Source organism: Mobula hypostoma, chromosome 2, assembly GCF_963921235.1.
Source record: "Mobula hypostoma chromosome 2, sMobHyp1.1, whole genome shotgun sequence".
In the NCBI taxonomy this organism is placed as follows: Eukaryota; Metazoa; Chordata; class Chondrichthyes; order Myliobatiformes; family Myliobatidae; genus Mobula; species Mobula hypostoma.
In genome coordinates, this window is record NC_086098.1 from 143,576,481 (window position 1) to 143,813,498 (window position 237,018).

The 237,018-nt window shown below is 41.5% G+C and overlaps 1 protein-coding gene across 1 annotated transcript; it reads left to right on the forward strand.

Moving 5' to 3' along the window:
* The first annotated feature begins 46,108 nt into the window (after positions 1 to 46,108).
* On the forward strand, positions 46,109 to 229,023 carry LOC134342547 (prolyl endopeptidase-like). Its single transcript, XM_063040827.1, has 15 exons — positions 46,109 to 46,219; positions 63,179 to 63,253; positions 67,809 to 67,942; positions 78,566 to 78,696; positions 95,199 to 95,408; positions 98,969 to 99,090; positions 103,715 to 103,820; positions 112,412 to 112,603; positions 127,400 to 127,597; positions 139,444 to 139,547; positions 154,341 to 154,477; positions 179,471 to 179,565; positions 212,227 to 212,358; positions 217,705 to 217,861; positions 227,374 to 229,023. The coding sequence occupies exons 1-15, from the start codon at positions 46,181 to 46,183 to the stop codon at positions 227,666 to 227,668; spliced, it is 2,127 nt and encodes a 708-aa protein (XP_062896897.1). The 5' UTR covers positions 46,109 to 46,180; the 3' UTR covers positions 227,669 to 229,023.
* Positions 229,024 to 237,018: the final 7,995 nt, after the last annotated feature.

Below are 237,018 nucleotides of genomic sequence, written 5' to 3' on the forward strand. Positions count from 1 at the left end.
CAGGGTGAATAGCATGATTCTTAGCAGTGTGGAGGAACAGAGTGATCTTGGAGTCCAAGTCCTTCAAAGTTGCCGCACATGTAGATAGGATTATAAGAAGGTGTATGGTGTGTTGGCCTTCATTAGTCAGGGGAATGAGTTCAAGAGCCATGAAGTAATGTTGCACCTCTATAAAACCCTGGTTAGACCACACTTGGAATATTATGCTCAGTTCCGGTTGCCACATTATAGGAAGGATGTAGAAGGATTTAGAGAGGGTGTAGAGGAGATTTACCAGGATGTTGCCTGGATTAGAGAGCATGTCTTAGGAGCACATCTTATGGGAGCTAGTGCTTTTCTCTTTGGAGTGAAGGAAGGTGAGAAGTGACTTGATAGAGGTGTACAAGATGAAGAATGGATGGCCAGAGACTTCTGCCCAGGGCAGAAATGGTTAATACCAAGGCTATAATTTTAAGGTAATTGGAGGTAAGTCTAGTGGGGATGTCAGAGGTAATTTCTTCACACAGGAAGTGGTGAGTACATGGAACACTCAGCCAGGGGTGGTGATAGAGGTAAATACATTAGGGGAATTCAAGAAACTCTTAGATAGGCTCATGAATGACAGAAGTATGGAGCGTTCTGTAAGGAAAGAAGGATTAAATTGATCTTAAGGTAAGCCAAAAGGTTGGCTCAACATTGTGGGCTATAGTGTTCCAATGCCTCTGCTCGACTGAAGTCTCATCACTCGTACCATTTTAGTCAATCTCCCCCGCACCAAATTTAGCTTCAAGACATCCTTCCTAATGTTTGAAAGACAGAAAATGTCACAATTTTCCAGGAAAAGTCTAAACTGTGGCTTCGAAAGAGTTGGCACATCTGATTTCAAGAAAAACCAAAAAAAAAGTAACATGTTTAATTGGGCCTAATTAGCATAGTGTTGCAAGCAAAAGCTTCAACCTTGGCTAAGTGGAAATTGAAATCTTTGTAGTTGCTGCTTGTTACTGAGCAGCAATCATGTGTAACAAGTGAAAAATATTTGATGAAACTGATATGAAGAACAATGACAATGAGAGCAGACAAAAATTATTAAGTTAGTTGGATAATACGATACTGGAAGTGTCACTGAAGTGTTATGTCTTTGACTCTCTTCCAGTTGGAGCAGGTACATATGCAAACAGCATAGATATTTTCTAAGGGCTGGTATACCGGATTCAGCTTTGGGGTGTTCTGTGTAACCTGGAATGTTCTTTATCAGAAACTTCTTTAAAGTAAAAATAATAAAAAGTGATCCCCAAAATAAAGTGCTCCACTTTATTGGACGATAACGGGAGTGGATGATAATCAGAAATAGAAACAGAAAATGCCAGAGAAACAAAGTAAGCATTTCAGATCAAGAGTCCTTTGTCAGACAAAAGCTCAGACAGTCTTCAGCACAAGAAGTTCACTCTGCTTCTCTTCCCACAGAAGTGGCCTGACTTACATGTTCTGTTTTTATTTTTTGATTTGCAGCATCTGCAGTTTCTTTTGTTTGATTTTCATTTGCTGCTGGATATCAGAATCAGTTTTAATATCACCAGCATATGTTGTGAAATTTGTTGTTATGTGTTAGCAGTACATTGCATTACATAATAATAAAAACTATAAATTACAACAGGTATATAATTGAAAATAAATTTAATCAGCAATGCAAAAAGAGAGGGAAATACTGAGGTGGTGCTCATGGGTTCACTGTTGGTGGGGGAGAAGAAGCTGTTCCCAAAAGCTGAGTGTGTGTCTTCAGGCTCCTGTACCTCCTCCTCGATGGTAGTAATGGGAAAAGGCCATGTCCTGGACGATGGGGTCCTTAATGATGGATGTCACCTTTTTAAGGCATCATCTCTTGAAGGTGCCCTTGATGCTGGGGAGGCAAGTGCTCATGATGGAACTGGCTGAGTTCACAACTTTCTGCAAACTTATCCGATCCTGTGCAGTGACCCCTCTATACCAGATGATAATGCAACCAGCTACAATGCTTTCCACGGTACATCTACAGAAATTTGCAAGTGTCTTTAGTAATATACCAATTCTCCTCAAACTCCAAATGAAATACAGTTGCTGTAAAGCCTTCTTTGTAATTGCATTAATGTGTTGGGCCCAGGATAGATTCTCAGAGACGTTGACATCCAGGAACTTGAAACTGCTCACCCTTTCCACTTTTGATCTCTTGACATGGACCAGTGTGTGTTCTCTCGACTTACACTTCTTGAAGTCCACAATCAGTTCCTTGGTCTTACTGATGTCGAGTGCAAGGTTATTGCTGCAATGTCACTCAACCACCTGATCTATCTTACACCTGTATGCCTCCCCTTCATCATCTGAAATTCTGCCAACAATAGTTGTGTTGTTGGCATATTTATTAATGGTGTTTGATCTGTGCCTAACCACCTGATCATGAGTGTAAAGAGAGTAGAGCAGTGGGCTGAGCCTGCATCCTCGAGGTGCGCCAGTGTAGATTGTCAGTGATGTCATTTCTGACCTGCACAGACTGTGGTCTCCCAGTGAGGAAGTCAAGGATGCAGTTGCAGAGGGAGGTAAAGAGGCACAGGTTTTGGAAATTGTTGATTTGAACTGAGTGTATGATTGTGTTAAACACTGAGATGTAGTCAATACCCAGCAGCCTGACGTAAGCATTACAGTTGTCCAGATAATCCAGGGCTGACTGGAGAGCCAAAGAGATGGCATCCACTGCAGATCTATTGTGGCCATAGCAAATTGCAGTGGATCGAGTTCCTTGCTTAGGCAGGAGTTGATTCTAGCCAAGACCAAACCCTCAAACACTTCATCACAATAGGTATGAGTGACACTCTGTGATAGTCATTGAGACAGCTCAACCTGCTCTTCTTGGGCTCTGGTATGATTGTCACTCTTTTGAAGCAGGTGGAAACCTCCAACTGCAGAAGTGAGAGACTGAAGATGTCCTAAGCCCACTACAGCCAGTTGGTTGTCACAGGTTTTCAGAGCCCTACCAAGTACACCATCAGGGCCTGATGCATCGCAAGCATTCACCCTCTCAAAAGATGTTCTGATGTCGGCATCCAGGACAGAGATCACAGGGTCACCAGATCTTTCCTGGATTCACATAGCTGTAGTTTTATTCTCCCTTTCAAAGCTTGTATAAAAGATGTTGAACTCATCGAGGAGTGAGGCATCACTGCCAGTCATGACATTAGGTTTCGCTTTGTAGGAAGTAATGGCCTGCAAACCCTGCTAGAGCTGATGTGCATCCGATTCTGTCTCTAACATCAATATGAATTGTTTTCTCACCCTTAAGATAGCCTTCCGTAGGTCACACCATACTCTTGCATAGTTCTGGGTCATCGGTATTGAATGCCATGGACCTAACCCTCAGTAGACTACAAATCTCCTGGTTCATCCATGGCTTTTGGTTTGGGTATGTTGTGAATCATTTACAGAGATGCATAAGAAACAAAAACTGGACAAGCCATGTTTAAAAACAGCTTGTTTCTACCATTTAAAACATGATGAGATACTTCTTAGCCAGCCTCTTAATGTTCTGTTCATTGTTTAAAAAAATGCCCATGCAGTTACAGTAAGACTATAAGCAGGAATGTGAATTTAACTTGATTTGAAAATGACACAGGCTATGATTGTCAGAGATATCCATAAACTTTCAAATTCTCTGCCAATTTTGACAAACAGTAATCTTGGAGGCTTGGCTTAGTAGTTATCATAGCTTTCTTCTGCTAATAGGCATTCCTCTTCATAGTGAAAAGAGCACGCCTTCTTTTGGGTGTTGCTAATCAGTTTGGAACCACCTTTGCTCAGGAAGTTGTCACTCAAGATTAGTTATCAATGCAACAGGTTCAGGAAATCCAGGCCAATAACATCAAATATCAACCCACACAACAACCAATTAATCTAAAATTATCAATATTGTTTATTTTATTTGAAGAAAGTAATCCAGATAATACGTTAGCAGTTCAGAGAAGATATAGCAAACTAATATCTAAATTGGGTGGATTATCCAATAAGTAAAGGCTAGACAAGTTATTGAAGTACAGAAGAGTAAGGGAGGACATAATTGATACTATTTTTATAAACAAAATAAAATTTATTCGTAATTTTTAAAAATGTTTACAAGAAAAAAACATGCAATGCCTTTTCATTTTTACATTCATAGACAATGTATATGTGGGATTCAATAACATTTCTCAAAACCAATAGCTCTGTTGCCATGCAAGTGACCTCCTGAGGTGTTCACTTCTATGTTGATTGAGGAGCTTCCTCATCCAACCCCACCCTCTCTGTCTAGTAGTGGTAGGGCTCTGTGGTCCTCCCCCCACTGAGCCCTTGGAGTGGCTGCACTGAGCTTCAATTCACCCATCAGCGTGTACTCCTGCCACCTGGAATGGACCAGTTGGTATCAGTCCTCTACAGATGTGCTCGCAGACAATCAATTTTTGGGTAGACCAAAGAGCGTCTTTTACCAGGATGATGATCATCCAGCAGCACTTGATGTCTGTTTCTCTGTGTGTCCCTGGGAACAGCCTGTAGATCAGAGAGTGCTGTATCACTCAGCTGCTTGGACTGAACTGTGGCACATGCCCTTGCATCTTTCTCCACGCTCTCTTCACGATCCAATATATTTAAGATCCTGGAGGGTTCTTCTAAGGGCGAATGCAAAGAAGATGTTTTCTCTTCTAGCATGATGTAATCCAGGTGTCACCTTAATAAGGGTTGGCCATTTAAGCAAAGGGACAGCGAATTCTGGGGATAGGTCGCTCCTTCTCAAAAGGCAGTAGAAACAGCGTTCTTGAATATTCTTCCAGCTGCAGGCTAGTTTGCAAAGACAGGAGGGCCAAAAGCTGTTTTTTGAAGCTAAGTGGATATCAGATTTAAATAAGTGAAGTAGGACTCCTGTGGATATAGAGTCAAAGTCTGTCCCGAGCCTTGTGGCCCATCAGGCCAGTGCTTATGCTGGTTTCTGTGGCGTGAAGCGACTGAGAGTACGAGACTCTCCCCCAGTTAGGATGCCAGTCTATTGCGAGGTTAACCCCCAGCATTTTGCCAGTACCCATTTTCAGCTGGGTGGACTGGAGTAGTGTGTGGTTAAGTGCCTTGCTCAAAGACACAACACGCTGCCTTGGCCGAGACTCGAACCCACGCCTTAACCACTTGGTCACGCTCCACACAGCCTCAGTAGGCTTACCTTCCACGAACATTTTCATCACCTCCTCAGTAAATTGCTTCGTCGAAATATAATATTCAACTATTTTTCTTTGCATTTCTACCTTAGTCATACCCTCCTTTACCGTCTTAAGTTCCAGTTCCTCAACAATTTGCTGCAACTCATCCTTTTTAGCTCTCTTCAAAACCACAGGGCCTGGCCCTGCCAGAAAATTCTGAACATCCATGTCTGCTGTTTTTCCACATGACCAAATCAAAAGGGATTTTCCCCAATCAATTCAAATAAACCTCCCAACCAATTTGGATATAGAACCATTAGCAAAATCAATTAATTAAACTAAAATTCAACCATGGTGACTTAATTTAGATATTTACGTAATTTATTTTTTGTTACATTGATTAGTTATATATATGTTTAATAAAATGTTTATTACTTGCAGTAGGAATTGAGAAATCTCCAGGTCAAGATTCTTGCAGCATTCCAAGGTTATTTCTATACTTTTCCTCTTCTCTGATGTCGTGTTTCTTACTCATTCTCAGAAGCCATCAACTCTCCTTTTATTCTTAAGACACTTTCCTCCACTAGAGAGTAACTTGTAACACCAATTTACTTACAAGCATGTCCTGGATGTGAGAAGAAACCAGAACAGTTGACGAATAAACTCCACACAGACAGCATTCACAGACAGAACTAGACCTGATCCCTGGACCTGGGATGTAGCTGCAGTAACTGATGTACCAATAAGCTTTTAATCACTCTGGTAGTGGCTATTAGGCAAGTCAAGTCAAGATTTTCATGGGCTTGCGATATTTATTTCTATGCTAAATAGTAAGTTCAGGGAAGTTCAATAGAACTCACATTGCTTCTATTCTTGATTTACTAACAAATCATTGTGTTTACTGCTTATGCTAAATACAGTCAATGTTCAGAGTAAATTTATTATCAAAGTATGTATAAGTCACCATGTACTACTTGAGATTTGTTTTCTTGTAGGCATTTACAGGAAAATAAAGAAACACAACAGAATTTATGGAAAACCATAAATAACAAAGACTGACAAACAGTCAATGTGCAAAATATTCTATTTACTTCTTCTGCTGTAAAAAGACAAATCATGCAAATAATAAAAAAAAGATAATAGTCATCACCATAGAGTCATTGAGCACTGTAGCACATAGAGTCCTTTGGCCCATCTAGTCCATGCTGAACTATTATTGTGCCTAGTCCATCGACCCACACACAGACCATAGCCCCCATACCCCTCCCATCCAGGTACTTACACCACCTGGCTCAAAAACTGTAAGGGTTCACCCTACTGAAGTCAATTCTCAGTTCAGCCTTAGAAACTGAGATCACAGGGTCGTTGGAGGCCCTGGGGGCTTGTGAAGGTGACTCCATGTTCTGTCAATCAAAGCAAGCAGAAAAGGCATGGAGCTCATCTGGGAGCAAAATCCTGTTCTCAATTGTGATGCTTGGTTTTGCTTTGTAGGAGGTGATGGCATTCAAGCCCTGCCACAGCCGTCGAGCATCCTTCTGTGATTCAAATTTGGTCTGGAATTGCCACCTTGCAAGTGAGATGGCTTTCCAGAGGTCAGACCTTGACCTCTTGTACTTTGCTAGATCACCAGTGTTAGACACCACCTCAGCAGATTGTGGATCGCTTTGTGCATCCAGGGATTTTAGTTGGAGAATACTGAATGATTTTGTCTACGATCTTGATACGATAATGATTTTGTCTTTATAAAGTCTGTAACAACCATGGCGTATTCATCCAGGTCTTCTGATGAGTCCCTGAACATGGCCTAGCCTACCAACTCAAAGGAATCACATAGCCTCTACTCTTCCTCCCATAACCATCTCTTTGAGGTCCTTACTGCTGGTGCCTTGCTCTTTAGCCTCTGCCTATAGGTAGAGGACAACCAGACAATCAGATTTCCTGAAATGAGGTTGAGAGATGGAATAGTAGCCATTTTCTTGATGGTAGTGTAGCAGTGGCCAAGTATGTTGTCTCCGCTGGTACTGCAGTTGATATGCTGATGGTAACTGGGCAGTGGTTTCTTCAAGGACCGAAGTCCTCGTCAAGGATGTGAAAGACGTCAAGGTAGAGTGCTTGCTTGACAGCACATTTGGTGGTATGTAAACTGCATCAGGATCATGAAGGAGAACTCTGTCAGTGAGTAAAACAATTGGGACTTAATTTCCAGGTCAGGAGAACACGTTTGCAACAAGACCCAAGCACCACGATGAAGCAGACCCCACTGGTTCTATCGGTACCTGATGTCGCTGTCTCATCCATCCAGTGGATTGAGGACCTCTCAGTGCTGTTTGGAATGTCAGGGGTAAGCCATGTCTCAGTGAAACAGAAAATGCAGCAATCCCTCAGTTCCCTCCAATACAACAATCTTGCCACTAGGACCTCCATTTTGCTCTCCAGTACATTAGTCCGTAACATGCTCAGTAGCGGAGTTCAAGTTCCCCATCGCTTCAGCCTCGCTTGAAGTCCAGTCCGTCTTCTGTGCTTTTTGTGGTGGCCATGGTGAACCAGTCAGTTCAAGCTGTATTCTCAAGAGTCACGTTCACCAAGTACTTCAGGAGATTATAAAATTGCTAGTGCATCCAGATGATTCAAAAGTGTGTTTCTTAAAAGAGAAATTATAGGCTGCAGATTGCAGTGATAACAGTTCAGAAGATATATATCTAGTAGTTTTGTGAGCTGCCCACAAAATGCCATATATCACCAGCGCCATCTTGATTCTATCTTCCTCCCTCACCTGGTTTAAACTATCACCTGCCAGTTTATGTTTGGGGGAGGGGGGAATGAAGTAGGAAGCTTCGAGGTGATGGGTGGAAAAGGTAAAGGGCTAGAGAAGGGGGAATCTGATAGGAAAGGACAATAGACCATGGGAGAAAGGGAAGGAGGAGAGGAATCAGAGAGAGGTAATAGTCAAGTGAGGAGAAGAAATGGGGTAAGAGGGGATTCATCATGGCTCGGTATGGCAACTACTCTGCCCAAGGGCATAACTGCAGAGAAGTGACCATTGACTCTTACCAATTTTTGTCGATGCACCACAGAAAGCATTCTATCTGAATGCGTAACAGCTTGGTATGGCAACTGCTCTGCATGCGACCGCAAGGAGCTGCAGAGTGTTTTGGACACTGCTCAGCACATTATAGAAACTCGCCTCCCCTCTGTGGACTCTGTCCATACTTCTTGCTGCCTCTGTAAAGCAGCCAGCATAATCCATGACCCCACCCACCCTGGACATTTTCTCTTCTCTCCTCTTCCATTGGGCAAAAGATACAATAGCCTAATAGCATGTGCCACCTGACTCAAGGATAGTTTCTATCCCAGTGTTATAAAACTATCAGACAGACTCTTAATCTCTCTATCTGCCTCATTATAGCCATGCACCTTACTGTCTGTCTGCACTGCACTTTCTCTACAACTGTAACAATTTATTCTGCATTTTGTTATGGTTTTCCCCAGTGCTAAGATGATATATTGATGTAATGAAATTAACAGTCGGGATAACAGCTCAAAATTCAAAATAAATTTATTATCAAAGTACATGTATGTCATCATACAATACCTTGACTTTCATTTTCTTGCAGGCATTCACAGTAGAACAAAAATACAATACAGTCAATGAAAAACTACACACAAAGACTGACAACCAATGTGCAAAAGAAGACAAGTTATGCAAATAATAATAGTAAATAAGTAGATGAATAATATGGCGAGTGCGACTTGTGACATAAAGGGAGAGAACTTAATTGAAATATGTCAGACTCTGAAGGGTCTTAGCAAGGTAGACATGCAGAGGTTGTTTCCTCTTGTAAGTGAACCTAGAACTGTTTTAAAACAAGAGGTTACCCAGTTCAGAAAGAGAGGAGTCAAAAAAAATCTTGAATCTTAAGAACTCTTCCTCAAAGTGCAACAGAAGCAGATTCTTTGCAACACACACAAGATGCTAAAGGAACTCAGCAGGCCAGGCAGCATCTACTATTAAAAAAAGTACAGTTGATGTTTCAGGCCAAAATTCTTCAGCAGGACAGAGTATTTTTATGGCAGAGATAGATGTTCCTTGGAGTCATAGAGAAGTGCAGCACAGAAACAGGTCCTTTGGCACACCTAGTCCGTGCCAAATCATTTAATCTGCCTACTCCCATCAGCCTGCACCGGGACCATAGCACCCCCTCCCCATAACCCTACTACCTATGTACCTATCCAAACTTCACTTAAACATCGAAATCCAGTTCACATGCTTCACTTGAGCTGGCAGCTCATTCCACACTCTCGCAACCTTCTGAGTGAAGATGTTTCCCCCTATGTTCCCCTTAAACTTCTCACATTTTACACTTAACCCATGATTTCTGGTTGTAGTCCCACCCAAACTCAGTGGAAAAAGCCTATCTGTATTTACCCTATCTGGTGGGGGAACATGTTGCATCCTTTTCAGGCGGTTTGTCCACCTTTGGTCCCCACCTGGCACTCAGCTCTCACCTGCGGCTCCCCATGGCTGTTTGCATGCGACAGCAGCCACACCCCGGGCAACGGCTTCGACAAGCCGGCTAAACCAGGTGAGGGTAGCCGACGGGTCTCAAACCCTCGGTGAGATAGGGAGTTGTCTATCCCAGCATGTGAAGACAGACTCCGGCAGGTTGAGCGAACGAGACCAATGGAAGGTCCAATGGTCAAGAAGGCGGTCTCTGCAAGTGTCGTGGAACGCACAGAGCACGACAAGACACAGAAGATGTCCTGGTCATCCACTGCGCCTAGTCCCATCCCCAGCCGTTTTGACTCGTCTTGCCACTGGATCCAGATGGGAATTGGGAAGAGAGAGTGAGGCTGATGCTGCGCAACTCTCTCTCACTTAAATCCAAATCAAGTGCTAGTCTCGACACCATTATCATCATCATAATGGTGCGAGGTCTTCATTGACGATGACGGATGAACAACCAAACCAACCCCTCATAATTTTGTACACCTCTATCAAATCTCCTCTCAATCTTCTACGTTCTAAGAAATAAAGTTCTAACCTATTCAATCTTTCCTTATAGCTCAGGTCCTCCAGACCAGCAACATCCATGTAAATTTTCTCTGTACTCTTTCAATCTTATTTACATCTTTCCTGTAGGTGAGTGACCAAAACTGCACTCAATGCTCCAAATTAGGCCTCACTAATGTCTTGTACAACTTCAACATAACATCCCATCTCCTGTACTCAAAGCCGGCTGGTGGTGTAGTGGCATCAGTGCCGGACTTCGGAGCGAGGCTCCCGAGTTCAAACCCAGCCGGCTCCCCTGCACGTTTTCGATCCACGCTGGGTTGAGCATCGAACTAGCAACTCGACCTCATAAAAAAGAAATTGCCTGCTACAGAAACATCAACAGCAAAAAAATCTGATGGCCTATGCTCCCTTGTGAGTTTAAAAGGCAATTTCCTTTTCCCTGTACTCAAAACATTGATTTATGAAGGCCAATGTACCAAAAGCTTTCTTTATGACACTATTAACTTGTGACGCCACTTCCCAGGTCCCTTCGGTCTAGCACACTCCTCAGTCCCCTACTGTTTACTGTGTAAGATAAAAAGGGGATAGCGAATAGGAACGTAGAGTTGGGGTTACAGTCAGATCCACACTGATATTATTGAATGAGGGGTGTAGGCTTGAGGGCAGGAAGCCGTACTCCTGCTCCTAATTCATGTTGTTGTCTGTTCTCTTTCTGTGTGATTTACATCTTGCCCCTACTCTGTATTTAATGGAAAAGATAGAAATTGAGCAGTACATTATGTTTCCCAAACTTTGAACCTAAGAGATGAGAGTTCCTCTTCTTGGACCTACACCTTGATCTAATAATAAACATTTTTAAAATAATTTAAATGTGAAAGATGAAAAATATTTTTGGATCTTGAGAAGGTAATTTGCTCACGGTGGTATAGAGAAATATTCTCATGAGTTATGTATTTAAATTTTTAAAAATAAGGTTTCATGGATAATTAGTTGATTTAAGCTCTCAAAATCTGGTCTGGCAGACATCTAGAGCCACTGGTATGATTTACCTGCACCAGTTGTGGAGAATGAAAATTTGATCTGCTCTGATAATGTTCTACTGCAATGTGAACCTGTTCACTGATCAGCTAATGTTTCCCATTGGGTTTAGGTGAGAGATGGATTGGACTTACGCTGTTAGAATCTGTTCCTCAGATTGCAGAGAGTCAAGTCATTTGCCATCCAAATTCACGTTTCATTTAATAGACCACCACCTACTACAATCTATTTTATTGGAAGGAAATCATTATTTGGAGTAATTTAAAATTTAATGGATGCATACAGGATGGACATATGTGAACTAAAACAGAAAGAGTGTCTTTTTAACTACTTAATTCCTTCATTCTGTATGATTTTAGTATAACCACAACACAATGAAAGGTGGAGGAGTAGCATTGCTTGTTAGGGAAAATATTACAGCAGTGCTCAGGCAGGACAGATTAGAGGGCTTGTCTACTGAGTCCTTATGGGTGGAGCTGAGAAACAGGAAAGGTATGGGCACATTAGTGGGATTGTATTACAGACCACCCAATAGTCAACGAGACTTGGAAGAGCAAATCTGCAGAGAGATAGCAGGCAACTGCAGGAAACATAAAGTTGTGGTGGTAGGGGATTTTAATTTTCCATACATTGATTGGGACTCCCATACTGTTAGGGGTCTAGATGGTTTAGAGTTTGTAAAATATGTTCAGGAAAGTTTTCTAAATCAATATATAGAGGGACCAACTAGAGGGGATGCAATATTGGATCTCCTGTTAGGAAACGAATTGGGGCAAGTGACAGAAGTCTGTGTAGGGGAGCACTTTGGTTCCAGTGATCATAACACCATTAGTTTCAATTTGATCATGGACAAGGATAGATCTGGTCCTAGGGTTGAGGTTCTGAACTGAAAGAAGGCCAAATTTGAAGAAATGAGAAAGGATCTAAAAAGCGTGGATTGGGACAGGTTGTTCTCTGGCAAAGATGTGATTGGTAGGTGGGAAGCCTTCAAAGGGGAAATTTTGAGAGTGCAGAGTTTGTATGTTCCTGTCAGGATTAAAGGCAAATTGAATAGGAATAAGGAACCTTGGTTCTCAAGGGATATTGCAACTCTGATAAAGAAGAAGAGGGAGTTGTATGAAATGTATAGGAAACAGGGGGTAAATCAAGTGCTTGAGGGGTATAAGAAGTGCAAGAAAATACTTAAGAAAGAAATCAGGAGGGCTAAAAGAAGACATGAGGTTTCCTTGGCAGTCAAAGTGAAGGATAATCCAAAGAGCTTTTACAAGTATATTAAGAGCAAAAGGATTGTAAGGGATAAAATTGGTCCTCTTGAAGATCAGAGTGGTCGGCTTTGTGCGGAACCAAAGGAAATGGGGGAGATCTTAAATAGGTTTTTTGCGTCTGTATTTACTAAGGAAGCTGGCATGAAATCTATGGAATTGAGGGAATCAAGTAGTGAGACCATGGAAACTGTACAGATTGAAAAGGAGGAGGTGCTTGCTGTCTTGAGGAAAATTAAAGTGGATAAATCCCCGGGACCTGACAGAGTGTTCCCTCGGACCTTGAAGGAGACTAGTGTTGAAATTGCGGGGGCCCTGGCAGAAATATTTAAAATGTCACTGTCTACGGGTGAAGTGCCAGAGGATTGGAGAGTGACTCATGTTGTTCCGTTGTTTAAAAAAGGGTCGAAAAGTAATCCGGGAAATTATAGGCCGGTGAGTTTAACATCAGTAGTAGGTAAGTTATTGGAGGGAGTACTAAGAGACAGAACCTACAAGCATTTGGATAGACAGGGGCTTATTAGGGAGAGTCAACATGGCTTTGTGTGTGGTAGGTCATGTTTGACCAATCTGTTGGAGTTTTTCAAGGAGGTTACCAGGAAAGTGGATGAAGGGAAGGCAGTGGACCTCAGTAAGGCCTTTGACAAGGTCCCGCATGGGAGGTTAGTTAGGAAAATTCAGTCGCTAGGTGTACATGGAGAGGTGGTAAATTGGATTAGACATTGGCTCGATGGAAGAAGCCAGAGAGTGGTGGTAGAGAATTGCTTCTCTGAGTGGAGGCCTGTGACTAGTGGTGTGCCACAGGGATCAGTGCTGGGTCCATTGTTATTTGTCATCTATATCAATGATCTGGATGATAATGTGGTAAATTGGATCAGCAAGTTTGCTGATGATACAAAGGTGTAGTAGACAGTGAGGAAGGTTTTCAGAGCCTGCAGAGGGACTTGGACCAGCTGGAAAAATGGCAGATGGAGTTTAATACTGACAAGTGTGAGGTATTGCACGTTGGAAGGACAAACCAACGTAGAACATACAGGGTTAATGGTAAGGCACTGAGGAGTGCAGTGGGATAGAGGGATCTGGGAATACAGATACAAAATTCCCTAAAAGTATCATCACAGGTAGATAGGGTCGTAAAGAGAGCTTTTGGTACATTGGCCTTTATTAATCGAAGTATTGAGTATAAGAGCTGGAATGTTATGATGAGGTTGTATAAGGCATTTGTGAGGCCAAATCTGGAGTATTGTGTTCAGTTTTGGTCACCAAATTACAGGAAGGATATAAATAAGGTTGAAAGAGTGCAGAGAATATTTACAAGGATGTTGTCGGGACTTGAGAAACTCAGTTACAGAGAAAGGTTGAATAGGTTAGGACTTTATTCCCTGGAGCGTAGAAGAATGAGGGGAGATTTGATAGAGGTATATAAAATTATGATGGGTATAGATAGAGTGAATGCAAGCAGGCTTTTTCCACTGAGGCAAGGGGAGAAAAAAACCAGAGGACATGGGTTAAGGGTGAGGGGGGAAAAGTTTAAAGGGAACATCAGCGGGGGCTTCTTCACGCAGAGAGTGGTGGGAGTATGGAATGAGCTGCCAGACGAGGTGGTAAATGCGGGTTCTTTTTTAACATTTAAGAATAAATTGGACAGATACATGGATGGGAGATGGATGGGAGGTGTATGGAGGGATATGGTCCGTGTGCAGGTCAGTGGGACTAGGCAGAAAATGGTTCGGCACAGCCAAGAAGGGCCAAAGGGCCTGTTTCTGTGCTGTAGTTTCTATGGTTTCTATGGTTACTTGGTAGTAGAAAATGTAATGTAGCAGGAAAGCATTGTAAACACATGTGTGTTTATGATGCTGTAAATCCTGCAAACTGGAGGCTGCTTATCTGGAGATTAATATGGTTTTATATCTAGTATTTCAGTGAGTCATATTCCAATTTATGGGCAGTGCAGCAGTTGATTTTAATTAGGAAATAATAAACATCAAAATGCCATGATGAAATGGCAGAGCAGAATTGACGGACTGAATGGCCTAATTCTATTCCTATATCATATGGTCTAAACCAGCTCATCACACCTTAAAAAGGCATCTACATAAAACATAGTCTCATTAGCAGCACAGCCAATCACAAAATAGAAAATGGATGAATGTCTTATGTTGATGAACGTAATAGTTATATAAGGTGACATTATCATCAATTCCAGATGCATTTTTAGGTTTATTGTGTTTGTTGAGAATTGGGGAACCCAGTAGTGTCAGCAAGGAAGAAGTATCTGTAAAGCCAAGAATCATGGATGGCAATCAAAACATAGTTTTTCACTCTACCTCAGTATATGTGACAATAATAAACCAATTTACCAATTGATCAATCCAACACAGCCCCCAACGCTTAACTGTGCAGTACTCAGGAAACAGTGTCAGCCTTTATGGGTATATTGCCACATGGCAATTGTACAGCAGCAACACACGCCTAACTTGCTATGGAGGAGATAGAACACTGCAGGAGAGAGGGAGACATTTCCCATAACTACTCAAGCCAGAAGTCATGCAAATTTGTCCCTAGCAAGAACATGTAGGTGGTTGCTAAAGCAGTCACCTCTAGCAGTGAGAGGCTTGCACATTGGAACAATGCCAAAAATAATTTGAATTATATCCTTCTAATAGGTATCTTCATGTTATTGGCCTTGTCCCTGCTCTGCCCGTGACCCTGAAGCTCAGGCTTGTCTTGCTGCTCTTCCTCCTTCACAGCTGCTGTTGGTTTGCAGTCTCGTGCAGTGTGCAACACATAGTCATGATGGCACCATTTCTACTGGGCATGCACACTCTTGGATGGTCTGAGATAATTAAATGCTATAAAATGGCACATGAAATGGAGATTTTAAAAAGCCATTCAGCCTAATCACCACTTATGCTCTAAGTGAGCCTCATTCTTTCTTTTCCCATTTATATCAGCCTCGATCCTCTTCTATTCCTCTTTGAATGCTCCACCAATCTCATCTTAAATGTATCTTTACTATTCACCTCAACCACTGCCTGTAGTAGCAAGTTCCACATTCTCACCAATCTAAAGGTAAAGAAGTTCTTTTCCTCTCAATCCCCTGTTGGATTTCCAGCAGGTTTTATTGTTTCACTTCAAGTGGAAACATTTTCTCTTCTTCCACTCTATCAAAACCTCTCATAATTTTAAAGATACCTATAGGCCACCTCTCAAAGGAAACACTGTTTTTTCACTATTTCCCATGATATGGCATCCTGGCATTTCTAGGATCACCTTGTAAATCTTATCTGCACCCTCCTCAGTGGCTCTACATATATTTTTGAACTGAATGAATGAATTGACTTTATTTCTTACATCCTTCACATACATGAGGAGTAAAAATCTTTATGTTACATTTGTGCAATGTGCAATCATAGTAATTTATAATAAATAGAACAGTCAATGTAATATAGAAATACACTCAAATCAGCATCAGTTAATCAGTCTGATGACCTGGTGTAAGAAGCTATCCTGGAACCTGGTGGTCCTGGCTTTTATGCTGCGATATTGTTTCCTGGATGGCAGCAGCTGGAATAGATTGTGGTTGGGGTGACTGGGATCCCCAGTGATCCTTCGGGCCCTTTTTTCACACCTGCCTTTGTAAATGTCCTGAACCATGGGAAGTTCACAACTACAGATGCGCTGGGCTGTCCGCACCACTCTCTGCAGAATCCTGCGATTAAGGAAGGTATGATATGGCAGCAATATATATGGCAACTACTGTATGTATACTGTATAATATAGCAAACATTCTATGTGTGGCATGACCAAAGTTCGATACAGAAGGAAATCAATATCAATTTGCACTACTTTCTTGATACCTGTATGGCTTTCATGTTTCATTGCTGCCTGCCTGGCTTGCTCTGAGCAGTCTTTGGCGCACACATGAGAGTGCTTTCCACTGAGCTACAACTATTTAAAACATTGGTTGCAAAAAGACAAATGAATATAATTTCTATGCATGAAGACTGAGACCTCCAATGCAAACTTGAACATAGGATTGCATATCATCCGCGCAGTGATGCATGGAAAAATGTGCAAGCCTGTGTTAGTCACAGTGAGCAACTAGATGCATAGGGAGTGACATAAACAAAGAACAATGGGAAGCTGTAAGGCCTATGCACTGCCTTTACAGGTCATTGTGGAACAGGTGGGACACACCCCTCCGTCACTGGTTTTTCAGTGTGGCCAAACATCACTAATGTTAACCAAATGTTTCTACTAATACAGTTTACTGCACCACATGAAATGAAAACTGAAAATGACAAATAAACTCTTCTTGGGCTTCCAGCCAGGTACAGGCTTAACCAACGTTTCAATGACAAATACCCCTGTACCGCTGTTGTCCATCCCTCCTGATTGGCCTGATTGGTTTGTCCTCAACCAATCAGGTTGCCACAGTCCCAGCCTGTATACAATCGAATTCCAGTTTTTACTTAGACCTTCTTGTTAAAATTCTTTTCCTCTAGTTTTATTTCAAAGGCTTCCTTCACCAGGTGATCCCAAAAGCCGCTGGCGAAGCACAGTAGTTTTGTTCCATCAAAGTCAATCCTATGGCTATTGCAAATACAATGTTCTACTACTGCCAATTTCTCTGGGTAACCCAAATGCATACACCTCCTGTCCTCCTTGATGTGGGTTTCCCCACCTGGCCATTATATGCTGCTCCGTATTCACAGGGAATTCTATAATTGCCAGCTGTCCTGAGTCCCATGCCATCTCTGACCCACATATGCTGTGATTTGAGCTTCCTAACAGGTTTGTGGATGGTACAAATCTGGTATTTCTTCAGGATCCTGACAATCCTTTCAGAAACCATGGAAATGTAGGGAAGACAGGTAGTAGAGACGGTTTCCTGGTTTTCTGTCAGGCCTTTTAATGGCCCAATTGATTTCTGTTGGCTTTTAGCCATTCTGCAGAAATATGGTGGATAATCAACTTATTTCCTCGTGGAGACTCCCTGGGTCTAAAATTGATTAACCCCGCAAAAACTAAGTAAGAACACTACGTTGGGAGGGGTGATGGCTTCTGTTTTTCTTGAGGTACAAGTCTGTGTGAGTAGGTTTCTGAGGCTATCACCCGGTTTCCATCAAATTAGAATGCCCAGGAATGGGAGGCAATCATTCTCCATTAGGAATAAAACTAGAGAAAAAGAATTTTAACAAAGATGAAGGTCTTGCTCGAAGTAAGAACTGGAATTCGATTGTAAACAGGGTGGGACAATGGAAACCTGATTGGTTGAGGACTAACCAATCAGGAGGGATGGATGATCGGGGTATATATACCACTGGACTAGACATGCCTAGACATCATCCCTGATGAAGGTGGCAGAGTTTGTCATCGAAACGTCTGTTAAAATCGATACCTGTACCTGGCTGGAAGCCTGAGAAGAATTTAGTCATCATATACACCGGGAAAGCACTAGATCCTTTTTCAAACTGAAAATGCTTTAAGTACTCATCAAGCCAAGCAAGATCATTAGGAAAATTCAAATAAAAGGACATGACCAAAAAGACTGACCTGAATTTTCTCTTCAGAGTTGCATTCTTAAGACATCTAATATCTACAGTACTTTGCTTTTAAGTTCTGTCATCTGCTAGTCCACGCCTTTTTGCTTCCTAATTATCTTTTCCTATTGACTTCTGCTGTGCTGAAATAGTTTGTAATACACACTGTGCACCAGAAAAGGATCATCTTCTATGAACCTTTGCCTATCTTATACAAATACTCAGAGATTTGACATTAATTCAGCAGGCTATTACCAGCTATGCCTGGTGTTTAATGTTCACATTCCACCCCTGCAATTCAGAAAGTTATTTTCTTATCAGATAAATGAAAGCTTCTTGTAAAGTGTAATGCTGAAAGCTATTTTCACCTCCTTTGACAGTGTTTTTTTAGTGGGGAAATCCATGTGCTAAATATAGCAATACGACACGTTTGTTTATGAATATATTCTGCACTGGAAAATATCTTTATTTCTGGCCATGGGTATTTTCCCCCAATAAGCCTAAGAGGAATAAGTATAGTAAATTTATTTTAAGTTGTCCTACACTAATTAATAATTCATTTAAAAACTAGTGTTTTTAATGACCAAGAGACAAAAACTAGTGTCTTGGCAATTTTTCTTCTTTTCGTACAATAATGCAAGAAAATTTAATCAAAGGGAAGAAAGTTTTACGTTTATGTGGTGTCTTTCGCCTGGAAGTTCCGAAGTATATTTAATTCAATCAAGTAACTTTGATAAGCCAAAGTCGTAAAGTACAGCATCAATATATATTTTATATCTTACTTTCCAAAAAGCTTCTTGTAAAGTATTCAGTGTATGATAAAAAACGCAAAGACAATTTTTATCACACACTGAATACTTTACATTTAGTTGAGTTACGACTAGGGCATGTTACAAAAGCAAAATTACAGCTTAAATAGATCATTACTGCCATCTTGTGGGATGAATTATTCAACTGTTTTACCATTTTTATCACTGTAAATGTGTGTGTATACACACACACACACACACACACACACACACACATACACACAGTATATATAGATATAGATATACATATATGTACATGTATATACAAACGTATACACACACACACACACACAGAATATAATCAGAAAAAGTTGGAAATATTTGGTAGGTCTTGCAAATCTATGAAGAGATGCAACACAGACACTTCAATGTCTTTTCAAAGTCTCAATGCTTTGGCGCTTAAAATAGGTCTTAATTTGAAGACATTTAAAAGCAGAAAATTCTGGGAATGTGCAATGGGTCAGGTTATCTGGAGACAAGAAAACAGTCATTATTACAGGTCAGTGATATTTTGTCAAAACTGGGAAAAGATAGGAATGGAACAAGTTTTAATAACAAAGAAAGAGTAAGAGAGTAAAGAGAACAAATGTGTATATCTGTGATAGCGTGAAGACCAGAGGAAATTAAATGATTGAATTGGTGGTTGTACTGGCTGAAGGAGGAGGTTTTTGCAATATTTGCAAGAGGTGTAAATATGATTTAATATTAAACAGATTAAATATGAATAGATTACAGAGCTAGATAGCATTGAAACAGGTCCTTTGGCTCAACTTATCCAAATGACCGAGGTGCCTACCTGAACTAGTCCAGTATTTGGCCTCTAAACGTTTCTTATACATGTAACTATCTCAGTCCCTTTTAAATGGTGTAATTGATCCCACCTCTACAATTTCCTCTGATAGTTCATCCATATAACCACCACACTCTGTTTGAAAAGCTTGTCCCTCAGTGCCTGTTTAAAATTTTTCTCGCTCACCTTGAATTTATGCCTTCTAGGTTTAGACTGGAACATGGATTAGCCATTCACTTTATTTATGCCCCTCATAATTTTATAAAGCCTCTATAAGGCTACTCTCTCAGCCTCAAACTCTCCAGGGAATAAAACCCTTAGCCTAACCTTATAACTCAAGCACTCCAGAATCAGTATCAGGTTTATTAACACTGGCATGTGTCATGAAATTTGTTAACTTAGCAGCAGCAGTTCAATGCAGTACATAATACAGAAGCAGAGAAAAAAAAATAAATCAATCAATCAATTGCTGTGTGTGTGTGTGTGTGTGTTTACACACATACACACACACACACACACACACACACACACACACACACACAGTATATAATAGATTAAAAATCATGCAAGAACAGAAATAACATATATCTAAAAAGTGAGGTAGTGTTCATGGGTTCAATGTCCATTTAGGAATCGGATGGCAGAGGAGAAGCTGTTCCTGAATTGCTGTGTGTGTGCCTTCAGGATTCTGTACCTCCTAGATGGTAACAGTGAGAAAAAGGCATGCCCTGGGTGTTGGGGGTCCTTAATAACAGACTCTGCCTTTCTGAGACACCGCTCCTTGAAGATGTCCTGAGTAGTTTGTAGACTAGTACCCAAGATGGAGCCGACTAAATTTACAACCCTCTGCAGCTGCTTTTGGTCCTGTGCCTTAGGCGCACCCAGCTCCCAACCCTCCACCAGACAGTGATGCAGCCTGTCAGAATGCTCTCCACAGTATATCTATATAAGTTTTTGAGTGTATTTGTTGACATACCAAATCTCTTCAAATTCCTAATAGAGTATAGCCGCTGTCTTGCCTTCCTTACAACTGCATCAATATGTTGGGACCAGGTTAGGTCCTGAGAGATCTTGACAGCCAGGAACTTGAAACTGCTCACTCTCACCACTTCAGAGGATCGGTATGTGTTCCTTCGTCTTACTCTTTCTGAAGTCCACAATCAGCTCTTTCGTCTTACTGACGTTGAGTGCAAGATTGCTGCTGCGACACCACTCCACTAGCCGGCATCTCTCACTCCTGTACGTCCTCTCATTACCATCTGAGATTCTACCAACAATGGTTGTATTATCAGCAAATTTGTAGATGGTATTTGAGCTAAGCCTAGCCACACAGTCATGGGTATAGAGAGAGTAGAGCAATGGGCTACGCACACACCCCTGGGGTGCACCAGTGTTGATCATTAGCAAGGAGGAGATATTATCACCAATCTGCATAGATTGTGGTCTTCTGGTTAGGAAGTCGAGGATCCAATTGGAGAGGGAGGTACAAAGGCCCAGTTTCTGTAACTTATCAATCAGGATTGTGGGATGGTGTTAAATGCTGAGCTATAGTCGATGAACAACATCCTGACATAGATGCTTTACTGTCCAGGTGGTCTAAGGCCGTATGAAGAGCCATTGAGATTGCGTCTGCTGTTGACTTATTGTGGCAATAGGCAAATTGCAGTGGATCCAGGTCCTTGCTGAGACAGGAGTTCAGTCTAGTCATGACCAACCTCTCAAAGCATCTCATCACCGTAGATGTGAGTGCTACTGGGCGATAGTCATTAAGGCAGCTCACATTATTCTTCTTAGGCACTGGTATAATTGTTGCCTTTTTGAAGCAAGTGGCATAGCAGCGAGGGATTGAAAATGTCCTTGAATACTTCCGCCAGTTGGTTGGCACAAGATTTCAGAGCCTTACCAGGTACTCCGTCGGGGCCTTCTGCATTGCAAGGGTTCACCCTCTTTAAAGACAGCTTAACATCGGCCTCTGAGATAGAGATCACAGGGTCACCGGGTGCAGCACGGATCTTCACTGCTGTAGTTATATTCTCCCTTTCAAAGCGGGCATAGAAGGCGTTGAGTTCATCTGGTAGTGAAACATCGCTGCCACTCATGATATTGGGTTTCATTTTGTAGGAAGTAATGTCTTGCAAATCCTGCCGTAGTTGTCGTACATCCAACGTCGCCTCCAACCTCATTCGAAATTGTCTCTTCGCCCTTGAAATAGCCCTCCGCAAGTCATACCTGGTTTTCTAGTACAGACCTAAGTTGCTAGACTTGAATGCCACAGATCTAGCCTTCAGCAGATAACGTACCTCCTGGTTCATCCACAGCTTTTGGTTGGGGAATACACAGCAAGTCTCTGTCAGCACACACTCGCCACATAGGTTTTAATGAAGTTGGGAACAACTGCAGCATACTCATCCAGATTCAAAGATGAATCACTGAATACGGTCCAGACCACCAATTCAAAACAATCCTATAAGCATTCCTGTGCTTCCCTTGTCCATACATAGCTTCTTAGTTCTCACTACTGGTGCTCCATTCTTCAGTCTTTGCCTACACTCAGGGAGTAGAAGTACAGCCAGCTGATCAGACTTCCCAGACTGAGGGTGTGGTATAGCATGGTAGACATTCTTGATGGTGGTGTAACAATGGTCCAGTGTGTTGTTTCCTCTAGAATTGCAAGTGATCTGTTGATGGTAATTGCTTAGTGATTTTTCAGACTGGCCTGGTTAAAATCCCCCAAAACGATGGTGAAGGCGTTAGGGTGAGCTGTTTCGTGCATGTTGATCCCATTGCTCAGATCAACTAAAACCTGATTGACATTGGCCTGAAGTGGAACGTATACCGCTACCAAAATGATCACGGATCAAAAAATGATCAACTCCAGTTCCAGTAACTAGAAATATAAGAAGAGATACAAAATACTGACATTCAAAAGTGTGAGATACAAGATAGAAATGGATTCTTATGTGAAATTGTTGAATTTGACATTACGTTCTGAAAGCTGAAACATGACAAGTTGTCAGCTAAGGTGCTGAGAAACTGTGTGTGAGACCAAAGGAAAAAAGGTCAGAGTAGGAGACGTGTGGAGAATTAAACTTGATGTTTAAGATCACGCTTGTTGAATGAAAGGAAGTGTTCTGCAAAGGTCATCCAACTTGAGTTTTATTTATTCAATACAGACTGCAGGAACCACACTCTCTCATCTGTACACTCAGTAATATCTTCAAAGAATTCAATCAAATTGGTAAGACAGGATCTCCCACCAACAAAGCCAAAGTGACTTTCACTGACAAGTCCCTGATTTTCCAAGTATAGATTGATCCTGTCCTCCAGGATTATTTTCCAATAACTTGCCTACCATTGACATAAGATTCAGTGGCCTGTAATTACCCTGTTATTCTTCGCCATCTTTATTGAATTGCTGTCCTCTTGTCTCCGGGCACATCACTTCTGGGCTCATGAAGTTTTCAAAATCCCCGTCAGGGCCCCAGCTACCCCCATCCTTGCCTCCCTTACATATAGTTGTTTGACAAAGTGACATGAGAAGGGAATGTCCATTACAGATGTGCAGGAGTGGTTCAGATTATATTATTTTTCCGATTTTCAAAGTCATATAGCAATACAGCACAAGAACAGGCCATTTGGCCCATTCAATCTATGCCAAGCTGTTGGTCTGCTTAGTCCCATTAACCTACACCTAGGCCATAGCCATAGCCCTCTCATCCATGTACTTATTCAAACTTCTCTTAGTGTTCTGCAGTGTCTTGCCTTCTTTAATACGCTCTAATAACTTTACATATAAAACATATTTATTTTCATTGTTTTTAATGTGTAAACAAAATGTGAGATATTAAAGGTCAATTAAACTGACACTTATTGATTAACTGAAAAGGTCTTAAATCCTGGCCTAATAAAGCAAAAGTTAATGTGTTAAAACAGCAATAACGTATCATTAAAGAACAGCATAAATAAACTAAAATGTCTCAAAGCTCCTTCCTGAGCAAGCAAAATTTGAAGCAACAAACACAACTCTTTCTCCATAATGTCAAGATTCAAGTTTATTTATTACATATATATCAAAACATAGAGTGAAATGCATCGCTTGCGTTAACAACCAAAACACCCGAGGGTGTGCTGGGGACAGCCCACGGTTGTCGCCACTCATTCCACCGCCAACATAGCATGCTTACAATGTTCAGCGGAACAACACAGAACACATCAAGCAACAACACAAAAACACCAAAACAAGCCCCGTCCGCCCTCACACCCACACACATAGTCTTCCAACCCCAGGAAAGGCCATTTTCTTCGGCTTCCGGTGGACTTGGTCATGGGCATTGGGCCTCAACTTTCCCAACAGGTTTGCAGAGATTTGCAGACTTAGAGTGCCAGCCAACTCCAAGATCAATCTAACTCTTTCCTCCCACATAGCTCTTAAATTTTCATTTACACCGGAGAATAACTGCTCTGATGGGCCAATTTTGTCATTACATTGCCTTGTACAGTCACTAGTACAATAAAAGACTGTGTATTTTATCCTAAAAGTGAAAATCCAAATTAAAAATGGTAAACTCTGAAAGTACTCAGCAGGTCAAGTAACATTTGTGGAGAGAAAAATAAAATCAGGATTTCAGGTTGGTGACCTTTTATCAGACCTTTCATCAAACCATGTTCTGATAGCAAATCACTGGTCTGAAATCTTAACCAGCTTCTCACAAATAACTAGAGGCAATGTTTATGAAGTCAATAAAGACTTTAAGCTTACAATTTGCAGAAAGAGTTTAGATTAAGGACTTAGAGAAGTGTTAACATTTCTCTGTCTTCATCGGCATTTCCTGGTCTAGAATTCATAGTGCTCATATGCATTTTCCCGACGAGTGTCAGTTTTCAGAGAATCATCAGAAGGATAGTTTAATAGCACTCTGATTGCCTACAGTTAGAGCATTCACCCCACAATTGCCCAATCTCAGGAGAAGGGTTAGATTGATCTTGGAGTTGGCCAAAGCCCTGGGTCTGTGACTCTCTGCGTGAACAGGGGAAGTTGAAGCTGAATCTCACTTACATTCAACACAAACCTTCTGACTCCCACAGCTATCTACACAATAACTCATTCCACCTTGTCTTTCCATCCCTTTCTCCCAGCTTCTCTGTCTCCACTTTATCTACTCTCAAACTGAGGCTTTCCATTCCAGGACAGCTGAAATCCTTCTTTTTCAGGAAACTCGGCTTCTTTTCTTCTGTAATGGACAGAGCCCTCTCTTGCTTTTCTTCTCTGTTTCTCAGACCTTTCTCACCTCACCTCTCCACAAACAGAAAGAAAAAGAGTTCCCCTCTCATCACTCTTTAGCCTACTAAATTTGCATTCAGCACATCACTCTGCATTCCACCATCTAAAGCCTGTAGTGTCTCCAAGCAAACTATGAAACAGAGTCTCATAACAATACTCTGGAGGAGTAAGCTTAAAATTCATAGAGTCAAACAGTACAAAAACACTGCTTCCGCATGCTGAGTAAACACTGACGATCAAGTACCCTTCGGCACTCATCTTATAATAATTCTGTACTTTTCCTCCCCACATTTTCACCAAGAACACAAGTTAGAAGAGAAAGCCACTTCACTACTTGAATTAGCCTTCCAATTCAAAATATATACTTGATTTCTCTCAGGCCTCGATTCCTGTTTCATACACCCTTTGAATTAGTTTATCAAAGAATATTTCCTGTGTTCTGGTCTCTGCTACCCTCCAGGATAGAGAATTCCAGAGATTCACCACTCTCTCCAAGAAGATATCCCTTAAGACCGTAAGTCACAGAAGCAGAATTAGGCCATTCGACCTATCAACTCAACTCCACCATTTATGGTTGATTTATCTTCCTTCTCAAAGCCATTCTCCACCTTCTCCCCGTAACCTTCACGCCCTTCCTAGTCAAGAACCTGTCAACCTCCACTTTAAGAATACCCAATAAATAGCTATCTGCAGCAATAAATTCCACAGATTCACCACCCTCTGGCTAAAGAAATACTTCATCTCTGTTTTGAAGGGACGTCTCTCTATTCTGAAGCTCTACTCTCTGGTCTTATACTCTCCCACTATTTGAGACATCCTCTCAACATCCACTCTATCTTTCAACTACACATCGCAATTTAAATGACAGCTCCCTTATAGCAATGTTTCTTCATTTCAGATTCTCCCTCTGGTGGAATCACCACAATATCTAAAATTTTCCATTAGAATCTTATATTTCAATATGATCACCTTCTACTCATCTAAACTCCAAAATGTGCAGGCCAACTCATCCGTATTCAAAGTTCAAAAAAGATCAAAGTAAAATTTATTATCAGAGTGTACACACAAGTCACTACCTACAATGCCCTCCATTCCTCCAGCTACTTACGCACAACTTCATACGTTTAAACAGGACTAATGTGTCAATCACTTAATTGCTGATTTTTTGACTGGTTTTGGAATTTTACGAACACTTATACAGTACTTCCAACAAATGGTGACAATCTTTAAAAAATTGGCAAGAGTAGGAGGACTTTATGCTGTTTTCAGGCCAGCCAGGCATTCTTAGTCCATTAACTTTGTTTAGGATATACACTTCCTAATTATCACTTTAAAGAATGCCATTGCTCCTACATTTTTGGTTTCCTTTCCTTATCCTGAGTTGTGAATGCAATTCTTTGTGCTTATATTCTTTCGTGGACAGAAAACTTAGATTCAATTTGCTTAACCTCTCACAATTTTAAATATTTCCATCAATATATTCAAAATACTTGAAATCCTCCACTTCAAACAAATCTCTACACAGATATGCTACTGGCTTAAAATAACTCTTATGTAGATTCCCCACAATAAGATTAACAAAATATTTGCTGCACCTACAACATATGTAATGACAGGTTTCCTTTCAACTCCAAGTACTGTTATTTCTTTTCATTTGTCATGAGCAAGGCATCCATAAGACCATATGGCGTAGGAACAGGTTTAGGCCTTTTAGCCCATTGAGTCTGCTCCACCATTCCAGGATTAGTATTACAGTGGAGTAAAGGGAATTACAGAGGCATGAGAGCGGAACCGGCCAAAGTTGATTGGAAGGGGACACTAGCAGGGATTATGGCAGAACAGCAATGACTGGAGTTTCAGGGGGAAAATTGAAAGGGACCATGCAGATACAAATGTGAAGACGTATTCTAAAGGAGGATGAGTCATCTATGGCTGACAAGGAAAGTCAAGGATAGTATAAATGCAAAAAAAAATCAAGAGGACATATAATACAGCAAAATCTAGTGGGAAGTTAGAGGATTGGGAAGCTTTGAAAAACAAACAGAAGGCAACAAAAAAAACATAAGGAGAGAAAAGATGAAATTTGCAGCCAATAATATCAAAGAGGATACCAAAGGTTTTTTCAGATATATAAAGAGTAAAAGAGAGGTGAAAGTAGATATTGAGCCGCTGGAAAATGACAGTGGAGAGATAGTAATGGGGGACAAAGAAATGGCAGACAAACCTAATAAGTATTTTGCATCAGTCTTCACTGTGGAAGACACTAGCAGCATGCCAGAAATTAGAGAACGCCAGGGGGCTGAAGTTAGTGTAATTGCTATTAGTAGGGAGAAGGTGCTTGGGAAACTGAAAGATCTGAAGGTAGATAAGTCACTTGGACCAGGTAGACTACACCTCAAGGTTCTGAACAAGGTAGCTAAATTGTGGAGGCATTAGGAATAATCTTTCAAGTATCACTAGATTCTGGAATGGTTCTGGAAGAATGGATAATTGCAAATACCACTTCACTCTTTAAGAAGAGAGGGAGGGAGAAGATAGGAAATTATAGGCTAGTTAGTCCAACTTCAGTGGTTGGGAAGATGTTGGAGTCCATTATTATCTGAATCAGGTTTATTATCACCAGCGTATGACATGAAATTAGTTAATTTAGCAGCAGCAGTTCAATGCAATACACAATCTAGCAAAGAAAAAAAAATTAAAAATAAACAAGTAAATCAATTACATGTATTGAATAGATTTTTTAAAAGGTGCAAAAACAGAAATACTGTATATTTTAAAAAAGTGAGGTAATGTCCAGAGATTCAATGTCCATTTAGGAATCGGATGACAGAGGGGAGGAAGCTGTTCCTGAATCGCTGAGTGTGTGCCTTCAGGCTTCTGTACCTCCTACCTGATGGTAACAGTGAAAAAAGGGCATGTCCTGGGTGCTCTTAGTCCTTAATAATGGACGCTGCCTTTCTGAGACACCACTCCCTGAAGATGTCCTGGGTACTTTGTAGGTTAGTACGCAAGATGGAGCTGACTAGATTTACAACCTTCTGCTGCTTCTTTCGGTCCTGTGCAGTAGCCCAGGACTGCTGTAAGGTTTCGGAATATTTGGAGATGCACGATAAAGTAGACCAAAATCAGCGTGGTTTCTTTAAGGGGAAATTTTGTCAGAGAAATCTGTTGGGATTCTATGAGGAAATAACAGACCAAGTAGAGTCAGTGGATGTTCTTTACTTGGATTTTCAGAAGGCCGATAACAAAGTGCCACACATGCGGCTGCTTAACAAGATAAGCGCTGAAGATATTACAGAAAAGCTACCAGCACAGATAGAAAATTGGCTGATTTGCAGAAGGTAAAGAGTCATAATTAAGGTGCCCTGTTGGATGCTGGTGACAAATGGCATTCTGCAAGGGTTGGTATTGGGACAACTTTTTTCGTTATACTTCAATGATTTGAATGATTGAATTGATGGCTTTGTGGCCAAGTTTGCAGATGGTACGAAGATAGGTGGATGGGCAGGTACTGTTGAGGAAGCAGGGAGTCTGCAGAAGGTCTTGGGCTGAATGGTCATGGACTTTGGTAGAAGGAATAAAGGCATTTTCTAAATAGGGAGAAAATTCAAAAAGCAAAGGTGCAAAGGGACTTCGGGGTCCTTGTGCAGGATTTCCTAAAGGTTAACTTGCAGGTTGAGTCGGTGGTAAGGAAGGCAAATGCAATGTTAGTATTCATTTTGAGAGGACAAGAACGTAAGAGCAAGGCTATGATGCTGAGGCTATATAAGGAATGGTTAGACTGCACTTGGAGTATTGTGAGCAGTTATGGGCCCCTTATATGAGAAAAGATATGCTGGCACATTGGAGAGGGTTCAGAATAGGATCATGAAAATAATTCCAGGAATGAAAAAGTTAACAATGAGGAGAGTTTGATGGCTCTTGGCCTATACTCGTTGGAGTTTAGAAGAATGAGGAGGAATCATTTTGAAACCTATTGAATATTAAAAGGCCTGAATAGAGTGGGTATGGAGACGATGTTTCCTATAGTGGGTGAGTCTAGGGTCAGGGGGCAGAGCCTCAGAATATGGGGACATCCTTTTAGAAAAAAGAAGAATCCATAACTGCATATTGTGATAGCCAGCTAGACTGGAGATAATTAGGTAATTCTCTTTTAATCTATCTTGGTTATCATATGACTGTAAATTACTGGGATTTTATACACATAATTTCGACATAACTATCCTCTATTCACTTTTTTTCAAGAAATTGCACTGCTTTTATTGGGAATTGTTGCTATTTCTTTCGCCAAATGGTGGTGAATCTGTGGAATTCATTGCCACGGATGGCTGTGTCATTGAGTATATTTAAAGTGGAGGTTGATAGGTTCTTGGTTGGTCAGGGCATCAAAGGTTATGGGGAGAAGGCAGGAGAATGGTGTTGAGAGGGATAATAAATCAGCAATGATGGAATGGCCAAGCAGACGTAACGGGCCAAGTGGTCCAAATCTGCTCCTATGTTCTTATGGTTCATTGTGGATGATTTATTATCCCTCTTAACTCCATTCTCCTGCCTCCTCCTCGTAACTTTTGATACCCATACTAATCAAGGACCTATCAACCTCCGCTTTAAATATTCCCAATGACTTGTCCTGCACAGCTGTCTATGGCAACGAATTTCAAAGATTCACCACTCACTGGCTAACAAAGTTCCACCTCATCTTTGTTCTAAAACGATACTCTTCCAGTTTGAGGTTGTATACGATGGTTCTGGACTCTCCCCCTATAGATAACGTCATCTCTGTGTTCACTGTATCTAGGCCTTTCAATATTCAATAGGTTTCAATGAGATCCTCCCTCAGTTTTATAAACTCCAGTGAGTACAGGCTCAGAACCATTAAACAGCCTCACACCTTTCACTCCCAGAATTATTCTTGTGACGCTAAGCAAAGCTAGCGCATCCTTTCTTAGCTAAGAGGCCCAAAACTGCTCACAATACTCCAAGTGTGGTTTGATCAATGCCTTATAAAGCCTCAGCATTACATTCTTGCTTTTATATCATAGTCCTCTCAAAACGAATACTCGTATTGCATTTGTCTTCCTTACCCCTGACTATACCTGCAAGTTTACCATGAGGGAATCATGCACTAGGACACCCAAGTACCTTTTGCAACTCCACTTCTGAGTCTTTCACTGCTTCCTCAACACCATCTGCCCCTCCACCTATCTTTATATTATTCACAAATGTGGCCATAAAGCCATTAATTCTGTCATCCAAACCATTGACACATAATGTGAAAAGAAGTGGTCCCAACACTAACTCCTGTGGAACACCACTAGTCACTGGCAGCCAATCCGAAAAGGATCCCTTTATTCCCACTCGTTGCCTCCTGCCAATCAGTTAATGCTCTATCCATGTTAGTTTCTTTCTTGTAATACCATGGACTCTTATCTTGTTTAGCAGGTTCATGTGCAGCACCTTGTCAAAGGCCTTCTGAAAATCTAAGTGAAAAACGTCTACTGACTCTCCTGTCCTGTCTATCCTGCCTGCTATTTCATCAAAGAATTCCAGTAGATTTGTCAGGCAAGATTTCCCTTGAGAAAACCACGTCTTCAGGTTTCACTGAACATTGATCTGATTGGTAAAATTAATCCCGTAAAATGGTGAAGAATTGTATGAATCCATAACTGCATATTGTGATAGCCAGTTAGACTGGAGATGATTAAGTAATTCCCTTTTAATCCATTTTGCTTATCATACCACTGTAAATTACTGGGATTTTATACACATAATTTCAACATAACTATCCTCCATTCAGTTTCATTCAAGAAACTGCACTGCTTTTATTGGGAATTGTTGCTATAATTTCAGTGTGCTGTACAACTGAAGTTTTGCCGTGAGACATACGATCTGCCCAAACTTCAAACCACCGGCTGGTACAAATACTCCGCTCAGTAATGGACTTCAAACCACCGGCTGGTACAAATACTCTGCTCAGTAATGGACATCAAACCACCGGCTGGTACAAATACTCCGCTCAGTAATGGACTTCAAACCACCGGCTGGTACAAATACTCCGCTCAGTAATGGACTTCAAACCACCGGCTGGTACAAATACTCTGCTCAGTAATGGACTTCAAACCACCGGCTGGTACAAATACTCCACTCGGTAATGGACTTCAAACCACCGGCTGGTACAAATACTCTGCTCAGTAATGGACTTCAAACCACCGGCTGGTACAAATACTCTGCTCGGTAATGGACTTCAAACCACCGGCTGGTACAAATACTCCGCTCGGTAATGGACTTCAAACCACCGGCTGGTACAAATACTCTGCTCAGTAATGGACTTCAAACCACCGGCTGGTACAAATACTCCGCTCGGTAATGGACTTCAAACCACCGGCTGGTACAAATAATCCGCTCAGTAATGGACTTCAGCTTTTTGAAATTGGTGAAGCTGTGGACTTTTAGCAAAATTTTAGTTAGCTTTGTTGTAAAAGAATTTGGATTGGCACAAGTAAAAGAAAGCATGTGAATGTTTGACATGGGACGTTCCTACTTTGTTGCTGTAACTTCACAGCAATTTACAAAGTTATTGTAGCTGAATTGTGAGAAAATTCCTCACAGTTATTGTGATTTTTTTGATATCCAGTAGTGTACCAGAGTTTTATACAGTTGCAACATATCCTGTCGACTTTTGAACTAAATGCCTTGATTAATAAAAGCTTTCCATAAGCTTTCTTAACCACCTTATCAACCCACGTAGCCACTTTCAAGGAACTAAGAACTTGGTTTCCAACACTGCTCAGCAACACTGTTGAGGATCTTGCCCTTAACAGTGTACTGTCTCATTGTATTTGCCCTACCAAGGTGCAACACCTCACATTTATCTGGGTTAAACCCCATGTGCTATTTCTCTGCCTCATATCTGCAACTGATATATATATTGTGCTGCATTCTTTGCCAGTTTTCTACACAATCCACAACCACACCAATCTTGGTATCATCCTCCAACTTCCTAGCCCACTCACCTATGTACATTTTCATCCAGGTCAATTATCTACATCGCAAACAGCAGAGGTCCCAGCACAAATCCCTGCAAAACACCACTAATTACAGACCTCCAGCTCGAATAAATCCCTTCAACCACTGCCCTCAGTCTTCTATGTGCAAGCCAGTTCTGAATCCAAACAGTCTTAAACAACTTCCAACACAACATCCAACTTCTCTATTCAATACTTTGACTTACGAAGGGCAATGTGCCAAAAGCTCTCTTTATGACCCTATCTACTGTACCTGTGATGCCACTCTTAAGGAATTATGGATCTGTGTTCCCAGATCACTTTGTTCTACTGCAAGCCTCAGTGCCCTAATGTTCACTGTGTGAGTCCAGCTCGGTTTGTCCTCCCAAAGTGCACCTCACAATTGTCTGCAATAAATTCCATCTGCCATTTTTCAGCTCAGTTCTCCAACTGGTCTAGATCCCCCTGCACGCTTTGATAGTCCACTCTGCCCCCAATCTTAGTGTCACCCGCAAATTTGCTGATTCAGTTTACCACATTATCATCAACATCGTTGATATAGATGACAAACAACAAGAGTCAGCACCGATCCCTGCGGCACACCACTAGTCACAGGCCTTCAATCCACACTCTAGTTTCCCCTACAAAGCCAATGTCAAATCTTATTTACTACTACATCCTGAATGCCAAGCAAATGAATCTTCTTGACCAACCCCCCATATGGGACCTTGGTAAAGGCCTTGCTAAAGTCCATGTAGACAACATCCACTGCCTTGCCTTCATCAACATCCCTGGAAACTTCCTCAAGAAACTCTGTAAGATTGGTTAGACATGACCTACAACCTACAAAGCCATGCTGACTATCGCCAATCAGTTCCTGTCTAACCAAATACTTATATATCACGTCCCTTAGAAAACCCTCCATAACTTACCCACTGCCAATGTCAGGCACACCAACCTATAATTTCCCAGCTTACTCCTAGAGCCTTTTTTAAACAACAGAACATTACCTATCCTCTGATCCTCTAATCCCTCACCCATAGCTAAGGACATTTTAGGTACCTCTGCCAGGGCTCCTGCAATTTCTGCTCTAGTCTCCCACAGGGTCCAAGGGAACACCTAATCAGGCCCTGAATGGTTATCCACCCTAATAAGCCTCAGGACAGCATGGACCTCTTCCTCTGTAATCTGTATACAGTCCATGCCCTCACTGCAGTTCTATGGAATCTGTTCTTCTCCCGAGTAAATACAGATGCAAAAAATGCATTTAAGACTCCCCCATCTCTTTCGGCTCCACACATAGATGACCATGCTGTTCTTTCAGAGGACCAGCTTTGTCCTTTTTGCTCTTAATATATCTGTAGGAGCCTTGGGTTTCTCCTTCACCTGCCTGCTAGAGCAACCTCATGTTTTCTTTGAGCCCTCCTGATTTCCCTCCTAAGTGTTCTCTTGTATTTCTTATACTCCTCAAGTACCTCATTTGCTCCTGCCTGCCTATACCTGCTATGCACACCTTTCAGTTCTTAACCAGGGCTTCAATATCTCTCAAAAACCAAAATTTCTTAAATGTTAACTTTTATTCTGACAGGAACATAAAAATTCTGTGCTCACAAAATTTCAGTTCTGAAGGCCTTCTATCTACCAGGCACACCTTTGCCAGAAAACAACCTGTCTCAATACACACTTGCCTCATCCTTTCTGATACCATCAAAATTGGACTTTCTCTAACTTAGAATCTCAGCCCAAGCACCAGACCTACCCTTCCCAATAAATTCTCTTACTATTGCTTCTTTCAGTTAGTCCTGACGAAGGGTCTCAGCCCGAAACGTCGACTGTACCTCTTCCTAGAGATGCTGCCTGGCCTGCTGCATTCACTAGCAATTTTCATGTATGTTGCTTCCCCATAAATGTTTTGAAACCAATGGAATTCATAATAAGCAATACACACAAAATGCCGGAAGAACTCAGCAGGCCAGGCAGCATCTATGGAAAGGAGTACAGTCGCCATTTCGGGCCACTTTTCCATAGATGCTGCCTGGCCTGCTGAGTTCTTCCAGCATTTTGGGTGTGTTGCTTGGATTTCCAGCATCTGCAGATTTTCTCTTGATTGTGATTGGAATTCAAGTTAATACCGTAGCCACTGTTCTAAAGTAACCCAAGTATGTACCTAACTTTAACAAAATGGACTCTTCTGACAAGAGTCAGTCTCTTGTGAAAGCCTGTTTGCAGTTATCCCACCATCGACCTCAACACAGGAAAAACAATGCTGCCACATCTAAGCCTCATCTAATTCACCAACTAATACCCCCAAAGCCTCAGGCACCAGGCTTGAGCTCTAAAGTTACACTAAGTATTTCTACTACAACAGCCAGGGGATGGCATGAACAATACCTGGCTCTACGTAACAAGTGATTTGAACATTTGGATTGTGCCTATCTCCAGAAAGTATTCATCAACCATGAAGTCTGTGAAGATTATTCAAATTCCCTGTAAAATGTCTTTGCTACATTTATCTCTAATTATCTGATCTATACAATGCTGTGCTTTACCACTATTGTTTGAAAGTTCTGGACAATTCCGCCGATGTTTTCTGCCCTTTGCTGTTTAACTATTCTGTATTTAAACTGATCAACACCCTTTCTCTCAATTCTGAATTTTCAAGGCTACTCTCAAATTCTTAAACTTTATCATGTTGACATCATGTTTCCATAATAACTGTTAGATCATTTCCATTTATTTTTATTTATATAATCAGTATGTTGGCCTTGTTATGAATGCTCACAGATTTAGATATCAATTCTTCAAATCTAACTTTTACCATTTTCAAGTCAAGTCATTTTTTATTGTTATTTCAACCATAACTGCTGGTACAGTACACAGTAAAAACGAGACAATGTTTTTCAGGACCATGGTGCTACATGGACAATACAAAAACTTCGCTGAACTATGTAAAAAAAAACAACTCAAAACTACACTAGACTACAGTCCTACCCAGGACTGCATAAAGTGTACAAAACAGTGCAGGCATTACAATAAATAATAAACAAGACAACATGCACAGTAGAGGGCAGTAGGTTGGTGTCAGTCCAGGCTCTGGGTATTGAGGAGTCTGATGACTAGGGGGAAGATTTGTCTTCTGACTTTTAACTACTAAGGTTACATGCTTTAATCATCACTCATTTTGTGACTCTGTACTATCTTCTTCAAATTTCTCTTCAAATGAATCCTTCCTCCTTCCCTTCCCCATTTAAAGTTTGATCTGCGCTCTTAATAATTCAAACTTATACCAGCTTGATTGAAATTATACCTGTCTCAGCAGAGTATCTTCCTCTTTCTTCCTCCAGTCCTGGAAAAGAGTCTCAGCTCAAAAACATCAACTGTTTATTCTTTTCCAAGGATGCAGACTGGCCTTCTGAGTTCCTCCATTATTTTGTGTGTATTACTTTTATTTCCAGCTTCTGCAGGTTTTCTCTTGTTTGGTCTTCCTCCTTCCCCAGGACTGGTACTAGTTCCCCATGAATTTAAGCCCTTTCTTTCATGCCAGATCTCACTGATCTCAATTTATTGTGATGCAACAGTAATCCAAAGATCCAAGGTTCAAAGGTTCATTTATCATCAAAGTATACAACTCTGAAATTCTTCAGATGGCCACAAAACAAAGAAAGGAAAGAATGGCAGCACGATCATCAATCCCCCAAATCCCTCCTCCCCACACAAAATCCCCCTCCACTGCACACAAAAAAAATGAGAAAGATTGGGCGAAAAACACAGAATATAAAACACTGTCAGACTGAAAAAAGTCTATATAGTCCAAGTCCATATCCAGGCACAGTGGAAGGCCTTTCCCTCTCCGGCAAGAAGCGCTCACAACAGCGATCAAAAGGCAGTCTCCCCTCTCCACTAGCAGAGCAATCCCACCAGTGATCAAAAGGCAGTCTCCCCTCTCCTGTAGCAGACTGATCCCCTTGCAATAAAAAGACAGTCTCCCCATTCTGCTAGCAAAGCAGTCCCCCAGCGATCAACAAGGCAGTCTCCCCTCTCCACTAGCAGAACAATCCCCCAGCAATAAAAAGGCAAGCAGGCACTCACCTGCCGCATTCACCTCGATGTTTCAATCTCCCTCGGTCATTTTAATCAGCGAACGATGGAAGCTTAGTTGGCAAAACGGAGTTGAACATGTACTCACGCCCCATTCTGCGGCCTTCTTGCCACGAGGTCCCCGCATGCTGCCTCTGTCTCCCGGAATTCTCTCTTATTCCTTTGTCATTCTGCTTTATAGCTTGGACCTTAGCTGTTTCTATACCTTCAGCAACTTCTTCTTCTTTGTCCCCCATACATAATTGACTGCAACATCAACAACAACATGTGGAACTTTCCATGCCCCAGCCATTAGGAAGTATTCTTAACCCTGGCACCTAGTAGTCAATACTGGTGTGAAGTGATGTAAATGCAAGCTTTTTCAGCAATGTCCGCGGATAAGCTTTGCAACCTTATGTTCTATCAGAACATGAGAAACAGGAGCAGGAGTAGGCCAATTGGCCCATTGAACCTATCCCACAACTCAGCAAGATCATGGCTGGTCCAGGTTTGGGTCTTCACACCACAACTTGCTCAGCCATACACATTGTTTCCATTTGAGTTCAAATAGTTTTCACTATATTCATTGGTTCCTCCTCCACCTCACTCTGAGAGAGATCATTCCAAAATACATGACGTTCTGAAAGGAGAAATTCTTCCACAGCTTTCTCTTAAATGGGTAACTCCTTATTCTGAAACTGCGTCTGCAAGTTCTAGATATGGTGTACAAGAAAGGGATCGCAAACTTTGTGTCATGGTGTCAGGACAACAACCTTGCCCTTAATGCCAGCGAGATAAAAGAGTTGGTTGTTGACCTAAAGAAACTGTGTAGTGGTGGGGGCGGGGGGGGGGAGTGGGAAATGGATAAGGTAGGGAGGGGAACACAACCCTATCCTCAGCAACAGAGCTACTGTAGAGATGATTGACAGCTTCAAGATCTTTGACATCCACATCACCACTATTATCACCTGGCCCCTTCCTGATGAAACAAGAATTAAGAAAGTGCATCAGCATCTTAGATGATTTGGAATATTCACAAGGATTCTCTCAAACTTCACCATTGAAATTATTCTGTCAACTTATCACATCCTGCTCTCCTCTGGACTGGTGAAACCTGCAGACAGTGGTAAGCACAGCCCGGTCCATCTCAGGCTAATCACTTCCATTCATCCAGTCCACCTACATAAAGTGTTGCTTCAGTAAAGCTAATAATATCATCTCTTTTCCCATTCCCTTTTCTCCCCGTCTTCTGCAAGAAGATAGAGAAGCCTAAAAGCCGGGATGTCAAGTATCACAATCAGTCTCTTCCTCACTGATGCCAGATTCTAAGCCAATCACCTCCTTCACACCCCCTTCCTAGTGGTGCTGCCATGTTCCTGTATTCCTGAATTTACTTTTCTTGGTTGTTTTCATCACTTTTTTCACGACTTCAGATCCCCACTACCACCTGAACATTCTCAATATTGCTTTCAGTTCAAGTACATCTTGAATTTAAATATTAAAAAAGGATGCTAAATGTGCATACTACAGGAACGATCCCAATAGCACAACTAAAGTGGCATCAGAGTTTCCCCTATCATTATCCTCCATATCCTTTATAATAAACACTTCACTCACCTTGATTTCCCCTATCATTATCCTCCATATCCTTTAGAATAAACACTTCACTCACCTTGATTGCACCTCTCGCACCCTCCCTTTACATCAGCGGCACAGCAACTCCTGAGAGTGCACATCACACACAACCTCTCATGGTCCCAGAACACATCTGATGCTATCAAGAAAGCTCACCAATGCCTCTAATTTCTGACGAGGCTGAAGAGAGCTGAACTTTGCACATCCATACTCACGTCATTCTACAGATGTGCAGTAGAGAGTGTTCTAACAAGCTGCGTCACTGTTTGGTAGGGAAACGGGACCACTGTAGACAGGAACACTCTACAACAGCTAGTCAAAACTGCTCAACGCATCATTGGCACCAGCTTACCCACCATCAAGGACATATATACAAAAAAGTGCCAGAAAAGGGCCAGTAACATCATGAAGGATCCCACCCATCCTGTTCATGGGCTGTTTGTCCCATTCCCATCAGGAAGGAGGCCATGTAGCATCACCAAGATCACCAGACTCAAAAATAGTTACTTTCCCCAAATAGTAAGACTGATCAACACCTCCACCCACTAAGTCCACCACTACTTTACTATTTCCCATCAGTTACCTTATCTACAGCCTAGCATTACTTTATGGACATACAACCGATCTATATACAGTATCTAAACTACTTTATGTATTTATATTTATTGTGTGTTTTATTATTATTGTGTTCTTTATCTTTTGTGTCTTTGTTGTGCTGCATCGGTTCTGGAGCAACAGTTATTTTGTTCTTCTTACCCTTGTGTACAGGGAATGACACTAAACCATCTTGAATCTTAAATTACGTGATGCTTCTGCATGAACTAGTCACCCGTCACCCAGATCCCTTTGTACTGCAGCATTTTGTGGTCTCACTCTACTTAAATAATAATTCATTTTCTTGATCCTCCTTTAAAATGGGATAGCCTCATATTTCCAAACATTCACTTAACCTGCAACTTCTTTCCCACTCAGTTAATTTATCTTCATATGTTTACAGGCTGTTTGTGTTCTCTTCATTGCTTGCTAATCCACCTATTCTTGCATCAGTAAAGTTGGCCACAATAAACTTCAAAGTTCAAAGTAAATTTATTATCAAAGTACATAATGTCACCATATACAACCCTGAGATTCATTTTCCTGCAGGCATACGCAGCAAATCTATAGAATAGTAACTACAACAGAATCAATGAAAGAACAACCAGAGTGCAGAAGACAACAAACTACAATTGCAAATATAAATAAGTAGCAATAAATAACAAGAACATGAAATAGCAAGATAAAGAGTCCTTAAAGTGAGATCATTGGTTGTGGGAACGTCTCAATGGATGGGCAAGGGAGTGTAGTTATCCCCTTTGTTCAGTAGCCTGATGGTTGAGGGGCAGTAACTGTTCTTGAATCTGGAGATGAACGTCCTGAGGCTCTTATATCGTCTACCTGATGGAAGCAGCGAGAAAAGAGCATGGCCTGGGTGGTGAGGATCTCCGATAATGGATGCTGCTTTCCTACAATGGCGTTTCATGTAGTTGTGCTCAATGGCTGGGAGGACTTTACCTGAGGCCGAACCCACCACCTTTCTTAAGATTTTCCATTCAAAGGCATTGCTGTTTCCATACCAGGCCATAATGCATCCAGTCAATTTGCTCTCCACTACACACCTATAAAAGCTTGTCAAAGTTTTAGATGTCATGGTGAATCTCCGCAGACTTCTAAGGAAGTAGAGGCACTTCCATTCTTTCTTTGTAAGGTGGGTCCAGGGCAGATACTCTGAAATAGTAACACCCAGGAATTTAATGCTGCTAACTTTCTCCACCTCTGATCCTCCAATGAGAACTGGCTCATGGACCTCTGGTTTCCCTCTCTTGAACTCTACAATCAGTTCCTTGGTCTTGTTGACTTTGAGTGAGAGGTTGTTGTATGACACCACCCAGTCAAATTTTCAACCTCCCCCCTTTAGGCTGATTCACCCACCACCTTTGATTTGGCCCACAAAAGTGGTGTCATCAACAAATTTGATTATGGTATTGGAACTGTGTTTAGCCACACAGTGATAGGTGTAAAGCAAGTAGAGCAGGCAGTTAGGCACACAGCCCTGTGCTTCACCTGTGCTGATAGAGATCATGGAGGAGATGTTGTTGCCAATCCAAACTGACTGGGGTCTACAAGTGAGGAAATCTAGGATCCAATTACACAAGGAGGTATTGAGGCCAAGGTCTTAGCGCGTATTGATTAGTTTTGAGGTAATGATCGCATTGAATGCTGAGCTGAAATCAATAAAGAACATCCTGATGTATGCATCTTTGCTGTCCAGTTGTTCCAGGGTTGAGTGAAGAGCCAATGAGATGGGATCTGCTGTGGACCTTTGCTCCAGTACACAAGTATGGTCAATTCTCATTGGTGCTCCAATGTGACGATTCTGTTGAAATCGTCAAATGCAGACCATTCTATTTGCCTCAGGAGTCCTCATCTGTGATCCTGACCGCAGCTTATATATCACCAGCAGCCGACTATAAACAAGCACTCGCAACACTGGAGATCTGAATGACACCATGGTTGTAACAGACTCTATTAAAGCAGCTGTAGATAAGTGTGTCTGCACTAAATCATTCAGAAATCTTCCCCAATCAGAAGCCCTGGATGAACCATGAGATCTGAAATTTGCTGAGGGCCAGTTCAAAGGTATTCTTGTCTGGAGAACAAGAAATCTACAAGAGATGCAGGTATGATCTCTGGAAAGCCATCTCATGGGCGAAGTGGAGATTCTGGACTGGACTTAAATCAACGAGGGATACTTGACAGCTGGGGTAGGGCTTGAATGCTATCACTTCCTACAAAGTTAAGTCAAGCGACTGGGAGACAACAGAGCTTTGCTTCCAGATGAGGTCAATGTCTTCTATGCTCACTTTGATTATCAGAACATTGAGGAACCAATGCGTACCTCCACATCTCCTGACGATCCTTTGACTTCAGTATCTGAAGCTGATGTGTGGACTGCCTTTAGGAGGGTGAATCCAAGGAACGCATCCAGACCGGATGAGAAACTTAGCCATGTACTAAAGATCTGTGCTGACCAACTGGCTGGTGTGTACACTGAAATCTTTAACCTCTCTCTTCAGCAGTATGGGGTACCCACTTGCTTCAAACTGTCTCCAATTATATCAGTGCCCAAGAAGAGCATGGTGACCTCTTAATGACTATCGCCCACTTGCACTTACATCCATAGTGATGAAACATATCAGCTCCTTCCTGAGAGACGCTTTGTATCTGCTCCAATACATATGGTATCAAAATCCAGGCTGTTGTAGGTAATTGAGGGCAGAGCACTCCCATTAAAAAATCTCTAATGCCCTCGCAGTGCATATGTACAAAGCTATGCAGTAAATTAAACACTTTCTCAAAAAAATCCCTTGAGTTGGAAGTTTCAGGTTTTTAAAAAAAACTTTATTTATCGAGATACAGTGCAGAGTAGCCCCTTCCGGCCCCATTGCCCAGCAACCTCCAATAACCCCGATTTAACCCCAACCTAAACATAGGATAATTTACAATGAACAATTGACTTATCACCAGTATGCCTTTGGACTGTGGGAGGAAACTGGAGCACCCGGAGGAAACCCACATGGTTACGGAGAGAACGTACAAACTCCTTACAGACAGTGGCAGGGACTCATGATGCAACAATATCTTAACAATTAACATAATACTTCCTTCTAAATATTGTATATCTACTAAATGTTTACCAATATTAAAAAAATTAGACTCACAGATAACGCTGTTTCGATGGCAAATAAGAAGATGGAGATAGATGTCTTTTCACCGTGCGCTTCAATCTCAAATCCAAATTAATCCACACAGCAAAATAATATTAAAAAACAGCTTATGTAGAGGAAGTGATGTTCATATAAAATGAACTGCATCTGCAGACACCAGAACACATTCCGAACCCTGATTTTTGTTAATTAGGCATGTCCTTGTTCAAGCAGTAATCTTTAAGGACCATGCTTGATCTGAAAATTAAAAAAGAAATTGCAGATGCTGGAATTCTGTAATAAAATATAATCAGAATATGTTGTAAACATTCACCAGACCAGGCAGTATCTATGGAAAGAAAAACTCAGTCAATGCTTTAAGTTGAAGACTTCTGACAGAGCCTTATACACGGCACCTTATCAAATGCTTTCGGGAAATTCAAATAAATTTCATTAACTTATTTCCCTTTATTAATCCTATATGTTACACCCTCAAAGAACACTATCATATTTATCAACATCAGTTTCCCTTTCATGACACCACGTTGATTCTGCTTGATAGTCTTATGATTACTTTCCTGATAACAATTCCGGCATCTTCCCAATGATGCATGTTTGAGTAACACCCTCTGGTCTCCTGTTTTCTATTTGTCTCCATTCCTGAATGTAAGTTTTGAGGTTTTCCATTCTTCTGAGATTTTTCTGAAGTCTAGGGAATGTTTTAGATTTCCACAACCTAACCTATTTTCACTGCAGACACGTCCTCTAGGGCCCTACGATAAAGGTCATTGCATCGGTCATTAGCCCCTGGTGTTTTCTCCACAGACATTATTTTTTCTTCCTCCATGTAACCTCTTAATTACCTGTTATTATTAAATATTGTTTGTGCTTTCTATCTCAAAGTCTGCTCCCAAGAAATTATTAGAATCACTGCTATTTCTCTATATCCCAGTAGGAATTCACCAGCCTGATTCTCCAAAGTATTAACATTTACTAAGCTCGATTTCTTCTCTTTTTACATACAGTGGATTCCAGTTGATAGGGACACATCGGAACCAGCACATTTTGGCCCAATTGAGTGGCTTCCCCATTTAGTTGAAGTTTCATGGAAATAATTAAGTAAAGGCATCCGATAGTCTTGTGAGACCATGGATCTGCGCCTGGAAAGTCTTCACTCTCCAGGGCGCAGGCCTGGGCAAGGTTGTATGGAAGACCAGCAGTTGCCCATGCTGCAAGTCTCCTCTCTCCACGACACCAATGTTGTCCAAGGGAAGGGCATTAGGACCCATACAGCTTGGCACCACTGTCATCGCAGAGCAATGTGTGATTAAGTGCATTGCTCAAGGACACAACATGTACCCTCGGCTGGGGCTTGAACTCACGACCTTCAGGTCGCTAGTGAATTGCCATAACCAACTGGCCACGTGCCCACATGGAAATAATTAAAAAGGTACGATAAAGACAAACTGAGTAAAAAATTACGTATTTAAATGAAATACAGGACAACTTACAACACTACCAATAGCACTATTGTACTATAAAACTGTGTATAATTGTATCAATGGAGGAATTCATCCAGCACATGAACTGAACAAAATCATTGCAGAGACCTGGTATAGATAATGGACTGCCTTCGTACAATGCTATTGATGATTGCATCCTCCAACTCTTCATTTTCATTGTAACATTCAAAATGATTATCAATACCTTCAAGTCCTTCATAGTTCCTAACTTTCTGAAGTAGTGAAATCGTTTAATTTTCACTCCCGTTCATTTCTGGTACAGTATCTCCAAACCTGAATGCTTGAAAACAGTGAGCAAAACAGTTCTGAATTGTCTCGCTGCTTATTTCTTGACACTATCAGTGACAAAAATCACTGTTCTATTTTTTAGCACAAACACACACAACTGATGCTATTCAAAAACTGATCTAAGCACAGTGTAGTGTCTACAGCCTCACAAATGTGCACAACTTACAATAGTTAGAACCTGTTCGACAGAAGTCTCTTGCCCCTATTGGGTGCCATAGTGTCCCAAATAAATGAAGGAAATCCTGGCAATTTCTTTGATTAGTTTTTGTTCTTAAGAGAAATCCCAAAATAAGTGGCTGCCCAAACTAGCCGATGGCCCAATTAACCGGAACCCACTGTATTTGTATAGTACCTCTGTTTGTTTTTATATTATTTACTAATTTGTCTCTTTTTTCCCCTTTTCATTTTTTTTTGTCATCATTTACTGGTTTCTAAAACCTTTCCCAATCCACAAGCCTACCACCAATCATAGAAGATAGAACAGTACAGCACAGAAACAGGCCCTTCAGCCCACAATGTTGTGCCAAACCAAATAAATTAGCAATCAAATGGCCAACTAAACAAATCCTTTCCGTCTACACAATGTCTATATCCTTCCATTACGCTCATAATGATGTGCCTATCTAACCTTACCTTGAAAATCCCGAACGTATCTGCCTCTACCACCATCCCAGGCAGCACATTCCAGGCACCCTCCACTCTGTATAAAAAAAAACCCAGCCCCTCACATGTCCTTCGAACCTACCCCCTCATATTAAATGCATGCCCTCTGGTATTAGACATTTCTACCCTGGGGGAAAAAAAGTCTCTCTACTCTTTCTGTGCCTCTCATAACCTTATAAACCTCGGTCAGATCTCCTGTCAGCCTCTGCCACTCCAGAGAAAACAACCCAAGTTTGTCCAACCTCATATTATAATAGCACATGCCCTCTAATCCAGGCAGTACCTGGTAAAATTCTTCTGCACCTTCTCCAAAGCCTCAACATCCTTTCTATAATGGGGCAATCAGAACTGTACATAATGCTCCAAATGCAGCCTAACCAAAATTTTATAATATATATTTTTAATCTTCACAATTACTCCCATTTGAAATCACCTTTACTTTCTTAGTTAGCAATATATGATGCATTGTTATAGGTCTTTCCTTTCTCACCAGAATATATTTTTACTGAGACTCATGAAATATCCTACTAAATGTCGAACACTGCTGATGTATTGGCTTACTGTTAGAACTTTTTCCCCCCAGTCCAGTTTAGCCCATCTGGCTCGAATGTAATTGATGAATTACATGAATACCCTGGTTACCAGAATCTGGTGGATTGCGAGGGTAGATGGTGGGTTGAGAAATCTGGCATGGACTACATGGTGAGCAGCAGAAACTGTGGTGCTGTTAGTTGGTGGGTGAGGTGAGGCGGAGGGGGTGGTGATAACACGTGTGGACCTGTTAATGGTGAGTGAGGGGACGCATTGACCCCGGGTGCGGTGAAACGCAAGCGTGAAGCAAAAACTTTTTTTCTTCTTCTGAAGTTTAATGGTGGTTGGGAGACCACCATGAGGTGCATTACCACCACCTATTGAGATGGAGTGTGGAGCAAAGAGACAGGAAGTACACCCACAATTCTACGTCCTCACCCCAAAAACTCAAGTAATATCAAAACATTTAATGTTTTTCAGAAAATCAAATAGCCACTTATATACTTTATGATGGCAGTGATATCCTAACATTCCATGTTAAACTGTGTCTGTCCCAAAGATCTCAATTTAACAATTATGTTTCCCTTGCACCTTATTGGAACTGCATTCAAACAATCCATGCAATGCTGTTTCTTAACCAGGGCAGTCCCTACAAATGCCTGAATCATGCACATTAATTCTGAACAACCTAGTTTGTCCAATATGTAAACGTGCAAGTATAACTTCTCCCCTCTTTTACACCCATCTCCCAATCGAGCTTCCACCATCCTTTGAATTTCTTTTCCTTATCCCAACTTTGCTGTCACAGAGATCCAGTTGATTTTTCAGTTTATGTCTTTCACTTTCCCCTTATGCAAAGGCACCACCACATTTACATCCTTAATTTTAAGTGATTGTTTGGCTAGAATGTCTGCCACCTTGTTTCCTTCAATCCCAACATGGGACCCATAAGAAGTGGAAACACAATCCTAGACCCTGCAGCTTCAATCTCAAGAAGAAAGTCTCGCCTACAATTGGAAATACCTGTTTTAATAGATGTCAAAACCAAGAATAAATCAGAACACAGAAGTACCCAATCAAGGCATAATCTTCGACTATCATCCCTAAACTAAAATGGTAGCAACCATCAGACATGAATACTGACAGTTTGTCTTAAAATCTTTCCTTCATAGTCACCTGAAATTTGGAACATGAACAGAAACACCTGACACCGGATCTTTTGAACCACCTGTACAGCTAAGTAAGAAGGCATATCTGCCTTGTGTATCAACCACAGGCAAAAGGAAAGCAAACCGACAGAGCGACAGAAAAGGGTACACTGGGTCAATATGGGATCTAGCGTTACAACGCGTAACAGGCCAATCGACCCATTTAGTTAGCGTCGAACCATTTAATTTGCCTGTTTCCATCGATCTGCACTGGGACCATAGCCCTCCAAACCCGACCATCCATGTACCGCTCCAAACTTCTTTTAAGCGTTGAAATCGAGCTCTTATGCACCACTCGCGGACATTAAATAACACAAGATTTTGTGCCTATTCATTTCCCATCCACCCTAAACCGAAGACTTCACTAATGAAGCTCTTCCGACACTCTACCCATATTGCTAATACTGGATGACCAATTTTATATCCCAATAAACCGAAGTGAAGACTGTCTCTGCCTGGACGCTTTCCCAGCTCCCGGCGCCGGGCCTGCGCGCAAGACGCGCCGGCGGAGGCGGGGCGGGACGGAGGAGCCGACAATGCGCAGTCGTTGACGCGTGTGCGGAGGGCGGCCGTCGGTAGTTGTACGCTCTTTGACAGGGAATCATGGCGCTTCACTACCCGGAGGCCAAGCGACTGGACAGTGTGAGTGGTTAGCGTGCACAATAGCGCCAAGGGCCCGGCTTTGCGTTCGGTCGGAGCCGTCCTGCAGGCAGCCCCGTTGCTGCTCCCGCTCCCGAACTGGCCGCTGCTTTGTTCGAGTAGTGGTTCAGATGGCGGGGAGGCTGTGTCTTTACATTCGTTCGCCCCAGTCCTTGTCCCTGTCTTCGCCAACACACCCTCCCCTCTCTTGCCCCATCCCGTGCCCCTCTCTCTCACCCTCCCCCTGGTGTCCCTCTCTCTCACTCTCCACCCCGCTGGTGCCCCTCTCTCTACCCCCCCCCGTGTCCCTTTCTCTCACCCTCCCCCTCTCTCTCACTCTCCACCCCCCCGTGCCCCTCTCTCTCACCCTCCCCCCTCTCTCTCACCCGCCCCCCTCTCTCTCACCCGCCCCCCTCTCTCTCACCCTCCCCCCTCTCTCTCACCCTCCCCCCTCTCTCACCCTCCCCCCCTCTCTCTCCCTCCCCCCCCTCTCTCCCTCCCCCCCTCTCTCCCTCCCCCCCTCTCTCCCTCCCCCCTCTCTCTCCCTCCCCCCTCTCTCTCCCTCCCCCCCTCTCTCTCCCTCCCCCCTCTCTCTCCCTCCCCCCTCTCTCTCCCTCCCCCTCTCTCTCCCTCCCCCCTCTCTCTCCCTCCCCCCCTCTCTCCCTCCCCCCTCTCTCTCCCTCCCCCCTCTCTCTCCCTCCCCCCCTCTCTCTCCCTCCCCCCCTCTCTCTCCCTCCCCCCCTCTCTCTCCCTCCCCCCCCTCTCTCTCCCTCCCCCCTCTCTCTCACCCTCCCCCCCCTCTCTCACCCTCCCCCCCCTCTCTCACCCTCTCCCCCCTCTCTCTCTCTCCCCCCGTGCCCCCTCTCTCTACCCCCCCGTGCCCCTCTCTCTACCCCCCCGTGTCCCTCTCTCTCACCCTCCCCCTCTGTCTCACTCTCCACCCCCCCGTGCCCCTCTCTCTACTCCCCGTGCCCCTCTCTCTCACTCTCCACCCCCCGTGCCCCTCTCTCTACACCCCCGTGCCCCTCTCTCTCACCCTCCCCCCTCTCTCACCCTCCCCCCGTGCCCCCTTCTCTCACCCTCCCCCGTGCCCCCTTCTCTCACCCTCCCCCGTGCCCCCTTCTCTCACCCTCCCCCGTGCCCCCTTCTCTCACCCTCCCCCGTGCCCCCTTCTCTCACCCTCCCCCGTGCCCCCTTCTCTCACCCTACCCCCGTCCCCCCTTCTCTCACCATCCCCCCGTCCCCCCTTCTCTCACCATCCCCCCGTGCCCCCTTCTCCCCCCCGGTGTCCCCTTCTCCCCCCCCCGGTGTCCCCTTCTCTCACCCTACCCCCCCCGGTGTTCCCTTCTCTCACCCTTCTCTCACCCTCCCCCCCCGTGTCCCCTTCTCTCACCCTTCTTCTCCCCTTCTCTCACCCTTCTTCCCCCCCCCGGTATCCCCTTCTCTCACCCTTCTCCCCCCCCCCGGTGTCCCCTTCTCTCACCCTCCCCCCCCCGGTGTCCCCTTCTCTCACCCTCCCCCCCCCGGTGTCCCCTTCTCTCACCCTCCCCCCCCCCGTGTCCCCTTCTCTCACGCTCCCCCCCCCCGGTGTCCCCTTCTCTCACGCTTCCCCCCTTCTCTCACGCTTCCCCCCTTCTCTCACGCTTCCCCCCTTCTCTCACGCTTCCCCCCTCTCTCACGCTTCCCCCCTCTCTCACGCTTCCCCCCTCTCTCACGCTTCCCCCCTCTCTCACGCTTACCCCCTTCTCTCACGCTTACCCCCTTCTCTCACGCTTACCCCCTTCTCTCACGCTTCCCCCCATGCCCCCTTCTCTCACTCTTCCCCCTTCTCTCACTCTTCCCCCTTCTCTCACTCTTCCCCCTTCTCTCACTCTTCCCCCTTCTCTCACCCTCCCCCCTTCTCTCACCCTCCTTCTCTCACCCTCCCCCCTTCTCTCACCCTCCCCCCTTCTCTCACCCTCCCCCCTTCTCTCACCCTCCCCCCTTCTCTCACCCCCCTTCTCTCACCCTCCTTCTCTCACCTTCTCTCACCCTCCTTCTCTCACCCTCCCCCCTTCTCTCACCCTCCCCCCCCGTGCCCCCTTCTCTCACCCTCCCCCCCGTGCCCCCTTCTCTCACCCTCCCCCCCGTGCCCCCTTCTCTCACCCTTCTCCCCCCTGTGTCCCCTTCTCTCACCCTTCTCCCCCCCCCGGTGTCCCCTTCTCTCACCCTCCTCCCCCCCCCCGTGTCCCCTTCTCTCACCCTCCCCCCCCCGGTGTCCCCTTCTCTCACCTTCCTCCCCCCCCGTGTCCCCTTCACTCACGCTTCCCCCCTTCTCTCACGCTTCCCCCCCCCCCGGTGTCCCCTTCTCTCACCCTTCCCCCCCTTCTCTCACCCTTCCCCCTTCTCTCACCCTTCCCCCCTTCTCTCACCCTTCCCCCCTTCTCTCACCCTTCCCCCCCTTCTCTCACGCTTCCCCCCCGTGCCCCCTCTCTCACCCTTCCCCCTTCTTTCACCCTTCCCCCTTCTCTCACCCTTCCCCCTTCTCTCACCCTTCCCCCTTCTCTCACCCTCCCCCCTTCTCTCACCCTCCCCCCGTGCCACCTTCTCTCACCCTCCTCCCCCCCCCCCGGTGTCCCCTTCTCTCACCCTCCTCCCCCCCCCGGTGTCCCCTTCTCTCACCCTCCTCCCCCCCCCCCGGTGTCCCCTTCTCTCACACTTCCCCCTTCTCTCACGCTTCCCCCCTTCTCTCACGCTTCCCCCTCGTGCCCCCTTCTCTCACCCTTCCCCCTTCTCTCACCCTCCCCCGTGCCTCCTTCTCTCACCCTCCCCCCGTGCCCCCTTCTCTCACCCTCCCCCCGTGCCCCCTTCTCTCACCCTCCCCCCGTGCCCCCTTCTCTCACCCTCCCCCCGTGCCCCCTTCTCTCACCCTCCCCCCGTGCCCCCTTCTCTCACCCTCCCCCCGTGCCCCCTTCTCTCACCCTTCCCCCCTTCTCTCACCCTTCCCCCCTTCTCTCACCCTTCCCCCCTTCTCTCACCCTTCCCCCTTCTCTCACCCTTCCCCCTTCTCTCACCCTTCCCCCCTTCTCTCACCCTTCCCCCCCGTGCACCCTTCCCCCCCGTGCCCCCTTCTCTCACCCTTCCCCCCGTGCCCCCTTCTCTCACCCTTCCCCCCCGTGCCCCCTTCTCTCACCCTTCCCCCGTGCCCCCTTCTCTCACCCTTCCCCCCGTGCCCCCTTCTCTCACCCTTCCCCCGTGCCCCCTTCTCTCACCCTTCCCCCCGTGCCCCCTTCTCTCACCCTTCCCCCCGTGCCCCCTTCTCTCACCCTTCCCCCCCGTGCCCCCTTCTCTCACTCTTCCCCCCTTCTCTCACCCTTCCCCCTTCTCTCACCCTTCCCCCTTCTCTCACCCTTCCCCCCTTCTCTCACCCTTCCCCCCTTCTCTCACCCTTCCCCCCTTCTCTCACCCTTCCCCCCTTCTCACCCTTCCCCCCTTCTCTCACCCTTCCCCCCCTTCTCTCACCCTTCCCCCCTTCTCTCACCCTTCCCCCCTTCTCTCACCCTTCCCCCCTTCTCTCACCCTTCCCCCCCTTCTCTCACCCTTCCCCCCTTCTCTCACCCTTCCCCCCTTCTCTCACCCTTCCCCCCTTCTCTCACCCTTCCCCCCTTCTCTCACCCTTCCCCCCTTCTCTCACCCTTCCCCCCTTCTCTCACCCTTCCCCCCTTCTCTCACCCTTCCCCCCTTCTCTCACCCTTCCCCCCCTTCTCTCACCCTTCCCCCCTTCTCTCACCCTTCCCCCCTTCTCTCACCCTTCCCCCCTTCTCTCACCCTTCCCCCCTTCTCTCACCCTTCCCCCCTTCTCTCACCCTTCCCCCCCTTCTCTCACCCTTCCCCCCCTTCTCTCACCCTTCCCCCCCTTCTCTCACCCTTCCCCCCTTCTCTCACCCTTCCCCCCTTCTCTCACCCTTCCCCCCTTCTCTCACCCTTCCCCCCCTTCTCTCACCCTTCCCCCCTTCTCTCACCCTTCCCCCCCTTCTCTCACCCTTCCCCCCTTCTCTCACCCTTCCCCCCCTTCTCTCACCCTTCCCCCCCTTCTCTCACCCTTCCCCCCTTCTCTCACCCTTCCCCCCTTCTCTCACCCTTCCCCCCTTCTCTCACCCTTCCCCCCCTTCTCTCACCCTTCCCCCCTTCTCTCACCCTTCCCCCCCTTCTCTCACCCTTCCCCCCTTCTCTCACCCTTCCCCCCTTCTCTCACCCTTCCCCCCTTCTCTCACCCTTCCCCCCTTCTCTCACCCTTCCCCCCCTTCTCTCACCCTTCCCCCCCTTCTCTCACCCTTCCCCCCTTCTCTCACCCTTCCCCCCTTCTCTCACCCTTCCCCCCTTCTCTCACCCTTCCCCCCTTCTCTCACCCTTCCCCCCCTTCTCTCACCCTTCCCCCCCTTCTCTCACCCTTCCCCCCCTTCTCTCACCCTTCCCCCCCTTCTCTCACCCTTCCCCCCTTCTCTCACCCTTCCCCCCTTCTCTCACCCTTCCCCCCTTCTCTCACCCTTCCCCCCCTTCTCTCACCCTTCCCCCCCTTCTCTCACCCTTCCCCCCCTTCTCTCACCCTTCCCCCCCTTCTCTCACCCTTCCCCCCCTTCTCTCACCCTTCCCCCCCTTCTCTCACCCTTCCCCCCCTTCTCTCACCCTTCCCCCCCTTCTCTCACCCTTCCCCCCCTTCTCTCACCCTTCCCCCCTTCTCTCACCCTTCCCCCCTTCTCTCACCCTTCCCCCCTTCTCTCACCCTTCCCCCCCTTCTCTCACCCTTCCCCCCCTTCTCTCACCCTTCCCCCCTTCTCTCACCCTTCCCCCCCTTCTCTCACCCTTCCCCCCCTTCTCTCACCCTTCCCCCCCTTCTCTCACCCTTCCCCCCCTTCTCTCACCCCCCCTTCTCTCACCCCCCCCTTCTCTCACCCTTCCCCCCCTCTCACCCTTCCCCCCCGTGCCCCCTTCTCTCACCCTCCCCACCCCCGGTGCCCCCTTCTCTCACCCTCCCCCCCCCCGGTGCCCCCTTCTCACACCCTGCCCCCGGTGCCCATCTCTCACGCCCTCCACCCCCTCCCCCGGTGCCCCTCTCTCCCATTCTAGAACTGGATCTAGTTCTGGATACTCCAGCCAGAGGAAACATCCTCTCCACATCCACTTTATCTAGTCCTTCCAACATTCGGTAGGTTTCATTGAGGTCCCCCCCAGCATTCTTCTAAATTCTAGTGAGCACAAGCCCAGAGCTGCCAAACCTTCCTCATATGTTAATCCCTTCGTCCCTGGAATTATCCTACATCCCCTCTACATGTCCCTTCTCTCCCACCCTCCCCCTACGTTCCCCTCTACATGTTGCCCCTACCCCCTCCCCCTCAAATCTCCTATTTTTCCTATCTATGGGCTTCCCTGCGGATGGCAGGAGTGTGATGCGTCGTTGGGTAAGAAGGCATGGAATGCATGCGTATCAGGGTTATGGAGCCTCTGTGAGATGGCGGGGGCGGTGGTGTTATATTGGGAATGTGATTGTGAGAATTCCTTAGTGTGTTTGGGAGGACCTTCAAAATGATTTGAGTCTGGGATCCATAACAATTCAACAAGGCAGGCAACATCTATCAAGGGGAATAAGCAGTTGATATTTCGGGCCAAGACCCAGATCTATCCACACTCAGGTTGGAGGAACAACATCTCATATTTCATCTGGGTAGCCTCCAACCTTCTAGGGCATGAACTTCGACTTCTCTAACTATTGGTTATTTCCCCTTCTCCTCACCCACCTATCACCTCCCCTGGTGCCCCTTCTCCTTCCCTTTCTTCCATGGTCCACTCTACTCTGCTATCAGATTCCTTCTTCGCTCCTTACCTTTTCCACCTCCCAGCTTCATCTCTCCTGCTCCCGCCCCCACCAGCCACATAGCTTCACCTATTACCTTCTTTGATGAAGGATCTCAGCCTGAAACGTCAACTGTTAATTCATTTCCATCAATGCTGTCTGACCTGCTGAGTTACTCCAGTATTTTGTGTGTGTTGCAGTAAATATTTTTTAGGTTAGTGCTAGTGATTGCATGTTTGCCATGTGTGAAGAGATTGAGTAGAAAGAAGAGATTTTATTGAAATTTATAAGATTCTTACACTGTTGGCAGAATGCATGCAAGGAAACTGTTTTCTTTGCTGATGAGTCTTATAATCAGCACAAAAATTTTCAAAATAAAGGAAAGACCATTTCAGACTGAGCTGAGAAATTTATGCACTCGTAGAGTGGTGAATCTTTGGAATTCTCTATCCTGGTTGGCTGTGATGGCTTAGTTCATTCGAAACAAACTGGGAAATTTCTGGACGTTTATAGTAATCAAGAAGAAACATTCCAACTCTTTGCCTTCTGCCAGTTAGTCAATTTTAGACCCTAAGACATAGGAGCAGAATTAGGCCATTTGGCCCAGTGCATTCACTCTGCCATTCAATCACACCTAATTTATTATCCCTTGTAATCCCACTCCCCTTGTAAACTTTGACGCCCTTACATATCAAGAACCCATCAATTTCTACTTTATATATACCAAATGATTTGGCCTCCACAGCAGTCTGTGGTAACAAATTCCATAGTTTCACCATGCTTTGGCTAAAGAAATTCCTCCTCATCTTTCTGTTCTGAAACTGTGTCCTCTGGTCCTAGATCCCACCATTATAGGAACCATCCTCTCCATATCCACTCTAACCAGGCCTTTCAATATTTGACGTTTCAATGAGATCCCCCCCCCCCATTCTAAACACCAGCCAGTACAGGCCAAGAGCCATCAAATGCTCCTCATTCTGGTCAACCTCCTCTAGACCCTCTCCAATAACAGGACATTTTTTTCTTACATAAGGGGCCCAAAACTGCTCTCGATACCCCTAGGTGTGGTCTGACCATTACATTATAAAGCCTCTGCATTACATTCTTGCTTTTAAATTCCAGTCCTCTCGAAATTAATGCCAACATTGCGTTTGTGCTCCTTGCCTCCAACCCAGTCTGTAAGCTAACCTTCAGGAAATCCCGCACAAGCCCTTTTGCACCTCTGATTTCTGAATTTGCTGCCTATTTAGAGGATGGTCTGTGCCTTAATTCCTTCTACCAAAGTATATGACCATACACTTCCCCAACCATATGCCATCTGCCACTTGGCCCATTCTCTTAACCTGTCCAAGTCCTTCAGCAGGCTCCCTGCTTCCTCAACACTGCCTGCCCCTCCACCTATGTTTGTATTGACAAAAAATTGGCCACAGTGCCATCGATTCCATCATTCAGACATTTGCATGAAAAAAAGTGGTCCCAACACCGATGCCTGTGGAACACCACTGCTCACCAGTGGTCAACTGGGAAAGACCCCGTTTATTCCCACTCTTTGCCTTTACCTGTCTGACAATCATCAGTCCATGTTAGTACCTTTCCTGTAATACCATGGACTCTTACCATCTGAAAAGACAAGTAAATAACATCCACTGACTCCTTTTTCAATCCTACCTGCTGTTTCTTCAAAGAATTTGGACAGGTATACCACATTAGAATCATAGAATCAAAGAAAACTACAGCACAGAAACAGGCCTTTAGTCCGTGCCAAACCATTTAATCTGCTGACTGTGTAAGACCTACCCTGGTTGGTGTTCCCAAAATGTAACACTTCACACTTGTCTGCATTAAATTCCATCTGCCATTCTTCAGCCTATTTTTCCAGCTGGTCCAGATCCTGCTATAAGCCTTGATGGTCTTCGCTGTCCACTACACCTCCAATCTTGGTATCATCTACAAATTTGCTGATGTGGTTAACCACATTATCAACTAGATCATTGATATAGATGACAAACAACAACGGACCCAGCACCGATCCCTGCGGCACTGCACCAGTCACAGGCCTCCTGTCAAAGGCAACTATCTACATCCACTCATGTACTCACTCACTGGCTTCTCCCTCAAAGCCAATGTGTAATCCAATTTACTACTTCATCTTGAATGCCAAGTGACTGAACCTTCTTGATGCCACCCATGTGGGACTTTGTCAAATGCTTTGCCTTCATCGGCTTTCCTAGTAACATACTCAAAAAAAAAATAAAGCACTCAGGTTTGGTTAGGCATGACCTACCACGCACAAAGCCATGCTGACTATCCCTAATCAATCCACATACTCAGTCCCTTAGAATACCTTTCAGTAACTTACCACTACTGATGTCAGGTTTACCAGCCTATCATTTTCTGGTTTATTCTTAGAACCCTTCCTAAACGGCAAAACAACATTAGCTATCCTCTGGGACCTCACCTGTCGTTAAGGATGATTTAAATATCTCTGATAGATCCTGTGCAATTTCTACATCTGTCTTTCACATCATCTGAGGGAGCACCTTGTCAGGCCCTGGGGATCTGTCCACCCTGATTTGTCTCAAGACAGCAAACACCTCGTTCGCTGTTATCTGTATAGTGCCCATGACCTCGTTGCTGCTTTGCCTCACTTGTGTAGACTGTGTCCATCTCCCGAGTAAATACAGATGCCAAAAATCCATTTAAGATCTCCATCTCTTTCGGTTCTATGCACAGATTGCCATCCTATTTTCCCTGAGGACCAATTTTATCTTTTGCAATCCTTTTGCTCTTGACATATGCGAAGAATTCTCTTTTGAATTCTCCTTGTCTGCTAGACTAACCTCATGCCTTCTTTCAGCCCTCCTGATTTCTTTTGCAAGTGTTCTCTTGCACTTCTTATACTTCAAGTACCTCATTTGTTCCCACCTGCTTATATCTGCTATGTACCTTTTTTCTTCTTAACTAGGGCTTCAGTGTCTCTTGAAAACCAAGGTTCTTCAAACCTGTTATTCTTGCTTTTTATTCTGACAGGCAAGTGTAAGATTTGTACTTCCAAAATTTCACTTTTGAAGGCCTTCCACTTACCAAGTACTCCTTTGCCAGAAAACAGCCTGTCCCAGTTCACACTTACCAGATCCTTTTGGAAACCTTCAAAATTGGCCTTTCTCCAATTTAGAATCTCAACCCGAGGACTAGACCTAGCCTTTTCCATTATTACCTCAAAATTCATGACATTATGATCACTAGATACAAAGTGTTTTCCGACACAAAATTCTGTCATCTGCTATACACTTTCCCATCTTTGCCTCCCTCCCTTCTTAAAGAGTGGAATGGCTTTTATTATTTTCTGCTCCTTTAGCGCCATTCCAGAATCTAGTGAATCTTGATACATCACTACCAATGCCTCCACAATCTCTTCAGCTACCTCTTTCAGACCCAGGGGTGTTGTCCTTCTGGTTCATTAGACCTTTCAGCTTCCCAAGAGCTTCTTTGTAATGGCAACTACATTATATCTGTCCCTCGACTGTCTCAAATTTCTGGCATGCTGCTTGCTGTCTTCGAAACTGACAACTAAGGCAAAATCCTTGCTCAGTTCATATGCCATGCCTTCATTCCCCATTACAGTCTTTGCAGCATCATTTTTCAGTGGTTGGGTGATCTCAGTTTTTTTACTATTTAAATATCCACAAAGCTTTTAGTATCGTCTTGCATTGTCAGCTAAAAATATTTCATTTTTTCTTTCCGGATTGCTTTTTAGTTGCCTTCTGTTGGTTTTTAAAGGCTTCCCAATCCTCTGGCTTCTCACTAATTTTTGCTATATTATATGCCCTTTCTTTTGCTTTAATGCTGTCATTGCCTTCCCTTGTCAGTTACGTTTGCCTCATCTATCCTTTAGAATGCTGCTGCTTCTTTGGGCTGACTGATCCTGTGTCTTCCAAACCACTCCCAGAAACTCCAGCTATTGCTACTTTTCTATCATTCCTGCTGGTGTTACCTTCCAATCAACCTTGCCCAACTGCTCTCTTGTGCCTCTGTAGTTCCCTTTACTCAGCTGTGACTCTGATAACATCTGATTTTGGCTTCTTCCTCTCAAACTACAGAGTAAATTCTATCATATTATAATCACTGCCTCCCTTTATCTGCAGATCTCTATTCAAATTTGGTTCATTACTCAACATGCAATCCTGAATAGCCGTTTCTCAAATGGGCTTGATCACAAGTTGCTTTAAAAAGGCATCTCTTAAACATTCTACAAATTGCTTCTCTTGAGATCCAGTACCAACTTTATTTTCTCAATCTACCTGCATATTGTGATCCCCATGACCATTGCAATATTGTTTTTTGTACATGCCTTTTTTATCTCCCATTTTAACTTATACCCCACATCCTGGCTAGTATTCAGAGACCTGTATATACTGTAACTCTCATTGGAGTTTTTTTTTTACCTTTGCAGTTTCCTAACTAATTACAAGGATTCTACATTTTCTGATCCCTTGTCACTACTTCCTAAAGGATATGACTTCAATTTTGCCAACACAGCAGCATCACACCTTCTGCCCATCTGTGTATCTTTTCGACAGAATATCCTTGAATGTTTAGCTCCCAGCTGGGATCTTCTTTTAACCTCAGCTCTGTGACGCCCACAGTCATACCTGCTATTGTCTAATGAAGGGTCTCGGCCCGAAACGTCGACTGTACTTCTTCCTATAGGTGCTGCCTGGCCTGCTGCATTCCACCAGCATTTTGTGTGTGTTGCTTGAATTTCCAGCATCTGCAGATTTCCTCGTGTTATTGTCTAATGCTGTTACAAGATAATCTTATTTTGTATACTCCATACATTTCATGGTAATGCCTTCAGTCCTGTATTCACTACCCTTCTTAATTGTTTGCGCATTGTATGAAGTTAAATTGTTATCCCTTTGTAAACTTGCTGTCATGTTCTTTATTCTGAAGACTTCATTAATGTCTCCTACACTCTTCTTCCATTTTACTTTATTCACACTTTTTCATCATGTCTGATTTGCCATAAGGCATGGGAGCAGAATTAGGCCATTCAACCCATCCAGTCTGCTCCACCATTCTGCCATGGCTGTTTTATTATCCCTCTCAATCCCATTCTCCTGCCTTCTCCCTGTAACATTTGATGCCCTGACTAACCATGAACCCACTATCCTCCACTTGAAATATATTTATGACTTGGCCTTCACTGTCGTCTGTGCCAGTGGATTCCACAGATTCACCACTCTCTGGCTAAAGAAATTCTCCTCATCACTGTAGAGAGATGCCCTTCTATTCTGAGGCTGTGCCCTCTGGTCCTAGACTTACCCACTAGATGAAACAGCCTATCCTCATCCACTCTACCTATGCCTTTAAATATTCAGTTGATTTCAATGAGATTCCCCCTTCATTCTTCTAAACTTCTGAGAGTTCAAGTCCAGAGCCATCAAACACTCCTCATATATTAACCCTTCCACATTCCCGGAACCATTCACATGAACCTCCTGAACCCTCTCTATTGTAAGTACATCTTTTCTTAGATAAGGGCCAAAACATGCTGATTTGTCACTATCTTTGGTTTTGTCTACAACAGTAGTGTCATCAACAAACTTAAATATGGCATTGGAGTTGTGGTTAGCCTCACAGTGAGAAGTATGAAATGAGAAGAGCAAGAGGCTAAGCATGCAGCCTTGTGGAATACCTGTGCTGATGATTGTAGAGAACATGTTGTCAATCTGTACAATCAAAAAAGCTACTTTGGTATTGGCTTTTATCTCAAAAAGGTTGTGATACAGGGGGGAAGACAACTGTATTTCAGCTGTTCCCCGTATTCAGATCTGGGCACAACATAATCTTTCAAATGACAGAGCTATTTGATAAGGTAAAAGCAGGGAAATGATTTCTAATTGGCTAATCCAGAACAAGAAGGCAAAATCTTAATTGGAGTTTGGCCATTCAGGAGTGAAACTGGAAGCACCTCCTGTTAAAGGACGAAGGAAGCTGGCATTTGAAATTTGGATGATAAATTTAGGTTTGCTGATAATGTCAAGAAATAGAAATCAAAGGTGGGTAAACAGAGCAAAGATAGAAATCAAGGATAATCTAACTCAGGTATGCAGCCTGCGGGCCATATCCGACCCGCGAGCAAATATTGGGATACTATGCTTATCCGGCCCGCGAGCAATTTTTCCTTATTCTGAGTGATTCACACGACCACACTGATGGACATGCATGGCATCTTGTTACACTGGCCCAGGTTCCGTTTTGTTCCAAACCAAACACTGGCAGATACGAATGATGGGAAGGCAGACTATCTTATTAACATATATTAGATACTTTCCATGCACGCGCAGGTTTTCAAATGGGATCGTTCAAATTTGTAAACAGAAACAGCGTCACTGTGTTTAAACAAGAAATCCACGTTAAATATCCAGATATTTACTGTACATGTCCTATGATACTTGTTGAATAACTCGTGTTTCGAAATAAAATCGAAGAAAAAAATTCCAATGGCAAAGAATGCAAAACGCAGGAAGGTAGACACTGAGTGCCGAAATTTCCAAGACACGTGGACACTAGATTACTTCATCGAGCAAGCTGGGAAACCAGTTTGTCTCATTTGCCTAGAAAATGTTGTTGTGAAGAAGGTGGCAAATATCAGGCGACGTTACGAGACCCGCCATAGTGGAAATTTTAACAAGTTTACTGGGCAAGCAAGGAAAGATGAAGCTGAGTGAATGAAGGCTAGTTTCGGAAAACGAACGTCACTTTTTGCCAAGAAAAGCAGTGAAAATGAAGGAAATGCCCATGCCAGCTACAAAGTCTCAAAACGTATTGCAGAAAAGATGAAGCCTTTTACAGATGGAGAGTTTGTCAAAGAATGTTTACTGGCAGTGGTGGATATTGTTTGTCCTGAAAAGAAATCTTTATTTGCATCTATCAGCCTGTCAGCAAGAAAGATCACATGGTGAGTTGAAGAAATGTCAGCAGATGTTAAAAGTTGTTTAAGGGATGCCTGCAACGAATTGCAATCTTTTTCAGTTGCGCTTGTTGAGAGCATAGATTTGAGAAACATTGCTCAACTTGCAGTGTTTGTGCGAGGAGTTGACCTCAACTTTTCAAATTTTTGAAGAGTTTATTCGATTAATTCCTATGAAGGACACGGTTACAGGAGCAGACATTTTTGAAGCTTTGTTGAAAATGATGTCAGAAATGAAACTTAATGTGTCAAAGCTAAGTGGCATCACAAATGATGGGACACCAGCAATGGTGGGACAGAAAAAAGGCATCATTGCATTGCTGCGAAGACAAATGGAAAACCTTGGAATCGCACAGAAACTGGTTAAAATTCATTGGATTATCCATCAAGAGGCATTATGTGCCAAGTCTTGGAAATTAAAGGATGTTATGGACATTGTTGTGAAGGCAGTGAACCTGATCCTATCTCGTGGATTGAATCATCACCAGTTTCAGTAGTTTTTGTTAGATATGGAGGCAGAATATGGGGACCTGGCTTATTTCTGCAGGGTTGATTTATCGACTGTTTGCATTAAAATTTTCTTTTTTCTTTTTTCTTTTTTTATTATACTTTTTTTCCTTTTTTATTATAGCTAATTTACCACCATTCAATGGATCATGTTCATACCTTTTATGTTTAAAGGTTCTTTGTGTCCTTTTAATAGATTCAAAAGATGCCTTGATTGAAATAAATTGCAACCAAACTGAGCTCTTTAATTAACACACATCAAAGTTGCTGGTGAACGCAGCAGGCCAAGCAGCATCTATAGGAAGAGGCGCAGTCGCCGTTTCAGGCCGAGACCCTTCGTCCTGACACGTCGACTGCACCTCTTCCTATAGGTGCTGCTTGGCCTGCTGCGTTCACCAGCAACTTTGATGTGTGTTGCTTGAATTTCCAGCATCTGCAGAATTCCTGTTGTTTGAGCTCTTTAATTAGTAATTGGCATCCTTGGTTAAGCACAGATGATTTTCTAGCACGCGTTATTCATTAATTTGAGGCAAAACATAACTAGATGTATTTAAATGGATAATTCCCATAGTTCAAGTTTTTTATGGCATTTATCTGGCCCACCGTCCGCTCATTAATACGCAATCCGGCCCATAGTGGTAAAAAGTTTGCCGACTCCTGATCTAATTGAACCATGGATGGCTTAAGACTAAGCTAGTCTCCTATAAATCACACCACAAGTGGTGGATCTTTAAAAAGTGAATGGAGAAATTAAAAAATGGCCATTTATCAACAGTCTAGACAAGACTGATGGTCTTGCATGGTTTTTCCCTTTAAAGTTAATGGGTGAAAAGTGTAATCAAATCGGGAAGAAGACGGAATAACATGAAGTGGAAGAGTCAGATGAGTAATTAAAAATATGAATAAAGGCAAATTTATAATCTGGAAATCTGAAATAAAATTTAAAAATAGTAGTTTTGGAATCAGGAGCGGCCAAGATCTGAAGCAACAGACAAATTGTTTCAAAGTGCAGTCATTCCATTGAGCATTAAACCACCATCTGCAAATCAGGAAAATAATGGTATCTGATTGCCTGGGTGAGTGCCATGCTAACAACACCCAAGAAGCTGAGCATCTTCCAAAGCAATTCCCTTCATTCCCTTTACCACTGATGGATCATTGCAGTAGAGTACACCATTTTGGTTGCTCAGACCTCTGCCTAAGTTCAACAAATACAACAAAGGCAACTTGGAGATGCTGTAATCTACAGGTTCTTCTCCAGGTTGTGTACCATTCTGTCTTGAAAATGTACTGATATTCCTTCACAGTTCTGTTCTGAATCCTGGAAACCACACCTCCCACCCCCCCACCCCCCATCAGCACTGGAGTAGCTTCTCCAGAGCAAGGCAACAGTACTCTCCATCACCTGAAAGGATAGTTTAAGGTCAGCCATAAATGTTAGGCATTACCCGCAGTGCCTGCATCCTGAAAAATGATGGCATGAAAACTCACTCAGCATTCTCATTCATGTATTTGTGGTTTAAGGAAAAGGACAAACTCCAGATGTCAGCTGTCATCATGCATAAACAGGTATCTAGTACTGTACCTGCATTATTTTGTGTCTTGCTGAATGATACCTAATTTTTTTTTTTGTTAATTGCAACGTCCATATGTGGCAATACCATGCGTAGCTCTGATACAAATTCTTGTAATTTGATAGTATGGGTACCGACATAGCATTATCTGGCACTGATTGCATGTAAGAAAGTATGGTCATTGAGTGTTGGCGTGTTAAGTTTTCAAGCAATCATTTAGCGTTTGTGGTGACCATTACCAAAATTTCACAGGCTTCCAGACACCAATGAAAATACGCCGTCTTCCCCCTTCCTTCCTTTCCAGTCTTGAAAAATGGTCTCGGCATGAAAGTTGACTGTTTATTCATTTCCATAGATCTGCTTGACCTGCTGAGCTCCTCCAGCATTTTGCGCATCGAGCACCTCTGCTTCATCTGCCAAAAGCTGAACTTGCTGGGGGCCAAACATTTTAATGCCAATTCCTGTTCCCATTCCCATTCCAACACGTCAGTCCATGGCCACCTCTTGTGCCAAGATGAGGGCACCCTCAGGGTGGAGAAGCAGCAGCTTATATTGTGTTTGGGTAGCCTCCAACCTGATGGCATGATTATCGATTTCTTTGTTTTGGTAAAAAAAAAATTCCCTCCCTCTCCCTTCTTCTATTCCCCACTCTGGCCTCCTACTGCTTCTTACCTGCCTATTGCCTCCCACTGGGTTCCCCCGCCCCCCTTCCTTTTTTCCTATGGTCCACACTCCTCTCCTATCAGATTTCTTGCTCCTCTCTTTACATTTTCTACCCACCTGGTCTCACCTATTACCTAGCTATATTCCTTTCCTTCCCCTCCCACAACATTTTTATTCTGATATCTTCCCCCTTCCTTTCCCATTCTGAAGAAGGGTCTCAGCCTGAAGCATTGACTGTTTTGTCATTTCCAAAAATGTTACCTGACCTGCTGAGCTCCAGTAACATTTTGTGTGTGTTGCAATGAAAATAGGTATCAAATTACTTGTATCAGATTCAAACTGTTTGTTGAGATCTAACTGTATCAGTTTTCATATCAGAACTTGAAGACAAAAGATTGTTCCTGATCCTGTTTATTCTTTCACTGAAACCCGTTTTTTTGCAACTTGAAATGTATTCTTACATGCTTTATACTGTCAATAATGTAAAGCAACTTTAATACATAGAATTCTTTTTTTATTTGCAAACTAATAAATGCTGACTGGTTAATTTATTATTCTTATTTAATCTCTACTGAATGCATTACATTTGTGGACCAGGATTTTAAATTGGGGAAGTGACATCTTCAGAGACAACTGGCCTAGCAAGAGGGTTAATGGTGGTGGACATGGAAAAGGGAGAAGAAAAGGGAGAGGGTTGAATGAATGGTGCTAACATTAAGATTTTTCATTAGCATGCACGGATTAGTGTGGAATCTACGAACTCGTGAAGTTGAAGGCTGCAGAGTTTATTTTATGCAGTCCATACTGAAAACAGCTGTTAGAATTGACATCAGACAAGTTATCTGGATGCTTCAATTGCAAAATCAGGATGCATTGGGGAGACCCGTTGTAAATTGGGGGACTGCTTTGAAGAGCACCTCTGCTCCATCCACCAAAAGTGGCCAGACATTTTAATTTCAATTCCCATTCCCCTTCCGACATGTTGGCCCATGGCCTCCTCATGTTCCAAGATGAGGCCACCCTCAGGGTGGAGGAGCAACACCTTATATTCTGTCTGGGTAGCCTCCAACCTGATGGCATGAATATCGATTTCTCCTTGTAGTAAAAAAGATTACCCTCCCCTTCTATTTTACCTCTTCTCGCCTGCCTATCACTTCCCCCAGGGTCCCCTCCTCCTTCCCTTTCTCCTGCGGTCTACTCTCCTCTCCTAGCAGATTCCTTCTTCTCCAGCTCTCGACCTTTCCAACCCACCTAGCTTCACCTATCAGTTAGTTCCTCCAGCATTTTATGTGTGTTGCTCAGAACGCATTTATTCAGAATTATCAGGTCAGCAAAATCACTTTTAAAACGTAATATTAATGTGCCATAATGAGGATTTATTTTTTTCATCATTTTTGCATTTCTGTTAGCAGATTGATGACTATCATGGATGCAAGATTCCTGACCCATATAAATGGCTTGAAGATCCTGATAGCGAAGAGACTAAGGTAAGTAAATGATTTATATGATAATATTTGGAACGAAAACCAAGTCTGTAATGTCACATTGAATCAGGTTCACAGGTCCGGCAAGTGAGACAGAAAACTCTGACTGCGAGTAAGTATATTAATCATTTATTTACAAATATTAAAAATTCAACCACACATTCATGTTCCCCAAGTTCCAGAAACTACAAAGTTGAATATTCATCAAACATACGCAGCATACTTTTGCAATGGTTATGTGTATCAAAGGAAGAGAGGGCAGACCTCTGCCGTGTGCTATTTTATGTCCGGGTTATTTGAATATGGACACTAGGCTAACCAATGGGAAATGCAGCTGCAGTTTCTAATCTAACCAATCATGACAAAGTGAGTTTCAACAACCCAAACAAGCCATGCCCCCCCCCCCCCACCCCTTGCAGGACACTGTAAAACTTAATAACCATTGTACTTAAACGTATTTTAAGTATAATTGTGCAGTATTAGATTTTGAAAATTTTCCTTGAGTGAAGAAGAAAACTAAATCCATTTTTGTTTTCAGATAGTTCCATTTTAATATCAGAGAATGTATATAGTATACAACCTGAAATTCTTACTCTTCACAGACATCAGTGAAAACAGAGGAGGACCCCAAAGAATGAACAACAGAAAAAACATTAGAACCCAAAGCCCCTTCTCCCATTCCAATGCACATACAGCAGCAAAGCATCAACATCCCCTCTCCCTTCCCTCACCCATTCAGCAGAGAGTGTCAACACCCAGCACCCACCAAACAAGCAATAGCAAAGCCCCCAGAGAGACTATGATCTCCAGTCAACAAAAACTATTGTTTATCTGACAGTTTGTCATGCCACGGGCTCTCTCTCACTAACAAGGGACAAAGGGATGTCACCCACTTCACAACAAAAGAGGAGACTAACTAACAGTCACTGTTTGTTACAAACAAACAGTCTACCACATCGCTTTTTGTTCGAAATTCTCCAACTTGAGTATTGGCAGCAAGCTCTTCCCATCATTTAGAGGGACAAGGAGCAATCACTCAAGTACAGAGACCTCCGTTCGCAGCATCCACCGCCACAAAATCCGGATGTTCCTTCTTCCGCAATGCCTCACTTGGCGGCACCAGCCTGGAGTCGTTTGTCCCCAGGGCTGCACCCCGGAGGCGCCATCTTCCAGGCCACTCCTGGATACGTCGAAAAACGGCTGGTCAGTGAGCTCTGGTAGCAGGAACTCATCCGCCATGAAAGACTGCAGTTTGAGTGCAGCCACAGGTCATGGACTTCGACAGAATCCTAGTTACCTTGAAACAGAAAAAAAAGACATTAAAGAAAGGAATGATGAGCTCGAAGCAGCAGCCATTTGGTGCCATCTTAGCTCCACTTCCTTTTGGATTCATATTGAAAATTACCGTTCAGAGTTCCTGGAGGGCAGATTTAACTGCAAGCTTCAAAAGCAAATTGAATAATACTTGGAGGTTTAACAAGACAGTATTCCAGGTTAAGATTAACGGAACAGGACAAATTGGATAATTTTACCAAAGAACAACCACAGACATGATCAGCTGTCTTGATTCTTTTATATTAAATCTTCTATGTCTGTATACTCTGGACTGCCTCCATTTTATTCTTTGGGTCATACATCAGCTCACAGATATCATATGTGGTATTCCTGAGGGCTTAACCACTTTTTATTCTAAATGTACTTCTAGGAGAGAGCATCTCTTGAATGGTGTGAAGTATTTCAGAATTTGATTTGTTACTACTGATGAGAAATTTGTTGGTTTGCAGCAGCAGTACAATGCAATGAGGTAAAAATTTATAAATGACAAGAATAAATAGTGCAAAAAAAAAAGGAATGAGGTAGGGTTCAGAAATATGATGATGGGGGTGAAGAATATGTTCTTAAATCATTGAGTGTGGGCCTTCAGGCTCTTATACCTTAACCCCAATAGCAATAAGGAAAAAAGGGCACGTGCTGAATGGTGAGAGTCTTTAATAATGGATGTTGTCTTTCTGAAGTACCGCACCTAGAAGATGTCTTCGGTGGGGAGGGTTGTCTCCATGTTGGAGATGGCTGTGTGTTTAACCTTTTGCAGTTCTTGTAATCCTTTGCCCTTGAGGCTCTGTCCCAGGCACTGCCGCAAACAGTCAAAATGCTATTCTCTTTGCATCTTTAGAAATTTGTAAGAGTCTTTGGTGACTTGCAAATCTCTTCAGATTCCAAACAAAGTGGAGCTGCTGCCATGCCGTCTTGATGAGTGCATTGATGTGTTGGGCTCAGGAAGGATCCTCTGAAATGTTCAGATACTTGCTCGCCCTTTGCACCCCATGACCACACAATGAGAACTAGTTCGCATTCATATGACTTTCCTTTCTGAAGTCCACAGTCAGTTCCTTGGTCCTGCTAATAGTGAGTACGAGGTTGTTGTTGCAGCACCACTCAAACAACTGACTTATCTCACTCTTGTAAGTCTCCTCATCGCCATCTGAGATTTTACCAACCACTGCAGTGTCATTTGTGAATTTTTATATAACATTTGAGCTGTGCTTAGCCATACATTCATGAATCAGTTTCAGGTTTAATATGACCAGCATATGTTGTGAAATTTGTTAAGTTAGCGGCAGCAGTACAATACAATATATGATAGCATAGTAAGAATAAAACATAAGTAAATCAATTACAGTAAGTATATATGTATATTAAATAGTTTATTTAAAAATAGTGCAAAAGCAGAAATAATAAAAGTGAGGTAGTGTTCATTGATTTGATGTCCATTCAGAAATCTGATGGCAGAGGGGAAGAAGCTATTCTTGAATCACTTAGTCTGTGCCGTCAGGCTTCTGTACCTCCTTCCTGACGGTAACAATGAGAAGAGGGCATGAGCTGGGTGATGAGGGTCCTTAGTAATGGATGCTGCCTTTCTGAGACTCTGCTCCTTGAAGATGTCTTGGATACTGTGGAGGCTAGTACCCAAGATGGAGCTGACTAATTTTACAACTTTCTGTGGCCTCTTTCGATCCTGGGCAGTAGCCCCCCCCCCCATATACCAGACAGTGATGCAGCCTGCCAAAATGCTCTCCACGATACATCTGTAGAAGTTTCCGAGTGTCTTAGGTGACAAACCAAATCTCCTCAAACACCTACTGAAATATAGCCACTGTCTTGCCTTTAGAGCTGCATCAATATGTTGGGACAAACATCACCAGCCTGTGTTACGAAATTTGTTAACTTTGCGGGAGCAGGACAATGCCAAATATAGAAAAAATACTGTATTACAGTCAGAGTGTGTATGTATACGTATGTATATGTGTATGTATGTTTATGTGTATGTATATGTTTAATTAAGATAAGTACTAAAAAAATTAAAAAGAAAAGGAGTAAGGTAGTGTTCATAGGTTTAATGTCCATTTAGAGATCAGATGGCAGAGGAGAAGATGATGTTCCTGAGTCAGAGTATTGAAATAGTAGAATAGTGGGCTAAGCACGCATCCTTGTGGTATGCCTGTGTGGATAGGCAGCAAAGAACATGTTAATGTCTATATGCACTGATTGATCTCCTTACAAGGATGACAAGTATCCAGTTGCAAAGGGAGGTACAGGGGCTTGGGTTTTGAAGCTTGGATATGAATACTGAGGGAAACACAAACAAGAGAAAATATGCAGATGCAGGACATCCAAGCAATACACACAAAATACTGGAGGAACTCAGCAGACCAGGCAGCATCTATGGAAAAAAGTACAGTCAACATTTCAGACTGAGACTCTTTGGCAGAACTATGTGTCGATTGCCAAGCTGTAATCAATAAACAGTATCCTACGCTATGTCTTGCAGTTGTCTAGGTGCTGCAAAGCAAAATGGACAACCAGTGAGATTGTGTCTACTATGGGCTTGTTGCAACAGTATGCAAGTTGCAGCGGGTTCAAATCATTGTTCAGACGGGAATTATATTGCAGTTTTGAGATGCAGTGCTCAAATATTTTGATTGAATTATACATCGGAGTATATTTGTTCTATGTATATTGGACTCTCTCCATTTTATTCTTTGGGTCATACGTCAACTATAACTTGCTCACAGTATCATATGTGATATTCCTGAGGGGTTAACCACTTGTTATTCCAAATGTACTTGTAGGAGAGAACATCTCTTGAATGGTGTGAGGTATTTCAGAATCTGATGTGTTCCAATTTTGAAAACTCAGCTTTGCTGCAGAGAGCATGTGATTTACATGTCTCATGACAGTTGAAGGTTAAACGTAGCTCCATTTGGACATTTTTCCTAAATATTGCCGAATATTGAACCAGTATTGTCATTATTGGATTTCTTTTGCAATAATATGATATTTTGTGTATAGAATTGATTTCTGCATAATTCTAAATTCTAACAACTAAGTTAAGAAATTTAATTGATCAATATTCTGATATTTATTTTGAGAAGTAATAGAGAAAGACTAGATATTATTGTTTGTGGTGTATTAAATTAAAATTTGATCAGTGTATTTTTCCCACTTATTTGACTAATGCAACTTATTTTCATCTTCTGTTTTGAACCTGTTGTGCTAGGCTTATGTGGAAGCTCAGAATAAATTGACATTGCCATTTTTGGAAAAGTGTCCAGTAAGAGAGAAGTTCAAAGCAAGAATGACAGAACTGTATGATTATCCAAAATATAGCTGCCATTTTCGAAAAGGAACAAGGTACAGTTTTAAAATGTTTGTGCTAGTAGTTTCTTTTGTGTGCTGGATTTTAATCCATGGTCAAGAGCAAATTGATGTGAATTTGGTAATGTTATTAATTAAATTAAATACAATATTTGGTTTTCAAGAATATAAAATGTGGAAATATCATAAACAAATTTCAGACCAATTAAATCTCATGAACCAAAAGAAGACTGCTGGGAGAAGCTAGCAGGTCAAGCAGCATCTGTGTGGGCAAAAGGTTATCAACATTTCCATTTGAAACGCTGCATGAGTCCTGCTGCAGCATTTCAACCTGAAACTTTAACAATTCCTTTCCTCCCACAGATGTTTTCACCCGCTGAGTTCCTGCAGCAGAATGTAGCTTTACTCGTCTTACAGGTGCCATTACCGAGGATTTGTCTATCTCTAGTTACCCCAAGAAGGTCTTGATTGCCTTGGAAATACTGCTTCCAAGACTGAAGTTACTTTTGGCTGTGTTAAATTTTTTTGTATTGCAGATTGGCTTGCGAAAAAATACTGCGCTCTTCTGGTCTAAATCAGGGCTATTTAAACTTTGATCTACAGCAGCTCCTGATTGGTCTGCTTAAGTGGAAAACTTCTGAGATTCAGTCAAGCTAATTTAATTCCACTGCATTGCATGTTAATTGTAGGGTTCATAAATTAATAGTCAGCTTTATAAAATAATACACTATTATATCATTCCTTGCTACTTAGGACAAAGTATATTTGTTTATTTATTTATTTTGATACAGCGCAGGATAGGCCCTTCTGGCCCTTCGAGCCATGCTGCCCAAAAATAGTCCCGATTTAATCTGAGACTAATCACTGGACAATTCACAATGACCAATTAACCAACCGGTACGTCTTTGGACTGTGGGAGGAAACCGGAGCACCCGGAGAAAACCCATGCAGTCATGGGGAGAACGTACAAACTGGTTACAGGCAGTGGTGGGAGTTGAACCCAGGTCGTCTGTACTGTAAAGCATTGTGCTAACCCTTACACTACCGTGATGCCCCTATATGGATAAAGTTTAAATGCAAGTGTGTGTTGAATGCAGTGATACCATTGAGGCATGATGTAAAATGAAGTGCCAACAAGAAAATGGCCAATTTAAATAAATATAGAAAAGTATTAAGTTGTCTTAGATGGAAGTTTCTTAAAACAAAATATTTTTGCTGGTGTGCAAAACATTCCATTTAATCTTGAAAATTTTAAAAAAAGATGTGCTGTATAATCAACCTGCTTTTAGAAATTTGAATGAGCATTGAGAAATTGTGGGAGATACTGACAATTTCGTTCCAAAGCTCTTTGAAAATGGCACTGGAGCCAGGGTACTGCTGGGTAGCACATTTTACTCCCTTGTTCAAAATGGAGTGAGGATAAGCTTAGTAACAACAGGCCAGTCAATTGTTATAGTGTTAGACTTCCCAGCAAAGTTGGAGCATGTGGTGTTTAAGGGATATGAAGTAGCAGACTTCAGAGAATCAAGGTGAATGGTTGTTTTTGACTGGAGGAAAATGACCTGGTAGCGACTCAGGGTTCATAGTGTTAAAGCCTTTAACCTTTTGTTCAGTACTAATTCCTAGAGTTGGAGATGCAAGGAAATGTTTAAATTTGCAGATGACACAAAATTTGGCTGTATTGTGAACTCTGAAGATTTAGCATAATATAAACAGATTAATTCAATGACAAAATGCGTGGTAGATAAATTTTAATCAAGTCAAGTCGCTTTTTATTGTCATTTCGACATAAACTGCTAGTACAGTACACAGTAAAACTGAAATAACTTTCCTCCAGGACCATAGTGCTACATGAAACAACACAAAACTACACTGGACTGCAGACCTACACAGGACATGTGGAGAAATACGTGATGGCGGATTTTGCTTAGAAGAATGAGGAGAGGCAACAAGAATGAAGGATGTTGTTTTAAAAGTGGTGTAGGAGCAGAGGGTTCTGGGAGTACAAGTGCAAAAAATTGAATGTGGCAGGACAAGCTGAGAATTGATTAATAAGATGTACAAAATTCTAGGCCCTATCAACAGAGTGATATTGTGAAAGCAGGGAAGTCATGCTGTGAATCCTTATAAAACACTGTTATGGCTTTAGCTGGATTATTGTGGGCACCACCGTAGCGTGGCAGTTAGGGCGACGCCATTACAGCTCGGCGCGTTCTGGAGTTCAAATCTGATGCCGTTCTGTAAGGAGTCTGTACATCCTCCCTGTGGAATGTGTCAGCTTACCTCAAGTGCTCCACTTTCCTCCCACAGTCCAATGATATACTGGGTAGGTTAATAAGTCACTGTAAATTGTCCTGTGATTAGGTTAGGGTTAATCAGGTTTATCAGGGTTTACACAGCGTGGCTCAAAGGACCAGCTGGGCCTACTCCATGTTGTGTCACTGAATAACATAAGATAAAACTGGATTAGCAAATTTGCAGATGTCATCAAGATTGGGGGTGTAGTGTCAACAAGGAAGACTATCAGAGCTTGCAATGCGACCTGGACCAGGTGGAAAATGGTAGATTGAATTTAATACAGACAAGTGTGAGGTGTTGCACTTTGGTGAGGCCAACCAGAGTAGGTCTTGCAGAGTGAACAGTAGGGCACTGAGGTGTGTGGTAGAACAAAGGGATTTGGGAATCCAGGTCCATAATTCATTGAAAGTGATGACATGGGTAGATAAGGTCGTAAAGAGAGCTTCTGGCATATTGGCTTTCATAAATCAAAGTACTGAGTACAGTAAATGGGTTGTTATGTTGAAATTGTATAAGACATTGGTGAAGCCTAATTTGGAGTATTGCGTGCAGTATTGGTCACCTACCTAAGGAAAGATGTAGATAATCTTGAAAGAGTACGGAGAAAATTTACAAGGATATTGCTGGGTCTAGAAGACCTAAGTAATAAGGAAAGATTGAATAGGTTAGGATTTTATTTCTTGCAACATAGAAGATTGAGGGGAGATTTGACTGAGGTATACAAATTATGTGAGGTATAGATAAGGTAAATGCCAGCACGTTTTTTCCAGTTAGGTTGGGTAATCATAGGTTAAGGGTGAAAGGTGAAATATTTAAGGGGAACAGGAGGGGAAACTTCACTCGAGGGTCATGAGAGTGTGGAATGAGCTGCCAGCCAAAGCGGTGCACGCTAGATGGAATTCTACCTTTAAGAGAAGTTTGGATAGGTACATTGTCACACTTTATTGATCCCGGGGAAATTGGTTTTCGGTGCAACTGTAATGAAAACCAATTTCCCCTGGGATCAATAAAGTATGACTATTGTTAGTAGGGATATGGAGGGCTAAGGTCCGGGTACAGGTCAATGGGACTAGGCAGATTAAATAGTTCAGCACTGACAAGATGGGCTAAAGAGCCTGTTTCTGTGCTGTACTTTTCTATGACTCTAAAATAGAATTCTGGTCACATTACAGGACTGATGTGGAAGCATTTGAGGAGATCCTGAAAAGATTTATTACAGTGTTTTTTCAGAAAGATAGATTAGAGAGACTGGAGCTATCTTTTCTAAAGAAGAGAACACAGAGGCAAGATTTTATATAAGTACAGTATCTAAATTGATAGGCCTACATAATAATTGGAGGATGCTCCCTTTATTTGTGAACTTGACATCACAGATTTAAAATAAATGGGAAGAGAATTACGAGTGACTTATGGAACAACTATTTTGCAGAGATTTTGGTTAGAATGTAGAATGTGTTGCCCGCAGATCTAGTGGAAGGAGGTGGATGGACTGAATTCTTTAGCTGTGCCCAGGAGGGATTCCTGACTCAAAATGTAGACAGGACCATTAGAGGAGAAGTCATGCTGGATCTGGTGCTATGCAATGAACCGGATCAGGCGTCAGAATTCCCGGTGGGTAAGCATTTCAGAGGCAGCGACCACAGCTCCCTGTCCTTTACCATAACTTTGGAGAGGGGTAGGGGCAGACAGTATGGAAAAGTATTTAATTGGGGGAAGAGGAATTATTATAGTATTAGCCAGGAACTTGGGAGCATAAATTGGGAACTATTGTGTTCTGAAAAATGCACAGCAGAATTGTAGAAGTTGCTTTGGGAGTACTTGCATAGGGTTCTGGATAGTTTTGTCCCATTGATGCAGAAAAAGGATGGCAGGGTGAAAGAACCATAGTTGACGAGATAAGAAACATCTAGTCAAGAGAAGGAAAGAAGTTTACTTAAGGTTTAGGAAGCAAGGATCAGATGGGGCTCCAGAGAGTTACAAAATAGCAGGAAGGAACTTGTGGTCTTAGTGATCTAGAAAGGGTATGAAAAGGCCTGGGTGAGTAGAATTAGGGAAAACCCTAAGGCATTCTCCAAATATTTGAGGATGTGACACACCACTTTGATTAAGGTATAGTAGTGGATGCGGTATAATATGGATTTTAGCAAGGTGTTTCATAAGGTTCTCCATGGTAGGCTCACTCAGAAAGTCAGGAGACATGGGATCCAGGGGAATTTGGTGTGTGGATACAGAATTGGTTTGCCTATAGAAGGCAGAGGATGGTTGTAGAGGGAGTCTGTTCCACATGGATCTGTTCTGGGGCCCTTGCTCTTAGTGATTTTTATAACTGACTTGGGTGAGGAAGAGTCAGGGTGGGTTAGTAAGTCTGGATGACAGAAAGCTTGATGGAATTGGGGATAGTGTAGAAGGTTGTAGGTTACAGCAGGACATTGATTGGATGCAGAGCTAGGCTGAGAACAACAGATGGAATTCATTCCAGAAAAGTGTGAAGTGATTCATTTTGGAAGTTCAAACTTGAAGGCAGAATACAAGGTTAACGGCAGGATTCTTAACAGTATGGAGGATCAGTGGTCCATGTCCGTAGATCCCTCAAAGTTTCCACGCAAGATAATGGGGTTGGTTAAGAAGGTATATGGTGTGTTGGCCATCGTTATTCAGGATTGAGTTAAGAGCTGCAAGGCAATGCTGTAAAACCTTGATTAGACTGCAATTGGAATATTGTGTTCAGTTCTGGTCGTCTCATTATAGGAAGGATATGGAAGGTTTAGAGAGGATACAGAGGAAATTTACCAGGATGCTGCCTGGATTAGAGAGCATTTCTTATGAGGATAAGTTGAGTGAGCTAGGGCTTTTTTCTTTGGAGTGAAGGAGGGTGAGAGGTGACTTGATAGAGGTGTACAAGATGATCAAAAACATAGGTCCAGAAGCTTTTTCCCAGGTTGGAAATGACTGATATGAGGGGGCATAATTTTAAGGTGATTTAAGAAAGTTTAGGAGCGATATCAGAAGTAAGTTTCTTTTTACACAGAATAGTTGGTGTGTAGAACATTAGGTGGATACATTACAGACATTTGAGAAACTCATGGGTAGGCAGATGGATGATAGAAACAGATTCTGCAGATGCTGGAAATCCAGAGCAACACACACAAAATGGTGGAAGAACTCAGCAGGTCAGGCGACATCTATGGAAATGAACAAATAGTCAACGTTTCAAGCTGAGGTCCTTCTTCAGGACTAGAAAGGAAGGGGCAATGCGCAGAGTAGAAAGGGGGGAGGGGAAAGAGGGCTATTTAGAATGATAGGTGAAGCCAGGTGGGTAGAAAGATAAAGGGCTGGAGAAGGAATAACATAGGAGAGGAGAGTGGACCATGAGAGAAAGGGAAGAAGGGGGACCATGGGGAGGTGATAAGCAGGTGAGAAGTGGTAAGAGGCCATAGTAGGGAATAGAAGAAGAGGAAAGGGGTGGGTAAAACATTTTTTTTTACTGGCAGGAGAAATCAATGTCGATGCCATCAGGCTGGAGGCCACCTATACGGAATATGAGGTGTTGCTTCTTCATCTTGAGAGTAGCTTCAGTGTGGCAAAAGAGCTTATAATTAGGTTAAAAGCTCGCACAGCATCGTGGTCCAAAGATTCTTGTGCTGTAATGTTCTATAATTAAAAAGACATTAAAGATCTAAATTGTAATATCTCTGGTTTTATTTTGTTTATTATAACTTTTTGTATCTGCCTGAACGTAGACTCTGATAGGTAGAACAAATATCACTGAAAGAGACGACCAGGGTGGCTAGAAGACCCATCAACTAATACTTGATCACTGCTCATGAACTGCTCTTGCTTCATTAGAAAACAGATACAAGGCTTCCAATGCAATCTGATCCACAGCAATGCAAAAAAAAAGAGTTGCGGTTGGGAGGGAACAGCTCAAGAGAAGCATGATCTGGTGCAATGTTGCATAGTTCAATCATAGACCCTTTCTCCTCCACAGAAATGTGCCTTGACAGTCTAGGGGAGTACTTTCGCACTTTCCCCAATAATACCCAACTTTAATGATTGCTTGTTCTCTTGACTTTTTGCTCCGTTGCCTTAGACTGGTCTAACGTACATGCTCCATTGCCTTAGACTGGTCTAACGTACAGTGTTTGTACATGTTTTGTTCACTTAAATGTTTAAATTATTCCTGTCAGCTCTTGATCCCTGTCACCTTGACGTGAATTCCATTCTGTGTGGGCACATCTCAACTTAGATTTTAAGATCTTTTCACCAGTGGGACAGTCACAAGCAAGATGACCAGCTGCAGATTATGGGGCCAGTCAATTAAAATAAGTGTTTAAAATTTCCTCTCGGAGCATAGTGAAATTCTAGAGTTCTCTGCCTATGAGGATAGTGGATCCAAACATTTGAAAGATCAAGAAATTAAAGGTTATGAGGAACTGATGCAGAAGAGGAATTGAGACCAACATATATCAGCCACTGAATGACAGGGCAGGCTTGAGGAACCCAGTGACACAATCCTATTGTATCCAGCATGAAGTTCACAATCTCCATGTTCTATTTGACAAGCTGTTCTTCTGCATGCATGTACATCACTAAGACTATCCACGTACATTTTCAGTACATTGACAGTCTCTGCAACTTTCTCTCTTCCTTTTAGACCGGGGTTCCCAACCTGAGTCCACAGATCCTTTGCTTAACTGTATTGGTCCATGGCACTAAAAGGTTGGGAACACCTGTTTTAGCCACACCTTCGACCGTATTTCTAATATGAAGGGCCATTGAACTGAAACACTAACCCCTTTTCTCTACACAGGTATTGCCTAATGTGCTGAATGTCCTCAGCATTTTTTGTTTTGTTTCAGGTTTCATGTATTGCAATTTCTTGTTCTTCTACTTTATACTAACAATGGGGTGTCACGGTAACATCGTGGTTACCACGACTCTGTTACAGCTAGGGGCATTCCAAAGTTTGGAGTTCAATTCCAGTTTCATCTGTAAGGAGTTTGTACAATCTCCCCATGACTGTGTGGGTTTCCTCTAGGTTTCATCCAACAGTTCAAAGGCGTACCTGCTAGTTGGCTAATTGGTCATTGTAAATTGATGGCCCAGTCCCAGGATAAAGCTCTCCTAACCACTGAGCACATCTACATGGTGTGCTGTTGCAGGAAAGCAGCATCCATCATCAAGGACTCCACCATCCAGGCTGTGCTGTCTTCTCACTGCCACCATTAGGAAGAAGGTACAGAAGCCTCGGCCCACACCACCAGGTTCTGGAACAGTTATTACCCCTCAGCCATCAGGATCTTGAAACAGAAGAGATAACTTCACTCGTCCCCATCACTAAACTGTTCCCATAACCTATGGACTCACTTTCAAGGACTCTTATTGCTTATTTATTTAATACTTTATTTTCTTTTGTATTTCCACAGTTGTCTTTTGCTCATTGGTTGTTGCTGTACTGTGTACTGGGTGCGATTTTTCATTAATTCTGCTGTGTTTCTTGGATTTACTATGTATGCTCACAAGAAAACAAATCTCAGTTGTACATGCTGATATGTGCACTTCGATAATAAATTTATTTTGAACTTTGAATGTTGTCCTGTGATTAGGCTAGTGTGGGTTGCTGGGCTCATTGGGCTGGAAAGGTCAGTTCCATGCTGTATCTCTAAATAAATAAATGTGGTAGATTCTGGTTAATCTGGCCAGCTACTTATTTGGGACAACTCTTAAAGAACAAAAAACAATCAAGAAAATACCCAAGATTTCCTTCATTTATTTGGGACATTGTGCCGCTTAATTGGGGCAAGAGACTGTTGTTGAACAATTTCTATCTAGCGTCTAATGCATGCACTTGTGTGGCTGTTGGACACTACCCCATGCATCAGTTGCGTGTATTTTGTGTTCCAAAATAAAACAGTGAAGTTTGTTACTGATAGTTGGTGAGAAATAAGCAGCAAGACAACTCAAAATGGTTTTGCTCAAGCATTCAATTTTCAAGCATTCAGGCTTGGAATGTGAGGCACAGCCAGGAGAGCACATGAAGTTATTTCACTACTTCAACAAGTTAAGAATTACGAAGAATCTGAAGGTGTTGACAATCATTTGAATGTTCAAATGAAAATTTGGAGGCTGTAATCATTGATAGCATTGTATGAAGGCAGTCCAATATCTACACAAGGTGTCCTTGCTGATTTTGTTCATTTACGGTCAATCAAAAGAAAGCAGCAGCATAACTATTAGGAACTGATACAGAGTTTTATAGTACTATAGTAGTATTGATAGCGTTCTAATTTGTTCTGTATTTTCATTTAAATACAGAATTTATTACTCAGTTAATTATCTTTTTTTTATATACCTTTATAACTATTTTCATGAAACTTCAGCTAAATTGAGGCAGCTCTTAATTGGGCCAAAATGTGCTGTTCCCAATTAACTGGAAACAACTGTACCTTGTTTTTGTTTTGGGTTATTGTACTTTTTTTGCCTCTGAACAGTTTGGGACTTCTTTTCCTGCAGTAAATATATTATTTCAATGCAAATTGTTGATGTGCCTAGTGGTGATCATTATAAAGGCCCATGTTTTCTTGTGATTCTTGTTTTTCCCTTGTTGAGTGGCTTCCCGACCTGTGTCGCTCATAATTTTGTATATCAGCCACCTCTGTCCAAGAAAAAACAAACGATTCTGTCTTTACTGAAATTTTATTCTAGACTCCATCCATGTAAATCTTCCTACACTCTCTCCAATGAAATCATGTCTTCCTTACAATGCAGTGACCAGAACTGCACACAGTACTCCAGTTATGGCCTAACCAATGTTTTTTGTCATCTTCATTCATGAAGGGAAAATATTTTGTTTGTATTTCAGCACTTTATTGCATCTTCAATTACTAAATCACTTGACATGTCTTGAATATGCTCTTATTGATAAATTAGTCATATGTATCAAGGTACAGTGCAGAACTTGCCTTGTAGACTGTTCGTACAGATCAATTTATAACAGTGCATGTGAGGTAGTATGAAGTCAAACAGGATGCAGAATAAAGTGACACAATTACAGACAACATGCAACGTAGAAAGATAACCAGGTGCAAGATCATGACGAGGTAGATTTCAAGATCACTGGGAGCCATTCAGTAGTCTTAGCACAGCAGGATCGAAGCTGTGGAGCCTGGTGTACGTACTTTCAGGCTTTAGTTCTGCCCACCAGGAGCTGAGAGAATAGTGAATATCTGGGATGTGTGGTGTCTTTGCTCATGCTGATTGCTGTACTGAGGCAACAAGAAGTATACAGATAGTCCATGGAGGGGAGGCTGGTTTTGCTGATGTACTGAGCTGATCGCACAGCTCTCTGTAGTGTTTTGCTGTCATGGGCAGAGCAGTTGCCAGAGCAAGCCCTGATGCATCTGGAAAGGATGGTTTTTGTGATGCATCGATTAAAAATCTGTGAGGATTGATGGGTCATGCCAAATTTGTTTAGCCTTCTGAGGGGTAGAGGCATTTATAAGCTTTCTTGCCCATGTTGTCAATGTGGTTGGACCAGGATAGGGTATTGGTGATGTTCATGCCTAAGAACTTGAAACACTTAACCCTCTCAACCTCAGCACCACTGATGTATACAGGTGCATGTGCACCACCATCCCTCCTCCTCTTTAAGTCAATGACCAGTTTTCTGTTTTGCTGACTTTGAGGGCAAGGTTATTGTCATGATACCATGCCATTTGACTCTCTACTCCTTCCTATACTCCAACATTTTTTGAGGTGCGGCCCACTAAGTGGTATCATATGCAAACTTGCAGATGGAGTTGAAGCAAAATTTGACCACATAATCATGAGTGTAAAAGGAGTGGAGTAGGGGGCTGAGGATACAACCTTGTGGTACACCAGTGTAGAGGTTAACCATGTTGGAGGTGGTGTTACCTATCCTTACTGATTAGTCACCAAGTCAAAGATCCAGGTCTAGAGAACTGCTTCCTTCAGTTAGTCCTGACGAAGGGTCTCGGCCTGAAACGTCGACTGCACCTCTTCCTACAGATGCTGCTTGGCCTGCTGCGTTCACCAGCAACTTTGATGTGTGTTGCTAGAGATTAGTTTGCTTGGAATTATAGTATCGAAGGCGACGCTGTAGTCAACAAACAATAGCCTTGATTCACTTGTTATTTCAGTAATAAGGCACACTTGTTCGGTGTCCCAATACTTTAACAAGAACTAATCAAGTTTGCTTATTTGTTCTAGTACCTTATTACCGTTAATGTCTGTTTGAAATAATTGGTGAAATATGCAGAGGCGACTTTGTGACATCAGTGATAACTGAATTACGGTTTTACATCAGCTGGATTTGTCTTCTCCATAAATTTTCTTTTGCAGGTATTTTCATTTCTTCAACACTGGCTTACAGAATCAAAGTGTAATGTATGTGCAGAATTCACTGGATGATGACCCTCAGGTTTTCCTTGATCCCAACAAATTCTCAGATGATGGAACTGTGGCTTTGAGAGGTTAGCATTAAAATATTTCTGAAATGTATATTAAGGTTCTTATTTTAAAAATTCAATGTGAATATTTATTGTTTTATTTAAATTAACATTTACAGTTGTTCTCACAAACTGATTATTGTATATAGAAACTTTTCGGTCTTTTTCTGTTTTTAATTAAAAAATGGGGAAACACGTTTGTTTTCTCTACTGGTCCTTTGAAAGCCTTCACTAAGAGTCTGCTGAGTTGGAGTGCAATTTTATCCTTGCAAATAATAAACACCTGTCACCACATCCTAAATTATGGAATTCATACATGGAAATCCTTGGCCCAAGACTGAATGAAATGTCATTGAAGCTTCTATTTCAGAAGTCCATTTATTGGGAGTACAGTGAAGCCTCCCATGAAGGGTGGAATGAGTGCACCACCTCCCAATCCCCCATCCTGTTGTCTCTCTTGTGACAGAAACTGCAGTTTCCATATTGACCTTATTGCCAGTTTGGGACCCATGGAACAAGAGTGGACACAAATCATGATTGGCACTGAAGAACTGCCGAACAAGAAAAGGGGAAAATGCATAAAGTTGTTTGTGTAATCATATGGCTGAAGCGAATAGATTCTTAAAGTTTCTTTGATAACTGGAGCAAAGAGATCGCCAAGGGATATGGATTCACTTAATTAGGGCTTCCACTTGCTGATTTTGTAATCTCTTAGTTTGACACTATGCCAGTGCTATTTTTCTATCTGGTTTACTTCCTGTCATTATTTTGGTCTTATTGAGCATATTTCTCCGTTGTTCCTTTTCTTCAGCCCTTAAGTGGGTCTAATGCTTCTTTCTGATTCTTGTTCCTGCTTTTAATTTGTTGTACTGCACACTCTCTGCTCTACCTGTACCTAGTTTCCAGCTTTGCACAGGTTAGCTGTTCCCAGTTTAATCTTAAACAGTAAGTATTGGAAGTACTTTGCAGATTACACGTTATTGAGACAGAGAATGGTTCTCTGAAATTGTTGTTTTCAAAGTTATCCTAAAGACTGTAACTTGCCTAGTCAAACAATGAGATGTTCCTTGAGTTTACATTGGACTTCTTTGGAATAATCTTAAGAGGCTAAAAAGACAGTGGAAATGAAATTCTATTTATTTCTCTGTTCCACCCCAACTCTGACCTCTGTCTTTTGGCCTCTGGAGAAGTTCACATCTGATTAGGCACATGGGAATCCATAGGACTTTACCTTAAATTGTAGAAATCAGTATTCAATTTTTTAATTTCATCAGACCTAGCCAGCATCTGAAGTACTTTGCATCATACTGTCACCATTACTTTTATCGCCCTTGTTTTCATTCATCTCTCTATCTCTAGTTAACGAGTCATAGAGCACTACAGCATAGAAACAGGCCCATTGGCCCATCTAGTTTGTGCTGAACCATTAATCTGCCTGGTCCCATGCACCTGCACCTGATCCATAGCTCTCCATACCCCTCTCATCCATGCACTTATCCAAATTTCTCTTAAAAGTTGAAATCAACTCCACATCCACTGCTTCTGCTGGCAGCTCGTTCCACATTCTCACCACCTTCTGAATGAAGAGGTCCCCTTCATGTTGCCCTTAAACATTTCACCTTTCACGCTTAATCTATGACCTCTAGTTGTAGTCTCACCCAATCTCAATGGGAAATGGCTTGCTTGTATTTACCCTATCTATACCCCTCATAATTTTGTATACCTCTATTAAATCTCCCCTCAATCTTCTATGTTCCAGGGAATAAAGTCTTAACCTATTCAATCTTTCACTATAACTCAGGTCCTCAAGTTCAGCAACGTCCTTGTAAATTTTCTCTGCATTCTTTCAATCTTATTTACATCTTTTCTGTAGGTGCAGTAGGTGACCAAAACTGCACGCAATACTCCAAATTAGGCTTCACCAACATCTTATGCAATTTGAGTGCTGGAGTTGGGATGTTACATTTAATTATTGATTTATGAAAGCCAATGTACCAAAAGCTTTCTTTATGACCCTACCTACCTGTGATGCCACTTTCAAAGAATTATGGATCTGTATTCCCAGATCCCTTTTTTTTCTACAATACTCCTCAGTGCAAGTCCTACCCTGGTTGGTCCTCCCAAAATACAACACCTCACGCTTGTCTGTAATAAATTCCATCTGTAATTTTTCAGCCCATTTTTCCAGCTTGTCCTGATCCCAGAGCTTTGAAACACTCTGGTTCCGCGGCTGCATAAGGTTAGGGAAGACAATCTCTTGCCCCGCCAAACGTGTGAGATTGAAGTGCAAGCCCTCCCCCCCAAAAAAAACCCTTGTTTTTGTGGATGCATGAATCATTATCCTGTTACAAATAAGCACCACGAAATAACTGACAGTATACTGCATATAACTCAAAGATTTAGCTGTATAATTCTTGATTTGACTAAAGGGTTAGTCAAGAAAAAGCTAAAAAAGAAAAGAGCCCATTTTAATGAAACAGTCTTATGTGCACAAGTTGGAGCTCACAATCTTCCCTTCGCTGATCCTTCTTCGATCTACCTGGGCTTTGCCGAATCACGGCCCCACTCCAGGTCAAATCCTACGACCTCCTCTCTCCGACGTCTTCTCTCTTCTCCCCTAACAAAAGCCCCAAGCCCAACCGTAGTGCCCCCCACCAGAGAAACCTCCCCTTAATCCGGCCATCCTAATTAGATGGCACACAATTCTCCTATCTCTTATCTTCAAAAGTAACCCAAACAAGCAGCTTGAACAGAACAGCATAACAGAGAAAAAATATGAACCAGAGCATTACGCTTTGATAATAATCTTCCTCGCTGAACACTACATCCCCAATCCTTCAAAGACTCGCAGAGATCCAAAGATTCAAAGTACATTTATGGCAAAAAAAAGAGCGAAAAACACAGGACATGAAACATCAACCTACAAGTTAATCAAGAACCCAGGCATATTCAGTTCAATCTAGTGCTGTGTTTGTTAACTTCAGGCTGCAGAGCCAGTCTGCTCCGATCAAAACTGCGCAAAATAGCAACAAAAAATGGAGCAACCACGACCAGAAAAAAAACATCATTACGTGAACTGCAGAATCCTGGTGTCATCTGCAAATTTGCTGATCTAGACAGATCAGTTCTGTGATTTGGACTCTATTGGTCTCCATGCTGTTACGTCTTCTTTGCATTTTAAGATATCTTTATTTTAACCATTGTGTACAAAGGCTGTAGTAAATCTAGCCAAGAAGTTAAGAAAAGCTTATGAAAGGTTCAGAGAGCTAGGTAATGTTAGAGATTTAGAAGATTATAAGGCTAACAGGAAGGAGTTTAAGAAGGAAATTAGGAGAGCCAGAAGGGGCCATGAGAAGGCCTTGGCGGGCAGGATTAAGGAAAACCCCAAGGCATTCTACAAGTATGTGAAGAGCAAGAGGATAAGACGTGAAAGAATAGGACCTATCAAGTGTGACAGTGGGAAAGTGTGTATGGAACCAGAGGAAATAGCAGAGGTACTTAATGAATACAGTATTCACTATGAAAAAGGATCTTGGTGATTGTAGTGATGACTTACAATGGACTGAAAAGCTTGAGCATGTAGATATTAAGAAAGAGGATTTGCTGGAGCTTTTGGAAAGCATCAAGCTGGATAAGTCGCCGGGACCGGATGAGATGTACCCCAGGCTACTGTGGGAGGCGAGGGAGGAGATTGCTGAGCCTCTGGCAATGATCTTTGCATCATCAATGGGGACGGAAGAGGTTCCGGAGGATTAGAGCATTGCGGATGTTGTTCCCTTATACAAGACAGGGAGTAGAGGTAGCCCAGGAAATTATAGACCAGTGAGTCTTACTTCAGTGGTTGGTAAGTTGATGGAGAAGATCCTGAGAGGCAGGATTTATGAACATTTGGAGATGTATAATATGATTAGGAATAGTCAGCATGATTTTGTCAAGGGCAGGTCATCCCTTACAAGCCTGATTGAATTTTTTGAGGATGTGACTAAACACATTGATGAAGGCAGAGCAGTAGATGTAGTATATATGGATTTCAGCAAGGCATTTGACAAGGTACCTTATGCAAGGCTTATTGAGAAAGTAAGGAGGCATGGGATCCAAGGGAACATTGCTTTGTGGATCCAGAACTGGCTTGTCCACAGAAGGCAAAGAGTGGTTGTAGACAGGTCATATTCTGCATGGGGGTCGGTGACCAGTGGTGTGCCTCAGGGATCTGTTCTGGGACCCCCTTCTCTTCGTAATTTTATAAATGACCTGGATGAGGAAGTGGAGGGACGGGTTAGTAAGTTTGCTGATGACACAAAGGTTGAGGGTGTTGTGGATAGTGTGGAGGGCTGTCAGAGGTTGCAGCGGGACATTGATAGGATGTAAATCTGGGCTGAGAAGTGGCAGATGGAGTTCAACCCAGATAAGTGTGAGGTGGTTCATTTTGGTAGGTCAAATATGATGGCAGAATGTAGTATTAATGGTAAGACTCTTGGCAGTGTGGAGGATCAGAGGGATCTTGGGGTCCGAGTCAATAGGACACTCAAAGCAGCTGCGCAGGTTGACTCTGTGGATAAGAAGGCGTATTGGCCTTCATCAATTGTGGAATTGAATTTAGGAGCCGAGAGGTAATGTTGCAGCTATATAGGACCCTGGTCAGACCCCACTTGGAGTACTGTGCTCAGTTCTGGTCGCTTCACTACAGGAAGGATGTGGAAACCATAGAAAGGGTGCAGAGGAGGTTGAGTGAACTCGGCCTTTTCTCCTTGGAGCGACAGAGGATGAGAGGTGACCTGATACAGGTGTATAAGATGATGAGAGGCATTGATCGTGTGGATCGTCAGAGGCTTTTTCCCAGAGCTAAAGTGGCCACAAGAGGGCACAGTTTTAAGGTGCTGGGGAGTAGGTACAGAGGAGATGTCAGGGGTAAGTTTTTTTTTCTCAGAGAGTGGTGAGTGCGTGGAATGGGCTGCCAGCGACGGTGGTGGAGGCGGATACGATAGGGTCTTTTATGAGACTTTTGGATAGGTACGTGGAGCTTAGAAAAATAGAGGGCTGTGGGTAACCTTAGTAATTTCTAAGGTAAGGACATGTTTGGCACAACTTTGTGGGCCGAAGGGCCTGTATTGTGCTGTAGGTTTTCTATTTTCTAAATTTTTTAGTTCTGATAAAGGTCATTGACTGAACTACTACCTAACCCGAAGGGTGCTTCAAACATTTCATATTTTAAGTATTCCTGGTATTTTGTGTACCCTATTTTCAGCATCCTTTTTACTTCCTATATGTCTTTTCTCCAGCAAGATCAGTTACTGTTATAACTCTTTATCACTACCACATTATTCAGTTTTAACTCTCCACACTACCATCACTTTGTCCACACCCTTCCTCCTTCTCTGAAACGTTTTCTCAGATCTGAAAAGTCATCAACACGAAAAGCTAATTCTGATCTGTCTCCTCATTTCTAGCACGTCTGTTTTTGTCTCAGGTTTTCAACAAATGTAGCGATGCTCTGAAAGCTGGAGGAGCTGCCTGACCCTCCGAGTTCCTCTAGCGTCTGCAGTTTCCTGTGTCTCCAATCTCTGCAGCTTGTTGCTTTTGGATGTAATCTTTTTGCAGTGATTCCCCATGAAATGTACAAGAATATCCTCCACAAGATTATGAGATAAGTAGAGATAAACTCAGAATGAATATTTTGCATAACAGGATCAAGGATATCACAAACTAAAATTTCTGCGAAATGATGGAAATAAATCAAATTTGTACTGTTAGAAAATCAGACCATCTCAGACAACAAACGAGTTCAGTTTTTAGGAATGTTTATTGGTTGTAAAATACACAAAGATCCCTCGATATAGCAATGATGCCTCCACGGTATAGTAATGAAAGGTATCAAAGCACTTTTGAGGGAAAAATGAATTATTAAAAGTGGAGGTTAGGGGGAGCTAGTTCTACAAGTGTCTGAATACATGTCAGACTTCTGAATTTAATAATGTTAAATTAATTAAATGTGGATGAACCAGGAGGTGCGTCGTCTGCTGAAGGCTAGATCTGTGGCATTCAAGTCTGGCAACCCATGCCTGTAAAAGAAAACCAGGTATGATTTGCGGAGGGCTATTTCAAGGGCGAAGAGACAATTTCGAACGAGGCTGGAGGCAATATCAGATGCATGGCAACTTTGGCAGGATCTGCAAGACATTACTTCCTACAAAGCGATGCTTCGCTACCAGATGAACTCAACGCCTTCTATGCACGCTTTGAAAGGGAGAACACAAGTACAGCTGTGAAGATCCCTGCTGCATCTGATGACCCTGTGATCATCAGAGGTCAATGTTAAAATGTCTTTAAAGAGAGTGAACCCTCACAAGGCAGAAGGTCCCAATGGAGTACCTGGTAAGGCTCTGAAAACCTGTGCCAACCAACTAGTGGGAGTATTCAGGGACATTTTCAACCTCTCTCTGCTATGGGCAGAAGTTCCCACTTGTTTGAAAAAGGCAACAATTATACCATTGTCTAAGAAGAATAACTTGGGCTTCCTTAATGACTGTTGCCAGGTAGCACTCACGTCGACAGTGATGAAATGCTTTGAGAGGTTGGTTATGACTAGACTGAACTCCTGCCTCAGGAAGCACCTGGACCCATTGCAATTTGCCTATCACCGCAATAGATCAACAGCAGACACAATCTCAATGGCTCTCCACACGGCTTTAGACCACCTAGACAATACAAACACCTACGTCAAGATGCTGTTTATCGACTATAGCTCTGCATTTAATACCAACATTCCCACAATCCTGATTGAGAAGTTGCAGAACCTGGGCCTCTGTACCTCCCTCTGAAATTGGATCCTCGACTTCCTAACCGGAAGACCACAGTCTGTGCAGATTGGTGATAACATATCCTCCTTGCTGACGATCAACACTGGCGCACCTCAGATGTGTACTTAGCCCACTGCTCTAATCTTTTTATACACGTGACTGTGGCTAGGTAATACCATTTATAAATTTGCTGACAATACAACCAATGTTGGTAGAATCTCAGATGGAGACGAGAGGGTGTACAGGAGTGAGATATGCCAGCTAGTGGAGGGCAATAACCTGGCACTCAACGTCAGTAAGACAAAAGAGCTGATTGTGGAATTCAGGAAGGGTAAGACGAAGGAGCACATACCAATCCTCAGGGATCAGAAGTGGAGAGAGTGAGCAACTTCCAAGTTTCTCGGTGTCAGGATCTCTGAGGATCTAACCTGGTCCCAACATGAAGAAGGCAAGACAGTGGCTATACTTATATTAGGAGTTTGAAGAGATTTGGTATGTCAACAAATACACTCAAGGACTTCTATAGTTGTACCATGGAGAACATTCTGACAGGTTGCATCACTGTCTGGTATGGAGTGGCTACTGCACAGGACCAAAAGAAGCTGCAGAAGGTTGTAAATCTAGTCAGCTCCATCTTGGGCACTAGCCTACAAAGTACCCAGGACATCTTTAGGGAGCGGTGTCTCAGAAAAGCAGCGTCCATTATTAAGGCCGTCCAGCACCCAGGGCATGCCCTTTTCTTGCTGTTACCATCAGGTAGGACATACAGAAGCCTGAAGACTCAGCAATTCGGGAACAGCTTCTTCCCCTCTGCCATCCGATTCCTAAATGGACATTGAAGCTTTGACACTACCTCAGTTTTTTTTTAATATACAGTATTTCTGTTTTTTGCACATTTTAAAAAATCTTCAATACACGTAATTGATTTACTTGTTTATTATTATGTTTTACTTTATTATTATTATTTTCTCTCTCTCTGCTAGATTATGTATTGCATTGAACTGCTGCTGCTAAGTTAACAAATTTCATGTCATGTGCCGGTGATAATAAACCTGATTCTGATGTTTTTGTTGTCCATACATGTACATGGGTGTCTGTAGGTTGTGTTCCAGTGGCAGCCTGTATGTTGAGAAGTTGGACACCATACCACACGTTTTCACATTTGTTTATTTTACTTGCTAGAAATTATTAGTGACATTGTAATACAAAACAAAATCTTCAATTCATGAATTATAACTAATTCTTGACTGTACAGAATTTGACTGGTTTAGTAGAACTACCAGTCTGTAAGTTCCACAAACTGCTAGTTACAGTATATAGAGCTGTATGATTCAGATGAAGGTCACGGGAAGATGATTTGGGGCTTTCTTGTTATATGGAAAGCTTATTTCCCATTACTTAGTTGATTGATCAAACAAAGTCCAATGTGACTTCATCTCATTTGCAAACCATCATGAACAAAGCTAAGCACTACTGATTTTTTTTTCTTACTGATTGACGCATCCTGCCCCTACCACCACACTCTTCCCTTTTGATGAAAGGGTTGTTAATGATGAGGTTTTATGTGGTTTGCCAATGAATATTGCCTACTTCAGTGATATCTCATTTGTGTACATTAACTTGTATGCTACTGTTTTACACATTGTATAATTATTGCTCAACATTATTTACTTTTATTTAGCAGTACAGCATGGAGTAGGCCCTTCTGTCCCTTCAAGCCATGCTAACCCAGAAACACACGACCCCGATTAACCCTAACCTAAGCATGGGACAATTTACAATTACCAATAAACCTATCTGGAATGTGGGAGGAAACCGGATGTTGTTTATTTAGATTTTCAGAAGGCCTTTGACAAGTTAAGCAGTTTCGTGTGCAGCACCAAGATGAGAGCCCATGGTATTACAGAAGAGATACCAGCATGGATAGAAGATTGGCTAACTGGCAGGAGGCAAAGAGTAGGAATATGGCGGACCTTTTCTGGTTGGCTGCCAGTGACTAGTGGTGTTTCACAGGGGTCAGTGATGGGACCGCTACTTTTCACGTTTTGTGTCAATGATTTGGCTGACAGAATTAATGCCTTTGTGGCCAAGTTTGCAAATAATACGAAGATAGGTGGAGGAGCAGGTAGTGTTGAGGAAGCAGGAAGTCTGCAGAAGGATTTGGACAGATTGGGACGATAGGCAAAGAAGTGGCACGTGGAGTATAGTGTAGGGAAATGTATGACCTTAAGACGTAGGAGTAGAACTAGGCCATTTAGTCCATTGAGTCTGCTCCGCCATTCCATCATGGCTGATCCCAGTTGCTACACAACCCCGTACACCTGCCTTCTCTGATCATGTACTGTAGTAGAGGAATAAACGTGCAGACTATTTTTTAAATTGGGAGAAAATTCAAAAATCAGAGGTGCAACACTACTTGGGATTCCTTGTACAGGATTTCCTAAAGGTTAATTTGCAGATAGATTTGGTGATAAGGAAGGCAAATGCAATGTTAGCATTCAGTTGGAGAGGACTAGAAGATAAGAGAAAGGATGTAACACTGAGACTTTATAAGGCATTGGTCAGACCACACCTGGAATATGTGAGCAGTTCTGAGTTCCTTGTCTATGAAAAGATGTGCTGGTATTGGAGTGGGTGCCGAGGATGTTCATGGGGATGGTTCTGGGAAAGAAAGGGTTAACCTATGAGCATTTGATGGCCCTGGGCCTGTACCTGCTGGAGTTTAGAAGAGTTAGGGGTACCTCATTGAAACCTACTGAACATTGAAAGACCTAGATGGAGCTAATGTGGGGAGGATGTTTCCTATAGTGGGTGAGTCTAGGATTAGAGGGCACAGCCTTGGATTAGATGGATATCTATTTAGAACAGATATGAGCAGGAATTACTTCGGCCAGAGGATGGCGAATCTATGGAACCCCTTGTCAGAGATGACTGTGAAGGCCAAGTCTTTGGGTATATTTAAAGCGAAGGTTGACGAGTTCTTGATTAGTCAGGGTGTCAAAGGTCATGGGAAGAAGGAAGGAAAATGGGGTTGAGAGGAGTAATAAATTAGCCATGATGGAATGGGTAGGGCAGTCCAATGGGCCGAATAGCCTAATTCTGCACCCATGTCGTACGGTCTTCTCTGGCAAAAACCAGCATTTGCTAGTTCTATTAGTAAATACTGCTAATTCTGTAATGAAGTGAATAATTAACAAAGCAGTTATTAAAGCATCTAGAACATTGGTTCCCAAAGGTGGGCGATGGGAGTTTGTCCCTTTCTCTTCACCATTTATACCTCGGACTTCAACTACTACACAGAGTCTTGTCATCTTCAGAAGTTTTCGGATGACTCTGCCATAGTTGGATGCATCAGCAAGGGAGATGAGGCCGAGTACAGGGCTACCGTAGGAAACTTTGTCACATGGTGTGAGCAGAATTATCTGCAGCTTAATGTGAAAAAGACTAAGGAGCTGGTGGTAGACCTGAGGAGAGCTAAGGTACCGGTGACCCCTGTTTCCATCCAGGGGGTCAGTGTGGACATGGTGGAGGATTACAAATGCCTGGGGGTACGAATTGACAATAAACTGGACTGGTCAAAGAACACTGAGGCTGTCTACAAGAAGGGTCAGAGCCGTCTCTATTTCCTGAGGAGACTGAGGTCCTTTAACATCTGCCGGACGATGCTGAGGATGTTCTACGAGTCTGTGGTGGCCAGTGCTATCACGTTTGCTGTTGTGTGCTGGGGCAGCAGGTTGAGGGTAGCAGACACCAACAGAATCGACAAACTTATTTGTAAGGCCAGTGATGTTGTGGGGATGGAACTGGACTCTCTCACGGTGGTGTCTGAAAAGAGGATGCTGTCCAAGTTGCATGCCATCTTGGTCAATGTCTCCCATCCACTACATAATGTACTGGGTGGACACAGGAGTACATTCAGCCAGAGACTCATTCCACCGAGATGCAGCATAGAGAATCATAGGAAGTCATTCCTGCCTGTGGCTATCAAACTTTACAACTCCTCCCTTGGAGGGTCAGACACCCTGAGCCAATAGGCTAGTCCTGGACTTACTTCATAATTTACATATTACTATTTAATTATTTATGGTTCTATTACTATTTATTATTTATGGTGCAACTGTAACGAAAACCAATTTCCCTCGGGATCAATAAAGTATGACTATGAGTTAGGGTTTGCCGTTCAATGGGATAAAGTTCAGAAACTGCCCTTCTGAATGGTCTTGACCACATTTGAAGGCTCCTTGAATGCTTGAAGAGAATACACTCTGATAAAGCAAACAAGAACTTGACCTATTTTGAATCACCTCATGAAAGCTTTCAGAAATGTGGAGCACTTCAAAACATGTTTACCAGCATTTCACAACAAAGCATTGAAAGGTTTGCATGCTTCATACATCATTTCATTTCTAATTGTTAAATCTGGAAAGCCCCATACAATTGGAGAAGAACGAATTCTGCCAGCAGTAAGGGAGGTTCTGAATACAGTTTTGCACAAGTCACCAGACCAAATAATTAAAGCGATTCCACTGAACAACAACTGTTCCAAGACGAAAACATGTTATGCCATCTACCTTGCTCAGCAGAACAAGTATACTTTGGACAACAGGGTGTGCTCTGCAGTAGGATGAGTGAACTTTGCCAGACAACAAACCTTTGCTTCGTGGTTATGGTTCTTTAATAAAATATAAAAGCATAGTTCAAGAGTTGTTATTTGCAAGGGGACTAAAAACAGATAGGAAGGTGGAGTCACTATTTCAGGTTGTTGAACAATTTTTCAGAGAAGGACATTCTGCTTGCCAACATTCTTGCTTGTGCAATAGATGGGCACCATCAATGACAAGACCTCACTGTGGAATTGTTACTTTCTTGAAAAAAGCTGTAACTAGCATATTTATCATTCACTGTGTAATTTGCAGACAATATCTTGTCACAAAGAACCTAAGTGATCAGCTGGACAAATCATTAAATACTGTTGTCACAGTGGTAAATAAAATCAAGTCCTATGCTCTCAGTTCTTGACTATTTCGAGAGCTTTGTATTGAGAGTGATGAACAGTTAGAGTGCTTGCTGTTGTTGCATACAGAGGTCAAATGGCTCTCAAAGGAAACTACCTGAGACACTTTCATGCACTTTATGAAACTGATAAAACTCTTTGAAGGATCAAATGCTTCATTCAGTAATCAACTCAAGAATATTAGGCTTGACATTGCTTATTTGTCAGAATTATTCACAGTTTAATTAAAACTTCAATTGCAAGGAAATGATGTGAATCTTATAAAAGTCAAATCAGTCAAGTGAACTATTTAAATGCAACATTGGCCATCACGACATTTTCCATTTTCTGAGCCTCTGAGTTGGAATAGGAAGGAAAAATACCAGATGATGATCTTCAAGTATACTGTGCCCACCTGGGTGAGCTGCGTAAGGAAAGACATGTCAGTGAGATTTCAGGATCTTCTCTTGATCCAAGTTCCAGATTGGGTAGTAAACCCATTCCTGAACACATGATGAGGAACTAACAGGAAAGATGGAGGAAGAACTGTTTTTGCTACAAAATTACTTCGAGCTGAAGCCAAAGTTCAAAAAATGATATCAAGACTTTCGGTTGCAGAAAGAAATCTCTGAATGCTATTGTGCACTGTGGAAAAAGGTCAAGATTTTCTTTATTGCTTTTTCACCATCATATTTAGCGGAGCTTGGTTTCAGTGTGGTTACCCAACTTCTTTCAACATAATGAAACAGACTGCAAGCTACTGAACATGGGAATCTGAGACTCCTGAGTGACATTCAGCCTGATATTGAGAAGCTGATATCACTGCAGCAAGCCCATCCGTCTCACTGAAAGGTGAAAAAGCAATGAAGTAGTGAACAGTTGTAAGGTTGGCTCTAAACTTGTTAATTTGCACTTTAAAATTGAAAATTGTTTTTAATTAAATAAAATTATCTTTAATTAAATAAAGAAATAATTTTATTTGTCGCTTTAAATACAATAGATTTGAGTATTTTTTGGAATTATTCTTCACGGCTCTGTATTTGCAGTTCCTGTTTCCTTTCATTCTGCATTGTGTATCAAAATACGTTGTAGGTTTTATGTAACAGCTGGAAAGGGAGAGGGAATGCTGGGATGTGGTCTGGGAACCAAGGGGCGGTAAGCGGAGAAAAGCTTGGGAACCACTGATCTAGAATATTGGAAAGTAACTACAATATTAACTTGCTATTGAACAGGTATCCCAACTTGGGCGCCACTCTATAGATATTGGTTCCTCAATTTGAGCGACCTCAAATACACACCCTTCTAAACTTGTAGGAATAGAAACCAAATTTCATCTGATTGATTTTGAACTCCCTGTGGTAAAAAGCAAATGGAATACTGATGGTAAAATGGTTTTTGACTCTTTGTATAGAGACACCTATGCACTGTTCTTCCACAGTTGTTATAACCTCTTCCTGTTTACAGGACTTGTAGTTCTTCCATATTTGATACCATCTGCAAGTTTCTAATTATATTCCTCCATCAGAGTTATTAATATGCATGGTGAGAAATTTACGCCAAATGTGATGATGAGAGTTCATAAGTGCAGCAAGTCAACTGTATATAGTCTTGAAAATTAACCTCACTGGTGCAAAAATGCACTCTGCCTTCAATTCTGCTGCTCTTCATTTCCTTAAGTGATTGTCAAATCAGAACCAATTAATACAACATTTGACAGGTGTTTTTTTTTATATAAGTATCTGAGCAGAGTTGCTTCAGTTCTTTAATTCAGCCATTGAAAAATGAAAATATTCATGTTAGTGATTTATTTATCTCCTCCACGATCTCCGTCAGCACAGGTGCACACAGGGCTGTGAGCTTAGCCCCCCCACTCTACTCGCTTTATACCTATGATTATGTGGCTATGTACCACTCCAATGCCATATTCAAGTTTGCTGATGACACCACTATCATTGGCCAAATCAGTAAGTTAGTCCTCTAATTTTGTCTGCTGAAGATACAATTAAAGGGGCACTCATTGCATTAATTTTGAGGCAGGAGATTAGTTTATTAATACATGCTTAATTATTTAAAAATAATTGCACCATGTCTAAAAACTTGAGATTAAGGTCTAATTTGATCTTTGTATATATTATTCAGACCATGTTGTTTTGTGTCTTTTAGGAACATCTAACTGAAATGTTCAATTATGTAGTGAGAAATGTAGTTACACAACAGGGAAGGAAATGCTGATGTTTTCAACTTGGTTGAAATAGGGATTATGCAGTATCCCCAGGAATAGTGATGTTGCACAATGAATTTGAAGGAAGAATGGCAGAGCAAACAGGGATTAGGTGAAGCAAGACAAGAGTAAAAGATAGTGTCTCAGTTTGGTTAGTAAAGTGCCTAATCCCTGCCAAATGTATCAGTGTGGATAATTGTGAAGAATGTAAAAGCTCGTGGACTCAGTTGATGAAAAGTGGGTGATAAATGTAATATAGTGGTTCTTTTATGTAAGAATGTGAAAGTACACTTGCTGTATGTTAGTAGAGGAGCAGATGAACCTTGTATACATATATTTAAAAAAAGCAGGTGAGGGGAAAAAGCTGATGGTCCGAGTAAACCAAATGGCAAACAGAAAGTCAGAAGTATCCGCTGTTTTTTTAATATGGTGATTTGGATGATTGGAAATTTTTCAAGATTTTGAGTGCACAGGATTTAGTTTTTGTAAGTTGATTTGTTAGACTAATGTAACATTTGTTTAAAATTTGTTATGTGTTCTTTCCTGATTCACCTCAGGGTATTTACATATATATTTGCAAACTAAAGGAAGCTCTGCACAATAAACACTTTAAGGTCACAATGAACACTTTTTTAGAACTAGCACAAATGCAATGCAGAAAGAGAAACTAACGATGACAAATGAGTAGAGCAGAAAAGAAAATGCTTATCATTCACACTTAATAAGCTGATCTCTACAATGTCCACAGATCCGACAACCTGTCACACAGCCTTTTCTCTCTGCATCTATTTCTCACTTTCTATCTCCAACTCATAGCACTAGCGCCTGTTGTAACCAAGCCTAAGATGGAGCTCTCCCTCCACCCCTTCCTCTTTTTATGCCCTTTATGATTCCTTCAAACATAATTATCACTCCAATACTTTTCAAATCCCTTGGTGGGATCTCCTTATCCCTTCCAAACTTCAGCCCAGACACCTAATATAGGAAAACAGAGACAACAGGTCTGTAAGGAGGAAAACGGTCTTCATTATCTCATCTCGGGGATGTGCACTGATCCTCATCTCCAGACAATCACCACATTCCAAGCTGACACCATCTTGACTTTGAGTTTCCATCTTTCTTTGGCATGTATCAATGAGGAATCACAATTAACTCTTTCCCTGCACCTTTGCCTGACATTTTCATTTGATTAATTTTGGAATAATCAAAATATTTTTAATTAGAATTTATTGAAAAACTCTCAAGCCATGAATTTTGGAAAGAACCATTTCTCTTTGCAGAGTTGTTCAGCTGCTAAGTTATATTCATGAAATTGCTAAAGTTGCAAAAAAAAAGTTTGTTCTTGAGAATTGTTGCTGATTTCATCCAGGGGGTCAGTGTGGACATGGAGGATTACAAATACCTGGGGATACGAATTGACAATAAACTGGACTGGTCAAAGAACGCTGAGGCTGTCTACAAGAAGGGTCAGAGCCGTCTCTATTTCCTGAGGAGACTGAGGTCCTTTAACATCTGCCGGACGATGCTGAGGATGTTCTACGAGTCTGTGGTGGCCAGTGCTATCATGTTTGCTGTTGTGTGCTGGGGCAGCAGGCTGAGGGTAGCAGACACCAACAGAATCAACAAACTCATTCATAAGGCCAGTGATGTTGTGGGGATGGAACTGGACTCTCTGACAGTGGTGTCTGAAAAGAGGATGCTGTCCAAGTTGCATGCCATTTTGGACAATGTCTCCCATCCACTACATAATGTACTGGGTGGGCACAGGAGTACATTTAGCCAGAGACTCATTCCACTGAGATGCAACACAGAGCGTCATAGGAAGTTATTCTTGCCTGTGGCCATCAAACTTTACAACTCCTCTCTTGGAGGGCCAGACACCCTGAGCCAATAGGCTGGTCCTGGACTCATTTCCTGGCATAATTTACATATTACTATTTAACTATTTATGGTTTTATTACTACTTATTATTTATGGTGCAACTGTAATGAAAACCAATTTCCCCCCGGGATCAATAAAGTATGACCATGACTATGATATGATCTTTATAGACATTTTTCGACTTGATTTTAGTTGTCTTGTTCGGTGCCTGTGAATAGAATTACTTTGAGCACATTGGAGTTGCTGTGCATCCTTTCAACTCCCTTGGCATGTGTCTGGGGAGTTGGAGGTGTGGAGAGCAGGAAATAATGAGCAAAAATCAACTAATGTTCTGTTTTGTGCAATGTCAAGTAACTCTGCCGTCTGTGTGCAAGACTTAACTGCAGACTGAGGTGTATTGTGTCCAACGCTATGAAGCAAGCAGCAAACTGTAGTTGTTGTAATGTCTGTTTGACAGATGTCAAAGAGTTTACAAGTGCTTGTATATTTGAAACTAAACAGGGGCAGGGAAAAGTGCCTAATAATACATTGACTTGATTGATCTTTTCTGAGGATTTCTTGTGCACAATTTTTGAACATCTGTCTTTATTAAATACATATTTGTTTCAATTATTCCATTTACTTCTGATTACAGGTTATGCATTCACTGAAGATGGTGAATACTTTGCATATGGACTAAGTACAAGTGGATCAGATTGGGTAATGATTAAATTCTTAAAAGTTGATGGTGCTACAGAACTTTCAGATATTTTGGAACGAGTGAAATTCAGCTGCATGGCCTGGACCCATGATGCGAAGGGAATATTTTATAACTGTTACTTGAAGCAAGATGGAAAAAGCGATGGTAAGACGAGTTCTTTTGAAACCAATATTGAAAACTAGCAACACACACGGTGCTGGAGGAAGTCAGCTGGGGAAAGAGAAGTAGAGTCAGCGTTTCGAAGGTCTCGGCCTGAAACGTCGACTACTTTTTTTCACAGATGCTGCCTGGCCTGCTTAGTTCCTCCAGCATTTTACATGAAGCGTATGAAAATCTCCAGCACATTACAGGCTCTTCAGCCCACAATATTGTGCCGACCATGTAACCTATTCTAGAAACCGCCTAGAATTTCCCTACCGCATAGCCCTCTATTTTTCTAAGCTCCATGTACCTATCTAACAGCCTCTTAAAAGACCCTATTGTACTGTATGTATATCTTCTACAGGTACACACAGAGGAGAGAACAGAAGAGATTCTGCAGATGCTGAAAATTCTTGAGCGACACTCATAAAATGCTGGAGGAACTTCTCCAGCATTTTGATTGCATTACAAATTGTTTTCTTATCAGAATCACTTTATTGCCAGTATGTGAAACAGTATGTCTGTTATGGTATGGTTCGGTGCCAAACACACAACCTGACCATAACAGACAACACAAAAACAACCAACAATTTATAAGACAATAGTGCAAACAGCCATGAGCAATCCACAATTAGAACAGTCACATGTACAAATATCAATAATCAAACTTTAATAAATGTGAGCATATAAACAATTAATTAATTATCAACAGAACAAGGAGAGCAGAAAGCCTATTTAATGGATGTTGTGAAGGGGTAGTTAGGGATTACACCTGAGTGAGTTTTGTTGAGAAGCTGGATAGCTAAAGGAAAGGTGCTTCGGAGATTACGTGTAATCCTGGTGGTGATGGACTTGTAGTGTCTCCCTGATGGCAATTTGGTGAATAAATAACTGCTAGGGTGGGTGGAATTGGCAGTAATATATTTCTTTAGCTCTTTACTTCACTCTGGCCATGAACAGGCTTTCTAATGTTGGTACCTGACATCCAACGATCTCCACTGAGCAAACCACTCACTGCAGACTTGGAGAGGGAGGAGGTGGTGAGGAGCCAAATGGTGACGGAGGTGGTCACAACATGCTCAATGATGGCTAAGTAAAAGTTTATCAGGATACACTCTGAGAAGTTAAATTTCCCATGCTGTCGTAGGAAATATAATCTCTGCTGGGCTTTCCTAGTGATGAGTGTAATGTGCTTGTCCCACTTAAATGTATTGGTACTGGCTGTCCCCAGGAATTTGAATGACTCAACCACAGACACTGCCTGACCATTCATTTCAGGGGTGAGGTGGGGGAGGGCAGGTGGGGAAGTGTCAGCAGAAGTCAATCCTCATTTCCACTGTATTGATTGCATTAAGTTCCAAGTTGTTATGAGCACACCATGCTGCTCTTTGGTAGCAGGTCACATAGGAGCCCAGCCTGACATACTGCTTCCTTCCTGTCAGGAAGTTTGTAATCTACTGACAGATACCGTAGGGTACAACTAGCTGGTTAGCTTCCTGTGGAGCAACTCCAGAAAAATAGTGTTGAAAGTGGAGCTAAAATCCACAAAGCAGATCCTCACATAGGTGTTGGGGGAAGTCCAATTGTTGAAGAACATAATGAAGACACAAGTTAACTCCATCCTCAACCAAGCAATTTGCTCTAAAGGCAAACTGTAGCAGGTTCTGAAGAGGATCAGTAATGGACTTAAGGTAGACCAACATCAGACGTTCAAAGGTTTTCATAACTACTGAAGTCATAGCGATTGGCTTATAATCAAGTCCTGTGATCTTGTCTTTCTCGGGAACTGGAATGATTGTAGCAACCTTAAAGCAGTCCGGAATCCTGCATAATTGCAAGGAGGTGTGAAGTATCTCAGTGATGGCAAGTACTAGCTGATCTGCACAGTGCCTTAGAGTACCAGGTGAGACACCATCACGGACTGCAGCTTTCCTAATGTTCTGTTTTCCAAATAGTTTGCAAAAGTCTTCTTGCCTCACAGAAAATATAGGATAGGCTGGAGGGAGGGGAAAGAGGGAAGCTGAAGGAAGTGAATGGGGTGAGGGGGATGGTGACATTGGAGTGGTTGTGAAAGGGAGGGAGGAGGTAGGGGCTCAGCACGTTAGGATCAAAGGAAATGAGAACAGATAGATGGTTGATAGTCTTTTTCAAACCAGCAATAAAACTGATTGATCTGATTGGCCAAGGTAGGGGAGGGAGAGACTTGGAAGCACTTCTATTTGAAGTTGGTAAGACTTTTGCAGGAAACTCCAGAATACCTGGCTATCATTGAAGTGTCTCTCCAGCCGATCCTTATAAGGGACTTTTGCACTTTCAGGGCTTTATTTAACTGCCATTTCCAGACATGATCCTTTGCAGATCCGAGAGTCCTCAACTCCTTGGTGAACCACTTGCACTTTGTCCACAGAATCAAAATTGTGTGAGAAAGGAAATTGTTAATATTTGCTCATATTTAGCTCAAAACGGGGCCATTTGCCCCATTGTTTGACCCAGTATTTCTTATCTGATTCTCCTGCCATCTACCTAAGGCAGTCACAAAGAAAACCTGCGGAGACTAGAGGTCAGCATTGAACGTGGGTTGCATGTGTTTTGCCCATATCTTAATTTCCTAAACCAGTGGAAATAATTTCTATATTTCCTCATGATCCTCTTAACAATTCAAAACTGATCAAATCACAGCTCCCCCACTCCAATATTCTACACATAAGCAGACCAACCTAAAACTAGTTTTCATAATCTAGTACCGACATAACACAGAAAAGGACCACTTCAGCCCAATACATCCACACCTCTTATCAAACACCCATTTACATTAATCCTACTTTATTCTCCCATATTTTCATCAACGTATTCCCCACTCCCGAGATTCACCACTCACATGCATTCTAGGATCAATTTACTGTGGCCATTTAACCTAACAATCATAATGGTTTGGGGGTTTGTGAAGAAATGGGACCACCTCCAGGAAACCCATGTAATTTTAAGATAAGGGCCATTTGGTTAAACTGTGGAAACAGGGTTGGTAACTCCCAGTAAAGAAAACTGATTTTCATCATTGTTTTCTTGTCCCTTTTGGAAATGCAAGTCTGTCATTTCAATTTTTTGACAGTCATTTGGTAGACACGCCTCATCTTGTAACATGGCAGAAGTTAATCAACATTGTCATTGATACATCCAACTCAAGCATATTCTGGGAATAGACAATTCAGCTATTAAACTAACTCCATCCAATATACAAATCTACAAGCTATCTCTAAGTGTTGAACAAATCCTTCCTGCAAAGATAAACAAGATTAATTCCAATAGATTAATGTGCTAGTTTTTTAATACTAATGTTTTTATGTAATTGTTTGGTCTTTTGCACTATTCTTCTCAGTCTTTTTAAAATATGGTGGGTTTTTTTTACTTTTCTATTATGAGTAAACAGATTGTTTTGCATGAACTTGCTAAGTTAACGAATTTCACGTCACATGCCGGTGATAATGAACCTGATTCTGATTTGAGACTTTTTGATTTTAAATTATGAAAATGACACAACCTCATTTTTTGTCATTCCTTATCAGGTACTGAAACTTCTGTGAACCTCCACCAGAAATTGTACTACCACAAGCTGGGATTTCTACAGTCTGAAGATATATTATGTGCTGAATTTCCAGACAATCCAAAATGGATGGGTGGAGCTGAGGTACAGCGCAGTACATACTTTTTGGCCCACAATGTTGTGCCAACCATTTAAAGTACTCCAAGATCAATCTAATGCTTCCATAATAAATAGCCCTCCGTTTTTATTTCATCCATGTGTCGATCTAAGAGGCTCTTAAATGATGCTGATGTATCTGCCGCTACCACCACCTCTGGCAGCATGTTCCATGCACCTACCACTCTGTGCTTTTTAAAAAAAAATAAAACTACCTCTGACATCTCCTGTATATTTTCCTCCAATCAACATAAAATTATGCCCTTTTGTATTAGCCTGGGGAATAAGATGCTGGCTGTCCACTGTATGTATGCCTCTTATCATCTCGTACACCTCTTAAGTCATCTCTCATTCTCCTTTGCTCCAAAGCAAAATGCCCTAGCTCGCTCAACTTATTCTCATAAGACATGTTCTCTAATCCAGGCAGCATTTTGTTAAATTTCCTCTGCTACACCATCTCTAAAGCTTCCACATGCTTTCTTTAATGAGAGGACCAGAACTGTACACGATACTTCGTGTGGTCTAACCAGAGCTTTATAGCGCTGCACATTACCTCGCGACTCTTGAACACAAAATCCCCAGTTAATGAAAGCCAATGTACCATACACCTCCTTAACCACCCTATCAACATATGTGACCACGTTGAGGGATCTATGGACATACAACAACCTTCTACGCTATCCACATCACCAGTTACTCATCTTCAAGCTTACTAACCCACCCTTCAACTTCTTCATCCAAGTCATTTATAAAAGTCACAAAGAGCAGGGTTTCCAGAACTATGGAACTCTGCTGGTCACCAACCTCTAGGAAGAGTACGCTCTTTCTACAATCACCCCCTGCCTTCTATGGCAAACCTGTTCTGAATCCACACAGACAAGTTTCTGTGGATCCAATGCCTTCTGACTTTCTGAATGAGCCCACCATGGGGAACCTTGTTGAACACCTCAGTAAAATCCATATACACCACATCCATTGCTCTACCTTCATCAACATGTTTTGTCACTGCCTTTGAAGAACTCAGTCAAGTTCATAAAGTACAACCTGCCCCTCACAAACACATGCTCACTATCCCTAATCAGACCATGTTTCTCCAAAAGCTCATAAATGTGTTTCTCTTTAATCCTCTCCAATAGCTTGCTGACCACTGAGGTAACACTCACTGGTCTATAATTCCCATGATCTTTCCTATTACCTTTGTTGGAGAAAGGAATACTTGCCACCCTCCAATCTTCAGGTACTACTCCTGTGATCAGTGAGGATGCAAAGATCATTGTCGAAGGCGCAGCAATTTCTTCCTTTGCTTTCTCTAGTAGCCTAGAGTATATCCTGTTCTGCCTCGAGGACTTGTCTATCTTAATGATGTTCTAAAACAGCCCTTTTCAACCTTTATGCCCTGGAGGAATGCTTGAAATAATTTTCAGGTCTCGGGGGAACCCCTGCGTTTAATTAATTAATAGATAGATAGATAGATAGAAAGATAGAATTTACAGCAAACAGAGCTGCTCGGTCATTGCCCACCACTGCGAGTGCTAGCATCGCGTGAAGTTCAGAAAACAATGTTTGTTTTTTCAGTCATGTTCTCTCGCGGAACCCCAGTTGAGAAACCCTGTTCTAAAGTTTCAACGCATCCTCTTTTCTCATGTTGATATGTACCAGCATATTAAACTGTTCTACGCTGTAAAAGTACATCTCACTGGTGAAGACCAAAGCAAAGTATTCATTATGGAACTCCCTGACCACCTCTGACTCCAGGCATGTTTCCTCTTTTTATTTCTGATCAATTGTACCCTTACTCCAGTCATCCTCCTGTTCTTCACATACATGTAGAACACCGTGGAATTTTCCTTAATCCTATTTGTCAAGGCTGCCTTATGCTTTCATAAATCCCTTAATAAGCTCCTTCCTGGCTAGCTTATAACTCTAGAGCCATGTCTGATCCTTGCTTCTTAAACCTTAAGTAAGCTTCTTTCTTCCTCTTGACTAGATGTACCACATCTCTTGTTAACCATGGTTTCTTCACCCTACAATCCTTTCCCTACCTCAATAGGAACGCCATGCAAATGGTCCCTAAACAACCTCCACATTTCCATTGTACATTTCCATGAGTACAGATGTTTCCCAATTTACACTCACAAGTTCCTGCCTAACAGCATAATAATTTACTCTCCCCCAATTAAATAATTTTTTCATACTTTCTACTGCTATCCCTGAAAATGGCTATGGTAAAGGTCAGAGTGTTGTGGTTGCTGTCTCTGAAATGCTGATCCCCAGAGAGATCTATCACCTGACCAGGTTCATTGCCTAGTAGCGGATCTAGTATGGTCTCTACTGTATTTGGCCTGTCCACATAGTGTCAGAAATCTTTGGTGAACACACCCAGTAATTTCTACCCTATCTAAACCTTTCAAGCTAAGGAGATGTTAATCAATGTTAAGGAAGTTGAAGTTACCTATGAAGCAATTGATTTATTTTTGCACATTTTCAAAATTTGCCCCTCAAACTGCTCCTCGGTGTGTCTGTTGTGATTGTGGGGGCTGGGGGTGTCTATAGAATACTCCTAAAAGAATGATTATTCATTCCTGTTTCTAACTTCCACCCATACTGGTTCGCTGGACAATCCTTCCACAGCATCCTCCTTTCTGCAGCTGTGATACTACCCCTGATTAGCAGTGCCACTACCCCCACATCTTTACCTCCCTCCGTCTCCTAAACCCCGGAATACCCAACAGCCAAGTCCCTGTAATGGCCGCAATGTACTACTTCCATAGTGTTCCATGATCTAAGTTCATCACTCTTGTTCCTGATACTGCTCACATTAAAATGGACGCATTTCCACCCATTCAGCTGTCTTCATTTATGCCTATCCTTCCTCACAGTCTTTAGACGTGTTGCATCTACCATTACCCCAACTGCTCCATCCTCTGACCTATCACTCTGGTTCCCATCCCCCTGTTATCCTAATTTAAACCTTCCCCAACACCTGTAGCAAACCTGCCCCCTGGAGTCCCGGTGCACCCGTCTCTTTTTGTACATGTCATTATCTTCCACATAAGAGATCCCAATGATCCACAAATCTGAAACACTATCCCTGCACCAATTCTTCAGCCACGCAAACATCTACCAAATCGTCCTATTCTTACCCTCACTGATGAGTGGCACAAGCAGCACTCCAGAGATTACTCCCTTAAGGTCATGTTTTTTAGTTTCCTACCTAGCTCCCTATATTCACTCTTCAGGCTGTTATTCCTTCTCTATGTCATTAGTACCAATGTGTACCATGACATCTAAAATATTGTCAAACAACACACACAAAATGCTGGGGGAGCTCAGCAGGCTAGGCAGCATCTGTGGAAAAGAGTATTGTTAAACAAAGTCCCCCCCCCCCCCGGATTTTACTTTGATTTGCTATATTTTGTTTATTGCTGTGACTTTTATCAGTTTGTCCTTTCAGTAACCAGCATAAAGAGCATTTCTGTGTGCTTATTTCTCTTGAATTACTTGATGCTGCTTGAAACTTTTTGACAGTCTAGTTAGGGGCAGCCCTTAATAAAGCCTGATTTTTTGAACAAATTGAAACACAATTGTGGATGGTAAAATGACCTTAATAGACCTTGATATGATTGTGTATATAGATAGATATGATTAGTTAAGGAATGCCACATTTTAAAAGTGGAAGTTTTGTGTTTGCAGCATTTGTATATAATGTAGGTATTATCAAACTGGGTTATCCCTCATAGTGGTATTTTACCTCTTTATATCTTAATTGTATTTCTGCGTATTGCTCAATATTTCAACAAGTTGGGCATTGTGCTTCCAAGAAGGGACAGTTAGAATGTTATCCTTCTGTGTATGAGTGATGTTACTGCTTATTACAGCACACAAAAAAGGTTATTCAGCTCATTATTCTGCTGGAGCTGGTATAGACACATAGTCCTATCCCTCTTTTACTTCCCCCTATAACCTTGAAATGTATTCTGTCACATAACCAATAATTCTTCTTGAATCATTTACCTCTTACCTAGACCTGAGGAATTAACCTGCTGGAGAGCAACTGAGTCACAGTGAAGATGTTTAGATAGCACCCAAATCGACACATTTTTTCCTCTTTGGGAAAAATGTTCTGACCTTTTGGTACATCTTGATTAAAGTACTGTTTGTGTTCTTTTTCTAAAGTATCAACGAACAGCAATCAAAATTGATGATCCATAATCAGGCAATTAAATGGAAGGAGGAATAGTTGAATTTTGAATGAGATGCATTGGATAGTGATTTGGAATTGGTGTAGGTAAAAATATTAAACAGCAGGGCAATGAAGATAATTACAAAGAAGATTTGTTGTTGCTTTGTATCATGTAGGCTACTTTTGGACTTTGGGTGAATCGACCATCTGTCCCACATTATTAAAAGTAATGCTTGGTTCCGCTTGGATAGATAATCTTAATTTTTTAATTATTTACATACCTCATTTGAGCCCGTCTCTAATTTGGCAGATAATTTGTTATTTTAACTTGTTAACTGGCATAATGGTTTTAGAAAAATCTTTTAGAACTATTTCATTTAACTAACTAAATGCAACCACTGCATTGTTTATTTTTTGTCTCTAATGCAGGTATCAGATGATGGGCAGTATGTTCTCTTGTCTATTCGAGAAGGTTGTGACCCAGTCAATCGACTTTGGTACTGTGATCTAAAAAAGTTGCCTGATGGAATTAAAGGTAAATACTTAAGGTATTTTGGTCTTTGCCGATTCTAGGCTCCTCATCAGTAATTATGTAGTTCTCTTCTCAAATGTAATGATTCTTTTCCAACTTTTTTCATTTGATGTATTGCTTTCTTCATAAATGCAGCTAATTTAAGTTGTCAAAATAGATCATCTCTTTACAGAAAGCAAAAATAGACTAGATTTGCTAGAAATCTAAACTATGAACAGAAACGGAAACTCTCAGAAGATCAGACGGCTCCTCTGGAGAGAGAAACTGAATTAATATTCAGGTGACGATCCTTCATTAGGAAGGTTACAAATGAACATTATCACTTGAAACATTAACTCTTCCTGTCTTCAGAGCTGTTGCCTGTAGCACTGAGTATTTTTAACACTGTTGTCTCTTCGTTAAAATCTAGCCTTGGAAGTAGTGAATCTCCCAGTGTTACTTCCAAGATCACAATTGGCAAGGTATAGGTGCTAGTAGTACCTTGGTAACTTGCCAAAATAACCAAACTTTTTTTTTTCCATTCGTGAGATGTAAGCATTACTGGTAAAGCCAAGATACTAGCCAGGTTGAGATATTTGTGAATCCTGTGTCCGTGAACTCAGATCATTAAAAGATATATGAGGCATTATATATGTCCCTGTATTTTCCCTGCTGTTAGTTAACATAATATGGTATATAGAGGAAAGGTGAAGTGAATCACCAAAATCACCCATCCAAATCTTGAGGGCATAGGTTTAAAGTGAGTGGAGAAAGTTCTAAAAGGGACCTGACAGGAAACTTTTTTTCACAAAAATAGTAGTAAATAAGTGGAACGAGCTATGAAGGAAGCAGTAGGAGTCTATACAATTATGATATTTGAAAAGCATTTAAATAGCATTCAAATCAGTGTGTTCTTGACATTTAGGTGAGTTTGTTTTCACACTTAGAAATATGATTCATTTGTTTTAACAAGAAATAGGTGTGACATATCAGACTTTAATTTAGTATATGCTCCACTGATATATAGTACTCTGTACATCTGTAAGCTTCATTTTGTGGTCTTCCTCATAACCATTCTTAAATACAGATGACTCCCACATTATATGATGGGGGATGGGGGGATTATTATATTCTGATAAAATGGACCACATTATCTATGCATTCATCAAGGAATGCAGGTCAAAGAAAAATGATTTATTAACTTTTTAACCAGATGTATTCTGTGAGAATGAATTTTGTATTTTATCTCAAAATTTTGAATAATAATTTGTAAATTTCGTAAGTGAAAATTTTCATTCCCCAAAAGGCCATAAGATGGGATTGCCTGTACTTTTCATATCCCTGTCTCTTCTAAACTATGCAAATTAAAAGTGCTGCTCTCTCATTCACTTTTGTACACCTGATTCAGTAACACTAGTGCATTAACAAGCAATAGCTTGAAGACTGGCCCATTGTCAAGTAATCCCAAGTATTTATTTTGCCAAAGGGCTGATTGTAGATTTAAGAAAGGAACCAGTCCTCACCCAGGGGTCAGCAGTGGAAAAGGTGAGCAATTTCAAGTTCCTGGGTGTCGACATCTCTTAGGATCTATCCTGGGCCCAATATATCGATGCAGTTACAAAGAAGGCATGACAGCAGCTATATTTCATCAGGAGTTTGAGGAGATTCAGTAGGTCGCCAAAAGACACTTGCAAATTCCTCCAGATGTACTATGGAGAGCATTGTAACTGGCTGCATCACCGTCTGGTAATGGGGGGTGTGGGGGGGTGCCACTACATAGGATTGAAATAAGCTGCAGAAAATTGTAAACTCACTCAGCTCCATGATAGGCTAGTTTTCACAGCATCTAGGACATCCTCAAGGAGCAATGCCTCAAAAAGGCAGCATCATCCAGGACATTCCCTCTTCTCATTTCTATCATCAGGGAGGAGACGCAGGGGCCTGAAGGCACACACTCAGTGATTCAGGAACAGCTTCTTCCCCTCTGCCATCCAATTTCTGAATGGACATTGAACCATGAACACTTCCTCATTACTGTTTTTGCACTACTTATTTAATTTAACTATTATATACATTTGCTGTAGATTACAGTTTCTATTACGTACTGCTGCCGCATAACAACATATTTCATGTTGTATGCCAGTGATTTTAAATTCTGATTCTTTGTTTGCTGAAATCTGTTTGGATCCTGAAATCTCTTTTCTTTCTTTCTCAATCTTTTTTATTAAGTTTAGAATTGATAAAAATAACAATGATAATGATACGAAGAGATCGGGATTACATTAATAATGGTTAACGTATACAGACACAGACTCCGAGTAACATATGTAATTTAAGCCTCCCAATCTCTTAATAACTGAACATGAAAACGATTCGAATAATTTTATACAAAGAAAAAGTCCCCCTACACTAAAAAAAAACAAAACAAAGGCTGGACAGCCATGTTTCATCGGTTAAAATCATTATTTGTTATTAACTCCGCTCCTCGATACACAAACAAAAAGTTATTGAAAAGGATTCAGAAAAGGTCAGCTTACATCATATAAAATGTTGAATAAATGGCCTCTAAGTTTTTTCAAATTTAACCCAAGGATCAATAGCACCACTCCTAATTTTTCCCAAGTTTAAACACGTTATACTTTAGGAAAACCATTGAAATGTAGTAGGGGGATTAGAATCTTTCCATTTAAATAAAATGGTTCTTCTGGCTATTAATGTAACAAATGCAATCAAACGGCAAGCTGAAGGGGATAAATGACTAGAGTCTATCACTGGTAATCCAAAAATTGCAGTAATAGGATGAGATTATAAATCAATGCACAAAACTACTGAAATAATATCAGAAATGTCTTTCCAATATTTTTCCAAAAGAAGGCAAGACCAGAACATATGTGTCAAGGAAGCTACCTCAGAATTACATCATATATATGGTAGGATAAAAATTTGTTCATATATATGGCAGAATAAAAATCCTAGGTTAAGTAAGAAATATTTACAGTAGTGGTCACCAACCTTTTTAAGCCCAAGATCCCCTACCTCGACCTCAGTGAAACGCAAGATCTACCTACTAAATCGTTTAGAGAAAAAACAGCTCAGATTGTAGTTCCAATTTGAGGCCTTTTATTTGGGCGAATTGTATTTGAATTACACAAAATACTTTTGTCAAACTTTCAAATTAATTCAAACAAGAAAACACTGAAACTAGCATATCAAACAGGCCATAGCTGTCTTTCTTTAAGAATATACAGTACTTCACACCTTTAATTCTAAGTTTCATTATTTAATTTTATTTCAACAGGAAAAATAAATGAATAAAAATTGACTGTTGCATTCAGTGTGATGACTGGGGCTGAATACTTTCTGCTAGTTCCCTGAAATTTGGCTCATAACTACAGACAACCAGTCTGAGACAGTCTGTGAGGTGTAGGGTTGCCAACTGTCCCGTATTTTCCCCGCTAAGGTAGTGCGTACCTATGAAACCTTGCGTGCCGAAATGCTTTACGCCGAAGAAGCAATTACCATTAATTTATATGGAAAAATTTTTGAGCGTTCCCAGACCCAAAAAAAAACCTACCAAATCATACCAAATAAGACATAAAACCTAAAATAACACTAACATATAGTAAAAGCAGGAATGATATGATAAATACACGGCCTATATAAAGTAGAAATAATGAAAATTAAGCCAAAACTGATTCGTGGGGTAAAAAAAATCGGCACATCACGAATGCACACACAGGTGCCCGTGCAAGGCTTCATGGTCATGGTAGTCTTTCTCGAGGTAAACACAAATGTCCCGGGATTTGACTGCTACTTTTGTCCGTTATTTGGGAGTGAGAAAGCTGGCAACCCTAGTGAGGTGTCTGTCAGTAAGTCAGCTCCTGTACTTAGATTTAATAATTTTCATCTGTGAAAATGCAATTTCACATAGATAAGTTAACCTGAAGTAGGCACTGATTTTTAGTGCTATAAAGCCAACGCACACACCGCACATTGCTGGGGCCCCATCAGTAGTAATTGTCACCAGTTCATGAATGGGGATGTCATTTCACGGACATATTTTTTAAACTCATTGTAAATATCCTCACCTCTCGTTCTCTCCTGTAATTGCAAAAGAGTGAGGAAGTCCTCCTTTATTGTAAAATCCTGGAAAGCCATTCTGACAAATACAACAGGCTGAGCTGTTTGCATTACATCCAGGGATTCATCGAACTGTAGTGAAAAATATTCACAGTGTGACAAGTCGATCCACGTCCTCTGACAGTGATTCTACCCTCCTTGTCACTGTTGCAGCGCCAAGCGGTATATTATGTATTGCGGTTGTGATGCTGTTTTTGTTTTTAAAGTCATTAAAAGCAGTCTCTGCAGTAATGACCATTGTTTCCTTGAATAAATCGCCATCTGTAAAAGGCTTCTTGTGTTTAGCCAAAAGGTGACTTACACGAAATGGTGCTTCAATAGCAGGCTTATTTTGAGCAGCATGATTGGTGAAAAACGATTGCTGGGCCTTCAACCCCGATTTCAGCTCAACTTTCCAGGCATGAATTGCGCTCTTTGGGGGGTAGGCGTCTTTAAATTCCTGGTGGTTGGTGTTGTGGTGCCGCTCCAGATTCCCTCTTTTAGTCAGTGCTTGTGTTTGGTGGCACAACATACAAACACACTTGTCTTTCACCAAGGTAAATAGAAATTCCTCTTCCCATTCTGGATGGAATTTGTATGTTTTCGCCTTCTTTCGTGGAGCCTCCGCTATGCTATCAGGGTATCACGAGTGACTGCGGATTGCGTCACCTCTGATCTGAGCCGACATTCACCTAATTAATTAGCTTGCTTATTTCGGCTTTTTTTCTTAAAGATGTGCTGTGTGCATCCCAACTACCGGTGCACCCCTGCATGCTTCGCGGCCCGGAGGTTGGGGACACTGTCGTATATTGATGTTTGCAACAGTCTGTACCCTTACCTAATCCGATTGGTCACTTTGATGCAGCACAGGCTACGCTGAAAACGTGGTGCGTGGCGGGGGAACTGCACACATGCACACTGGGCAGAAAGAACGGAACTAAACCCCCGCAACCCGGAAACAATCTCTCTTTACAAACAGGTTTTTAGCGAAAATATTGCTATATTACCGTTATCCTAATTAGTATTACTTTTATAATGCTCACATTACAACAGTATTTATTTTTGATTTTTCTTCGGGATCTACTGGGAAAGTCTCTTAAAGATCGACCAGTCCATCACAAACAACAGGTTGACGACCCCTAATTTACAGAAATCAAAAAAAGATGGCGCTTTGGCATTGCTGAACTTTAGATTCTATTATTGGGCAATTAATATTCGATATCTAACGTTCTGGACACAAGATTTGGATGAAATTCAATGTCCACGATGGGTGAACCTCGAGTGCGAGTCTGTACAGGGGTTCTCATTGGCTTATATTTTAGGGGCTTCGCTTCCCTTTGCACTTAATAAACTGAATAAACAAACAATTAATCCAATAACTAAACATACAATATGAATATGGTTTCAATTTCGTAAATTTTTTGGATTGAATAAATTTATCCTATCAAGTCCTATTATATCCAATTTTTTCTTCCAACCATCCAGAATTGATCAACTTTTCTTTTATGGAAAACGAAGGGAATAACATGTTTTCGTGATTAATTCATGGATAATTGTCTCATGTCTTTTGAACAGTTGTCTAATAAATATAATTTGCCTAGATCACATTTTTTGAGATATTTGCAGATTAGAAACTTTTTGAATATTATTTTGCCTACTTCTCCAATACCACATCAAACTGAAATTGCAGAAAAAATTTTAGGTTGAAGTCTCTTTTAATCCTCAAATCTTTGCACATCTTTTCCATTATTTTTGTCACTTCTACAACTTCAGCATAACATCCCAATTTCTGTATCCATTATATGGATTTTTGCATCAAAAGCTGTCTCTACACCCCTATCTGGGCTAGGCTTAATTCGTGAGTTGCTAGACGGCACAGCTCAAAGGACCGGAAGAGCCTGTATCTCTAAATAAAAATTTTTAAATAGTGGACCCAGGTCCAACCACTGTGGCACAGCACCAGTCACAGTATTTCCCAGTGGCCAACTATTTTAATTCCAATCCCGATTCCCAATGCAACTTTCCCAGTGTATGGCCTCCTCTACTGCCACACTGAGGCCACTGTCATGTTCCAGTTGAAATTCATTGTCACTCAACTGTACACATGTGTACAGCTAAAAGAAACAACATTCCTCTGGGACCAAGGTGCAAGACATAGCACATATGGAATATCACAAACAGCACATAAAATAACATTAACACCATAATATAAACTGATAAAACTGTAGATGTACAAGGTGACGTAATACGTATATGACATATATGCTCCCGCACCAGCAGGCACAGGAAGAGCTTCTTCCCTGAGGCTGTGACCCTGCTGAACCTCACATCACAGCGCTAAGCAGTATTGCACCCATATTGTACTGTCTCAGTACTTTTATATTTGTATGCTGTAGCACTTTTTATTCGCAGTCATTTTGTAAATAATACTACTCTTCTGGTTAGATGCTAATTGCATTTCATTGGCTTTGTGTACTTGGCACAATGACAAAATTGAATCTAATCTAATATAATTAAATATACAGGAGTATAATGGTATTGGTGCATCATAAATAATCATAAAGTTGAATCTAATCTAATATAATTAAATGTACAGTAGTATAATGGTATTGGTGCATCATAATCATAAAGTTGAATCTAGTGTAATATAATTAAATATACAGTAGTATAATGGTATTGGCGCATCATAAATAATGCGTACTGAGTGGTGGTGGGGTGTGCAGTAGTCTCACAGCCTGAGGGAAGAAGCTGTCGCCCAGTCCAACGGTCATTGTTCTTGTACTGGTGTACCTTCTGCCTGATGGTAGGTGGTCAAAGAGAGTGCGGGATGAATGGGTGGGGTCCTTGAACAGGCTGAGGGCTCTGCAAACGCACCATTTCTGGTGTCTGTCCTGGATGTAGGGGGTGGGGGGAGAGACCCCAGTGATTCTCTCAGCGGTACTCACAATCCATTGCAGGGTCTCACGGTCAGATTCCTTGCAATTCCCATACCAGATGATGATGTATCTGGTCAGGGCATTCTCAATGGTGCTCTGGTAGAATGTGGATGGGGAGCCTCAGTCTCCTTAGGAAGTGGAGCCACTGCTGTGCTTTCTTGACTAAAGAGATGGGGTTGAAGGGCCAGGTGAGACTTGGTGCTGCTGACTCTCTCTATGGAAGAACCGTTGTTGTGCTGTAGAGTGTGGTCAGCCTGTACCTTCATGAAGTCCACAATCATTTTTTTAGTCTTTTCCACACTGAGACTCGTTATGTTCGGACCACTTCACAAGCCGCTCTACTTCCACTCTGTATGTCAATGCATCATTGTTGCTGATGAGACCAACCACTGTTGAGTCATCTGTGATCTTAATGATGTGGTTAGAACTGGATTCAGCAGTACTGTTGTGTGTCAGCAGTGTAAATGGAGCTAGAGATATTGCTGTCAGCAAGGACTGTCTGAAGTCTCTCCAACAAGAAGCCCCAGATCTAGTTACAGAGGGAGGTGTTGAGCCCCAAGAAGGATAGTTTACCCACCAGCTTCAAAGGAATGATCATATCGAATGTTGAACTGAGATTGATGAACAATGATGCAGGAGACATCGTTCTCTGGGTGGGACAGGACTGAGTAGAGGGCAAAGTTTATTGCATCATTGGCGAACCAATTTGGGTGATATGCAAAATGGTAATGGTCCAATGGAGTGGGAAATTGGGAAACAGGATTTGATGCAGTTGTAGGAGCAACACCTCAAATTCCATTTGGGTAGCAACGCTTGATGGCATGGACATCAATGAATTTATCTGCCAGTAATTTCACCCCCCACCCCTTCTCTCTTCTTCCATTCCCCAATCTGGCTCCCCTCTTTTTTTCTCTTCTCCTCACCTGCCTATCACCTCTCTCTGGTGCACCCCCTCCTTCCCTTTCTCCCGTGGTCCACTCTCCTCCTATCAGATTCCTCCTTCAGCCCTCAATTTTCCACCTCTTATTTCATCTCCTTTCCCCACCCACCTACCTTCTCTCTCACCTGGCTTCACCTATCACCTTCTAGCCTGTATCCCTTTCCCTTCCCCCTACCGTCTCATTGTGGTTTCTTCCCTTTTCCTTTCCAATCCCTAAGAAGGATCTCAACCCTAAACATCAACTCTTTATTCCTTTCCATACCTGCTGCCTGACCCTCTGAGTTCCTCCAGAATTTTGTGTGTTACTCTAAATTTGCAGCATCTGCAGAACCTCTTATTTAACATTTTGGACCAGCCTCCCATACAGACCTTTGTACATTCTCTGGCAGAATAATAGGAAAGTGTCTCTTATCTCCCACAACTTGTCTTCAACCTGACATATTAACTCTGTTTCTCCTTCCACTCTTGCCGCCAAACTCATTGAGAGTTTTCTGCTTTTTTTAGTCTTTGTTTTATATTTGTAGCATCTGCAGTTTTTGATTTTCCTTTTTGTCTCCTATCTATCTGAAAGCACTGAATATGCACAACTTCAGAGAATTAATAGAGTTTTGTTCTAATAGGAATTCTGCCATGGGTGAAGCTTGTGGATAACTTCGATGCAGAATATGAATACATCACAAATGAAGGAACAATATTCACGTTCAAAACAAATCTCAATGCTCCGTGTTATTGCTTAATCAATATTGACTTCAGTGATCCTGATCCTTCGAAATGGAAAACCTTGGTTCCAGAGCATGAGAAAGATGTACTTGGTAAGTGTAATTTTTTTTGTTTTGCCTTTACATACACATTTTCGTGGATGGGGTTTTTAAGAATGTGCAACAAAAAATGCATGTAATATCTAGAAGGCATCAGTGCACATTGGTAAACTTTGTCATGTTCTGCTTTCACTGCTTTTGATGGTGTTTTTGAAACCGCTTGACAGCAGCACGTTTGTCATATTTCCTCTCTTTCTGTGAATTTACTTTTCATCTTTTTTTAAAACCAAGGACCATCTTCGGTGTACAGAAAGCAGGTGTCAATAAATTATGGAACAGTTAGCCTGAACACTTTTTATGGTCACATAATCAACTAGGTCATCCTTAAAAAATTGGTTAACAATTAGAAATTTCTATATGAGAGAGAGAAGCATCCACAAACAGCTTACCTTCATGCTTTCACTTGGTAGACACTGCAAAGAAATTGAAAGAATTTATTAGAATTGCAAAGAGGGCATGCTTGATTAAGAGGTTTTTTTTATCGGTCCTACTTTTAAGAAGACTTGGGGCAAGGAATTTCAGAGTGAGACACTGATGTTAGAGCAGTGGGAAATTTGGAATTACATCTGTAGCTGGAACACAAGGCAAATGTTAAAAATGAGTTATGATCTAAATAGCAACTCAAGCTTGACGGGCTAATAATTGATTACTATTCATATACACATCACGAACAGTTTTTTTCTGAGGAGTGAATTGAGGTCATGAAGAAATTTAAAGATGATCTGTCAGGTAACAATAACTCGTGGACTTTGCTATTCAAGGTTTGATTCCTTTTAAATGTGCAGTGTGATGGAATGCTGATTGACCCTGGAACGATTGGAAGTCTTTAGTCATTTTAACACATTGTTGCTCCTATAGTTGGTGATAAATTATGGACTGATTTTAAAAACTCTAACTAGAATCATGAAGAACTTATGATTTAGAAGATGGCTCTTGAGCCTAGCATATTGAATATAATCAAATTCAAAGCAGGCCTAATAAAAACATAGAAAGCCTACAGCACAATAAAGGCCCTTCGCTCCTCAATGCTGTGCCAAACATGCCGAACATAATCTTGCCTTCTAGCATAATACTTGCAGTACTGCAGATCAGAGCTCTTCAAGTGCACATACAGGTATTGTTTAAATGTGTTGATAGTCTCTGCCTTTACCTCTTTCCCAAGAAAATGAATTCCAGCCGTTAACCAACTAGGTGGGTTTCCAACTCCCTCCAATATATAAAGAATCAGATTTATATCACCGACATGTCATGAAATTTGTTGTTATGCAGCAGCAGGACATTGCAATACATAATAAAAACTCTAAATTACAGTATATTTTTATTTTTCTCACCCCTTATGGGTGGTGTGTAAGTTTATTTTTTCCCTCAATTTCAGGTCTTCTGCTAGAGGCCTGAGAGCTTGAGTTGTTTGGTGCAGTATCCTTGCTGTTTGTGGTAGTGTGCTCTCGACCTAAATCTCAGATGTTGTTCCTGGGATTTGTTGGAGCCGCTCTCCCAGTCCAGGTGTCACAGCTCCAAGTGCTCCTATCAACACCAGGATTACTCTGGCTTTAACCTTCCACATCGTTTGTTTCTGCTCTTTAGAGCCCCGATATTTCTCCAGTTTCTCATAGTCTTTCTTCTGATCTTACTGTCATTTGGGATTGCCACATCTATTACTATTGCTTTCTCCTATTCCTTGTACAGTATTGCTATGTCTGGTTGGTTGGCCAGTACCTGCTTTTCAGTCTGTATTTAGAAGTCTTGCAGGATCTTAGCTCTCATTCTCCATTACCTTCTCAAGTGTTTCCCATTTGGACGTGGGTGTATTCAATCCATACTCAGCACTGATATTCTTGTACACAACTGCTGCAACTTGGTTGTGCTGTTCGGTATATGCTGACCCTGCCTGCATCTTGCATCCTGCTACTATGTGCAGAATGGTTTCAGTGTATTCCTTGCACAGTCTACATCTTGGATCTTGTATGGTGTGCTAGACCCCTGTTTCTATTGCCCATATGTTCAGCGCCCGTGGGACATCCCATGCAGTGACTTGTCCTGTCATGTCCTCTGGTTCCGTTTCAAAACATAGTGGGGGGAGAAAAAGTAACGAAGTAATGTTCATGAGTTCAATGTCCGTTCCTGAGTGTGTTATCTCTTTAGATGCTGAGAAAGCTTTTGATAGAGTAGAATGGCCTTATTTATTTAAGGTGCTTGAAATGTTTAATTTTACCTCGAAATTTATATCCTGGATTAAACTGTTATATCATTCTCCTGTGGCCTCGGTCCGTACTAACTCTTTAAGTTCACCTTTTTTCCCTCTTTTTCGAGGTACTCGACAAGGTTGTCCTCTTAGTCCTTTATTATTTGATATTGCATTAGAACCTCTTGCAATTGCCATTCGAGAATCTCCAAATATTACTGGGATAACTCGGGGCTTAAAGTCCCATAAAATATCACTCTATGCTGATGACTTACTTTTATATATTTCTAATTCCCAAAAATCCATCCCGGCTGTTTTAGAGCTATTAGCACAATTTCGTCTTTTTTCAGGTTATAAATTAAATCTTAGTAAGAGTGAACTTTTCCCGATTAATAAACAACTTCCCTTATATCATAACTTTCCATTTAAGTTGATTAATAATTATTTTTCATATCTTGGGATTAAAATTACTTGTAAACACAAAGATTTATTTAAGATTAACTTTCTACCCTTAATTGACCATATTATTCAACTTTCATCTAAATGGTTTCCTTTATATTTAACTTTGATTGGTCGTATTAATGCAGTTAAGATGATTTTTTTGCCAAAATTTTTATATATATTTCAGGCATTACCAATCTTTGTTCCAAAATCTTTTTTTGACAAAGTCGACTCTAAAATTTCTTCATTTATTTGGCAAAATAAAAACCCGAGACTGGGTAAAATACATTTACAGAAAGCTAAGAGAGATGGAGGCTTAGCATTACCTAACTTTAGATTTTATTATTGGGCAATTAATATTCGACATATGAAATTCTGGTTACTTGACCAGGATATACTATCCATTCCTAAATGGGTAGCATTGGAATTACAATCTGTTCAGGGTTATACACTTGGCTCTATTTTAGGTTCCTCTCTTCCTTTTGATTTGAAACGCCTTAAACAGGTGTCTAACCCGATAGTTAAATATACCTTACGTATTTGGTTTCAATTCAGAAAATTTTTTGATCTTAATCAATTTGGGTTAGCGATTCCTATTTTAGGTAACATATTTTTTCCTCCCTCTTTTACGGATCATGCTTTTCAAATTTGGAAGACTACGGGTATTTCACGGTTTTTGGATTTATTTTTAGATGGTTCCCTTATGTCTTTTGAACAATTATCTAATAAATATAACTTATCAAGAATACATTTTTTTAGATATCTACAAGTTAGAAATTTCCTAAGTACTATACTTTCTTCCTTTCCAATGCTTCCTCCTGCATACATTTTAGATACTATAGTTAACCTTAATCCATGTCAGAAAGGTGCATCGGCTATGATTTATAATATTATTATGAAACTTAGGAAAGCTCCATTTGATAAGATTAGGGTAGATTGGGAACAGGAATTGGGGTTTATCATTTCCGTGGATGACTGGGGGCAGATTTTACAATTAGTCAATACTTCCTCTATCTGTGCTAAACATTCCCTAATTCAATTTAAAGTTGTTCATAGAGCACATATGTCCAAAGATAAATTAGCGCGCTTTTATTCTCATATTAATCCTTTTTGTGATAGATGTCCGGGGCAGATAGCCTCTTTAACTCATATATTTTGGTCTTGCCCTACTCTGGAAACTTTTTGGAGAGACATTTTTAATATTATCTCCAAGGTATTGAATATAGATATCTCTCCTCACCCTATTACTGCTATCTTTGGACTACCTAAAATTTCCAGTAATCTTTCCCCTTCAGCCCGTAGAATGATTGCATTTCTTACTTTAATGGCGAAAAGATGTATCTTACAACATTGGAAAGAGCTGAATGCTCCATTTACCTTTTTTTGGTTTTCTCACACGATATTATGCTTGAATTTGGAAAAAATTAGAAGCAATTTTTATGACTCATTTAAATTTGAACAGACCTGGAGATCTTTTATTCAATATTTTCATTTAATGTAATATATACCCTTGTTTTTTTTACTGTTTTTAATGGAGGTCGGGATTGAGGACGTGATTTTAAGTTTTTTAACTCTGTTTGGTTTCAAGTTAGCCCATTGTTTTGCTTTGCTTTTAGTTAGTTGCATGGTGGGGTTTTTTTGGGGTTTTTTTTTCCTTTTCTCTATTGATATATATATAAAAATTAGTATACTATTATGTTACCTTGGTACGTTATGTTTAAATTACATTGTTTGTAGTATTTTTTTTGTATTAATATCTTCTGTAATTTTATTATATTCTAACAGTGTATTAGTGCCTATATGGCTTACCTTTTTGTATACTTATTCAATAAAAAGAAAGAGTTCAATGTCCATTCAGAAATCTGATGGCAGAGGGGAAGAAGCTGTTCCTGAATCATTGAGTGTGTGCCTTCAGGCTGTCCTTGCCTGCATCTTGCACCCTGCTGGATGGTTTCAGTGGATTCCTTGTACGTTCTGAATCTTGGATCTTGTTTGGTGTGATAGATCCCTGCTCAAGCCCTCAAGTCTCTGTACTCTTTCAATCTTACTGATATCTATCCTGTAGGTAGGTGACCAGAACTACACAGAATACTCCAAATTAGGTGTCACCAACAACTTGTACAACTTCAGAATAATATCTCAACTCCTGTACTCAGTACTTTTGATTTATGAAGGCCAATGTGCCAAAAGCTCTTCCTGACCCTATATATCTGTGATGCCACTTTCAAGGAATTATGGATCTGTACTCCCAGTTCCCTCTGTTCTGCCACATTCCTCAGTGCTCAGCCCTACCATTCACTCTAATTTCTACCCTGGTGTGTCCTCTCAAAGTGCAACATCTCACACTTCTCTGTATTAAATTACATCTGCTATTTTTCATCCCATTTTTTTCCAAGTGGTCCAGGTCCTGCTGCAGGCTTTGATAGCCTTCTTCGCAGTCCACTTTGCCCCCAGTCTTCTTGTCATGTGCAGATCTGCAGACCCAATTTACCACATTATCACCCACATTGTTGATATAAGTGGCAAACAACAACAGACCCAGCACCAATCCCTCTGACACACCACTCGTCACAGGCCTCCAGTCAGAGAGGCAACCATCTACTACCACTTTCTGGCTTCTTCCACAAAGGCAATGTCAAATGCAGTTTACTACCTCCTCCTGAATGCCAGCCAACTGAAGCTTCTTGAATAAATTCCCATGCAGGACCTGATCAACCTACTAACTGGTTTGTCTTTGGACTGTGGAAAGAAACTGGAAGACCTGAAGAAAACCCATGCATTCCACATGAAGAAGATAGACTCCTTACAGGGGGCGGTGGGACTGAACTCCAAACTCCAAAGCCCCGAGCTGTAATACAGTCATACTAACCATATACTACCATGGCGCCTCAGAACATCTTCCAATAACTTACCCGCTACTGACATCAGGCTCGCCAGCATATAATTTCCTGCTGATACTTAAAGGTTTACTTAAACAACGGAACAACATTAGTTGTCCTAAAATCCGCCAGCACCTCACCCGTAGCTAAAGACATTTTAAACACATCTGCTAGGATCTTCTCACAAGGACTGAAGGGACACCTTGTCAGACCCTAGGGATTTATCCAACCTAATTTGCCTCAATGCAGCAAGCACCACCTCTTCTAATCCACATGTGGTCTATGAACCCACTGCTGTTTTGCCTTAGTTCTATAGGCTCTGTGTCCACATCCTGAGTAAATACAGGTGCAAAAAAAATCCATTAAAAATCTCTCCCATATATCTTGGCACAATTTCGTTGATCTCTATGTTTGGGCCCAGTCTATTCTGTCGAGGTTACCTCAGAGACCATTTCCCGCTAACTACAAATTCTTTGGAAGGACATACACACCAAACTATATGATTGCCCTGTTTTTTTTTTGTTCCTTCATTCCTAAAGACACATTCTCTCTATTGTGATGTTTTTAATTAGTATTACTTCAAGATCATAAGACAAAGGAGCAGAATTGGGCCATTCCGCCCATCGAGTCTGCTCCGTCATTTCATCATGGCTGATCCATTTCCCTCTCAACCCCATTCTTTTGCCTTCACCCTACAACCTTTCACGCCCTGACTAATCAAGAGCTGATCAACCTCCCCCTTAAGTGCACGTAGTGACCTGGCTTCTATAGCTGCCTGTGGCAATGAATTCAGATTCACCACCCTCTGGCTAAAGAAATTCTTCCTCATCTCTGTTCTAAATGGGCATCCCTCTATTTTGAGACTGTGCCCTCTGGTCCTCAACTCTCCCACCTAAGGAAAGATTCTTTCCACATCCACTCTATGTAGTCCTTTCAACATTTGATAGGTTTCAATATGATCCCCCCTCATTCTTCTAAGTTCCGGCGAGTACAGACCCAAAGTTTTCAATCGTTTGACATAGAACATAGCATAGTACAGCACAGTACAGGCCCTTCGGCCCACAATGTTGTGCTGACCCTTAAACCCTGCCTGCCATATAACCCCCCACCTCAAATTCCCCCATATACCTATCTAGTTTGTTAACCCTTTAATCCAGAAATTATTCTCGTGAACCTCTTCTGAACCCTCTCCAGTGTCAGCACTTCCTTTCTTAAATAAGGGGCCCAAAACTGTTCATAATACTCTGTGAGGCCTCACCAGTGCCATATACAGCCTCAGAATTATATCCTTGCTTTTAAATTCTAGTCCTCTTAAAATGAATGTTAACATTCACCTTCCTCACCACCGATTCAACCTACGAATTAACCTTTAGGGAAACCTGCACGAGGATTCCTAAATCCCTTTGCACCTTGGATTTTTGAATGCTTTCCTCATGCTTTTATTCTTTCTACCAAAGTGCATGACCACACACTTCCCGACACTGTGTTCCATCTGTCACTATTTTGCCCATTCTCTTAATCTATCTAAGTCTTGCTGCAGCCTCTTTGCTCCTTAAAACTACCTGCCCCTCCACCTACCTTTGTATTGTCTGCAAACTTGCCCACAAAGCCATCAATTTCATCAAATAAATCAACGTGGTCCCAGCACAGACCCCTATGGAACACAGCTAGAAAAGGCTCCCTTTATTTCCACTCTTTGCCACCTGCCAAACAGCATTTGCTTTATCCATGCTAGTAGCTTTTTTATAATACCATGGACTCTTATCTTGCTAAGCAGTTTCATGTGTGGCAGCTTTTCCAAGGCCTTCTGAAAATCCAAGTACACAACATCTACCAATTCTCCTTTGTCTATCCTGCTTGCTATTTCTTCAAAGAATTCCAACAGATTTATCAAGCAAGATTTCCCTTAAGGCAGGGGTTACCACTGTTTGTTATGCCATGGACTCCTACCATTAACCGAGGGGTCCTTGCACCCCAGGCTGGGGACCCCTGCCTTAAGGAAGCCATAATGACTTTGGCCTACCTTATCATCTGCCTCCAAGTACATCCTTAACAATTGACTGCAACATCTTTCTAATCACTGAGGTCAGGCTAACTGGCTTATTATTTCCTATCTTCTGTGTCCTTTCCTTTTTGAAGAGTGGTGTGACGCTTGCATTTTTCCAGTCCTCCAGAACCATGCTAGAATCTATTAAGTCTTGAAAGGTTACTGCTAATACTGCCACAATCTCTTCAGCCACCTCTTTCAGAACTCTGGGATGATTACTATTCTCATTTTTTTATTCCACTTCCTCGATTTCATTCAAATCGCCAGTAACTAGGAATGGTAAGTTCTTAGTTTAGCCCCTCTTTTAGGCACACTTCTGTAAAGATGTTTAATATTTCCATGTGTCTGTATGTCTTCTCAGCTTATCAATCCCACTCACTAAACTTTTGAATTTCATTTATAACCATTAACCATGGCTGAGAAAGGCGAAAACAGTGGTGTACTTAGTATACAGTGCCAGACCCTTAGCAAACCAAGGTCATGACTGAATCTATGTAGATTTTGCAAGTTCTCTTTGTGACAGCCTGGGTTTCTTTCAGGTGTTCCATTTCTTCCCTCATTCCAAAGGCACGCAGGTTGGTTGGTTAATTAGCCACTGTAAATTATCCTTATTCTGTAGGGCACTGAAAGAATCTGATGGGATTTTTGATTAGGGGGTTAGTGTAAATGGGTGGGTTGATAAGGTGACATGAGCTTAGAGGGGCTGAAGAACCTATTTTCATGCTGTATCTCTGACTCTTGATTCCTTTTTGTCTCTTTTGTAATGTTTGTTCTCTTTACCTTTCATATTCTTGCTAATTTTCCATATTATTATTTTTTCTCCCTCTCATTGTATCACTGTTAATGGCTAAAGCTTCAGTAACTGTAACTTTTCAGTATTTGATTTGTCATTCAGCCTGGAAAGGTTATTCTCTGTAAATGAGCACACCAATGCCAGCGTGATTGCATGAGATGTTCTGAATGTCATTCTTGATTTGGTTTGTAGCATTCTTGTCTTTGAGTCAGATGACCCAAGTGCCATTCTATCAGCTTGACACATCCAGACTGGCATTTTCATGCTGTACCAAAGAACGTAGCATTGCTATTGTTGTCTATCAGGTAAAATGTTAAACCGAGGCTCCATTTGCCCTCTGGTGAATATAAAAGAACTCCCAGAACTATTTGAAAAATAGAAACAGTTCTCCCTAGACTGTCATTATCTGAGAAAACGAGTTTTCTGGCCATAAGCACACTCCTAGTGTACAGTCTCCATGCACATGTGAGCTGCTGCATTTATATTAAAACAATCAGAAATCTTCAGAAGTATTTGAGTGGTTTAAGACCTATGTTTATAGAAGTTACTATATAAATTGTTTTCTTTCCTGAACTGCACCAATACAATTGTTTGCCTTACTGATTCAGTGACCTTTTAGTCAGGCAAGTCTGCCATTCGATGTTTAGAGAGTAGGTGAGATGCAGATGCTTGCATTATACATTGGGGTGCTCTCTGATGAGGTAACCGTAACCTTTGGCCCAGAGCAGAAGTTGTCAGCTGGTGCCCAACCTTTATGGTGTTTCAGCCCTTAACCACTACACTCTCCAGTTGGTGGGTCAGCAGTGGTGGCCAAGTCACTGCCCATCTGCTCCTGACTTCCAGCTCAACTCCTCTCACCTGCTCCATATCCAGCAGGAGGCTCCTTTTGCTTCCTCCCCCATCCTGCGAGCTGCTTGGTTCTTGCTCTTTTCATCAAGGCCCAGCTCAGACTCAACCTCCATGCTGACCTCTACAGCTGATCTCTAAGGGGACTAGCCACATCTGCCATCCTTTGTCCCTGCACTCCAGGGCTAAGGACTGGTACTTCAGGGTCTTTCTCTCAAGCCTTCTCGCATCCTTCCTCCCATGCTACTGTGAGCTCCACCAGGATGATTTCCCTGTCTTTGGTAAACCACAGTACAATGTCTGGTCGAAGTGTGGTTTGCACCATTCCAGGAACTGCAACTTCCTCCCACATCAACCCTCATTTTCCATGATTTGGCTGTTTGCAGCAGATTGGATTTAGGCCTCTTTGATAGGACTGGCGTGGCCCTCTCCTTGTTGAAAGTGATTGCCCTGTTTGCCCCTCTGCCAGCTGGTCCCTTTTTACACCTGTCCCGCTCCACTGTTTCATCAAGGGACAGCCGGACCTTGTTGTGTCGGCACCTATACCATCCTTGTGAAAAAGCTGTTTCGCATCCTCACTGTACGTGCACCAGTGAACCCTATTAACCACAATGCTTGCAGTTGCGGTCCTCTTTCAGCCCCCATGTGTGCAGCTGCGATGGTGTCATACACGGACCGATCGAGGAAAGAAGTGTGGAAGGGCGCCAGCCTCCACAGCTCTGCCCAAGTGATCTTATGCTTGGGAAGATCCCATTTTGTCCAGGTGCCCTGTGCCCCCAACTCCACTGCCATCGATACCCGCCTTTCATCCTCGTGGTTCCGCACCTCTGCCTGGGCCATGTCACACCTATCCCTTGCACTTGTACTCCCCCTTTATTGGAAGTGTGCAGAACCAAGGCCTTGCCATCCCGGGCGTGGGTTGCTGATGATGTCTCTCAATTGCAGGGAGTTCACTGCCTGGTCTATGGCCAAGTTGGTGGCCCACTTTCGGCCCAAAAGGTTTTTGAATCTCTGACCCAGGATACTTGAAACTTTGCATGTCAAGTATAAGGTATAATAAGCCTGTAAGTTATGTTTTCTTCAATATTTGTTGATAACCAGAGCTATAGAGTTTTACAACACACAAACAGGCCCTTCAGCTCATCACATCCCTGCTGACCTTTCTATCCATCTGCATTAATCCTATTTGCATGCATTTTATGCCTTGCCTATTGAAGTATTCGTCTAAATATCTCTTGAATGTAGTGATTGAATCTGACTCCTCCAACGCTTGCTACTTTTAGGGAACCATTAGCTTTTCATTGAGGAGCATTACAACATGGATGCAGGTCATTCGGCCTATGAGTCCCTGACAACCATAGTGCCCACCCATCATCCCAATTTCCTGTATTTGGCCCATGTCCCTTTAAGCCCTGCACCTGCGTATGTTTATCTAGTGGTTCCCAAAAAACTATTTTGTACCTGCTTTGAACACTTCTAGCAATTTGTACCATATACTCACCACCCTCTGTGTGGAAAAAGTTGACCTTCAAGTTCCTTTTAAATTTCTATCCTCTCACCTTAAATCAATGCCCCAAGTTTTGGGCTCCCCTACCAGGGAGAAAAAGACTGCTGCCATCCATCTTATCTTTCCCCTCTAACCTTAGTCTTGTACACTATGGTTGCCCTCAATCTCCTACACATTAAAGAATGATGACCTAGCCTGGCCAGTTCCTTCCCCTACTTCAGGCACTCTAATCATGGCAATATCCTCTTAAAACGTTTCAGCATTCTTTCCAGTTTAACCGTACAACCGCAACACAATGTCCCAATTGCTATACTTAATGCCCTGACTGATGATGACCGGCATGCTGAACACCTTTTTCACTCCCCTGTTTATGTGAAACACCCCTTTTAGTGAACTATACACTTGTACTTCTAAGTCCTTCTGTTCCATTACACGCTAGTGCCCTACCATTTGTAATACAAGTTTGACTCGATGCTTGGCTGTACTGAAACCCATTTGGCTCTCCTTGGCCCACTTCCTTAACTGATCAAGATCCCCCTGTAATCTATCATATCAACACTCTTATCCAATAACAGTTATCAAGGGTCCCAACGTACGCCCTTGAGTCACACCACTTGTCACTAGCCTCTATTCTGACAAACGGCCTGCAACCTAAATGCTGTGCCTTCCTACCTCCAAGCCAATTTTGAATCCAACTTAACTAGTTCTCCCTGGATTCCATGAAACCTAACCTTCCAAACCAGCCCAACATGTGGAACCTAGTTGAAGGCCTTGCTAAAGCTTAAAGAGAAAATATCCAGTGCCCTATTCTTATGTTCCTTTTTAGTTACGTCTTCGAAAAATTTTAAAATGTTCATCAAGTGTAACTTCCCACACACAAAACCACACTGACTCCTAACCTGACTCTGTCCATCCAAATGCTTATCTATCCTGTCCTTCAAAATTTCCTCCAGTTACTTCCCCAATACTGATGGCAGGCTTACTGGCCTCAGTCATTAGGAACTTCATCAGTAGCAGATGATGGTACTCAGAAGGATTGTAGCCCCAATAGTAAGACCAAAGACTTGATTATGGACTTTAGGAAGGGGAAATCGAGGGAACACACACCAGTCTTCATCGAGGGGTTAGCAGTGGAAAAGGTGACTAGTTTCAAGTTCCTAGGTGTCAGCATCTCTGAAGATCTATCCTAGGCCCACTATATTGATGCAATTACAAAGAAGGCATGACAGCGGCTATATTTCATTAGGAATTTGAGGAGACTGGGTATGTTACCAGAGACTCTAGCAAATTTCTATAGATGTACTGTGGAGAGCATTCTAACCAGTTGCACCATCTGGTATAGAGGGACCACTGCAAAGGATCACAAAAACTTGTAGAGTGTTGCAATCTCAGCCAGCTTCATCATGAGCACTAACCACCCCAGCATTAAGAACATCTTCAAAAAGGCAATGCCTCAAAAAAGGTGGTATCAGTTACCCCCATCACCCAGGATGTGCTGTCTTCTTATTACTACCATCAGACGGAGGCACAGCAGCCTGAAGACAAACACTCAGTGTTTTAGGAACAGCTTCTTCCCCTCTGCCATCAGATTCCTAAGCAGGCAATTTACCAGCCCATGAAATATTTTTACTCTTTTGTACAAAATTTTTTCTTCTTTATATATATATTTGTTATTGTAATTTATAGTAATTTTATGTATTGCATTCTAACGCTGCAGCAAAACAAATTTCATGACATATGTCAGAGATAGTAAATTTAATTCTGATAGGAAAGTTGTGGAGACTGGAAAGGATCCAGAACAACATTAGTACGATGCTGGCTGAATTGGAGCGTATAAGCTATAAAGACAGGTGGACAAAAATGGGTTTCTCTCCTTAGTGCGTTGAAGGCTGAGTGGAGACCTGAAATAATTTTAAAAATCTCTTATAGCCATAGACAGTCAGAATCTGTTCCCCAGGGTAGAAATGTCCAACACTAGAGGACATGCTTTTAAGGTAGGATTGGAGAAGCTTAAAGGTGACGTGAAGGGTAAGTTTTCTCTACATAAGGTGTGGAAAGTTGTTTGGAATGAGTTACCAGAGGTAATAGTGGAATCAGGCAATTTGATAGAGTTTATAGGACTTAGATAGATTTATTAATATGAGAGGACTCGAATGATAAACAGAGGGCATTTAGTATAAATCAGCATCAAGCAATAAGATGGCGGTGTGCTTGGTTGCAGCAGCCACTCTGGGTCCATCAGAGATCTATTTCTTCTTTACATCTTTTTTACAATAGCAAGTCACTGCTAGATACAAAAAACATCAAGTACTGCAGGTCTATCCCATCAGTCAGTTTCTGAATAGTGATGGAGCTGGACTTGCTGCATCCCATTGTGTTGTATTCTGGACCTGTTGCATACCATTGTATAGAGACGGTGCAAGTGACTGTCTTGGAGATTTTTATTGTGTTCACAAGACCCTGTTGGACATTGGCAACATAGAATACTGCAAGTCTGGTTCACTGGAAAGGCTGACGGTAGGGGAGCTACGTTGCCTCAGTTGTGGTGAGGACTGGGCCTTCACCATGGGGTTGCCTGTTGCAGATCCCCGGGGAGAAGATGCCGTAGTCAGTGTAGGCAAGAACAGTGGCTGCTGTGGGCATGCTGGAATCTATGCTGGTTTGAGGGCTGGCCCCACATGACGATGCTGCCTCAGTGTTCGGTCGTAGCCGCCCTTCAGTGGAAGAGCAAGCTGGACCAGGACACCTTACCATCAGTCTACAGTCACATCACTCTGGGACTTGGGCTATATTTTTTTCTTTGTGCTGTGTGTTGTTGATAATGTGCTTTGCACCTTGGCCCCAGAGGAATGCTGTTTCATTTCGCTATATTCACGTATGGTTGAATGATAACTAAGCTTGAAGATCGATACAACATGGTGGGCCATTTGACCTGTCCAGGGATGTGCTGGTCTCTGTTCTGTGATGAAGCAACTATCTCCCCAAGGGCCTCTCATAAAGTCTGAGGATGCACTAGGTCAGGCCTAGGGATTTATCTACCTTAGTGCGCTGTAAGGCTGCAAATACATTCTCCCGAGTAATATGAGTGTTCAGGATGTATATTTTATACATTTCTCTGACATTAAATTGGACCTTTCCCTTATTGCTGAGTTACTCGGATAGTTTGATCATCTTCCAAGAGAAGCTCGTACTGTGAGACAGCTTGGTTTGACCTGATGCTCATTATCACCATTATGGACCGTGTCTTATGACATGAGCAATCATGGACTTTGACCATGATTGCTTGTGGCAAACTTTTCTTTTTTTTTTATTGAAGTTCATCAACAAACAAGCATATCCATAAGATGTATTTCAGATACTCTACATATATATCATATAGTCATATTTGTCACAAATCTCCACATAATATTTATCTGAGGTATACATTTATAGAAAGGAGAGGAAAGAAAGAACAAACAAAAGAAGAAAACTATGTACAAAGTAAGGAGTGATCTTTTTTTTACAACGTATTCATTGACTTGTGAGAATAAAGTCAGGCCTATGACTTTTCTAGTGGTTCTATAGTGGTTTGCTATTGCCGCCTTCTGACAGTGTCTTTGCAAGACGGGTGACCTCAGCCATTATCAATACTGTTCATAGATTGTCTGTATGACGTCAGTGGTCACATAACCAGGAGTTGTGATATGCACCAGCTACTCGTATGACCATGCACCACCTGCTCCCATGGCTTCACGTGACCCTGATCAGATGGTGGGTGGCTAAGCAGGTGCTACACTTTGCCCAGGGGTGACCTGCAGGTTGGTGAAGCAAAGGAGCACCTGACATCTCCTTTGGCAGAGATGTGTCTCCACCCTGCCACCTACATGATACTGAAGCCTTGATTTTGCAAAATGAGTGTGGCTTTCAGCTGGGCATTAGACACAAGCTTAATTGTTAGGATTTTAGAGTTTTAGCATAAAATTCTAAAGCTAGGGATATATCCATAAACATCGATCATCCGAAGCATAAATCATATTTTAGATTGCCCCATATGATCAATATTTATACTGTAATGTTTTATTTTCTAATGTATTTGCTGTTTATCTATATTTTCAGAATGGGCCGGATGTGTCAAGACAAACTTTCTGGTTTTATGCTACCTTCATGATGTGAAGCATGTTCTGCAGCTCCATGATTTGGCTACAGGCACTCATTTGAAGACATTTCCTTTGGCTGTGGGCAGTATTGTAGGGTACAGTGGACAGAAGAAGGACTCTGAAATCTTCTATCAATTTACGAGTTTTTTGACTCCAAGTTAGTAAAGAAGAAAATTCATGCATGTGGTCAAGTAAAATTTTGCTGTTGTGATGAAAGGGGTATTTTATATATAATAGCCCTGTGCATTAGCTGATTTTGAAATTCTTTAGGCGGCAGATTCAAGATGCAACAAATCAAATCCAGCAAGTTTCCTTATTAACAGTGTCACTTCATGAAGCTTCGAAAAATTGTTATTGTATCTTAGATTATATTTGCTCCCCGTAAGAGTTGTTGAACTGTACTTTTCCTGAAAATAAGTTCTGCCCTGCATTAGAAATTTTCCAATTGAGTGATAAATGAGAAATTCATCCTTGGTAGACTGCAGTAAAGGTATGAAAGAATAATAGCTACAGGTTATATTTCCCTTCACACATCAGTTGTATCAAATCCATTTTCTATTTTAAGTATTTCTTTTTTACCTAATACTGAAAAGTGTCTAATATCGAGTAGCCACCAATCATGAGAGAAGAGTATGTGAAAAGAAATGTGGTGGGGGCTCCGGTTTTCTCCCACGTTCCAAAGACGTCCGGATCAGTAGGTGAATTGGTCACATGGGTGTAATTGGGTGGCCAGGCTTGTTAGGCCAGAAGGGTCTGTTTGCATGCTGTATCTCTGAATGAATGAATAAGTGAATTAGGTAGGTAGTGGGCACCAGAGATCTGCAGTTTACAGGGAAGCCTCTGATGATCTGGTAATTCCTGTAAATTGCTGGAAACATGCATAGAAAGCAAATTTTAGGTCCAATGGTGCTGTTACCAGCATGGCCTTCTCATTAAACCAAAATTTGTTGTGATAGTGATCATCGTAGTAAAGAAAATACTCGATCATGGAGATAGAGATATTGATGGATTTAAATTGAGGCTACCACCTTGTTTGCCTCCACCAAATCAAATTTTCATTTCCCAATATTTCAGATTATCTACGAACAAACAGGTTCATTTATTCAAAGGTCTACACAAGGTGACTAAGAGTAAAGTGTCTACATTACACAAGAAAGGTTGTCTTTAATAACCAAGTTCAAAAAAAATTATTAGATTTTAACTTTGTGAAGCTTAGCAGTTCACTGCACTAAGCAGAATTTCAGCTATGTCTGGCACATGCACTATTTTGAAATAACATCTTGCAAAATTACATTTCAGATTAAAATTTGATATATAAATGTAAGTGCCCAATCCAACAGTTGTTTACATATTGTGGTATGACAGACAGAGAAGAGGCATTCTCCTATCATTCACCCACATGTTTTTGGGATGTGAAAGGAAACTGAAATGCCAGAGGGAAATAACTCCTGTAGTCAGAGAGAGAACATACAAAGTAAACACTGACAGCGCCAAAGGTCAGGATCAAACTCAAGCTGGAAAGTAGCACCAGACCTGCAGCTCTACTGAACAACCCTTAAGAATTTTACAATTTAATATAGTTTAGTAATAGAACAATTGAACCATTTAGGAAAACACAAAATATTGGAGGAACTCAGTAAGTCAGGCAGCATCTATCGAGGGGAATAAAAATCAATGTTTTGGGCTGAGACTCTCCATCACGACTGGAACGGAAGGGGAAGAGCGCAGATTAAGGTGTTGGGGGGAGGAAAGGAGTACAAGCTGACAAGTGATGGGTGAGTCTAGGTGAGGGGGAAGATGGGTGGGGAGGGTGTTGTGATACTGTTAGAAGCTGGAAGGTGACAGAAGAGGTAAAGGGCTGAAGAAAGAGGTATCCAATAGAGGGTAGTGGAGTAAAGGGAAAGAAGTGGGAAATGGGTAACTGGAGGGAGGTGATGGGTATGAACAGTACGCAAGGCAAATTTTTTCACTATACCTCAGTATGTGTGACAATAATCATCTAATTAACACCAATCAATAGTCTGTAGCCAGCAGGATTCATTCCATGTGAAAATGTTCTTTGGCTGAAGCAAAGACTGATACCAGATGTATGCAAGAATGCAGTATGTGGCTAGCAAGCTGTTCATGTATAGTTATAACACTAGGTTCTACCCAATCAATCTAGTTAATGACTGAGCCATCTATCAGTTTACACTCAGTCATCAGAAAATGAGGGAAGGTGTCATTGACATTATTAATGGGTATTTGCCGACACATTGCTCGCTGCTGCTCAATTTGGGCTTTGCCATGCCACGTGGCTTCAGAGCTCATTGCAGCCTTTGTAAGTACAGACAAGGTGAATGCCGGAGATGAGTGATTGCCCTTGATATCAAAGTGCCATTGGATCAAAGGACATGAATACTAAAACCAATGAGCGTCCAGTGGAAATTTCTTCACTAGTTGATATAATACCTTACAATAGGGAAGATCTGAGTGTTGGAAGCTGTCACTTCTGCTCCAGAACAGGCCTACAGAAGTTTCTCAGTAAAGTGTATTCTAATCGCCAATTTTCAGCTCCTTTGTCAATGGTCTTTCTGTCGTGCTGTCAGAAGTAATGGTAAACACACGCCTCCATAATATTTAATTCCAATTACACATCCTGCCTGAATACAGCAAGACCTTGACAACAGTCAAACTTGTGAAGATAAGTGAAATGGAATTTCCTTGTCACATGAGTCCTGTGAGACAATTTGGCAATATGACCTTATTATTCAACAGAATTTCCATCACTGTATCTTCCACCTATCCACCATTAATCAAAAGTTTTACTAGACCAGCCGTGTACGTGTACACTCAGTGGCCACTTTATTAGGTGCACCTTTCTCGTACTGGGTAGGATCATGCTGCTGTAGCCTCCACTTCAAGTTTCTCAACATGTGCGTTCAGCAATGCTCTTCTGCACACCACCTTTGTAACATGGTTATTTAAGTTATTGTTGCCTTCCTATCAGCTTGAACCAGTCTGACCATTCTCCTCTGACCTCTCTCATTAAAAAGGCATTTTCACCCACAGAACTGGATGTTTTGTGGGGGTTTTTGCACCATTCTCTGTAAACTAGAGACTTGTGCATGAAAATCCAAAGAGATCAGTAGTTTCTGAGATACTCAAATCACCCCATTATTTCACAAAGTCACATAGATCACATTTTTTCCCCATTCTGATATTTGATCTAAACAATAACTGTGAACCCCTTGACCACATCATCATACTTTTATATATTGAGTTGCTGCCACATGAATGAGTGATTAGATACAGTGGATTCTGGTTAATCGGGCAGCCACTTACTTGGAACAACTCTTAAAGAACAGTTTCTAATCGACATCAGTTGTGTGTGTTTATAGTCAAAAAGCAGTGATTTTTGACACATAGTTGGTGAGAAATAGGCATTAAGACAAATCAGAACTGTTTTGGTCACTGGTTTCAAGTACTCAGGTTTGGAGATGTGAGTGAAAATGAAGTGATTTTATTACTTCAAGTTAGGAACTACAAACAAATTGAAGATATTGACAATCATTTTAAATATTACAACGAAAATGAAGATTTGGTGGATGCAGTTGTTGAAAGCTTTGTATGAAGGCAGTCCATTATCTGCATTGGGTGTGTCTGCTGATTTTGTTCATTTACAGTCAATCAAAAGAACCTGGCACTGTACACTGAATGAATTCCACCATAGATAACGAAGAGGAACCAATACACAATTTTATAGTACTGTAGTAGTATTGGTAATGTTCTGTATTTCATTTAAATACATAATTTGTTACTCAGTTTGTTAACTATTTTCATGAAACTTCGACTAATTAGGACAGTCACTTAATTGGACTGAAATGTCCTGGTCCCAAAGTATCCCAATTAACTGGAATCCACTATATTTGCATGTACAAGTAGGCATACCTAATAAAGTGGCCATTGAGTGTATATAGTATGGCTGCAAGTGCAAGTCAGACCGTGAGAGGAGCAGCTCCATCATTTGATCATGGCTCATTCATTTCTCTCTCAACCCCATTCTCCTGCCTTCTCCCTGTAACCTCTTATGCCCTGACTTGTCATGAACCTCATCAACCTCTGCTTAAATATACCTAATGAACTGGCCTCCATGGCCACCTGTGGCAATGAACTCCACAGATTCATTACCCTCTGGCTAAAGAAATTCCTCCTCATCTCTGTTCTAAATGGACATCCCTCCTGTTCTGAGGCTGTGCCCTCTGGTCCTAGACTCCCCCACTATAGGAAACATCATCTCCACATCCACTTTATCTAGGCCTTTCAACATTTGATAGGCTTTAATGAGATCCCCTCTCACACTTCCAAATTCCAGCAAGTACAGGCCCAGAGCCATCAAGCACTCCTCAAATGATGTCTTTAATTCCCAGAATCATATTTGTGAACCTTTAAACCCTCTCCAATGTCAGCACATCCTTTCTTAGATAACTGCTCACAATACTCCAAGTGAGGCCTCACCAATACCTTATAAAGCCTCAGCATTACATCCTTGTTTTAATATGCTAGTCCTCTCAAAATGAATGCTATTATTGCATTTTTGCTTTCTTCACCGATTCAACCTGCAAATTAACCTTTAGGGAATCCTGCACAAGGATTCCCAAATCCTTTTGCACTTAAGGTTTTTGAAATTTTTCCCATTTAGAAAATGGTCTGTTCTTATTCTTTCTACCAAAGTGCATGACCATACACTTCCTGACAGTGTATTCCATCTGCCGCTTCTCCTAATCTGTCTAGGTCCTTCTGCAGCCTCTCTGCTTCCTCAACACTACCTGCCTATCCACCTATCTTTGTAAATTCTGCAAATTTGGCCACAAAACCATCAATTCCGCAATCCAAATTATTGAAATACAACTTAAAAAGAAGCAGTCCCAATGCTGACTCCTGCAGAACACCACTAGTCACCGTCAGCCAATCAGAAAAGGCTCCCCTTATTCCAGCTCTTTGCCTCTTGCCTATCAGTCAATGTGCTACCCATGCTGGTATCTTTCCTTTAGTACCTTGGCCTCTTGCGCTAAGCAGCTTCAGGTGTGATACCTTGTCAAAGGCCTTCTGAAAATCCAAATACACAACATCCATTGTTCCCCTTTCTCTATCCTGCCTGTTATTTCCTCAGAGTTTCAACAGATTTGTCAGGCAAGATTTTCCATGAAGGAAACCATGCTGGCGTTGGCCTATCTTATCATGTGCCTCCAAGTATCCCGAAACCTCATCCTTAACAATCGACTCCAACATCTTCCCAACCACTAGGGTCAGACTAACTGGCCTATAATTTTCTTTCTTCTGCCTCCCTCTCTTCTTGAAGAGTGGAGTGACATTTGCAATGTTCCATTCCTCCAGAACCATGCCAGAATGTATTGATTCTTGAAAGATTATTACTAATGCCTCCACAATCTCTTCAACTACCTCTTTCAGAACCCTGTGGTGCAGTCCATCTGGTCCACGTGACTTATCTATCTTCAGAGCTTTCAGCTTTCCAAATACCTCTTAACTGCACTCTGCACTCACTTCTGCCCCCTGACACTCTCGAACTTCTGGCATATTGCTTGTGTTTTCCACAGGGAAGACTAATGCAAAATACTTACTCAGTTCGTCTGCCCTATTACTACCTTGCCAGCATCATTTTTCCAGCGGCCTGATATCTATTTTCGCCTCTCTTTTGCACTCTATCTGAAAAAAATTGTATCTTCTGATATTATTGGCTAATTTAGCTTAATATTTTACCTTTTTGCTGCTTATGGCTTTTTTTGTTACCTTCTGTTTTTTAAAAGCTTCCCAATCCCCAGTAATGTTTGCTTTATTATGTACCTTCTCTTTTGCTTTTATAGTGGCTGCATCATCCTGCACTTTCTGGAATTGCTTCCAGAAACTCCAGCCATTCCTGCTGGTGTCCCTTTCCAGTCAGCTTTGGCCAACTCCTTTCTCATGCCTATGTAATTCCTTTTAGTCAACTGTAATATTAATGCGTTTGACTTCAGCTTCTTCCCCCTCTCAAAATGTAGGCTGAATTCTATCATATTCTGATCACTAGCCCCTAAGGCTTCCTTTACCTTAAGCTCACTGAACAAATCTAGTTCATTACACAACACCCAATCCAGGGTAGCTGATTCCAACAGTGAGCTCAATCACAAGCTGTTCTCAAAAGCTTCTCATAGGCATTCTACAAATTCTCTTTCTTGGGATCCAAAATCAGCATCAGCCTGATTTTCCCAATATACCTGTATATTGAAATCCCCCATGACCATTGTAATATTGCCCTTTTACCATGCATTTTCTATCTCTAGTTTTAATTTGTAGCCCACACCCTGGCTTCTGTTTGAAGGCCTCTATACAACTCCCATCGGGGTCCTTTTACCCTTGCAGTTCCTTAACTCTACGCACAATATTTTCCGATCCTATCTCACCTCTTTCTAAGGAATTGTTTTTTTTTTACCAACAGAGTCACAGCACCCCATCTGCTTATCTGCCAGTCCTTTTGATATAATGTGTATCGTTGAATGTTAAGCTCCTAACTATAATCTTCTTTTAACCACCACTCAGTGCTACCCACAGTGTCATCCCTGCCAATCTCTAACTGCGCTACAAGATCATCTACCTGATCCTGTATACTGCGTGTATTCAAATATAACACCTTCAGTCCTATATTCATCACCCTTTTTGATTTTGTCAGAGTCTGGGTATTCTGCAATAAGTAACTCCTCACAGACTTTGCAGCAACTAGAGGGCACATGTCTAGAATTTGATGGAATAGTTGAATTTACTTTAGTACTTGCATCCTTCATATACAAACCCCATTTCCAGAAAAGTTGGGATATTTTCCAAAATGCAATAAATAAACAAAAATCTGTGATATGTTAATTCACGTGAACCTTTATTTAACTAACAAAAGTACAAATAAAAGATTTTCAATAGTTTTACTGACCAACTTAATTGTATTTTGTAAATATCCACGAATTTAGAATTTGATGGCTACAACAAACTCAACAAAAGTTGGGACAGAGTTAAAATAAGATTGAAAAGTGCACAGAATATTCATGTAACACCGGTTTGGAAGACTCCACATTAAGCAGGCTAATTGGTAGCAGGTAAGGTATCATGACTGGGTATAAAAGTAGCGTCCATCAAAGGCTCAGTCTTTGCAAGCAAGGATGGGTCGTGGCTCACCCCTTTGTGCCAAAATTCGTGAGAGAATTGTTAGTTCAAAAGGAACATTTCTCAACGCAAGATCGGGAGTACTTTGGAAAACGGTTGTCACTCAAGACAGTCCGTCGCCGCATCCTGAAATACAATTTGAAACTGTATTACGCAAGGAGGAAATAATACATCAACTCTATGCAGAAACGCTGGCGAGTTCGCTGGGCCCGAGCTTATCTCAGATGGACCGAAAGACTGTGGAACCGTGTGCTGTGGTCAGATGAGTCCACATTTCAGCTAGTTTTCGGAAAAAACAGGCGTTGAATTCTCCGTGCCAAAGATGAAAACGACCATCCAGATTGTTATCAGCGAAAGGTGCGAAAGCCAGCATCATTGATGGTATGGGGGTGCATCAGTGCCCACAGCATGAGTGAGTTGCATGTATGTGAAGGTACCATTGACTCTGAGGCGTGTATTTGGATTTTAGAGAGACATATGTTGCCATCAAGGCGACGTCTCTTCCCGGGACGTCCATGCTTATTTCAGCAGGACAGTGCCAGACCACATTCTGCACGGGCTACAACAGCGTGGCTTTGTAGACACAGAGTGCGTGTGCTTGACTGGCCTGCTGCCAGTCCAGATCTATCTCCTGTTGAAAATGTATGGCGCATCATGAAGAGGAGAATTGGATAACGGAGGCCACGGACTGTTGAGCAGCTGAAGTCTTATATCAAGCAAGAATGGACAAAATTTCCAATTGCAAATCTAGTACAATTAGTATCCTCAGTTCCAAAATGATTAAAAAGTGTTATTAAAAGGAAAGGTGATGTAACACAATGGTAAACATGCCTCTGTCCCAACTTTTGTTGAGTGTGTTGCAGCCATCAAATTCAAAATTTGTATATGTTTACAAAATACAATTAAGTTGGTCAGTAAAACTATTGAAAATCTTTTCTTAGTACTTTTGTCAGTTAAATAAAGGTTCACGTGAATTAACATATTACAGATTTTTGTTTTTATTGCATTTTGGAAAATATCCCAACTTTTCTGGAAATGGGGTTTGTACATGAGTTTGTAGTTGGGGTGACTTGAGTCCCCAATGATCCTTTGTGCCCTTTCTACACACCAGTCTTTGTAAATGTCCTGAATAGTGGGAAGGTCACATCTACAGATCTGCTAAACTGTCCGCACCACTCTCTGCAGAGTCCTGCATTTGAGGGAAGTACAGTTCCCATACCAGGCAGTGATGCAGTCAGTCAGGATGCTCTCAATTATGCCTTTGTAGAAAGTTCTTAGGATTTGGGGGCCTGCACCAAACTTGTTCAACCGTCTGAGGTGAAAGAGGCACTGTTGTGCCTTTTTCACAGCCGCTATGTACAGACCATGTGAGATCCTTGGTGATGTTTATGCCAAGGAACTTAATGTTGTTCACCCTCTCAACCCCAGATCCATTGATGTCAATAGGGGCTAGATCTGTTTCCGTTCCTACTGTAGTCCACAACCAGCTCCTTTGTTTTTGCGACATTGAGGGAGAGGTTGTTTTCTTGACACCACTGTGTCAGGGTGATGACTGCTTCTCTGTAGGCTGCCTCATTATTATTTGAGATAAGGCCAATCAGCTTAGTGTCGTCAGCAAATTAGCAGATTGGAGCTGTGGGTGGTGACACAGTATTGGTAAGAACAGAGAGTAAAGGAGGGGGCTTAGTACATGCCCTGAGGAGCACTTGTGTTGAGGGTCAGAGGTGAGGGAGCCCACTCTTACCACCTGCCAGGAAGTCCAGGATCCAGCTACACAAGGCAGGGTGAAGGCTGAGGTCTCTGAGCTTTGTGTTGAGCCTGGAGGGAATTATGGTGTTGAATGCTGAACTGTAGTCCAAGAATGGCATTCTCACATAGGCATCCCTCTTCTTCAGATTTGTAAGGGGCGTGTGTAGAGCTGTGGCTATTGTGTCGTCTGTCGATTGGTTATGTCTTTAGGTAAATTGTAGGGGGTCCAATGTAGGTGGTAGCATGCTGCAGATGTAGTCCTTGACCAGCCATACAATATATTTGCTTATTATTGAGTTGAGTGCAACAGGATACCAGTTGTTCAGACATGTTACCTTGGTCTTTTTAGGTACAGGAACAATGGTGGATCTTTTGAAGCAGGAGGGCACTCTACGCTGGGAGAGGGAGAGATTAAAAATGTCTGTAAATACATCTGCCAGTTGTGCCATACACATCCTGAATACTCGACCTGGGACGCCATCCAGTCCTGCAGCCTTGCGACTGTTTAACCAAGTGCAGCTCCAGTAGCACTCCAAAAAAACCAGGAGAGACTGGTCAGATTTGAGTTCAGCATCTGTCAGCCTAAACCAGCGGTCCCCAACCAAGGGGTCCACAGATCCCTCGGTTAATGGTAGGAGTCCATGGCATAAAAAAGGTTGGGAACCCCTGGTCTTTAACGTTCATTCCTTCTACCACCACACAGCGGTAGCTACAATGTGTATTATTTTTACAGTGCATTGTAATTTCTCAATAGCTCTGTTTTAGCATCACTGCTCATCCCTTGATCACTACAACCTTGATGAATATGTGTAATAAGTACACTGGAACTGAATCTAACTTAGAAATAACTTCCCGTCCTTTGATCCTTGTTGAGTTGAAGTCCTAAAACTCTGTGTAATAGCATTGTGCAAGTACTTGTAGCAGAAGGACTGGTATAGTTAAAGGCAGTGGCTTGGCTTAACTTGGCCTCTGCAAATGAGAAAATCAGTAAACTGCACTGGCATTGCCAGCAAAGCTCTCACCATAAAGAATACAATGTAAAATAACAGTTGGACTTTTTAATTAGCAAGTAGACTTTTGCTAAGACAAACATTGAACAAATGCATTTTGGAAAAATTATTATTTTACAATGAGCATTTTTATTACATTTTACTAAAATGGTTATTGCAGTTGTTGTATTTATCCCTCTCTTCAAGACACGTTACTGCTTCCTGCACAGTGTGGTTCTCTGCTTAATTCTTACATTTTCTTCGGTGATGATAGATGTTACTACTCTGAAAAAGAGTAAATGAATAGTTTAAATACTGTAATAGAACGTATGACATGTAAATTACAGCAGTAAACTGTGACATTTGGTTTTAATTGCTATATCGATCCGTTGCACTACAAAGTGGTCGTTTACTGATTGCAGTATCACAGCTGTCTGGTATAAAATGCGAATTGTGTGCTTGGACGTCAGCTATTTTAGAACATATATTAATTAATGTTAATGAAGGGAACAAGTTTGCTGATGATACAAAGCTAACGAGGAAATCAGGCTGCAAGGAAGGTGCGCAGGTTCCACAATATGATGTAGAGAGGGAAAGCAAGATGGCAGCTGGATTATTATGGCTGCCAGATGTAAGGATGCCTGCTTTAGTAAAAAGAACTGAAAAACAGAATACTTTTGAAATAGAGATTAAATATTCAAGTTTACTTGCAACAGAGATTTACTGTAGTGATTTCTAGGAGGAGAGGACTGTTCATGAGGAAAGGTCCAGTAGAATGAACCAACCTGTTTTCTCTGAAATTCGTAAGAACAATAGTGGATCTTATTGAAGCATTAGATTCTGAATGAGCCTGACAAAATGGGTGAAGTGGATGGTCCAAAACTTTGTATAACTTCAGTATAAGTGATAAAGCATTTGGAATTGAGGTCTGGAGTTTCATTATTCAGAGGGTTGTGAATCTTTGAAAATCTATTCACAAAAGGCTGAGTGGAGAAAAGTGCATCTGGGAATCGTGCAGGAAAGGAACTAAGGCAGATCAGCTTTGATATTGTTGAATGATGGAGCAGGCTCCAAATCACTTTCTCAGCTTTAATGTATATCATTTCAGCGTTTTTTTTTTGGTGATTTACACACATAACAGTGCATTCCAAAAGTGTTGATTGACCACTGTAAATTGCTGCTGATGTGTAGGTGAGTAGTAAAAGCTGGGGAGGCGCGAGTTGATAGAAATATAGGGAAAATAAAATTGTTCCTCCGCAGTCTGTCCCAATTGCCTGTGCATTTGCCTTTGTACTGTGAATCTGTGACTGCATCCACTTCCTCTGGCAGTTCCTTCCATGTATCTAGCTCTCATTTTGTGGAAATATACTTCTCAGATCCCCTTTAGATTGTTCCCTTCTTTCCTTAAACCTGAGCCCTTCAGGTTTAGATTTGCCTAGCCTGGGATAACAACTGTGGCCATCCACTTTATCCATGCCCCTCCTATTTTATAAATAAGTTTACACCACAGCCTCATTCAATCAAGGAAAAAAGCCCCAACCTATCTATTCTACCTTATATCACAAACCCTCCAATCCCAACAGCATCTTTATGGTTTAATACTTGATGGTCAGTGTGGGCAGGTTTCCTTTCTGTAAATCCCTATAACTTTATCCTCAATCTAGAAATGTGCCTTTTGTAGAGAATTCTCTTCTGAGCATTGCTAATATTCCAATTTATACGTTTTGATTTCATGCCTTATTGACCTCTAAGCTTTGCAAATATAAAGCATAAAATTAGAGGAACAAAGATTTCCATGTCTTTCTGTCTTCTGGTTTTGTGGATGTCTGTGAAGAGCAAGAATTTCAGGTTGTGTATTGTATATATTCTGTGATATTAAATGGAACTATTGAATTATCAAAATAGTTATCAGTTCTAATTACAGAGTGGCCTGCATTAATTCTTAATTCGTGTAGGAAAGTTTTCAGCATTGATGCAAATTGCTGGTAGACTGCTTCTGTAAGATTCTAAAGTACAAAAAAAAATCTTATTTTAAATCCTTTGTCATCTGAAACTGATATTGGAAAATCTGTTCCAGGTATCATTTATCACTGTGATCTCACTAAAGATAACTTGGAACCAAGAATTTTCAGAGAAGTGACAGTGAAGGGATTTAATCCGTCTGATTACCAGACTGTTCAGGTAAGTAGTATTTTCATATTTTTCAGTACTTATTTTAACATGTTTCTCTTAATGTCATCATGGATGCACACCGACCCTGTGTGTAGGAGTTTCTGTCCGTGTCCCCACTCAGTTGATGAGTATACTCAGAAAAAAAGATCAATGAATATTTACGCAGTCAGAGAATCCAAGAAAGATTGCTTAGTTGTGGGAAATTAATGTTGAGGTAAGAGAAGCCAAATTGTTGCCTCATTTCTTATGTTCATCCATTAAAAGCCATCACTTGCTGTACTTATTTGTTCAATTAGTTTGTGTATTGGCTCTAAACCAATAATTGATTTATTCCTCCTAAATTCTGTACTTCTATAATTTTTCTTCCAAAGTCCACGATTTTGCATTTTCTCTCGCATTCCATCTGCTTTGTCCTTGTCTATTTATTTAACTTATCAATAATGCTGAAGCCTCTCTTCAATCTCCTTTTGATCCATGCTAGCAGTTTATTAAACTATTAATACATTTGGATATAAACACAGTAGCCTCTTAGTGGATTGTGGCCGCAGCATCAATCCCTGCAATACTAAGTCTCCCAACCTGTATTTTTTTTTTTGTTGATTAACCAGTCCTCAATCATACCAATATAAACTCCCATTGCTGTGTAAAGTAGCTTTACTTAATACGCTATAACCCATCTGATGGTCTTAAGGTACACCATATTCATTAGTTTTCTCTTAAATCCTTCCCGAATTAAAACATCATAAATATAATTTCCCACGTATGTCAATGCTACCGAGTTGTATCATTTTACATCTGCCACAATTCTACTGGATGAGAGCCTTTGCATCCATTAAAGTAAACTAATTTTCACTGTGAGTGAAATAGATGCAGGTCCAGTTGATATTTAGCATTATTCATATCATGACTGTGTAGGTGGAAGAAGCTGACTTGTTTAGATTTGGTTGAAGTTAAGTAGCAGCACAGTAATCAGCAGGATTGTCTGAATCTTTGCCTGGAAGTCTTTCTGACAGCTGATTATGCTGCTAAGCCATGATTCCTCCTGTCGTTGCCTGACTCCTCTCTCTCTGTAACATGCATATTGACACTCCTTTGCTTTTCACATTGGAAGATTTCAATAAACAGTAGTTTACCTTTCTGCAAAAAGTAGCATAAAAGAAAGTATGTGAATGAATGTGTGTAAAGACAAAGGTGTAGTCTATTATGTACACCAAGATCATGCAGATGCTGGAAATCCAGAGGAAAACACACAAAATGATGGAGGAATTCAGCAGGTCAAACAGCATCTATGGAAATGAATAAACAGTTGACGTTTTGGGGTGAGACCCTTCATCAGGACTGGAAAGGAAGGGGAAAGATGCCAAAATAGTGTGGTGGGGGGGGAGGAGGAGGACAAACTAGAAGATGATAGGTGAAGCCAGATGGGTGGTATGGGGAGATGAAATATGAAGTTGGGAAGTGATAGCTGGAAAAAGCAAAGGGTTGGAGAAGAAGGAACCTGATGGGAGAGGAGAGTGAATCATGGGAGAAAGGAAAAGAGGAGGGGTCCCAGGAGGAAGTGATAGCCAGGTGAAGAGGAGAGGTAAGACCTCAGAGTGGGAAATGAAGAAATGGGAGGGGAAAATTACCAGAAGTTGGAAAAATTGATGTTCATGCCATCAGATTGGAGGCTGCGTGGACAGTTTATTATGTGCAGTGTGTGAGGAAAAGACTAAGAATTAAGAATAAAAAGAGACCTCTTCAGAGACATTGCATCTGTACTCTCAGTGCACAAGTTTATATCTGTTGCTCGAAATTCAGAGATAACATGCTGACTGCACTCAAGAACATGCTCTCTTGAGAAGGCCAGACATCCACTGAAGAGCAAATGATTAAAGGCTTTCATGAAGTATCATTCACTTGCTGCTATGTTGTAGATGAGCTTAGGTACTAAATCCTTACCCAGAAAAATAGGAGTGGCATGTTTCAACGGGCCCAACTCTGACACAAACACTTTGACCTCCTCCATTTATAAAATCAGCTCGTTTTCATTGATACTTCCTAACCAGTACTGAGCATAATACAAAAAAAGCCATGATAAACTGCACTAGCAGTAACTGGAGTCCTCCATTCTGTGACTAAGTCTTCAGATGTCAAAGCTCCTGGAAGTCACTTGTCAGAATCATTTCAAGATGCTTATATCAGTGTCACCAGTCTTCCATCCACCTTTCTCACAAGGAGGAAGAACCTTGTGAGAATGCTACATTTGTTAATAAGTTATTACATTCAGAGGCTTGGACCTTGACCACATGTGTTCAAGTTTAATTATGGTAATTTAGGATTATAAACTGGAGCAAGTAAAGTAGTCATTTGCAAAAGTGGTTTTGAATTTAATGGGTTAGAAAAGGATTGGGTTGGGGGGGACAGAGATGCGTCTCGACCAAAGGAGGTGTGAGGTGCTCCTTTCCTCCAGCAGCCTGCAGGTGACCCTTGGGCAAGGTTAGCACCATCTGCTTAGCACCCCCTGCCCCCCTCCCAACCATCCGATCAGGGTCACGTGAAGCCATGGGAGCATGTGGTGGTGCATGTCGTATGAGCGGCTGGTGCATATAAGGTGTGATCACAATTCTGTCTCCTTTACCATAGCATTGGAGAGCGATAGGAACAGACAAGTTAGGAAAGTGTTTAATTGGAGTAAGGGGAAATATGAAGCTATCAGGCAGGAACTTGGAAGCATAAATTGGGAACAGATGTTCTCAGAAATGTGGCAAATGTTCAGGGGATATTTGCGTGGCGTTTTGCGTAGGTACGTTCCAATGAGATGGAAGGATGGTAGGGTACAGGGACCGTTGTGTACAGAGGCTGTTGTAATTCTAGTCAAGAAGAAAAGAAGAGCTTACAAAAGGTTCAAAAAAGCTTGGTAATGATAGAGATCTAGAAGATTATAAGGTTAGCAGGAAGCAGTTTAAGAATGAAATTAGAGCCAAAGGGGGCCATGAGAAGGCCTTGGCAGGCAGGATTAAGGAAAACCCCAAGGCATTCTACAAGTATGTGAAGAGCAAGAAGATAAGACATGAGAGAATAGGACCAATCAAGTGTGACAATGGAACCGGACGAGATAGCAGAGCTACTTAATAAATACTTTGCTTCAGTATTCACTACGGAAAAGGATCTTGGTGATTGTAGGGATCACTTACAGTGGACTGAAAAGCTTGAGCATATAGTCATTAAGAAAGAGGATGTGCTGGAGCTTTTGGAAAGCATCAAGTTGGATAAGTCACTGGGACCAGACGAGATGTTCCCCAGGCTACTGTGGGAGGTGAGGGAAGAGATTGCTGAGCCTCTGGCCATCAGCTTTGCATCATCAATGGGGACAGGAGAGGTTCCGGAGGATTGGAGGTTTGCGGATGTTGTTCCCTTATTCAAGAAAGGAAGTAGAGATAGCCCAGGAAATTATAGACCAGTGAGTCTTACTTCAGTGGTTGGTAAGTTGATGGAGAAGATCCTGAGAGGCAGGATTTATGAACATTTGGAGAGGCATAATATGATTAGGAATAATCAGCATGGCTTTGTCAAAGGCAGGTCATGCCTTACAAGCCTAATTGAATTTTTTGAGGACATGACTAAACACATTGATGAAGGTAGCGCAGTAGATGTAGTATTATATAGATTTCAACGAGGCATTTGATAAGGTACGCCATGCTAGGCTTATCGAGAAAGTCAGGAGGCATGGGATCCAAGGGGACATTGCTTTGTGGATCCAGAATTGGATTGCCCACAGAAGGCAAAGAGTGGTTATCGATGGATCATACTCTGCATGGAGGCCGGTGACCAGTGGTGTGCCTCAGGGATCTGTTCTGGGAACCCTTCTTTTCATGATTTTTATAAATGACCTAGATGAGGAAGTGGAGGGGTGGGTTAGTAAATTTGCTGATGACACAAAGGTTGGATGTGTTGTAGATAGTGTGGAGGGCTGTCAGAGGTTACAACGGGACATTGATAGGATGCAAAACTGGGCTGAGGAGTGATAGATGGAGTTCAACCCAGGTAAGTGTGAGGTGGTTCATTTTGGTAGGTCAAATATGATGGCAGAATATAGTATTAATAGTAAGACTCTTGGCGGTGTGCAGGATCAGAGGGATCTTGTGGTCCGAGTCCATAGGACACTCAAAGCTGCTGCACAGGTTGACTCTGTGGTTAAGAAGGCATATGGTGCATTGGCCTTCATCAACCGTGAGATTGAGTTTAAGAGCCGAGAGGTAATGTTACAGCTATATAGGACCCTGGTTAGATCCCACTTGGAGTACTGTGCTCAGTTCCGGTCACCTCACTACAGGAAGGATGTGGAAACTATAGAAAGGGTGCAGAGGAGATTTACAAGGATGTTGCCTGGATTGGGGAGCATGCCTTATGAGAATATGTTGAGTGAACTCGGCTTTTTCTTCTTGGAGCGACAGAGGATGAGAGGTGACCTGATAGAGCTGCTTAAGATGATGAGAGGCATTGATCGTGTGGATAGTCAAAGGCTTTTTCCCAGGACTGAAATAGCTAACATGAGAGGGCACAGTTTTAAGGTGCTTGGAAGTAGGTACAGAGGAAATATCAAGGGTAAGCTTTTTAAGCAGAGAGTGGTGAGTGCGTGGAATGGGCTGCCGGTGACGGTGGTGGAGGCAGATATGATAGGGTCTTTTAAAAGACTCCTGGATAGGTACATGGAGCTTAGAAAAATAGAAGGTTATGGGTAACCCTAGGTAATTTCTAAAGTAAGTACATGTTCGGTTGAGCATTGTGGGCCGAAGGGCCTGTATTGTGCTGTAGGTTTTCTATGTTTCTATATCTCAAGTCCTGGTTATCCAACTGCTGACACCAGGCAAACAATCTCTGAAGAGTATTGATAATGGCTGAGGTCACCCGTCTTGTAAAGACATGGCCCAGAAGAGGGCAATGGCAAACCACTTCTGTAGAAAAAATTACTAAGGTAAATCACGGTCATTGACCATAATCGCCCACATCATATGACACAGTAGATAATGATGATAGTGTTAATGAGGAAATGTATGCTATATGTGTCTCTAAATCCACAGCTCTGTGGCTGACTCCTTACTGACCAAAAAGTGACTAGTAAGCCAAACAATTAAGATGACATTTAGCAAATGGGCAAGAAATGCTGCCGTTGATGGCAGAGTCCATATACTATGAACAATAAAATAAGCTTGTAATAATTCCATTCAGAATTAAATTTTAATACCCAGCTATTTTATTTTTAGAACAGCATCAAAATAATTGAAATTGAGATGGGCTAAATATTTTCAATTGTTTTATTGAAAATTTGCAAGATTAGTAAGATTTATGGATAAGGCATTAAGACAATTAGGGAGTGCTGCTCTACCAATTGTTTCCTGGTCTGTCCAGCTAATAACATTCTCTTTGTCTTACAACACTGAAATGGCCTTCAGCCCAACTCACCCTGACCAACGAAGGTGTCTTTGATCTATTCGCACTCTACTTTGTTAGCCCCATGTCCCCCTCAATGTTTCTTATCCATATTTCTGTCTAAATGTCTTCAACCATAACCACTTCTGCAGCTTTTTACATATTAAATGAATCAGAATCAGGTTTATTATCGCTGTCATATATTGAGAAATATGTTTTGTGGCAGTACAAAAAATTACTTCTGGTTACAATAAAAATAAATAAATAAACCAAAAAAAAAGAGGGGGCAGTGAGGTAATGTTTGTGAGTTCATGGACTGTTCAGAAACCTGACTGCAGAGGGAAATAACCTGTTCCTAAAACATTGAGTGTGAGTCTTCAGGCTGCTGTACCTCCTCCCCAATGGTAAGAATGAGAATAGGGCATGGATAGTGAGGAACCTTAATGATGGATGCTGCATTCTCGAGGCACTGCTTTTCGGAGATATGTTCGATGGTGAGGTGGCTTGTGGTCATGATGAGTGGAACTGCCTGAATCCACTCTGCAGCCTCTTTCAATGGTGCTCCAACCACCACCTGCATGAAAAACATAAAACTATAAGATAGAGGAGCAGAATTGGACCACTTGGCCCATCGAGTTTGTTCCACCATTTCATCATGGCTGCTCCAATTTTCCTGTCAGCCCCAATCTCCTGCCTTCTCCTCGTATTCCTTCATGCCCTGACCCATCGAGAATCTGTCCACCTCTTCCTTAAATGTACATAAAGACTTGGCCTGCACAGTTGACTGTGGCTGAGAATTCCACAGATTCACCACCCTCTGGCTAAAGAAATTGCTCCTCATCTCTGTTCTAAAATGATGCCCTTCTATTCTGAGGCTGTGTCCTCTGGTCTTAAACTCTCCCACCACAGGAAACATCATCTCCACATTCAGTACTCCAAGTGAGACCTCACCAGTGCTATATACAGTTTCAACATTACATCCTTCATTTTATATTCTAGTCCTCTTGAAGTGAACAATAACATTGCATTTGCCTTCATCACCACAGACTCAATCTGCAAATTAACCTTTAGGGAATCCTGCACAAGGACTCCCAAATTGTTTTGCACCTCAGATCTTTCTATTTTCTCTCCATTTAGAAAATAGTCAACCCTTTCATTTCTTCTACCAAAGTGCATGACCACACATTTCCTGACATTGTATTCCACCTGTCATTTCTTTGCCCATTCTCCTAACCTGTCCAAGTCCTTCTGTAGCCTTTCTACTTCCTCAAAACTACCTGCCCCTCCACCTATCTTCATATTGTTTACAAACTTGGCAACAAAACCATCAATTCCATTATCAAAATCATTGACATATTGCATCTGATTGCATCTCACTGGCTACGTCAGCTTCTGTGTGGATACTGTAATACCATCCAGGACGGTTCACTGCTTCCCTAATAACAAACCATGGGTCACCAGTGGTCTAAAGGCTCTTCTCAACCACAAAAAGAGAGCCTTTAGATCAGGAGACAGGGAGGAATTGGAACATGCAGAGGGAGCTCAAGGAGAAGATCAAGGTGGCTAAAGAGGAAGACAGGCGAGAGTTGGAGAACAAGCTTGGGCAGAGTAGCACACGGGAGGTGTGGAGAGGCATGGAGAACATCACTGGCTTTAACCAGCCTAGTTGTAGCGGCTCGGAATGCAGCCGTGAATGGGCTAATGAGGTAAATCAATTCTTGGATATGTTGGACAATTGCCCTCCTGTTCACACGCCCCTCAGCACACCAGCCTTGGTGCTGAGGCACCCAATGTTCCCACAGCACTAATGCCTCCCCTCCTTCCTCCTCTCACCTTCAGTTCATATGGATGAACCACCACTGTCTACATCCCCTCTTTGCCCTGCAGCTATCATCCCCACCTCCACATACCAACTGCTATCCTCCCGATCTTCACCTCCCCCAGTCTCCATCTTCCACCAACTCCCCGGTGATTATGGACTCACCTTCACTACTGAGCAGCTAAGAAGGGCCTTGGGACGGCAAAGCATTGGGACTGGATGGTGTGAACCCCAAGGTCCTGAAAAAGTGTTCTGAGCAGCTGTGTGGAGTTCTCCAGCGCATTGTCAATCTGAGTCTCAGCCTGGAAAGGGTCCCAACTATGAGGAAAACATCATGTGTGGTCAAGAAGGGCCATCTGAAAGTCTTGAACAACAACCGTCCAGTGGCCCTGACCTCACACATCATGAAGACCTTAGAGTGGCTGGTCCTGGCTCACCCCCAGGGCCTAGTCAGATCAGCCCTTGGTCCCCTGCAGTTTGCCTACCAGGAGCACATTGGAGTCTATGATGTTGCCATCTACCTGCTGAACAGAGCCTACTCCCATTTGGATAATCAGGGCAGCACTGTGAGGATCTTGTTTTTTGATTTCTCCAGTGCCTTCAATAGCAAACAGCCTTCATTCCTGGGGGAAAAGCTTCGTTCAATACAGGTTGTCATTTCCATTGTGTCCTGGATAACGGACTACCTGACTGGCAGACCACAGCTTGTGTGGCTTCAGAACTGTGACAGACACGACTATAAGCAGAACTGGGGCCCCACAAGGGACTGTATTGGCTCCCTTCCTGTTTACCCTGTATACGGCGGACTTTGGACACAACAATAAATCAGGTCATCTGCAGAAATTCTCTGATGACTTAGCAATAGTTGAGTGTATAAAGGGAGGATGTGAGGATGAATACAGGGCCTCAGTGGAAGACTTTGTCAAATGGTGCAAGCTGAATCATCTGCAGCTCAACATCAGTAAGACAAAGGAGGTGGTGATGGACTTTAGGAAGACTAAGCCCACACTGTTTCCTGTTACTATTGACGGTGAGGATGTAGATGTGCTGAGGACCTACAAATACCTGGGGTGCACCTGGATTACAAGCTCTAGTGGAGCACCAACACAGAGGCTGTCTACAAGAAGGGCCAGAGTTGCCTCTACTTCTTCAGGAGACAGGTCCTTTGGAGTGTGCCAGACTCTCCTTCACAAGTTCTACCAATCTGTTGTCACCAGTACAATTTTTTATGCGATGGTGTGCTGGGGTGATGGTATCAACACAAGTGATGCCAACAGGCTCAATAAACTGATTAGAAAGGCTGGCTCTGTAACATGAGTCAAACTGGACACACTGGAGGTCGTGGTAGGACAAATAACCAATCCTGGCAATTCTGGACAATGTTTCTCACCTTCTGCATGCCACCTTGACTGAACAGAGAAACACTTTTAGTAATAGACTAAAACAACTGCTGCTCCAAAGAGCACTAAATGAGATCATTCTTGCCCTCAGCCATTGGGCTATATAGTGGGTCAGCCTGTAGCCGGGGAAGTGATAACCTCCCTCCTGTTAGATTGTTGGTGGTCACTTATTTTTTTTTATGTTTGCTTCTCTTCTAATATTTGTATATCTGTGCACTTGTGCTGCTACTTTAACACTGTAATTTCCTTTGGGATCAATAAAATATCTATCTATATAACATAAAAAGAATCAGTCTCACACAGATGCCTGTGGAACACCACTAGTCACTGACAGCCAGCCAGAAAAGGCTCCCTTTATTCCCACTCTTTGCTTCTTGCCAATCAGCCACTGCTTTATCCATGCTAGAATCTTTTCTGTAATATCATGGAGCTCGTAGCTTGTTAAGCAGCCTCATGTGTGGCACCTTATCAAAGGCCTCCTGAAAATCCAAGTACACAGCATCAACTGATTCTCCTTTGTTATCGTGCTTTTTATTTCTTCAAAGAATTAAAACAGGTTTGTCAGGCAAGATTTTCCCTTGAGGAAGCCATGCTGACTGTGACCTATTTTATCATGTGCCTCCACGTTCCCTGAGACCTCATCCTTAATAAGCAGCTTCAATATCATCTCAAAATTCGTGATGAATTTAGTCATATTATGATCACTTGCCCCGAAGGGTTCTTTTACCTTCAGCTCTCTAATCTATTCTGTTTCATTGCACAACACCCAGTCTAGAATAGCTGATCACCTAGTGGGCTCTACCACGAGCTGCTCTAAAAAAACCATCATGTTGGCACTCTAGAAATCCCCCTCGTGGAATCCAGCACCAACCTGATTTTCCCAATCTACTTGCGTATTGAAGTCCCCTGTAACTATGGTATTTTCTATCTCCCATTGTAATTTGTAGATCACATCCGTACTACTGTTTCTGGATCTATATACAATTCCCATCAGTGTCCTTTTTACCCTTGCAGTTCCTTAGCTCTATCCACAATGATTCAACACCTTCTGACCCTAGGTCACCTCATTCTAATGGTTTAATTTCATTTTTCACCAACAGAGCAATGCCACCTATGCCTTCCTACCTGTCCTTTCAATACAATGTGTATCCTTGGACATAAGCTCCCAGCTGTAATCTTCTCTCAGCCATGATGCAGTGATGCCTACATCATATCTGCCAATTTGCAACTGTGCTGCAAGTTCATCTACCTTATTCCATATACTGCATGCATTCAGTCGTGCGTTCACCCTTTTCAATCTTGTCCGCCTTTTACATTACAACTCATCCTGTTAACTGCAATTTTCTCCTATCAACAGCCTCTACTCACTACACATTGTCTCTGTAAACCAGCTACCTCATCTTCAGCACTATTATCTGCCTTTCCTATGATACTTTTTGCATTGAAATATAGGCAGTTTAGGACACTAGTCACACCATGCTCAACTTTTTGATTCCTAACTTTGTCAGAGGTTTCACTAACATCTGCCTCCATGAACTCTCCACTAACTGTTCTGACACTCTGATTCCTATCTCCCTGCGACTCTAGTTTATACCCCAGTGTGCAGCATCAACAAACCTTCCTGCTGGGTTATTAGACCCACTTGGGTTCTTTTTAAGTCTATGACTTCTAGTTTTAGATTCCCGTGTACTGGGTAAAGTACTTATAGCTTCTCACCTTCATCCATTTCTTTTTTTAGCATGCCTTTTTTTAAATCTGTTTTAGCCTTTGCATAATTGTCCAAATAAACTACAAGCAAACTTCAAAACAATGAAGATACATTAATCTTCAAAATACAGATGGTAGCCTCTATAATGATGCAGTTAGTTACCAATATTAATGTGTCTTGAATTGTATGTCAGCAGAACTAGCTAAGGATGGAGAGCTTTCTTTCCCTTTGTGAAAATAGTTGGACTTTTACAATTATCTGCAACTTTTTAATTACCTATTACTTAAATGGATATTTTATCTATTTTAACATAAATTTCCCAGGTATCATTGTGTGATTGAATTTGTGCTTATTGTTCATCCATTTCTCTTGGATTGTTAGTCTGATTACTAAACCTGTGCTAAAGTAGCTTAGTTTATTACTGACCGTACTTGCCCCTGTTAAAATCTTGTCAGGATATAAATACCATATGTGAAAGTACTTGAAATGGAAATAGGCCGGATGGCTTTGATATTAATATTAATTCGTTCAATTGACTTCCAGAAAGTGTATGTACATTTGCAAAGAAAAAATTGTGAACCCTTTGCAATTACCTGGTTTCCTGCATTAATTACTCATAAAATGTGGTTTATTTCAATACAAGGAGTATTGCTGGAAAAGCGGTTGAGCTTAGAGCATGGATTATGACATTGGTGCCATTGGTGAGACTTAGTTGTAGGGGGATGTGCAGGACGGGCAGCTTCCACTAGCTGCAGGACTTTTGCCAAGTCTTGTTATTTTAGATGTGATAGAGCAGGAGGGATTAAGGGGGAAAGTGTGGCATTGCTTAGCAGGGAAAATGTCGTGGCAGTACTCAGACTTGAGAGCATATCTACTGAGGCTATATAAAAAATAGAACAGTATAGCACAGGAGTAGGCCCTTCAGCCCTCAGTGTCGTGCCATACTGAATAAATTAATAGTCAAATAACTAACTAAACTAATCCCTTATGTCTACACCATATCCATACCCTTCCATTGTGGAGGTCTTTTAAACACCTTCCACATGTTGTGGACGTGCCCAAAAACAGTTGATCCCAATTAACTCTCCCTAGTTCCTGCCTAATGGTCTCGTAATTAGATTTGCTTCTATTTAATACTCTCCTGCAAGGTCCATACTTATCCTTATCTGTAGCTATCTTAAACCTTGAGTTGTGATTGCTGTTTCATAACGGCTCATCCACTGAAAGATCGATCGCCTGGCCAGTCTCTGTAAAGGCCACAATATCATGTTTCCATGTTCTGATCCATGTTCAAAGTTTTTAAAGAAAAGAAAATCTGCAGACGCTGGAAACCCAAGCAATACCCACAAAATGCTGGAGGAACTCAGCAGGCCAGGTAGCATCTATGGAAAGAGTATTGTAAATGATTCAGGCCGAAACTCTTTGGCAGGACTCAAAGTTCATCACCTTTACCCATAATGTTCCTTGTATTAAAATACACATACTTAAAAGTATCTGTCCAATCGTATTTAGTTTTTTGCTCCTGCCTGTTTTGACTGGTCCTGACATTTACCTTCCTGTCCATCCCTCCACTTTCTGACCTGGTGCTCTGATCCCCATCTCCCACCCCCGCCAAACTGAATTAAACCCTTCCGAATAGCACTTGTAAACCTCCTGGCCGGGTTATTGGTTCCCCTCCAGTTTAGCTGCAACCTGTCCCTCTTGTACAGATCATCTCTGTTGCAGAATTTGTTCCAATGATCCAAAAATCTGAAACCCTGCCCCTGCACCAGTTCCTCAGCCACTCATTCATCTGTACTGTCATCCTATTCCTGCCCTGTCTAGCACATGGCACTGGCAGTAATCCAGAGGTTACTACCTTGGAGGTCTTGCTCGTCAGCCTCTTCCCTAACTCCCTATACCTCTTCCCCATTTCTACCTATGTCATTGGTGCCAATGTGCACCGTAATCTCTTGCTGCTCACTCTCTCCCTTGAGAATTTTCTGCAGCCGCTCTAAGACATCTTGGACCCTGGCACCTGGGAGGCAACTCTTCATCCCAGCATCTCTTTTCTGGCCATAAAATTTCCACTCCAACCCCCTATCAAGTCTCCTATCACTATCACTCTGACTTTACCCTTCACTGCTGAGTCTCAGAGTTGGCCACAGTGCCATTAGTCTGGCTGCTGCTATGTTTTGGTAGGTCATCCACCACCCCCCCCCCCCTCCAGTATCCAAAGGAGTAAACTTGTTGCTGAGGGGAATGGCCACAGGGGAACCCTGCACTGACTGCTTACTCCCCTTACTTCTCCTAGTGGTCACCAGCCTACTATCTGAACCCTACATTCTGGACGTGACCACCTCAGTAAAAGTTTCATCTGAGGTTTTCAGCATCCCGGATGGTCTGAGTAAATCCAGCTCCTGCTCCAATTCCTTGACCTTGTCAATCAGGAGCTGAAGTTGAGTGGACTTCCTGCAGATATAATCATCAGTGCAACTGCTAGGTACCCCAAAGTCCCACATGTTACCGAAGGAGCATTCAACCACTGTAACCATCCTGCCTACACTGAACTAAGTTCAAAGTAAATTTATTATTAAGGTACATGTATATCACCATATACAACCCTGAGATTCATTTTCTTGTGGGCACAGTCAATAAATTCATAATAGAATATCATCCATAACAGAATCAGTGAAAGCCCACACTAACTTGGGCATTTGTCCAGTGTGCAAAAGATGACAAACTGTGCAAATACAAAAAGAAAAAAAAAATAGTAAAGTAAGCAATAAATATCAAGAATGAGGTGAATAGTCCTTGAAAGTGAGTTGTGTTTAGTGGGAACAGTTTTGTGATGGAATGAGTGAAGTTGAATGAAGTTATCCCCTTTGGTTCAAGCACCTGAGAGTTGAGTGGTAATAACTGTTCCTCAACATGGTGCTGCAGGTCCTAAGGCTCCTGTACCACCTTCCTGATGGCAGCAGTAAGAAGAGAGCATGTCCTGGATGGTGGGAGGCCTTGATGATGGATACTGTTTTCCTGCTATAGCAGTCCTTGTACATGTGCTCAATGGTGGGGAGGACTTTACCCGTGATGGACTCGGCAATATATGCTTTTCCGTACAAGGGCATTAGTGTTTCCATACCAGACTGTGATGCAACCAGTCAATGTACTCTCCACCACACGTCTATAGAAGTTTCTCAAAGTTTTGGGTAACATGCTGAATCTTTCCAAAAGTCAAAGAAGGTAGAGGTGCTACCATGCTTTCTGCATAATTGTACTTGCGTGTTGGACTCAGGACAGATCCTCTGAAATTATATCAATCATTTCAGTTGTTTTCATCTTTTTTTTTCTTTTTGTGGGGATGCCAACCACAAAAGTGATAAAGGGTCTTCAAACTGAAATACTAACTCCACTTCTCTTCCCACACTTGAGGCCTGCCCTGCTGAATATTTCCAATATTTTCTGTTTTTATTTTAGATTTCCAGATGTACTGTTTTTATGACTTTTACTAGCTTAACAAGATTTTTTCACCTCTTTCCCCGTTCCGATGAAGGTCTTTGATCTGGAACAATAATTTTGTTTGCTTTCAATAGATGTGGTCTGACCTGAATAATTTTATCACTTATTGTTGATACACACTGTCAGTTTGGGCTAGTGGATACATTTAAAATTCTACCTGGAATAATAATTGCGGTATCCAGAACAGTGACCCACACACGAATCCACTGATACAGTGTGTATTTCTTGATCGGCTTTGTTTGGTTATATTCAGAAAGGTGCCAGAAAAAGGTCAGTAACATCATGGAGGATCCCACCCATTATGCTCATTAACCATTTGTCTCACTCTAATAAGGGAGGAGGCTACACAGCATTCACACCAGGACCACCAGGCTTAAAAACAGTTACTTTCTCCAAGCAGTAAAACTGATCAACACCTCCACCCACTAACTCCACCACTACTTTATTATTTCTCGTCAGTCATCTTACGTACAGCCTAGCATCGATTTATGGACATGCAGTCAATCTATATATATGCAGTATGCTACTTTATGTATTTATATTTATTGTATGTTTTTGGTATGTTCTTTATCTTTTGTGGGGTTTTTGTGCTGCATTAGATCCAGAGTAACAATTATTTCATTTTCCTTACACTTGTGTACAGAAAAGTACATTAGATAATCTTGAATACTTAGACATTTGAAGAGACCTGTTCTTGAGGTTGAATCTTGTTGTGCAGACCTTCAATGAATGCTGTAAGATTTAATAGGTTCAGTCATTTGAGATGATAAAAAAAATGAATGTTAATGTAACTTTTATGTGGTCTTTCAATTATTATAATAACAGCAAGTATGATCTACAAAGAAAGAAAATAGTACCTCCAATAATTCAGAGACATTATAAAAGTGTGCTGTCTACTTTTGAGATTGAGCATTTTAATTATAATCAAAATTCAAAACTTACAATGCCATTTTGTTTCTATGCAGATCTTCTATCCAAGCAAAGATGGGACTCTAATACCCATGTTTATTGTCCACAAAAAACAGATAAAACTTGATAAATCTCACCCTGCTTTTCTTTATGGATACGGAGGCTTCAATATATCACTTACACCAAGTTATAGGTATGTAATGAATCTTTTTCTGGGTACAAGCGGGTCTCCTGTGCTTTAATCATTGAGTCAAGGAAACTGGCTCAGTATGGGTTTGAGGGCTGTGCAGGAAGCTGCTCCTTTTAGTCTGATGGTACTATAATTGAGATGCATGAAATTTTGCACTACTATCAAGAGAAAATTCGTGGAAATCAGTAGGTGAAGAGGAGTAGGCTTTCAGGTAAATCTCTCAATGAAGCCATTAAATGATAATACACTTACAGTTTATTACTTTATTGTGAATTGTATTTGATTTTTCTTTTTCTGTGTTATGAAATCATTTTAGTAAATTTGAATTAGAGGTAAAAATTAACGTACCAAGTTTTATTTTTGTATGTACTTTGACCAAATACATGTTAGTCTGGTTGTTGACTTATTCTTTGTTTTTACAGGATATTTGGTAATTTTGCATTAACTTTGTTTTTCTAATTTTTATCTATTAGTTCATTTCAAATCTGAAGATTCATTTTGAATCAGCCATCTCGGATACAAAGATGCATCTTGTCTGTTGTCAATTACAAAACCTTAAAAATTCTTCATCAGGGGTTTTGACCCAAACTGCCACTGTTTATTCTCCAAAAATGCTGCCTGACTTGAGTTCCTCCAGCATTTTGTGCGTTGTTCGGATTTTCCAATGTCCGCAGAATCACTCACGTTTATAAATCTGGCAGTTTGGGGATAATATCAAAAAGTCATTCTTCACACAAAATCGTGCTAAAAAGTGGAACACTTCCCAAAAAAATTCTGAGGCGTAGCTAAATGAAAATTTCAAAACTGAGCTAATAAGATTTATGGAATAAGAGCAGATAAATTTGAAGAGCATGTCAGACGTTTTCTAATTGATACAACTGAGGGACTGAATAGCCTATTCTTGCTTCTTTATGCCATAGACTTAATGATATAATTATTGACTATGAAATGCCTAATGTAAATATTGTAAAATTGTTAAATTTTAGAGCAGTGCAATCCCCTTTAATACTCAGAGTGCCCTCTTTTGCTACGATAAGGCCACTCTTGAGGTGGAAGAGCGACTCGTCGTATTCCGTCTGGGTAGCCTCCAATCTGATGGCAAAACATTTTCTCCTTCCGGTAAAAAGATAATTCCTTCCTCCTTCCCTCTTCTCTTGTTTGGCACAGCTTTGTGGGCCGAAGGGCCTGTATTGTGCTGTAGGTTTTCTATGTTTCTTCTATTCCCAACCTGCTTATCACCTGCCTATGATTCCCCGTCTTCTTCCCTTTCTCCCATGGTCCACTCTCCTCTCCTATGATATTCCTTCTTCTCCAGCCCTTTACTTTTTCCACTCACCTGGCTTCACTATCTTCTAGTTAGTCCTCCTTCCCCTCCCCCTCAGATGTTTATTTTGTCACCTTCCCCCTTCCTTGCCAGTCCTGAAGAAGGGTCTCGGCCTGAGTTGACTGTTTATTAATTTCCATTGATCCTGCCTGATCTGAGTTCCTCCAGCTTTTTGTGTGTGTTGCCCTTTAAAACCTATTTATTTGTAATATTATTCCCCTCATGTTTTAAAAATGTTTTCAGTTTTTCATTTTCTTCCAGGTTACTCCCTCTGAGCCTCTTTCTTTTATGTTTATTTTTTGTATTTTGATCCCATTAAATCCATTCTTTTTATCTTGTTGTCCCAAGTTCCATTTTCTCACTGCTGCATAAGGTTGTAAAGAGTGCAGAGGACTATTTACCTTCAATTTCCAATATAGCTAGTATTGAAAGTGCACTGCTAAATAAACATGTATTTTGGGGTGCCTGTTGCTTCAGTCATTTAAAAAGCTTTTATGTAAATATCCATGTCTAAGTGACTGTCACACACTATAGGTACTGTGCACTATTTCTGAAAATGATTACTTCTGAAGTAATGCACAGAAGATGCTTGCATCGATCCAGGATGGTCTGGCTCATCGCCAAACTATAATACCATTCTAATGTCAACACATTTTTATTGTGTTTCAGCATGCAAGTTGAAAGCAATTGCCTATATTACCGTGATATTTAATTTTAATTGCAGTAGAACTTAAACTTATCTATTATATATTAACAAACATTTATTATTAGTAGTCTTTGATCAATTTGAAAATTGCTTGAATATTGAACTTATTTGCAGTTCATTAAGTAATCATTATTGCCTGTTTAATACCAGATGTGCTCTAGTTTTCATTTCTTAATTTCTGATTTATCAGTTTTCCTCTGTTAGCTTGTTCATTCATTATGTGCCATGTCGCATGATGTGGGCTTTCATGGTCTTTCCGCGATCGTGATTGTTCTTAGCAAATTTTTCCACAGAAGTTGTTTGTCATTGCCTTCTCTCTGTGCAGTGTCTTTACAAGATGAGTGACCCCAGCTATTATCAATACTCTTCAGAGATTGTCTGCCTGGCGTCAGTGGCCACATAACCAGGACTTGTGATATGTACCAGCTACTCATACGACCAAACCAGCGCCTGCTCCCATGGCTTCATGTGACCCTGATTTGGGGAGCGGTGGTCAGGGGCTAAGCTGGTGTTACACCTTGCCCAAGGATGACCTGCACAATGGCAGAGGGAAGGAGTACCTTGCACCTCCTTTGGTAGATGTATCTCTACCCCACCACCCTCTGTTAGCAGACGCATATATTCAAGCTGCTTGGTATCATTTTGTAAACCCTGGTATACACCTTTAAATAACTTGTTGAACAGTTCTTTTGGAGATCTTGGATCTAACCACTGGCTAGAAGTTATCAACTTGCACAATTGCAATTGTTTTTAATTTTGCTACTACATTTGTGTTTCAGAATATCAGCAATTCAGATTTAATCCTCAAAGCTCTTAATGAATTAACACATTATTCATACTTTTTATGTGAGGAAGTAGTGTTGGTACACCAAGCAAGATCCTATACTTGTAATAGTCTCCATTGCAAATGTAATTAGTTGATTTTAGAAATAGTCCAAGGGGTCTTACAGATGTTTTATTTCTAATCGGTATATCCAAAAATCCCTTTCTTGGTTCCATAGTTGAAAGAGGAAAGCATTATGGGTAGACAAGTGACAAAAATGTCAAAATTTACATCTTGTCCCAAAGGAACTGAACTTGATTGCTACAATGTGCTGTATGTTAAATCAGCATAGCAAAAAAGGAAGAGAGGTTATATTTTTCCCTTGAGTTTTTTGATTGGCTGACTTGCATACAGTTTAATTTGTTATGAAAGACAATGTCCCTGCTAACTTGTTTTTAGAAGAAAAGTATTCTATGGAGAATAGCATCTTTTTATAACTCAGCATATGATGAAGCAAACTATCGCAGAAACAAACATATAATGCTAAATAAAGTAACGATAAATTGGTGAAATCTGCTTTTGTTCCAGTATTTAAGGTTTATAACCAGTCATGTTTAAATGTAATCAGAATCTATCAAGAAAGTATAGGTTGACCTTGAATAATAATCCGATCTGAAATTTTTCTACAAAACTTCCTTTTTCAGATCAGGTGTAAAATATATTTTTGAAGCGCTGTATATTATTCTGAATGTGAATGTAATCATTTATTTTGTACTTAACCCCATATTTCATTTTGTATTCTCAATATAATTAACTGGATTAATTATTTTACAAATTTAATTATAGCAGTTACTTGGAAACAAACCAAAACCACACAAAGTCTGAGTACAGGGGGTTGAAAATGTATGATGCTCTTCCAAAATAACAAACTTCCAAATCAAAAAAGTACATTCGATCCTTTATTACGAAACCAGCGACGATGAACAATCTTATGGCGATTTAAACTTATGAAACTAAAATTAGTGAAATTAACATTCCAGTTAGTGTAACAAAGTGTTTCAGCTAAATTAGTGTAATTAAACGTAACTAGCGGTCAAGATAAATATATCACCCCCCAGCCCACTCCCTGGTTCTAACTAGACTAAACTTGCCTAAAGACGAAGCATGAATACGTATCTTTTCTCATTTGCTTCTATCACATGACAAATTACCCATAATAACCATTCAACACAGAATTCAATACCGACAGACAGAAAATAGATACATGGCTCCTACATCTCAGCCCCTATTTATTACACTATGATAATTACAACTGCATACTACTAAAATAGGGGACACAAAATCTTCAGGGATAAACATCTTAATATTTATATAAATGTCCCCTCTCTTCTTTCTTCTTCCACTCAAGACATGTAACAGTCATCTTGGCCAGAGGTTACCAGGATTTAGCCCAGTACAGAGTGATTTTTACCAACACCCTGTCAAGTCAAAGTCATGAGTCTTCTAAACCTGTAGCTTTTCAACACTCTGCCTCCTGTAGAAGACAGGTCTTGGTTATAGGCCTATCCAGACAGCTGATCTTGGTCTTGATGCCCACCTGTCGCACAAATCCTCTTCTGTCTGGAAAGACTTGAGTCACTTTTCACATAATCAGTGAGTTTCGAGGTGCTGTGTTGTCAACTATAAGCACAGCCTCTCCTGGGAGGAAATTGTGTTTTATACCTGACCATTCTTGATATTTCTGTAGCTGCAGTAAATACTCCTTGACCCAAAGTTTCCAAAACAAGTTTGACGTAGTATATTAGACCTACTTCCATCTTCAATGATCATACATGTCTTCATTTTGGAACTCTTCTGGGTGTAAGGATGGTGAGAACTAACAGATGGTCAAGTGTTGGTGCTTCCAACTCATTGCTTTAGTATTTGGATGACCATTGATAATAATCTCTGCTTCACAAAGGACTGTGTGAAAACCTTTGTCAAGATTCTGTACCTTCATGGTGGCATTGAGGACCCTTTGCACACACCTGATCAATTTCTCCCATGTTCCTCCAGAATGTGAACCTCCCAGGGAGTTAAAAATCCACTTAATTCCTTTCTGAAGAAGGACATCACTGATCCATGAATGATTCCACTTCTCAGTGGCTACTTGCAACTCATGCCTAGCTCCAACAAAGTTTGTCACATTATCAGAGTGCAGTTTAGGAACTTGTCTTAGTTTTGCTATAAAGTGTCAAAGTGCATTAGATTATGAGAACACTCAGCCCTTGTTTATTGTCATTTAGAAATGCATGCATACATTAAGAAATGATACAATGTTCCTCCATTAACAAAGGAATTTGTGTCCAAAGAAGATGCCACTTCAAAGTGAACAGCTCATATAGCTAGACAGGTAAATATGACCCCTTCACTGTACTCCTGCTCATCACCACAATAGGTCTAAAGTAGTCCACTCCTATGCATCTCTTTCATTGGCAAAACCCAGTTTCCATTTCAATCTTTATAAACTCTTCCACCAGGAGGCAACCTCAGTCAATGTGATCTTTAGCCTTCTCAATCTCTCTCTCTCCAAAGAATACTCTTGTTCTTCATCCAAGTCCAACTGAGCAAGAGCGATATTCACTTCTTTCCTCTTCTGACTAAGAAACAAGAGCAGGTTCTTAAATCTAAAAATCCAGGCCACTGTCTTCCTCAAACAGGTCCAAGATGACAAGTGATGGATTGTACATGTTACCCTGTCCACCTCCTGCTCAATCTGCATGGCATTCATTGTAACACTCCTCTTGCCTTCTGGATCATCTAGCAGAAGTTCTCCAGAATAATCAGGATTTATAGGCCATTCCCTTTCAGGCTGAAGAAGATACTGAGACCCTGACAGCCATGTCTCATTCTCCAGGAATGCTTTCACCTTCAACCCTCTGGGTGCCACATTTGTCAGTTTGCTTGAAATTTTTGCATACCTCCATTGAGATGCTTATAAGACCTTAAGAATTTCACGAACTCTTTTTGCAACAAAGGTTCGGAACCTGGAAGTTCTGTTCTTGCTATATTTCAGCACAGGAGTGCTATCAGTCCAAAACACTGAGTCATAAAGCTACATGTGCAACTCCTTACTCCACAATGTGTCCAAAAGCATTGTTATCATAGCAGTGATGAACTCCCTATGGGGGATGGAAACCTACTTCAATGGAGCTAACCTAGATTTTCTCATGATAAAAGCACTGTGCACCTGAGAGTGTGTTGTGCAACAATAAGCAGGTCACTGCTCCATAGCCGATTTGGCTTGTGTCTGTAAAGTGGTATAACTGTGCAACAATAACTTCCCCAAAATCCAGGGATTTCAAACATCTAACAACCTTGAAGTTTTCCAACTGGCAGACTTTTTCCAGCCAGCTTGCCCACTCATGAGCAACTGATGTTGGTGTAGTGTTATCCCAGCCAAGCCTTTTTTTGCATAGATCTTGTAGGATCATCTTAACGGATAGCGACATTGGACTCAAGATTCCTTAAAGGTCATGGAAGGGGGATCTCCCTTCTGGTAAGTGGTCTGTCTTGGACCATGATCTTAAAACTTGAAAGTATCAGACTGACTAGACCAGTACTGTCTCCACCAACGGAATATCTTAATCTAAATCCTTCATGTACTTGGCTCTTTGCTCTTCTGGTAACACAGCTTGCACACTGTGCCTGGTGCTTATCCATTTTGTGAGTCAACAACTGCCTTTAGCACAAATGGATACAAGATCATGATAGACACTGCTTCTTTCTCAGAGGACTCTGACACAAGGCAGTCAGCAACATAGAAGCAATGCAAATCTTTATCGACTGTCTCGCAGGTGAACTGTTCTTCATTGTCTTCTGTGTGTTTCCTAAGAGCGAAATTGGCACAGCTTGGTCATTAAGTTGCTCCAAGTTCTAAAGTCCACCATTCCTTTACTGAGGTCACCTTGAGGCCACCAGAGAAACCTCAACAGCATCTTCCGCTGGTACTTTAACATGATGAAACATTGATTCAGTATCTGCCATGATCACCACTGGTTCTTTTCTGAATCTGGTTATAGCCTCAATCAGTGAACTAGTAATGATCTGGTCTCTGTAAATGCTGAGCATTAAGTGCTATTCCCTTAAAAGTCACTGTACAGTCAAACGTAACATGAAGTTCCCTTTTCTGGGGTGATAAACACCATGGTGTGAAATATACCAGACTTTCCCATCTCTATGTTCCAAGTCCTCTGCTGGCCCTCTTTCGGCACATCCTTTGGAGATGACATCTTTCATGAAAACTGTGTAGTCAGTGTGAAGTGACAAATCCTTCTTAAACCTCTTCCTCAGACTTAGAGCACATTCTGTTATTTGGCATGTTCACCTCCTTCTTTCTCAAAGGTAAACCAATCTGGTAGTAGCCATCCACCAGCTTTGCAGAATTTGTAACCAGCTCGATGACTTCTGGTCTTCTCTTGACACACCAGGTTGTTCATCCTGACTGCATTGAGGGAAGCTGCTTTGGGCTGCCGCTGCCAAAGTTCATCCAAGTTTAAACTGAGATCCTGTTAACTATCAGCTCTGGCTATGCACCATTTCTCCCAACGCCGTAGTCTCCTTTCAGTGGTCTATTCACAGTCCAACCTATCATTGTTCTAATTGCATACGGTCCGTCATTAATACTGTGAATTATTTGCAACGGCTCCAATGCTTTAGGCACCTTTATCCCAATCGGCAGCTCAATTTCTGAATCAATCTGTGGCAAATAGATGTTTCAGGTGAGACCATCCCTGGAGATCCCTCTGACATGGAATGTTCCCTCTGTGGACAGGCGTACCTTCCTGTGTATAGGTGTTTGGTAGTTCACAACCATCTAAGCCAGCAGCCTCTTCAATCCTGAAACAGAGTAGCTACTAACAATCTTCTCTTGGCCCATGGTACGTAAGAGATTGCATGTCCTTTTTCCTGTGAGTTTGAGCATGTTCATAAGGCCCACTGTGCAGAACACTGCTGTACTTCCTTGATCCAGGAAACCATAAGTAACCACTGTCTTGTTACCCTTCTTAGACTTCACTTGTACTGGAATTATGGGAAGTTTACGGTCATGATCACCAGCCCCTGTAAGGCGATAGATCCCACTCACTCATGTCTGATTCTTTTACGGCTTGTTTTGATTCTGCACCCTTTTCATTAGAGTGAAAATGAAGTACGCAGGGATGCTTGCCACTGCATACCTTGCATGAAAGACACTTCCTGTAATGCTTGCTAACGTGTCCTGTACACAAACAACAAAGCAGGCACCATTTTCGTTTAGGAAGGCAATTTTCTCACTATGAGCCCCTTTTTCCAGCTGAGTGCACGAGTCCAGTGTATGTTCATCCTCGCAGAACAGACAAACACTTTTGACTGACAGGACCATTTCCCTTGGGTCCAGGTTCATTTTTAGCTTTACTTTTCACAGTGGCCATAGTAGTGGCAAAGTTGTTTCCTTTAGCCTTAGAATGAAATTGTGACTTAGTTTTGTTCAATCCTTCGGTTATTGCTGGTGATGTAGCATCCTGTATATTCCCAAGTACTGGGTGTGTAGCAATCTTTACTTGCCTTTCACTAAAGTCAGCTATGTTTCCAAAGGTAGTCTTAAGGTTGTGCTTCTCTTGCAGTTCACACACCACTGTTCTCCATTTAATCCTAAACATATAGGGCAATTTGTTTATGACAATCAACATATTAGCAGACATGTCCAGTTCATGTATGTACTGCCATTGCAATAGTCACTAATGAAGACTGTAGTCTTGAAGAGCTTTCACATCTTCAGTTTTGAAAGAAGCTTTTGCATGCAGGCAAATGCAATTTTCTGTTCATTACAAAATGTTCCTGTAGTGTAGCCTTAGCCTTTAGGATATCCTTCCTTGGGATCATCATGCTGGCAACTTCTGACTCTATGGTGATCCCTAGTCTACTGTTAAGTCGCCATAGCTGTCAGTCTTGCCTTCAACGCTATTTTCAAAAGCCCTCATGAATGCACGGTACTAAAAATAAATCTCTGTCAAAGATTTGAATCTCTCTTTTAGGCAAAGATGAAATGCATTGCTGTTATAGCAATAAGGTTGTTATTTCATTTTGCTTCCTCATGATATCAATGATACTATTTTGATATCTATTGCCTGAATCAAGTGTTTCCATGCTGTAAGTGAATGTCCCCATGAGCACTTCACGCTGTGGGAAATGACACAGGTTGAGCATGCCTCATTAGTGCAGGCTTAGAGTAAACACCCTGAATTACCCCTTGGGGGTCTAGCTCTTGTTTCACAGACATTTGTGGAACAAATGAATCAAGGTCGACATTGAATGTTTTTGTTTTCTTCTGTGCCCTATCAATATGAGAACTGACACCATAGGACTGTCCCACTGGAGCACTTTTAGCACTCGCCTCACTTAAAGCCCTCAGCACACTTCGGCTACCTATGCAGCAATTTCTGCCTGCAACTTAAGCTGTTCCGTCCTTTTCCATAACTGTTCCTCTTGCTCTTCCAGAGCATGCTTGTCCTTCAGTAATTGTTGCCATGTGATTAATGCAGCTAAATCAGCCTCTATTTTAATGCATGCAGAAGAGGTATTAGATACAGAAGATGCTCTGCCTGCAGCAGGACTTTAAGTGTTGACATTTGACAGACTATCACTCAGGTTTACGTCATCCTGTGGGACCTCTGCTATATACATATTCAAAACAGCTTTGGAATTTGAGAAACATTGTCTGATGGAAAATGAAACTCGTATTCACTTGTTTCAGCAACATGACCTTCAATGGTACATGTTTGGGTCAACTGTTGTATAATAACCCTTATGAATGCATTACTAAGACATCCAGTGTTTGTAAAGCACCTGGTTCTGTTCGTCTTGTCCGACCTTGGGAAGTAATGACAACATCATGTGATGTTGCTTAGCAACAGCTTCACAGAGACTAGTCAGATCCTCAAGATGAGGCATTTTCCTTATTTCCCATAAGATCCTTAATTGATGGTATTAAACTTTTAATTTTGTTCATATTTGTTTTTTATTTATTTTGAAGACTTTTGATTCTACCTGCTAAAGCTTATTGAAGTAAGTTTAACTTCTCTTCTGCCAGCCCCAATGTAAGGTTCACTGGCGTCAGTTTCATGCTTCAATTCACTCATTACTTTCTCCTTATTGCGCCACTTGCAATTAACTCTTTGACTCTTTGTTTGTCCGTAGCACCAGCAATATTCCGTTTCAATAAATGTAGTCAACAATAAACTGTCCGCGCATTCAAAGCATAGAACTTAAACCAGACCGAACAAAACACCCTTCAAATTCAAACATCGGCAACCAGAATATTTCATCACTTCAATAAAACAAAGCAAACACCACACAATCAAGCAATGTTCCCCAATGGACAAGCAGCACTGACCATTCAAAACTGTTCAAACCACAAACACACAGCATGAATCCACAAAAGGACATTACTTGCTGCAAGCCCTCTGGCTTCTCAGTTCCAATTTTGCCAACAGGCCGTAGACTATGCCGTAGACTGGTGTTTATTTGGTATAACTTTTTTTTTGATGACAAAATGTGATTACTTGAAACCAAACTAAAACTGCTCAGAGACTGAGTACGGGGGTTGACACTGCATGATGCGCTTCCAAAATTATGAATTTCCAAACCAAAAACAAAGTATGTTCAATCCTTTATTACAAAACCAGCAAAGACAAACAATCTTATAGCGATTAAAACTAACGAAACTAAATCAGCTATATAGTGAAATTAGCATTCCAGTTAGTGTACTAAGCCAGCGGTCCCCAACCACCGGGCTGCAAAGCATGTGCTACCGGGCCGTGAGGAAACGATATGAGTCAGCTGCACCTTTTCCTCATTCCCTGTCACGCACTGTTGAACTTGAACATTGGGTTGCCAACTGTCCCAGATTTGCTGGGACATCCCGTATATTAGGCTAAATTGGTTTGTCCCGTATTTCACCCGCTAAGGTAGAGCGTTCCTATGAAACCTTTCGTGCCGAAATGGTGTGAAACAAAGAAGCAATTACCATTAATTTATATGGGAAAAATTTTTGAGCATTCCCAGACCCAAAAAATAACCTACCAAATCATACCAAATAACACATAAAACCGAAAATAAATAACGCTAACATATAGTAAAAGCAGGAATGATATGATAAATACACAGCCTGTATAAAGTAGAAATAATATATGTACAGTATAGTCGGGAAAATGAAGGGAAAACCGACTTGTGGGGGGGAAAATTTGGTACGTACGCGTATGCGCACATCACGCATGCGCACACAGGTGCCCGCGCAAGGCTTCATGGTCATGGTAGTATTTCCTGGGGTAAAGTGTCCCAGGATTTGACTGCTGCTTTTGTCCCTGATTTGGGAGTGAGAAAGTTGGCAACCCTAACTGTAAAAGACATGAGTTTAACCCTACTTGAACACCCCACCCCCCCCCAGTCGGCCGGTCCACAAGAATATTGTCAATAATAAACCGGTCCGCGGTGCAAAAAAGGTTGGGGACCCCTGTTCTAAGCGGTCATACTAAATTTGCAATTAGCATAATCAATCGTAACTAGCAGTCCAACAAAAAATATCACCCCCGGCATGCTCCCCGGCTCTAACTAAACTAACCACAATTATGAATATGTAACCATCACAAACAATAGAAAATCTGCAGATGCTGGAAATCCAAGCAACACACACAAAATGCTGGAGGAACTCAGCAGGCCAGGCAGTATCTATGGAAAAGAGTAAACAGTTGGCGTCTTGGGCCAAGACCCTTCATTAGGACTCAATATGCAATTATACTCATTTGCTTCTACTATGCCCAACCCTTAGGATGTATTACCCATAATAAATGCACAACACAAAATACAATACAGACAGAAAATATATACATGGCTCTTACATTAATAAAGAATATAAAATATACTTTCACTTAAAGACTTGACTGCAGTGGAAGTGAATTTGGAGTGTAGAACTGCAGATAAAGTATTCATAGAGAAAAGGAGATTAACATTTTGTATTTATTCTACATCATGAAAATGAAACTAGAAACATTGATGTAGACAAGTTAAAAATAATAATAGAAAATTCATTTAAAGTATCAGCAGAATTGGAGTGAATAAGTTCTAAGTGTTCCACAGGGATCTGTCTGGGACCCCTCCTCTTTGTGATCTTTATAAGTGACCTGGATGAAGAAGTAGAAGGGTGGACTAGTAAGTTTGCTGATGACACAAAGGTTGGGGGTACTGTGGATAGTCCAGAGGGTTGTCAGAGGTTACGGTGGGACCTTGATAGAATGCAGAACTGGGCTGAGAAGTGGCAGGTAGGGTTCAACTCTTGATAAGTGTGAAGTGGTTATTTTGGTAAGTAAAAATTGAAGACAATATAGTTTAATGGTAAGACTCGTGGCAGTGTGGAGGATCAGAGAGATCTTGGGAGTCCGTGTCCATAGGACACTCAAAGCTGCTGCACATACTGAAGGTGTATGGTATGTTGGCCTTCATCAACCATGGGATTGAGTTCAAGAGCTGTAAGGTAATGTTACAGCTATACAAGCCCCTGGTTGGACCCCAGTTGGAGTACTGTGCTCAGTTCTGGTCACCTCACTACAAGAAGGATGTGGATGCTATGGAGAGGGTACAGAGGAGATTTACAAGGATGTTGCCTGGATTGGAGAGGACGCCTTATGAGAATAGATTGAGTGAACTTGGCCTTTTCTCCTTGGAGCGACGAAGGATGAGAGGTGACCTGAAAGAGGTGTATAAGGTGATGAGAGGCATTGATCATGTGGATAGCCAGAGGCTTTTTCCCAGGGCTGAAATGTGTAACATGAGGAGACATAGTTTTAAGATGCATGGAAGTAGATACAAGGGGGATGTCAGGGGTAAGTTTTTCACACAGAGTGTGGTGGGGGTGCCCGGAATGCACTGCCAGTGACAGTGGTGGAAGCGGATACAATAGGGTCTTTTAAGAGATTCTTAGATAGGTGTGGAGCTTAGAAAAATAAACAGCTATGCGGTAGGGTAATTCTAGGCAGTTTCTGGAGTAGGTTACCTGGTCAGCACAACACTGTGGACCGAAGGGCCTGTAATGTGCTGTAGATTTCTATGTTCAGTGTACTAAGTGCTGTATACACACTGAACTGAGTGAAAGCCACAACCCTGATTGTAGTTTTCCCAGTACTATTTTAGTTATGCTCAAAGTTACCTGTGTAACAATCTTGCTATCATTTGTTGATAAAATTTAAGCCTATATCCAAATTTTGTAGCCAAATTTCATGAACATAATAATTGACTATAGTAAAATAGCATTTTAAGACAAGTCTTGTGCCTCTTTCTGTTCAAGTTATTTATAACCTCTGATTGGCATAGTTTTTGTTCATGCTAAATAATGAATGTATTCGACTTTTAAATAGTTGTATTTAATCATATAAATCAGGAGTGTCAAACTACCGGCCAGCAGGATGATTTGGGGGAAAAAAAAGTATATTCGCGACCATTTATTATGTATCTGTACGGCAGCCGCTCTCTCTCCCACCGCCTGCTGTGCCAGCAGCTTGTTGTGTGTGCTTAGAAAACAATAGGCGGCAGTTAACCACCCACTGTGTATAAGCGCCTACCACCCCTGCACTGAAGACCACTAGAGCCCCACTTTTGTCGTCAGACACAGTATAAACACACAGAGTACTCAGGTAGGTAACACCTGTAGCAAGGCTGAGACTGTTTGCTGCTGTGGTTCAAAATGCTTTCCAAGAAAAGAAAAGTTGACATCGAAGGTTGGATATTCAACAATAATTGGAAAGATTGTTTTTCCTTCTGTGAGGTCAACTGCAGACCTGTGTGTCTGATATGCTCGCAACAAATGGCTGTGGCAAAAGAGTACATATCAAACGACACTGAGACGTCACACGGAGAAAAATATGACAAGTACGCAGGACAACTCCGAACGCTAAAGGTAAACGAGCTTGAAGCATCTCTGAAAAAACAGCCATCCGTTTTCACCAAAAGTCGAGAGACTCATGATGGAGCTGTCAAGGCCGGCTATATTATTGCCAACAAAATAGCTGCTGCGTCGAAGCCATACTCAGAGGGGGAATTCATCAAAGCATGCATGAGGCAGCTGAGCTGGTGTGCCCTGAGAAGAGACAGGCTCTTGGTAATATAAACTTGTCAAGAAATACTGTGGCAGAGAGAATCGGGGACCTTGCAGGAGATTTGAACAGTCAACTAAAAGATAAAGTGAAGTCATTTATTGTCTTTTCTATTGCAATTGATGAGAGCACCGACATGACTGATGTAGCTCAATTGGGAATATTTATTCGTGGTGCTGAAGCATCTTTGACCATCACCGAGCAGTTTGTGGAGATGATGCCCGTGACAAACACCACAACGGCGAACGACATTTTTTCCAGTCTCGTCGAGGCCTTGGACAGACTGGGGGTTGACTGGAGTCACACTGTCAGCGTGGCAACAGATGGCGCACCGTCCATGGTGGGGAAAAGGCAGGTGTTGTTACGAAAGTCAGACAGAAAGTTCAGACAGGGAATCCACAGCAGGAATTCTGGAACTTTCATTGTATTATACACCAAGAGGCGTTATGTAGCAGGAGCCTGAGAATGGACAATGTCATGGATGTAGTAATCAAAACGGTTAATTTTATTAGAGCCAAGGGACTCAACCATCGGCAATTTGACACTCTTTTGTCCGAAAGTAATATTGGACACGGCCTACCCTACCACACTGAAGTCCGCTGGTTAAGTAGAGGGGTTGTACTCAAACGTTTTTTTCCAATTACGTGCGGAAATTGGACTATTCATGAACGAGAAAGGGAAGCCAGTGGCAGAGTTGGATGACCCAGACTGGCTTCATGATCTTGTATTTTTGGTGGCTATAACAGAGCACTTAAATGTGCTTAATGTTAATATGCAAGGCCGCAGCAAACTTGTTATGGAATACTGCGACAGCATTCGTGCCTCCCTGTGGGAGATGCAACTATCCCGGAGCAACCCTGCTCATTTCCCCTCTTTGCAGTTTGTGCGTGTCGCTCATGGGAATAATGACAACATGGACAGGTACAGGAACAAAATATCACAGCTGAAAAGTGCGTTTCAGAATCATTTCCAAGTCTTCACTCAGCTTGAGAAGGAATTCTGACTATTTTACTTGCCATTTGCTGTCAACGCAGCATCAGATGTGCCGGAGGAACTCCAAATGGAACTAATTGAAATTCAGTGTAACTTGGCTTCGAAGTATAAATTTGAGACTGTGGGTCTGGACTCATTCTGTCAATACCTGGGACCGATGTACCCCAAGATGACAGACTTTGCCTCAAAGATCTTTTGCATGTTCGGAACAACGTATCTCTGTGAGCAGGCGTTCTCCATAATAAACATTAACGAATCCAAACTGCACTCGCCGCTGACACACAGACATCTAAATGACATTATGAAAATCACAACTGCCCAGAAACTGGTCCCTGATGTTGACAGGCTGGTTAAAGCCAAGAGATGTCAGGTGTCTGGAAGCAGCAAGTGAAAAATGAGTGACACTGTTTGATGCACTGCAACATGTAAGCAAAATGCACTATGAAATATTGAGTGTCATAATATTGTGATTCATTCATTTTCTGACTATTCTATTATTGTAAATGTGATCACTTCAATAAAAGTTAGAGGCTAACTGTGTTCATTGTTCGAGTTTGTTTGCTGGAAGCAGGCTAATAAAAATTAGGTGCCGTTGTGTAGCCTACATTTACAATTTGTTTCGTTAGGTCTACATTTGTGTCTGCTAATGTTCAATTTCATATGGTTTATTAATGGAAAGGATGTGGCTCCCAAAACAATCTTGGGCAAAGTAGCATTGTTTTTTCTCTCTCTCATCACAACATTCTTGTAGCCTACGACTGTAAGTTAATACCAATCATAAAAATAATGCTTGCTAGGCAATCTTCTTCATAAGAAACGAAATTCGTAAAGTGAAACACTTTGTAGTTGTCACAGAGACTGAGACACATGAGAGCAGGTTGAAAAAACGAAGGCAACGAAAGCTGTGGGAGCACGTTTGCGTGCACAACTGATCCGGCCGGCATGAATTCGCGTTTTGCCCAATCTGGCCCGTGACCTAAAATGAGTTTGACACCCCTGATGTAAATGGATGGAAAACAAGCATTTCAAAACAATGAATTAGGTCACTAGCATAATTTGTATTCCCAATTCTACAGAGAAAGTACAGAGCTTAATGGAGATAAATAAAATGAAAGAATCCATGGCAGAGCAGCTTGTTCCTGTAGAGTACTCCTGATCAGTGTTTCTGGTGACCAAATGTCCAGGAAATACCGCATTACAGAGCTGGTAGACCTGAAGATGGATTCACTGTGGAACATCCTTGGTGATAAGGGAGAAGGTTAAAGTACTGGTTTGTCTCCTGTGGTTGCATGGGAAAGTACCATATGATTGGGGTGTGTTAGGTGAGGGGCAAATGTGCAGAACAAGGAGTCATAAAGGAAGCAATCACTTGTATTCCTGAAAGGGGAGAGTGTAGGGGATTGTGTTTGATGGAATTGTGTTAGTGTTTGGCAGAAATTGCAAAAAAAAAATGTATTGAGCTTCCAGATTTTGTTTGTCAAGGAACCAGGTAAGATGATCACAAGAGCAAGTAATATGTTGGCATTCATCGAGGATTGACTAACAGGCCAGAAGGGAGCAAGGGGATTATTTTCAGGATGGCAATCTTTATCCTCTGAGTACCTCAGTCATTCACAGGATATATTAAATGAGTGGGTAAGAAGTTAATAAATGTGTGAAACTATTCATCTTGGAATGTAGAACAAAGGAATAGTTAATTTCAAATGAAGAAAAATGGCAGAAATCTACAGCAAAAAATGGGATTTGGGTGTCGTGAGTGAAGTACTGAAAGCAAGCATACAAGCAGCAAGTAATGGGGGTGACTAATGGGATATTGAGCTTTATTTCAAGAGGGTTGGAGTGCAAGGGTAATGAAGTCTTCCTGCAATTTGAAAGCACTAGTGAGCTCATGTTCAGCCTGGGAACCACTTGTGTCTCACTATTTAAAGAAAGATATTTCACTTAGTGTAGTTCAGTGAACAGGAATTCCTGAAAAGCTCAACCATTCAAGCAGAACCCTTAGAAAGAGAAATTATCAGTGTTTCACGTCTGTGACCCTTCATTTCATAGAGAAAGGTAAAACAGGTTGGAATTCTCATATAAGATTCTTAGCAAGCTCGACAAGGTAAATCTTGAGCAGGTGTTTCTTCCTGTGAGAGAGTCCAGAACTAGAGTAATTAGGAGATGTCTATTTAAAACTGAGGCAAGAAAGAATTTCTGCAGATTGTCTTTAAAACTCCTTGCCACAGAGAGCTGCAGAGGCCGGCTTTTTCAGTATATTTAATAATGAGATAAATTTATCATATTAGATTAGATTTTGTGTCACATATACAGCAAGCATACGGTGAAATGAGTATTGTCAGATTACATCAGTGAGGACGATTCTGAGGGCAGTCCACATGTGTCGCCATGCCTCTAGCACCAACATAATATGGCCACAACTCACTAACCCTAACCGTATGCCTTTGGAATGTGGGCAGAAACCTGTGTGGTCACAGGGAGAATGTACAAACTCCTTACAAACAGCGGCTGGAATCAAACCTCAATTAGTGATCGCTGGTGCTGTACTGTGATTGAGCTAACTGCTACACTACCATGTAAAGGAACCTACAGTAACAGGAAAAGAGCAGGAAAGTGATCTTGAATGCCAGGTCAGTCAGGATCCTATTTGAAGGGCAGGTTCACAGAACCTATTTTTGCTTCCTCATCTTAGGGTCTTAAACATTTTTCCTTACTCCTACTAAATTTGCTGTGACTCTCATGACCTGCCCTGTACTTTCCTTACATCTTTGTATTTTAAAACTGCAATAGATATTTTATTGAGGCATCGATGACCACCTCAATGCAAAGATCTTATTTTCTTAAAACTTGATCTCAAGCGTGCAATAACCACTAGTGCCGAAATGTGCTTGACTCTTAAATGCCCTCTAACATGGTTTAACTACTGCTCAATTGCAGATCCTTCTGAGGGCATCAAAAATTTTGGGATGGGAACTGAGTTGTCTGACTATACTACATCAGTCCCCTTGTGTGCTGACCTAGGAACAGTTTCTGCAGCTCATGCCCCATCAAAAGCGCTATGTTTGCACTTGCATCTTCCACATAGCGGTTCTCACTGTGATGTGAAGAGGTTGGAGCACCACATTTCTTCGGAATCAAGTGACCTTGCCTGGTGGCTCAGGTCTAGGTGTGTCTGCACCCATGCCACCCCCCTGCCACCTGTCCCAACCCCTCCAACGGCACTCACTCTCACCATTCCCACCATCCTTAACTCTCACCAAATTTCCACACTCATTCTCTTGTTTTTTGTTGGCAAATACAGTACAATGCGAAAGTGTTAGGTACCCTAGGATGTATGTATGTGTATATACATGTCTAAGACTTTCGTACAGTACTGTACTAGACACCAACCCCAACAATATCAAGGAATTAAACTCTGTCCAGTACGTTGATAATATCATTATTTAGTAGATGATCAATAAAACATCTGAATGCTTTTACCGTACCAGATGTAGTAATGAATATTCTTTCAGTATGTCCATAATATTGACGTATTATAATGAAAAGAATAGAGTTTGGATAATGAAATTGCTCATTTTTGTCCGCATTATCCCAAAGAACTTTCGGACTACTTTTCCATTATATTTGCTGCTGATTTCAAAACTGTCTGAACTGATAAACAGAGTACAAGGTCATAAGCTGAAGAAATAACCAGTCGCGGTTATACCCTGCATTATGGAGGAGGGTTGTGTTCCTAGAAAATCAATAACGATAAGCCATATTATCTACATATGTATTAAGGAATAAGGTTGGGTAAATTATTTTTTGTCTATATTTAACTTTTTCATAAGAGTGAATTTTTAGTCAATATTCCAGATTTTTGGACCATATGGACTGCAGTAATACCTACGTGAGGCTTCTGGTTGATTACAGCTCAGCGTTCAATGCCATCATACCCTCAGTATTAATCAGCAAGCTTCAAAACCTGAACCTCTATACCTCCCCTTGCAACTGGTCCTTAACTTATTGGGAGACTACAGCCTGTGTGGATCAGAAATAATATCTTGCTGACAATCAGCGCTGGCCCACCTCAGGGATGTGTGTCTAGCTCACTGCTCTGTTCTCTCTGCACCCTAATTGCACAGCTCAAATGGCATCTGTAAATTTGCTGATCAAACAACTATTGTTGGCAGAATTTCAAATGATAACAAGGAGACGAACAAGAGTGAGATTCAGCCTGTTGAGTGGTGTCGCAACAACAACTTTGTACTCAACATCAATAAGACCATGTAATTGATTGTGGACTTCAGGAAGGGGAAGTTGAGGTAACACACAGCAGTCCTTATCGAGGGATCAGCAGTGGAAAGGGTGAGTTGTTTCAAGTTCCTGAGTGTCAACATCTCTGAAGATCTATCCTGGGCCCAGCATATTGTTCCATTTACAAGGAAGGCACGACAGCTGCTATATTTAATTGAGGAAATTCGGTATGTCACCAAAGACTCGAGCAAATTTCTACAGATGTACCGTGGAGAGCTTTCTAACTGGTTACATCATCATCTGATATGAAGGAGCTACTGCACAGGATTGCAAAAAGCTGTAGAAAGTTGCAAGCACAGCCAGCGCCATCATGGGCACTGGCCTCCCCAACATCGAGGACACCTTCAAAAGGCGCTGTCTCAAAATTCATCAATAGGCAGCATTCATCAGTAAGGACCCCTGTCATCCAGACATGTCCTCTTCTTCTTGCTACCGTCAAGGAGGAGGTACAAAAGTGTGGAGACATACTCAGCGTTAGGAACAGCTTCTTCCCTCTGCCGTCAGATTCGAATAATTTTTGTTTTCGATAAGGGTGAATTTCTTTTATTCAGACTGCCATAACGTGGAAAGTCATTTGTAATCTAGTATGTTTGATTAGGTTATGAAAGAAAATAGACTCTTTAAAAAAAAATGCAGTGCCTTGAAAAAGTATTCAGGCCCTGCAACTATTTTCACATTTTACTGTTCCATTTTCTAAATTTAAAATATAATTAAGGAAGATTTTTGAGCTAATGTACAAAACATTGTGCATCATGTCAAATCAAAAGAAAAATTCCAAAACCTGTCAATAGTTTACCAAAAGTTAAAAACCAAAATTGTGAGGCAGAAAAAGTACTCATCCCTTTTGAAGTTACTACACTAACTTCCCTCGGGTGCCATACCTTACCAGCTCACCAAATTTGTTGATGTAGAAAATTAGAGGATCACCTGAATAAATACCACCTCTCTCCATAAGCTCCAATAGGACAGTAGATTTTCAACAGTCCAAACCAAAATGACGAAAGAGCACTCAAGGCAAGTCAGAGAAATAATAGAGAAGCACAAATCTGAGGAAAGGTACAAGACCATCTCAAAGGCACTGTATATATACCTCTGAGGTCAGTGCAGTCCATCGTGAAAAAAATATGAAACCACAGCCTCACTGCCTAGGTCAAGCTGCCCCTCTAAACTTAGTCACCAGAGAAGAATGGCACTTGTCAGAGTGGCTATTGTGATGCCATTGGTCACTCTGAGTGAGCTGCAGAAGTCAGTGGCTGTAACTGGAGATGAAGTTCCTAGCCCCACGTTCCCTAAGGCCTTGCACAAAAAGAGAACTCATGGAAGACTGGCAAGGAAGAAGCCCTGGCTTTAAAAAAAAAAATGCATATCCTTGCCCATAAAGACTTTGCAAAGCGTCATTTAGAAGATATTATGAAGACATGGAAGAAGGTTTTATGGTCAGATGAGACTAAAGTGGAACGTTTTGGCCTCAATAGTAAGCAGTACGTGTGGCTACGCATCAGCCAGATAACACCATCCTTACTGTAAAGTATAGTGGAGGTAGCATCATGCTATCTGGATGCTTTTCAGCAGCAGGGGTTGATGGGAAGATGAATGGTGCTGAATACAGAGAGAGCCTGGATAAAAAAAGACCTAGCCTCTGCCAGAAAGCTTAAACTGGTGAGGAAGTTCATCTTTCAGCAGGACAATGACACAAAGCACGCAGTGAGAGCAACCATGGAGTGGCTTCAAATCAAGAAAATTGTCCTTGAGTGGCCCAGTCAGAGTCCTGGCCTTAATCCAATGGAACACCTCTGGCAAGACCTCAGGATTTCTGTCCACCGCCACTCCTAAACTAATCTGGTACTGCTTGAGCATTTTTGTAGGAAGGAATGGGCAAATCCTGCTCTACATTGTGTGAAGCTAATAGAGACTTAACCAAAAAGATCTCTGGCTTTAATATCTGTGCGAGGTGGTTCAACTAAGTACTGAGCTAAGGGGGCGAATACTTTTGAACTGCTGACATTACCATTTTTTTTTTAGTTTTTCTTGCTTTACAATTTTCCTGGTGTTTTGGCCTCCACTGTGAAAAAAGGAGCATGTGATTCACAAATAAAAATTCTCAGTTAAATTGATCGCAGTCCGTGGTTATAATATTCATTTATGTGAACAAAGGGTTGGGGACTGAATGTTTTTACTTTACCCTGTACCCTGGCATTGTTGGTATTCACATGGATAAATTTAATCCCCAAAACAGCATCTCCAAAATTACAGCACTCCTTCTGTATTCTGCTTTGTTAAGAGTTATATCTTCATGTTGAGTGAGGCTCAAACCAAATGCCCTTTAGTTAAGAGCCCTAAGATAGTTCTACACTATAAAGAGAATAATTGTGACATTTTAAAGATTATTCAATTTTTCTTTTCATTCATTTTCATTGTTCACTAAAAGGAAGTATTGTTTCTAGATACTGGACAGCTTGGATTTCATATTAATACAGGCATATTTTCAGATAATTGAATGAGAATAATTTTTATTGGAATATTTTTGTAGATTACCTTCATACACTTCATAGACTTAGTTAAGAAACACATTAATCATGAAAGATGTGAATTGTTTGAAGATTTTCTGACCTTTTGAACAAAGTATTAGAAGTTTTCTGTGACATTTCTCCAGCTGTCAATTATATCTCTGAGGAATATCACCAGAAGACTCCACAGTACTCTTTTGTACAGATCTTTCACAGACCTTACCAGTTGAAAATCTGGGTGCCAATAAATTGCCATTCCATTTTGAACAGAATTTATTTGCTGTGAGTTAAATACCTGTTGCAATTTATTTAATGGAATAATGAAAATATATTTTGCTCAGAGAAAGATGCAATTTAATATTTGCTTAATATTTTGTTTAAAGGTCGACATTGTTATGAATTTTTTTTATACTTGAAAAAGCAATTTCGGTGGGTTATTGCATTAGCTGACGCAGCCCAGAGTTTTGTACATTCAAAACACCATGTGGTATGAATTATACATACAAAAAGTTGGTGCAGATCAGGTTAGGCAGCATCTGTTTGGGGAGGGGGGGGCAATGAATAGTCAGTGTTTTGACCATGACCCTTCATCAGGACTGAAACATTTTGTGTGTATTAAGTGTAAATTTTCCAATCCATTTTCATAAATCAATCCTATTTGGCTATTGAAGCTATTGAAAGATATTTCTCGTCACTCTCCACTGGAAATGTTGACTGATCTTGTTTCCCTCCCATTGTTTGTGTATCTGGCCTCGAAATGAAATCAGTCAACAGCAAGAAACAAGTGTGGGACCTTCAGGTCTAATTTTGGTGTGTTGTTCTATCTCGGTCTGCATGATCGACAAGAGTGTCTGCTTGTACAATTCATTTGTGCCCCTCTCTTTGGCACAGCTGGCAATTTCATAGGAGATGAGAATTGGAAGTGGATTGGACCAAACGGTTAACACTATTCCTTTAACGCGTAAATTCTTGTTTTAGCCTTGAGTGCACTTAGTGACTCAGAATACACATTTCTTAGGTAGAGGATTCCAAAGTTCAAATCTCACCCTCCTCCCCCCAACCCACCCCTCCCAAATTTCTTTTTATCCCAGTTGTCAATATTTTATTCTGAGACATTTTATGATACAGGGAGACATTTTATTAACTCTTCAATTAATTAAAATGAACTTTATCTGAAAAAGTGAAGACATTAAATTATAAATAATGATCTTCAACTTTAAGATAAAGTGAAATAACTCCAATCCACAGTTGCTTTACCTCTTTCCCCCACAGGATCAGAGACTATAAATAAGAAAGTGGGGTTGCTATTGAAGATCTAATAAGTTAGGGATGTATACATTGGAGATGCTGGCAGTGTTGGTTGCGTTGCGATGGGTGGAGAAAGCCGGACAAGTCAAAGTGTTGATATGCTCAGATTCATCCTCAGTTCTAGCAAGTTTAAGGTCTTTTCACTCAAGCAGTCGACAAGATGTACTTTATGAAGTCCTTCAGTCAGTCACAAGAATTGCAAATCAGGGAGGTCAGGTAAAATTTCTATGGGTTCCAGCACATGTAGGGGTGAAGGGGAATGAGAGGTTGGATGAGTTGGCAAAGAGGGCGTTAAAGAAAGAAAATATAGAAATGCACATTAGTATCAGTAAAGCAGAGGTTAAGTGCGTAATCTAGGAATAAATCAACCAAATGTGGCAAGAAAGATGGGACAGGGAGGGGAAAGGGAGGCATTTATATCAAATACAAAAAAAGTGTTGCAGGTACTAGGGTAGGTAGTGGATACAGAAGAGAGGAAACTGTGTGGCCTAGGTTAAGGCTGGGGCACTCTGCATTAAACAAAACATTGAAAATGATAGGGAAACACCAGACAGTAGAACATGTAGTTCTGAGTTGCAGGAAGTACGGGATACAGAGAGAGATGATGAGAATTAATCTAAGGGAATTGGGGGTGCAGGAATTCACATTAAAATGGTTGCTAGGCATGGGTGAAAGAGGACAGGTCAGGGTATTTTTAGCTTTCTTAAGGGATACAGGGGTTTTTTATAGGATGTGACGGATAAGCAGGAATAGGGTACTAGGATGGCCAAAGATGGGAGGATAAAGTGAAGGTTAGGGTATGTGTGGGTGTATGATTGGGTGAAGGGATTTAAAATGTAAGTCTGTTGCACATTCTGGAGCAGAAGGTGGCAGTAATGCACCATTAAGCTGGGTGCCAACCGCCGTAAAACAAGAAGAAGAAGTTGCTATTTCTATGTCCATCTCTGGCACAAAGCTGGAGGTCTATGCTGAACTACGTCAGACCCTCTTCATATTAGTAATTTACCTCTTAACTCAATGGCTGAATCCGGCAATAGATTAGACAGTCCAGCAGCGTGTCTGCTAGCTACTCTCTAGCTCCTCTTGGGCTGCCATTTCTCACAGAAATACATGATGTGCAATTCATCAAATAAAGAGTTAACATTTCCATTAGGAAACATTGGCTCTGGGTGTGCATAATTCATCCCAACAATTTCCTTTCTGGGGAGCAAACTTTTTTTATATTTAGATTTTCCATAAAGCCTAGATGAAGGTCATTCAGCCCATCAACTCTGTACTGGCTCTCAGAGCAATGCCATTAATTCCTTTCTCTGCCTATTGCAGGTACCCATTTTCTCTCAAATGCCCAATAACTCCTGACGCTTGATTCTCTCTTACCATCCACCTACACTAGAAGTAATTCAATTAATCTATCAACTAACATGTCCTTGGAGCATGCGAGGTAGCCTACGTCACAGTATACAAACTCAGCACACATGGCAGAGTGTATCCTTTCCCCTGTTCATAAATTTAGTGCATTGTTGTTGAGAACTATGAAATATTTTTCAATGCCACTTCTTGCTTCTGTGTAAATGCTTTTATTTAAGTTTAACCCTGTAGCTTCATACCAGGTTACTCTAAATTCAATCATGTTATGTTTGTTTTCCCCTTTTTACTGCAATAGGATTAGAGATTTCATAGTATTTAAAGTAACCAGTTATTGGCCCCTCATTGCGGTTGTGACAAGTTATGTCAAATACATTCCACAGACTTGGCTCAACATTTTTTTTAAACTTGATTAAGCCGATCTATGAGAGGATTAAAGTGGTCCACAATTAAGGCTATAGCTACATTCTCTTTTGCAAATTTATTTTTTAATCACTTGAAGCATCTTGAAAAGAAACTAAATGATGTAACAAATAATTGGAGAAATTAAGACATTGTTTTAATTTTTGCAGTGTTTCAAGGCTTATTTTTGTGAGGCATCTTGGTGGTGTTTTAGCTATTGCTAATATCAGAGGAGGGGGAGAGTATGGAGAATCCTGGCATAAAGGTAAGGCAGTTAATATTAATTTGTACATTATCTATTGCATGATGATATTTCTAATACATTTGTGTTGCTTATTTATTCTCTAGTATCACTGTAAAACCAATCTCAATTTTAAATCATGTAATCAGCAGATGGAATACATATCAAAAACAGTGGATAACAATTTTACAGTGCCTTCTGCAGATAGAAACCTGTATGCCTCGGTTATTCTCCCAGTGGAAGTCCTTTTACTTGCAGTACCTGTTCCTTAATAATCTGTCTAAGCAATTAGTTATCTAATTGTCAATCTAAATGTAAAGCTTCTGGAACTTATTATTTGTTTTATTTGTGGTAATATTACTTTATGTGTTGTGTGCGAGTTGTATGTACTGTGTCGTGCACCTTGGAACATTGTCTCGATTGGCAGTATGCATTTATATGGTTGAATGACAATAGATTTGGAACTTGATAATTTGTAAGGTTTAATTTTAGCCACATCAAAAACCTTGCTAAGCATCCAGGCAGGCAATTAAATCACATTTTTTAATTGATATACTTACAGTAACTATCTTCTCTAAGAAATTAATGTCTGAATTGTAAAGTTATTACTTCCAAGCCTGTGATGATTGTTCCCCATGATACCTGCTCTCTTTTTAGATTTTTATTTTTAGAGTCTTGTTCAGCCCTCAAGCATTTTGTCCCAATGTTAACCTCTAATTTCTGGACTTGTTCTATATTTTCTTTCTCTGAATGTTAGAATTATTTTGCTACTGCTTATAGAACTCTTAAAAATCTCAAATAATTGTGACCTCTACATTGCTTTGCTTGTTTAGTACATTGACTTCTTTGCTTATGGAATTTTTACTTGAAAAGGAAATCAGTCAACATACTAAACAAACAATTTGGCATTTTTATATTAATTTTGCCACCTGTCCTTGTTTAGTATTCTGATAAAAAATTTTTAGATGACTTTTTTAAATATATCATTTACATTGGTAATGGACTCTGAACTCAAGGGTAGCTGAGTTACAATGTGCCATGGTAGAAGGGAGTCTAGCATTGACTCAAATACATTGAAGCAAATCATATTTAACAACTATCCAACTACATGTTAGAAATGCAGTAGGTAATACAGATTTTATTTCCATTAATTTGCCAGAAATTTTAATACAATATATTGGGGTTTAAAGAAAATGTATTTCTTGGCTAAGGTATACTGATAGCATCAGCTAAGTAAATCCATGATAAACATATAGATTTTATGTTTTCAATAATGTTCATAAATATTCTAAATTCTATTTCTATAATTGGAGAAGGCAGAGGGAAAAGTTGGAACAGTAAAGTTTATTAAGAACATTACCATATCTGCTAAATATTTATCACAAAATGCCTTTAATGTTGGATTCATTTCATTAATGTTGCAAGTACATCTGAGTAATGTTCAAATACTAGCAGAAGTACAGTAACATCTGTATTGCCCACTTCACTCCATGCTTGCTGTAATCCCTTCATTGCTACCCATCTATTCTCTTGACTCTCCTAATAATTGCTATTCAAGCTCAAAACTTCCCACTCATATCAAACATTGTCCCATCTGCTTAGAGCCATGCTTAAAGTCAAAGATGAGTTTATTGTCATGTATGCACAAGTTCAGGGAAAAACTTAGCAGCACACAGATAGAAACAGCTTCCACAAGGAAAACATAATTTAAACATAAATTATACCCAATTTAGACAAGAAAAAGAAGTAAAAACACTAATACACTTATAATTGCACCAAGGCAGGTCATCTGATATGTTAATGCCAGAAATTTAAAGCTGCTGGTTAGCTGATATGTTATCTCTCAGGTCCTTGATATCAAGCATGTCCTTAACCCCTTGTGCCTCATAAGCTGCCTCCTTGTCTCTAACCTCTTCTGCTTGCGGCTTTGCATATACCTCTCCTCACAACTAGCTTTCACTAGTCTGATGTAACTTGCAGACTACCTCACTGAAAACCTTCTGTATCAGATTATTCTTACTCTTTATTTTTGCAGACTTGCATAGTTCCTCAACTTGATTTATTTTTGTAACACTCCACTTCTATAATTTCGTTCCCACCACTAGCCACCTCATTTCCTCCCTATACCTTTCTGCCCTCATGGCCACTCTCGCTTGTATTTCCTGATCTGCTAGTCACTCCCCGCCCATACCATCCTGACCTCTAACTTTTCCTTGCCACTATAGGAGGTGCAAAGATTGTACATCACCTCCCTCACCATTATCCAGGGAGCTAAAGAGCTATTTTGGGTGAGGTAAAGATTCACGTGCACCTCCGACCTTCTTTTAATGCATAGAGTTCCCACAATGTGGCCTCCTCTACCCCGGCAAAATCAAGCCCAGACTAAGCAATTGGTTTTTAGAGCTCCTGCACTCTGACTGCAGTGGTCATCTCAAACTCCATTTCAGCTCATTCACACACTAATGCATCGGTTCTCAGCCTTCTCCATTGCCAGGATGAGGCCCAGCACAAACTAGAGGAATAACAAATTCTATTTGGGTAGTCTACAACCCAGTGATATAAGTATTGTATTTTCCAATACCAAATATCCTTACCTCCTTTGTTCCCCTACTTCTGTCCAATCTATTTCTGGACCTACTATTTTTGTCTCCTTTCCCAGAATTTCCTTGCCTCGTTCCCCCATCGCCTATTTTCATCTCCTTCCTTCTTGGTTCCAGCCACCTACCACCCACACATTTTACCCACTGAAAGTAAGAAAGTTGTTTCCATTGGTAGGTGAGACTAGAACTAGGGGACATTGCCTCAAGATTCAGGGAGAAGATTTAGGACAGAGATGAGGAGAAACTGTTTTTCCCAGAGAGTGGTGAATCTGTGGAATTCTCTGCCCAGGGAAGCAGTTGAGGCTTCTTCACTAAATATATTTAAGAAACAGTTAGATAGGTTTTTACATAGTAGGGGAATTAAGGGTTATGGGGAAAAGGCAGGTAGTTGGAGCTGAGTTTAAGGACAGATCAGCCATGATCTTATTGAATGGTGGGGCAGGCTCGATGGGCCAGATGGCCTACTCCTGCTCCTATTTCTTATGTTCTTATGTTGTTATGCCTTTCACCGCTCCCCGAATGATTCCCATTATTAGCTTCCTTACTTAGTACATTCCACCACTGGTGGCCTTTGTGGCCTTGCTTATTACCCTCCAGATGCAGTCTGCAGATTCACCCTCCTCCTCTTCCCTTCAACTGGTTCTATCTGCCTTTTGTCTCCTTGTCTGCTTCCACCTATCACCCACCTGCACCTCTCAACTCCACACCACCTCCAAATGGCTCCACCTGCCCATCATCATTCACCCCTCAATCCACCACTTACCTACTAGCCCCTGCCTCACCCCACTCCCTCCATCTTTACATTGGTCATCTTCCCGTTCCACTCTCAATCCTGATACGGTGTTTCAATCCAAAATGTTGACGGTTCCCCCCCACTGATGCCGCTCCACCTGCTGAGTTCCTTCAGCAGGTTCTACACTCTCTCTTAGTTTCATTTCTTTCTGATTCAAAGAAGTGCAAGAAACTTATTAATGGATTGATTTTCCACATCTCTAAGAATAGAAGCAGTGTTCACTTGCACACTGATAACCAGATTTATCCTTTCTTTCCCTCTTTGAATTCATTACTGTCTTTATGGTGTTAACTTAAGAATGACAGGTTGCTCGCAGCACTGCAATATGTGTGCATCATTCATTATGTGCTGTGTTGTATGACGTGGCTGATCATGGTCTCGTGGCCGTGATTGTTCTTGTTAATTTTTTGTACTGAAAGGGTTTGCTATTGCTTTCTGGGCAGTGTCTTTGCCAGATAGGTGACTCCAGCCATTATTAACACTCTTCAGAGGTTGTCTCCCTGGTGTCAGTAGTCACGTAACCAGGACTTGTGATATGCATCAGATCTTATCTACCTAATATGACAGATGTTCTCTTTCTTTTTAAACCATTTCAAAAAGGGTTGATAGCTATAATCTATAAACGGTTATTGAACTCACGAATGATACCTAATGATAAAATTAAACGCGCTTGGGAATCGGAACTTCAAGAGTCATTTTCAGTTAATCAGTGGAGTAAAATTTTTCATTTAGTTAACAACTCATCTATTTGTGCCCGTCATTCCTTGATACAGTTCAAGGTAGTGCATCGGGCCCATATGTCAAAGGATAAACTAGCGCGTATTTTCTCCAATATTAATCCTATTTGTGACAGATGTAATACTGAGGTGGCCACTTTAACTCATATATATTGGTCTTGTATAAAGCTAGATAACTTTTGGAGAGATGTTTTTAAAACACTAACAAGAGTTTTGGATCTGGATCTACAACCTAATTTGCTTACGGCAATTTTTGGGATTATCCCATCGGAAGCAGGAAATATTCCTGTTTCCGCTCAACGTATGATTTTTCGACCTTACTGGCTAGGAGAGCCATTTTATTGAAGTGGAAGGATTCTAATCCACCTACGGTCTTTTATTGGCTCTGCTCCATTATGTCCTGTTTAAGTTTAGAGAAAATAAGAAGTCGGACATTTGATCCATCCTTTAAATTTGAGCAAATATGGCGACCTTTTATCCAATATTTTCATTTAATTTGATTTATTACTCTTTCAGTCTTTTTTTTTCGAAGTTTTAGATTTGATCAGAAGGTCTTTCTTTCTTTTTTGGTTGTATCCTCAAAATGGACTGCCCAGTCCCTTTTTATTTTGTTTTTTTTTAATATAGTGTAGTGGTTTTTTTTCTTTACATTCAAAACCCAATGTTTTTTCCTTTCTTTTCATAAACTGGTAAGAGGAGAATTGTTATTTTAATTTTTTATACTAGTTTAACAATATCTATGATTTTGACAATGTCTATCTTAATCTTGGTTTATATTGTTACTGATATATATATTTGAACTAATTCTCCTCTTGATTGTGTTTATGCTTTTTTTAAATCAATAAAAAGATTAATAAAGAAAGATATGCACCAGATGCTCATGTGACCTGCTTCCATGGCTTCATGTGACTCTGAGAAGGGGCTAAGCAGGTGCAGCACCTTGCATGAGGGTGACCTGCAGCCTAGCAGAGGGAAGAAGTGCCTTACTCCTCCTTTGGTAAAGACATATCTTCACTCTGCCATCCAAGCATGTGCATGCACAGTCTTTGTTTCTGTTTCCCTCTGAAAATGCCAAAAACACAAGTTGCTACAAGAAATTCTTAAATGGTCGAAATGCAAGTTTTAACAGCCTGCATAAAGAAACCGCAGTGGTAAACATACTATGTATCCTACGAGTAGGTATTGTATATTAGAAGGAAAATCATATGGGAACTACAAATTTAAAATGCTGTAGGGTAAACTACATGTTTCCTTTTGAGTGCCAGGTGAAAACTGAGACAAACACTAAGCATTTCCAGACCACGATGAATCAGAGACAGTATCACTGTAGATATCTTACTGGAATATATCAGGGCTAGGTTGTGCCATTTGACCGTTTTACATTCTGAATGAATCTACTATTTAAATCATGAAGACAATGTAATTAAAATGTTAGTATTTCTATTTAAATAGAAGTTCAGTCTAGCACCGCATTTTTCCAATGATCTCAGTTAAGCGTGCTTTGATCACATCTTGACAGTTAATAAACAATTTTCAAAGCAGCAGGTTTCAAGACTACTCACCACTCTTGAAGAACTTTTACCCCCTTCCCTATTCCTAACAAACTTACAAAAGATGTTTATTATTAAAGACGAGGCATAATTGAACTATAGTAGCAAGAAAAAATTTGTGAACCCTTTGCAATTACCTAGTTTTCTGCATTAATTACTCATAAAATATGGTCTGATCTTCATCTGAGTCACAATAGTAGACAAACACAATCTGCCTGAACTAATAACAAACAAGCAATTGTACTACTTCACATAAATACAGAGTGCACCATTTAAACAATCAATCTAGGTTCAAAAAAGTATGTAAACCTGTGGGGCAATGCCTTCTATGAAAGTTATTTGGAGTCATGTGTTCCAATCAATGAGAGTTGTAGAGGTACCCTGCCCTATATATTAAAAAAAAGGACACAAAGCCAGGTTACTGACAGAGCCTGCTCTTCTCAAGAAAGATCTTTTACGTGCACCATGCATCAATCAAAACAACTTTCAGAGGACCTTGGAAGAAGAATTGTAGAGATGTGTGAAGCTGGAAAAAGACCACAGAAGCATTTCTAAAGACCTGAGTGTTCATCAGTCCATAGAAAGGGAAATTGTCTACGAATGGAGGAAATTCAGTCCTGTTGCTACTCTTCCCAGGAGTGGATGTCCTGCAAAGATCACACCTACGCTGAAGGTGGTGAAAAAGAACCTAAGGATAACAGCAAAAGACCTGCAGAAATCTCTAGAACTTGCTAAAGTCTCTGATCATGTGTCCACTATAAGAAAGACACTGAGTAAGAATGGTGTTCATGGAAGAAAACCACGGAAAACTAATAACCTCTCTCCAAAAAAAAGCATTGCTGCACATCTCAAGTTTGCAAAAGACCACTTGGATGTTCCACGACACTTCTGGGACAATGTTCTGTGGACAGATGAGACAAAATTTGAACTTATGGCATGTATTGGCCTGCTAGGTAAATTAGTTTATTTATACAAACGTTTGTAAATGGAAGTGCTTAATACAGAAAAATGTTTGAGAGTGTTTTGTTCAGAGTCAGAGTAGAGATTGAAAGATGGAAATAGCCAGAATAATGAGTGATTATGCAGAAAGTTTCAGGTTAATAACTCATCAGGGGTGATTGATAAGTTCGTGGCCTAAGGTAGAAGGAGATGAGTTATTAACTTCAAACTTTCTGCATAATCACTCAAAGAGTTGAACTGTACGTGCATGTAACGAGAGCTGTATAACTCATCTCCTTCTAACTTAGGCCACAAACTTATCAATCACCCATCTGCGGACACTTTCTGGAGGTCCAAGATCCGTATGCTCCACGACCGCTGGACTAAGTGTGTAAATGTAGGAGGGGACCATGTTGAAAAATAAATATGCTAGGTTTTTTAAAATTGACTCCTTCTACCTTAGGCCATAAACTTATCAATCACCCCTCATATTTCAAAACTCCATACATGGAAAGCTTTCAAACTAGTTTTCATAGTGGGAAACTCCTATAATCTTGCAACATTTTATTGACACAATAGTCTGTGGGGTTTCTGTTTCTCCTTATTACTTTTCCATCCATCTGTAAAGGAAAATCGACCTTTTGATATCCTGATGCTATAATTACCCTGCGCTTTATTCTGTTTATCAGCACCATGACATCATTACTTATTTCTAAATGTACCAAGGATTAATTGCAATCTGACTGCTTGCCTTATTAAATATTCCATGTATTGACCTGCTCGGTAAATTAGTTTTATTTATTTGTAAATAGGAGTGCTTAATACAGAAAAATGTTTGAGAATGTTTTGTTCAGAGTCAGGGTAGAGGTTGAAAGATGGAAATAGCCAGAATAATGTCTTCTCCAAGGCTATCCCCCCACCCCCCCACACACACACATACCACCTCTCACTTGATCTGATCTCTTCTCTCTCCGTAATCTCATGTGACTCTTTTATTGAGACAATGTTTATCGCCTGTTTTGATGTCCATCTGAGTACCTTATTCTGCCCCCTAATTTTCAAGGCTAAGGAGCGTAACACTTGACTTTATTTTCAATCTCTACCTTGTTTTTTTATACATCTCACTGCCTTGAACAACTTGCAAGTGTTTTAACATTTGCTCCTTGTTTTTACCTTGTAGTTTCCTTAAAAGAGCCAGCTTCCAAAGTAATATTTGTTATTTCTAGCAGTAACTTCAGCTGACCACAAGTAAAACTCAATTCCACAATGTACTGTTAAATTTATGTTTGTATGCCCATCCATTATCATTTTCAGTTCCCATTCCAGGCCAGGATGTTGCGCCATACAGTCCCTTTGGGTCTAGTAAGAGTTTGGCTGCTTTGTGAGGTGGCATCCCTGGGATTTAGTTAGATACATTAGAAGGAATCTATATAAGGAGAAAGTAACTCAAATCAGATAAAAGTCTAGTAGAACGATGCCAAGTAGCAAGGCAGGAGACTAGAGAATGGATAAGTGCAGAAGCCTATTAAAGCATGTAGAAGCATTAGGTCACATGATTATAGCTATAAAAGTATCAGATGTTTAAAGTGTCTAAAACAGCACAGAATTGTCTCTGAAGAGTGAGCCAAGCCTACATGAGACAGGAATACAAGGAGACTACACAGCCCCTCAAGCCTGCCCTGCCATTTATTAAGATGACTGATCTGATCGTTGGTCTCAGCAGTACTTATACATACCCCATAAACCCTGATTCCAGTGTAATCCAAAATCCCCCTAAATGGATAACCCATTATCCTAAGACTGTGCCCTTTAGTTTTTGGTTCCTCTCAAAGGAGGTGTAAGGTGCTCTTTCCCTCCACTAATCTGCAAGTCAGCCTTGAGCAAGGTGTAGCACCCAGTTAGCCCCTGAATCAGGGTCATGTGAAGCCATAGGAGCAGGTTGGATGGTCGTATGAGCAGCTGGTGCAAATCATAAGTCCTGGTTTTGTGACCACTGACGCCAGGCAGATAACCTCTGAAGAGTATTGATAATGGCTGGGGTCATCCATCTTGTAAAGACACTGCCCAGAAGAAGGCAGTGGTAAACCACGTCGTCATTGTTGATGAATATTAAATTGGAGCAAGGTACATTATGACACCATTAAGCAAGAAATAATGAGAGTTAATTGGGAACAGCTGTATTTGGGCAAGTCCAGATCCGACATGTGGAGGGTGTTTTAATGACCAACTGTGCAGGGTACAGTACAGGACAGGGGTGTTCCAGTCAGTCAGCAGGACAACAATGGGCAGGTGAGAGAAGCTTGGATGTCGAGGGAGGTAGTGAATTTAGACAAGAAGTAAAAGAAAAGTATATAAATTGTAGCAAGCTGGAATCAAACAGAGCCTTTGAGGATTATAAAGAAGCCAGAAAAGAACTCAAAAAGGCAATTAGTGAAGCCAGGAAATGCCGTGAAAGCCTTGGGGAAGCAGGATTAAAGAAAATCCCAAGGCATCATGTACATACATCAGGGGCCAGAGTATAACTAGGAAGAAGATAGGTTCACTCAGGGATAAAGGTGGGAACAGGGATGTGGGTGAAGCCCTTAATGTATATTTTGCACAAGTACCACGAAGGAGAAGGATTTGGAGGGTAGGGAGATCAGTGCATTGAGTGTTATTTTATTTATTTTTAAATCTTTTTATTAATTATTATTGAAAATCAACAAAAAAAACATTAAAGTAGACAAATCAACATATCAATATGTACAATGAGTTAAATGATCAAATAACTGATTAACCAAGCTAAACAGTATACCAGTAATAAGAAGAAAAAACAAAATGTTAAATCTTTTTTTTTGGAAAAAAGAAAGAAAAAAGAACCCTTACTAACTAAAACAAAAAAAAAACCCTACTAACCGAAAAAATAAAACGAGAAAAAAAAACATTGGGAGCACAACCCCAGAGCTATACACCATACAAGCTTCCATAAAAGGAAAAACATCAATCCACCAACCAAATCCAATTACACAAGAATCAGAAGGGAACCATCTTAGTTAACTGAAATAAAATGATAGTAGCGGGCAAAAGAACCCCACCTTTTCTCAAAGTCAAATCGAGGATCAGAAGTTCGACTTCTAATTTTCTCCAAACTAAGACATAACATCACCTGAGAGAACCATTGTATCAAAGTGGGAGCAGAGGCATCTTTCCATTTCAATAAAATAGCCCTTCTGGCCAATAGTGTGACAAATGCAATTACACGTTAGTCCGATACAGAAATACAGTGAATATATTGAGGAATTATACCGAACAAAACTGACAATTTATTAGGTTGTAAATTAATTTTTAAAGCTTTAGAAATTATAGAGAAAATAGATTTCCATAACTGTTTCCATACAGAACACGACCGAAACATATGTGTCAATATAGCCATCTCAGTTTTACATCTATAATACTGACTATCAACATTAGGAAATATTTTAGACAGTCTCTCCTTTATCAAATAGTAACAATGTACAATTTTAAATTGTATTAGAGAGTGACTGGCACAAAATGAAGAAGAGTTAACTTCAAAGTTCGCAACCAATCCTTTGTTATCAAGGTCATGTTAAGTTCTCTTTCTCAATCTTGCTTAATCTTAATTAAAGGATAATTATACTGTTGTAATAGTAAATTATCAATTTTCCCAATAAAACCTTTCACTGAAGGATTCGTTTTTTAAATAATGTCTAACAGGTCAGAATCTTGTATATATGGAAAATTACTTAAATATTCTTGGAAGAAATGTCTGACCTGAAGATATTGCAAGAAATGTGAGTGCGAGAAAGAATATTTAGTTACTAATTTCTCAAAAGACATCAGTCGACCTTCTTGAGACAGCTCCATGAAGGAATAAACTCCTTTATTCCTCCAAAGAAAAAAGGTAGGATCACTAAGTGAAGGTTTAAATAAATGGTTTCGATAAATTAAACTAAGAACGTTAAATTTTTTAAGATTAAAAAAATTACGAAACTGGTACCAAATTCATAATGGCTGCTTAATCATAGGATATAAATTTAGAATAGAAATTTTGGCTAGTTGTACAGGTAAAGAGGCTCCTAATAATGAATTTAAGTAAAATTGTTTCACAGCTTTCAATTCCAAATCAACCCAAGGTGGTCATTCATTTTTATTGGTCCAATATAACCAAGAACACACACAACCACCCAATAATACATTTTTAAATTAGGCAGAGCAAGATCTCCATCCTTTTTTGAATTTTGTAAATGATATTTTCCAATTCTTGGTCTTTTATTATTCCAAACAAAAGATGAAATAATAGAATCAACCTGATCAAAAAACTTAAAACACGCTGGAGGAACTCAGCAGGTCAAGCAGCATCCGTGGAAACGATCAGTCAAAGTTTCGGGCTGGAACCCTTCGACAGGACTGAAGAGAGAAGGGGCAGAGGCCCTATAAAGAAGGTGGGGGGAAGGTGGGAAGGAGAAGGCTGGTAGGTTCCAGGTGAAAAACCAGTAAGGGGAAAGATAAAGGGGTGGGGGAGGGGAAGCAGGGAGGTGATAGGCAGGAAAGGTGAAGAAGGAATAGGGGAAAATACAATGGGTAGTAGAAGGAGGCAGAACGATGAGGGAAGTGATAGGCAGCTGGGGGAGGGGGGCAGAGTGAAATAGGGATAGGGGAAGGGAGGGTGAGGGAATGACCGGAAGTTGGAGAATTCTATGTTCATACCAAGGGGCTGGAGACTACCTAGACGGTATGTGAGGTGTTGCTCCTCCAACCTGAGTTTAGCCTTATCATGGCAGTAGAGGAGCCATGTATGGACATATCCGAATGGGAATGGGAAGCAGAGTTGAAGTGGGTGGCAACCAGGACAGCACAACAACAGACAGGATCTCCCGGATTTATGAGTATTTATGGCCTAATTAGGGAGAGTCAGCATGGCTTTGTGCAACTCAAGTTGTGTCTTACTAACTGGATTGAAATTTTTGGTGAGATGGTGTGGATGACTCATGAAGCTGTGAATATTATCTGGATGGGTTTTAGTAAGGCACTTGACAAGGTCCCTCATGGGAGGCTCATCCAGAAGATTAAAGTTTTCTCTTTATTCTTACAATCTTATTCATCTTCCCTGTAGTTAGGTGACCAGAGCTGCACACAGACTCCAAATTCGGCTTCACCAACAGCTTATACAACTTCAACATGACATCCCAACTCTTGCACTCAGCATTTTGATTTATGAAAGCCAGTGTGCCAGAAACTCTCGTTAAAACCCTATCCACCTGTAATGCCACTTTCAAGAGAATTGTGGATTTTTTTTTCCAGTTCCCTCTGTTCTTCTGCACACCTCAGTGCCTTACCATTTACAGTGTATACTCAGTGGCCACTTTATTAGGTGCTTCCTGTACCTAAAAAAAAGTGGTAACTGAGTGTATGTTCTATAGTTCAATAGTTTCATTTAATATCAGAAAATGTATACTATGTACAACCTGATATTCTTACTCACCACAGGAAAAAAACCCCAAAGAATGAATGACAGAAAAAAAATGTAAGAAACCCAAAGCCCCCTGACACCCTCCCACGCACAAGCAGCATCAATCCTCACCCCTCCCCCCATCCAAATTATTCTAGCATAAAACATCAGCAATCCCACCACCCACCATGACAGCAAAAGCAAAGCCCCCAAAGAGGGATCATGGTCTACAGTCCATCAAAAACTAACTGTTCACTTCAACATTTTGACATCCCACAGGCTGTCTCTCATGAACAAGAAAGAGGTAGAGCAACAGGAGAGACAATAGTCACTATTTTGATGTTACAGTCAGTCTGAAGTGTTGCTTTTTATATTTTGAGTTCCCTGGCTTGAGAATCAGCAAATCGTTTACTGAGTGCAGAGCCCTCTGTCAGCCACTCTCACTGTCTTCGATGTTCCGGCTCCCACACCGCTTCAGTACACATCACCGGCGAGAATTCGTGTCGCAGGGCTGTGCAGGCACCAAAGTCGCCCGACTTCAAGCCAAACCTAGACATAATGAAACACGGCTGATTACTGTGGTCTCTGCTGCTGTAGCCCATCCACTGCAAGGTTTGACAAGTTGTGTGTTCAGAGATGCCCTCCCACACACCACTGCTATAATGCGTTGTAATTTGAGTTACCATCTTCCTGTCAGCTTGAACTAGTCTGGCCATTCTCCTCTGACCTTTCTCATTAACAAGGCATTTTCACCCCAGAACTGATACTCACTGGATGTCTTTGTTTATCGCACCTTACTCTGTAAACGCCAGAGAATGTTGTGGGTGAAAATCCTAGGTGGTCAGCAGTTTCTGGGATGCACAAACCACCCTGTCTGTCACCAACATTCACTCCATGGTCAAAGCCACATCATTTACATTTCTTCTCCACTCTGATGTTTGGTCTGAGCAGCATCTGAACCCTTTGATCATGTCTATGCTTTTATGCATTGAGTTGCTGTCATATGATTGGCTGATTAATAATTTGCTTTAATAAGCAGGGATACAGGTGTACCCAACAAAGGGGCCACTGAATGTAAGTCTTATTCTTGTTTGTTCTCCCAGACTGCAACAGCTCACACTTGTCTGCATTAAATTCCACTTGCCATTTTTCAGCCAGTCCAGATCACATTGCAAGCTTTGATAACCTTCCTTGCTGTCTACTACCAACCATAGTGTCATCTGCAGATTTGCTGATCCATTTTACTGCAAAATCATCCAGATTGTTGATATACTGTAGGTGACAAACAATAACTGACCCCACACCGATAGCAGCAGCACACCTTTAGTTACAGGTCTCCTGTCAGAGAAGAAACTAATCTGCTACAACTTTCTGGCTTCTATGAAGCTAATGTCAAATCTAATTTACTACCACACCCTGAATGCTAAGCAATTGAACCTTGACTGACCTGCTGTGCAAAACCTTCTCAAAGGCCTTGCTGAAATCCATATAGACAACATCCATTGCCTCTCCTTCGTCAACTTTCCCAATAATCTGTTTGAAAACTCTTAAGATTGGTTCAACGTGACCTGCCATGCACAAAGCTATGTGCCTATCTCTAATCAGGCCCTGTCTATCCAAATACTTATTTATCCCGTCCTTTAGAATACCTTACAATAACTTACCTACTGCTGTTTGCAAAATCACAGGCATATAACTTCCTAGCGTATTCTTGAGCCTTTCTTAAACATTATCTCATCAAGGAAGTGCAGTAGTCAATTTGTATGCAGCAAAATGCCACTAAACATCATACTAATGATCTGATAACATGTTTTAACGTTATTACTCCAAAAATAAATATTGGCTAAACCCTTCCTACATTTTTGAAATCTTTTATGTCCACCTAGAAGTCATTTAGTTTAACAGCTCGTTCAACTAGAATGCTGGCAGGGCAAGACATTTTGTAGGATGTTTCAGAGAACAAATAAGCATGAATAATGATAACTTCTGGGTTATCTTATAAAGTTACTTAGTTGAGGTTTATTGTCATATGCATTAGTGCATGTATGTACAGGTACTTATTTGCAAATATATCACAGGTACATAGCACCATAAAAGCAGCATTCACTAGAAAAACGAATTAAACATAAATTACAGATAACTCTTTTACGAAAAACACAATTAGAACAAAACTTTCAGTAAGATGGCAACGTGCTCAGGCGCAATGGTTTCTAAGGGCCTAACCGAAGGTGTTACTGTCTTTTGTAAATGTATTGCAAGACCCTACTGGACATTAAGAAGTTAAAGTACTGCGGGTCTACCCCATCAGCAAGTTGCTCGTTGATAGAGAAACTGAAGGAGCTGGAAGGTGCTGATCATGCTGCTGCCTGTGTCATAGAGGCGTCAGAGGAATTGGTGCGCAAAGACAGTGTGGAGTCTTAACAGCGAGTGATCATTGTATTTGCTTTTGTTGTGATCACAAGACCCTTTTGGGCATTGTTAATGTGGAGTGCTACAAATTCAGTTCGCTGATTTATTGGCTGATGGTGGAGCTGCATGGTCTCAGTTAACAGTGAGCACAAGGCCTCAAGCCGCAGTGTAGCCTGTTTAGTGCTGCCCAGGAGAAAAGTGTTGGAGTCCGTGTGGTGTTCTGGGGCTGGTGTGGTGTGTCCAATTTGTAGTCAATATTCGATCAGCAAAAGGCAAGCCATATTATGTTCAGGATGGTGACAGTATTGCCAAAGTATCTTCCCCAAGGATCATCATCTACTTATGGTGGAGGGGCTTGTGAATTCCCAAGAGCAATGCTGCCTGGAGCTTAGCTCCTGGTAGGGTCACTCATGACAGTAAGGTCAAGGGGGAAGTTCCAGACAAAGAGCGAACCAAACAAGACCTCAGTGGTGGAGCTGGTGGAAGATGATGACCCATCACAACGGCAGTGAAAGCAGAGGAAGGCTGCACCAGTGATGGGTCCCCTGCCATCTTGTGTTCTGTGCCACTGGACCCTGACCCTGATCTGTCAATTACCATTTGGTGGCTGCCCATGCATCAGCCTCCTCACTTCAGACACTGGCATTTTCCATTAACAGAGTCCGCCCTAACATTCTGGGTCAGCCTCTACAGCTACCTGAACACCCACTAACAGACAGCCCTTTGGGTGAACATCGTACTCGACTCCAGTTATCACACCACTAAAATGCAGTGGTGATTCACATTTTGCAGTTTGGTTCAAGAACTGAATAAAGTAGCTGTTCTTGAAATTGGTGATGTGGGACTTCAAGCTTCTGTACCTCCTGCCCAGTGGTATCCGTGGAGATCGTTGATGATAGAAATTGGTTTTTGAGGCATTATCTTCTGTAGGTACTACCAGTGGTGGGAGGGATGTGCCCATAATATATTGGACACAGTCCAATACTTTCTGTAGCTTCTTGGATTCCTGTGCATCCATATTGCTGTTTCATACCATGATGCAACCAGTCAGGATACTTTCAACCATACATCTTTCGAAGTTTGTTAGTATATTGATGCATTTATAATTGCATCTATGTGCTGGGCCCAGGACAGGTGATCTGACATGTTAATACTGTGCAATTTAAAGCTGCTGACCTTCTCCACAATCTTTTCTCCAATGTTGACTGGCACCTGTTCTCCCTTCTTCCCTTTCCTGAACTCAATAATTATCTCTTTACCTTTGCTGATATTGAGTAAGAGATTGTAGCTATTGCACCATTCAACATGGTATCCATCCCAAAGCGCTCCAGTAAGCTGACTTATTGCCATCTGTGATTCCTCCAACAATAGTAGTGTTGTCAGCAAATTTGAAGATGGCATTGGACCTGTGCTTAGCCACACAATTGTGGGTATAGAGAATAGAACGGGGGGCCAAAGTGCAACCTGAGGTGGACTTTTGTTAATGATCAGTGAGTAGGAGGTTATGAACTACATATGTTTACCATCAGGTTATTGCTGCCCGACTAATGTGCTAATTGCAGCTACCTATATTGTAATTAAACTTAGATCTTGACAAATTGTATTAAATAAAGAAAACATTAATTACAGCTGCCACAGCTAGTACTTTGAGATTTGGTCTCATTTGCTGAAGACACACAAATATTGTACAATTTGTTTTTAAAATAATCCTCAAAAGCTCAGTTGGTAGTAGGACAATTTCTTACATTTTTCACTGATCTATGTTATCAAACTTCTCCTTGGGTTCAAATCTGACATGAACTATTTTACTGTGGTTCTAATTTATCGTGAATGATGAAGAACTAAGGGCTGATTTTTAAAGGGAAGTTCAAAATTGATTTCTTTTAATGAATTATATTGAAAGTAATTGCTTGAGAAGTCTTATGTGAGCCAGCAGTTCACACGCAGTGACAACAAGCCTCATTCTAACATTCTTCGTGTATATATTAAATAAATGGAAAAGAACAGAAATGGTAGCAAAACTTCATTTGATCCACGATCTTGAACCACTGTGAATTGAGGTGCCTGTGAATTGTTTAATGTTTTAAATTATTTAAATATTGTTTTGTGTTTTTTTTTTATTTTTGCATGTTTCTGAATATGAGATGTAGGAATACTGAAAAACCCTGACAGCCAATATAGGTGGGAATAAAGTCCTGTCAAAGATTTCTTTTGGCTGGATGTTCTTGTCCAGCTGTATCATCATCATCATTACGTGCCATGTCATATGACGTGGGCGATCATGCTCTTCCCTCGGGGCTTACCAATCCATGGCCATCGAGGCTAGTAAATTTGGCCTGCAAGATTCGGCTTTAGGGAATTTGGAGAATGATGTAGTGCTGTCGGAGAGCCCATGTCTGTAAAGTCCAAATCACACCAGATTCTTAAATACTCAGCTCTTTGTCTGAGAAGGAACTATGTTCTTAAACATTTTCCAACACACATTAAAGAACAATAATAAGGCACCACCCTCGTACCCCATCTGTTATTTATTTATATACACACATTCTTTCTCTCTCTCCTTTTTCTCCCTCTGTCCCTCTCACTATATCCCTTGCCCATCCTCTGGGTTTTTCCCCCCTCCCTCTTTTCCTTCTCCCTGGGCCTCCTGTCCCATAATCCTCTCATATCCCTTTTGCCAATCACCTGTCCAGCTCTTGGCTCCATCCCTTCCCCTCCTGTCTTCTCCTATCATTTTGGATCTTCCCCCTCCCCCTCCCACTTTCAAATCTCTTACTAGCTCTTCCTTCCGTTAGTCCTGATGAAGGGTCTCAGCCCGAAACGTCGACTGTACCTCTTCCTAGAGATGCTGCCTGGCCTGCTGCATTCACCAGCAAATTTGATGTGTGTTGCTTGAATTTCCAGCATCTGCAGAATTCCTCGTGTTTACAATAATAGGGAGTTGTATTGTGGGAATTAGAAGTGGTAAACAGCAGTGATCCTTCAAATCATTATTGGAGCAATTGGTTTAACTTAGTGTCGGTATATAAATGATCTGGATGTACTCTTCACATATATATACTGTACTCAGCAAAAGACAGACAGAAACACACACACACACACACACACACACACACACCCAAGACTTGCACTGTACTGCTGACGCAAATAAAAACATTTCATCACTCATGACAAATTTCATGAGGAATGATAATCCTGATTCTGGTATGGGTCTCTATTTGGGACTGAGTAGGAAAGCAGCATGGAGAGGGTAATCATGGTTTGGAAAGGGGGAAGGGAGAGGGATGCACCAGAGAGACATTCTGTAATGATCAATAAACCAATTGTTTGGAATCAAATTACCTTGCCTGGTGTCTCAGGGATGGGTGTGCCTGCACATGCACCACCCCTCCCCCAGCATTCCTTCTCTGCCATCTGTCCCACAACCCTCCCACAGTGTTCTACCCTTGCTATTCCCAACATCCTTTATTCCCACCATATTTACAAATTCGCTCTCCACTCCACGTTGACATATAAAGTACTGTGCAAAACTTGCACACAAACTGAAAGAGTGGTTACAGTGAAGAATTTATTTGGTGAGTTTAGACTGTGTTCATAGGTTAGATGTTCAATTAAAATTTAATGGGGAGAAATGTGAAATGATGCACTTTGAAAAGGAGCAATAAAGAAATACCTCATAGAAAAGAGGAAGAACTGGAATTTATAAGTAGACAAATGTAAGGTTGTATAGAAAAATGGTACATTAAATCAAAATGCAGATTTAAAAGGTAGTTGAAATGATAAAGTGCAAGTCTAAAAGAGGTCTACTTGACAAGAGAACTCACCAAAACATATCTACTCAATGCAAAGCAGCAACCAAATACGGCAGAAGAACTCTGGTTAAGCTACTTATAGATTACTTTATCCAGTTTTTGTTACACATGTACATGTCCTGCTGGGAGTGTGGAAAAGACTTAATTACTAGATTCCCTCCAAATAAGATGCAAGTTCTAAATAGATACAGGAAAAATTCAAACTAATGTTCCCTCTTCCTCTTTCCAAGTGGTTCTGTGGGACCTGCATCCTACTCTCTTGCCTCAATCCCACTGCACTGTTGAACATGTAATTTTCACTCCTGCCCCAATGTTGATTAATACTAAAGATTCAACTATCTTCAGACCCTTCTGCCCTTCAAGTTTGCACTCTACCAAAAGTAGTCTCGCCCTGTTGCAAACTACCAATGCATTTCCAATCTCCTTTTCTTCTCATATCTATGTTTTGTAACCTGCCATATTATTGCTTGGCTTTCCTGGAACTCCTTTTTTTTGTTTTATTCACTCAGGTGTCCAGTGCTACCATGGAACTTGGATGGTCCTCACCTCAATCAATAAAAACCATGAAATTATGGCAGTAACTCTTTATCATGTCAGCAGTCTTTGCCGTGGTTGACCACAGCACCTCCTCCAAAACCTCTCTCCATTGTTATCAAGTGGAGTGACTAGCACCTTTTCATTTCCATTTTTGTAAGTCAGGTCTTTAACCAGAGAATCATGAGCTGTGTATCTCCTTCCACGTGAGTTTAATAACCTGCAATGTCTATCAGAGACTATTTGTAGTCATGTCAACATTTTTCTCACCGAGAGATGTAAAGGGGGAAATAGCAAATGGTCAGGACCATGACCCTGTGAGAAAGAAAGTCAAGGATAACATGTACAAAGAACTCTGGATGTCAAGGCATATCAAGAGTTGCATAAAGGAAAACAGTATATAGCAGATTAGAGAATTAAGACAGGGAATGCACGTCAAGAGTACAAAACGTGTAGGGAGATACATACAAAGGAAATTAGAAAGGCCAAGAGAGGTTAAAGTCACTGGCAGACAGGATTAAGATAAATCTAAAAATAATTAATAAGTATACTAAAGACAGAACATTAACTGGGGAAAAAGTAGAGTCAACCAGGGCAGTCTATGTGGGAGACAGAAAGTAGATGAGATACTAAATGAAAGCTGTTCAATTAGCATTCACAAGCAGATCTTAAAATTATGCATCTCTTAAGAATGTCAATTGGAGTGCAAATCGAGGTACTTGATGCCTCTGCAGGTTTAAAGTAGGGAATAAATCCCCAGCCTGGGGAAATTTTATCCCAGACTGTTATGGGAGGCAAGGGAAGAGATTGCTGGGGTTCTGGCTGAGATTTTTGCGGCTTCACAGGGCACTTAAAGTTCCAGCTGACTGAAGAACAGTAAATGTAGTTTTCCCTTTTTCAAGAAGGACATCATGGAAAAGCATCACTATTAAAATAGATGATATTGGAAAATAATCTAAGAAACAGGATTTATAATTATTTCAACACTGTTTTGTTAAGGGCAGATCTTGTCTGACTCGTCTGATTTTTTGAGGAAATAACATAGAAACATAGAAAACCTACAGCACAATAGAGACCCTTTGGCCCACAAAGCTGTGCCAAATATGTTCTTACCTTAGAACTACCTAGGCTTACCCATAGCCCCCTATTTTTCTAAACTCCGTGCAGCCATCCAGGAGTCTCTTAAAAGACCCTATCATTTCCGCATACATCTCCACCACCACCGCCAGCAGCCCATTCCACATACTCACCACTCTCTGCGTAAAAAAACTTACTCCTGACATCTCCTCTGTACCTACTTCCAAGCACCCTAAAACTATGCCCTCTCGTGCGAGCTATTTCAGCGCTGGGAAAAAGCCTCTGATTAGCCACAAGATCAATGCCTCTCATTATCTTGTAGACCTCTATCAGGTCACCTCTCATCCTCCGTCACTCCGAATTCACTCAACCTATTCTCATAAGACATGCTCCCCAATCCAGGCAACATCCTTGTAAATCTCCTCTGCACTCTTTCTATGGTTTCCAGATCCTTCCTGTAGTGAGGCAACCAGAATTGAGCACAGTACTCCAAGTGGGGTCTGACCAGGGTCCGATGTAGCTGCAACATTACCTCTCGGCTCTTAAACTCAATCTCACGATTGATGAAGGCCAATGCACTGTATGCCTTCTTAACCACAGAGTCAACCTGCGTAGCAGTTTTGAATATCCTATGGACTCAGACCCCAAGATCCCTCTGATCCTCCGCACTGCCAAGAGTCTTGCGATTAATGCTATATTCTGCCATCCTATTTGACCTACCAAACTGAACCACCTCACACTTATCTGGGTTGAACTGCCTCTGCCACTTCTCAGCCCAGTTTTGCATCCTATCAATGTCCTGCTGTAACCTCTGACAGCCCTCCACACTATCCACAACACCCCCAACCTTTGTGTCATCAGCAAATTTACTAACCCATCCCTCCACTTCCTCATCCAGGTCATTTATGAAAATCACGAAGAGTAGGGGGCCCAGAACAGATCCCTGAGGCACACCACTGATCACTGGCCTCCATGCAGAATATGACCCATCTACAACCACTCTTTGCCTTCTGTGGGCAAGCCAGTTCTGGATCTACAAAGCAACGTCCCCTTGGATCCCATGCCTCCTTACTTCCTCAATAAACCTTGCATGGGGTACCTTACCAAATGCCTTGCTAAAATCTATGCTGACTATTCCTAATCATATTATGCCTCTCCAAATGTTTATAAATCCTGCCCCTCAGGATTGTCTGCATCAACTTACCAACCACTGAAGTAAAACTCACTGGTCTGTAATTTCCTGGGCTATCCCTACTCCCTTTCTTGAATACGAGAACAACATCCGCAACCCTCCAATCCTCCGGAACCTCTCCCGTCCTCATTGATGATGCAAAGATCATCACCAGAGGCTCAGCAATCTCCTCACTCGCTCCCCACAGTAGCCTGGGGTACATCCCATCTGGTCCCGGTGACTTATCCAGTTTGATGCTTTTCAAAAGCTCCAGCATATCATCTTCCTTAATATCCACGTGCTCAGGCTTTTCAGTCCACTGCAAGTCATCCCTACAATAGCCAAGATCCTTTTCCGTAGTGAATACTGAAGCAAAGTATTCACTAAGTACCTCTGCCATCTCCAGTTCCATACACACTTTTCCACTGTCACACTCGATTGGTCCTATTCTCTCACGTCTTATCCTCTTGCTCTTCACATACTTGTAGAATGCCTTCGGGTTTTCCTTAATCCTGTCCACCAAGGCCTTGTCATGGCCCCTGCCGGCTCTCCTAATTTCATTCTTAAACTCCTTCCTGCTAGCCTCGTAATCTTCTAGATCTCTAACATTGCCTAGTTTTTTGAACCTTTCGTAAGCTCTTCTTTTCTTCTTGACTATATTTACAACAGCCTTTGTACACCACGGTTCCTGTACACTACCATCCTTTCCCTGTCTCGTTGGAACATACCTACGCAGAATCCCATGCAATTATCCCCTGAACATTTGCCACATTTCTTCGGTACGTTTCCTTGAGAACATCTGTTTCCAGTTTATGCTTCCAAGTTCCTGACTGGTGGTCTCATAGATCCCCTTACTCCAGTTAAACATTTCCCTAACTTGTCTGTTCCTATCCCTCTCTAATGCTATGGTAAAGGAGATAGAATTGTGATCACTATCTCCAAAATGCTCTCCCACTGAGAGACCTGACACCTGACCAGGTTCATTTCCCAATACAAGATCAAATACAGCCTCTCCTCTTGGGGGCTTATCTACATATTGTGTCAAGAAACCTTCCTGAACACACCTAACAAACTCCACCCCATCTAAACCCCTCACTCAAGAGAGATGCCAATCAATATTTGGCAAATTCAAATCTCCCATCACAGCACTCCTTTACAGAATCTGTCTCCCTATCTGCTCCTCGATGTCCCTGTTACTATTGGGTGGCCTTTAAAAAACACCCAGTAGAGTTATTGACCCCTTCCTATTCCTAACTTTCACCCACAGAGACTCTGTAGACAAACCCTCCATGACTTCCTCCTTTTCGGTAGCCATGACACTCTCTGATCAACAGTGCCATGCCCCCACCTCTTTTGCCTCCCTCCCTGTCCTTTCTGAAACATCTAAAGTCTAGCACTTGAAGTAGCCATTCCTGCCCCCGCACCATCCAAGTCTCTGTCATGGCCACAACATCATAGCTCCAAGTGCTGATCCACGCTCTAAGCTCATCCGCTTTATTCATAATACAGGTGTCTCCTGCTTTTCGAACGTTCGCTTTACGAAACCTCACTGTTACAAAAAAAAATCAGCGTGCGATAAAAGGCAGCGCACGCCCCGAGCAGCCGCTCTCCCCCGGTTTCAGAACAGCATTGCTTAAACACGTGCCCATGAGCAGCCGTTTGCAAGATGAGTTCTAAGGTGTCCGAAAAGCCTGAAAGAGCTCATAAGGGTGTTACACTTTACATAAAACTAGACATAATTAAGCGTTTCGATCGTGGTGAACGAAGTAAGGATGAAGTGAGTTTGGTTTGTGGAAGCTGACGAAGATGATGTTGAAGAGGTTTTGGCATCCCATGACCAAGAACTGATAGATGAAGAGCTGATGCAATTGGAAGAAGAAAGGATAACAATCGAAACTGAATGCAGTAGCAAAAGTGAAGCAACTGCATGAGATTTTCGCTGCAATGATAAAGTACGACTTTAATTTTGAAAGGGTACATCGGTTTAGGGGATGTTTGCAGGATGGTTTGAGTGCTTACAAAGAACTGTATGATAGAAAAATGCGCGAGGCGCAGCAGTCAAGCAAACCTTCTACATCAGCCACAGCAGACAACGAACCTTGACTTTCGACATTGAGGCAGGCAGTCATAGGAGAAGATGAGCTGCCTGCCCTAATGGAAACAGACAACGATAAGATGACACCCCAGTGTCCCACCATCCCAACCCCCAGGCCCCAGGCAGATACCGATTCACGGAGAATGCAGCGGTAGCCGGGAGGCACACAGCACATCTTTAAGAAAAAGGCCGAAATAAACATGCTGATTAATTAGGTGCCACCCAGCACATAATTAATTAGCATGTTTATTTCAGCTTTTTTCTTAAAGATGTGCTGTGTGCCTCCTGGCTACCGCTGCACCACTGTGTTCTTCGCGGGTCGGTCGGTGGCCCGGATGGTGGGGGCCACTGCACCACTCCATCCCACCCCAACCTGTGACGATTCAGTCTAACACACCACCATCACTGTGCTCTGCGCTGTCCCAATTCCGGTAAGTGATACTACACTGTACATACATTATTTCTACTTTATATAGGCTGTGTATTTTTACGTGTTATTTGGTATGGTTTGGCTGCTTCATAGCTTAAAGGTTGCTGGAGAGAGTGTTTTTGCCAACAGCGCTTGCGTGAGATTTTCTACTAACAGCGCTTGCGTGAGATTTTCGCTACAGAGATCGATGCAGGCAATCATTGTAGAGAAGTATTTCTACTTTATGTAGGCTGTGTATTTATCATATAATTCCTGCTTTTACTATATGTTACTGTTATTTTAAGTTTTATGTGTTATTTGGCATGATTTGGTAAGTTATTTTTGGGTCTGCGAACGCTCACAAAATTTTCCCATATAAATAAATGGTAATTGTTTCTTCGTTTTACGACATTCCGGTTTACGAACCGTTACATAGGAACGCTCTACTTTCGGATGGCGGGGGAAACCTGTACTCCTTGCATTAAAATAGACACATCTTAAACCGTGAGTGCATCCCTTCTCTATCACCTACCTATCTTCCCTTTCACACTATCTCCAAGCTTTCTCTATTAGTGAGCCAACCTCTCTTTCCTCCGTCACTTCAGTTTGGTTCCCACCCCTTAGCAATTCTAGTTTAAACTCTCCCAATAGCCTTTGCAAACCTCCCCACCAGGATATTGATCCCCCTCAGATTCAAGTGCAACCCGTCCTTTTTGTACAGGTCACACGTGCCCTAGAAGTGGTCCCAATGATCCCTGCCCCTGCTCCAATCCCTCAGCCACACATTTATCCTCCACCTCATTCTATTCCTATACTTAATGTTATTTGGCACAGGCAGTAATCCCGAGATTACTACCTTTGAGGTCCTGCTTCTCAACTTCCTTCCTCCTAACTCCCTGTAACCTGCTTTTAGGACCTCCTCCCTTTTCCTACCTATGTCGTTGGTACCAATATGTACCATGACCTCTGGCTGTTCTTCTTCCCAGTTCAAGATACCGTGAACACGATCAGAAACATCCCGGACCCTGGCATCTGGGAGGCAAACTACCATCCGCGTTTATTTCCTGTGTCCACAGAATTGCCTGTCTGACCCCCTAACTGTCGAGTCCCCTATCCCTGCTGCCATCCTCTTCCTTTCCCTACCCTTCTGAGCCACAGGGCCAGACTCTGTGCCAGAGGCATGACCACTGTTGTTTCCCCCAGGTAGGCTGTCTCCCCCAACAGTACTCAAACAGGAGTACTTATTGTTAAGGGGGACTCTCTAGCACCTGCTTCTTGCCCTTCCTTCTCCTGACTGTTACCCACTTATCTGTTTCCCCAGGCCCCAGAGTGACTACCTGCCTACGGCTCCTCTCTATCACCTCCTCACTCTTCCTGACCAGACGAAGGTCATCGAGCTGCATTTCCAGTTCCCTAGCCCGGTCCCTAAGGAGCTGCAGCTCGACACACTTGGTGCAGATGTGGCCGTCCGGGAGGCTGGGAGTCTCCAGGACCTCCCATATCTGACACCGAGCACAGAAAACCGGCCTCACACGCATTGTTTCTGTCAGTATTCTAAACAGATAACCTACCTCGCCTTGACCTGTTATCACTGAAGCCCAATTGAGCCAAAGCCTTCCTACTCTGTCTCCCTCTACTCCGACACCTGCTCCTCAGACGCCCGGTCTGTAAAGCTGTCTTCTTTTTAAACACTTACCGCCATTCTCCCTGGCCGACTGCCACGCGCTTGCACAGTCGTGCCCTGTTCAAACTGCTGAAGAAATAACCATCACCTTTTCAACTCTGCTCGCTTTTAAACTCTTCCTGCTGTTCTCACTGGCCGACCTCCATGCGCTTGCGCAGTCATGCCCCATTCAAACTGCTGGAGAAATGTTCATGAAGGCAGTGTAGTAGGTGTGGTTTATACAAACATCAGTAAGGCCTTCGACATGGTCCCACATGAGAGATTGGTCCAAAAAAGATAGAACCCAGAGGATCTAGGGCAAGTTAGCAAACTGGATCCAGAATTGGATTGGTATTAAGGATACTAATAGTAAAGTTGTTTTTATGACCCTTGCTGTTTATAATGTGCATAAATAATTTAGATGTGGATGTAGCTGGTTTGAGCAGTGCATTCGTGTGTGACACCAAGATAATTGATATTGTTGACAGTATGCAGGATAGTCCTAAACTACTGAGTGATATTAATCTGTTGATAAAATGACTGAGAAATGCCAGGTACATTTTAATCCTGATAACTGTGAGGTGGTACATTTTGGGAGTAATAACCAGTCTAGGAAGACACCACGAATTTTCAGGTCCCTGAGAAAGTTATTAAGAAACGATGTGACCTTGGTATGCAAGTCCAAGATTCTTTGAAAGTGGCAATGCAGGTAAGTAGCATGGTTAAGAAGGCATATGCGATACTGACCTTCATTAGTCGGGGCATCGTATAAAAGAGCAGGGAGATTATCCTCTAATTTTCGAAAACATTAATCGGAACTCAGTTGGAGTATTACATATATTTCTGGTTATCAAACTATAGGAAGGCTGTTGCAGGTAATTTTTTTCATCATAGCTGTACGTACATCGATTTGTGCATACGACCATAAACTTGACTTTGACTTTGTGGTGTTGTTGGAGAGAGTGCAAAGGAGTTTAACCAGCATGTTGCCTGGGATGGAACATGTTAGTTATCAAGAGACTAAAGAAGTTGGGTCTGCTTTGCCCTAGAGTGGAGGAAATTAAGAGGGGACTTGAGTACAGACTGCAGAAACTTTTTCCCTTTATCAGAGTGAATTAAACTGGGTTATGGGCTGAGTGCAGGTCAGTGGGACTAGGTGAGAATAAGAGTTCGGCAAGGACTAGAAGGGCTGAGATGGCCTGTTTCCGTGCTGCATTTAATTATATGGTTATATAGAACCTTATGGATTCTGCAGGTTATCCATTAGCTTCGTCTGAGTGAATGTAAATTTTGATGTTCACTGCATTTTTCATTAGTACGTAACACTAATTATTCATGTTTGCACTATGAGTGCTTATGTACTTTCACTTTTTCATTGTTGGGAATGCTTCGACTATAGAATTATGTCATATTTAAACTGGTGACTAAACCTGCAAGAATTGTATCCAGCTATACTCTCTTACAGACCATTTTAAGACTATAAGAAATAGGAGCCGAATTAGGCCATTCGGCCCTTAAAGTCTGCTCCAGCATTTTGTCATAGTTGATCCATTTCCCTCTCAACCCCATTCTCCTGCCTTCCCCCATAACCTTTTACACCCTGACTAATCAAGAATCTACTAACCTCCACCTTAAATGCACCCAGTAATCTGGCCTGCACAACTGCCTGTGGCAACAAATTCCACAGATTCACCACCTCTGGCTTAATGAATTCCACCTCATCTCCATTCTAAATGGACGTCCCACTATTCTGAGGCTATGCTCTCATACCCGCTCTATCTCGGTCTTTCAACATTTGATAGGTTTCAATGAGATTGCTCTCCACCCCCACTTCATTCTTCTAAATTCCAGCAAGTACAGGCCCAGAGCCTTCAATCACTGCTCCTATGATAACCCTTTTATTCCTGAAAACATTCTCATGAACTTCCTCTGAATCCTCTCCAATGTCAGCACATTCTTTCTTAAATAAAGGGCCCAAAACTGCTCACACTATTTCAACTGTGGCAGATGAGGTATTTGAGTACAAGAAATGCAAGGGAACAATTAAGAAGGAAATCGGGAGAGCTAAAAGAAGGCATGAAGTAGCTCTAGCAGATAGGGTAAAGAGAATCTCAACAGCTTCTTCAGATATTAAGAGCAAAAGGATGGTAAGGGGCAAACTTTGTCCTCTTGAACATCGGACTGGTCATCTATGCATGGGAACCGCAAGGGACAGAGATTTTAAATATATTTTTTGCATTTGTATTTACTCGGGAGATGGACAGAGTCTATAGAAGCAATGCAAAGCTGCAATGAAGACATGGGCCATATACAGACTACAGATGAGGAGGTGTTTGCTACCTTGGGTCAAATTAGTGTGGATAAATCTTGGGGCCTGACAATGTGTTCCCTTGGACATTGGAAGAGACTAGTACATAAATTGTAGGAGCCCTAGCAGAGAGATTTAGAATGTCCTTAGCCATGGGTAAGGTGCTGGAGGATTGGAGGATAGCTAATGTTGTTCCATTATTTAAGAAAGGCTCTAAAAATTAAGCCAGTGAGCGAGATGTCAATAGTGGGTAAGTTACTGGAAGGTATTCTAAGGTACGGGATATATTAGTATTTTAAATGGGCAGGGACTGAATAGGGATAGTCAACATGGCTTTGTGCATGGTAGGCTATATCTAACCAAACTTATAAGAGTTTTTCACAAAGTTACCAGGAATGTTGATGAAGGCAAGACAGTTAATGTTGTCGACGTGGATTTTAGCAAGGCCTTTGATAAGGTCACAAATGGGAGGTTAGTCAAGAAGGTTCAGTCACTTGGCATTCAAGGTGAGGTAGTAAATTGGATTTGACAATTGTGGGAGAAGGCGGAGTGGTAGTAGGTGGTTGCTTCTGACTGGAAGCCGGTGACTAGTATACAGCAGAGATCATTGCTGGGTCCGTTGTTGTTTGTCATCTGTATCAATGATCTGGATGATAATGTAGTAAACTAGGTCAGCAGATTTGCAGATGACACAAAGATTGGGGGCATACTGGACAGCATGGAAGACTACGGAAGTTTGCTGCGGGATCTGGGCTGAAACATTACAGGTGGAACTTAATGCAGGCAAGTATGAGGTGTAACACACATAAAAGTTGCTGGTGAACGCAGCAGGCCAGGCAGCATCTCTAGGAAGAGGTGCAGTCGACGTTTCAGGCCGAGATCCTTCGTCAGGACTACACCTTAGGAGGACAAACCAGGGTAGATCTTACATGGTGAGCAGTAAAAGTACTGAAGAGTGTGGTAGAACAGAGGGATCTGGGAATAGAGATCCATAATTACGTGAAAGTGATGTCACAAGTAGATAGGGCCGTAAAGAGAGCTCTTGGCAAAAAATCAATGATTGAGTACCAGGAGTTGGGATGTTACGTTGAAATTGTATAAGACGTTGGTGAGACCTAATTTGGAGTATTGTGTGCAGTTTTGGTCACCTACTTGTACCTACAGGAAAGATGTCAATGAGATTGAAAGAGAGCAAAGAAAATTTACATGGATGTTGCCAGACTTGAGGACCTAAGTTCGTATCGGTTGAATATGTTAGGATTTTATTCCCTAGAGTGTAGGAGAATAGGGGGAGATTTGATAAAGATATACAAAATTATGAGGAGTATAGATCGGGTAAATGAATGTAGGCTTTTTCCACTGAGTTTGGGTGAGACTAGGATGAGCTGATAGTGGATCCAAGTTCAATTTTAACATTTAAGAGAAATTTGGATAGGTACTGGGATGAGGTGTATGAAGGGCTATGGTCCAGGTGCAGGTGGTGGGACTAGGCAGATTAATATTTTGGCATGGTCTAGATGGGCTAAAAGGCCTGTTTGTGTGCTGTAGTGTTCTCTGACAGTGGCTCTAAACTTGTGTACATTTACCTGTTTTTTTTTATTTACATATTATGTATAAAAACAAAATAATTCACTAAGATTAATAACTGTGGCTTAAATAGTGTCACCTTAACCAGACAACATGAGGATTTTTCACATGATGTCAACTTTTAGGCACTTTACCTTAAAGACAACATGCTTAGTTAGCATTGGAGGCTGTCCAAGTGAGATTTACCAGGCTGATTCGTGGGATTAGAGGAAGGACACTTTGGGTCTTTATAAAACGTAGAACAGTGCAGCACAGTACAGGCCCTTCAACCCCTGATATTGTGCAACACCTTAATGTACTCCCTTCCCTCCTACATGGCCCTCCAGTTTTCTTTTCATCCATTTGCTTATCTAGGAGTTTCTTGTTTGTCTCTAGTGTATCTGCCTGGCATTGCATTCCATTCATTTACCATTCTCTGTGCAAAAATAACCTACCTCTAACACGCCCCCTATACTTTCCTCCAGTCACCTTAAACTTGCCGTCAGTGACCACTTCTTCACCAGCTTTTGAAGAAGACCGTTCCTGCTCGTTATTGCAAATAACTAATCAGCTAATCATATGGCAGCAACTCAGTGCATAATAGCATATGGACGTGGTCAAGAGGTTTAGTTGTTGTTCAAACCAAACATCAGACTGGAGAAGAAATGTGATCTAAGTGACGTTGACCGCGGAATGTTTTTTGATGCCGAGTGGAGTGGTTTGAGTATCTCCGAAACTGCTGATCTCTTAGGATTTTCATGCACAACAGTCTCTACGGAAAATCATGTGAAAAACAAAAAAAGAAAATCACCCACTGAGTGGCAATATTGCGGACAAAAATGCCTTGTTAATGAGAGAGGTCAGAGGAGAATGGCCAGGCTAGTGGAAGATGACAGTGGCTCAAATAACCGCATTTTGCACCAGTGATGTGCAGAAAAGCATCTCTGAACGCACAACACAGCGAAGCTTGAAGCGGATGGGCTAGAGCAGCGGGAGACCACAAATGTGCACTCAGTGGTCACCTTATTAGGTACAGCAAGTACCTAATGAAGAGCCCACTGAGTGTCTGTCGTCTTGTACTACCCTTTGGTGCCCTGGGAACAAAGCACTATCATCTTACAAAACGTTTGAATAATAAATCAACCCTGACGGAGTGGTGGAGCAGACTGTATGGACTGAATGGCCTAATTCTTCTTTCCATAACCCTTCTTTCACCACCTTTTGAGGAAGAAAACATTCCTCCCACCCCAACTTTCTTAAGTGGGTGCTCTCTTTAAACAGTAAACTATAGTTCTAGATTCACCTATCAGAGAAAACATCCTCCTCGTATCCATTCTGTCAGTAGCCTTCATGATCTTTTATGTTTCAAGTCTAGTCTAGTCTAAATTTCAGAGTGCTAAGCTTTTAAAACCTTTTATAGTGACTAAAGGCTGGGGTTATTTCCTGGTATCTCTGTTTGTAAAGCATTTAAAAACATGCATTATTAAATCTTTCTGGAAGCTGTGCAGTCATAGTTATGCAAAATGTTGCTGGACTAGTCAAGGAAATAAGATATCCTGTTAATAAATGCCCATTGATAGATGGGCTGAGCAATTATGTAATGTATGTAGCATTGAAAACAATAACTGATTTCATTCCTTTCATTCGGTTTACTTACAGCAGTTTTAAGTATTTTAATCATTGTCAACATAAGGGCACAGAAAGTCTGCAGGGATTGAGGTATCACATGACTACTCAATCTTCAACTCTTGGTGGTTGAGGGGCTGATCCTTCAATTGCGACTTAGATTCATCAGGAGGCATCAACCACATAAAAATTCCACAATAATGCACAGAATAGCATCAACACTACATGGCTTCGATCAATTGTACAAAAGCCTTTGACTCTGGCAAGCCAAGAGAGACTTAAAAAATTTAGCTGCCCTCAGAAATCTATCTCCATTCTACTTCTGGTCTATGGAATGAAAGCCATTGGTGCTGGTGAATAGATCCACCATAGTCCCAAAAACATTCTCAATATTTAACATAGCTATGTTGACCTTGCCTACAGCAAACTTTCCATTGGAGTGCAGTAAACTAACAGGGAAATGCAATGTTATTCAACTCTAGTAACTTCTGCTTCAGAACCAACATCACACCTACTTGGGTCATCAGACTGCAGTTTGCAGATAGTGCTTGTATATCTCTGTCACTGGAACTAGCTTTCAGCAAAAGCACACATCGTTGATGGTGGTATTTATCACTCCCTTCACTACACCAACATGACCTTTGGCCATTTGAGGATAAATGTTCAGCTCTTATTCTCTAGCAAAAAGCAATTTATTTTTCTTCACCTTCCTCCGCCCTAGCATCATACATTACAGCAGATCACTGGAGAGGTACCCCAAAACTGCTTTCACAAAGTCTCCCAAATCCAGTGACAGAAAGCATATGAGCTTTACCATCATTTCAGGCTGACATTCAAAGTATTAAGATTCTAATTGAGCAATTTCTAGTTCAGATTGGTGGGCAGCATTTTTCACAAGTCGAACACCAGACTCCGGAAATGGGTACTTCGAGTTCCATCATGGCAGAAAGTTACCAGAAAGACAGAGGAAATAATTCATTGAATAAAAGATAGAATATTCATTTTGACTCATGGGAAATCCTGGCCACTGGTTTTCTCAGAATGTAAATGGAACATCCAAGATGTTTGACCCTTGGATTTTATTCTGATTTATTTAAGAGGGCTTTGAATGTAATCAGTCCTTTAAAGGCACACAAAATCTGCAGAAGTGGAAAAGGTACTGCACAGTATAAATGATGCAGTGTTACCATTTAGCACATTGGCTGGTGACTTCAAAAGCTTGCTCAGTGGATTTTTTTTATATGCCTGGTTCTGAGGATGCATTAAAGATGCCATTCACCAGTCAAAAATTCTAGTACAACCATAAATAATGAATGTGCATTTCTCCATCCTTTTTCAGAATCTGAGCAAATCCCAATGGACTTTAGGGTTGTCAAAGTACTCTCAAAATTATATAATGTTGGGAAAGGGGTAATCAGGCGAATCACTGAGATCTACCATATATAAGTGATGAAAAAGGATCTAGTGCTCTCTCAATGTAAATGATGAATAAACTCTTGCGCTTCCAGCCGGGTACAGGTATGAATTATAACCAACGTTTGGATGACCAACTCTGCCATCTTCATCAGTGACGAAGATGACAGAGTTGGTCATTGAAACGTTGGATATAATTGATGCCTGTACCTAGCTGGGAGCCCAAGAAGAGTTTATTATATATATATTCATCATATGTAAATGATGATTACACAAAAAAATTAGTTTTTACAGGTCTGGGCTTTCAAAGAAATAACTGAGGCAGCAGAAGAAATCTTTGCTTTATGGACCTAATACCACTTTTGGAATATTTAAAGTGAATTAATTTTATGTAACTGTACCCTCAATGATTTTGAATTAGAGCAGGTTGCTTAGAAATGTATTTAGATGCATTGGATTATTGCTTAATTGATTACTAAATAATATCGGCAGAAAAAGATCACCAAATTAAAATGTTCTTGTGCTCAATTGCAGGTGGTATGCTGGAAAACAAGCAAAATTGTTTTGATGATTTTCAATGTGCTGCTGAAATTCTTATCAAGGAGGGCTACACTACTTCAAAGAAATTGACCATTAATGGAGGCTCTAATGGTGGTCTCTTAGTGGGTATGTTAATTTGTTTGTGTGTGGTTTAGTTCACGGTGAAATTTGTATATTTTTAACTCTTTCTTGCCTCTTCCTAGGGAATTTTTATTTCTCTAGTCCATAAAGAGCTTGTAGCTGTCAAAAATCTTTTAACTTTTTTCAGCACCTCTAATGATCAGTAAACATTCTTATTTACTTATTGAAATACAGCGCAACTTAGGCCTTTCAAACCACATTGCCCAGCAACCCTAGCCTAATCATAGGACAATTTACAATGACCAATTAACCTACCAATCGATGAGTCTTTGCACTGTGGGAGGATACTAGAGCACCCGGAGGAAACCCACACAGTCATGGGGAGAACATACAAACTCCTTACAGACAGCGGTTGGAATCGAACCCTGGTTGCTATTATTATAAAGTGTTGTACTAACCACTATGCTACCGTGTTGAAAGCACTTAATTCTTTTTTTAAATAAATTGTTTGAGGAACCCTTACTAAAATGATCTTAATTATAAACACTTCAGTGATGCAGATTAATTAAAAGAACTAAGATTTAAATTATAGACAAACAAACCATTTGTCTGCATTTATCAGTCGACGTCAGTGTCCCATTCAAATGAATTGGATTTTACCATATCAACCAGCCATGGCTAACACAAAGCAAAATAACTGGATGTAAAATTCTCCTGTCCCCCCTCCCGCCCCTCCCCCACCAATTCAGTATATCTGAGATCTGCCCTAGGATTCAATGCTAACAATTGATGTTAGATGCATGGCATTAATCTGCTAGGTAACTCCTGACTTCTGCAGAGAACAGGCATGGAGGTCAGAAGTGAACTCACCAACATACAACTGCTGACTAGTGACACTCAGCAGGTCGGGCAGCATCCGTGGAAACGATGAGTCGACGTTTCGGGCCAGAACCCTTCGTCAGGACTGCTTTGATCCCAGCATCTGCAGGTTATTTTGTGCTGACTAGTGAGTAGCGGGACCCATCTTTCCTATACTACCCACAACAAATGACTGGTCCTAACTTTTGTCAAGCTGTGTGAACCAGGCTAATTACAGAATTTACAAAAGGAATGTTTAAAAAAGAAATGAGAGGCAAGAGGGTTCACGAGCTGAAGACTGGCAGCAAATAGGGAAGTGAATCCAAAAATATTTGAGCTGAAATAAAAAGAGAAAATGCTGGGAATACTCAGCAGATCAGGTACCATCTATGTAGACAGTGTTTCAGGTCCAAGGCACTTCATTTTGAAGTAGAAAAGGAGAAAACAAATTAGTTTTCAGCAGCAGAGAAGGTGGAAAATTGATGGGTAGAACAAAAGAAAAAATCTTTAATATGATAAGATCAAATTAGTGTAGCTCTTAAAATCTGATCCTGCATATCTGTGTATTGTGTGTTGCTAAATAAGGCGGTGGAATGTGTCTAGCAGACCAGATTATGTTGAAAGAAAGAGAAATACTGAAGCAAATGGATGACAGGCCGAAATCCAGAGTTCTGGTGCACACAGAAAGTAGTGTGACATGCCTAACATTGGAGAATATGATACTGAGTCCAGCTGGGCACAATATGATCAGACAGAAGATGAGGTGCTGTTTTTCAAGTTTAGCTTGGACCTCAGTACAGGAGGCTGCAGACTGATGATGGGATAGTCAATTCATGTGGCAGACAACTAGAAGATCAGGGTCTCGTCTGCAGACAGAATATAGGTATCTTGCAAAATGCTCACCCAATCTGTGCATGGTTCTCCAGTGTAAAGGAGCCCCATGCATTATGCTAGATTGGAAGAAGTGCAAATGATTCACCTAGAAAGACTTTGTGTAGACACACCACCGCAAATGCCGGAACCTGGAGCAAAAAAAGCAAACTTCTGGAGGACCTCAGCTGGTAAGGCAGCATCGGTAGAGAGAAAAGAATAATCAGCATTATGTACTGAGGCTCCTGCATCAGGAATTTTTGTGGCCCTGGATGGATGGAAGTGAAAGAACAGATGCTGCACACTAGCGTGTGCACAGGAAAGAGCCAAAAGATTGTGAGTTTTCTGTCACCTGCAAACTTAGTTATCATTAGGAGGAGACAAGCAGCATGCAAAGGGATATTAAATAGGTTAAGTGAGTGGGCAAGAAGTTGGCAGAAGGAGCATAATGTGGAAATATTTGAGGTTATCCACTTTGGAATGGAGACTGAAAGTCAAATCATTATGAAATGCTGAGGTGCAAAGAAATCTAAGGTTCTGGTATATAAAACAAAGTTCGTATGCAGGTACAACATATAATTAGGAAGGCTCATTGAATGTTGCACTTCATTGCAGGGGGCATGTCATATAAATGTAGCAAGGACTTGAGGTAGCACTGCAGGGCGCTGATGTGAAACTGCAACTGGAGCTCTGGTTAGATTTAAGGCCTCCATATTCAAGAAAGGAGATGCAGTAAAATTTCCAATAACCCAGCATCCTTAGGACTTTGGTGCTGGATTAGTAGATTTTCTGGTCTATTGAATATTACTCCTGTTAAGACCATAAGACATAGGAGGAGAGTTAGGCTGCTCGTCCCATTGAGTCTTTTCCGCCATTCCATCATGAGTGACTTATCATCCCTCTCAACCCCATTCACCTGCCTCCCTCCCCCCCACCCTGTAATCCACCTGCCTCCCTCCCCCCCACCCTGTAATCCACCTGCCTCCCTCCCCCCCACCCTGTAATCCACCTGCCTCCCTCCCCCCCAACCCTGTAATATTTTAGGTCCTTCCTAATCAAGAACCTATCAACCTTTGCTTTAAATATATTCAATGAAATCAATGAAATAGCTTCCACAGCCGTCTGTGGCAACAAATTCCACAAATTCACCACCCTCTGGCTAAAGAAATTCCTCCTCGTCTCTGCTCTAAATGGCCTTCCCTCTATTCTAAGGCTGTGCCCTCTGGTCTTTCCACTATAGGAAACATCCTCTCCACATCCACGCTATCTAAACCTTTCAATATTCTCTAGGTTTTAATGAGATTTCCCCCCCCCCCCCCCGCCCCACCACCATTCTTCAAAACTCCAGTGAGTACAGGCCCAGTCATCAAACGCTCCTCATATGTTAAGCGTTTCATTCCCGGAATCATTCTCATGAACCTCTTTCAGACTTTCTCCAGTGCCAGCTTATCACTTCTTGGATAAGGGGCCCAAAACTGCTCTCAATACTCCAAAACGCTTTCTGACAAATGCCTTATAAAGCTTCAGCATCACATCCTTACTTTTATATTCTCGTCTCTCAAAATGAATGCTAACATTCCGTTTGCCTTCCTTACCACTGTCTCAACCTGCATGTTAAACGTAGGAATCCTGCACAAGGACTTCAAGTCCCTTTGCACTTTTTGAATTCCCTCCCCATTTAGAAAATAGTCTTTACCTTTATTCCTTCTCCCAAAATGCATGATCACTGTATTCCATTTGCCACTTAGAAAAAAACCAGCACATTTTTAATTTGTTTTTTTTATGTTGCATGGTAGTACAATAAATTTCCTACTGAAACTAGTGAGTTTAAAGAGAACCTGAGAAACAGAGCCACAGTAAGTTAAAAGAGAGCAAGGGAAACAGGGCCAGGGTGTCTTTAATTGAAGAATGAGAAGTAAGGCCCTGGTAAGTTTAGAGTGTGCTGAAAATAGACCTGCAGTGAGTTTAAAGGGAACTGTAGCCCCAGTGAATGTAAAGTGAGTACAGGAAGCAAGGCCCCAGTAAGCCAGAGGAAACTTGGTGCTTTATTGTACCTGCGCTCATGCAGTACTGAGAGGTTCACTACCTTGATTCCTAGAATGAAAGGATTAACATATTGTGACAGAGCAGGTTGACAATGCTAATTCTCCCGCTAACCTTGCCCCTTTGCCCAGTTGGTCACTCCTCCTCGTTCTGTCTCTTCTCTAGTTTCCCCAGTGGTTCATACACTTTGCCCTCCCGTTCTGCAGTTCTTGTGAGTTCACCATTTACATACCCCAACAGTAAACCAATCACTAGCTTGGCTAATCAAAACAATCCCTTCAGTTAACGTGCTCTGCAGGCTTATAACTCACAAAAATGAGGATTCTAGACACAGGCATTCCAAACAGTTTCATTTATTTTCACTCACACCATTGCATCAGTTTGTAGACAGCAGAACGGCCCCAAAGACCAAGGGACAGTTTGGGGCGCCCTAAAATAATGCCTGGGTTAGTGGGAGCTGGTGCAGTTAACACCACTGGTGAGGAGGCATTATTCTTTTATATTTATCTGAGACGTGGACACTGATCTATGGGTTTAACTAAGGCATTTGTTGTGGAATAAAACTGTAGGATGTCAGAATCCCTGTTTAAATGTTCCAATTCTGCATCTGAAATAATTATTACCGTCTGGTCACGTGATTTCCCCACCTCCCCCCACCCCCAGACCAACAGTAGAATTTCCTGGTCCTTCTCAGTCTGGCTTTGCCGGAGAGATGTGGAGTTTGGAGTTGGTGGTTGGTGAATAGTTATTGGAAAGTTAAAGACAAAGTGTATTGTGGAGAAAGCCTCTGTTTATTTGTAAATTTTTGTGCATATGCTTTTTTTCATTTGTCTACTTGTAAGTATTTTTCTTCACAACTTTTGGGAGCTTTTGCACTTTTTCCACCTGCCACTAAATAAAGCCACTTGCACTAATGTGCTGTTGCGGCTTACCATCTGTGTTTTTTTTCAAATGGTGACCCCTGTCGGGCACGCTTACCCGTACCTGATAGTGAGGTGTGACACACGTGAAGAAGGTTAATCAGATTGGGTAAATGTAAATTTGAGTATCTAAGAATGAAAAGTTATCCCATTAAAATAGAAACATTATGAGGGAAATTGGCAGAATGGAAGCTAAGAGATGTTTCCCTGGTGAATCTATCTAGAAACATGCAGAATAATTACAGAAGGTCACATATTTGCTTAGGAAGAGTTCCTTCTTTGGTCAAAAGCCTCTGAAATTCTTTTCCCCAGAGAGCTATAGAGTCAGAGTTATTGAATATATTCAAGAAAATGAAGGACATTTAAACTGCAAGGGGTTGAAAGTTATGTTAAGGGAGTAAGGAAGTGGAGGCAATGGCCAAAGACAAGACCGAGCAGTAGATTGGCTTACTACCAAATGTTCATATTTATAACTCTTGTGAGATGCCTTGGAACATATTGCTACATTAAATGGTGTTTAATATTTTGTTACTAAAAGTTTCAATTGTATTCAAATGACATTTATTCTATTCCTTATCAAGAATTCTGTGCTTTAGATCACTCTTAAATTCTCTAAGTTAATTGTTCCATTTCACTGTTTCTTTTTTATTCTCAGTTGATTTTCATCAGTTTCATGCTGCTTTGTCCTTTCTTTAAACAGCAGCTTGTGTGAATCAGCGACCTGATCTCTTTGGCTGTGCCGTAGCACAGGTAGGAGTCATGGATATGCTCAAATTTCACAAGTTTACCATTGGACATGCCTGGACCACTGATTTTGGCTGTTCAGAGTTCAAGGAGCAATTTGACTACCTAATCAGGTAAGTGATGTATGGAATCTTTCTGAAAGAAATCAACAGTTGATCTTGTGTCCACAGAATTTGAAAGGAAAGATTAGCTCTATTGTTAATCTCCAGCAACTCTTCCTGCAGTTGCAAAATGTGTGAATCTTCTGAACAAGATCATTTATCTTTCAATTGTCTGACAGCTGCATGAGATTACTGGGAGAAGAAAATACAGAGTTAGAGAAATACTCCTTAAAACATTTAGAAAAAAAGAGTACAGCTAAGTTCATTTACCATTTTGATACACAAAACAAAAGTAACTTGTATGTTACAAAAGCATTTGATAAAGTGAAGCACAATAAGCTATTTGAAATACTACAGAAAACTCTAGATCTAGATTCGTAAGACCTCTGCCTAGTCAGAAATCTGTACAGGGAACAAACACCCGCTGTAAAAATAGATGGAGAAGTGAGTCAGTTTATGAAAATCAAAAGAGATGTTAGACAAGGGTGTGTTTTCTCCCCTGATTTATTTAATGTGTACAGTGAAACAATATTACAAAATATAAGAGAGATCTTGGGAATCAAAGTTGGCGGTGAAAACATCAATAATTTTAGATATGCAGATGACACTGTGTTAATTGCAAGTACGGAGGAAGAACTACAAAACTTAATTGATATAGTTGTTGAAGAAAGTGCAAAAATGGGTCTCTCTATCAGTTGCAAAAAGACAGACTGTATAGTGATATCCAAAAAGAAGGAGAATCCTATCTGCAAGTTGAGAATAAGCGGAGAAGACATAAAACAAGTACAGAACTTTTGCTACTTAGGAAGCTGGGTGACATCAGATGGCAGGTTCGACGTGGACGTCGAAAGAACAATAGGGATGGCAAAAGACACCGTTACGAGAATGGAGCATACTGACCAATACTAAACTAGGCATGACAACCCACCTCAGATCACTGAAATGTTACATTTATCCAGTTATGTTATATGGCTCAGAATGTTGGACAATATCTAGTAACATGAGGAAACGAATTGAAGCAGCAGAGATGTGGGTTTTGAGGAGGATGCAAAGAATATCATGGACGAAACGAATATCTAACGAGGATGTCATGAACAAAGCAAACACAAAAAGAGAAATAATGTATGAGATCATGAAAAGGCTACGTAACTTCATTGGACATGTGATTAGGAAAGAGGAGTTAGAATGCATGGTAATTATGGGAAAGATTGAAGGGAAGAAATCAAGAGGAAGACAAAGACAAATGATGATGGAGACAGCAGCCAGAGAACTGGAAATGAATACCAATGAATTGATCCACTTGACCCGAAACAGGAGTGTGTGGGCCATGGCAGTCAAAGCTCAAATTGGGCATGGCTTATGATGATGATGATGTTACTGAGAAGGAGAAGATTTTTAATTTGAATTTTAATGATTACAATGAAGGCTGTCGAAGCTAAAACCAGTTTGAAATTCCAGCACATTTTCAAAAATAATCAAGGGAAGGATTATATTTTACGAAAACATGCAAAATATAGAATACTTGTAATATTTTATTTCTACTCTATTTTTGGATATACAGTGACTTCCAGTGAATTGGGACACATTGGAGCCAGTAAATTTTGGACCAAATAAGCGGCAGCCCCAATGAGCTGAAGTTTTCTGGAACTAGTTAAAAAGTTTTAAAAAGACACACTAATTTTGGCTGAGTACAAATTTTGCATTTAAATAAAATGCAGAATATTTTAGGATACTACCAATACTACTGGTGGTTGTGCATTGTGTACAACAATGACAGGAAACCTATGTGGGAGAGTTTTTAAAGTGGAAAGCTATACCGCTCTCTCAACCTTAGAAGTCTGGGGCCAGTGGTACAAGAAGATGTCACAGCTGGGATCTTCCTTGGTTACAGTGGATGACCATGACTTCTGTGCTTGGTCATGCCCTTCACTCTCAGCAGAGCATTGCAAAAGCACTTTCCTGGCCATTGGATCTCACTGTTGATCTCATCTGCCCAGTCCGTTGGAGCTGACTTCGCCTGCTAGGACAGGCATGTCCCTATCCCTCTGAGGTATGAGACCCGTTGGCTACCCTCACCTGGCTTTGCCAGCCTGTTGAAACAGTACACAAGGGTGTGGCTCCTCTTGCATGCAAACAACTGCTTGAATCCACAGGTAAGAACTGAGTGTCTGATGGGGACCAATTGTATCATTCAACATGATTGTCAATAACTTCAAATTCTTCATTGTTCTTAACTAGCCTGTGGGGGGGGTGTGACTTTTTCTGCCTGTCGAAAGTCACTTTGTCATGATTGGCTAGTTTAGAAACTGCAGCTGCTTTTTCCATTGGTTAGCTGCCTGCTGTCCAGTTTCAAATATCCCAAGTATAAAATAGCATGTGGAAGGGGCTTGCTCTCTCCTCCTTTGTTTAAGGTAAGCAGTGCACATGACCATTGGGAAGGTATGCCCTGTGTGCACTTTTAGCTGAGTATGGTTGTTGAATATTCAGCTTTGTTGTTCCTGTAACTTGGGGAACATGAATGTTTGGTTGGATTTTTACTGCTTGTAAATAAATGATTAATATACTTAACCGCAGTCAGTATTTTCTGTCCCACTCGCCAGACCCACGAACCTATTTCAACGTGACATTTTTTGTGCTGCTTTGCGCTCTGCCTATTTGAGCAGAAATACATTTCTTTGAAAGGTTATTTAAAAGAACGGACCCAGCATATGAGAGATGCGGAGGTGCAGGCTGGACAGATAATAGTGCAGGCTCTGGTCCTCTTGCTAACCTACTGATGGGTTATGGAATGCCAGTAGATTGGACAGACCAGTTAGATTTCGCCGAGATTGAAATGGGTCATCACATTGTTTTCATACTTAAATCAATGGGTTTTCCCCAGGAGAAAGGGTAGTTGATGGGATGCTTTCTGACTGTTTGCAGTGATTGTAAATCATCAGCCTCTTAAAAATTAGGTCGAGGACTTAAGCTAGCGTTGTATTATTCTGAGAGAATCATTGTTGATGGCCCAGACTCAAGCTGCAAAGTTAGAAAATAAGAATATGGAGATAGCTAGTTGGCTAATGAAGATGCAGAAATTAAAGGTAGCTCGGAGGCCTAACTGGCAATCAGATCCTGTTAAGGTTCAAGTCATCATGAGGAGCGGTGATGATCTCAACATGTGGATAGGGAATGGGGATGCCTGGCTAGAAGGTAAGGATGGGGTGGAGGGAATAGAGTGAAATTCTGGAATTCCCTCTCAAAATGATCACCGTCTCCCCGTGGATCTGAAATAATATGGGCCAGGCGAGTGATCATGTATTCCCACTGTGGGGGGCATCGGCCTGCAGCTTCTTCCTCTCAGTAGGGGGAGGGAGAAAAGGAATAAGAATGTGTAGGGGCTGGTACAATGGGCACTTTCGAGACCACAGAGCTCAGGGAATTCTCCACTAAGGAATTAGCGAATTTGGGGCATGGGTACAGATTAAAAACCTGGAGAGTCTTTGGCGTGTGGTTATTGAGGATATGGGATGAGCGGATACCAGTGTGAGCCTATCTAATAGAGAGATAGGTGTTTAGGGAGCCTATTGTCCCAACACACGATCAATATGCTCTGAAAAAGCTGCTTGCTTCCCCTATGCATAATGCATCACTATAATGACTGCAGGTAAATCTAGATGTCTCACTCTTACTGAATGGAATTTAAAATCCCAAGCGGAATGGAGCACAGTAGAGAAGGGCACTAAAGTCCTACATCAGTGGGCTCTTATCACACAATTATACAGCGATAGTGGTAACCCTCCCGAGAATATTGAATTAACTTGGGGAATGATAGGAAATGTGGTTATGGAGGCAGATTCTCAAATAAAAGGAATAGTGCTCTCTTTAATAGCACCAGCTGTTGGTTATCCTGTAAGTACAGTGATTCAATTATTACAAGGTATAGAGTGTGTAGAAGAGATTGCACATAGCCAAGTACAGAAGTTAGATAAGCAGATGGGGAGTGGGGGAATCCTGCATGTCCTGTAAAGAAATATTGTTAGCATTGCTCAAAGCTGGGAACCTGGAGGAGCAGGTAAAAAGAGTTCCCATGCCTACCCTTAGTGCTGTGCAAAGGAAATACTGTCCAGGGAAGCAAGAAAGGGAGGCTGTTGAGGGGGAAGTGTCATTCTTCAAGCCCTTTCCAGATGAGGGTTCCTTTCGTCTTCGGCCAGATTCCTCGCATTCCATTCAGGATTCCATGCAAAGGGTCTTGGCTAACATTCAGTAGCAGTGGAAATTAGCGGGGGTGGGGTGGGGGCTGGTTAGCGCTTTCATGCCTCATCCTTATAGGGAGCGGGTCATTTGACCTGCATCCCTCTTCCCTGTTAACTAGAGTGTGAATGATTTGAATGTGGAGAAATATGTGAGATATGGTCACATATGTCACTTAGTGTGTGTGTGTGTGAGGACCTTGCCTTTAAGAGACTGCGAACATTTTGAGCCCTGCCCAGTTGCATTTTTCCTTCTCAGTTCTCTGATAACTGTTATTTCTCTGTGAGAAATTAACTGTTTTAAGTTTTTGCAGTTCCATACGAAGCTTTAAAGAAGAGGAGTATAGCCTGGGCTTTGTGTTTTGTGTCTAATCTGTTACTTCGTCTCTTGTGTTTAGTCTGTTACTTTGTTTCTTGTTACTTTTCAATCTGTTACGTGATTATTGTGTCTTAATCTGTTATCTTGTTATTTGATTCCTATGCAATTAGCTTTAGGGTTATCTCACATTTCCTACTGGCCATATGAAATTTGAGTTGATGGAATAGGAATCTGGGCAACTTTATTCCAGATATGAGATGCCCATATTTCAGAGGGACACGAGGATTTGGGGAGCGATACCAGTAAGACTGTTGCTATGTATTTTCAAAATATCCAGTGACTAGTCAGGAGCAAATGCATGTGTGTCTTCCTGCATTACAGAATGACAAGGTGGTGGTTGCCGATCTGTGCTGAAAGATCCTGTGATATATTCCTGGGGATGGCATTTGAATTTGCGTAACAGATCAGCGGGTCAGATTACTGAATTTATATGAGGACTCCTTACTACATTGTGGAAGGGATGCACTAATGTTGATCCCTTTGACAACAAAGAAAAAGACTGTTGGGGGAAATTATCTGGCTTCTTGGGTTTGGCATTCTGTTTGGGGGAGCTAGGAGAGAGTAGTCTATTCCAGCCAACCTCAACCCAGAGTATGCTAACAGCCTTAAGGGACTTGAAAACTATTAGCCCCTGTGGGGTAAGTAATTATGAACTAGTATTTCCCTATGTACTGTTTATATAATTGGAAGGTCCTAACTCTTAAAGTGATTACCCCACCTGACAGAGAGTGTTGGTGTAGGTGGTATGTTGATTGCAGATACAAGGTGCATAGTAGATGGCTGTGTCTAAGCCAAATGATGTGGTGAATATGGGCACTTGCTGGACACTGAATGGCACGTTCTGGATATGCAGTTCCCACAGGGTGGTGCAGTTGATATGTGGTGCTGTGCATACACCACCTCAGTGCCCTGCATGAACACCTTGCCCATGCTGGTCAGTAGGAGGGCTATTATGGAGGAAGGAAAGTTTTGAATGATTGCCTTCCTCAGCAAGGTAGTTTCCCCGGAAAGCTTCACAAAGAAAGGTAGCACTTGAACTGTTATTGGCTAAGGATGCTACACCTACATTACTGGCAGGTCAGGTAACATCACTTACCTGGTTGATCATATCTGAGAATCGGTTTATAAGATCAAGTGGGGGACCAGCTCATTAGCTGTTACACTCAAGGATGGGGCCCATGGCCTTTTGGGGCACAGGGAGGCTTGCGGACTACTGTAGTATACTGGGGAGAGTGACTATTGGGTTTACAATACTGGGTATCGTACTCTTGTGTTTATATGTAACTTAGTAGGGAGTTCGAGAGTCATACTAATCTGAGGGTTGGATCATCAAGGTTGCAACTTTCGAGGGGTAGTGTCCTGTGGGTGTGTGACTCGTTCTGCCTGTTGAAAGTTGCTTTGCCAATGTTTGGTTAGTTTATAAACTGTAGCTGGTTAACTGCCTGGTGTCCAGTTTCAAATATCCGAGGTATAAAATAGCATGTGGAAGAGGCTTGCTCTCTCCTCCTTTGTTTAAGGCAAGCAGTGCACATGACCATTGGGAGGGTATGCCTTGCAGGTGCTTTTAGCTGAGTGTGTTTGTTGAATATTCAGCTTTGTAGTTTCTGTAATTTGGGGAATATGAATGTTTGGTCAAATTTTTACTGTTTGTAAATAAATGACTAATATACTGATTCACAGTCAGTGTTCTCTGTCTCACTCACCAGACCTGCAAACCTGATTCAGCGTTACCCTAACTGTTCAAGTAGTGAAATTATTTCATTTTCACTCTCAGCTGTTTCTGACATCTCCAAGCTTGAATGCTTGAAACTGTACTGAGCAAAGCAGTTCTGAATTATCTTGCTGCTTATTTCTCGCCAGCTATCAGTGACAAAAATCATTGCTTTTCGAACACGGACAAACGCAATTGATGCTATTTAAAAACTGTTCACTCTAAGCATGGTGTAGTGTCTAATGGCCACACAAACCACTAGTTAGAAACCGTTCAGCAGCAGTCTCCTGTCACAACTAAGCGTCCCAAATAAATGAAGGAAATCCTGACACTTTTTTCAATTAGGTTTTGTTCTTATTGCCCCAAATAAGTGGCTGCTCCAATTAACTGACGGCTCAGTTAACCAGAGTCCCCTCTATTGGCGAGAAGCAGCTTCCTTCAAGGTGCCTTACTATTTCTGATCTGCACCCCGTTTAGGTTGTTTGATTTGTTCATCTGGAGTGTATTCCTCCAAGTGAGATTTGCCTGCCTACTTATTTATGTCCACACCCAACATTTTTTAATGAGAACCTGATTTATTTTCGCTGGCATTTAATGTGAAGTTTGTTGTTTTATGGCAGCTTATGGTGCAAAGATGTAAAGATTTATACATTACAAGAAAGAGCACGAGAAAGGGAAAAATAAGGTAGTTCATGAGTTCATGAACTGATCGGAAACCTGATGGTGGAAGGAAAGGAGATTTTGAAAATATCCCTTAATCCAGCATCTGTCATGCCACATGTTAATGTGCGTAACTGCTGTAGCAGGATCAAACTGATAAATTAATGCATGTGTTGAAGGAATTTAAAGTGCTCAAAATAGGCAGAAAGTTGCAGAGTATTTGCTCCACGTATCAAGTTCAGCAAAATGACCCAAATTCAGAATGAAATTGGCAATCTGTGACTGTCAAAGAGCCATTTCAGTATCTTTTATTGGACAGGCTTTGATGAATTTGGTGGAGGGAGTAGAAGCTTCAACTGTTGCAGCTTGCAGCATTTTTACAGAACCAGCAGAAACTGCTTTTGATTCAGCTAAATAAAAACTTCTAAAAATTGGCAGTGTGGTAAAGGCCCGGAGCAACTGGCCCCTGTGAGGCCCGAGTCCTAACGCAAGGTACAGTGCGCTGTTTGGACAATCTAAATGCTGGCCCATACACGTCGAGAATCAGATAGGGTTGGATCACTCTGGGCGCCGAGCCAATTTGGAGAGGTTGAGAACGGCTCCTTCAGCAGCAAAATCTAGGTCTGGAGCAATTCGCCGGCGGCAAGGCTTGGCTCCTCATGCTTAGTATCTGTGAACTTTGCAGTGATTTGCCCCGCTAATATGATGAACTGAATACCAAGGCTTTTGGGCCTACTCCAGGCCGCTGTGGGGATTTGGATCTAAGGACTCAATTTGATTCAGAATGCTGTTGTTGTTGCTCACTTCTAATGTTTGCTTAATTTGTGTTTTTTTCTCTCTTTCTCTGTGGGCACTGGGGTTGGGGGTTGGTCTTATTTTTTTTAATTGGGTTCTTTCAGTTTCCTTGCTCTGCGACTGCCTGTAAGCAAACAAATCTCAAGGTTACACAATTTATACATTCTTTCATAATAAATGTACTTTGAAACTTTCAAATAAATTAATGACTTTTTTTAACCAGTTTTCAGCAAATGCTTTAAAGTTTGGTACATTTGACTGGGGTCGATTTTTACATGTTTTACATTGGCATTTTACTTTTGAGTCTTGCATCTGCATGGATGACTTGCACATTTTTACAGGCCTAACTGATGGTGGCAGGAGACAGTTCTGAGTTTTAATGGTGCAGCATGGTCCCCCAGTTGTGAAATGAATCACCCCACCACTAAGCATGCACTTCCATCCAGCTGTTATTCCAGAATTAGAAAGTAACTCTTAAAGTTAACAACCTTGATCAAATTTGTGATTAATATCATGAAATTGGTGGATATTTTGGTGCTACTGGATGTGAACCTTTGTTTATCATGGATACAAGATTTTGGGAATAAAGGTAAAATACTCAAATACCAAATTTAATATGAAAACTGTGAAAGCTTTCTGATGATCCTACAGCTTGGTTTATTATTCAGGTTTGTGACAGTTAACAAAACTGAGAACCTGATCCTTATTGATCAGTAGATTATTGATTTGCGAGTGCTTTTATCAGTTTATTTGTAAATTTTGTTAATCCAAGTTTCCATATCAATTTTATCTTATTTGTTTATTGAGATGTAGTGTGGAGCGTTGCCGCTCAGCAACCCTCTATTCAACCTTAGCCTACTCATGGTACAATTTACAATGACCAATTAGCTTACTAACCCCGGAGGAAACCCACACATTCCATGGGAAGGACATACAAACTCCTTAGGGATGACGTCGAAATTGAACCTGAACTCCCAACAAACCCCAACCTGTAACCGCTATGCCACTGTGATGCCCCATCTTCAAAACAAATATAATACATTAAAAATGTAGAATCTGACATTAAGGCAAAAAACAAAAGAACTGTTAATGAATGTATCGCAATTTGACAAATACATTTAAATATTCAGAATGCTCTTTACGTTTATTTGAAAAAATGAGTAAACAAGCAGCTTAATCTTACTGTAAAATTGACTGCCATTGATTAAGACAAGTGGAATAGTTTCTAAACTCCAAGGCAAAACTGATGTCCTTTGCTCATGTTGTGCACTTGAAGTAAATTGTGGCAACATACTTACCTTAAAAAAAGAAAAATCACATCCAAATTTTGAGGTAACTTTGAAAAACACATGCCAATGATGTTTTGTAAGTTAAGATTCAATCAATAGCATGACGTTTTTGTTTTTGAACAAGTAATGGAAACTCTAGGGACAGCGGTTCAGATTCCACCACAGCAGGTGGGAAATTTGTTCCTTTAAATTGCAATCCAGAGCAATGACATCCTGACATTTTCTGTCCAACAGATGATGACACAGTCATAACCACCTTGACAGATACCCTGTAAACCACGTACTTACATCAAATTCTGTAGAAATTCAGATGCACCGACAGTGGCTTGGGCATCAGATGTAATTGTGATGAGAGGCTAAAATTCTATAAAAATGAAAGGTGTTTTGAAGTCTAAATGTAACAGATTCATGTGAGTTTTAGTGTCATATTTAAAGTATGAACTTTTTTTTCTTTTTAGATACTCACCACTTCACAATATTAAGATGCCGGAAGGTGAAGGGGTTCAGTATCCAGCAATGTTGCTGATGACTGCAGACCATGATGATCGTGTAGTTCCTCTCCACTCTATGAAATTCATAGCCACTCTGCAACATGTTGTTGGTCAGAATCCAAATCAGGTTAACCCATTGTTCATCTATGTTGATACCAAGGCAGGACATGGTGCGGGAAAACCAACAGCTAAAGTAATTCAGGAAGTTTCCGATATGTATGCTTTCATTGCACAAACATTACAGCTTGAATGGATCGATTGAAATAGACATCATTATCTCAGCATTTAATTGGTATTGGGAAAGTAATCTCAAAACGTAGTCAAATTTAAGACTAGAATACATTGAAGAATGGGACTATCAAAACAAAATAGTGTGTGCTATAGGGCTGAATGGAATTTCAGACCTCAGTAGTGTAATTAGTAAAATGGAATGACTGATATCTTTTTTAAAAAAAAGTTGACACTTACAGGTGTTCTCATCTCACCATCAAGGTCACTGAGGGATGGACAATAAAAAGTGGTCTTTGCAAAAATGCCTATGTCTTTTGACAAGTTAGTGATACAGTAACATTTCATTGGTTATTTCTCCCCCACTAACAGAAAGTGTCATTGTTATAATTGGATTTATTTTGTTATTTGTGTTTTAACTTGTATTATTAACTATCCACTGAGAATTTAAATCACTGGTCTTGCAAAAATACACAAATATGGGTAGACTTGCGGTAAATTTATAAATAAAAATAATTATTTCAGTAATTGTCCATATCAATACACACTTTCTGCAATTCTGGCTAACACTGAAACCATACGGTTGCTAATAATTCATTTAGAGTGGACATTAGTTTGCATCCAACAGAGTTTAAACATGTAGATGCTACAGTTAGAACTGTTAAGTCAATTACATAATTATTTAGGCATATTGACTAAAACCAGTTATTTTTTTATGTTGAAGATACTTGCCAAAAATATCTGATAACATTTCACACTTATTGAAATTGGCTCTGTGGCTTTACAGGATATTCTGTCTGTTTGGCTGCATAGAGCACCATTTAGTCCCAATTCAAAAAAATGAAAGTTGGCACAATAAATAAAATTTTAACTGTTGGCTTGACCTTTGAAATGTATTTGTTTTGTATTATTAGGTTTTTATGTGTGTTTTATGTTAGAGGGAGCCTGATACAATACATCTGAATTTTTCAGAACTCCAGTTCTATCTTTCAGGTGTTGTGCAATTTCACAATGTGATAGGAGAGAGAACAGTTTGAGATTTTCTCTAATGGTTTCAACACATTTGGTAAATCATAAGCTACATCCTGGTACAATTAAGTTTTTCCCACACTATATTTTATACGTGTAAGTAATGTAAAGAAAATAGAGCATGAATTATGAATTATTTTCCTACCTCCCCTCTGAAGTATGCTTCACAAAGTCTGATACCATGCAAATATCTTAAAGGTATTTCCATTTACAGATCCCTTCAGTAGGTCAGATGTTTTGTCTTGTAATTTCAATGTATCTTAATTGTATTTGGCTGTTACATTGCTAAATAATTTTTACCTCATAATTAGAGAAAATGTGTCACTACAAGGTCAGATCAAACATGAAAAATAAAAAGGAATTTACTATATATTTCTGCTTGTCATCTAAAATTATTTTCCATACTGCAAAAATAACATGTATTTCCTTTTAATGTATATTCCTTCTCTTCTATACTCGGGAATAGACCCGGCTTGGCAATGTAGAGAAGCCATGATGGTATATATTTTTGTTAAGGTCCCAAATGCAGTCATTTGCTGCTCCAAATACAGATTTTGGCTAGTTTAAGATCTTAATGTGTTTGATAGTCTACCAGTGACTTGTCCAGTTTTTTATTTAAGTCTGAGCTGTATAGGATTATGGGTAGCTGCAGTGTGTAGGCTAAGGTAGATCACACTGGATCCTCAAACTCCTCGTCAGGAGACCACAGTGTGGCTCAGTAATAACATCGCCTCCTCGCAAAAGTACACCGCCAGGATGTGGGCTTAGCCCACTTCTGTTTTTTTGCTGTGCTCATTAGTGTGTGGCTAAGCACAGCTCAAACACATCCATAAATTCAGAGATGACACCACTGTTATTGGTAAAGTCTCGGACGGCAACGAGGAGACGTACATGAGTGAGATCGTCTGCTTGAGTCATGTCGCAGCAACAACCTCACACTCACTGTTGGCAAGACCAAGGAATTGATTGTAACTTTAAGTGAGGAGAAATCAGGAGAATTTGTACAGTACTGTGCAAAGGTCTTGGGCACATATATATAGCTAGGGTGCCGAAGACTTGCACACTACTGTATTTGTCAACGTGGAGTGTAGAGTGAGTTTGTAAATCGGGCAAGAACATAGGATGTTGGGAATTATGAGGGTGGGATGCCGCGGGAGAGGTGTGGGACAGGTGGCAGAGAAGTGCCAGGGGTGGTGGGTGGTATGGGTGCAGTCACACCCAGCCCCAATACACCTGGCAAGGTCATTTGATTCCAAGCAATTGGTTTATTGATCATTACAGAAAGTTCCTCTGGTGCTTCCCTCTCCCTCCCCCTCCTTTCCCCTTTTCCCAACTATGATTCCCCTCTCCCTGCCCCCCTTCCCACTCAGTCCGCTGAGACTCATATCAGAATCTGGTTTATCATTGCTCACACCATGATATTTTGCAGCAGCAGCACTATAATACAATATGTAAGATTACTATACTACTGAGCAAATGTCTTGGGCACCCTAGCTCTATATCTATCTATCTTTAAGACTTTTACACAGCACTGTACTAGTCCTCATAGAAACAGCGTCAGCAGCGGACTGGGGGAGCAGCTTTAAGTTCCTAGATGTCAACAAATTGTTGGATTTATCCTGGCCCAACATATTGATGCAATCATTCTTTGTTTGGTGTTTGAGGAGATTTGGTATGTCACCAAAGAATCTTAGAAATGTGTGTACACGTACAATGGAGAGCATTCTGACTGGCTGCATCACAGCCTGGTCTGGAGGTTCCAATGCACGTGATTGTGAGAGGCTATAGACTGTAGTAGACTCGGCCGGCGACATCCCTGCACTACCCTCCCCATCATTGAGGCAGTAGCCCAAGAAGGTGACATTCATCACTAAGGACACTCACCAACCAGAATATGGCTTCCTCCCGCAGAACAGGGAACAAGAGAGTACAGGAACAGGCCCTTTGGCCCACAATGTTGTGCTGAACCAATCAAATAGCTAACTCATCTCTTCTGTCTACACAATGTCCATATCCTTCCACTGTCCTCACATTCACGTATCTATCTAAACATCTCAAGTTCCCTAATGTACCTCTACCACCCACCATCTCAGGTAGTGTATTCCAGGCACCCACCACCCTGTGTTTTGGTGGGGGGAGGGAATGTGCCCCTCACATCTCCTTTGAAATTAACTCCTGTCACCTTGTATACATGCCCTCGGGTATTAGATATTTCAACCCTCAGAAAAAGCAATATTGTCTGTCTACTCTATCTATGCCTCTCATAATCTTATAAACCTCTGTCAGATCTCCACTGCTCGGGAGAAAGCAACCAAGTTTACCGAACCTCTCACCCTCTAATCCAGGCAGCATCCTGGTAAATCTCTTTTGACACCCCCTCCAAAACCTCAACATCCTTTCGATAATGGGGTGACCAGAACTGTGTGAAATACTCCAGATGCTTCCTAATTAGAGTTTTATAAAGTTGCAACATAACTTCCTGACTTGAATTCAATGTCTCGACTAATAAAGGCAAGCATGCCGTATGCCTTTTTAACCACCCCATCAACCTGTGTAGCCACTTTGTAGCTCAGGTATGAGCTTGAACCCAAGATCCCTCTGCTCATCAACACTGTTAAGGGTCTTGCCTTTAACATGGTTCTCTTTACATTTGACCTGCCAAGGTGCAGCACTTCACATTTGGCTGGGTTACACTCCATCTGCCATTTCTCCACCCAAGTCTGCAACTGGTCTATATCCTGTTGTATTCTTTACCAGTCTTCCACACTAACCATAATACCATCAATCTTCGTATCATCTGCAAACTTACTAACCCATCCATCTGCATTTTCATCCAGATCATTTATATACATCACGAACAGAGAGGTCCCAGTACAGGTCACTGCAGAACACCACAAATTACAGAAATCCAGCTAGAATAAGTCCCTTTGACCACTACCCTCTTGTCTTCTATGGACAAGCCAGTTCTGAATCCAAGTGACCATCTCACCATGGATGTCATGCATCTTCTGGATGAGCCTCCCATGAGGCACCTTGTCAAATGCCTTACTAAAATCCATGCAGACAACATCTCCATAGCTCTACCTTTATCAATCACCCTCATTACCTCATTCAAAAACCTAAGTTAGTAAGGCACAACTTGCCCCACACAAAGCCATACTGGTTCTCCCTAATTAGGCCATGATTTGGCAAATGATCATAAATCCTATCTCTATGAATTTTCTCCAGTAACTTCCCTACCACTGATGTGAGACTTGCTGGTTTATAGTTTCTAGGATTATCTCTTGAATAATGGAACAACATTGACTACTCTCCAGGGCATTGCCTGTGGCTAGAGGACACAAAGATATTGGTCAAGGCCCCAGCATTCTCTTCTCTTGCCTCTCCCAATACTTGTGGTGGTTTATCCCATGAAGCCCTGGAGATTTATACATCTTAATGTCCTTTAAGAGACCCAACATTACTTCCTACTTTACCTCAAAATGCTCTAGCTTACCAATGTGCTCAGCACTGATCTCCACATCCTTCTTGCTAAATACTGGTGTACAGTATTCATTAATTCTCTCCTCAAGATGGTACTGAGCCACAGCTTCCATTGAAGTCATGGTTCAGTTTTGGTAGTTCTTTTAGTGTTTTTGGGGGGTAATGGGATTGTTTTTGGAGACAGAGAGGAACATTAAGGACCACGTTCAGGCTTTAGGGACAGGGATATGAGGGAAATTAGAGAAGAGGTCAGAGTCATGTCTTAAGTCTCTGCTCCGCATTCAAAGCCCAGCTTTGTACACTTGGGATATCCGCAGACCAGGCCGGGACGTCCAGCCGACAGACCAGCATGGGTGCAGCACGGCTTTCCCAGGGTCAGCAAGTTGTCGGCTGGTTCAGGAGCTGGAGTCCAAAGCGGGCTGGAAAAACGAGGTCTGATGACTCCCCTCTCCCTGAAGTCAGGAATCACTGAGACTGGAGTTCAAGGCCTAATAGTCAGGGTCACATCGTTAGTGAATTCAAGGCCGATGTTTGGTGATCAGCAGTTCCTGGAGTTGATGCCAAGGATCGAATTCCAAGTCCGGTAGTCAAGGCCCATTGACTGGAGATCTGGGTCTGTGAAAGTCTGCGATTCCACTAGGGTAGTCAAGGTCTAAGGTCTGCATGTCTATGACCAAATCTGAGACCGCTGGAGGCCGAAGAACACAAACTGCCTTGGGGTTATTAGACAGTATACGTGCATGAGTGAGAGGGAAGAATTGGGCTTGTTTTGCTTTTTCTTTTGTTGCTTGAGTTCCGTGTTGTCCTGCTGAGCATTCTGGGCATGCTATCTTGGCACCGGAATGTGTGGCAACACTTGTGGGCTGCCCCCAGCACACTCTCAGGTGTGTTGGTTGTTAACTCAAATGACGCATTTCACTGTATGCTTGAATGTGAATAATCTGCAATCTTACCATCAGGGAGGAAGTACATGAGCCTGATAACCCAGACTCCACAACTCAAAAACAGCTTCTTCCCCTCCACCGTCAGATTTCTAAATGGTCCATGAACACTACTCATTATTCCTTTTTTTTACATTATTTATTTATTCTGTAATTTATAGGAACATTATGTCTTTGCACTGTTCTACTGCCTCAAAACAATGAATTTCACACTGTAAAAGATAGCGATAACAAACCTGATTCCAATATGGACACGTGCATGTTCTGCCCAGGCAGAATTCCCTGTATCCTGCCAGCTCATGGTTGCTCATTCTATCACTTCTGAAAGATCTGATGAGAGAATATCCTAATTCAATCTTGTTATCTTTGTTTTTGAAAGATGTGAAGAATTATTTTTTTTCTGTTTTTACAATATACCAACCTTCCCTTTAGTTTTCTACGCCTCTCCCCTTTTCTTAGCAACTTTTCTTAAAATCTAACTTTTTTCCATTTCTAATAAGAGGTTGTGTACCTCTCTACAGATGTTGTCTGATTGGCTGAAGATTTCCAGTCCCTGCAACAGTGTGCAATTAGCCAAGTTAGAATCACCCTACCTTTTAGTGGACAATTTTTCACATAATCACGTAAATTCCAGTATTGCAACTGTACCAGACAAGGCACTGGGGTGGTACCACCAATTGTGTCTTTTCAAAATTCTCCAAATCCAGTGACAAGTAAATGAACAGCATAAATATTCTTTGCTGGGTCAACATCCCCAACATCAGGCCTTTAGTTGTACTTTATTTTTGTTTGCATCCTTTACAGCACAGTCCCATAAACCCCATTCTTCTCTGAGCTCCAAGGAGGCAATAGATTACCAGAAGAGCAGGGGAAGCATTGAATGATCTTCTCAAAACCTCGGGGGAAAAAATGTAACATTCATGCCAATACAATGCATATGACCATTGAAAACAGACAAAGAGCATCCATGATGCCACTAAGAACCTTCGTTTTCAAGAGCCCATACACTCAGTAGTCACTTTATTAGGTACACAATGGAACCCAAGGTGGTCTTCTGCTGTTGTTAGCTCATCTACTTAAAGGTTCAACGTGCTGTGCAGTCAGAGGTGCCCTTCTGCACACCACTGCTGTAAGTGTGGTTACTTGAATTACTGTTGCCATCCTGTCAGCATGAGCCAGTCCGGCCATTCTTCTCTGACCTCTCTCATTAACGAGGAGTTTCCACCCATAGAACTGCTGTTCGCTGGATTCACTGGGTTTTTTCTGTTTGCTTGTTTTTCACACCATTCTCTGTAAACACTAGAACCTGTTATGCATGAAACCCCAGGAAATCAGAAGTCTCTGAGATACTCAAACCACCCCGTCTGACACCAACAAACATTCCATGGTCAAAGTCACTTAGATCACATTTCTTGCACATTCTGATGTTTGGTCTGAACAACAACTGGTCCTCTTGACCTTGCCTGTATGCTTTTAGGCATTGAGTTGCTGCAATATGATTGGTTGATTGGATATTTGTATCAACAAATAGGTGGCCACTGTGTGTAGAAGCCTAAACTAAACAATAAAAAGAATGCACCATTTCCCATATTACTAATAACATGTCCAGCATCTCCAGCCCAATTTGTATCAATCTATGGGTCCCACAGTGGCCTCATCAACTACCTTGGAACTGGAAATTCTCAGCCATGAGTGACTGTCCAAGGAGAAAAATGATTGTTCTGAAATAGCTTGCCTAGAGACAGCTAGTTTTTGAGTCCCCCCCCCCCCACCTTTTCCTTCTCCCTGGGCCTCCTGTCCCATGATCCTCTCATATCCCTTTTGCCAATCACCTGTCCAGCTCTTGGTTTCATCCCTCCCCCTCCTGTCTTCTCCTATCATTTCGGATCTACCCCTCCCCCTCCCACTTTTAAATCTCTTACTAGTTCTTCTTTCAGTTAGTCCTGACGAAGGGTCTCAGCCTGAAACGTCGACTGTACCTCTTCCTAGAGATGCTGCCTGGCCTGCTGCGTTCACCAGCAACTTTGATGTGTGTTGCTTGAATTTCCAGCATCTGCAGAATTCCTCATGTTTTAGTTTTTGAGTTTGTTTTTAGTCCGGCTTTCTAGTACCATAACCTTCCATATATCATCTGCTGCAGCCATTTGTTGAAATCTCATAGAATGAACAGAACTGGATGAAGACTGGGTTCTCTAATAGTGTATAAAGTCTGTCCTATCCTGCTGTATGCAGACATGAACAGCTTTTGTCGGCAGTTGCAAATGCAATCGAGTATTGTACAACCAATATTCTCTCTTCTGACCTTGTGATAAAAGGACGGTCATTGAAACAGTTGAATATGGTTTGGCCTGGGAGTCTGCCCTGAAGAACTCATGCAGTCATGTCTAGGGACTGGGATGATGGACCTCCACAATCACAACCTTTGTGAAATCTTGAAAAAGCCCTTTTCTGCTGAAGTTTTGAAAGAGTATGATGAAAGCTACACCGAAAATTGTGCATAGTTGGGAGGGTAAGCAACACAACTTCCTTACTGTTTGACACAGAATGGTATCATATAATAATGAATAATATCTCATTCCTGGCCTCTTCTGTTGCCAATCTGAAGCTATCAGAGGCTGTCATGCAGTGCATAGTGATGACGGAATCTCCTTGAACATCCCCAACTTTAATGACAGTGGATGGTCAAAGATGGGGGAATTAAACCTTCAAGTCCTAAGTGGATCAAGGCACAAAAATCTGGAGGTTCATGCAGCCTCTAGGGGGGGGGATGGGCTGTTGAATTTTTTTCAGATATATAAAAAGTAAAAAGAGACAAGAGTCGATAATAGGCCACTGGAAAATGACGCTGGAGAGATAGTAGCAGGGGACAAGGCAAATGAATAAGTATTTTGCAACAGTCTTCACTGTGGAAGGTGCTAGTTGTATGCTAGAGGATCGAGAGTGTCAGGGGACAGATGTGAATGCAGTTGCTATTACTAGGGAGATGGTGCTTGGGAAACTGAATGGTCTGAAGGTGGATGTCAGCTGGACCAGATGGACTACACCCCAGAGTTCTGAAATAGCTAAAGGGATTGTGGAGCCATTAGTAATGATCTTTCAAGAATCAATAGATTCCATCATGGTGCTGGAGGACTGGAAAATTGCAAATATCACACACTCTTCAAGAAGACAGAGAAGAAAGGAAAGGAAGGCAGCATATTGTCCTCAAGTGAAAATCTTACCTGACAAATCTGTTGGAATTATTTGAAGAAATAGCAAACAAGACAGGGAAAGGAAAATCAATCGATATTGTGTACTTGAATTTTCAGAAGGTCTTTGACAAGGTGCCTCACAAGGGGCTGCTAAACAAGATGAGATCGCAGGGTACTACACGAAAGATAGTAGCATGGATAGAGCATTGGCTGATTGGCAGGAGGCAAAGAGTGGGAATAATGGAGTCCTTTTTGGATTGGCTCCTGGTGACTAGTGGTGTTCCACAAGGGGTCTGTGTTGAGACCGCTTCTTTTTAAGTTCTATGTCTACGCTTTGAATGATGAAATTGTTGGCTTTGTGGCCATGATTGTGAATGATACAAAAGGTAGGTGGAGGGGCAGGCAGTGTTGAGGAAGTGGAGAGGCTACAAGAGGACTTAGACAGATTAGGACCAAGAGCAAAGAGATGGAAGATGGACAGTGTTGGGCAGTAGATGGTCATGCACTATTTTCTAAATAGGAGAAAATTCAAAAAAGACCGAGGTGCAAGAGGATTTGGGAGTACTCATGCAGGATTCCCTAAACATTAATTTCCAGGATGAATTGGTGGTGAGAAAGGCAAATGCAATGTTAGCATTCGTTTCAAGAGGGCTAGTGTATAAAAGCAAGGATGTAATGCTGAGGCTATATAAGGCACAGGTGAGGCCTCACTTGGAGTATTATGAGCAGTTTTGGCCCCC

What these genes read in the sequence shown, in the direction of transcription:
- LOC134342547 (XM_063040827.1), top strand. Translation starts at nt 46,181, where the DNA reads ATGGCGCTTCACTACCCGGAGGCCAAGCGACTGGACAGT. An exon ending in GTTGCCTGATGGAATTAAAG is followed by an intron (nt 103,821 to 112,411) that starts GTAAATACTTAA and finishes TTGTTCTAATAG; the next exon opens with GAATTCTGCCATGGGTGAAG. An exon ending in TAATGGTGGTCTCTTAGTGG is followed by an intron (nt 212,359 to 217,704) that starts GTATGTTAATTT and finishes TTCTTTAAACAG; the next exon opens with CAGCTTGTGTGAATCAGCGA.